Source organism: Astatotilapia calliptera, chromosome 22 (genome assembly GCF_900246225.1).
Source record: "Astatotilapia calliptera chromosome 22, fAstCal1.2, whole genome shotgun sequence".
Classification (NCBI taxonomy): Eukaryota; Metazoa; Chordata; class Actinopteri; order Cichliformes; family Cichlidae; genus Astatotilapia; species Astatotilapia calliptera.
The window spans coordinates 3,470,947-3,745,191 of NC_039322.1; the positions used below are offsets into that span (position 1 = coordinate 3,470,947).

Here is a 274,245-nt window from a genome sequence, read left to right on the forward strand (position 1 = left end):
TAATCAGCACAGCCTTTTGCTTAGAAGAAAGGAAACACATTTTTAGGTTTCAGCTGAGGAGAAACAAACATGCACACACAAAGATAAATAAAGTGAAATAACAGCTGACTTGCAGATCATAAGCACAAGCTTGGAGCAGTGCGTGATTAGCTCATTAAACGTGTGACAGACAGTTTTGCAAGCCGCCACTTTAACCCACCTTTTCTCCGCACGATGGATTAGACCATCCATCTTCATCGAGCTGCAGCCTCTGCTTCGGCCAGACCGGCTAAAATCTAAGAGCTGTGCTGGCAGACGATGAGCGCGTCGTCCTTGTGTTGTCCTCTTTTACAGGAAGGGGCCTCTAATCAGCTCTGCGGAGAGGATGCTTGGATAACTGGCAGGAAACCAGGTGAGAGGAGAGGTAAATGAGATGGGATGGATGCTGCTGGCAAAGGCTGGTGTGGGCTGTGTGGGATTTTTCATTCATAATTCATTCGCCCAGTTTATTAGCTTACACTCCAAAAACTAAATTTGAAGCAGTGAGACAACAAATGGACCTTTGTTTTGGAATGATGACAAAAAAGAGACAAAGTGTAGGTTAAAACAATACTGGCTTGTGACTGGTACAGCAGATAATTGGTGCTTGTTTTAAATTGTTATAAAACATAAAATGATCTAAAGACACAATCTCTGTGACTTTCTATTCCCCCCAAAATCTGTTAGTGTAGTGTAGTGTAGTGTAGTGTAGTGTAGTGCCACTTTGCACTACAAGAAGGTGGAGAGGGTAAAACCTTTAATTAATCAGGTAAGTCATTAGGAAAAGGAAAAATGATGACCTTGTTTGTGGGACAATCTTTCAATATCTACATCAATATAAATATTTAAATTTCTTCCAGTGGGGAGTCCTTCCTCTTCCTCATCATCGCTAAGCACTTGCTCCTGGGGCATATTCAGATCACTGGGATGTCTCTCTGTTATTACCCAAGCAGCAATCTTTGGGGCTGAAAAATACATGAAGCCAGTTTGAAAGTTTAATAACGAGAGATGATTTGGAAGAACTGAACTAGATTTATTGAGACAGAGAAATTGATTTAACTCAGATGATCCACCATGACAGAAAGGAATCCCAGCAGTGACAGGACTGAGGATAGGACCCCCTGAGTCTGGAGACTGGTGATGAAGATGAAGACTGAGGTTTGGATGGCGCTCTCAGTGACTTGGGTGAGGTGGACATGGCGGAGGACGATAGAGAGCACAGATTTTAGCCATGCAGAGGAGAGGCCGATTGGCCCAAAGACAAGAAGTCAAGAAGATGATTGGACTAGATGTCAGGACTGAGACGTTGTGGGAAAGTGTTAGTGATGTAAACTAAGCAACTAGGAAAGCAGGAAGATGAGTGATTACAGATCATCCTTATTGAGCAACGCTTAAGCTTCATTAACAGAAGTTCCTCAGTTGGCCACTAGAGGCTCTGTTCAAAAGGGAGTCAAGCCCCACTCACTCTCCTGTTAAAATGACCAACTTTCCAGCAGAAATAAACATCTTAGCAGCCTCCTACAAAAACAGTGCTGGTGTCTGTGGACTGCTTCGCCCTTCATAACAACTTTATAGGGTTATTTATATTTTTTTCACACTCATCCACCTTGATACTGGAGTCAGGGGCGGAGATGCATTAGCTGAAAAGTGTGCCAGCACAGGCAGTTGTGGCTGAAGGCTGTGTGCTATCGGCCTCACCCCTCCTAACAGGAGGCACTAGCCTGGACGTGGCCACATGTTCTTTATCATCATATATTATGGCTTTCTGTGTGCCGCAAATGGGAGAAAGAAAGCTAATTTATTTAGCCAGATGGTGAACAACATGTGTTTCGAGCAGATAGTTAAATTTTCGGAGCCGTTTTCTGCCTCTGACGCCTGAGTGTTGAGCAAAGTGAGGAGGAGTAGAGCTGATAATTTAATATCTGCAGCTTTTATTTCAGAGTCACAGTGTCAGTCAGATGAGAGAACAGCAGGGGAGCGCTGCTCTCTGAGCTTTGCGCCACTCAGCTGCTAACAGTGTTGCAGCTACAAACAGTGATTTAGCTAAACCCAAAGAAAGAGGAAGCAATCTGAGGTATTACAGATAATGTATATACCTAAGATTCATTGCTGTGCCAGAAGTACAATGACTTTGACTACAAAAAAACACCTCCTGGAGTTACTTCTTCTCTACATTTGCCTAAAACTTGTCTTTTCTAGACAGTGGTGACTATAGGACAGATACAAGATACAAGAAAGGAAATATCATGAAATGCTTGCACCTTCAAAATTCTCATTAAATACAAAATATCACTTTAAATATCTTAAATGTACTTCAGAGTATGGTACATAAAACATGAAAAAGAATAGGTTACATAGTGAAGGCTTCAGGTGTGCTTGACTAATGGGACCTTATCCAGATGAAACCCTTGCCAGACACGGAAACAGCCGGGAATGGAGGATTCTACTTTTTTCTCCTCAGCTGGATGCTTTCGCACTTTCGTTTACATCACTTTGGTTCCCCGCTCAGCACAGAGCCGGTGAACTCGACCCTCTGGAGCCGTTTTGTTTAGGTTTCTGAAGCCTGACGAGCAGCCCAAACGCTGCTTCGGAGGCCTTTTGGCGGCAGCAGGGAGCCGAGCAGCGGGGACGACACTGTGAGCTGAAAACAAAGAGTATCGATTCTGCCGGACTCAAGTATGGGATCAATCGTTGTGGCATTTACTGTGAGCTCTGTGAAGCCTATAACCTGCTGCTGGGCCTTGTGTGTGTGTGTTAGTATGTGACTGTGTAATCGTCATTCATATCACAGAGAATGATGCTGAGGTGTCAAGGTTGAATTAAAGCAGAAACCTTTAGGGTAACTTTATAGGATGTGCAAATGCTAAAGCTACTACAGAGGCCATAATTATCTTTGTTATGAGAGGAAAAACAATAAACGGCACTGGAAATGAGCAGAAACGGTACTCAGGACTCAAAATGAAGCTAAACTAGAGTGAATGCTGCTCATATTACCAGGACAAGTGAAAATAAAAATACTTGATAACTTAGAAACTGAGATTCTGGGTTCATCCAATTCTCCAGGACAGTGCCAGCAGGGAGAATTTGATGGTAAACATGAAATGTTTGGATTTTACTTGAACATCCTGCATTTGTGTCCCCTTCTTTGATTTGTAACTCTTTTATGATCGTTTAGACTGTTTTAGGTGATATTTGTAAAAATAAATGAACAGAGCAAACTCATTTTGCTCTTATGAAGGGTGTGCTCTATATTTACTGCACTGCAACAGGTTTGTAAAGCCACATATTCAGCTGATGAGCCCCTCCCGCCCCGCAGAGGAAACCCCGTGTGTTGAAGCTCTTTAAGCAGTCAGGGTGAGTATTTAAGGAGTAAGTCCTCCTCTCCAGCTGCCAAGGACAGGATTACTCAGCAGACAGCCACACTGCTGCCTTCATCTAAACACATCTTCTGAAGACGAGCCGCCCCGACCTTTCCCTCAAAAACCTCTAACCTGAAGCTAATTCCCAAGCTAATCTTAGCAACTCCAAAAACCAGCCAGAGGCGACTGCATGAATTCTGATCATAGTAAGACAGCCTGATGTTCTGCAAAAAACATTATTACCAAAAAGAAACCAACAGACAGAAATCTGGTTGGAGCTGAGCTACTTTTAGATAGAAAATAAATTACTTTTGTTACTCACATATATTCTTTTCTTTATTTCTTCTTCCATCCAAAAGAAGTGGCTGTACTTTTATTATTATTATTTTTGTTTAGTTTTAGGTAAAAGGGAAAAAATGCATCAACCTAATCTATTCATTTATTTACTTGTCTTGATTTGAATTGGTTCGGAGACTTTCATGAAGTGGGAACAAATCAAATCACATTTTTGATCAGACCTTGAACTCTTGCACATGCATATATTTGTGGTGTTTGATTAATGATCCTCATTTTGTCATTTGATTTTTACAGATAGGATGGAGCTGGTAGCCAGAAATAGACACTTTGATCTTTTGATGAAATTTGCTAAAATGGATATTTTCTCTCTGTGAGTTCTCAGTAATTTTAGTGGTTGAGTTAAAGCCAGCTGGACTTTCCCCCTCACTTCACATCTTTGCTCATATGATCCCAAAGACTCACATGACGACAGGGTGGGCCATTGACCAACTCCACGGTGACCACCTTTAAGGTGTCATGCTGCGCTCCAGGCACCTTAAAAGTCAGAATTTGCATAGTAAAGTAAGACACACAGGGAAAAAACTGTTTCGCTTCTTAAATAGGTATAGCAATTATCACACCACTAGCAATACAGCACAATATTTTTTTGTGCTTAAAAAACACTGTTGCAGTACATGCATGCATATACCTGAACAGGTATATGCATGCATGTGCTTACGTTTGTTGTTGGCCTCTCGGATGGCCAGGACGCCTTTACTGGCTTTCTGGGTGAACCACTCATAAGTTGATTTAAAGGGGGAGGAGCTACAATAGCTTGTTCCTGGCAGAGAAGACATGTGTGACATAAATGAGGAGTCAGCCAATCAGAAGAGCGTTTGGTTAAAGCACGGGTCCTCAAACTGTGTCCACTTCAGAAACCCAAAACAGTTTATCCACCAACTTTTAAACAAGCAGCTGAAACTCCCCTCACCCCAAACCAGTCATGGAGGATGGTGGCCCCTCCCTGAGCCTGATTGAAAACAGTTTACACAAGCACCTCCCCTCGTAAACCCCCCTATGGTTCTAAAAGAAGGCACTATGTGTGTAGGTGTGTGCACGTCTATGCATGTGCAAGAATGTGTGTGTTTTGTGTACGTGAGAATGTGTTTGGGGTTGCCTTTGTGTGATCTCCTGCTCACCAAAAGGATCATAAAAGCAGGAAGCTTACCACACAAGAAACAGATCTTTCAGATAGGATGTGCTTAAAATAAAACCTCCCCCAGCACCAGAGTGGCTGGAGAGGTGGTCAGAGACAAAGGAATATCTTTGATCCTATAGTTTGAAACTAAGACTTTACAAATTTAAGAAACACAATGACAACATTTAACAATTTGACTCCAACAATAACAAAAGGCAACAAAAGACAGAGAGTAAGAGCATTAGGTAACATGTATAATGTCCCTTGATTAAAGAGCTCAGGGGAGGAGGAGCTCAGACTGATAAAAAGACCTGGTTTACACTCCAAATTATAATTTTTTTCTACTCCTGGCACTCTGTGATGTCACAGAGAAAAGACATTCCTAATAAGGTCATCAGATCCTGTGTTTGTGAAGGGAAGCCAATCAGAATAAAGCTGTCTTAAAAGGCAAGGAGCCAGTAACAGTTTGTTTCAGACATAAGACAAACTGAGCAGCAGCATAAGATGAGGACTGTGAAAGTGCTGGAAATGAGCAGGGCATTTTTACTACTGTGGGGACATCTGGCCTGCAGGACTGGAAAAAACAGAGAAAACAACTGGACTCCGCTTCAACACATTTCCGTCATGTGGTTTTCTTCCATTTGTTTTGGTGCTAAAAAGCAATTTAACAACTATTGTCCTCTGAAAAGCCTTTCATCACTTTCTTTTGTGCTCATACGTCCCTCACTCTCCCTCACACACACACACACACACACACACACACACACACACACACACACACACACACACACACACACACACACACACACAACCAGCTGTACAATTAAGTATCATGCACACTCAGTAACACACTCCCAGCTATAAATAGTTAGCACTGTTTGTCTTTATGTAGACACATAACATTTCTCCTTCTTGTCAGTTCCCATTAATTTTCTGCTCCTTTTGCACCGTCTCACCTCACCCGTCTCTCATTGCTCCTCCTCTACCTCCTTCTTGTCTTCCCTTCTCCTCTCTCAGCCAGAATACTAATAACCCCTTTTCCTCCGTCTCTTACTTTTTTTACCCATCTGAAGTTTTTTTTCTATTCCTACAGAAGCTCATATTCCCCATAAATTTTCTCTGCTTGAATTCTTTCTCCTCATCTCTCAGCATGACTCAGACTTCGCCCTCCTCCTCTCTTTCATCCCTCCATCACTTCACTCTCTCAGGCGAGTTTTTATTTGGAAAGCATCCACAGTTGCTTGGGTTTCACCTCCCTTTTTTGCTCTTTCTATGTTGCTCCCCTTCCATCTAATTCCCATTCATCTCTTCATTTCTACCCATGACTGTTAATAATTCTCAACAGAAAACCTCCCATATTCTCTGCATCTCTCCGCCAAAGACAACTTTCAATTTGCTGATATGAGTCAACATTTCTCCTCTGATCAGAGTAAACGGGAGCATTTGCAAATATCATCAGACCACGAGTCTCCTCACTACAGTACGTGCAGCACCCAGCTTCCCGAAACCATGTTTTTACATGCAATGCTGAACTTTGGACTTGATATTTTTATTCTTTTTAATTTCAGGGCACATCTGGCAAAGCTCAGGGCACAGACGTCACTTCCCACCAGTGTCCCATTCATTTTATTTTCAGCTATGAAAGCTGAAGGTAAAAGCAGAATGACTCATTCTGTGTTCGACAGTTTCAGAGTATTGTTTGACTCTGACTAGCTCCCTGTGAGTATGAGTGCTTTCAGGGCCTTATACAGCACTGTGCAAAAGTCTTGAGCCACCCCTCGTTTCTTTATATTTTACTATGAAAAATGGGAAACAAGTGCAGGAATTTGTTGAAATGTGATACATACATGAAAATTATAGTATATAAGGTACGAACAGAGTTCTGTTCAATTCTAACAAGTCCATATTTAGTATGAGCACCTTTAATCTTCAACAAAGTCTGAACTATCTGAGACAGGCTTTCTTTAAGTAGTGTTCTGGAAAAGTTCTCCAGCTTTTTAAAAGGAAATTCAAAGCTTTTCTTTGGATTCTCACTAGTATTGGTTCTGTTTCGATCCATAACTGATCACCAGTCTCCAATTAACCTAACCCCACTAACTGCATGTCTGAGGAAGGAAGAGAACCCACGCAAACTCCACCTGGCCAGGTGGTGGGAATCAAACTCAGGAGCTTTTTGATATGAGGCAACACTGCTAATCACCGTGCCACCATGCTGCCACAAAATATCGCATGGTGGATTAAAATCCAACTGTATTTTTGTACTTGTCTAGTTTCCTCATCCTTTCAAAGACACTTTGCACACCATGCTAAGATATCCAATGTTTGTTCATCCCTTTCTACGAACATTATTGCTAAGGATTGTCTTATTGCATTGGAGTCACACTGGGTTAAATATGTACACTTGGGTTTTAAGGGGTATTTATTATTTTCTTCTTTTTTTTGGGTTGTATGGAAGCCCCAAACGCAATTTCATTGTTCTTGACAATGACAATAAATAAATAAATACTAAATACTAATACTTGAGTGAGGGTGCTTTTTATGATTGAGTTATTTATTGGCCACTGACTTTAGCGCTGGGTCTAAAACACATTCCTCTGAAAATGAACAAGTACAAGAACTGACATGGCATTAAAATAGGTCCAAAAGCAGCTGATGTCCAAAGAAGAACTTTGGCAAATCTTCAGAAAAACCTTGAGAACTGTTTCTGACGACCACTTTAAACATTTTTAAAGAATGCCTAGATCCTTGGAAACAAAATACAAGGCAATGATGTACAGTACTGAATATCAGCTTTTATACTCTGCTGTCATGTTTTTGTTCAAAAGAGGATCCATCTGCAGAGAAACTGAATGAAGAAATGAAGTCAATCTTTACTCTGGCAAAGATGATCTGTTTATAAAAGTGGTTGAAAAAACAAAAATCAAGCCTAACACAAACCAGGATCTGACAAACACAGTCAGAGAGGTAGACGATATACAAAATGAGCTGAATGAGATACAGACGTAGGTGAAAAGAATTAGGGAATTAAAGAAGACAAGCGACAGAAGCCAGAGACAGGAAGTAGAGCTACTTAAGATGCAGAAAATTAAAACAGGAAGTGACTGTAAGTGAGACAGAAGAAGACGGGATAGAAGGGAACGATAGAAACAACAATAAGAAACATGAGGAACTAAAGTAGATAAATACACAGGAACCAAAACTCAAACACAACAACGTGAGATTTTAAGGCCTGTCACTAATCACGATAACGTCAGCTGTCGTTTCTTCAGGTGGTTTTGATGCTTTCATCCAGTTACATCAAGCAAAAGGAAACAGGACTGATCAAAGAACAGGTCCACCCAACACAGAGGTGAAAGGCTACGAATGATGGCACATGCTACGAAACAAAACTGCAAAGCTGCAATAAAGATAAATGATCCTATAAAGCTTAAATATATTCTTCTGATGTCTGATGATATGCATCAGTGTTAAGAGAGATGACAGAAATGCTTGCTCAGTAGCTTCAAAATGCTTTTTCCTGCATAAAATGTGAGTTTATTGTCACAGTATAACATATTTTGAACTCTATTTTTCCAATCCCCCAGCTCGGTCAGATATCTATTGAGTGTTGAGTTCAGAGAGTCGAGTTCTGTTATCCGTCTGAAATGGAGATCTGAGTTAATAGAGTCCAGAGCGCCCCGTCCTTCCTCGCCTGCTGCACTGCTTAGCTGAATCACCGCGTGTTTTCATATTCATATTGTGGGAGAGGCAGCAAGGGAGGCAGGGCAGAGATGTTTGGAGGAGGGGAACAACTGTACTGCATTGTTAGTGAGAGACAGATGAGGGAGTGAGAGGAAAGCCCAAACAGGACAACCGAAACAGGCTGCAGCGTGATGCACATTACATGCATGAGATGCCGCTCGTATCAACACTTGTTCACCTTTAGAGCCAAGTGGAATGAAAACTTCCAGACCTACCAGCAACGATGATGGTGAAAGAAATGTGCATCAGATGGTTCATGGGCGGGCGTCTGGGTGCAAACGATGAGTAAGGATGTCGCTGTCAGAGCTGAGCAGACAGGTTTAATATGAGTGGATTAGTAGCTGAAAGGTGCAGATAAAGCCATGAAAAGATGTACAGCTCATGGGCTGTGAGTGCAGCAAAATATGAACAGTTTGGGTCTCAGGTTCTCAAAGTTAAACACAGAGATTTGCACTTAAGTGATCCACTCATGGAAAAAAATCAGAAAAATATGTCATGTGCGTTTTCCTGACAACAGATGTGTTCAGTGGCAACAGGGAAAAATTCAACCATTGCTCTGGTCAATGGAATCATAGTTTTGTGGAGCCTGAAATGACCACATTTGCATGAGAAAGTTACATGCTTGGTTATCGAGCTGCATCCATAACCTGTACAGGTGCAATGCACATGCACACATTGCTTCTTACTGCTAATTATCAGCTAACTAATTAAATACTCAAGTTTCATTCAACAGGACTGAACCACAAACTTCCTGGATGTCTGTACCACACAGCAAGATGTAACATCATGCAGATAATTGCATCAAAAATGCTTCATGGGCTTCACGACCCCCCCCCCTCTTTTTTTTTTAAACGGGTCCATGGAATAGTCAGAAGATCGCTATCAGTGGATCTAAGGATCCGGTTTGGAGAGTAAGGGTGAAGAAGCTCGATGATATAAATGGGGGCCTCTCCTTGTAGAGACATAAAAGTAAGAGTGAGGATTTTAAACTGATATCTGTATCCAATTAAAACAGGAAGTGACTGGTGAAGCCTAGCATGCTGACAGTGGTCAGTCAAAGTGGTCACCCCCTAACTTAAGGCTCTGGAAAATAAATGAGCTATAAAAATTCCACCCACCATACAGTTGTTAAGAAGAGGGAATGTTTTAGGAGAGATCAAATGTGTGTTTCACTGCTATAAACATGTTTACTTCAACAAGGCAGTTTATCAAGATCGACTAACGTTTGAAGCCCCTAATCACACGATCGCCCTTTAATAACACCATCAATTCTCTGCTGATTATGGAGTTGAAGATGTGAGGATATTGCAGTACAACCCCATGCTTATCATTTTACTGGTCACGTTAAAACTCTTAGCTGAATATGTTTAAACATCTTTTATTTGTCATATTTTTCAGATAAAGACAGACTGCTTTTTTACACCAATGCAGAAGCTCTGACAGCTAACTTAGAACTCATAGAGATTCTTAGTTTACCCGACTCCCCTAAATGTAAAACACTCATCTTTAATGTCATTAATTACTTTATGGCATTTTTTTTCTTGACATTTAAAATGTTTGCTGTGAAGAAATGTCAAAATGATTGGAGTCACAGCTTATTTACTCATCATTTTAATTTATGGATCATATCATTTCATAGACAATGGCTTAATGACTCCACTGATAAACATTACTATATAATTATGTTTTTGAAAAGTATACTTCAAAGCACCAAATGATTCTCACACTGAAAGGTTGTGTGGACAAAGTGAAACAGTAACGTTTGCCAAACTTAGCACCACAGCGGCCGACAGCAAAGACTCTCAGGCTTATTCTGGGATACTTTCATTATGCAAATGTTGTTTTGGTCAGATTTGGTTCCAATGTTATGACACACTGGACATCTGGCCCTTCAAGTTGTATCTGTAGCTGAAACTCTTCTTTGTCAACACTGTTGTGAAGAAAAACTGCACGTGTGGGAATCATTTGAGCTAAATATTCATTTCTGTCTGGTGGATGGCTTTTAGATTTAAAGAAGCATATTTGCCAAAGAGAGCAGCTTTGTTCTGCTGCTGTATCAGTGCAATAAACGAAGTAACGTGTTTTTGTGCAAGGTGACAGTAGAGAGCCTACTTAGTTATCGTTAAAGCTCTCTGACAACATTTAGACTTGTTTTTCTATTTTATGTTGAAGACTCAGGAAACCAATCCAGTGAGCTGGGCATGTTGTAAAGGAAACTGGTGTTGTGGCAAAGAAAGTCCACAACGGCACATTTACATTTGTAGTTTTTGCTGTATTTGGACTTGCAAATAGTGAACTTGTCAAAATGGAAACTGCTGAAGGTCGGGCCAGTTTTAAAAGAGAAGCTGATGTTTGCTCTCTGTACAAGTTTAGTGGGCTATAGTTGAAATCACAAGTACACATGGTCATAATAGGCTTTCATGGAGAGATCTAAAAATAGCAAACACACTGAAAGCAGTCTGGAGATGCAACAGGAAATGCCGTTGAAGGGGAAATCTGCCAAATTCTAATCAGGTCTGACTTCTTTGATTTGAGTAATGACTAGATTTTTTTAAATGTCAACCTTTCTTTTGTTCCTCAGGCTGCCATTTAAAATTGGCCACAAATGTTTTTTTTTTTCAGGACATAAAAAACCACAGACAAACAGACAAAATGCTGGGCATGGCTTCATTTGATCCTGTTAGGTATTTGTAGGAGATTTTGTCATAATTCTTGAGTTATGGCCAAAAACACATACTGACCTTGACCTTCACATATGACCTCTCAAACCTTTACACACTGAAGCAAAAGTAAAAATTTTGGCCAAATTAAAGAAATAAAGAGAACCAATAAACACATTGCAGAGATATTTTGTTGATGAAAATCACTGAAGTAGAAGGTGCAGTTCTTTGGTTGAGTTTGGGTCTCAACATATGCAAAATATCCCGATCAGATCAGATCTGCGTCCTACTTTTAGGCTATGAGGGTGTCCCTCATGACTCATGCTCTGGGGTCTTTCCCGGAATGGGAGTGTTGCATTGCATTGGTAGTGGCGACTAAATATGTAAAATCTGGATGAAAGTTCTTTGTAACCTTTACGGAAATAAGAGCACCGAAGAAACTTCTGCTGCCCGTCCTTTACGCGTGTGCACATCCATGTTTCTGCATGACTGTGTTTGTCTTTCCATGTAAGACAATGTGTTCGTGTCCGCGTTAGTGTGTGCGTGCCAGCGACAAAGCGAGGGAGAGCGATAGAGCAACATCAGCAGTGACTGGGGGAAACCGGAGTGTGTGACGACGGTACGGCGGAGAGAGAGAGAGAGAGAGAGAGAGAGAGAGAGAGAGAGAGAGTCGGATGACACGCACATACACACCCTCTCTGCTTCTCACATACGGAGGAGAGGAGGACAGTGAAGAAGACAGAGAGGAGAACGGAGGAGAGGGGGAACGCGCAGAGAAAGAGACCCGGGGAGAAATGCCTGCTGGACGGATGGATTTTATTTTCCCCGAGCTGAACGAGCCTCTGTAAGACAACATGGGCTGCATAGGATCCCGGACAATCAGTAAGGACACGCTTCTTTATATCCCGCCATGTGGCGAGATGGATGGATGCATGCATGTGGAGAATTTAAAAGAAGAGAAATGAGATGAAACAGACACACATGTGTGATTTTCCAGGTTTACTTATCGCTAATTATCCCGCAGGAAGTTGCAGCGCTTCGGTGGTCTTCTGCTCTTTTCGTGCCCATAAAGGTGTCTGTTTTCAGGGTGTAGTGTCTGCACAGTTTACTGTAGGGATTACTATCGCATCTCAGTGCGTGTGCGTGTGTGTGTGTGTGTGTGTGTGTGTGTGTGTGTGTGTGTGTGTGTGTGTGTGTGTGTGTGAGGGGAGAGGCAGGACAGACAGGCAGCAGAGATGTGAGCGGAATAAGATGCGCTTTGACGTTTTTCGTCTCCACATGGATGACACTGGGCATGCAGACAGTGTGTGTGTGTGTGTGTGTGTGTGTGTGTGTGTGTGTGTGTGTGTGTGTGTGTATGAGAGATGAGAGAGAGAGAGAGACCTCCGCCTTGACACAAGACTAAGGTCATTGCATGCTGGGTGTCTGACAAAATCCCCCTCTCCCCCCTCCTCCCTTCTTCCACTTTCCCCTCTTACTCACCCCTTCTTTTCTTTCCTTCCTTCCATTCTTCCATCCATCCCTCCCTCCCTCCATCCATCCTCTCCTCTTGACTCTCCCTCTTCTGTGCGTCATGCTGCGACGTAATAAATTGAAGACGCAGGCAGTGGATACCGGGTTTCTCTCTCTCTCTCTCTCTCTCTCTCTCTCTCTCTCTCTCTCTCACACACACACACACACACACACACACACACACACACACACACACACACACACACACACGGTGAGAGTTATGAACAGGAAGCTCCGAGATTGACTCTTGCAGGATGAGTCAGAACCGGGCTCGGCGCACTCAGGTGTGCGCCTGAACGCTCAGCTCATGTAGGTCATTTCTGTGAAGTCAATGCTACACACACGCGCACACACACCATTGTGAGGACCCCTGTTGACCTTATGCATTGATCTTTCCCTTCCAAAGGTTTAGGCTCTAACAGCCTGGATTCACCTTTTTACATTTTTGCCCAGAAATCACAAGGAAAAAAAGGAAAACCATTTCTTTGCTTAGAGCGCCCCCTACACTATCATTCCAGAGTGCGCTACTCTTCCTTCTTGTTACTTTTAATTTTCTTGCTCCAGTTTCCGATTTTTTGGACTCGTTTGTATCATTGCATCAAAATCATTTGGAATATTATCTCAGTTTCACAGTGTTGGTATCAGATGCTGTTAGCCAGGAATTGTTGGCTTATCGTAAATTAGCAATTTTCCAGTGTTCTTGAAATTAAAACAGCACAAGAGAGAACAAACTTACCCACTTCCTTAGTGACGCTAATGTTTTTTGGGTTCATTGGTACTTGAACCCTATAGATGGTTATGGGCGTGCAGTTAGCTAACTAGAACTTACAGCTATGCCAATGACATAACCTCCTTCTACTGGCTGAAAATGTTTTGGTGGTTTGTAGCCAACGCGACACTATAAGTCTCAGAGTGAATTTTGGCTAAACCTTCAATAATCAAATTTTAAATTCAGTGTTTAAAACGTTAAAAGAAAGCGCTCTTGCTCCTAAGGTCTGGAACTGGTCTACAAAGAGACAAGAGTACAAATGTGCTCATTGTACATTTAAATGTTCAGTGCCAGTTTAAAACTAAATTGTAAGTCAGTCAGGAAGGAGTGCAAGGTGAACATGTTCAGGCAGATACAGGACTTTCAACACAGCATAGACACGCAGCAGTAGTGTGGTCATTTGTAGTTTAGGAGGTGGTGCTTTCTGTGAAAATTCCCACATGCCAGTGCCACTAAAGTCTCTCTCCACTACAAATACCACAACCCAAGATATCCCAAACTGCTGATAAAGAAAAGTGTGGTCACCTCTCTGCATGTGTATTGTCATTTCCCATTATGTGCAGCATCCAGCTGTTGTGTCCTGCCTTCACATGCTCATATGTGATGACACACACATTGTACCAGAGCCATGATCCCCTCCCTCTATCTACACTATCACAGCCTCATCAGCTCCTTTATGAAAACAAATGGAGGGTGCTGGAGGACTTAAATAAAGGAAAATTTGACCTTTGGTTGTCATTGAGCAGAGCCGGTAAAGGATGGCGAGGGACTGGGGCAGGGACTGTAGTGGGTGAGGAATGATAAGGAAGAAGAGCAGAAGCTTGTGGTGTGAAGATCCAAAATAATATCCTGGAGCGTTTATTTGGTCTCATAAGTGGGTGTGTTCCCCTTTGTGGTTAGGTTTTTTTTTTCTTATCTCCTCTGGCTGATTCTCTCTCCCTCCCTTCCTCTTCTTCTCTCTCTATTATTTGCTGTGTCAGAAGTAGATCAAAGCACATTATGCTAGCTATGCGCCGGCCACGTTATCTAACTCCAGTTGATATTTTCATTTTTGGAAATGTGTGCTCCAGACGCTGTGAGGAGTGAGCTGAGAGTGAGGTCTGGAGCTGACTGTCTGCACGCAGGGGAGACAAAGCAATAAAAAGTGGGACTGTTCGCAGAGGATAAATGAGACCAAAAATATCTTAGCAAAGTATCAGAGCTAAACCTACACTGACAATAACAGAGTTTTTAGAAATTTTTGCTTTCACTGTATCTCCACTTTAATGGGATTTAATTTTGTTTCCAACTCTGCAAGTATTAGGTGTCTGTCTCTGAACAGGAACTAGGTTTTGGAAGTCAGTCTAAAACAAAGAGTTAATCTAGGAAAACTACAATGAGACAGACATAAAACAACTTCTGTGGATGAATATTGTGTGACCTTGATCAGGGACACAGTGGCGGCATTGTTGGGACGAGCGCGCTGAAGAACTGAAGGAAAAGGTGGAGGCTCACAGCTGCTGAGTACATCAAAAAGAGAAAGCAAAGCTGCTTCTTTGCAGAATAAAAAACACTGTTATTGTTATTGCACTTCTGTGTCCTTGTCATTGTTTACCAGCGCAGAACAAGCAATAGCTCAGACTTTGACATTTTAATTTCTGCTGCTTCTTAGGTTTGGTCTTACCACCACAGTACCCCTGCACATGTTGGTAGATGTAAAGTTCTACTGGGGCACAATTGGCCATGACTCAGTACGCACAGTTTGCTGCACAGTTACTTAGATATTCAATTCAATTATTTTTTAATGTAGTGCCAAATCAAAACGAGCGTTACCTCAAGGCACTTGAGGCGCTTCACAATCAACAACCCTTTACAAGTAAGCACTTGGTGACAGCAGGAAGGAAAAAAGCCCTTGTAACAGGAAGAAGCCAGGGAGCCAACAAAGAGAAGCTAATAAAGGAGAAATGTGGTTCTTTCTGGTTCCTGTCAGTATTTTTGTTGCATCATTGCCTGATAATAATGAATTACAGTAGTTCACCCTAGAAAATATAAAGTCATTAACTAATTTATTAGGCATTACTCTTAGTGGGGATGCGTCTCATTGTAGAGATCTTGTGCAAATTCAGTAAGACAGTTTACATCTGGCTTCCTACATACATAAAGCTGAATATCATCTGCACACTCCCCGAGAAAAGCATGTATACTGTAAACAGAACTGGTCCCAGCACAGAACCCTGTGGAACTCCACAGTTAACCTTAGTGTGTGATTTGCACTCCCCAAATCTTTTAGATAAATATGATTCAAAACACTGCAGAACAGTACCTTTAATAACTATGGGATTTGCTAATCTCTCTAATAAGATATTGTGGTCAACACTATTGAATGCTGCACTGCGGTCCTGCAGAACATGCACAGAAATGAGTCCACTGTCAGATATACAATGAACTCCCCTTCCTTTGCTCACTGTTACTATTCCATTCCATTTATATTCTGAAATCTGCATGCACTACTTTTGAATTAATTATTCAGTTGTACTTTGTCACTCAGAGTAGGGTACAGTTTTTCCCCACTAGACAGATGCCTGAAAAATGTTACACAGGCACCAGTTCATCATCAAACTAGTCATTTTTCTAAGTGCATCACATCATTCAGGAGCTTGCACTATTACTTATAGCAGTAATGGCTTGAAGCGATTGTTTTCTGTTTGACTTTCAGTCTCTTAGAACGTAGTCCACTCTTCTTTACAGCGGTGCTTCGGTTCATTGAGGTGTGTGGACATTCATTTATGAGCTCTTAAGGTCCTGCTACAGCATTTCAATGAGGTTGCAGTCTGGACTTTGACTGGGTCAGCACAACACCTTGATTCTTTACTTTTTCAGCCATTCTGTTGCATATTTTCTGCTTTGCTTGGGATCATTGTGCTGATTTAGTTTCAGCCAAGTTTTAGCTGTCATACAGATGGCCTCACTACTCTGGTACACACAGCAGTTAATGGTTGACTCAGTCACTGTGAGCTGCCCAGGTCCTGTGGCTGCAAAATAAGCACAACTGCTGACAACCTGACATGAGGTGTTTGTGCTGAATTGTGTGTTTTGTTTTTCTCCAGTTGTGGTGCTTTACATTATGACTAAACATCAGCACTTTGGTTCAGTCTCCGTCTGTCCAAAGAGCTTTGTCCCTTTGTCTTGTGCTCTGTTCGGATGTAGCTTTGCAATCCTTAATTGAGCAGCATTGTTGTTATTAGAGATAAGAGGCTTTCTCCTGACAGCCCTTTGAAACAAGCCACATTTTTTCAGTCTTTTTCTAATTGTATGGTCATGAATTTAACTAACTTTAGCCTGTGGAGTGTGAAATGTAGTTCTTGGGTTTTCTACAGTTTCTCTGAGCATTGCATGGTCTGACCTTGGATTGGATTTGCTGGGACGATTGTGGCATTGTGTTATCACACACCTAAATACTCCAGACGAACACGCTGCCAATATGTCTGCTTTTATAGAGGTGCTCACACTCACTGATGATCAGTTAATTTAGTGCATTTAATTAGCAGCACCAGGCTGCTATATACCCTCTTCTTTCCTTTGGAGGCAGTAAGGGTGGACTTAGCTTTCACAGAACTGCACAGAACTCCATGAAAACTGTATTTCTCTGACTGTAAATGTGAACTTTTGCTTATTTTTGATCATTTGAAAGTGCTCTAATTAGTTACCTTCTTAGTAGTTAATGTTATAATGTGGCTGATTAGTTTTTAATGGCAGGAATCTTGCAATGCAACAAGTTAACTTTAAAAAATAAGGTTGCCCAACGATGCTTACCACCTAATATGTATTACAGTGTATAATAATAGTAATAATAATGATGCAGCCCACAGAGGACAACAAAAAAAACAACAAAAAAATCAAACGATGCATCAAAGCAGGCAAAAACAGTCTTCTAAGAGCCCCATGATGAACACCATCAGGATAGTTTTACTGTCGTATCACATTATTTATTTTCTTTAAAGGATCAGAATGCTTCTAAAAATCAGACTGGAGGGTTGAATGAAAAGTGATGGGACCTAGAAGAGACACGCTGCATGACAGAGCTTGTTAAATCGGTCAGGGTGATTGGACAGCCCTCCCCTCCCTCCAAATTATTGCCTGCAGAATATTTCCTGCTGCGTTACTTGTGAGGAACATCTATTCTTATATTCGGCCTGAGTGAGAGCGGCGGCTGCTAAAAATAGATCCGGGGTAAAAGAGGGAGGTCAATCAGAGACGGAGGGAGGGAGAGGAGGGAAAATGTTACAGTAAATATGGGTCAACAGCTTGCTCTCCGTGTTCCTTTGTGTCACATTCACTTTTCACCCTTGACTCTGAGCTTCTGTCAGGTGATCTGCAGAAAAGAAAATAAGACATGAGGCCGCAGTATCATCGTGCTTAAGCCTTTCATCACTCAGCTGTGTGTTTCCTGCAGAGTGCCATTTAACCAAAGCATCACCGCCTGTCATTACACTCAATTATCCTCCAGCAACACTAGAGCTGATGTTTAACAGTCATCACTCAGACAGCAGGACAGTCACACAGAAAGGCTCTCAGGCATACTGCAGGATCTCTATATCCAAACTCTCCAATCAGGCCCAGAAAGACGTTCTGCAGAAACTCGCACTAATAAAATCGATCTCGCATCAGAGGATCGAGGCGTCGTCTGGCTGATGCGCTTCACATCCATAAATTGTCACCACAGTAGATTTAAGACCACTTTACATGGAAAACTAAATCAAAAGCAGCAAACTGGGTTAGTAGTGTAAGGCTAAATACACTGGTTTAAGGAAATGTTTTACTAAATTTTTAATTTAAGCCTTGAAGAGAGACTTTCAAACCAAGCTTTGCATGGCAGATGATGGAATCAAGGCTGTGGAAAAATCTTTAAAAGGAATAAAAATCACTTTTGTGCTGAGCCCTTATTTTCAGGGATTTTTCCAATGACAAACAAAGTCAGCTAAAAAACTCAATCAACCTCTGTAAGCATTAGACTCTAGTTTAGACCCTAAAATAGCAGTTTGGGGAAAAACAGGAACAATTTTAACACAATGCCTCTCTGTCTTAGATGGAAGAAAACCGATGTAAAGGAAATACAACGTTATCTTTTGTTTGGGCTCCAAATTGCTGAGCCTTCACATTACTGGCGCCCTCCTAAATAAAAAAATTCACTATGCAGAGAAGCTATGAAACACAATCCAAAAGAGAAATTCAAATTAATTAGTATTTCTAACATGTTGCTCTACGTTAATGCCACTACATGCAGCTAAAGTCTAGAAAAGCATCAATATCATGACCTTCTTCAGTCCATGCGTCATATTTTGGACATCCACTCTAGGTTAGGTGCATCTAACAACTGTTCAGCTATTTGTTAATGCAAAGTTAATCACATGACTGAGTGCATTTAGACACACATGGTCAAAATGACCTCTGGGGGTTTAAATTTAGCATCAGGATGGAGAAGACAGGTGATTTCATGTGACATGATTGTTGTTGTCAGGTGGGCTGATCTGACTTTTTCAGAAACTACTGATGTACTGGAATTTTCCCACACAGCCAGCTAGGTTTACAGAGACTAGTCTAAAAAAAGAGAAATTCAGAGGTCAGAGGAAAATGGCCAGTGGTGATAGGAAGTTGAAGTGGTTGCTATAGCAGCAGAAGAGCATATCAGATGCCTCTCCTGTTAACTAAGAACAGGAAACAGAGACTAGAGTTTGAAAAATGTTGCCTGATTTGATTAATCTCAATTTCTGCTGTGATGTTTGAATTTGGCAAGAAAAATGGGTCCATTCTGTCCCATATCAGCGGAGCAGTCTGGTGGTGGTGGTGTAATGGTTTAGAAATACTCTTAAAATAGGTAACAATGGAAGGATTAAAATGTGGTTTCCTTGAAGAGGAGGCGCTTTAAGGTATCTTTAAGGTGCAGTTAAAAGACTTTGTCAATCAGGACATTTGTTCGAGGTAAGAGTTTGATAAACCACTTTCATCACCGCAGCATAACACTGAATAAATGTTTACTCACACGTCTGATTTCCAGCTACAAAGAGCAGCAACTGAGTCGTGGACCCATTTTGGACGGCAAATGCCAGTTTTTGAAGTTGTAAATGGGACTGAGTGTTGGCTGATGCTTTGGCTTGTAGTTTAGGATACATTTACAGCAAATGTGTGGAAGAGAGTTGCCTCTGAGCAGCATCAAATTACTGCTAATGCCTCGAAATTCAAAGTGAAAGTGGCAAAAGCAGACATGTTACGTTCACCTTCTACCTTCCAGAACAGATCAAACATGTTGGTTATTTTTCACCTTTCAATTTGTCCACCATCTGCCATCATGAGAAATGAGCCTGAGCCTTTTTGATGGGAGGAACAGCTCGGAGCGGTTTCTTTCTTGAACCAGCAGCTCTCCACCTAAATCCAGACCAGAGGCTGACAAAAGGCAGAGCAGAACAGAGACTGTTTAAGGCTGGATGCATTTCACTGTTACTGCTTTCTTGTTTACAATAATTGCACTGACAGTGAAGTGCACTTGGAGCTGGATGCAGGAAACTGAATATCACAGGTGCTGGTCACCATCACATTGAGGCAGATCAGCACTTGGCACTTGTTGTTTTGAGCATTGCAAAAATTTCAGATTTTATGTTGGTGCTTTTCTGTCACAGTATGTATGTACAGATAAACACTTTGATGTGGCGTGTCAAAGTATCACGTCTAAAAACTCTTTAACTTTTAAAGCCATTCTTCTTTTCACCCGTCCTGCTTTTATCTCACTGCAGTAATTTTTGCTCTTACAAGCAAAAAATGGAAGCATCTGTTTTCTGCTGGAAGCTTTCCTAAACCCACTGAACAATACCTGCACAGACAAAGCAACACTAATTTAGCATTACATTAGTCCCACTGAAAACGCTATGTCAAGATGAACAGAATCAACTTTTGGAGATTTACTTTGCTGGATGATTGAGAATGCATCAAGACATCACCTGTTTTACTTTGTAGCAAATAATCAAACCACAGATATAAGACATTTTTTTTGTTTAATAGCTCAACATTCTGGCTTCAGGAAACATCCAAAAAAATGTAATTATATCAAGTAGAGGGACATATAATATACTGGATCACCTTGTAATATGCAAACTAGTACCAGGACAAAGCTAAATATCCAAAAAGGTTTGCAAATAAAAGAAAGTGTTTGCAGGCCTCAATGAGTGGCTGCACCTGGCTGATTGAAGGAAAGCATGGCCCCAACAAGAGGGCTGCCAGCTGAAACAACTCAAAGGATTATACAAATCTTTCAGGTAGAAAATCCGAGAAAAGATTTCAGTTGTTTCTCATAAGCTTTGCCTAAAATATTCATTGCATGAAAACAAAGTGAGAAGGTTATGAAAGCAAAACACATGGGCAAAGAGTCTGGACATAAAGCCTGAATAAATATGACCTGAAAAATAGACAGCAAAAGAAAATAAACAGCAAAAGAAAAGTGCAGAAACAGGAATCAGAGTTTGTGACAGAACTGCAACAAACTAGCTGAAATTCAGATTCACGGTCAGGAAAGCCAAATTCAAACCAACACTAATAGTTAAACAAAAAAAAATCAAGGTAACAATGAGCTAAAGAGAACCAAGACAAGCTTGTGTGCTGTGTTTGGATGAAAGTGATCTTTAATGATGAAGCACAAATTAGCAACGGGAAATCCATTAATTAAACAGAATTCATTTTGTTTGATGGTTATGATGCCAGGATAACTATTAAAGAAAAAAAAAATAGCTGTTTTTTTATACAAAGAAAACAGGAGTGAGGTGATTCCACAATTTTGTGAAGGTTTTCAGAAAGCCACATAGGATTCAATCACCTGGGGCATGAAAAATAACAAAACTAAATTTGACGTAAATCTGGCACTAATCCCTTCAAGGTTTTCCCCTTGAGAAGCTCCAGACCACTCCCAGTGCTCCTGTCATTTTTAGATCTGCTCATTTGATTCATGCTGGATCTCCTCCCCTGTCACAACAGTGCCCCTTAAACTGGAACTTAATGGTAGGTAGGAGGACAAAGTTTGGTTGTGAGTCATCTTTGTTTTCGAACGGTGATGAAAGAAAGGTGTCTCTTTGTGTCAGATGTCCCCTCCTCGGGTCTCAGAACAGTTTAGAAATGCTCTGAACCTTTCAAACACATGTCGTGAGTTTGAGGAGGTTGTTAAAAAGTGGCCAAAGGCAGCGTGAAACCTGGGTAAACTAAAGAGAGAGAGGGGCAGAGCCTTAGAAAGTTTTAGGTTTGCATGTTTTCCAATTAACATTTTGATGCAGGATTTAAAAAAAAAATGTTAATGGGCAGAACTGGAAATATGTGAAAGGTGTCCTCTGTCAGTGCTGAAATGAAGTGCAGATGCATGCCAGATGATGCACTTCGAGGAGATCTATATAATCCATGGATCTGTGGTTTTCCATTATGGAGTGGCTTTGCAGTTCCCTCATACTTACTGTGAGTGTGAGCTGGTGCATGAAAGTGCCAGAGTTGGCAGCCGTAGTTTGAGGCTGAGACTCCACACACGGCAACACTCTTCCTATCAGCATGCAGTGCCAGCTGGCTTACAGCTCGTGTGTGTGCAGTTAGTACATTTACTGTTTGTACTTCTGTTACTTGGAAGTTAGAAAAAAGGGGGGAAATGATCATAGTCCAATATTTAAAACCCAGCTCAAGTCCAATATCTAATTTCTTTTGTTGATGTTTTTGAACTGCATTGCTCTGAAACTGCTTTACCTGCTTTGGTCATTCAGTCAGACTTAACAAAGGGAGCAAGAATCAGCTAAATTAGGTTCGATTTGGGAACCCATTAACTACTCCACTGTCTGGAGCCAATAGCCTCCATCCGGGCCAAGATTTTATCACTGTCATTGTTTCCAAAAGTGGATCGTTTTCAAAATGCTAATTATAAAAGCTAAACTGTAGCTAAAGGTTATCAGATGTTTTTTCTTTGTTGGCAGCTTGTTTTTACATTATGAGGCTAATAACAAAAAAGAGACTCGTGTTAGTGGCCCGTAAAACAGTAGGATGAAGACTCTGGTTGTGCAGGGCTGGACAGTACGGGATTTCATTCACATTTGACTAAAAGCAGATGCATGCACACTATAAAATGTGGAGGTGGTACCATGACTGCGAACACAGTCAAAGATGATGTTTTTAAGAGTCAGCAACAGAAGCGCAAGTTACCGTGAAAGCTTTGTGAGTAAAAAGCCAATAAGAGTCCTTTATGACACAACCACATCAGCAAGCACAAAGGTAAAGAAGAGTCTTCTTAGCTGCTGCTGTGCATTGCCGGTTTGCTCAGATTAAAGCGTGTTTAATATCTTTAAGTTTCATAGATTTCTTGTAGACTTTGATGCACCCGTCCTCTCTCTCTTTTTCTCTCTAGCAGTGAGACCAGCAGCATGCAGGGGTGAGCCTAAAGGAGGGCACAAGGAGGCTGCACTACATTTATTTCAAAGCTTTAGTTGTTTTTAATTTGCATATTTAGACTATTGGTATACAATTTAAATCTAATTATATAAATTATAATTATATTTTATAATTGCAAACCAGGCCTGCAGTGGTTTTTCAGATTCTTCATTCCATAAAATTCCATAGGAAAGTTTTTTTAAAGACTGTTAAGTTGGCAACGTACGCTGAACGTGAGATAGACACAGAAGTTGTCAGAGGGGGATGACAAATACCAAAATCAAAAGAACTGGGAACTTTATAATAAATGTTTTCTTTTTAAACATATAGATGCTAATAATCGGTGCATGTGTAACGATGTCTGTGCAAAGTTTATTTCAGTTTGAGGAGATACAGGTTGACGTATATACAAACATTCTCTCATTGTAGAAAGATGAAGCCACCAATCAGTGGATAAGTTAATTAAAACGAACTTCTATAAGGCCAAACTTGGAATCTCTCTCTCTTTTTCTTTGCACGTGGACTTTTTATCAGCATGTCAAACGTGATTGGTCAACAGAACTCAGGAGTAGACGACAAAGGGTACGCTGGCTTTCATATTCATATCCACAATTAGTTCACAGAGATCAGCATTATTAGTAAGGAGTTCAATTCATTAGAAAGACTCCACTTTGCACACTTTTAATGAGCAGAGCTGTGGAAACAAAAATGTGGAGATTTCAGAGACCGAGTCACCTCTGAGTGAGCATCATGAATATTTTGCTCACGTTTCCACTGTGAAGCCCTTAATTAACAGATTTTACTGCTTCAGCATGGCCACGATGGAGCATTGGTCGGCTCAGTGAGCAGCAACATTGTAGTGTTACTGAGGTTTGCTGCGGAATTAGAAACATTTAATGGCATGTCGGTCTGGAAATTTGATAACTACCGTGGCAATCAGGGACCGCACCTCTCTGCAAAGGCCGCTGTCTTGTTTTGCAGTTGTAAAGAAAGGATCCTTCGACTCTGAAGTTCAAAGGGTTCTTCTGTTGTCTGCGGGCCTCTTCTCCACAAAGTTTCATGAAGTGTAGCTTGATGATTTGTGTGCAGTGATCATATAACAGATTTACCGTCACATTTCCATTGTGTATATCAATATTACAGGAACATTAATCCTGGAATCTATACATTTACAGTCTTCTGTTTGTCCACGCTGGTGCAACCTGAGATGTTATGTGATCCGTTGCTCTGCTTTCGTTTCTTTGTTTCATCTGGCAGCAAACAACGACAGAGGAAGACGCTCTGACCGAGAGTAGAGAGCAGACTCGGTGTTTGGCAGACAGCAGCTCGATTTCCACATAAATACACCCAGGTTGGATAATGCAAGTGGCATCTGATGTGACACTTGGCCTGTGCGGTCATCTGTGAATGCAGTGGGATCACAGTGGAGTCCTGCTGGTTTTATTTTTAGCTAAATCGATTCAGGCCACTAATGGAAAACGAAGGTGATGCCTTTTTCTGACTCGCCCGTTTCTCAGTTTTCTCAACTAAATCTGCATCACAGTGGCTACATTCCTGCTCCCGGTCCTCAACACGGAAGCCTGAAGCTGCCATGCCAGATGAATTTTAGATGTGACGAGCAGCTTGGAAAGGAACTAAAAGCAACTTATAAATGGCATCCAGAGACAACAGCTTGAATTTCAATGCCAAAAAAGGTGACGTCAGTAGACTGCGCACCACTCACGTTCACGGCCCCCCTTGTCGCTGCAGTTTTATGCACATTAAAGGAGTCAGTTTGACCTGCATTGAGAAAATATTTAATTTTACTGCAGTAGAAACGTGATTAAAGCTCAAATTATGTAATTTAAACATAATTTATACATATCACAGAGATCCCAGCACACATGTAAAGGAGAGATCAGATTTACAGACTGCAGACTTCAGCAGCCAAAAGCGTCCTCAGACATTTCTTAATTAATTGCATCAACCCACTTACCCCTCGCCAAGGTCACAGGTTTAGGCTGGAGTCTGTCCCAGCACACATTGTCCTTTTATGCAAAAAACACCATCAAGAAAAGCACTAAAGCTTATCTGTTGGCTCTCCACATACTTTGATAGCACGGAGTGTCTCCCTTGGTCATATTGTCTGGCCTGTTTATCACTTATAGGTTCAGAAGGTTTTTGTCAGCTGTGTTGTTAGCAGGTATCAGCCATAGACATTCCTTTGTTTTTCATGACTGTCCCCTCATCAAGAAAATCCTTAGTTTTTACCATAGTTGGCTGACTAATGGCTTAAAACTCCAAACTTATGTACAGTAGTTCACCTTAGGCCACGATGATAGAAAACTAGCAATATTTAGAGGAAGTACAAACTGTTAGAAGGTTTCTGTAGGTCTGTCACGTCTGCTGTGTGGCTGGTAGAAAGGACCCCAAACGCAGACTCGCAGAGGCAAAGATGAACTTAAAAAAAATCAGCTGGTTTATTGCTGGTAGTTAGGAATACAAGATAAACTGGAACACAGGTACCCTAACAAGGTCTGCTAATCATATTGGCTGCCCTGTTTCCAGATCCAGACTGTCATTCCTCTTTTTGGTGTGTTTTCTGTCTGCCTCCGCTCTTTATTACGCTGCAACTTCCACAATCACCTGTTTTTATTTTTTTCTTTGAATTATAATCAAACTTTAATGAAGTCTCCTATAAAAAGGATATTTTTAAGTTCTGTAAATATGCAGTGCTTGTTGAGTTGGTGAGTAAATGTCTTTAATTAGTCAGACTCGAGTATTAATCAAAATAAACCCAGAACTGTGTGGAAAATGTAATGCAGAAATTAAGTAATCAGATATTGTTCAAACTTTAAGAATGATTGGAAACAAGAACAAGGACGTGTGTTTTGTGCCACACAACAGCACAATAGTGCATCTTTGTTAACTTTGTGTTAACATCCCCAGATGGTACGGATGTGAACACTAGTGACCTGGGAAGTAATTGTGTTTCACTGCATGAAAGCATGTTGCATTGTGTAACGGTGACTTCAGATTCTGGCTCAAACGTGAATGGTTGACCTCTGGGATTTGCTGGCAGCTAACCCGTCACAGCAGAGTGGGCTTTTTGGAAGTGGGGCACTAAAGTCACAAGGGGTGAAGAGAGGTGATGCGCAAAGGCAAACGTGATGTGTTTTGTGGACATTAAACCTTCCATTGGATCCTGAAAATAAAATTATGAACCTGTGAATGAACACAAAGAGGTCTTTAAACTGTCAAACACTCCCTTGTGTTTGTTCTTCTGTCAGGTGTGTTTGAGGTATCACCTTACACAGGAAAGCCCTCATCCCTCCCTACACTAAAAATATTGACTTTTTGATACCACTGTTGACAGACGGACTGACGAATGCTCTGTGCACTAAGCAGTGTGTGTGTGTGTGCATAGAAAAACACAAATGCACACATTTGATGGATTGTGTGATCTTGCTGCCGAGTCAAAGGGTGACAGATACATGAAATGAGGTGACCAGTCAATAATGTGATTGACGGATTTCCCAGGATCATCTGAGCTGTAAGGCAGAGAGAGAAAGAGAAATACATCCTGAAATCCGGACAACGTTTAGATCACATTATCTACATCTGATCTAAGTTATAGTGTGACTAGATCTGCTGGTATAACCGTTTCAGCTTCCTACTGAGGTAATTCCTCAGGAAAAGAGAAAAAAGATTACGTTTTCCAATAAAGGATAAACAAAGAACACATTTCAACACTCCGTGCAGGCACAGATGCTTAGATTGCAAGCAGGGCCTCACAGTGAGGTAGGTGATCAGACACAGGTGTAGCACAAAAACAGTGGGTTTCAGGGTGAATATTATGTAGGGTGATAGCCCCACATTTTAAGTTTCAGCTCATCCAAGCCATGTGGACAGTTGTAGAGCGTGGCAGTTCAGTTTATATGGTGGGGAAGCCATTTCTTTACAAACCTGGCTTTGTAGACATGGAAGTTGAAATAGGAAAGAACTTTCCAGGGTTTTTTCTTCACAGAGAAATTTCATGGAGAGTCAGGGTGAAATGTCCATGTATTTTGAAGTAACAACCACATCTCCAGTTCAGGTCTGCAGGAGGGTGTTGAACCTACTCCGACTGACATTGGGTGAGAGGGGGTGTACGTCACAGGGCCAAAGATTCACATCTACGACCAACGAGCACTCTGGGTGAACCCACGCAGGCTCAGGAAGAACAGCTGCATCCTTAAAGGTTTTTGATTATGGGGATATTATTTGCATGCATGCCTCTTCCACACTTTGTTGTCTAGACTCTTTCTGCTGCAGCTCTTTACATCACTGCGTACTTTGCAATCTGGTTTCTTGACCTTCATTAAGTCTAAGGAGATACCAGGACGGGTATATTTTAATGCACAAAGTCATACTGAGCAAGCTCCCTACATCTCTGTTAACACTTATAGACAACTGGCATGATTTGCAGTCTTCTTGATGATTCTGTTTTTGGGTATGCAGGATTTTTTCTGAACTTTGTAGAACAGAATTCTCATGAAATAAGATTCAGAGAAGAGCACATGAGGCGCTCACGTGTAATCGGTGCATTGTAATGCAAACTCTGCACGGATGAGTCGGCACATTCACTAAAAACTAGCAGGCATGCAGAAATCTGCACAGACCCTCAGGCTCAATGTCTGATGACAACATTTTTGTCACTCTGACCTGAGTGTACCCTAGTGGCCTATTGTGTTACGTACGGTTAAATAAAGGTTAAATAAAATAAAACCTTCTTGCTGAGAGCCACCACAGCACAAACCCTAGCTGTGAATTAATTTAGTCAAACACTGTTCATTAGATGGTGAGTATGAAGTTACTCTTATCATCTTGCTGATGTGTGTAGCCATCTGCCAAAAAGAAATTCCCAATTTAGGAAAAAAACTCCTGCTTTCCTTGAAATGGCACCATTAAATCTGGGAACACAAACAACCAACACAACTAAAACAAGTTCCCTGAGTTCTCTTTGTTACAGTTAACACCAGAAAGCACGTCTTTGTTTCATAAAACCTCCCAAACTGCTCAGGCACCGGCCTGGACCTTGAATTGCCTTAAACTGCTTTCTTGGATAAATTTGAGATGCTAGTTTTAAGAGTTTAAGGAAAAGTGGGCTCAACTTATGAAGACAAATTTACTCTAAGTTCATTCTTGTGTGTGAAATTGTCTTTAGTGGCTAAGAAGATTGTAAAAGATAAAATTGGATTGCGCTCTTGTAACTGGACGCACACTTGTGTGTTACTCACTGTGACGACATCACTGAGCATCTCACACAGAATAATTTAAAAGCTCCAAGAGGACAGAGACCTACAATGACCTGAGATTATCACGCAAGCCTTTAAAACGAGTCTCTGGCTGTAAAAACAAGGCTGCTGTCAAACACAATAACTGATCAGCTGCAGATTTATGCAGTCTACGTTTCAAGCGAGCACTGCTTACAGCAGCTGGGACACCGTTGAAATCTCATGAGGATAAAGCAATCGAAATCAAGCAAAAACATCTCAGAAGTAATAAAAGAAGAAATAAATATTTTACAGTCTACAAGTGCAGAATCCACAACCCTTAAAAGAGACCAGAGAGCTCAGTTTAAAGCATACTCCTCACACCAAGGTGTGTCCAGTACAGGTGATGCACAGGTGGCTGTCCAGGTTCTCAGTCATCGAGGTCATGGTAGTCTTAAGAACTTGAAATGGAGGCAAATAAACCAAGGTGTGAATTAAGTCATGGATCATTGCTGTCACAGAGGTGGTGGACTGCAACACTATCTATCATATATGGTCTTCCCAGGTGATTCATAATCTGCGTTTTCTCTAATGACCAGCAGGGGCTGACTCCACCGGACCCAGTCAGTGTTCAGGGGGATCATAAACCTGGCTATGCTTTACCTTGACTGACATGTTGGTAGCCTATGAACATGCAACGTCTCTCAGTTTCTTTCTATTGTTGTAGGCCCAAGACACTCTCTTCTTAATCTCAATAGTTTTGCACTCTGGAAGAAAATGAACAAGAAATAAACAAAAACTAACCAAATCTTTAGATTTTTAGGACTCATTTTGGCAACATAGATACAGTAGCACTGTTATTAATGTGATTTATTGTCTGTTCATGCAGTAAAAACGATGGATGTAGTTTCCAGGTCAGAAAAGGAAGCCAATGTGGAAATACCTTAAACCTAAATTCTTTTAAAGCCCAGCAGGGGGCGCCTCCTGTGACCGCTACTTCCACTCCTGTAGACGTCTACGGGGAAAACATAGACTTTCCTGATGAGCGTGTTTATTTAGGTTGATAGTGAATAACATTAGGTACATTTTGTAGATTTTATTTATCCATGATACACTCTCGGCTAAGAACGTGTGATTGGAAAGCTGTTAATAAGCATGTATCCCACGTGTTACTCGTCACATCTAGTTTAATAAAAAGAGAGAAGGTAATGGTGAGAATTATCAAGGCTTCATAACTTCACTAACCAATGGGTGACATCACAGTGACTATGTCCGTCCTGTACCATCTGTGGATAACACACCTGCATCTGTTACCTGCACGCCCTTGTATCATGGATGACCTTCTAGGTTATTATATTTTATCACCAGCTTTAAATAAAGATGAGATGTTTATGTATTTTTTCCAAGCGCTTGCATGGAGAAAATGTAAATAAAAAAAAAGACCACAAAAAATATTTATGTCAAATGTTTAAATCAGATATCGACGAAATAATTTTAGTACTAAATGAAATGGAATGTTTTTTTGTCAGTCATAAATACATGAAACAAGTACAACTAATGCGTTTTAAATGTACAGAAAATAACCACTGGCTGTTTTTAATACACGACGTTATATTTACTACATGTAAGGTGAGGTTTGTGAGGTTTGTCCTTATGAGAGGCATCATGGAAACCTCCAGGTCCTCTGGGAATTTGGGGTGGCCCAGACGTCTAATGAAATACTAAACATGCATGCACGCACACACGGAGTCAGACAGAAGAATGAACGGATGGATGGATGAAGGTATTACCCCGACCGACGAGCTGTAGTGAGCAGGACTCCCTCAGTGTTTGGTGTCGGCTCAGAGCGTCCGCCGCTGAAGCGGAGGTGAGTCAGACTCCAGACTTCACTTCGGATCATTGTCACAGTCCGTGTGTCACCTCACACACACACACACACACACACACACACACACACACACACACACACACACACACACACACACACACACTACCCAGAGCGATAGCAGGAGACAGGCGATGGTCTGCCAGAGAGAGCTGTCAGGACCTATTGTTGCCCGGTCTCACAATACCTACCTTCCTTAGACAGATTGTGTATGTGTGTGTGCTAGAGTCTGTGCTTGTGTGTATTTGTGTTCAAGTGTAGTGTCCTCTTTTCTGCCCGGTTGGTCACCTTCACATTACTCTTACCTTTTTGTTCCCTTTCTGCCTTCTCTCCCACCCCTGACTTCCTGGTGACACTTAAGCCTGACCTTCCCTTGTTCTTCCTCCTTTTCTTTCTATTTTCCATAAATTACAGCGATTCCTTCTCTTTACTCTCTCTCATTCCACTTTAGGGATATTAGACCGATAGCTTCTGTGATTACATCAAGATTCAATGTTGCCTTTATTGTTCCAAGAGCACATTTCAGATTTCACACTTGCCAAGCCTTGCTTCCCTCCTTTCTTGCTTTCTATACTTAGATATGTAAAAACTCAATTCTATATTGGCTATTTGGGTACTTACTAGCACCATGGGCTAACTCTCATGTCACGCGGTATGCTGTCACAGTGATTTTAATCGTCTTGTGCTTGTTTGTTTTCACTGGGCCTGAAGCACTGCTGCTGTACAGATTGAGAAGAATGCTTTTAGTCTTAAAAGTCAGTATGTTGGCATTCCTACAGTCAATGTTAACCTAAGACGACATTAGATACAAGACAATATATTCTTCCCATCTCCCATGGGTATCAGTCAGAGTGGAGGCAATGTCAGACTGAGGAAGGAAACTCTGTGTATGAGTTGACAACTTTGCCTAATATCAGGCTCAAGGGGCATCCTCAGGAGGAGACTGCGAGACTAGAAAACATCATGAAGTGAATGGATACCAAATTAAATTTATCTGACCTTTGTGACAAGTTATTAGAGAGACGGCTAACGGGCATGAAGAAAATCCTTGACATAACACAGAAATAAATACATCAGAGAGTTCATCCACACAACCAAGTGTCCTCTAATGGCCAGTTGGAAGCTACAAGGTTAAACCTGTTAAGTGACCTGTTTTATGTGTGGGTGATGCCGTGTGTGCATCCAAGTTCAAAAACATTTCTATGTGCAGGTAAGAAACACACACACAGTCCTTGCACAGTAAAGCTGCTGTGCTTCACCTGTTAAGTGACAAGCGTGTGTAAGCTGAGGTGATAGGCTTATAAAATGCACCCTCCATGGTTTGTTGGTCTAATTAAAGAGTCATTTATATCATAAACTTTTGCAAAGTGTTGGCCTTTTAGAGACTATTGAGAAAATCCTCCGTTAAGTGATCTTTGTGTTTATTGTAACGTCTCCCGGGCTGTGCCGTGAAGTCCTACATCAGCCCTCCCTGCTCCCACGCTTTCCTCTCCCACCTGTGTCCCTGTGGTGCAATTTAGCTTCATTAGTCCTCATGGAGCAGTTAAACCACTTTGTAGCATAAATCCACCCCTTCACTCTCTTCATCTTCTCCTCCCTCGGTGGTTTTTCACCATCTCAGTTTTTTTTCTTCTTTTAAATGGTGACGTTAAAGCTGCACTCATTGATTTTTATACACAAAGACAACCCTAAAGGACAGCAAGAACAGTATACAGTGTTTTTTCTCTAACTGATACTGGAAAAACAGAAACAATGGTGAGTTTAGTTCCATATCTTTGCTTTTAGGGGCTCTTTATAGCAAAGACTGGGCAACAGAATATGTTATGTACTACATCACATTTCAGTGGGGTATGTCAGAAGTGTGGGCTCATCTGGGATTTGAACCCAGGACCTCTCGAACCCTAGGTTTAAAAACACTCCTAGACCAACAAGCCCATGTGCCCACAGGGGTTCTTGGTGTCTGTTCACAGTTATGTTCTATGAAGTTGCTGTTTGAGCACCATGATGCTTCCAGAGTAGCAAAACGGTTAATGGAAAACCATCAGTCTAAGAGTCTGTGTTGTTTCCAGCCTTGAGACTAAGTACCTTTGTGCTATCAAAAGAAAACCGAGTGATATTGAATGACTTTGTCATTTGTACTCTAGACAGGAAACATAAATCTCAGCGTTTGCAGATGAAACTACTGAGGTTGTAAGTTGTCACGCACAGTAAAGAGGTGAAATAGGTTGCGTTGCTTTAGTTTTGGTTGTCTGCTGTTGTTGGTTACGTGTTGATCAATAATGATGGACATATTCTGGTTCACTGCTGAGCAGAAAACACACTGACACTCAAAGATGTGCCATCAATGTTCAAATGTGCCAACACACACACTGTATTAGGACATGACATTGATGTATGTCCCAATCAAGCAGCATGCTGTTTGAATGGTACTGAAAGTTCTTTGGAGCAGAAAGAGATTGAGTGCTCAAATCATCCATAGCACAAAGTCTTCAAACTCCCCCTTTCTGACGTAACACACTGTTTTTGTTCTGACAGTAACGTTAATAAACCTGATTTCTTTCTCTGTTCTTGTGTTCAGGATTGCATAGAGGGGGGATTCAGCAGCCTATGTGCTAAAGCTAGATCACTGGTGCCTTTGACACAGAGATCGAACATCTCTTTATTTGGTTCTCCACTCTTTGTTTACACTGACCATAATCCTTTTGTGTTTCACTGTTGCACATAACAGAAATCAGAGGTTATTGTGGAGGGCTAACATTATCTTGCACATCATCCATCATCACAAAAAGGTCAGAGAAGCCTTGTACCAACTAGATGTGACACCACTAAGAAATCTTTGTTCCTCAATCTATTGTTGAGCTATGTTTATGGTGAGGCAGGACTCATTATTGTGCTGAAAGAGGGCACTGGCATCATATTATTGGAACGAAAGGGTCTATGTGGGCTGCACCAATGTTTAGATAGCTGGCAGATGTCAAAGAAAGCTTGGACCCAGTGTTTTCCAGCAGACCATTACCGGTGGTGATGCCTTTCCTGGCTTCTCTTCTCTTCCAAAGGCAACTGATGCACACTCACGTGGCCTTCCATGTGATATAAAAGAAAAACCTGATGGTCATGTGTTCACTGCAGATGCTTTTTGGCCATGCATTGGGGATTCATTACCATGTTTGCTCCCCTTTCGCATAAGTGAGCCTTGAGTGGCCGTGACCACCATGAGCACCACTTTCACTTTTGTGGCTTCCTTAGTCTTGTTTTAGTGAGCACTAACCAATTCATAGTATAAATGCACTTGCTTAGTTCTCTAGTCCACAGCCATTTACCTGCTTCCAGTACTTCAACTTCAAGGACCGCCTGTTTACTTGCTACCTAATATACAATATCCTGCTTTAGACATTTAGCAGGTGTCTTTGCAATGAATCACCTGCAAGTGGTTTCATTGGCACGTGTAGTTATTTGTTGGCATGTTCTTGGCATAATAGTCTCACATGGAGATATGTTTAGCCTTAGTTCTTATAGTTTGTTTTCTGCAGAGAAATTAAAGACAATTTGAACGTTTGCATTTAAATCCCAGTTTTCTTTGAATTGTACCTGCAGCGAGCGGCGCCGGGGTTTCCCGATCAGCTGTCTCTCCTCTTCAGTTATTTACTGCTGATTTATTGGGTATATTTCTGGATAAAAATCTGTTCTGCTGCAGCTTTGAAGACTAATTAAATAAAATGGCCTAAATATCTCTCTGCCTCCCTCTTTCATATGAGCATATTTCATTAGTTTAAAAGTAAAAAAAAAAGAACAGAAATGTGCTGCCAAGACTGCAGCAGATTGACTGAAGTAAAAACTGTTCTTGGCTAAATGAAGCGTGCAGCTGCAGTAGAGCTTTTGGCAGACGGCACTTCTCTGTCATCCACTGACGTCTCCGATTCATTTCCTTGAGACCTGCTTTGTTGCCAAACAGATTAGGCACAGCAGCATCAACATCTACACCGATGCCTTTGTAATCTTCAGACTACAGAAGAATAGCCTGAGGAACAAGCAGCAGGAGCTTTGTAAGGACTTCAAGATTCAGTATAAATGAACAAACAACAAACAAAAAGAGCTGCTTTGCAGGGCAGGAAATATAAGCTGTAAATGGATTGTTTTTATTCATCTGTGAATCGTTTGTTTAAAAATAACAATCTTTTAAAAGTTCAGTTTAATTGTTTTCTTCTCATCTACACGCTTATTTACTCCCCTGCTATTTGTGTGACTTGTAACAAATGCAAACGAATGAATATTGTTTTCCAATCCTAATTATCCACTGCTGATTATTTCCTAATTAAAACAAAACTGATTATCACAGTTAACAAAAACATGGCCTTTCTAGATATGAAGAACAGCAGCTATGGGGGTTCATCAATGGTGGTAGCTGCTGTAACACAAATCTATGAACGACACCGAAGGTCATGAAGAAGAAGGCGGCTCGTTTTGTATCTGATGGTCATTTGCTTTTGTTCGACTCCGCTGCAGAGTTTGGGTACGTGCACAAACAGAAACAACCTTTTCCTCAAAGGTCAGTAGCCTCACACATACTGTACCAAACCTCAGAGGCGCCGGGCTGCATGTTTCACAGGCTAACAAGCAAACATCACGCTGCAGCTCCACACTGTGTAATTCATAATCAGACTCGGAGTCAGGTTAATTACCAAGTACAATGCTCGGCAAAAGATTTAGCATCCATTGCCTCGCTGTTTTAGTAAAACCAGTTACATAATTACACAAATGGATTCAACGCCTGTTTGTTGGGTGGATCTACTGCAGCACAGCGGTTAAGATTTCGAGTTTGAGCAGAATAAATTAGAATTTGGGAGCCTGATTATACGTTAGAGAGTCAACAGAAAATGAATCTGCAGTTTGATCATTCTGATGACCGGTAACAGTTTTGTAAACACTGCTTAAATTCAGCATTTCAACTCTGTGTTGCGTTTGTAAACTGAAAGTTCAGCGGCTATGCTTCACTTGTGTCTGATATTTTAAGAGATCAGCTGAGTAATAGAGAAAATAAACAGCAGATTAACCAACGGCAGAAATAATCATTAGCCGCGTCACAATAAGTTTTACATAAATGATGACAATGGGCACATGTATCAACGTCAGAGGTGCTGTTTGTTGAAACATTTTTAAAATCCATGACATCAGGAAGTGTCAGTGAGAATAATCTAATATACAGAAGAAACCTGGTAGCAGCTATTTATAAATATGAAAAAGCTGCAACAAATACAGCTTAACATGCAGAATATACAGCATGACATACGAATACCAGCTTTTCAGTAAAATAACATGCCGGCTTCGTCATTTTCTTTCAGTCGATACAACCGTGCTGATGTCTGGATCGTTCTGCAGAGTGTCTAAGCCACGTCGCTGGTAATTCTGTAGCTTAGACAGAGAAGGGTTTATAGATTCAAATATGCCAGCACTTTTTCTCGCAAGTGATGGCAAACCCACCAAATCCTTTGTAATGACATGTAGAGATGCTTACAGCTTTATACTGTTGTTATGGCGAAGAAAACAGGGTCCTGAGATAAATGACTCTTTAGTTTGCCTCTTAGTCACCAAGTAGATGATGGAAATGGGCAGGAGCAGGAAAACAATGAGCTAAAGTGGCTTTTTGTTGTCTGAGTTTCATCTAGCGTTAATATCAGTCTGGTCTCATTCAAATGTTGTGCGTTCTTGGTGGGATTTCACATCAGCACCTGCATTTATACAAGTAGTGGTCGTATTTAGAGTTGGTTAAAGTCACCTTTGATGGAGAGAGACTGCATAGCAGGGCAAAATCATTTCTTCTGCTTTAGTTATCCTATAGATTCAGATACATGAGGTGTTTCACAGAAAGGAGAACCAGTGTTTGTAATGATGATGTTTCACTTCAAAGTTTGTTTGCGATCTAAATAAAACAGCTACAGCAGCTCCAACTCGTTCTTTCTCTGATTGCCACACTGCCTTGTTCTCTCTCTGTGTTCAGAAATCGATTTCTCAGTGCCCGCTAACATCAGACCCAGAACAGCTGAGCGAGTGAGCAGCGCTGCGTGCTGCTGAAAGTTTTCTCCCCTTTAATTCAACATTTACTCTTCTAACTGTAATTTCACCACCATCATGGTTCACCCGCTAGATGCTGAATGAAATGCACCAGCTGTGTTATCATATTAGAATTATTTGCTGCTGATTAAACATTTTCAAGAGAAGATAGAATACCTGCTCCGTGCTACCGTCAGTCTGCAATATTTTTCCTGTTGCCATCTCAGTTTCTGGAGACAGAAGTGTCCACATTTGGCTAGACAAACGGAGAGCATAAGTCACTTATCAATCACAAGGTAGCCACTGCTGGTTATGCCCTGCTTTTTCATTTATTTTTCTCTGAATGGGTCCACAATTTATTAAAGAAACATCATGTTGTAATAAATCCGGCTTGAAACCAGTGACCTGGACCACAAACATGAGACAAACATTTGTTGACAGAATAAATCAAGTGAAAACAGGCTGTTTCCCCCGTGGACTTCTATACAATGTGTCTTCTTTTTAGAGTCACAGGTGTTGCCCCCTGCTGGCCGTTAAAGGAACCTGCAGGTTTAAACCACTTTCACTTCCCAGGCTATGAGGCTATGTTCACTCTTTTAAAACAGCACGTGCTTGTAAGGACACAGACCTTGTTTCTTAAAAATGATTCAGCACTACAGATGCTAAAAAAGAAGTTGAAGTGTTAATGGTCATTAAGTCGTCTGACACTGACTGACACTAATGACTGCGATGTACGCTGCAGTCCCTCCTGGTATTGCAGGGAACTCTGGGTAAATGTCCATCAAATGGCACCAGAGTGATCACTGATGCCGCCAGCTGTTCCGACTTACACATATTAGTCCAAGCAGCTGTGATTATTTCACAGTATGCCAGTGTGGGCCTTGCATTATAGTGACGGCTTTGATTTATTCCACAGATTATCTCGCAGTCTCACTTTCATGAGTGCAGTTTTCTTTCTCACTGAAAATATAAATGTGTGCATTATTTCAATGATTGTATGTTACAGGGGATCTTTAATTTTGGTTATTTGGTATTAGATGAAAACTGCAGGTTCTCAGGTTTGTACAGATGTGATGGTGTCAGTAACATTAACCTCCTTGGACCTGGCATCCACATATGGGGACATCACATTTTGGGTTGTCTAGACCACAATACTAAAATTTGCTCTTTCAAATGAGCCATATTGCTCAAAGGGGCACAATTGTTGTTTCTCATTTTGTTTTTGTACTCAGGAAAAATGCTGCTGTGTTCAGACACCAAATAAACAGTTTTGCACATCATTACTCAATCGTGACTTTATAGTGTTCTGTCGACAGTATAAAGCCCAAATAGCAAAGAGAAATTAAAAATGCATGCCATGAAGGAGTTTGGTCTTAGGAGGTTAAATAACAGAGATTTCTTTGTGTTTTGCCACAACAACCACCTGCTGACATGACGTTTTCCCTGCTCTTCTTTCTTCCTTTCATTCCCATATTTTCCTCTGGCTCTTCTTCTGTTTACCTTTTGTCCATCTTCCCAGCAGCCCTGCTGCTGTCTCCCTACAGCCAAGCGGTAAAACATTAAATGGTTACAGCAGTCTAGTAGTTTATGTCCTTGGACACAACTAGACATGTTTTTTTTTTTCTCCACACAACAGAAGCATCTCCCTGAACCTAACCTAAACTTTTCTGAATGATAATGAATAATCAAATGTATGTATAGTGTAAATATCTTGTCCCCTCAGGGACTGTGGTCTCTGAATGAGTGGACTGATTAATGTCACAGCCTCCAACTGTTTACTGTGGATTTTTTCTGGCCTTAAAGAGAGAAAAAAAAAACTTTACTTTGTAACCACAGACATGACCAATAACTAAGTATGAGACTGGACTACTTAAAATTCCTGTCCAGAAACACAACTTAATAGATTAAATGTCATGAATATTTCCATGAGTCTGTGTTATTACCCAACATACCTAAATACCCAATCCCCTGATGTCCTGAGCTCTCAACGTTTCCTCCTGTCAGACTCTGAGTCTTCAGCTTCCCTTTGTGCCTTTCTCCTCACTCTCTCCTTCCTCCACCACTTCTCCAGCAGGGATCTCCATCAGCTCCTGAGGTCTCTGCTGTGTGTGTGTGTAAATTTGTATGTGCCTGTGTGTGTGCGTGCGGTTGTGTTGTGTGGAGTAAATGGCCTCCAGGATCCCCAGGGCTGCATCTCAAATGTACTCACAGAGAAGCAGAGTCATGACTAAGACTGCATGCCTTTCATTAACAGAGAGAGAGAGAGAGAGCAAACGTGTCTAACAAAGTTGAAAAAGTCAATTTATTCCTCTGGTGGAAATGTGCCTAAGACTAAGAAATGTCTTTAAGGAACAAGTTTGCATTGTGTGGGTCAGAGTACATGTCAGAGTACATGCGTGGGTGTGGGTCAACTTGCTGCAAAGTCAGTGTTATTTTGTTTACATAAGAAAGATGTTTTAATAAAATCTGATCACATTAATTCTGTAAACAACACAGGACTTGGTGAGCTGATGTTTGATCAGCTACATTACAGTGTATTGTACCTACAGAGTATTTAGATAACTTACATTTTTTACAATATTAAATTTTCATCCTCTTCCAAGTTGAAACTGTGTGTGGAGCCCGTTTCTCAGTCTGCTCCATGCTGTCTGATTTCCCGCTAGTCTTGAGAGGTGATTATCTGGAATCCTACAGAGAATGAATGCGCGCAGCCTATTTAGCTCCGTTTACTGGTTTAGTGGATGTGCACCACATTTCAGTGAGCTTTGATGTTTGCACAATCACAGAGAATGAAACAGTGTGTGAAGGCCTGCTGCATTAACAGCTTGATGTGTTTAAATCAGTGGTTCTAAACTTGGGCATCAGTAGCTGTGCATGGAGCCACTGCAGGTGAGGTGAAGTAATACTGAATCAACATGACTTCTCTTTGTTTAAGACACAAACCTTTAGTCTTCATCTTGTTTTATTAGTAATAATTTAGAACATTATCACATTTTTATCAGTAATTATTAGTAATGCTGTTGAATGGTGAATTGGAGAGCCTGGATTCTCACCCTATGGGACTGACTCTAGCTCTAGCTCCACACTTTATTAAGAGACATTTCTAAACAAATACAGCGGTCCCTCGTTTATCGCGGGAGTTACGTTCTAAAAATAACCCTCGATAGGTGAAATCCGCGAAGTAGCCAACTTTATTTTTTCCAATTATTATAGATGTTTTAAGGCTGTAAAACCCCTCACTACACACTTTATACACTTTTCTCAGACAGGCATGAACATTTTCACACTTTCCTCTCTTGTTTAAACTCTCAAAGTTCAAACCTTTGTAGAAAAATAAGTCCAGTATTACAGAATGAAACCAAAGATCAAACTCTGTTTTCAGGTCCAGAACATGGGAATAGAGCAGCTGTGAGGGAATTCAACATTAATGAATCAATACTATGGAAATAGAGGAAGCAAGAAGAATGAGTTGAGTAAAGTTTGACTTATATGACTGTTTTGTTCGCTTAATGCGCCTTATGGTCAGAAAAAAAAACGTAACTTCTACCTTCCTTTAGCATGTCCAGAAGTCCAACTTTTTGTGCAACGGTTAACATCTTCCTCTGCCTTTTGGGCGCTATCGCAGGTCCCTTTGACGGTGCAAAACGTTTCGTCGACATTGTTGTTTCTTGGGGAGAAAACTTACAAACATACAGTGCAGCACTTCAGAGTCACACTGCGAGCGATTGAAGATTTATGTAAATTTGACAAGCTGAACGCATTCTGTACTGTACAGGAGACACAGCAAGGAGGAGATTGATTGACAGTGGTCTACAGCCAATCAGGATGCAGAACACAATGCGCTGTAAAAAACAAACAAAATAAAACTGCACACAGGAAGGCCGTGAAAGGTGAACCGCGTTATAGCGAGGGACCAATTAAAGTTAGTAGGGAAGGGTTAATGGGAAACACTAAATGGCCTGCAGGTGTTAATGTGAGTGTGAATGGTTGTCTGTGTCTACGTGTTAGCCCTGCGACAGACTGGTGACCTGTCCCCCTCCCGCCGCCACCAACCCTGAAAAGGATAAGTGGAAGAGAATGGATGGATAGTTTCTATGTGAGGGACAGATTGTTGTTCGCACAGCAAACAACTTGCCAGTTACATGTGTTAAACCATATTCTGCTTTAACATCCTTCTGGGACTGATGGAGACTACAATTCACAAAATAAACATCATGCTTGATTCAGTAAGACATGAAACTAGAAACTGAGATCATAAAGTCATCAGGAAAGTGTTTGCTAAGATCCCAACAGAAAACAGAAACGGCGATCATTTTCCTATGGATGTCTGCGCAACTGGAAATCTTTCTGTAACCACAGGAGTCGCCCCCTGCTGTCCAGTACAATTAATGCAGTTTTTGGCACATCTACACTTCCATGAAACATCTGTGTTTTGGAATAAAAATAATTAGAAACACCTTTTTCCTCCAAGTGGAGCTTGGTGAGCACTAGGGTCTTTTGTAACTGAATCAATTGCTTTTATCACCTTCTTGTCCCTTGACATAAAGTGTAACATCTGTGTTGTCCACCCCTGAACAAGAGCAAAAAGCTACACCCTCCCTACACCTTTGGTCTTTGTTGGTACTCCTTGGAGAGACAACTTAGGTCTCCATTGAAGTTATGGAGGCTGAGGTATTTTTAGACACTGTCGTGCTTGGGACCAGTGAGGCGGGACCAGGGAGAGAGTTTAAAATCAATGCAGACAGCATCGGTGTGCATGTTGGGCCATATGTTCAGAATGCGATACATAAGAAATGTCGGCTCTTTGAGCAGCGTAGCCTGATAAGTGAGTCCAATCTGCCTTATTGATTACAGCCGTTAAATCCACTTCAACCAGCCTTTCGCAAGGAGACGAGAGAGAGGTGATGCGCTAAAGGAGGATTTTGAAGGTTTAGGCAATGAACTGTTCTAATGATGAGTGTACAACGCCCAGGATTACTCCTCAGATTGATATTCAACAACTTAGGCAATTTTCTTCATAAGCACTCTCATCCTGACTTCTGCTAGCTGAAGTTGGACTAATTTCATAGCACTTGACTTGAAGTATTTTAGTCCTCCTGCAGCCCTTTGGATCAAACAGTGATTTTATCTCAGTTCTTTCTACCAAAAGATATTACAGATGTAGGTTATAATCTGTGTTAACAAGGGGGAGCCCCCTCCTTTCAGTGCCACTTAATTCTAATATCCTTCAATATCCCAGGCATCACTGACTCATACAGGTCACGCCCTCCTGCGCCAAGGCACGGCGTGGATAATTAATCTAATTTTAGCGCTGGCACTCAGTGATATACTGGACAGAGATTTGCTTCTCAATCATCTTAATGCTGCAATAAAAGATGGTGCTTCCAAGAAGGAAGAAAAGAAGACTTTTCCGTGCACTTCAGTTCCCTGCTTATGACTCATATCCTGTTTTTGTTTACATATTTAGGATGTGATGCTTGCTACGTGAAACATACTGCGACAAACTGACTCAGCGACTGCCACAGTGTTCACACAAGAAATAAGACCAAGGTCATTTATTAAGGTTAGCATAGCACATGTATGCACATCCCTTTCATAAAATATATGATTGTTTTATTTTTTATTAGCATGTTGGTTGCTGAATATATAATTAAATGTATGCACTTTTGTGCTTGAATATAAAATAAATAAATAAATGAGCTAAAAGCTTGATGCCAGCTGGTGCTGAGACAGAGAATGAGCTTAGAGACAAGCTTTTACGATCTTCAGGGCACAGGATGACCAGGTGAACCACATTAGCTGACAGCCCTCCCAAGGCTCCTGAATCATAACAGGAGCATCAAGGACAGCTTACTGGAAAGAGCCATTCATATTCCTGTTAACATGATTTAGAGCTCAAGAAGTCTCTGTTCAGCCCTCTGTGTCTGTAGCCCGGTTTTCACTCTTTTTTGTATCAATACAATCTGCTGAGAATGATTTGGTTTATTATATTGACCTGAAATACTGAACAGCTTTATGCTGTATTCAGGATCTAACTATTTAATTTTATTATCCAGTAACACTGGTTAACAAGCACTTTGCTCCTGGGATTCTTTCACCTGCACCTGGAACAAATTTTACTGACTCAAAATCTAAAAACCATTTTCATCTAGAACATCCTGTTTTGTTATTTATGAAGTATTGGACAGCTATTATAGCCTGACGGAAACGTGATGTGCTTCAGTTTTTAAGAAATACATTTAATTAACCAATAATTAAGGAAGGTGTCTTTCTTGGTCCTGAAATCTATGACCTGATGCTTGACAATGAACTCAAAAGGAGCTGAAGCCCACTGAACCAGCAGCTTGGAAGCATTCGTGCATGTTGTCTGGAATTTCCTTGGCAATTATAGAGTAGAGAACTGCGCCGTGTTTGCCACTGAAGATGCACTTATTCCATTCTTGTTTGACTTTTTTCCACCAAAATTTGGGCGATGTCAGGAATGCGAAAAGGTTTCATCAACATATAAAAGGTGATGGAAAACCGATATCAGGGAAAATGTAATCAAGCACGATGGCTGATGAGATGGATGAGCAGTACAAGCGTAACACAAGCGCCTCATTTTTTACCTGGTTTTCAGTAACATGCTTTAACATTTCTCTGGCATCGTTAATATACAGTGCAATGCATTAATAAACATTAATAAATTTGGTGGGAAAAGTCTAATTCAAGCACCAAATCTGAATAAAGTCATGCAGTTTAATGTAGTAAACACTCCTCGATTTACAGAAAAATAATTCATTACTGCAGAATGTTGACGCTTGGTATAAATCTGCCATTGGATGCAAATTACTGTGGCATTTTCTACTGCCTGCTTACTGTAATCTCTGAGCTGGCACACTACATATACAACTTCAGGCACCTGCAGTACTGTGCAGAAGTCTTGAGCCATCCTTTCATCATATTTTGCTTCCAGTTAGTCTTTGAAGCCTCAGTCCAGTCCTCGGACTTGACCATTTTCAGAGAAATGCTTTCGTTTTTTTGTTAGGCCACTTGACACTGACCTATGAGTCATTTAAGCACACAAAAAGGAATCTATCTCAAGGCATACATCAGTGTTATGTCTACAGACTTCACAAAGGAGCAAAGAAGCAATTTAAAGTTTTAGCTTTTGGCATTTTGTTATGGCAGCCTGTTAAAACAGCACAATTTCTTCCCATTTCTTTAGTTAAATATATAAAAAATGCCAACGATAATACAGTTTGACAATCATAAAATGGTATGTTTGCACCAACAAGTTCATTCTCAGACAGCTGAAAACTTGGCATATCCTGGCATGGTGCGCAGTGTGTCGTTAAAACTATGTGGGTAAACTGGACAACTGGAGGAGGAATTGGCAGGTCTAAGAGAGAAAAAAAAAGGGGGGGGGGGGGGGAGAAAAATACTTAGCACAGGATCTGAAAGAGGCACTTAGCTCTTCTACTGTTCACAGAAGTATGATCAGAAATGGTTACTGTCAAGATGTCATTCTTAAGGCTGGAGACCAGAGAGAAAAGGCCGAGGTAAACTACACAAGAACTGGGTGGAAAATCAGTGGCAGCAGGTTTTATAGAGTGATTGATCCAAATGTAAAAATTCTGATTCAATTTATTGTCATTGTGAATGACAGTAAAGCGCTATCAGATTTCTTTTCTCAGATTTCCACCATGCATTACAATCTGAAAAGCATCTGACTGGCAACAGCTTTATTTTTCAGCATGACGCTGATCCCAAACACACTGCCAGTGCATTAAAAAGCAGCCGACATCCAAAACACAGCTTTGGATGTCCTTCAAGAAGCCTGGAAAATGATTCCTGAAATGACAAGAAATCATATCTAAAAGATCTTGTCTTGATGCACGCTCAATCATCCAGGTAAGGAAATCCCAGAAAGTCGATTCTGTTCATCTGGACTTAATGTTTTCTTCCACTGAAAACGTTAAGTCCAGATGAACAGAAAAGAGTTCAGACTATTAATTTTCAAGCTCATAAAAAACTGTCCTTTTGCCTTATGCACTGTATTCCCGTGTATAATTGCACCTATTTCCCATTTTTATAGAAAAATTTAAGAATGAAGGGGTGGCTCAAGACTTTTGCACAGTACTCCGGGGTCTTAATGCTGCTCTGGTGCACAGTACATCCAGTAATGTAGCAAAAATAATGCAGGGCAGCCTGTTGTGTCTCATCATTGTTTCGTTTGTTGCTAGCTCTCACACAGAGTGCTAGCATGAGCTGCTACACTGACAGATTCATTGGATAACTTAATTTAGCATTAAGGTCATGCTCAAGGTCATCAAGGAAAGCAAGACGAGTGGTGAGTCAGCTGTCATCACAGTCTCTCTACTCTGCTCCACCAGAGAACAGTGGTCCCTGTTTTCTATTTTATTAGCACTAAATTATTAACTTTACTGGCAATAATAAGCATCCACTGTTATCACCCTCAGATATTTCAGAGTCATCTCTGGCCTCTATGACTCACACTCGTTGTGCCCTCTGCGTGCCAAAGCTTGGCGTGGATAATTAATCTAATTTTAGCTCGGTGTGTTTGTGCTCGAGTGTGTGTGAGAGAGAAATACTGGACGCCGTTGTCATTCCTCCACAGCGAGCAGGCCGAAGGCGGCTTCAGTGTGACATACTGTTATCTGCTTCTCCCTCTTGCTGTCAGTGTTTCTCCCTCACTGTATCTTCCTGTCTCACCTTCTCCTATCACAGACAGCTTAAACCGATTCCTGTTTTCTGCATGTGGCATCATACCTGTAACTACTGAAGCACCTGATAATGAAATCTTAAATTCATCTCATTTTCTCTCCCTCTCTGCCTCTCCAGCAGCGGATGCCGTGCCGGTACGGAAAGATGGGGATCAGGTAAAGTGCTATTATCTCTTAAAAAAAAAAAAAAAAAAATTAATGCCTGCACCATTTGCTGCACACCTCAATCTATTTTTCCATTTTGCTGAAAGCCTCTGTGACAGAATGCAAAAGACACTCTGGTGCTGGCGTCCTCAGCTCTCCTGTTACATCTGAGCGCTCTCCAGCGTGAGAGTGGTAGCATGAGTGTTGATTTTTGGCCCCTCAAATATTATGGAGGTGAGAAAGAAGCGCTGTTACTCATCCAGAACTGTCTCCTGTTGTTACACAGTGTAGCCCTTAGAAATGTTAAAGACCCGCCCCCAAAGATACGTGGTGCTGCAAAAAAAAATGTTTGCCCTCTTCCTGATTTCTTCATTTTTGGCATATGAGTCACACTTAAATGTTTCAGATCACACAACTTCTGATATTGGACAACAATAAGCTGGATAAATGAAAAAAATGCAGTTTTGCAAAGTTATCCAAACTTACCCCCGAAAACTAAAAACTGGTTGTGTCAACCTTGGCAGTACGGACTGCAGTGCAGTAACTGACAATGAGTCTTTCCCATCACTCAGGATGAATTCTGACACAGTTCTTTGTAGAATTGCTTTAATTGAGCCAGACTGGAGTTTTAAAGCCTGTTTAAGGTCACGCCAAATCAGATTTAAGACCAGACTTTGTCTAGGCCACTTGTTGGTGTGTTTTGCATCACTGTCCTGCTGTATAGCACGAGTGCCATCGAGCTTCAGGGCACAAACTCATGGCCAGACATTCTCCTTCAGATGTTTCTGTTAGAGAGCAAAATTAATGGTTCCATAAATTCATCCAGGTCCTGAAAGCTGTAAAGCAGCCCCAGACCATGACACTACCGCCTCCATGTTGTTATGTTCTTTTTATGAAATGCTGTGTTAATCCTACACCAGATGTAACAGGACTCAAACCTTCAGTCCACAGAAAAGTTTACCAGAACTCTTCATGTTTTCCTTTTGGCCAGCTGTGGTTTTCTCCTCTGAACTCTCCCGTGGACACTATTCATGCTCAGTCTATTTGTTACTATTGAATCATGAACTCTGACCATAAATGAGTGAGACCTGCAGTTGTTTAGGTTTTGTTCTGGTTTCTTTTGTGACCCTCTTGGAGTAAATCTGCTTGGGAAGCCTGGAAAGGTTCACTGCTGTTCCAAGTTTTCTCCGTTTGTGGATAATGGTTCTTACTGTGGTTTGCTGGAGTGCTAAAGCATTAAAAACGGCTTTGTAACCCATTTCAGGATGATATATGTCAGTTACTTAGTTTCTTTCGTGGATGTAACATGATGTGCTGCTTTTTGAGATAGTAAAGTTGGGATCATATTTTCTGAGACTTCTAGGGTGTGCTTGGGTCCCAGTGGTATAAATTTCATTAGAGAGTCAGCACCAGGGTCCGGATGGATGTCTGTATGCCTCCTGTTTTTTGTGATGAAGTCTCAACTATGCCTGCAGACATCAAATAAGTCAGGAATGGCTACTCGGCCGTTGGCCATTTCCAGCTGTTTGCATCCCCTGCAGAGTGTAATCTTTAGCCTACTTCACTTTGTGAGACAGGTTCTATTTATGTGATTTATTGATTAAACTGACAGTAATCAGGCCGGGGTGCACCTGGTGAAATTTAAGTCTTGTCTCTGAAAAATGTGGTTAATTGCAGTTAATTCAAGATATAACAACAGACAGCAATTACTTTCACATAGGACCTGGTAGATTTGGTAGCTTTTGCCCTAATAAATGAAATCATCATTTAAAAACTGCATTATATTTTTACTCTGGTTATCATAAAGTTGTTTGATGATCTGAAACATCTAAGTGTGAGAAATATGCAAACAAATAAGAAATTCAGAACGGGGCAAATACTTTCTTACAGCACTGTATTTGCAAGCCTGTGTGTGTGTGTGTGTGTGTGTGTTTGCAGTGTATTGAGCGTAAAGTGTTCAGACAGTCTGTTTCAGTACATGGGAATTTACCTGAGTTAAAGGGAAAGCACTCCTTTTTGGGGCATCCTCCTCCCCCGCATTATCAAAAGTAAGAAAAGAGTTTGGTGGCACCACAGGGAGCTCTGTGAAGCCTGAATTATATCCTCAAATGTACCGAGTTGGTGCTGAAATGTGAAAATGAATCTGTAAGAAGTGAACCTACCCCAACTCTGAAGCCTCCATCGCAGCCTGAGCCCAGAGGCTCAAAGCTTGTTAGGTGATAATAATCGACCCCGTTTCCAGTCTGCTAGTTTGGATAAGACCCATCATCTCTACCTTCTACAGTGCTTTCTTTTTTTAACACAAGCACTCCAAAAACTATTGAGGTGTTGTTTTGGCCTCTCCAGCTTTTTATCTACACTGCTTATGTGTCGCTCGTCTTTAAGCTAAGCTTCTAAAAACTCAACAAGCATTTGGACCTGAAAATGATGCCAGACTCAGTGAGCAGATTAGGATAAAACACCCAAATCTGTGACTCCCAGTATATATACCACAAGACAAAATCAGAGCACTAAAGAAAGCTGAATAAAGCAAAAAACACTCTTTTATGTCCATAATCCTGTTTTGTGTATCGCTGTAAATAAGTGAATAAACATTTTAATTAAGAGCACAAGCCTTTTAATATGTCGGTCAGTGCATCTGGACACGATTCTTTCTAACAAACATGCAAGCCTGCCAAGGATTTCTTTCATGGCCAGACAGTGGGATGGTCTCATCTGGCTGAGTCAGTAATCTGCCCTCAATTCAACTGATTATTAATTTTACTGCTAAAAACCAGAGTCAAGGCAAAAACGCCCCAGTAGTGTGTCTGCTGTGTTGGTTTGGCAGCATCACTGTGAGTCACAGACTTCAGAGAGTCACTGAAACATTAAAAAAGGTGGAGTGACCAAGTGGCTGAGGCACACGTGACATGTCATTTAAATTTCAGAATTCATCTCAGTATTTTATTATTAATTGATCAGCTTTGCTGACCTATAAACTGGGTCTGAAACCTCCAGACAACCGAGGCTTTTCTGGGTTTCATTTTCAGTCTGACTCTGCTGGTGCTCCACCTTCCTGCCTCAGACTGTAGTTCAGATTAATTAGTGCCTCTAAATTGGCAGAGGTGTGAATAGTTGTCTGTCTCCATGTGTCACTTGAACAAAATCTCACCAGAAGATGAAGCTGAATGTCTCCACCTTACTCTTACACCTGTTCTACAGCAAACAAGCAACATATACCAACACTTCCTTTACTTTAGTGAATGAAAACATACTGTAATCATTGCATACAGTGTACTGCCAAACAGCCACAGGTGTGACCAAAACTAATGGGCTTCATTACAGTGTAGTGACCAAACGAGCCATCTGAACCTGAACCAGCAACGACTAGTGGACTGAGGATGTCCACTAGTCATTTAAAGACTGCAGCCTTTGCTGGCTCCACCCCGGGTAGTGTCACTCACTGTCTCCATTAACGAAAGTCATAAATGAGCAGAGGTGGGGAAAGAAAAAAAAAAAGAAAAAAAAAAAAAGAAAAGAAAACACACCACACTGAAAAAAAAAAGGCTGCATGTCAAATATAACCAACGCTACATGTAACCAGGTTCTGTTTCTTCTGCATCAGGATGTATGATATGGAACAAACTGCTAAACTCTAGAAACTAATCTGACTCTCGGTGCACTGGTGACACTAAAAGCTGCATATTTCTGCGATGTTCAAAGCACGATTTGGTTAACGGAGAATGTGATTAACAGTTTCGTATAGCCCCTAAAATACCCAATATTTGTTTGGACATTTTTTAACTTCATCGATTTAACATTTTTAAATGTCTTCTGAAGGTTTTTCTGTCTTTTAGACAAGTTGAGGAGTCTGTTTTCTGTTCCTTGTCTAAATGACAGGTCAATCAAACACAAGGGACACCCCAACATTTTGAGTCATCCCTAGTGTAATCTTGAGGATTTAAAAAAGAATAATGGGATTGCTTATGTTTTAGAAGATGTAATCTCTCGTGGTAGAGGCTTCTTCAGTTCTAAAAACAAATGGTGGAGAGTCCTGGGTATTTTATTCCAAGTCGGGTTGTCTTTGTTTAAGGTGATCCTTAATGTCAATGACCCACTATTGATTCTGTGACTCATCACATGAGCTAAGGTGTGAAAAAGGTGTAGGTTTAGACCATCTCCAGGGGTGATGTCCACCCCATCGTGTGATGTGTTGAGGTCACCTGGGCAAAGTGTAAGTGGTGATTGAAGCACCTTGGAAGGGATTTCAAGACTGCATTGTCAGTGGCTTATAACAGATGTTGTAAGTCACTGCCTCTGTTCAATGATGCTCATTCACAGTGGACATAGATGGTGTGAAAGAGGAGTAAAGGAGGTCATCTGTCTTCTCTGTCCAAAATGTGAACACTGACATCCTCAAAAGACTGTCCTTTGTCCTGTAAATGCAAGTGTTCTCCTTTCTAAGCTCTCAGGACTGACCCGGATGAGTGAGAAGCTACACAGACGTACGTCCCCAGTTTAAATGCTGTTTCAGAGACTTTGGAAAGCAGACAAAAGGAATATTAATTTCAACTCCTGCACGTGTCACAACATCATGAAAAAGGAAAAGGGATGCTCTGTTGGGAGAAAATGGTGGTGTCACAGCCTGCAGGAGCTAGTATTAGTCAAACCTATGTGTACTCCTGTGTGTACGCCGGCACTCTCTGACTGTCTGTGTGTGACCGGGTGTGAAGGTGTGCCAGTGTTGATAGTCTCTTACCAAGGCCACAGAGCTGCTGTCCCCTGGGTTCAGGCTATTACTGAGCCATGTATCACTTCTCAGCTGTGGACCCTGGAGAGATGGAGAGGAGCAGAAAGAGTAAGAAAGGGAGACAAAACAGAGACGTCCGTCCTTTTTGTTGTTCCATCAGTGATTGATGCTTTATGTATGTGCTGCTGTCACTTTGTCTTTTAAGTGCTGTTATAGTAATAGTTAGTCCAGGTAACTTTTCTAACCCTTAAAGCCTGTTCCCTGTTGCTTTCTCCCTGTTTGAAGTGATGTACACTTACAGAAGCTTTGAGCTTTTACAACAAAACATTCCCAGCATTTTCAGACTTGTATAACTGAACAGTCATGGATACGATCAGCATTCTGGTATGAAACTGTCACGGGACAGTGTAGCAGGCAGGAAGTGGACCCAAATGCAGGAATCGTGACAAACGTGAACTCAAAGCACAGCTTCATTGGCTGGGAAATGGCAGATTTATTTAACTAGAGCATGAGGGGGGACTGCAACTAGAAAGTGAAGAAAACTAGAGGCTTAAGTACACACATGAGATAATCAGGGAGTTGGAACACACCAGGGAACACAGGTGAACTAAATCTGATTAACAGGACAGACTACTAACAAAATAAAACAAGATGTAACGCACACTGAGACTCAGACACGTGGACTTGACTGTCACAGCCGGGTTGGTTGGTGTGTTTGAGGAGCGGACCCAAAAGCAGAAACCAGAAAGACGTAGAAACAAAATGACAATGGTGAAAACTAAATTATAACCTGAACTGGGAAAGCTAAATCTAGACATGGAAAACTCTACATACAAACATAAACCACGAACCTGAGAAACCGAATGCTTCAGATGAGCTAAACAGATGACCTGACAATGAACAGAGCGAGACAGAGGACTTAAATACACAAAAGGATAATGAGGGAAGTGGAAACACCTGGGGAAACACAGCTGACACAAATGAACATGATGCCACAGCGGGACTCTTCAAAATAAAACAGGAAACATAATGGGACATGACAACAAGAGCTTGACAACATAGAACACACAGACATGAGACACGTGACAAACTGGGGAGACGCGAAACATGAGGAGAGACACATGAGAACAGATAAGGGAGACGAAAGCAAGGGCAAAACTGAAAGTTAAACATAGAGGACAAAACAGATAAAAACTCAAAACTAAATGGACCTTGATGATAACATAGATTATACTAAACCTTAATTAAAAGTAACATAAGAACTTAACATATTCAAATATAACCTAAGAAATCAAAAATACAAAATAAGCTCAAAATGCTGGGTCACAGACCGAGCACCCTGACACTTGACTAAACAGACAGACTGATGAAACACTGAGATGGACATGGGACCAGGACTGCAGATGTATTAACTAGACAAGACGGGGAACACAGACGGTCACGGTGACAGAACACAGAGAGACCAGACAGACACGGGGGCACGACTGTGGAGACTGGAGGTGAACAAACACGGAGACGAGACGGAGACGGACTGGACAGGAAAGAGGAGCTAAAATAAAACAAGAAATCAGAAGCTGCATGTAAAACAAACTCAGAGCCACTAGAACATAACATATTCAGTAACATGAACATAGATGTTCACATAACTTTATGATAAATCCATTAAATAGATGCCACACTCAGTTTACTCCACATTTCTTGTCTTTTTTTTATCCTGACATATCAGTGAAATTTATTTCTTTTTAAAAAGTGAGAATTAAAGAGCAGTTAACATGGCAGGAGAAGGTTAAATCTCCACAAAGGTTGCAGAAGTCTGTATCTGTGTGCATCACATAGCCACTGGTGTAAAAGGAAATTTCAATAAAGCAAGCTACATTAACCTGCTCCCTTTTTCACCATGGGTCACCACAGCATGGAGCTGTTTTATAAACCAGATGCTCTTCCTGAAAAACGCCACAAAAGACTTGTGTCGCCTTCTGGGATTGAACCAGAGATCTTTTACATACTAGGTGAATGTGTAAACCATAAACTACTGAGCCACTATTAAAGGAAACTTACACAATGGACATTTACATAAAAATTCAAAGTAGTTTCCCAAATTGCTTAAAATAACTTTGCTTGTTGTTTTAAAATAAAATAAAAAAAAACATTATTTCCTGTTGCTGTCAACAGAACATCAAGAATGAGCACAAAAACACTGGTTTTATGCAGGAATACATCAGACCAGCCAACAACATGGCTGTGATAGAAATGCATCCTGCAAGCCTGTTACATCAGCGTGTATAAATGCATGGGTTGCACCCGCCTGCCACCGTGAGAAGCACCTGGAACATTGGCATTGCAAGGCATAGTTGTTATTCAGCGGTCACGGCATCAGAAACAGAATTCAGTTTTGATCAAGTGCTGTTTGCATTGAGCTCTGATCCCGCAGCAGCCTTTGAGTTGTTTACCTCCATAAACACGACTCCTCTGTGTAATTTATTGGCCTGCACAGAGGCCAGCAGGTGGAGAGAGATGAGGAGCTCGGAGAGATGATTCAGACTCAGAAACAGGGAGTTCTTGACCAAGTGCGACAAACCAAACGCTACAGACTGACAGACAGAATAAATCCTATTCAACTAGATTCAAATGCAAGTAAAACAGAAGAATTCAGGCCGTGAAGATCGAAACATCGACAATGATCTCATGGCTTGATCTAAATAGAAATTTGGAAGTTAACAGAATGTTCTCATTGCTTTATTTTCTGCCTCCTAGTCTCCTCTGTCCTCCTCCCTTCTGCTTCTGATCAAAAATAATCTCAGTACATCTTGAACTTGTCTACATAAATGGCCTGTATTTATATAGCGCTTTACTAGTCCCTAAGGACCCCAAAGCGCTTTACATATCCAGTCATCCACCCATTCACACACACATTCACACACTGGTGATGGCAAGCTACATTGTAGCCACAGCCACCCTGGGGCGCACTGACAGAGGCGAGGCTGCCGGACACTTGCGCCACCAGTAGGCAGCGGGTGAAGTGTCTTGCCCAAGGACACAAAGATCGAGACTGTCCAAGCCGGGGCTCGAACCGGCAACCTTCCGATTACAAGGCGAACTCCCAACTCTTGAGCCACAATCACCCCACATGTTCAAGGATGTCCCAATTCCTAAAATGCATCTGGAGGACAGAGGATCGAAGATACACAGGTATATTCTTTGCAGATTTATTACCTCTAGAAGACGCCTGCAAAATCTTTGGATTATCCAAACAGCGGCACTCGGAGCGATCTATGAGCAGTTAGTCCTTCGTTTGATAAGATGTTTCAGTTATTTAAGGTGGTCACATCCATGATGAAACTTTCTGCTCTTGAACGTTTGTGTGATTTAAAAAAAAATGTTTCTTTTCAGACGGCGCTGTAAATTTAATTAAAAGCAGCACTAAATATAAAAGCTGTCATGAACACTGTTACGCTCGTATGACATCAGACATCAATAAATACAGATGTAGGCTGTAACAAAGCAGAGCAGATAATGCAGCTGTGCTAAATGTCATAATTTATTGATATGGCAATAAAATGAGCTCCAAAGCAAGTCTGTCTCATAGTTAAAAGCCTGTCTCCTCGGCTCCTTTCTCCTTGTAACTCCTCCCCCGTCTCCTATGCCCTGCTCTGGTTGAAGGGACTAAGAGACGAGGGGAGCATGTATAAAGCGAAAAATGAGAAAAGGAACAGGCCTGCAGCAAAGCTAATGCAGAAATGTCTATAGCTTGAATTCCTTCTAGCGGTTTGCAGGGGGAGACTGCGTCTGGTTGCAGTTGTATGGAAAAATGAGCCTACATTTCATTTCACCTCACTAAACACTTCTCAGATTAATTCATGGTCTTAAACACTTTCAATTTAAAAACAAATACTTGGTACCATTTACTGTAAAACAGATGATAAAACTCTGCCAGTTAGAGCGTGGTGAACAAGTTATTAATATCGTACCATCCTTTGATAAGCAATGACCAAAATGGTCAAAATGTTTAGTGCTTCCAAACAGTAGCCCAGAGGAGGTTTTCTGTCCATCACGTTTAATTAGTGGCACCCGAGGTAGCTGTAGCTGTCACTCAGGATGCTGCGGTCAGAAAAGCATTTGAAGTCCTTTTTTATAAAAGGTGCCCAACTGAACTCATAATTCTTACCCTATTAGATGAGCCAGTGGCACTGCTGATCTGATCTACTCTGTTCTTAATTATCCATCCATCATCTGCTGCTTATCTGGGTCAGGTGCCCACACCTCCTTCTCACCAGCCCCCTCCTCCTTCTGGGGAAATAAAGGGGTGTTTCCAAGCCAGACATTAGTGCTCGCACCAAGCACTGATTCACTGTATACTGTGCTCAAACACAGTTGCCCCTCCTCTAAATTCCCCTGTACTCACACTGCTCACTGATCTGCGCCCGAGAGTTTGTCTCAGCATCTCAGCCTCTCTCTCACACTCTCTCTTTTGAGATGTGCTCTTGCACAGTTCTCTTCACAATTGTATGCATTTTGGGACTTAATTGGGGAAGCAGTGACACGCTGCCCTGTGTCACAGGTTAAAGTGAGTTTCATGAAGGCAGCATTGGAGTGAGGACAGTGATCACACTGTGTGATGTACCTGAGTACAACTGAGGTCCAGCTTTTCAAGCAGACCAGGGCGCGATTTATTTAACTCTACCCAAGCATGGCATCTGATCACTGTAGCCAAACAAGCTGGATTTTTGGGTTCAAACATGTGCAGGCACGGCTATTACAGCACGGCTCTTCAGCATTTCCTGCTGTCTCCTCCCAGTTGGACATGTCTGAAATGGTAAATGGACTGGTTCTTATATAGCATATTTCTATTCTATCTTAGCACTCAAGGCTTTACACAACTTGCCTCATTCCTTTGACCACAGGTGGAGGTTTAATGAGAATGCAATAAATCTAAGATAAAATAAATCTAAATAAAGCTCCGAGTGAAAGCTCAGACAGTCACTCATTTCAAGTGCATGTATCAGTGAAACCCACAGCTTGTGGCTACAGGTGAGGTTAGGATCATAGATAAACTAAAACTTTACAGCACAAACCAGTGAACATGAAAATCAAAGGAATGAGCTCATCATGCTGGACTCACATTGCACATTAAATACAAAAGTGCAGAAAACATCCCTGCAGCATTAGGCTCGGTGAAAGGCGCATTAGTTGAAACATCAGCCTGTCTGATCAATACCGAGTGCTCCGACCAGATCTCCTCCGAGGATATAAGCCTTCCAGAATCTGAGTCACAGGATGGAAAACACAAACAGATCAGACGGCGTTTCAGCTGCAGTCACAGGACCTATTTTGTCTTCATTAGTTTGTGATTTAAAACAAGTTTCTTGAAAACTGCTGGAAGATCTGTACCGACTGTAATGTTTCCCATTGGAATGTAAAACCGAAAAAAAGCTTCTGAAACTGCATTTTCACATCATTTGAAACCAGAATTAAAGAAGATTAGCTCGTCTTTTAGAAAGATGATCCCACGGCTCTGATTTTGAAATGACACGTAGTACAAACCCGATCTCCGGATTTAATTATGCACCATTAGGTTCTGTTTGTGACTCACTGTTATGCACCCACTGAGCTGCTTTAACCCCTTTAACCCAAATGCCATCCAAAGTTTTAATTACATCCTCAACTGTATTATTTAAAATATTTTTTCTGTCCCTCCCAAGTAAAAGCATCATAGTGAGTCATGGATCAAGTTAAATGAGAAAAGGCAAATCGTTAATAGCTGAGAAGTTCAAAGGGCAGTAAAAGAAAGAAAGAAGGATAACTGTTTTTCTTTAACTTGTACTCCCTACATTTGAGCACAAATATCAAAATATTTCTCTTCAAAACAGCTTCATTACTTTAGGTTCAACACATCTGAGCGGAGTTATTAATTATGTCAAAGCAGTTGGAAAGAATGATATTATACTCCGTTATCAATGCTACTGATGTAAAATGAAAGAGGCCACAAACATATCATTTATGCATCATTTATTGCACTACACTCGGGCCACTATACGCAGGCCAAGGTGTAGATGTCAATCAGTTTTGGTTGCGGTGCTTCGGCAAGTGTAAATGTAGTAACATTTTCTAAGTGGCAGGTAATTAAAAAGGCAACTTTCCAGCAGATATCAGCAAACACACAAACTGTTTCTGTGCAGTTTCTGTATTTCCCAGGGAGACAAATGAAAGGTCAGTGCACAGTTCACTCTCAGAGATGGAGAAAGATGTATTATTCTATTTATACAACATGAGGTTCAGTTAGCCTCGCACACAAATAGCTGGTAGAAGTGACCTCCAAAGAACTGCCGTTTACTTTTGTACTTTGAGTATATGTCTGAACTTTTTCACTTTAATGTGAGTCAGTACTTCAGCTTTTACCAGAGTATTTTCTAACACATGTATCTGTACTTCTACTTGAGTGATGGATGTGTGCACCTCTGATTATATTTCAAGAAAGAAGAAAATAACCCCAATTATCAAGTAGCCATATCTTTGTCTGATGCAGCTCGTGTCAGGATAGACTTGGACTAACTGTGACCCTGGAGGATGAATAGATGTAGAAAATTGACATCTGGATAGGAGGTAGTTATTATTGAATAAACTGTGTCCTTCAGGGAAAAAGCCATGAAGCAGGACTGCAGCATAAAGCGCTGATTTACTCAACAGTTGAGCTGAGAATGTCAGTTTATTGAGAGACGTTCACCGTTATCGTGTTTGAAGGGATTTTAGTTTCAGCTCACACACGTCTCGCTCCAGTTCAGGGAAATGCGCTACTGAGCTGGAGCTCAGCAGAGATACAAATACAGAGTCGATTTGAATACAACATACACACATACACACGTACTGATGATTAGACCTTTTTTGCCTTTGGTTGAACCTCCACCTTCACACACTGAGGCGTTCTTTATGACTCCGAACTCTGAAATGTCCAATAACAGAGAGACTTTGATTATTGTAAATTTATAGTTCAAACTTATACTCACAGTTATTAATTAGATTGTCCGACCTTGAACCTTGAATAATTCAGAGGCTAATACTTTAAGATTTCAAGGCTCCTGCTTTCTTCTGTTACATGTGAGACATTCAGACTGAAAGTGAACCAGTTGTTGCATAGATTTAAACATCAGCCGTATTCAAATTTGAGTGAAATGTCTTAACAACAACTGGATAGATTGTTATAAAATAAAGTTAAATGCCCTCCTCAAGATGAAAACTCATCTAGCACCATCAAACATTGTGTTTAGTGTTAATTAGCAAATGTCAGCACGTCATCACACTAAATGCAGATGGTCATGGTGTGACAATTGCAACTATGCCAAGTCAGCATGTAAGTTAAGCTATGCTGACATTAGCAGTCAGTGCACAGGACTCCTCTGCCTACAAGTACAACATGCCTTTAGATCAGAAAACTACATCCCTAACACCACCTGACTATGATGGTACAGGTGAGGCTGCGGCCTCCAGGACTGTTCTGTGCTTTCTGATGTCGAGACACCAGAATTAGATTCAGAGGATCCTCCTGTTTGGGAATGTACGGAGAAGAGGCCGTACATGCAGATGCCTGAAGTAAAAAGTCAACAAAGTCCAAAACTTTCGGTCAAAATGACGAAGCAAAAAGAGTCAGGCAATCAGGAAGATGGAAGTCGTGAGGTTAATAAAGAAAAACAGGTTTATAAGTAATTAAAGGTTGACAGCTGGGAAACACACGATGCACCAGAGAACAAAGGGAAATTTGGGAGAATATAGGCCGAGGTGCAGATAAGAAACTGGCTGATTAAGAAAAACTCTGAAAGAACACGAGTACAAGTAACTAAAGTGTAAGATAAAGACTTTACAAACAAGGCTCCAAACTCCCTAACCACGATAAGGTCATGTTCTCTGAGCCATTTCTCAGCTGTTTTTCCTGCTTTGGCAATCGGCTGGAATTGGAGAGGAAGGGCTGGACTGTCAAAGTAACCTACACAGTATTTCCAGGACCTACATTTGCAGGCAGAACACAACTTTATCACAAGATAAACAGTGTGGTCACATCACCACTCAGTACTTTGTTGGTGTTGCTCATTGGTGTAAATGCCTAGAATTGTTTGGCAAATACTGAAGACCGGTGATTTCTAACTAATAACCTTATTGTGAAAGCAGTAACTTATTCAAAGGCCCAGAATTTGAGAATAAGACTTTTTTATTAACACGCTACACTGCAGATCTGAGGGGTAACTTTGGGTTTCTCAGTTTTGAAAAGCCATATCTTCCTTATCCGCGAGTAAGGCTCCACCCCAAACCAATAAAAGATGAGCGTAAACATTTTCTTAGCAGATATTTGTCAGCTGGTCCTACGGTCAGTAGGTCTCACTGAGTGTAAAGAACCAGTTACACCTCTGCGGGGAGGAGATCTGGAGCAGGATGCTCAAAGATTAACCAGCAGTTTAGGCTAAAGATAAGCCCAGCTCTCATTTTTAGGAGTTACGAGTACCAGCAAATAGCACATTAAAGGATAAAGAAAGTTATAAAAGCGTAAATACTGAAAGCATCTATGAATCGCTGATTGGCTTTAAGCTTAGAGGACAGATAATTGTGAATTATCAACGTGGGTGCAAAGTCTTATAGCTTGAGTTTGCATTGTTGTACTAATATGGGCATGTGCTTCAGTTAAAGAGGAGATGGCTTTTTTCACAGTTGCATGATTTCCTGCAGGACGCAAACAGAAGCTGACAGAGGTCATAAGTGACTCAATGGGCCTTTAACACTGAATACATTAGCCGCTAACAAAACATTTCCTAAAACAGAAGCGGTTCATGCTGCTGTTGAACGTATTCTCTCATGAGTGTTAGTCATACATTTATTAAGATTACAATTAGACGATATCTTCTTCTTTGCCTTGAATTTGTAAGCTTCTTGTTGCTGAGTGTGTTTATTACTGTTTGAGATTAAATAAAGACTTATTCATTATGTCCACTAACATTATTTTGGGGGCTAAACTGGGTCAGTCAGTCACTAGTACTGTTTGTGTCGAGATATGGTTAAAAAGACTAAAAATACTGATAAGATACTGAAAAGACCAAAATAATGATACTTATACTCAAAGTGATCATTTAGCTGGAATCCATGTAAAAACGACACAGGTGTAAAATACCAGATGACAGGTTTTTTTTAAATTTATTTCTGTTTAGTGTATGACATTTAGTTGAGTTGTGAGTCCAGCAGATGTTCAACTGTCTTTGACTATAAACTGATTATGAAGCCCATCTATTTGCTTCACTTTCTGCTACATTTTATTTTACAAGGTTATGAAATAATAAGATTTTCAGTCTCAGAGAGTGAAAGTGATGTCAGGTTAGTATTCAGCATGGAGAGGTAGAGTCAGTTGGATCAGCGCGTCCCATCACTGAATCAACTATTAACCGAATATTTCCTAAACAGAAACCGCAGATATTTTGCTGTTTTCGTGTATATTCTCATCTGGCTAATACTCTAATACACTAACACAGTGATTACAGCGATATGATACCTTCTTTGTTGCCTCGGCTCTGTGAGCGACGCACTGCCGAGCGCGTTCATTAGCATTTGAGATTAAACGAAGCATTATTCAATTAGATCGGTGTAATCTGTCAGCTGTGTTGGCTTTACGCAAAGTTTTAGTGATTAACACCCCAAACTAACATGTTTGTCCAGGAAAATGAGTTTCTAATCAACGGGAAGGTTAACAAATGTAACTTATTAGCATATTTATTGCTCACATCTAACACTGAGCAAGGTGTGCTTGCATCTGAATGAATCACCCGCTAACACGACCGTCTTTGTTAAATCCCTCTGCCGTCTCAGAAGCTGCTTTGTTAGAAAAGGATTATTCTTATTCCTCATTCTCCTGTCATGAAAATAAACATCTGATGTGAATATAGATCTGCTGAGGAAGTGAAAGGAGCCAGTAGTAATTCTGTTTCTGCTCGCCCGTGGTTTCAATTTGCTAACCGTCGTCAGTATTTGACACCAGATGAAAAATGTTAATCAGAGCAGTAAGGGCTTAAAACCAAGTGAGAGTCACATTCACACTCATTCATGGAGATGTAGAGCTAAAGAGTTTCTGTGCGCAGCAGCTGCTGATTAAAGCATGAATAAAGTAGAGGCCGGGCGCTTTAATATTTTATTACCGCTGGTGCACTGCTTTCCATTTTTATTCCTTTTTATTGCCATCTTCAAATATGAGTGTCCACCAGCCATATTACTGACACTGGCAGGATGGGGGGTATCGTTTTCACCTTGTGAGTCTGTCTGTGTCTCGCTGTGGCAGAATACAATCCTGTTGACAACTACTGCAGCGAGAACTACCGCAGATGGTGGCTATGTTAATTTCTGTTGACAGATATTGTCAAGACAACAACGTCATAACTATCAAAGATACAGTCAGGAAGCTTACAGGCGTGTAGTTAACCTCTTAAACGACTTATCCAGGTTAATGACCATCCTGTTTTTTGTCATCAATGACTTGGCTGATTTTAAGATGTTAAGTTCCATGATGAGTGTAGTCTATCCTTGATTGGTATGGAGCACTAATTCCACTGAAATTAGAGGAGAGGCAGCACAATTTATTCATGTAAGTAGTAAGATGGTGTTTAATAGGACTTTCAAATGATGCAAAATATCCTGAAACATGTGTTGTTGTTACATTATTACACGAGTACTGAGCAGTCAAATGTATGCATTTAGTGCTCTGTACGTTAAAACAATAATTTTAAAACTAATTCTAAAATCTATTGGGAGCCAATGTAAAGAACATAAAATAGGAGTGATGTGAGTTCGCTTGCTAGAGCGAGTTAGTTTTGTAGTTTGTTTTGGCTGCTGCGTTTTGTATAGCTTGGAGGCGAGAAAGAGATGATTTATCCAAGCTGGTAAACAGGGAATTACAATAATCTAAACGCGTGATCACACAAATGCATGGACAATTTTTTCCAGTTCAGCTAAGGAGACCATATGTCGCAGTTTAGAAATGTTCCTTAAATGAAAGAAACAGGAACGAGACAGAGATTTCACGTGTGAGTCAAGGCCCAGAGAAGAGTCAAATATTACTCCAAGACTTTGAATATTTATTTAGCAGAAGAACAGAAAGGGGCAAGAACCTGACTGATTTTAGAATATAGATCAGGAGGAGCTATGATCATGGTCTCTGTCTTATTCATGTTTAAAACAAGGTAACTGTTAGAAAGCCAATCAGAGATTTGAGTTAAAGCCTGGACTAGGGTGGACAGCTGATGAGGCTTAAAGGACATATACAGCTGAATGTCATCGGCATAGAAATGATAAGACAGGTCACTAAAAGACTGAATAATGCCAGCTAAAGGAAGCATATAAAAAGAAAATAATAATGGACCCAAAACTGAACCCTGTGGAACCCCGCAGGTTAGGGCAGCAGTGTTAGAGGAGAACCTATCAGTCCTAACAGAAAAAGTCCTGTCTGATAAGTAGGAAGAAAACCAGTCTAAGGCAGTGCCAGATACACCAGCCAGAACCTTCAGCCTGTTGAGTAGGATTTTGTGGTCGATGGTATCGAAGGCTGCGCTAAGATCTAGCAAAATGATCACGGAACAATTTCCTGCATCAGATGCCATTAGTAGATCATTATAGACCCAATTGTCAGAGTACCTGGATGATCTAGATGATGAGGATACATATTTACATTTCAAATATCTATATTTAAAAACTCTGTGAACATCTACGTGTAAAATTTCTGTGCTGTGTGAAAATAATACAAGGATCAGTGTGCAGCATAACCAGCTACTCTTTCCATGAATCATATAAATTCTAGTTTATGTTTAATGTAAATGTTAAAAACCTGTGTTGATGCAGCGGCGGCTGCAGTGTGGGGAGCAGAAGATAAAGTTTGGCATTTACTTTGACATAAAGTTTAGGGCATTTTCACCTCTCCTGCGGTCTGATATGTGGCTTTGAACGGTACAACTGCGATAACAAGCTCGGAGTGCCAGTGGAGAAACTCTTCAGGGCACCGTGACAAAGAGTCTGACGTAAAAACAAATAAAAAAAAGGAAAAGAAAAAAATCCTTTTGACAGCTGTCGACTTGAATCCTCCGGAGCAACCACAGTTTCAACGTGTTCCTCTTTCACTCTTTGTGTCTGCTGTACAGTGTGATGAATGTGCATGATTGCATCCGTGTGTGTGCATGTGAGGACATGGCACTTTGGTCTGGCCACCCATCAGATTTGCTGTTGCCCCCAGCAACAGTGTCACTCCTCGGTGGGTTCCATTGGTTACCTAAACATTCAATGCAGCGTGTATAAGCGAAGAGGGCGAGTGCAGCTGATCGCATTCACAGCGCCACACTCACACGCGATTGCACTTTCTCCTCCCGCTCGTCTACTTGTTCCTCTCTAAAGTCTGACTCAGCTGATTAAAATAAAGCCTTTTAAGTCTTGTGAGATTAGACTGTTGTAGTAATGTTCACACATACACTGTATGACTCACATAAAGAGCCACGTAGTTCAGTTTGTGGGTTCCAGCGTATGTTTCACAAACACAGTCCGGACCGAGCAGACTGGTTTAAGGAAAATATTAATCTGCAACAGTTCGTCGTGGATTTGAGGTTAACATGAATCTGATCTTGAAAGCAAATTCAGATATTAAAGTTAAACTTTGTCAATATCTGTTGTATCCAATAAGATACAGTTATCTCACTTCAGCTATTTATTTATCTTTTTGCTGCAAAATGAGATTGTCGAGCAACATTATCACTAAAATCCGCTACAAATGTTGCCATGAGATGAAGATGAAGATCAGCTGGCATTTTAATAGAGTCAAGTTGGCAATTACATCCAATCTGTTTGTGGTATTACAGCAATAAACTGTGATAAATCAAAGAAAATCACCTATGTGTTACTGTCTATGTAGACAAAAATTCCCATTTAACACAAATTCACATTCAAAGATTACATTTGCACTCAGCAACCTTCCAGTTCTCTAGAAATATAGCCAGAGTCCAACCACATATGGTCCTGACATCCAGAAAATAAAAAACTAAAATGACCTTTTGAGCTTTAGTCCTTTCTGACCTTCAAAATAAATGTGAATCTTCATTTTACAAGAGCAACAAACATATATAATTTGGTGCATTTAAAAATGAAATACGAAAGCCTCACATCCAAAATGTAAATATTCAAATTCAGAATTAATAGCACTTTTTATATCTGACATCCTCCTCTTTTAATCTGCCTTTTTCTCTTCCCTCCTTTGCTACACCTTCTTGTACTTTTCTCCCCCCTCTGTCCTCCGTCTTTCCTCCGCCCTTCTCTCCCTCCTTCCCCAGCATGGCCGTGCCGAGTTTTCCTGGGAAGGAATCAATGTAAGTCTCCTTGTTTAAATCTCCTTTCTCTCCTCAAATCTCCTCTACCTGTCATTTCCCTTTCCATCACTTAACCGACTACCTGAGCTTTGACTTGGAGTACATAAGTTGACATCCCACTCGTTTATCCTTCCACCTTTTCCTGCCACTCTTTCTTACTTTCTTATCTCTCACTCCCACTGCCTCTCTCTTATCCCCTAGTTTTTATTTCCCTCCCAGTAAACTCCCCCATCCGTCTCCACTCTTAGCTCTCTGCTAATCTACTGTACTGTAAGCTTCATATACTGCATATATATATACAGAGTCACAGATAACAGGCTGTAATAAGCTTATCTTATGCACAGCTGAAGCCTTTGCACAAGTCATTTTTTCTTTTTTAACTGAAAGCAATGGATGATAAGGTGGATCAACTGTTTATGTACCTTCAGCAGAATTTGTTTGCACCATGTGCATTTGTTCAGCTTGGAGCTGACTGGAGGAAAATAATCTTGCGTAGACATATTTTGGGTTTTATGCAACAACGGTCCAGAGACATTTCTGATGTAAAGCACCGACTGATTTTAAGATGGGAGTAAGAATCCTGGATGAATCGGCAACACAGCTGACAAAGGAGGTTTTTGTTTACTGTTATTTAAAGTGATAAACTGGTGTGGTACTTTAGTAAAGTGATGTAGGGAATAATAAAAACAGCTTTTTGCAACAGCACCAGTTATTTGAAAGTTACTTGTTAAAAGTTTGGAGTCACTAAGAAATGCCTGTGTTTTCTTTTTTAAACTTCCTCCATGTAAGTGTTAATTGATCTTAAATGTTGCAAATGTTAATGGCAATCATTTAGACTTTTTCATATATGTAGATATATAGCAAACAAATACATAAATCATTATGGGGCTAATGAATTTCATCGCTGCAAAATTTATGGCTGTTTCAGACCGATAAAAAACTGAAGGCTGCATACAAATGTGTAAACCCTTTGTAGAACAGTGACTTAGCTCCAACTAAATGAAAAGAGTAGTGGGAGTCCCTGCTGCATGAGAGGAGTACAAGCAACGATTAATGGGATCATTAATTAGGAATCACATGATTGTGCAAGTAACTTACACACCGTAAAAAAAAAATCCTAAGAAAAGTAATATTCCGGCAGCTGTGGCGCCAAAATAATACCAGAAAATAACAGAAAATAACTTTCTCATGAAAATATGGTTATTTTCAGTAATGACAATACAGTTTGTTGCCCTAATTTTACATGGGATTTTGCCTTTTTCAAGTGCTTTTAAACATTAAATTAGGAACATTTTAATGTGATTAAACATTGAAATTACTTATAAACAAGGTCAATGAATGCGGCAATATGAATAATAATACTTAAATGTACAGAAATATACAGTTAACAGTTGCTTTAAATAATAATGGATTGCATTCATATCGCGCTTTTTGAGACCCTCAAAGCACTTTAGGTGAAGTGTCTTGCCCAAGGACACACGGACCGAGAGTGTCCGAGCCGGGGCTCGAACAGGCAACCTTCTGATTACAAGGCGAACTGCCAACTCTTGAGCCACGATCGCCCTAAATAACAATAATAATTATTATTATTATTTGATTTAAAAAAAGTTTATACGAATCATTTATATATATATTTTTCCATAGCATTACATTTGAATTTAACAGTTCAATCTTTCAAATAACGGACAAATATCTGTGAAATTATGATACATGTGTGTATTTTAACAATCTAAATATGCATATGTACAAAAATGAACAGTACAAAAATGTAAAATACACAGTAAATACTTTTATATCACAGTGTATATATGTAGGCATACATATTTTCAGTACCCAACATCCTGAGTCCCAGTGGCACATTGTGTTACTTCACTTGAGTTTATTGGGAGAATGCTAATGGATCATACTTGCATACATGAAGACAACTTTGCAGAGCGAAAACCAATTAATCTGTTTAGCTGAGAGCAAAGGAGCTTTATACTGAAACTCGACTATATTTCTTTTAAGAACTGGGTGACTGGAGTGTACTACTCCCTTTAAAGAAGAACACAAACTAAATACAGTAGGAAAACACCAGTGCTGCCAAACTGATGAGGGAAAAATGCATCATAATCTCAGGTCTAAGGAACACATCCGTCACACATTCTCATCTGTCAGCTTCACCAATAAGGATGAAGGGAGTACACACCATTGCATGAAAGCTTCAATGTTCAGCTATTTGGAAATTGGGAAACATTATTCAGCTACTTCAGAGTACATTTTGTTTTAAGTACATTTTAAAACTCTCCAAAAAGACGAAAGTTTGTGTTTGTGTGAACTCTGTTCTGGTTTATGGCATATTAATAGGAAACCACATTCTGAATGTTAGTGTAGAGTGATTTTAAGATCATATGAAGGCATATTAACAGCTCATGAAACAGGCTAATGAGGCTAGGGTCTTTTGCATATTACTGCTTTAGAAAGTTGTTTCTGCTGTTAGCAAAGAACGTCAGTTCATACATCTTAAAGTTCGGGATCATTTAAGCTCCTATCCTGGCTCCATACACTCTTCAATATTCCATCAGCTCCAATCTGTTGTTTGGCAGTACAGAGTGGAGTGATTGCAGTGGTTTAATCAAAGCAGTAGAGAGCAGCTGAGGTTGCCTGCTGTGAGCCTGAACAATGCAGTGAATGAAAAACCATAAGCGAAAGGGGGCGGCAAAGTTATGTAGCATATGAATATGAATATGTGACCCTTTTAACCTTACAAACAAAACCAAATGCTGATTAATGCACATTAAAACACTTCTCTGCCATATTGGTTTAGCTATGGCTGTGCTTTGCTGGAAGGACTGGAGGAGGATTTTAATGGAGAACAATGGTTTTAGTTGCAAAATAGGCGTCCACCTGTGGTTTATTATATTTGAGGAGAAACAGAGTCAAGCAGATACACGACTAATGGAAGAAGATTGCTGTAATAGTTTCATCTGTATGCCTGTTGACTCTCTGGCTGCCCAGCAACAACACCATATAATGTTACTGGTGCATGCAGGCAGTTTAAAGTAGGAGCGTGTGGATGATGCTCCACTTGCACACCACAGAGGGACCAGATCATATCAGTTTGCCTTTTTATTGTGAGTCATACACCTTAACTCAAAATATTACATCATATCTCTCACAAAATCCTCCCGTGTAACAGAGTCCATGTGCTTCCCTATTATTTCTTACTGTAATTAGCCGCTGGGAGGGCCTCATTAAGAGCCGGGCTCAGTCTCTGAGTTCATTAATTTTTGGCTTTGTTTGCCAGGAGCTCTGCTGCCGGGAAGTAACACAAGTTTACTGTACACATGAGTGTTTTTATGGAATAACTATAGCTTTGAAAACTGTTCAACATTCAGCTATTTAAGTGTAAAGGAGAGGAACAGCATCTAGGTTCTCATTATTAGTATGTTGTTGTTGACTTATGTTTGAAATTTCACTTTAAATTATTCTCCTTTGGGGACCTTCTGGTTGATTCATAAAAGACAAAAACATCTCACTTTAATGGACCGTTTACTCCGAAAACCAAACATGCATCTTTTGTTTGTGCTGGTAGTTATCCATGTCAATTGTTCTGGTCTTGGCTAAGCTGGGTTGTCTGCACATCTTTTGATTGGCAGTTCAGCAGAAAGTTCCTATAACAGTGGCGGTGGTGACAAGGTTTGGGGATGTTTTGGATGTTAACAATACTACAGCTGATTTCTCTGTGAATTTTGGATGTTCTCCTCCGTTCTTGTGGGGTTTTTTTTTCAAATAAGCCCGTTTAATTCGGCCTATCACGGCTCAGGATTCCTAATCTAAATAATTTCACTTCCTGATTAAATAAACTTGTAGTTTACATCCCTGAGACAAATCTCAAATCAGCGTAAAAATATAGCGCCAACAATGTGATTTCCTCTTATATCAGAACACAAAGATACGTGAGGGTTGAGTCAAGAACACCCACAGATGAAAAGGTTACTGCAGGGGCCTCGGTTTGAGTCTGCTCTTTCCTGTTCGCTCTCTCTTTGCTTCCCTGCGTGCTCTACTCTCCTGTCAATAAATGTCAAAAGAAACATTGAATGATCATAGCTTGAAATCAACATATTATTATTTCTACACATTATTTTATTGACTAAATACTGGAGAAATCTTAAGATGCGGCTTGTAAGTGTGAATGTGGGCTATATGGCACAAAGGAGGAAAAACAAATCCCGTCCTGTGGGGCAGAATAATGAGCTGAATGAACTGTTGTGTACAAGGCTCCTCTTGTTCAGGGTTTATCTGTTTATTTCATCATTTCTATTCGTGTTATTTCTATTATATTTGGTATACAGTATGACGATGTTTAAGGGAGGACAGGCAAGAGAAAAAAAATGTGTGTGTGTGTGTGTGAGAGGGTGAAAGAGAGAGTGTGTGTCTCTGTGATGAAATGCACTTAAAAATGAGGGTGGGAAGTCGTAATAACAGCCCCTAAGGAGTCAGAGAAAGACAGAGATGGATCTGGGAGAACCGGGCCATTGGCAGCCACGAATACTGAAGACCCAAGGCCACACATCCTGGTGAAATCTGCACGCCCATCCCAGCAGGAGAAGGAGTGAGGCCTTAAGTGGGGCACCCACGGCTAAGGTGTGGGACTCCCAAAGGACCGGAGGCAAAGGGCAGTCGAAGCCGCGAGAGGCCGGTGCGAGCAGAGATCAGGGTCCCAGGGCTCCAGGCCCCCAAGAACCACTCGGTGCCTGGCTGAATCTTACCACACCTTTAACCAATGATTTGAGAGCGTGCCATTGTAGCAGTTGAGCTAGACGCCATCTTTAACATGTAGTCTTTGCTGGGTGAAAAAAAAACACAAGCACTGTTGCAGCTTGAGAAAACCAAAGGTTTAGTAAGGATCGGGTCTGGTTACACCCAGAAAGCGTAGATATAAAGTTTATGAAAACAAAACAAATGCAAAATGCAAAGCTCCCAAAAAACACAAACCACCATTCCTCGACTTACAAAACGTGCAACTCACTCTCTCACAGAGTTTTAAACCTGAAAAAAGGTTACTGCTCAGTGTTCAGGATTTCTGTAGATACGATACGACATATACGGCATCTGATATCCAACAGAGTGGTGTTTGACACTAATTGTATGACCTGATTTTGTAAATTGAGGAGCGGTTGTTGGTGTCAGTCTCACGACTTCATGTATTCACAACAAGCCTCCAACGTTTTCCTGGTAAAATGCAGAAACAGCTGAGCATATTTGGGTTGGTAACATTCACGGTGATAGACGAGACAGTGAGTAATATCCAACAATGGAGTCACAGCAAAATGCGCTACAGGTAATCTTTGTAATGCGACAACACTCTGCCTTCAATATCTGTTCAATATCACATTTTTCAGGATGGTTTTATGTCAAATAATAGCTGCTGAGCTCACAATAGACTGCTACCCTTTTAATTTGGTTTTAAATCAACACTTTATCATTAATTTTTCCTTTGAGACACAGAATATCAATAATTCTCTTCTCTTCAACGATCCCTGTAAGCCATTTACAAAGTGCTCAAATAATTAACCCTTCTATCTTATCTCCTCTGCTACAACCTCTCTTCTCTTTCTCACTCCATCAGACTGTTTTCTGAGTCTTGTATCGTCTGCCCTCTTCACCTCAATTTCTTTTATTCCCTTTTTTTTTCCTTTCTTGCATTTATCTCTCTCACCTGTTCTGGTTCTATTATCTCTCCTCCTCCTTCTGTCCACCCCTGTGCTGCACCAATACCACATTTACCTCTCCTCTCTCTTTAGTTGTCCATGGAGGACACTACTTCCATTCTGCCTCGTCTCAAGAGGAAGCCCACCAACACCTATGGGATCGGTGCCCTGGCTAAGTCCTCTCTGTCAGGTGTGTCAGGTGTGTGTCTGTGCTGCTAGATGGTAAAACAGCCCCCATGTTGCCTCCACATGCTCCACGGTGGATCAAGAGTGAAGTTGTTGTTGAGCTCTGGCAGGGGCTGCATCTCCTTTCCCTGCTGTGCAAAAGATAATTTTTGGTTTCTTCTTGCGTGCTATTCAGATGATTGGTTGGTGACACATTAGTGCAGCAGCCAAATGATCAGTGTGTGGTTTGGTTTAATGGGAATCACCAGTATGAATGAGGCTAAATGGACTGTGTAATCTCTTGTCATTTTTCTCTTCTAATTGGTAATTACTTTGACTTAACTTTAAATCTTTGTGTTGCCCTTTATTTAAGGCAACCAAACCATTCATTCCTCTTTGCAGAGTGGGGTTTTTTTTCCCTTCTGCAAACTTTTCTCAGAGGGTGATAAAGCAGTGGCAGTCACACTGGTTTAGACAGAAGGTGCAGGCTGACCTTTCAGTTATAATAAACTACAAAATAGAAAGAGTAGTCTGGAAATAAAATCTGGAAAAGCTCTGCCCATGCAATTTGACAACAAATGCAAAAATGCAGTGAAAAGAGTCGTTTGACTGATCAAAGAACTTCTGAACAGTAAATAATTTCTTACGTCCTAATACAGTGTAGACAACCCCTCCTGAACCATCAGTGGTAGTTAGCATATGCCCCCATCAACCTGTGATTATTAAAGCTTTTTGTAAACAACACCAACACCAAAGAAGAACAGTTGGCTTACTATCCAAAATCCAAATAACTATAATATTTGAGCGCATTTAGATTTGGTCAGTCTTCCTTTTAAGGATGTCTCCCTGTGAACATGTCAACGGCACAGCTTAATTTTGGGATTGCTTGATGGAAGTCACGCTCTGACCGTCTGCATGTGTGCATCTGCAGTTTTACCACAGACCTCAAACACACAGACCAAGCATCAACCCGGCTTCCATGTTAAGGGTCCAAACATCAAATATCAGTAGATGAGCTCATGATGTCCAAGCTCCTCAAAAATCGTCCATCAAGTTAGAAAAAACAGAAGCGTGCTCATCAACCGGGATCAGAGTTATCCTGAAAAGTTCTAAGACGATTAGCATCAAACAACCAAAAACTGTGGTACATCCCATTTCCTGCCCATTCATGGTTCAGAAAGGAGTGTTTTCATTACATTGACGTAATGAAAACCTGCCCCACGTGTCTGATGTGTTTCCATCTTAACCAAAATTCAGTTCAATTTACTTTCATTTTTTCATATATAGCAACAATAGTCATGTAAAGTGCTTTATATTGTAAGATAAATATCCTCAGATGTTATAGAAAGAACCCCAAGGTAAGAACCACTTGTGAGGGTGGTCAGAGCAAGACTTTCAAGGAGATCTCTAAAAATTATTAGCAGTGCTGGCAGCAGTCCATAGATGCACCCGGAGAAGACCTTGAAAGGGATATGGGCCAAATGGAAATCAGGTAGTTTTTAACCTTTAATGGGAAGATGGAACATTTTTCATGGCACCTCGATAGCCTGTGAACAAAGGAGTTTAGGAGGACTTCAGGGTGAAGAAGTTGTGCTTTCATTAGACCGAATATGAAAAACACAAGAGCCTCACAAACTGAAACCACAGAACTTACAGTTACACATCTTACATGTCAAATGCTCTTTGTTAAGTTGAACCTTGGTTTAACATAACAAACGGACATGTTTTTACCTCCAGGGCAGCCTCTGAGATCTGTTTGCTTGATAAAATCTCCACTCTGCTTCTTCCATCACTTGGTTTCTGCACTGCTTGCAGGCCAAAGAATCATCTGACACCCTCGAAGAAAACATGTTTAATTATCTTTTCAAATTGCCATAAACGGCAATGGACTTTGTAAATGAAACTCTGACTTAACAAACAACTTCACTCTAGAGCAGGCGAAGGAGGAGGAGGAGCTTGGAACCAACATGGCCGCCCCTGTGGGTGCCCCTTCCTATATCACTCCCTACTTTCCTCTCTCTTCCACTGATATCAACAGCAGACGTCAATGACGGGACACATTTCAGAGTCATTGATGGAAATTCAATCAGATCTTTGATTTCAAAGAAACTAAAGTAAGTAAGAATACTTACTTTAATTACTTACTGAAGCATCTCCACAGGTGTGTTGGGAAATGTAGTGTATTTGTGCCGTGGCAGTGCTGCTGCTGGTGGTGGTGTTGGTGGTGTGGCCCAATATTTGTGACTCTGTTGTGCAGTGTCGTGACTACAAGTGGCCGGTGCCTCTTTCGTGCTCTCTCTTGCTCTGTGCTTCAAACTGTAGTGCTCTTTTTTGTCTGAGTGCAGCATCTCAGAGTGTTTATGTAAAAAATGTATTTTCTGTTGTGTCTGGTGCACTTTAAATACATCTGCAGCTATCTTTTAACAGTGTATAGTGTTATATTTTTGAGCCTTTGAATAGCCAAGACCCCAACACCCTCCCTCATCCTTCATCCCCATTCTTTCCACCTATTTCCATCCCCAATTAGGCTCTGCAGGGACTGTTTGATTTTCAAATGAGATTGGCTGGCTTTGTCTAAGAGGAAAAGTGTTTCTATTTTTAGCCCAGCCTGTTACTTGCCCCATGGACCGGGGGAGCAATTTCCAAAGCTCGCTCTTTGTTTATTCATGCCTGCTGGATTTTAATTTAATTTTTTAATCGATCAGTGTCTCCGTACCCATTTGAGTCAGTGAATATGTCCCCAGTTTGGAGCCTATATTTGCATCTTAATTGGACAGAGATTTGCCGGTGGACACTTCTCCCTGTTCTGTTTACACCGAGGGACTATTTCTTCTGCCTCTCTTCGGCTCCGTAAAACATTTTTAATCACGTAAATTCTAATGAACCTCATTCATTCTGTTTACAAGAAGATGAGCAATTCTTGTAATTATTAATGTGGGTTCGTCAGCATTTCACTCGACATCCTTTGTTCTTTGTTAAAATGAGCAAAATTTAACAAGCACATGGGCAACCACGATGACCTCTGACCTCATCATTCCTGCCAATCACCTGACCAAAGATTAAGCATGGTTTGCTGTGCATACAAACGAAGATTCAGCAGTGAATAAAGATGATAGAGAGTTATATGATACAAAAATGTATATTTATTTTTATGCTAGGGCTAATAGCTAATAAACCATCTTGCAATTATTAATTTTAAAATATTTTCAATTTGTGTCACATTGATATGCTGGCTTCTCCCATATTATCAGTCAAGTTACAACGTATTTGTGGAGTTATGGCTTTTAAGAGCCATGTTTCAGTTTTACAAAAGACAAATAAAAAAAAATGGAAAAAAATATTAGTGTTTTAGGATCTGTGAGGGCACACAGCTCTGGTTCAAATCTTCTGCTTAGATCCTGGCTGCACTGGCCTGTAGACTGGTCAGTGATTGCTTCTTCTTTTGGCTGATCCCCTCACCATGGCAACCACAGGTTGAAAAATGTGTATAACCTGAACGGTTGGTGAGTGGTTGCTAGAAGTTTCTCCACCACACTGAGTGTCTACACTCAACTTTTTGACCAGTATGAGTACACATCTGGGTCTCCGTGGGGAGTACTCACATGCCAAACAAAGTCTCATACTGAATCAAACATCTTGTACTATCGCAGCACGTATCATTATTATCTTAAACAATTTGTCTCACTATAGAAGCCGAGGAGTGACTGTCACGCTCGTTGTGGTGATTAGTACTGGGGTAATAACCGAGGTGACACATTTAAAACGAGTTGACTGCTGACAGCTGATATCCTCAGGTCCACACACAGAAAATCAAAGGCAGCAGTGGTTTAAAGGTCAGAGTTTAATGTGGTCCACAGAGAGATAAATATTAGCATGTTCCTCTTGAGGAAGGCTTATTATAATAACAAAAAGACCCGTGCAGACTAAATGCTTCTGAAACATGGCCGGTGTGACTAGAAGCTGTCCAAAGGACTGAATATTACTGCAGTCAGCAGAGCTTCTTTGGAAATAATGAAACACCAGTTCACCCACAAATACATCCATGCTCATTCTGATGATCCTAGCATACTACTGAATGCGTTTTTATAGATTAATGAAATTAAATAGGTGCCATGTTGTTGTCATAAAATCACGTTCAATCACAAATTCATTTATTACTGAGCTAACATTTCCTATCATCATCTCAAGTGTTAAACAGACCCTCACATTTCTCATTATCATTCTACTCCTACCCCCACCCCAACCCCCACATGAGCCTCAGATGGAGGTGTAGTCAACTGCAGGGGCCAGAAGTAGTTTTGACAGAGTTTTTGTGTGTGTGTGTGTGTGTGTGTGTGTGTGGTGTGTGTTGTACGTGTGTGTTGCTGGTCTGCCCCTCCTGCCGCCCTCATACCTCCTGTAGGTGTGACTCGCTCCATGAAGGACAAGGTGACCAAGCCCACCGCCATGGCCCAGGGTCGAGTGGCCCACATGATAGAGTGGCAGAGCTGGGGCAAACCATCTGCGGGGCCGCTAGGGGGAGCGGGCCATACCAACCTTCAGAGGGAAAAGGAGAGGAGGATGGAGAACGACGCTTACAGTGACCTTAGCGATGGCGAGAAGGAGGCTCGCTTTGCTGCAGGTGAGGACACACCTGAGTGCTGAATTTGCAAATATGCTACACTAATGCTTCAGTCACATTGAGGAAACTGTGTGCAATGATTTTGCAATCTTGTCGCCTTTGAAGTGGTTGATTCACAGACAGACAGCGGCTCTGTGATTACTCGCAATCAGTATGTTATCAGTTTGTGATTAAATGGAGTCAAGCTTGCAATCTATTTATGATAATATTGAAAATGATTAATTAGTGCATCCATCCATTCTCTTCCATTTATCCTGTTCAGGGTCGTGGGGGGGCTGGAGACTATCCCAGGTGACTTAGGGCGAGAGGCAGGATACACCCTGGACAGGTTGCCAGGCTGTCGCAGGGCTAACACATAGAGACAGACAACCATTCGCACTCACATTCACACCTGTGAACATGCAAACTCCACACAGAAAACCCAGCCTGATGGTGGAAATGAACTCAGGACCTTCTTGCTGTGAGGAAAGGAGGAGCTTAGAAATCTTGCTTTTGTTAGAAATATACCCAGAATACAACCACGAGGACAAACAGCTGAGTTGAGTCCTATATTGCAAAAAGCTGCATCGTAGATGAGTTTTGCTCAGCGCAGACTGAGTTGCTGAAGTGCCTGCGTTTGCAAATCATCACTAATCTTTCTGAAAGAAACTGCAGTGAGTCCAAGTCAGACCACCGTTGTCTGGTGACAACCTCTGCAACTACCTTGCACTTGTGACGTGCAACCAGAGGTTGAAAGTGTTGCTCAATAACTGGATGACTTCTTGGTTGTCTGTTGCATGAGCAGGTTGTCATTATGTATATAAGACTAAAGGTAGACTTTTTAGTAAACATAAATAACAAATGGCAAATTGTTTAAAAAAAAAAAAAGTCAGTAAACAGGATATAAAGAGTCTGGAAAGTGAAGCCAACTTGCATCCTTTCCAATTTTTTCAGAGACCATAACTGTGCGTCCATATTTTATTCACAATCAATCTATCCTACAAATTTGTTCATCTCATGCTGATTAATGGCTAGAATTACATGAATACAAAAGATTTAATAAACTTATAACAAATACTTGGCAGTCACTTTCAGAACATTGCAGCTATTTATTAAAACAAAACGAAGTCTGAAATGTTATTAGACGACCTTGTGTTGTTTCAGAAAATGAAACATTGATCAGATTTTTAGGTAATATTTAGCTGAGCTGTCGCTGGTAATTGATGACTGCAGCACTTTCAGAGAAAAAACAGGGTGATGCACTTTCTTTGAAAATGAGTCTAATAAACCCTCAGTATTCTCCTCCAATCCAACACAAACCTGCTGTTTATCCATATTAATGACTGTTGTTGTATCATTAATTAACATGTGTATGTGGTACCAGAGCAGGGACTGGGATTTGCTTCACGTTCATGATGTTTTAGCGAGTCGGGGGATTTTTTCATTCTTGCTACATGCATTGTTTATCTCCATCTTCAGGTATCATGCAACAGTTTGCAATTTCTGAGGCAACTCTGTTTGGTTGGAACTCGATGGATGGGGAGAGCATGGGAGCCGGCTCCAACCAGGGCAGCGTCGCCCACCTGAGTGAGGTCAACCAAGAGAGCATCACCAGCAGAGGTCAGTGCATCACCAGCCGGCCCATTTGGTGACTCGGTTTAGCTTTTGTTTTGTCCCACTGTTCGGTCGCTGTGAGCCACAGCAGAGTGACCAGTTAAGTCTTAGATGTCAAGCCCGGTCCTTGTAAATTAGGTGCTATGGTGCTACATTTGGTGCCATCAACACAATAGAGATTAATTATGTTGATGACACAATATGTGGAACTACTGAGAGGATCTAAGAGTTAAATGTGAGACAGAGATTTGTGATAAATTAACTCACTGTGTCTAAAACCTGAACGCTGTTAAAGTAAAACACGGACTCACTTTGTGCAAGAGATTCAAACAGGTCTCAAACTCACGTCTTTGGACCACACAGTGAACTCCGGGTTTTACTCCAATGTGAGTTGTAAAAAAAAAAAAAAAAAAAAAAGAGTCCTGTCAGTTTGTCTCCAAAGCAGGGGTAAAGGACTTTTGGAGGGCAGGCTCACAGCTGCACATGTCTGCCTTTCACTCTGACCGGGCACTTACTCAATAACTTCCAAATGACAAATTCAGATGACAGCCTGCCAGTGCTGAAATACCAGAGCACATTCTGTTAGGGCTTCATGTCTGTAGCCCAAAAGAGCTGCGTGCATCAAAGGCAGAAACAGACTGGATGAAAGTTGAGACGATTTAAATTTTGCACAAGGTTTTATTAAAGAAAAATGTTGGCAAACTCATATCCTGATTTGAGCCTCGGGTGATAAGATATTTGTTTCAAACACATTCTGGCCTCACAGGAATGGCTGTGTATCCTCATAAAAATCAAAGCAAAACAAGAAATACTCCCATATTTTTCTTCCCATTCTAAGATAAAGTAAAACTAATGTGTACGCTTTAACATTTACCTGCATACAGAGTAACACTGTAAACTCTCTGTGCAGGTAAATGTTTGTTCTGACTGGTGTTTAGTAAAGCAGAGCACTGTCCAAGCCCTGAGGGAGCCTGTAGGTTAGCACAAGGACTTAGCCCCGCTCTCATTAACACCACCATATGGGCTCTGCTCAGTGCTTTATCTAGCATGCAACATCAACATACACACACGTGCAAGGGATGCACACACAACAACGGTTACACAGCTACTTCATATCCACATTAGGACTGAGGGCATGTTTCTCCTCCACAGCGCTGCATCCCTCCATGGCTCTGCTCTGTAGATAAGCTAATCATACTGCTATTAAAGTTATTACCATATGTTTCTTTTGGCTGAGGTCAGGTTTAACCCTGTTTTATATCAGCCTAGATAAACACTAATGGCTGAGGTGTAATATTAGATCTTCTGATTTAGATTTAGTTCATTAGAAAGGAAATAGTATCCATAAGAGATCACAACAAGGTTTGCAATTAAAAACAGCGTGGTTCTGATATTGCTGCGGAGTTATCAAAAGTATTTTTTCGTGCTTTGTTTGTCACAAAGTGAAGAGAAACAGTCATCTGTTGATTTCCATCATATGTTTAAGAAGAACATTTCATTGTTTACCTTTACAGTACAGTTTGGGTGAATTTTGACCAAATGTATCTGCAACAAATTCTGAACTACAGATCTTTTTCTCCTGTCTGACTTTAATAAATGGATGATTAATCATTAATAAATGTTTCAGAGTGCAGGGAGAGTAATTATTAGGTTTTAAAATAAAACCAGACCCAGTATATCTAAGACATGAAAACATAACAGCCAAAATTATAATATGATTATTAATTATAATGATTATATTTTATTGAAAGTGAAAGAAGCAAGAACATTCTGGAACTGTTAGGATTTATTATATAACCACTTATAACCATAACAGCTTTTAAACACATCCACACAAAAAAATCCTCATAACTACAGTTTGTAATCATGGATAATAATTAAGCTGTAATTAGCACTCAGAGCACGCTGCTTGCTTATTGAAACTTTCTCTGTGCATTCAAAGCTATGGTAGAAACGCCAGCTCAGGTGCTTTAATCTCAGTTTAATGTCAGTTAGCTCAGAGAAATGAAAGATCTGAATTTGTTTGTTTTTTATTCTAAAATAATGTAATTTAGGGTATTTTTAATTTTTGTGGCTTTCAAATCTCAGAATAGGTAACATTTTATCCAAAAAGTATGCGACAGTTAATAGTTTGGTAAAACCTCTGAATCTAAACTGATTGAAGTTTCCATATTAATCCAACTCCTAAACTTTTGCAAACTAAAAAGACAAATTACAGAACGTTCCATCTCCGCTCCTCCAGCTACGTCTTGATTTTTCTCTGCCCATGACTTGGTTTACCCCTGCCTCTCCACCCTAGCAGCGTCTTCTCTGTCTGTGTTTTCCTCTACAACGCCTACCATCTGTCTGTGCTTCCCTGTACAGACCAGGTGCTCCATCACTCCTCTGCGGATGTCTGGCCTCACACCTACGTCTCGCAGGGCCTGTACTGCCTGTCGTCTTCTGACGCCTGGGACCCAATCACCAGCCAGCCCTCGGGCGTGGCATCGCCTGCTGCAGGCTCCTACATCATGGCTGCCGGTGATGATTTATCATCCTCTCTTACAGGCTTTAAGCACCAGACTGTGTCACTGAGCACTGCACACTGGGTGTCTTGTGGTTGTTGCAGGTGGCAGCAATGGAGCAGGAGGCACACCTGGTGAGGGGTACGAGGGGACAGTAGGAAGTTACATTCAGCAGCACCAGGTTCAACTCGCCCTGCAGCAGCAGAGTCAACTCCAACATCTCCAACAGCTTCATCACTACCAGCAGCAACAGTTTCTGCAGTACCAACAACAGCAGCAGGTCTGTGAAAGTGATTTTTATAAAGCCTTGCACTGTTTTTCATATAAACACAGCGGCAGATGCATCAGACATGTCGGCACCAGGGATAAATTTCTATCAAAGAAATGGATGTATCCACTGTTTATTCACCAACTGGTTTCTGCATTGCTGATTGAGGCCTGAAGCTTAGTGTTAGGATCATCACCAGCTTGGGTTTCTGAAAATAGATTTAACAAAGGTGTGGGACAGACAAAAACAACAAACAGAGGATATTTAATGCTCATACGGTAATAACTCGTAAATCACAAGTTAGCCACGTCTTTGCTTGTACCCTAGTTTATAACATAACAAAATAATTACATGTTATATTAAATAAGATTTAAAAGTAGTAATTCATAACATAAACCCATCCAAAAAACATCTACTGAGGTCACACATGAAGCAACAAGTACAGACGTTTTCCCAAAGACTTATTTACAGACAGACTTAGAGAGGTCGCCCCCTGGTGGCCATTAGAAAGGATGTAGGTTCTGATTACTTTTCAGACCTAGAGGCTGAATTTGTCCTTTGTGTATACTTATATCAAACTCTTTTTACATCATGGGGCACGTACACCCCACTTACATCTTAAGTGGGCCGAACCAAATCATTCTTTTCTGTCTGTGTAAGGATCTTTAACTACACATTCAATCCATTTGATATAAGAAAGATAGAAGAAGAAGTGAAAGAAGTGAATTATAGTCAGGACAAATAAACAAATGTGGAAAATTATAGAAAGGGTTATGGCCTTTACTTAGACTCTCCTACAGTCACAATTAAATTAGTAATTCATAATTAATGAATCAAAATAAAAAATATAATAATTATTATAATTTCTATAATATAGAAATTTCTGTTATATTTTACTTGTTACTTTGGTGTAGTAAAAAAGGCCATGGGGGAGGTCTTTATCAGAAGGTGAAGCTGTAAAACTGATAAAAATACAGCCCTCCTTATTATAATACCCTCCTTTACATTTTCCAAAGATGTCCAGTGGGCTGGATTTAAGCCTGGTTCTGGTCCCCGGGCCTTATGTTGGACACCTCTGCTTTAGGGGAAAAAGTCCATGATGGCTGAACTTTAACTTTCTCAACATGAAGGAAAGGTTTCCACCTTGTTTGGTGAGATTTTGCAGTGTTGATGGCAGCAGCTTCTTAAAATGGAAAACACAAATACCACTCAGCAGATTCAAAGCACCTTCACAGATAACTGTTACACTAACACAGTCCAGTATAAATCATGCATGCACACAGCCTTAGGTCTGCTGTCCTATTAAATCTATACACCACATGTTTCTGCTCCCACAACATGTGCGCTTGCTGACCTTGTTTAAGTTTCTTATGGGTTCATTTTGTGCAGACAGTTTGAATATTGTTGAAATCAGCTGCTGACTTTCAGCTCTCAGTCTGCTGGAAGGTTTTCTGCAAACGAAGTGAGTCACGGTGAACTGTGACACCCCGAGACTTTGTTGGCTGCTCTTGCATTGGGTGCATTCTCAGAGCTCATTAAATAACTGCGAGTTATGAAATACATACTTGAAAAGGTCAGGGACTGTGTCTTAGAAAAGGTGTACTGATCCGAGACCACAATGGAAATGAGCTTGTTAGCTTTACCGTGTGTATTATATGCCTTCCCCGGAGAAGGAGACTATTGAACGTGTTACATTTAGAATAAAATCTTCCAGTCAAGGCATTTCCGCACCGTTCCCTGCAGCAACCTCATAATTTAGAGAGATTTTAAAAGTAGAAGCCAAACTAGAAGAGAGTGGAAAAAAAAAATACTAGAGTATGTGTCCTCCACCTCCTGCAAAAGCCCTTGGGATAAATGTTGGAAGAAAAAAGCGGCCTCGTCTTTTGTTTGGCAATATGTGCGCGTTACAGCACTACGCCGTCCATTATTCAAATGTCAGGAGCAGTTGGTTGTGGGTGTTTTTAGATTCCTAGTGGGAGGCAATTTTATTGTTCCAGAGAAAAACAAAAGTTTAAAAAATAAGCGGCCACAAGCCAAGAGATTGTTGATCGGGGTTACATATTAACGGCCAAATCCTGAATATTCTGTTTTTATTCTTGCTTCCCTTTACAGTCTATGGAGCACAGGCTACACAGTGCCTCCCATTCACTCCAAGCCACGCCCAATAGCACCATCCACAGCCTCGGTCCACCCACTCACCCTCGGCTAGCTGACCTGTGGGGAGCAGCACAGGTTGAGGCACATCAGGTAGGCGCTCGCCTGCTGAATCCAAATGCTCGGATTACAGAGCTTGCAGACTCGATGGTGGTTTAATATGTTCTGACAGAGCGGCTATGACAGTTTGCAAGGACACAAGGGTGCGTGACTATATATGCAGTTGCAAGGATAGGACTCTGTCTCCTGTCACTATTACAGAGTGACTGAGACAATGCAGTCATCATAGCCGTGACAGCATGTCTAGTTTCTGCTGGAAGCTACGGTTTATGATGTTTGGTCTCGATTAAAGATAAAGGTTGAATGCTGATATATTTTTGTGTTTTCTCTGCTAATTCTTTGTTTTATGAATCTGGCTTTGTTTATATCAGCAGGCCTATTTAGCACACATCTGTAGAGCAGTGAAAGATGAACTGCCAGGAAAGTCTGCAAGGTAGGAGACAGGCTGGAGGTCTGCATGGAGCACTCAGCATGACTGCCTGAAGTGGATTTGATGAGTTTTGAAAGAGATGTGTAAATCAGCCTGGTCGTCAGAGTGGCATGCCACAAGGTCCGCAAGTTTCAGCGTTTGGAATCGGCATCTGTATCTGTTGCACCCAGCTAAAGTGTATGTTCTTTTGCTCCGACCACCTGCAGATGAAAACCATGCTGGGTCGGGCCATCTCCTGTTCGTCTTCTGTTTTATTTGTCTTTTTATTTTACCTGTTATCAGGGACTTCTGGAGCCCAAGTGAAGGACGGATGTCAGTTTAAATTACGTGTGAAAATGCCACTAACCTGTTGAATCCCTTTCCAGTTTAAATTCCGTTCAACAAGCGCTTCAGTCAAATTTAACTGGTTGCAGGTGGAGATCGTTGGACACTTGAATGCACAGATGGCTGACATGGTCGGAGGCGTGGTGGAGACGGTCGGAGAAGAGCCAGAGCCTGAGTCTGAAGACTTCCCTGAACAGCGTGAAGAGGAAGAGGAGGAGCTAACAAAAGTGAGTTAGAAACAATACACTGTACTAAAAACGCTGAAGAATCAGGAAAACGTTATTATTAAAAACTGCCGCTTGGGTGTAAAGGTAAGTCAATCCCATTTTAAAACAGTAATATTGTACATAAAAGAGCAGCCCATACCTTTTTTTTAATATTTGTGGTCATGGTGGAGTACTAGGTTATCAACTAGTTAACAAGCTGCAGTCTTAAACTGCGTGTTGCATCACACAGACACACCTACCAGCCGCCTGGAAACAAAGCAGCCAAGCTTTGACAATCTCCAAGAGACAATTTATTAAAAAAAAGATAACCCAGCTGTTTCAAACAGGAAAGTATCCATGGAGACCAAAACTGTGTTTTACATTTTTATGCTAAAAAGCTGAATATTTAATATGGAAACCTATGGGGATTGAGTCAAGTGGCCATGTGATGAACCGCAGTTTTGTCAAATTTCCATAGACTCCTGTGCACAATAAAAAATCATGAACAGTTTTGGTCTCCATAACCAGTTTCATCTTTCATAACTATTATTATTATTTCAGATTATCCGAGTCACCGAACTGAACTTCTTGACCATGTTTGTTGTGTTTTTTTATTAATGAAATTATATGACAATTTTATTGCTTGCACAGTTCAGCATGAAAAGTGACTGTTTTAGAAATCTGTGCAGTAGTTTTGGTGAGTGAAAGTCAAATCTTTTGCTTATAAATATTTATAACTAAGCACTTGACTAATTATAACCACCCATGGTTCCAAAACTTCATGATGCCTAAATGAAGCCTGCGTAATGCCACTTGACAAACCCTTGGGTGAAGGGATGGTGGCATCTTAACCAGGCAAGCTCTATTGGTTCTACTGCCCCAAATCAGACACATGACTAACATTTTAGAGAGCACAATTATTTCAAAAATTGGCTCTTATCTGTAAGAACAACATGTAAGCACCTTACAAGAATGAATAACAGAGCTTCACTCACCTGCGATACAGAACAAATGTCCTTAAAAATCTCTACTTCCTGCCTTCACAGGTAGAAGAGGTAACATTAACTTTGGAGCCAGAGCCGTGCTCTTTGACGCCCTCCCCGCTGAGGGAAGATGCCCCTTCGACCAGAGGTTCAAGCCCAGGACTACCAGCACAGACCACCGAACCCGTCGCAGAGAGGATACCCTTTGACGTCACGCCCTGCGTCGTCCAGTCATTGGAAGAGAAAGATGAAGAGGCAGACGAGGGCTCCATTGTTGTTGTTGCAACCAACTGAGTCATTTGGACGAAACACTGTCAAAAACTGGAAATTAATACTTCAATAATCAGTCAAGCTATTATCCCAACCCCTCCCTCTCCCAAATATTTACCTACTTTGAGGCCGAGGAAATGCGACTTTTTTTTCGATGAGAATGTGGGATGTAATGTACACTATGGCCAAGGAGACACCCCTACCACCAGTCTAGTATGGGAAATCTGGAATATCACATATATGAGACTAATTAACTTTAATTTAAGGCAGAAGAGAGACTTGAATTCAGTGACTGCTGAAACAAGCTGTTTGAGAATAAAGATGTATTCAATAAACAGTTTGGACTGACTGGAACAAAGAACCAGGACTGAAAGCCAAACTGGCAACAGAGGGATGGGGGAAAATTAAAAGAAAGGATAAGAAGAAAAAAGTTAAGGGCCTATTTATAAATTCAGCGCAATACAACAAACATGGGCACAATCAGGGTTTGCAAATAATTCAGAGTGGCTGTTTCAAGATGCTTTCAGCATCAGAAGTAGGCTTTTGTATGCAAAAATAAACACCCCTTCAAGGCCAGAAATACCTGGTCAGAGAGCAGTTTGATTGGCTAATTAATGTGTTTAGGTTTGACTGACGGCTGAGATGTCTTGATGAGGTAAAGACGGCGTAATCTAGAACTCATGGCAACCTGAGGCATGCACTTGGAGTTATTTGCAAACACTTGCTCTGGACACAACCAAAAGAACGTGCATGCTTTTTAACAGTGAACTAGCCCTAACAGTATAACACAGTAATACAAAGTAATAATATATCAAATTGCTTTTTATAATAAAAGGGAAAAAATCAAATAAACCGATATGTATTTGTATGAATGTAACACTGTATGTATGTTTGTATGAATGTAGCTTTGTTTGTGTGTAAAATATATATTCTGGGAAACAAATTCCTCTCTGTGCTGTTCTGTGCCAAAAACGTTTTTTCTCCTGTGATGCCTTCATTAAGATAATGTGTTACCTCTTTGCCTTAATGAGCAACTTTCTAAACAGGGGAGAGCTGTCAAGGTTTATGCAGGACACGAAGGCAGACATGATGGAAAAGTGAGCCATTTATCGGCTGCTTACCCAACGCATGAAAGGCAATTAACCACAAAATGAGACATGAGGAGGATCAAACACGAGAACACCAAGAGAACCAAACACACAAACATCCAACTCAAACTAGGAGCTGACGCTTAACACAGATGAAGAATTCAAAACTAACGCTAGAGCAGCAACCATCTAATCAGGAAGCCACGAAAACAGACTTCAAATTAAAAAAAGGTCAAAATAAAGCTCAACACACTGGAGTAACAATGAACGCATGAACCCAAACTAGAAGAGGACATTACTAGAAAACCCTGAAGTAAAAACAGACTCTGGAATATCACAAGGAATCAACTCACTGTCAAATAAATAATCACTAACTGAAATACAAGCTCTCAGAATCTCCTTTGAGAGTCTGTCGTTTGACTGTGGGCGCTGCACTCTAGAGCTAAACATTGTTGAAACATTTGAATTATGTCTTAGTTTTTAGTTTCATTTTATGGCTTTTATTGTAGTAAAACACCTTCCTATAACTCTTCCTTTAACTGCCATTTATTGTATCTACCAGTAATGCAGTTACATTTGATTACCACAACCACAGTTCCACTTGTAAAGTTATCATGTAGAAAGTATTTTTGATGATTCAATAGGGACTCCTTTATTTTTGCCATGTGCAGGAATTTATATTTGGCCAGAGTTACTAGGCGGGACAAATAAAAGTGACGTCTCAGTGATCATAAGGGATGTTTGCAGGTGATCCATTAGGAAGTGAGCGTGAACGAGCACAAGCTTTACGCATGTGTTTCTCTCCAGAAGCAGCAAATGAAGTAATGTGGGAGCAGGAGGGGAAGGTGAATTGATATGTTCTAGTATAAGGGCTGTCTTTGGACTGTGTATAAGTCTGTGTATAACAGCCGGGCTATAGGATGTGTAGAGGAATAACACGGTGCAGAAATTACCCCATGATCCCGACTAATCCAGGAATTAATAAATTACTCCTTTTGTTCCATGTGCGTTAAATACAGACATTTTTTTCCCCTGCATGCCATGTGATGTTGCAGCTATTCAAAGTCAGAGAAAAGAATCTGACTCAGCTACCTGAGGGCAATAAACAAACCTCTTTTTACAAAATCCCCATTAAATTCAGTGATGGCTACACAACATATGCCAAGACTCAACTCAACAATTCAACTCTGAGTCACATTATTAGCCGTATTTTGCCAGACTTCTCTATAAGTTATGTAATAGATCTAATACTAGAGAGGCATACAGAGCAAAATGCATAAATGTGATTTGTGCTGAATAAAGATGCACAAAAGCTTTTGTGCTTTCTGCGGTTTTCTTTATTTGCAATTCACAAGACACTAAAACTTGAAACACTGCAAAATGCTTTGCTCACTTTAAAAATTAACTCGTCTACAGCCCCGTGCATTAGGCCATCCCAAAAAACGTGTTTCCAACATCTGCCTCTATCACTCCAACTGAACTCTTAGCAGCACCTATCACACCCACATCTGGCACATCCATCCATCCATCCATTCGCTTCTGCTCATCCTTTTCAGGGTCGCGGGGGGCGCTGGAGCCTATCCCAGCTGTCATAGGGCGAGAGGCGGGGTACACCCTGGACAGGTCTGTCGCAGGGCCAACACACAGGGACAGACAACCATTCGCACTCACTTTCACTCACACATTCACACATAGTGGCAATTTGGATTATCCAATTAACCTATCCCCACAAGCTGCATGTCTTTGGACGGTGGGAGGAAGCCGGAGTACCTGGAGGGAACCCACGCAAACACGGGGAGAACATGCAAACTCCACACAGAAAGACCCCGGCCTGATGGTGGAATTGAACTCAGGACCTTCTTGCTGTACGGCAACAGTGCTAACCACCGTGCCACCATGCTGCCCCACATCTGGCACAAAATAAGAAAATAAGTGCCTGTTTGCCATTAAATAATATTACAAAAATCAAATGTATCTAACTTCATTGAATTCTCGCCTCTGAAATATTTGTGCTCTTATAAATACATATGCAATAAGGTCACCTGCAAAAATCTGTGTCTATGCCTTTTCGTCTCAAACTTGGCACTGCATCGTCTTTATACCTGTAACAAACATGTAATTACAGGTGTTTAACAGCAGCTTTTAAAAGACAGTTTTACATTAATGCAAAGCATTTGATTTTTTTGGCCCTACTGGGGAGATATAGCAGCAAGATCGCCAGTACAAAAAAGAATAGGCATCAGGTTGGGTTAGGAATGTGTTACAAAGTAAGGTAGTTTAAATAGGTTGTCTTAAATGAGCTTTTATATGAGCCCATTATATATTAAGCAAGTCAGAGAAAGCAAAGGCCTGAATACTTGAATATCTTGCTGTGTTTCAAGCAGCAGTGTGCAGTTTCTTTACTGACCTGTGGCAGTGTTCTTGTCGCCAGCAGTTCCATAAAAACACTTCAGCTGCTCTGATCACAATCAACAGCCTCCTTCAAGTGAGGACTCCATTATCGTTGGGAGGTAGAAGAGTGTCCTTGTATGTTCAAGTCCTTTTATCATTTTAAGCTTTTTGGGAGCCGTTCTGAGGGTTTAATTTCACAACAGATGAATCATCAGCTCATGATGAATCTTAAATGTTACTTGAGAAACCTAGCAAACTGAATTCATTCAGTGTTTGTACAAATGTACTGTTTATAAGATTGGGGAAACCTGCAGTCAGCTGAGACTGAGGAAGTCAGTTGGATGAATGAGGAAACGTTTCTCCCACTGAAAATGTCCAGATGAAAAGAATCAATGTTTTGGGATTTACTTACCTGGATGATTGAGCGTGCATCAAGACATTACCTGAGAAACATAGGTCAGCACGGTGGTTAGCACAGTTGCCTCACAGCGTGAAGGTCCAGAGTTTGATTCCCCCACAGCCGGGGTGTTTGTGTGTGGGGTTTGCATGTTCCCTCTGGCTTCCTCCCACAGTCCAAAGACATTTAGTTAGTCGGGATTAGATTAAATTATTAATTTATATTGCTTATAGGTGTGGATGTGATGTGAGTGCGAATGGTTGTTGGGGCGGGTCAGCATGAAAGAGACAAAATGTATTTTATAAATGATGCTGAGTTTTGGGAAGGATTTATTTCAATCCTTTTCCCCTCTTGCATTGACCTCATCTTTATTTCAAAACCCCCCAAAGAGGAACAACCTCCTCTGCCTCCATGGACCAGCTGCCACTGATAAAATCAATGCAAATCAATGTAATTATGCGTTATTTTTTCACATCGTCTCTTTGAGACAGAGCTACTGAGAACGATTCAGTCTTACCCTCCTGTGATTAAGACCCTGATGCCCCTAATTGCTCTGATAATCATCTGTCCTCTGTTTGTCCTCTTTGAGATCTCATCCTGTAAATCGTTCTAGCGCCCAAAACGCCAAATGATTGCACGCTCGAAAGGGTGTCACCTGACTGACAAAGAAACGAGGGCCACAAGGTTATTAAAGCTATGAAACCTAATATAGAGTTTTTGTCAGATTTAACTGCACGAGGTGTCCGTCGTGCTGAATAATTACTCGGTCTTTCAAAATAATTTCTGCACAGTCCACGCCACCCAGAAAAGGTTTCTTCTAAAATGAGTCAGGCATCTTCCAAAGAAGACTAATTGAAAGCCTAAAAAATTCTTTCAAAGTCACGTATCAAAGTGACACTTACTCTTTGCAAATAACACGAGATAAAAAGCAATTAAAGTAGAAAAATAAAATCCTGTCATCTTGTCAGAATAAAGTAAAGTTTAATAATTTAGCTGCAAGCAGCGATGGTGCCGGGCAGAGGTCGCATTCGACTTTCTCGTCTGTCATGGTGACAGACAAGGTCGTAAAGATCCTGTCGTAGCGTAATTTTACCTGTCATTTCAACTTTTTAATGATAACAAGACACTTAAAAACAACTCCATCACAAAGAGTAATTCACAGAAAGGATTTCATTTTATGCAGACATGGAAATAAAACCATGATGAAACAGACTGCAGTCACTTCACTACACTGGATCCTGTAATTACTAGCACCACAGCCTGTCTGCCAATCTATCGATGCTTTAGATAAGCTACAACTGCTAGCTGGCCACTTTATTAAGTACACCTTGCTAGAACCAAGGTGGCCCCACTTTTGCCTTCAGACCTTTCTTAGCAACAAGCCTGACCTGGATAAATAAACCAAATTCAAACACAGTAAAGCATTCAAATAAAACTTTATTTAGCTAAGTTGTTCACAGTTTATAAAGTTGAAGATAATGACTAAAACAGAAATAAATACTACATTAACCACAACCACAAATAAACACTGAGACCTGCACCGATGTCCCTCCACACCCAAGAAACAGACATAAAGAAATGTTTTGTCAAATCTGAAGGTTTAAAGACTTTTAAGGCAACACCTGAGAAACTGATACCAGGAGTTAATAAGAAGACCGTATAAGAGAGAGAGATGAAGGAGAAATGGAGAAACGGTGTATGGATGCAATGGCTGAGGTTCCCACCCTTTGTTCATGACGGGGAGAAAATCTGGTCATTTAGAGACCATTTATTTTACATGTTTGGTTATGAAGTCCCATTATGTGTTGTGTTTGACATTAGCAAACAATCTCAACAAACAGATAAAGATATCTGCAGATGAATCTGTAGGTAACAGACGCATGTAGTCGAGTGCTTCTAGCAATCATGTTCGAGTTAGATTTGTTTCTTTTTTAGCTTTTTAGTCATTTGTTTAAAAATAAACTATACTAAAGTAATGTATTCATAAAATCTTAGCTTGGATATCCCCTGCTATATACCTGAGGGTCCACATTTCCACTTAGGCTTAGTCAACAGACAATAGTGCTGTCAAAAAAATAACCAAAGATCATGTTCAAAAACTCCACACGAAGCCAAACCATTTGACTATCACGTCACACCTCTTACCCCATCAAACATCCCCACCCTCTCCTCTCTTGACCTGAAGCATCGAGATGTTTTACCAACTGTAAAAATAAGACAGATATAACCACCAGACGAGTGTTGTGATCTAACTCTTTTCCTCTTCACTCTAAGTCATCCCCTTTTCTTCTCTTGCAGCAGCAGCAGAGTGTCTGCAGTCTGTGTGAGAGGTGAGCATGACTGTGACACACAGTATGTGGTACTGTGGGAGGACAGTGCTGTGTTATCCCTCCAGCAGACCTGGTGGAAGCCCACCGATACATACTGCCTGATTCTTCTGTATTTTTTAATACCCTGATGCTGACAGACCACGGACACTGAGATTGTGATTTTCACCCAACTCCAAACTTCACAGCTCAAAGCCTCTTTTTGCAAAGCGTTTGGTTTTTGTTCCTGCTGTTGTGTTGAAACCACAAAACAGTTGAAGAATTGCATTTCTGACGTGGAGGTACCAGATGCTGCTTGTATTAAGCAGGCCTGTTTTCAGTTGTATGTGATTAACTGAAGCTTATATATGAACCAGACACCTGAACCATCTACAGAGGCAGCTGCCTAGAAGGCAAAAGCTCAGGAAGACATTAAGGTTAAATAGTCATTAAATTTCTTGACTTTTATTCTTTGAAAATGTTACATGAGCAGCTTTGCTTCTTATAATAACCATCACAACAGCTTTAAAAAAGAAGCTATTTTTAGCATCTTTAACAGCATTAACTGGGAAACGTTTCTCTGGCAACACATCTGTACATGTCTCCTTCCCTGTCAGAGAACCTTGGCTATCATCATATTAGAATGAGCTTCTGAGCTTCAGTAGATTTTTCTGATAATCCCATTTAGAATTATTAAAGTGATTAGGGTTAAATCTGCAAGGTTTCCTTTTTGAGGAGAAAAGGAGAATCTTGAGGATCTGCACGGCGAGGTTTTGCTGTCGTCAGCTGCCTCCAGCCGCACCATCTATCAACTTAACTGTGATGAGATGAGCTCCGAGGCTGCATCCACAAGGTCGCCGCACAATTTGGAGGTCGTTGTGGGGCTTTGGCCAATCTTCCACAGTGGACTGAGCAGCTCCATTAGTTTTCTGCTACCCACACGGTTCGTTGCCAGTTAAAATAAATCAATACCCTCTGCTCTCATCTGATAAAATCCTACCTTTTTTAAGACTTAAGCGATTGGCTAACACAGGACAACTGTGAGGCAGTTCACCGGGTTCACCTCTTGTTTGGGAAGCAAAGCTTTTGATTGATTATTCGGATTCAGCTGAGCAGAGAGCGTTACAGTCAAAATAACCCCACAGAACATACAGTAAAGTGTGTGGTGTTGGAAACAGCTGTGACAGAGGCACAGTTAATCAATCGCAGTCTGGATTCAGACAGTAGAAATGGTAGCAGTGCTTTATCAATCTACTCCTCAGTAATGTCCATCCATCCATTTTATTAACCGCTTCTCCAGTTTAGGTTAGTGGAAGGGCTGGAGCCTATGGACAGTTACCAGTTCATCACAGGGCCATTCAACATGTCTAGCAGCTGAACAGGTGGGTTATTTGACCTTAACCAGTGATATTACTGGATCTCCGAAATAAGTTTAAGAGTGCTAAAACCGTCATTATCAAATATTCAAAAAGAGCATATCACAGTTAGATACCTGACTTTGTGGACTTGGCAGCATCTACAATTTAACCCATGAAAATCAAAGTGTGAAACAACAAGAGAAAGAAAATGAGCAGAAATTAAAACAAAACGAGCAAACGTTACAGACGTACAGAGCTTCAGAGCTTACGCGTGGCAATCAGAGCGCTCAACGAATCCGCCCACAAAAAGAAAACAACATACGCGACTTTAATTTGGTTGATTTCAGCTTCGATGTCGCCTCACTTTACATCTCTGGACACACATCCACTGTTTGCTTGTTTTTAGATCGCCGTGTGGAGCTCCTGTTTTATTACAGCAAAAATTATAATCACGGTCATTTTGGTCAATGTTATATTCTCGATTATTAACCAGAGTTATTCTTTAAAATAATAAGCATCTTACATTTAACTTTTTTCACTTGGAGAGGTCTCTGTGCATGTGTGAGTGAGTGTGTATTCATATCTTTGTGGGGACCAAAAATTGCAAGTTTACAATACTTGTGGGAACCAAAATCCAGGTCCCCACAAGAACAACTAGGGGGTGTTTGTGACCATAAAGCTCGTCTCACAAGGGAAGCAAACTATCCCCACAGGCCTGCTGTAACTGGATGTTACTGCAGGGTGCTGGTGCAGACAAAGAGAAGCCTCAGCCATGCTTTACTGGTAAAGGGAGCATTTGATTTAAACTGAAGAAAAAATAGACCTCTGTATAAAAATGAACAGGTCGTTATCACCAGTGATGATCCTTATGTTAAAGTTGGGTCATTGTGACAGAGAAGGGGATGAGCGCTCTTCACATGCATTTTGAAATTACAAACGTGTATGTGCAGTCGTACCACAGCTTCCAGGGGGCTTTCCAGACGGAGCACAGGCACACTGGAGGTTCAGAAGTGCACAGTGACCTGATCTTGTAGGAAAGATCAGCCATATTTAAGTCAGTGTTTGTTTTTTTCTTTTGTGGGCGGAGACCACGAACTTTCTAATCGCACCTGATACAAAGGAACTAGATGAATATTGCAGTTTAAGGTGTTTTTTGCACCAAACAGGTGATGGTCTGTGAAACCAGTGTGTGGAAGCTGTACCAGTAACATAAAAAGAGGTAAATGGAAGTACAAAGACCGGAGAAATGTATTAAGAACAGAAGAAATAAACTCAAACTATTATAAAAGTTTTCCATTATAAAAAAAAAAGCATCACTCTTGTGTAAGCTAAACCATAGGCTCATCATCGCTGTCTTCCTCTTCCTCAAAGAGTCTCTGTAGGGTGGAGAGGCGGATGGAGGAGAGAGGAGGAGAGGGAGGAGGAGAGGAGGAAGAGGGGACTGGGGGAGGAGTAGAAGAAGGAGGGAGGGTGAGGTTGCTGTTGCAGCTGCAGCTCCTGCTGGCCGAGCTGCAGGCCACCGTGCTGCTGCCGCTCCCCGAAGCGCTACTGGTGCTTTCCTCCACCTCCCTCGGCACACCCTCGATCAACACCTCTGTTTCATTCTCATGGCTGTGATGGTGGTGGTGTTGAGAGGGGGAGGGGGGAGAGAGGGGAGGAGCCTGAGCAACAATTTCAGGTGAGGGAGGAGAGGAAGGGGCGTTGGGAGATGGAGGTGGAGGTTTAGAGACCGAGTTGTGGTTGCTGATATCACGAAAACTGGCCAGAGGAGGGCGGAGCCGGACACCAGAGCGTGTGGAGCCCTCGATGGCCTTTTGGAGCTGGAGGAGGAAGAAGAAGAAGAGAAAAAGGAAGAGAAAGAAGAAGAAGAGAAAGAGAAAGAAGAAGAAGAGAAAAAGGAAGAGAAAGAAGAAGAAGAGAAAGAGAAAGAGGAAGAAGAAGAAGAGTAAGAAGGAGAGGCAGGGTTTGAAGAGTGAGGGGAAGAATTAAAAACAAGAAGAAATGAGCGGAATTCATACATGAATGGTGAAAATGTAAAGACGAAATGAAGGAAAGCAAGCAGGGATTAGACAGAGTCAGTGGTGAGCAATTACACAGATGGAGGAAAGAAAAGTTAAAGAAAATGAGGCGACACAGGAGCATGAGTCAGAGACCATTATGGATAAAGACAGGAGCCCAAAACTTACAGAGAGCTTATTGATTATGCTCACAAAGTACTCATACATAATTCAAAAAGCTTTACGAGACTCCAAGGAAATTAGGAGCAAAAACAAATTGGATTTTTTCCTCCAAATTAAAGACAAACAAGAGAAGACTTCCAAAGGTTGAGTGTATTAAAAAAGGAGCTTTTTTTGGACTTGGATCAGGAAAGTTAATTTCATTTAATGCTTAGGTTTCAGTTCTGGAGACCTTCAGATAGTTTCAGAGTTTTTCCATTAGCTGGTTGTGGTCTGGCTGCTTTAGCCATGCTGTGGCTGTGCTGCTGAGATCCAGACCAGCAGTGCCCAACCTTTTTGTTTGCCTTCAGCAACGCCTCATACAAGTACAAATGTGTTCATTTGCACTCATTTTAAGGGGAATACCATTTAATCCCTGATTATATAAAAGGAGGAGGATGTTAATTTTAATCCAGTTCAACGCTTACTCTTTATGCCCGTTTGGTCTGAGCTATTTATTCATTAGATGAAGCTCTGTCTCATGCATCTTTATAAACAATAAATCAACCTTTCTAGCATTTAATAAAAGGCACGATTAAGCTAATTTTTAAAGGTCTCTATTGCTACTTAACATGACTCCAACAGAGCGCACAAACACTCTTACTCTGTGATTAACTACAACACTTACTGCTTATAGGGTGACCAGATGTTCCTGCTTATCTGGGACTGCACAGCATATTTACCTTGCGTCCCACATTTTAATTTGGCTCTGTAGGATGCAGACCTTTTCTAAAGTCTGGCTTTTTACGTTTTTACGTTTTTATAGCTTGATTATCGTCGAGAGCAGGTTAACTTGTCTTTTACTCCCAATGCAATAGTCTGCAGAGAGCTACCAAAATCAAAATGAAGCAACAACATAAAAAATATTTGGTGAAAAGGAGCGGTGTGCTTACTGGAGGCTGATTACTTGTAGCTTTTACATGAACATCTGCAGTTTACAGTTTAGCTTCAATCCTGTGTTTATGTATTGTTATTAAAATGATTGATTATTGGTTGCTGTGGGTAGTTTGGGCTTTAGCTGTTGGGCAGCTGGCCTCATGTCTGACTCTGGATTACTTTGGTGTACAGATGAGTTCATGGTCGACTCAGTGACTGCAGTGTCCTGGGTCCTGTGTCTGCAAAACAAGCCCGACTCATCACTCCTGCACCGCAGCGCTACAGCCTGACCTGAGTCCTTTATGATGAAGCTTTGCTCTCTCCAAACACGACTCTGTGCATTATGGCCAAATGTCTCCACTTTGGTTTTGTCTGTCCAAAGGACATTATTCCACAGGTCACTGTTGTTGTTGAAATGCGACTTTGAAACCTACGCTGTGCTGCCATGTTCTTTGTAGAGAGAAGAGGCTTTTTTTTCCTGGAAACTCTTTGTTGTGCTGTCATGAACTTTAACATTTAACATGCTAACGGAGGCCTGTAGCGTTTCAGATGTAGCTCTTGGGGTTCTTTGCAACTTCTCTGAGCATTGCCATTGATAAAGAGCATTTAATTAGCAGCACCTGACTGCTACTTACACTCTTAAATCCTATGAAAGCATTAAAGGTGTGCTTACTATTTGACAGAGTGCTGTGAAGGCCTTTTTTTCTCCAGACTGTAAAAGACAGATTGTCAGTCTCTTTCTTCTTCTTTTTTAAATATTGAAGTACTTAGTTTCTTCAAATATACAAAGACAAATGGAAAAAAAGTTATCTGTGCATCCTTACATTAATGTAGAGACTTTAAAACGGGGTAATATGCTCTCACCTTCTTTTCCTAGCAAGTATATAAAGCCAGCTTGATATAAAAAGTGCATTCGTTTGTCTGTCTGTTAGACAAATAACCTAAAAATACTGCTGTTCACAGCACACACAGGAATGTAAATGTCCATTTCTGGAAGAAAAACGAACTGCAGGGTGAAATAAAGTAACGTTTCTTACCTCTTTTAGTGCCACCACCCCCACCAGTTTGCCAGTACTGGTCACATAAGCATGACTTAAGCCAAGCAGTGAGAATAAGGTGTGGGTCTGTGGAGATAGGGGGAAAAGGTCACTTGTGAAATTACACAAACTTTTTGCTTTCTGCTCCAAACACAAAGTCACGCAGACAGAATGTCTCGAGGCTCCAGGTGAACCACCGGAAGAGAAAGTCCTTGAGCGTGTTTGTAAGCACATACTATTGTGTTCACGACCCAGCCAAGGTCACACTTTGGGATGAGCTCTTTGTATGCATCGGCACACCTCCATCACAAGGCCCCCTTTTGCGCATGAATAAGCAGAATATTACAAATATTACCATGACAATGAAACCAACGGGAATGGTACAAGGTGTTTACACGCTTCACTATGCTGCAAACATCTGAAAATCATAATAAGGACGTGAGCAGGTCACAGAGATTGTACAAGGCAGGAAATGATTAGAAATACATAGATTTACAAGAGATTTTATGTAAATCCCCGACTGGGGCAGCTCGGACATGCTCGGGCTGCATTCAGCTGCACGGGGACATTTTAACTGCAACGAGACAATTGAAAACGTCACTGTTCAAAACAAAAATACAGCAAAAGCTGCAGGAAATTACTGAATGAAAAGCCATCAAAGCAAATAAGATAAACGGGAATATCCAGAGTTCATATTAAACTTATATTAAACTGCTGTAACTCATTATGGAGTGCATATTGATTAGGCAGGTTTCAGGCTTGGCTGGCTGATATTTTCTCATTTGACTAAATTCTTGCCAAACCTAAAACAGACCGGCAATTTCCAGATTGGCACAGCGACAAAATTAAAAATGACTGACTTAATAGCATTACACAGCATGTTTACAGCTTGGTACACAACAGGCTTTTGGTCTCTATGAATAGATTTCTCCCTCTGCAACAGCTCCATGGTGGATCGCTTTATTTTAAAAAAAATCATTTTCACTTCACTGCCTGGAGCTTCCTAAACAACAGGTATCGAAACTTCGCTTCACAGACTCACAGTTATAATGGGAATAGAAGAAGTCAGAACAGGAGACAAAGCAAAGTCACACTTGCTGTGTGTGCTGTGCGCAAACACGATAATACTGAGCATAAACTAACAGTGCTGGGTAAAAAGTCTCTCCAATCATTCAAGCAAAAACAAAAAAAGATTCCAACTCAAGGGATGAAGCAGTGTTGTGACCACACATAAGAGGCAACTTAGATCTTTAATATAAAACATTATTTCTTTAGTTGAATCTATGAAAAAACTATCTGCAGCACAAAATCAGTACATCTGAGTCATGTCCTTATGAAAGAGGGAAAAAAAATCCAACAAAGACCTGATGTGGGGTCGGAGGGATGCATCTGACCGCTCAGTTGATCCTGTTCAGTGAAGGCACATCACTGTTCTCAGAGAAAGGTTACTGTCAAGAAGCCATTCTTAAGGAAGTGAAACCGGGAGGGAAGGCTGAGGTTTGCCAGATTACAGAAGAACTGCACTGAAAATCACTGGAAACAGGTCTCATATTCTGCAGTTCCATTTATGTGTGCGTGTTTCACAAAAGTTTGTATTTTCTTGGCAAAAAAATGAGGAATAGCTCAAGACTCTTGCACACTACCTCACTAACTCCATCTATCTTATTCCACTTATCTGGAGCCGGGTCGCGGGGTCAGCAGCCCAAGCAGAGAAGCCCAGACCTCCCTCTCCCCAGCCACCTCCTCCAGCTTGTCTGGGGGAACACCAAGGCCTTCCGAGGCCAGCCGAGAGATATAATCTCTCCAGCGTGTCCTGGGTCTGCCCCGGGGCCTCCTCCCGGTGGGACATGCCTGGAACACCTCAACCAGGAGGCGTCCTTTTCAGATGCCTGAACCTCCTCAACTGGCTCCTTTCGATGTGGAGGAGCAGCGGCTCTACTCTGAGGCCCTCCTGCTGAACTTCTCACCCTATCTCTAAAGGGAGAGGCCAGCCACCCTTCAGAGGAAGCCCATTTCTGCTTCTTGTATCTCGCTCTTCCGGTCACTACCCACAGCGCGTGACCATAGGTGAGAGTAGGGACGTAGATCGAACGGTACCTTACTAACTCCGTATTATATAAATAAGAATTAATTTATACATATTAATAATACCAAGATCCTGCCAATGATTGGCTGCCACCAACAAACAGAAGGTTTGAATAGCATGTGGGCGGGGCTTTTATGACTGAGATAACCACATTAGGGATACCTCCTCACTGCGACATTACACAAGAGACAAGAGTAGAACAAAAAATGATTTAGAGCAGGCTGACAAGATGAGGCAGCCTGCTCTAAATCATTTTTAGATTTAGAGCACGAAACACGTTTCAGTGTTTGCACCAGGAACCACACTTTCCAGCTCCCACATATAAATGTTGGGTTTATATAACAGCACCTCAGGAAACAAGATTCTGTTCTCGGTCAAAAATGAAAAACTGTCGTGTCCATCTCTATTTATTCAGACGACATTGTGTGAATAAAAAACCGTCCTCACTAAGTGTTTTTCATGTGCCATTACTCCCCTGTCAAGGTTATCCACATCTTCAGCTGAATGAGATGTAACAGAAGTAAACAACTTAGCAGCTGAGAGTGAGAACACCAACAAAAGACTGCCACTGCCCGTGGGGCTGAATTACATTTATATGGATATTTGCTTGCATAATGCATGTGATAAAATACATGAACTCTTCTTCAAGGCAACTGTACATTTTGGAATAAATGCAGACTGTGTGACAATGATTAATAAAATGAAAATAAAGCAACTTTGTCTCTGTTTCTAAGAAAAAAATTATTTTTCTTGTTAGTTTTCTGTAATTTCTACAGTTAAATGCCACAAAACTCACAGTAAACAACAATAAATCAGCTACTTTATGACTGTAGATTATATTTACTGTTAACAGGTTACAGTTAGTACTGCAGTAATTTGCCATATGATGTCTAACAGCAATATTTCTGGGGGACCCTGACATGCTGGGTAACAGCTTTTCCCCAGTATTTCAATGAAATGGTTGTTTTAGGAAACAAGCTTTGGAGACAGTACCTCCTATAAAGAAAAATGTGCATTCATTGAGACAAAATGCAGTAAATGGTGTATGAAATGATGTTTCTGAATTTGTAAGAAGGATCTCAGTGTTTTATAGAGGTGCCATAGGACTGGAAAACAGAGGAGGTTGACAACATGGTCATTTGATTTCATATTTCTTATAATACTGGGAACATCAAAGACACTGAAAAAGAAAACTGCTGCTGAGAGTGCAGCAGACGAGTCCTTGATAATAGAAAAACATCATAATCACAATTATGTTGGTCAATGTTGTTATTTTAATTTAATAAAGAGATGTCAGTATGTATGGAAAGTGTTTGGAAGTTGATATTATAGTGAAGTGTTTTTAAAACCACCTTGAAGTAAAAAAGGGTTTTATTGAATTACTGTTGTAATACCATGTGTTGCTTCAGCATTGCTTTCATGTGGTCATTCTTTGGCGTTTATGACCACTGATGGTGATTTCAAGCAATGTTTTTAAAAACAAGGCTTTTGTTGTTGCATTCGATGACTCTGCCCATTTTGTTGAACACCACTTCAAACTCCTTCCCTTATTCATCTCTGAGCTACTTCAAACATTTTTTAGAGAGCACACATCAAAAATCATCAATCAGTCATCGCTGGACATGCAAGCTCTGTCTCTGGCTGCAAAGAGTTTGGAGTGTCCAAGCACAGAGTTTGACAATCAAGTCAGTAACACAGTTGCTGTTTTGAAATGTCATGGGTTGTGCGCTATCATGTAAACGTCCAGGTGAGAACAAAAAGTGCAAACTGCCTGAACTATTACCCACTGAGCATTCACTCAGGGTGCAATGAAAAGAGAATCGACTGAGTCTTTGCTCATGTTTGGCTCCTGCTACTTTGTTCTCTTCCTTAAAGTGAAATTCCAGGATGGATCGCAGACGCACATTGAGGTAAGAAAAGGATTTATACTGAACAATCACAGAATACCAGGAGCACGAGAAGTGATGCTCCGGTAGACATAGAGATGACTTAAACAGTAGAATGACTTTTTAGCAGTTTAAAACGCATCTTTCTCCAAACGTTAATAACATTTTTAATGTACAACATCCACCACCTTGTCGAAAACAAGGTGGTCTCAAAAAGACTATCAAACTGCGATTCACACAGACATGTTGTCCACCAACCTTGTGTAACGATGTTCTCTCCACCAGCTGAAAAGGGGAAGGGTCCACTCGTATCTCATCGATTTCCATCGGCTTGTCCATCTCTTCCTCTTCCCACGCTTTAATCTGCAGCCACAAATAAAACCAAGGTCACAGAGGTGAATCTGCTGTGGTTAGTTCACATTCCCTCTGCTGACGGGAAAAATGCACCTATTCAAACATACGAGTTCAACTAGAGGGGAAACAGTCGGATGTGTTTTCGCTATGAGTCATGCACATGTGTTTAAATATATCTGGCAACAATAAGAACTGTTACATAAATCATGAGCTCTATCTCTGGGTAAAAGTCTAGGTGTGTGTTTCACAGTCTGTGTGTGGCTGCAGGATGGAGCAATTAATTAGCTACCACCGCGGAGAAGTCTGAGCAGTAAAAAACCTTGAAAGCCTGCGTTGCGTCCTTGCATGTCACCGGTAACCCCTCTGAGATTTAGGATGTCTGACACCTTTTAGCCTCTCTATGGATTTTACCTACGAACCTCAGCCTGCCGTGACAGCAGCAGCAGTCTTGTAGAATATACAGGCCTGTGTTATGGGGCAGTTTGGGAAAGTGCCAGGAAGAGTAAAAGCGGAGCGGCAGACAGAACAGGACTGGAGGGCACGATGCTGTTTTGATGTCTCATTTAAAATTCAGCCTGTGCTCACACTACAGTTTAAAAGTGCCCCAATTCAGTGTCTTCCCCTCAAACGTGACACAGATCTGTAACACCGCTGACCTACATTTGAGATGGATTCGAAAGCTAATAGAGATTTGCCTGCATCAGTCATATGGTAATAAGTCTAAAGCAACTTGATATATGCTGGCAGAGACAGTAAGTCAGAACTAATGAACTCAGGCCCACATTTTACATTTTAATCTCGTGTCAGTTCCCGTCAAAGTGACGCTCTTCATTTTTGATTTTCACTTCTCTCCTTGCACATTTTCAACCAGTTTTTCTTGCTCTTTGGTGACATTTCCACACATGAAGGTACATTCGGTTTTTCACTTCCACTGAATTTTGACTGTGGGAGGTTTCTGCACAGTGTTTTTAATACATGAATGAATAAAATATGAGACAAAACAATTTAAAGTCATATGTTTGCTTTATGCTTTCACGAACAAGCAATAACTACATGTTCGGCATGCAACATCTGAAAAGTTCAGCTTTCCCTTCAAAAGGTTATTTGATGCTTTTCTTGGACACACATGGTTGTAAAGTGAGTATCTCTGGATTTTAAACTGCTGCTCAGGTAAAATAAGTCATTTGCTCTATAGTTCGTATTTATGTAGAGCTTCTGCCAGCGTATTACCGTCTTGGAGACCAATGCAGCTAAAATGACCCTCAGCAACCGGGAATTGGTATTTTTAAGATTTAGACATAAGCTGCAGTCTTAGCTGATGTTCCTCATAGACTTAATTTTATTTATGAAGCTTAATATTTTTATGGCTACTTGTTCTTTTATGTGTAGTCGCACTGCTGTTATTTGGCATTTGAATGAGGTCTACTGGGGCTTATAAAGATTGATTTTATTTACTTCTGGGAGACCACTGGGGTCTGTTGTTAAAAATATGTAACGATCTTTGTAATCCAATTACAGCTGTATGATCCATGTAGCTGTCCTGATTGAATGACCCCACAGTGGTACTGTGTTAAAGACGTAAAACAGTATAATCTATACAGAATAGGATGGATTCCCATATCACCGTCATCAATAAAGCAAGATGGTGAAATAATCAGACTGTGGAGCCTCCTGTTAAATTTAAATGGACTTTTCTTTGGAGGAAGTCTCCAGTGGGTTATAGAGCTCTTAATATACATCACAAAACATAAACATTAAGGTAATTAACCTGTAAATATAAAAAGGAATCAAACATGTTCGGTTGTACTCTTTGATCTCCATAATTCCCGTTATTCTGATGAGTTTATATATACTTTATGTTTAATGAATTCAGAAATGTTTTGGTGCACAGACAGAAAGAAAGGCTGTTTTATCATCTTTAAAGCTGCTTTTAGACAGGTTGGATTCTTTATCTGTGTTACTATCTGGCTCTGTTTTGCTGTTACTGGAGTCTTGTAAGCCTACTGGGCTTTATAAAATCAAATCAATGTGCAAAACATAATATACTTGTTTGTCCCTGCAGGCTCCCTGCCAGCAAACACTGAAGCTTAATGAGCATTTAAGGTGCTCGAGTGGCAGGAGGAGGAAAGTGGAGCAGTTTGTGTGTGTTTTGGAGACTTTGAGACTTTTTTGTGGACCTGAATGCTATGGAGAGACAACAATCAAAAGTTTTCCTCTGAAATAGTTTTGCGTTTTACATTTTTTAATACCAAAAAGTGATTTTTATTTTTTTATTTTTTATTCATGGAGGAGTTAGACCCCATTGTGTTAACCTGTACCGAAGACAGAAACACAGATAAAGTAACAGTAAAACAACAACAACCTAAAAAAAAACCCTGATTTTAAGATTAATCTTATTGGCCAATTGCTACTGTACTGTAGTACAAATAAGACTTTTTAAACACTTTTTAATATTTGAGCTTTTAATGACCCCAGGACTCAGCACTTGCTCTATGAGTAAGCATTCAAATAGCATGCTTAAAATTATTCAGCAGACTATTCTGTAAAATTATGCAAATCCTTCATTACTGTACCTCTTCTGGTGTCATTGTGTCTGACAGCGGAGGAGGACAAGGCTCCTGGAGACGAAAAAACAGGGAAAAGAAGAGAAATGATTTGGAGTGATTTTATAAAAACACCCTGTCCTCTGAAACAGGTCGTGGTGATACTTCTAACTCTAGAAGCTCATCTGAATCTTACATTAGGGGAGGAAACTACCAGCAACTGAAAGAAAACCTGTTTCATACCATGAATATTAGGCAAACACACATTTCAAACTACTCATAACTCTTAAAATGAATGTATTGAACTCTATACAGTCTCACATTAGATTTCTGTCTGTCTCTTTGTTTTCAGGCTTCTGTCATCCAGTTTCCTGTGTTCGTGTTTCACTCCCACAGCACATCAGCAGCTTTGTGAGTTAAATGAATGCAGCAGGTGAAATTCAGGCCAACACCTGCTGCGACCTGTTTTGTGAAACTGAATTTATTACTAGCTGCGATCGCAGAGCTAATATTGCTTTCACCTTGTGGAAACAATATGATTCTGTGGGTGTGTTATTGTGGCAAAATGTGATCCTGGAGACACACTCTGCAACAGGAACTATCAAAACATCCAGTTTTGGGTGCTTCAACGTGCGTTTGCATGTCTGTGGATGGATTTTGTACTGAAGGAGGACTCTAAATGCGCTCCGTTGCCTGGTGTGATTTCAGAGGGAGCAGAAAGGTACTGGCAGGACAAGTGGAGAGCAGCTCTGGCAGTGGCTGACACAATAATTTGGATGTGGTAGCAGTGTGGTGAAACCATGGGGAAAAAAAACCTTTTGATTAGCCTCAAAGTTATTCTGGTAAACATCAGATGTCTCGGGGGGGGGGGAGTGGTGCTCTACTCAAACTGCATACAGTGTTACTGGGACCTCAACTGAAGATATAGTCAAGTGGTAGAAGGAACACTTTGAGGATCCTTAATCCCACTGACACATCTTGTGTAGAGGAAACGGGGTCTGGGGGATAGGGGAACAACTCGCCTATCACTGGGGACGAGGTCACCGAGGCAGTTAAACAACTCCTTGGTGGCAGGGCCCCTGGGGTAGATAAGAGTTTCCCTGCGTTCCTGAAGGCTTTGGATGTTGTAGAGCTATCTTGGTTGACACGCCTACGCAAAATTGCATGGAGGTCACCCTGGAGTGGTTTGCAGCTCAGTGTAAAGCAATAGGAAAGACAAATCTGAGGCCATGGTCCTTAGCTGGAAGAGGGTGGAGTGCCCACTCCAGGTCAGGAACGAGTTACTACTTCGGGGTCTTGTTCACGAGTGTGGGGAGAGTGGAGCGTGAGATTGACAAGAGCATAAAAGTGGAGCTCTCGATTTAGCATTCAGTCTACCGTCCTGCCCTCACCATCGTCACGAGCTCTGGGAAGTCATTTGGTGTCCGTTTTTAATTCTCACTTCACTACAACTGTATGACAGATGAATTTTGTTTAAATGTCACTGACTTATTAGCAGCAGGACTGCTTTGACTGAAGGGCTGGAGCTGCATCAGCTGCTGGGTTTGACCTGCACTAAACAACAACTCCCCACCTTGTTTGTGGAGTTGGTGCTTTATCACCAATTTTGAAGACAAGTTTTTTTTTTAACCCTAACAGCCAGAACGAAGAGATGGACTAAGATGGAGTAAGTTGAACTATGATTTTGCCCACTTTTCGCTAAGCTAACCTCATATTTTGTCTGTCTACATCAAAGCAAAGTTGCACCAAAAACCTCCAGCTGTGGTTTGTCAGCGATATCAGGAGAATCACAGCTTTGGTTGTCTTATGGTGCATAGACACAAAACACCAAGTGATGTTTTTGTGCTATGTAATTACATATAAAATCTATGCAATTCTTTGCATTACAATAAATAAGCACGTCTCCCAATCAGAAATGCGAGGCCTGCTCACTGATACAAATTCAAGGCGGCTGGAGCTAAACTTCTCTTCTACATACAGGAGACAGCACGGAGAAAAGTGAGGAAAATCATACACAAGTGCCTTCCGAGCTTAATGGTGTTCACTGGTTACCTAGCAACCCTCTCCAACCATGAAACAAAGATGGCAACAGCCCTGAAGCTAAAGCTGAGGCTTCAGAATGCTAATCGCCGCACTGTGGCTAGATCCGTCTTTTAGATACAGTCTATAGTTTATCACTGAAAGTATAACTATTGTTTTATTCAAGGATTAGCAGCATGCTAATATTATTACACCTGCCAGATGTTGTCCTAAAGGTCATTGTTTGGTTACCTGCACTCGGCAGTTGGTAAAATAAACAATACCTGGGTCACAGAGAGAATCCAGCCTCAGCTTGGCTTGATTGCTGGTAGCAGCATCCCACTGTGTGCCTATTTGATATTCATGGTTGTAGAAGTGTGGCTGATGTAAAAACAATCCCCACCGAGGAACAGGATTGAATCCAAAAACATAATAGAGAGTCAGACTGGTAATTCACCAGCCACAGCAGTGGGCACAACACAAATCAAATTCTAATCTTGCCAGTTCACAAGCATATGCTTATTTCCAGTGTGGTTTTCATTCTTGCATGTACTGCCTTCCTTGCGAGCCAAGATCACCACCAAGCTGAATATAATGACTCTGCCACCAGCATCTGCATTTCCATGAGAGCGAGCGAGAGAAAGATGCTCGACTTCAGTGAGTTTTCCTGTGGATGAGACGTGAATTCATGTGCTTCTGTCAATCAGATAAGCATGCATCTGCCTGAATAGAAAGCAGACTGGATCTTCCATTCGCCTGGAAGATGTGGTTTCAGGAATTTTTCTTTTAGAGAAAGCGTTGAATGGTTCGCGACACATGGGAAAATTACACTCCTGACACAGCTTAATAATTAGCTGGCTGGAGGAAAGAGCGCAGAGGCTTACAAAGGCATTAAATACACAGACATGTAGAAACATACAAAGATGCTGGGATTTAATTCATTTTGGCTTTATTTATGTGACAAGCAGGCAATACCCTACATCAGGCAAAAAAGAAGTCAGCAGAAGTCTGTAAAAGACCTCTGGCAGAACCAGGATCAGGGATGGGACGCCATATAATACAAGAGATTTCAGGGTTCGGGGAAAGACAGCAGAGAAAGGAGATTCTCCCCTCATGTCTACATATATAGTTCAGTGAAAAATAAAGACACCCTAACTGCTTCCATAGGAATTAAGAGGGTAAGTAACAGTGAGGTGCAGCTAATCTGATGAACTAGATTTATTAAACATCAGCACTGTTGGGTGTAATGTGCTCAAAAGTAACATGTTACTGTAATCAGTAATGCAGTTACATAATGCATTATTGTACTAAACAATGATCACATCAACTTCAGTAGGTAACAAAGGCAGTGATGAGCAGCCATGCTTGCAGCATTGTAGCCTCCATTGTTTTTACTGTGCATGTTTGTACAGTAGAATCACTGCGGCAGTAGCTTTAAGTCTCTTTGGATGGTTTTCAACTTTGCATTTGAAAAATCTATTTTAAAAAAGGGATTTTTGTCAGTGTGTGGAACTGTAGCCTCAGGTTTATATCGTTAACTGGTAACTTTGTGAAAATGCGATTCATGTCATGTTACGGAATGTAGTGGGTCACTTTTTCTGGTGTCTAATTAAGTAACATACTGCATTACTTTAAAAAAAATTAATGAGTAATATATAATATATTACTATTGTTGAGTTGTGACTCCAACACAAATCATCATCTAATATAAATAAGTTTTGACTGTTTGCACGTCTAGGGGCATATAGGTGTGCTTTAACACAAAGCCGCAATCCTCCCAGGAGCCGACATCTGAGCAAACACCCCAGACTCTACAGGCCTCAGTTAGCATGTTGAATGTTACAGTGCATGACAGCACAAAAGCCTGAACAAGCATGGCCTGTTTGGAAAGGTTGCCAGGAAATTGGGTCATGCAACAGGACAATGAGCCGACACTGACCGGCAAATCTACAAAAAAGGAAAGAATTGAGGTGCTGCAACAGCCCAGTCAAAGTCCAGACCACAACCTAACTGACATGCAGTGGAGAGAGCTGTGCATGGCCTCATTGAACTGGCACCATGTTCTAAAGAATAATGGGCAAAAACTGCTCCACAGCAATGTGAGAGGCTGATAAAGTCATGCAGAAAAAGTTATTACTGGTAAAGCTGGTTTTACAAACTGCTGAAGTGTGCAATAAGAAGTGCAGACACACCTGAACGTGTCTGCCTGCTCTCAGAGGTTCACATGACTGTTCTTGCCTTTGCAGTAAAAAGAAAAATAGCCACTCACATTTCTCTTAAGTGGTTTCCATGTGACAACAGAGATGATACTGCATTGAATTAAGGTGTCATGCCTTGTCTAATAGCCCTGCGTGAAAGAGGGGTTTAATTACTACATATTTAAACAGAATGTAATCTTTTCTCCTTTGTTTGATTGTATCTATCATGTCTTTTAAGCAGAAAGGACAAAACATGAGACCGAGAGCAATGCACGAATTAATTATTGTAGAAAACCATCCCACCCTACAAAGACGTGACATACAGAGTGGAGATGTGAAGCATATTTAATGCAGATGATGCATGAGAGCACACGCACTAGACATGCAATGAGACGTGCAGACACACCTGAGACTGGCCCTCTGTCTGCCTGCTCTTAGAGGTGAAGATATTCCTGAGTGTTTTCCTCACAGACTGCAGAGAACCTTTTTCTGAGGGAGGAGTGGAGAAGGAGACTCAGTGGGTAAAAGGTCAATAAATTATACAAATGCAGCTTTGGAGAAAATAACTCAAGAGTAAATGGAGACTTTTAGAGACTGCAGGGAAAAAAAACCTCGTTGTTGCCTGGAAACCATTTCACTGGGACATTGTCTGTCTCTTGTTATGTTTGATGGGCTACTGAGCAGTTTGCTGTGCCACAATAGGCACAGACACCATCTGGATACTTGGAGTGAACAAGCTGCCAAACCTTCGCTCACTGCTGTTTGGGTTGCAAAGTTATTAATTCCAAACATTTGACATCTGTTGAGGGCAGCAATGAACATGTTGAAGTCAATTTGGTAACCTAACAAAAAGAGTAGACAGGTTTAACTTTAACCTTTAAAAAGCTAGAAGAACATATTTATTGCTGCAGGGCATGATTGAGTTTAGTGGGGAGTCTTCTGGTTTGTCACCATCGGGAGTCTCACCAACATGTGATGGAGAAAATAAATATGTTACAGGTAAAGCTAGGCTTGCCTTGAGTTATTTAATGATCAAACACAGCTATCTTTCTGTAAACAAGCCTTTCTCGTGAACTTAACAAATTTGCATTCAGGGTTTTGCAAGCTGCAAAAAACACATTTTAAGTTGCGTTTTAATGCATAAAGTATATTTTTATGTATCAAATTACTGGAAACAACAGGAATAATGCACAGACTTCTGTTCACTAAGCAAACAGACTCTTTGCAAAGATTATACTGTTGTGCTGAAGTGCAGTCAACTCCTAAAGGACAACTTCAAGCCTGTGCATTTCTTCTCACGTGAGTCATCTGCAAAATGCTTTAGAATATATATGCATTGCATTTTCCCTATCTTGAATTCATCTTCTTTACCGCTTCTCTTCTCTCAGCCAACTAAAATTAAGTGGACTTTTTATGCTTTTTTTGTAATTGTTTGCCATATATACATACACACAGTTAAAATTATGGATGCTTATATTAAACATGGTCAGTTCAAACAATGAGGTCATTATTTGTAAGTAATCCATTTGACCTGAAAGCTTCAGACTGTGTTAAACACTGTTTTTCCTACTTTTGACTCGATCATGTCAGTGAGAGACTGTGTGGCAGACTGGAGGAGAGATCAAAGCCACCCTGTTTGATGGCATCCTTAACGACGTCCATTACTCTACATGTGTCCTCTCGGGGTACTCCAGCTTCCTCCCACAGTCCAAAGACATAAGTGGGGCTAGGTGGTTATTAGATTGTAAATTAACCGTAGGTGTGAATAATTGTCTGTCTCTCTGTGACAGCTGTATCCCACTTCTCACCCTGGACAGGTGGGACAGGAAAAAACCCACTGTGACACTAAACTGGATAACCAGAAGAAAAAATATGGATCTGTTTTATGTCCAACAGGGATATCTCTAATATATCCCACCTGTCTGCTGCATGAAGTGGGGGAACTGAGGGGATGCAAACATCCCAGCAGAAAATTATTATTTTAAACTGTAAAACATACAAAACACCTTTATTATAGTTTAAAAATAAAAAAGGGAAGCTGAGCATAACAGCTCCAGTTTAAAGACAGATAAAAGGCTCAAAAAGCACCATTAAAAGCTGAAATCTGTTTAACAAATGATGTAAACTCTTTTTTTAAACCAACAAATCTAAAAGCAACACGTATTTTGGCTTCATGTATTAACAGTTGTGTTAAACGACTCACTCTGTCAGCAGTTCCACGACTAAAACCTGCACCGCCTTTTCAATTTCAATTTGAAGTAAATATTATTTATAACAATTTCTCCAGTCATCTATTATTATTATTATAGATGTTTTTCATTTCATTTCACATTTAGCTCGACGGTGTTTGTTGCTGTGCGTTCACCTCTTTGTTTTCTGAAGACTCCTGAATAAATCCTCCCAAGTGGGATAATTAAACTTTTATTCGAATGTGCCTGTGAGATGCAGAAATGGAGCTACCATTTTGAACTGTGTGTTAAACTGAAGTTCTTACTTCGGATTTCCCAAAATTGCAGCTTTTGTACTGTCTATGATCAGTGCAAAGACCAGCTTCAGTCCTAATTCAGCCTCCCAAATAAATATGACATGAACAATTCAAAGTGTGACCATCTTTGTGAGTGTTATAAGAGTAAGAAGCTCAGTCCCTGCGTGATGTCTTTAACTTGTTTAAACTGCTTTATTGCTAAAAACGGCTCAGAGGGCCGTTCCTCCTGACCCCTGTGTGTTTGGATTAGCATTAATGCTGCCACTGCTGTTTACACGTTGTGTAACATCACATTGTTCCTTATGATTTGATTAATTCTGATGGGTCCCCCTTTTCATACTTCACGAGCACCAATAAGACGTGTTTGTGTCCTCTGGGCAGTAATCTGCTCAGCAGATATGAGAACCTGGTGAGCCTCATACACCATCTGGGATGTGACTAAATGCTTAGTCATATCAGAGGAGATTTTTTTTTTCAAGGAGAAGAAGGGGAGACATAGCGAAGAATAAATCCCATTACATCATCCTAGTGAGCAAAACTTGTCTGAAAGAATCAATATTACTGTGACAGGAGCCATAAGGCTTTCATTCCCCAGCCTCGCCTCCATGCCGCACAACTCCACGGGTGTAACCGAGCTAAGGAAGAGAGATCAGGAATTGTAATTGTCTTCTGCAATCTGATTTCTGTCTAGATAAAATTGACCTTTAACCCTATGCTGAACTTGAACAGAAACTTGGGCAACAGCGAAAGAATCACCCTCCGAATACACGATGTGTTAAAATGTTTGGACGTGTGCTGCTTTGCTTTACCCAGACCACCATTACAAATAAGAATAACATTATTACAATAATAACAGACAAAAAAGGTGAAGAAATTGTTCATCCTTTTTTAATATTCGGCGTACGGTAATATATTCCTCCTCTGAAGCAGCTGTAAGGGTGAGAAATTTATACACAGTCATGTTTAGAGATAATGTATGACTACTACACCTCTGCCAATATTAAATATTTATGTTTTCTCATAAATATGTAATCCTCTCAACTCACCAGGAGCAGGAGCAGTGTGGTTTGAGGAAGGCTCCTGGGGCTTCTGAGGAGGCAGGGGACCGTTCCTCTCCTCCTGGACTGGACTACCCTGCAGACGACGGCCACGTGTTATTAAGGAAATTAGCATTAATAAAGAACCTGCAGACCAAGTGGTAAAGGTTAAACTAGGATTTAATGCAAGGGACAAGCAGCAATATTTTAAAGGTACTTTTTGTAAGTGCAAAATCTAATTAATAATAACTTCATTCCTCACCACCAGGGGGCAGCGTTTTACCTCTGGATGCTCTGAAATATTTTCGGATGTTGGTCTTTTAACTCCTTATATTCTTTTAGACCTAAACAAATGAGCTCAAAAGGTCGTGCATCTTCCCAAAAGCCATTGAACATAATCGAGTTTTTAATCACTTGCCTGATTAAAATAAAAGTTACATTTACTCTCTGCACCATCTTATGGAACTAAATTCACATTCAGTTGATATTCCTTCAGCACAGTGCACAGATGTTTGGGACATTAAGTCAAAGTCGTTGCTTTTTCACATTCTGCTGATAGCTTCAGTTAAATTTGGAAGGAAAACTGTAACACAGAGGAATTTGCATTGCATATATTTACGCTGAATACAATTGGCATAAATCTATGACTGGGGTCAATCTTTCACTTAAACGTTAAACAAATTAAAACTGAGGAAAGCAGCTACAGAGAGAAAACCCATACACAATAAAGGAATAATCCCTATGAATATATTAAATGAAACGCCCACCTTCTCTCCCTCCTCCTCTTCCTCCTCCTCCTCCTCCTCCTCCTCTTCCTCATCTACGAAGGCGAAGGACTCCCAGCTGTGCTTCTGAGACTGGTTCTGCTCCTGTAGGCAGCGACCCTGAACTCACATCCAGACAAACACATTAAAACAGAGCGGTGCTGTACCTGTGCCAGACTAAATCTAATCTAACTGCTTAACGTCGATGTTGTTTTAGCACCTGCTCTTTATTTTAAGTCCTGTTACCTCACCCGTTTGAATGGGTTAGCAAATCCAAGACACGGAGTTCTCCTTGTGGGCTTTTAAGGTGAATCATTACTGTACAGAAGGTCTTCCACTCACTACAAAATCAATATCTTTTACACAGTCAAGGTTCAGTCTCCATGTTTTTTCCTTTCCAGCATCTGACTGAGTATATTTAATTTCTGTTTTAAGATATTTATCAACATCAGAAATAATTTTAGGACTACATACTAATGTCACACTAGTAAGCATTATTAAGGTATCTTATGTTTATAATTATGATTGTTAATAGCAGTGATGTGGTAGCACTGCAGTGATAGCTTTACATAGTGTGACAGTAACAGAGGATAAACATGTCTGCATGAATGAAACACTTAATAATGCTGAATAGTGTAATAATAATACATTAATAATAGTGTGATAATATCAAACATCATTATAAAGTTCTTCAGTGGGAATCACTTGGCTTAGATTGGTAGACCACAGATTGGTACTATTGGTGATTTCATGGGAAAAATCTTCTCCAAAAATGTTCATTTTTATATCAAGAAAAACGAGCAGAGAGATTTTTAACACCATCACATAAAAAAACACAGCAATTACTAGAATGTTTCATAATTTCCATAATGTTTTCCAGTTTTAGATTTCACTCTGCTCAGTACCAGCTGACTTTTCAGTGCCCCAAATCAATAACAATTGTAAACACTTGTTATTTTAATGTCTGGCTTCAGGCTCTGCCTCTGCATGAATACACAGAGCTTCAGCTGAACTCGAGAGGCGCTCGAGCAGCTAATTCACTGACAATGTCATGCTGTAAACTCAACATTATGTAATTTCGGTAAAACGTTAATGGAATTATTGCATTAACAACCATGTTTGTACACTAGTTATAAATTATACATCTGCTTTAGGGAGCAAAGTGTTTCAAAAAAAACCCAGTAAATCCACAGGATGTTAGCTCCTGTGTTTATACATGAAATCGTGCTTGTACACAGCAGCGCTCCACAAGGTATTTATAACAATCATTTACATGTTCTGCATCATTTAAATGCATCATTGTTATTCAGCTTGAAGTAAAACTGAGAAAACTTTACTTGTGTTTCTCTTTAAAACTATGAAAAGTAGCAAAAACCCACCCTGTGGGCAGTTTTACCAGATCTGCACGGCTTGTTTGAAATTCTTCATTCTGGATTTAGGTGTAAGGTGAACAATTTATGTCCCAGATACAAATTTTGGTGGTTGTTAAGTTGGTGGTTGCCCTGTGACTGTCCTCACCTGCATCAGGAGCCTTCTTTCTGGTGACAACCACCAATCACAGAGAGCCAGAAGCTCCACCCTGTCAATGCTGCCCAATAAGATCATAGAATCTGGAAGCAGAGAAACAAATGTTAATTTTATTAATATCACGATGCCTTATGATTCCTATAAAATCCATTAAAAATGCAAAGTACTCTTATTTAAATACCTATATTTGATACTGTTGTATTTAATGTGATAGCAGCAACTCTTTGTGTTCTTTCAATTACCAAACAAATTTCTGTGAGACACTTTGTTGGCTCATCCACTCATCCAATCCAGTTCTATTTTATCTACATCAGGGGTCGGCAACCCGTGGCCCAACATTAAACTGCGGCTCCGCGTGGCTTGGGAAAATAAATTATAACTATTTAACAGAAGTGTGTTTTACTTGTGTTAGTTCTTTTTTTCAACTTGCAGTTCGAGACTGGAAAATTATTGATTTATCTTGAAATATTAAAAAAAAATTATATTTTATTATTTTTTGTTGCTCAAAATAAGCGTCACACTCACGGAAGCTGGTACACCTTCCAAAACGTTGTGCATTTATTGAGACTTTCAACCCCAGGTAGGCCAAGTATGGAGAAATGTAAGAAAAGAAAAATATCTGAAGAAAACAGAACATTTGTTGATGCCGGGGCAGATTCATTTGCATTTACTTCTGACAAGAGTGAGAAGCCTACCAGCATGCCTGATTTGTGGATTGTTGATCCACATACGTATGTGAGCAGCTGTTCTCCACCATGAACTATGTTAAAAACAAACACAGCTCACGCCTCACCAACGACAGTCCTGCGTAAAGCTGAAAGTGACTCGTACAGCCCCGATTTGCAGACGCTGTGCGCAGAGGTTCAGGAGCAGAAGTCCCATTGTAAACATACTACGGCAGACCCGACGATGTTTGCATGAACACGCTTTTCAGCATCTCTTTATTGACCACTTTTCACACACAGTTGCTGCACACATGCAGCTGGCTTTAGCTTTCCAGCTCACAGCCTGACACGTACCAACAACAACAACACAACAGCAGAGAGAGCACGAGGCATGATTTCGGATGCCGCTCAGGTGCATCCGCCTCCTTGCAGCGGCACCGCAGACCACGCTCCGCTACACACATTAACCAGGTAAAATAAATATTTATGCAAATATTTATTTTTCATTGTTTAGTAGCATTTTTTCCAGTTTATTTTTTAAATTCAGGTCAAGGTTCGGCTACAGTCTCCAAAAGCCCAAAGGCGACATAAGGATGACAGCTCACAACATTTTTTATTTGGTAAATGGATAATTTAAGTTTAGCTTTATATTCATTTAAAAGAGACCTTCAACTCGGCATGTTTCTTTTTTTTGTTATAATTTTTTAAGAGTTTAAAATGTTTGTGTCCATTACATAAATAAAATTTAATTTTCTCTGTAGCACTTTGTGGATTTCATACGCAACACACTATAGTTGTTTATAGAAAGCATAAAGGTAAAAACAAACAAACAATATATACAGTGTTATCTTCATTTTAGATGTCAAAAAGTATTTCCAGCTCCCAGTGTTTTCCTTTCTGTGGAAACTGGGTCCAAATGGCTCTTTGGGTGTTAAAGGTTGCCGAACCCTGATCTCTATAATCCCCAGTCGAAATAGCAAGGAAGGCGCTTCATCGGTCTGTTTACCTTTTGAGTCGACCAGGGGGATCGATTTGAGTGAAGTGGAGTCCAGCAGGAGTTTGACTTCTCGGTATGTGGACTGAGACGACATAAACTTCACCGTCCTCACCATGATGTCCTCTACAAAGATGTTGTATTGGCTGTGAAACAGATACACAAAGATGGAACTGCTACACAATTTTAGAAAGCACTGTACAAGAAAATTACCCTTCATCGTTACCAAGAGGCACAAATTACATGTTTCAGCTGCATGGCATCTCTGCATGCTGAGGGTCCTTTATAATTGTACGGTTTCCTCATCTGAAGGGGTAAACTGGAAACCTCTTTTTGTCACTTTCTTTTATTTTCTTGCAAACATTTATTAATTATGCAGAAATGTAATTCTTAATGTTTTTTTATCCACCAACAATTACACCATTTATTTCCCTGCCAGCTGGAGTTATGGAGGGCATCATATTAAATTTGTTGACATCGTTCCCACAACTGGCTTGTAAAAAGAAAACAGACCTCATGTGTCCGAAGCCAAGCTCCGGCAGGTACGGGAGCTTCTTGACTTGGATGATGGAGTCGTAGAGGGAGGGCTGCAGGCCCTGGGCCACCATGTTGGCCAGGATTACTGCCACCATCATGGGCAGGATGTGGGAGATCTGACCTGTCAGCTCGAAGCAGATAACCGCCGTGGACACTGTGTGAGTCACAGCCCCAGTCAACGCTGCTGCTCCTGCCAGAGAAACGGGATGGGATGATGAGGGTGGGGGAAGGGAGACGTGCCAAAGGAAAGACAGTACAAGATACAGTAGGAAGAGATGGATCACAGAGTAACAGGAAGGAGGAAGGGTAAAAGTATACTGATGGAAAGTAGAAGACAAGGAAGACTGGAAAAGCAGAGCAGAATAGGATGGGAGCAGATAGGAACAGACTCAAAATAAAATAAAATTAAGAGAAAAAAGAAAATCAAGAATGAGGGTGATAATGTTTAAAAAAAAGAGCAAAGAGAATGAGGGAGAAAAGGAAAATCAGTGGAAGGAAGAGGAAACCATGCTGCACAAGAGTAGATTAATGAGAAGCAATGTAAGGAGATACTGGGAGGCTACCGAGAGAAGGATAAAAGAGAAGAAGAGGTTAAAAAAGGTAGAAAAGGAGGAGAGAAATTAAGGACGGGCTTTTGTAGGCCAATGGGAGCGAGGATTGAAGAAAAGGCCACATTTCTGGGTCAGCTGTTGAGGTGAGGACAGCAGAGCAAACCCAGGGTGACATTTAACTGTCAGAGCACAGCGACCACATGCTCTGATGGAAAGGAGGAAGAGGAGTTGGGATGGATGGAGGGAGAAGATGACAAGAATGGGGGTGGGGTAGCGGATTAGGTGGGGAGGACAAGTTGACAATGAGTGACGACTGGAGGACGAGAGAGGCTGACAGAAGGAGAAGCTGAAGGAGAAAGAAGACGAGGGAAGTGACAGTACAGAAAGAGGAAGAGGGTGGAACACGCCCGACAAGCTGAGGGCACAGGAAGCTGACAGTTAAGGGGGAAAAAGATGAGGACAGTTTGACAGTAAGACTTATATGTGAAGCTAAAAAATAGGCTAGTTGCTAAGGTGGATCATAGCTGTGATTAAAGAGTAAACATATGGAGAAAAGCTATGAGGAGAAACAAGAAACTAACCGATGACTGCGTACCCTCCAGGGATGATGCGGTAAAGGATGCCATCAAACACGATCCCATGAGGAAACAGAGTGGCCATGATCTCCCCTACCAGCCTGCCAAATGCAGCTCCTATAGGACGAAAGTGGGGCTAAAAGTAAATATAGTTTAAAAATAAAATACATTAATTATCATCACGTCACTGACGAAGCGTGTGAATCATTAAAGTTTAGATAAAGGTTTCTGAACTGTACTGTTTACAGAGTCAGTATTTATAGTGACAACCAAAGAGGATGAAGACTTAAACCAACGCAAAGCTTCAAAACACTCACCTAGGATGAAGACCGGCATGAAAGCTCCGGATGGGATGGGCATGGTGGTGGCCACAGCAGACATCCAGAACTGCAGGAGAGACAACATGAAACCCTTTTTAGCCAAAAACTCAGAGCTGACGATTGCAACCAATAGAAACCAGATGAGACTTAACTTTCTTACAGTTCAGCCTCTTATCGGTGTCTCCACCTCCACCTGTGGAGAAATACTGGCTTGTGAACCACGTTTAAGTCATGTTAGGGCACTCTGCTTTCACACTGGAAACTCACATATCTGCCTACAACACTATACTGGATTCATGAAATGAGTGTGTGCCTGACATTTGGACAATAAAGCCTCCAAGGACATAATAACTTAGTGATATGAATCCGAACTGTGGTATTGGGCTGAAGTTTGATTTGGAGCAGAAAACAACACTGGGAATGAATAGCTATTTAATTTTTAGCACATATGATGCATGTGTGCGTCTATTTTTAACTTTCTTTGGTTCATTAGTTTTGTTTTCCTTTGTAGGAATAATTGCGTGTGAAATACTGCACATTATGTGCATGTGCTAAAATCATTCTTTTCTAAAAGCTGGTTACAGAAGACATTCGGTGACATTCTTTTGAGAACATGTGGCCTGAATTCTGGGCAGGTTGTATTAACACAACTTAATAATGTGCTTTAACCCAAATGACACCAATGCAAAGTGCCAAAAACTAAAATTCCTCCACCCAGCCACTCGATGCTCAGGATCGCGTTGATCTAGAATCTACACTTTCATGTTAAAATACCTAAAATTACAAACTTTACAGAGAAATAAATATGTTTACAGCCACAGTTGTGACCTGTGGCAGTTGTGGCTCAGGAGTTAGAATAGATCGTTTACCTATTTGAAGGTCAGGGATTTGATCCCCGGCTCCTCTACTCTGCATGTCATACCCATGAAGTATGTTTGGACGCTTAACCCCAAGTTTCTCCCAATGCATCCATCAGGGTACGAATGTGTGACATTGTGATTAGCTTCACCTGTACTCATTAAAGTCAATGAACTGTAGTTTTGGATCATGTTTGTGCTGTTGGTATAATACACTCAACAAAAATATAAACGCAACACCTTTGTTACTGCTCACCTGTGCACTACTCATGATGTCAGATCAGCATCCTGATGTGGCACACCTGTGAGGTGGGATGGATTATCTCAATATGGCAGATGTGCCCACTACCACACATTTGGACTGATTTGTGACCACTGTTTGGGAGGGATGGTTATATTGTGTATCTGGAATGAATTTTAGGTCTCTACGTCCATCCCATGGGGAATGGGAGCAGTAACAAAGGTGTTGCGTTTATATTTTTGTTGAGTGTAATATGGCTTATTGTGCATTTAAATTTACCATTTAAGAAGTATGTAGCTCAGTTTCAGTGAAGGCAGTTTCCGTATTTTATCTGTTAGCGCTAATTAGCAGGTAGGCTATGTGTTTTTCTGATGCATGTGTACAGTATATAAATGCAGCTTGCTAACCAAGTTTGATTACGTTAGCTATTAGCATGAGAAGCACTATTCAGAGTTTGAAAAGCTGAACAAGACAATCAGACAAAACACACAATTTAATTCTAAACCTTCAAGTTCAAAAGAAAACACATGAGGTCTTTTTTTTGTTTTTGTTTTCATTTTCAATACATCTCCTTTGTCAGTGCAGCACATCCATCTAATACTAATTAGACTGCTACCAACATGTTGGGTGCATAGCAACAGGAGAACATCTTTGCACCTTTTTAGCTCTTGTTGTCTCAAATATCCAATTTGGCATTCGCTTGCTGTGTTACAGAAGTGGCCAATCTTGAAAGCGTGTATACATGTATGCTGTGAGGAAGGGGACCCAATCACCTTTGGGTGTCCTTGAGCAAGGCACTTAATCAACAGCTGCTCCAGTGAAGCTGCAGTAGATAGTGACGTAGCTGCACTGGGTGGCTGCCAACTCGACGTGTGCATGAAAAGATCACGGTCCTCTGCAGGGTGAACTAAAGCTAAACTCACCCTTCAAATGTCATTTGCACAGTTCGCGTCCAAATAATTTCTGTATTCATCAGAAAGTAACTCCAAAATAGCTTTCCTAATAATATGCTTTCTACTCGGGTGCTGAGAGCTCATCAGTGATAATGAATACCTTCAGACAAGGCCTGGATTTTTGGTGTGCGGGGGTGAAAGTCTGTCTGTTCCAGGCACCAGATGCTAAGCTTTGTCTTTTTCATTCAAATGGATTGGTGGGAAACACTACATTACCATTTTAACCATCCAGATTACCAATTCTACACATAATTTGTCATCATCGTTTGATAACTTAATTACTGTGGAACAAGATAAAAACTCATTAGCACGTCTTTCACAGGGTGGCTGCTATCCTGATGACAGAGGAGACTGCGCTCGGTCTTCTGCTCTCTTTTAATCCTGACAGTCAAACACAATCAATCAGAAACTCACACAAAGAGAGTCTCACACATACAAACACAGTGTCACCCAGCACTCGCTCCTTCATCAGTGTCACAAATCCCGAGATAAATGGGAGTTGAAACACTCTGTTTGCTTCAGTGTTTCAGAGAGGCCAATACAGAGTGGAGTGGAGAAAAGGGAAAGAAGTACAGAGCAATGTAAAGAGATTTAAGTAAAAAACTTCAGAGACAGGTGCTACCATAGACTGTATATAAAAGATGTCCATTTTTCAGATAACATGTGAAGCGTTTTACGCCTGCATTCTTTCTAAAAGCCAGCAGGGGGTGACCTCTGTTGTTGCAAGAAGTTAAAATTGTTGTAATTAAGATTCTCAGTTGAGTCAGCAAGGAGGATAAAGCAGGATATGTGAGTCAATGCATGTGCAGTGATATCGAGTGATATCACATTTCTATGCATAGTTTTTAATCGCGTGGTTTTACGTAGCCTACCACTTTCTGGCTGAGTTTCTGTGATTCGAAATCCTTTCACTTTGTCATAATACCACTAACAGATGATTGTGGAATATTTAGAAATGAGGAAATTTCATGACTGGACTTGCACAGCTGGCATCCTGTCACAGTACCATTCTATAATTCAGTGAGCTCTTGAAAGCAACCCATGTTTGTAGATGCAGTCTGGATGCCTAGGTGCTTAATTTTATACACCCGTGTCCGTGGAAGTGACTGGAACACCGGAATTCAGTGATTTGGATGAGTTTCCGGTAGGTGTTGGACTCTGCCAGGGCTGCCCTTTGTCACAGTTCATAACTGTTTTGGACAGAATTTCTAGATGTAGGCAAGTGGCAGAAGGCTTCCACTTGTTTGGTCTCAGAATCTCATCTCTGTTTTTCACAAATGATGTGGTTCTGTTGGCTTCATCAGGTGACAGCCTCCAGCTCACACTGGACTGGTTTGCAGCCCAGTTTGAGACAATCAGCACCGCCAAATCTGAGGCCATGGTTTTCAGCCGAAAAAGGGTGGTTCACGAGTGTGGGGAGAAGGGAGCAGGCAAGATGGATCGACAGATGGATTGGTGCTGCGGCTGCCCGATGCAGACGCTGTACCGGTCCATTATGGAGAAGAGAGAGCTGAGTGTAGAAGCGAAGCTCTCGATTCACCAGCTGATCTGCATCCCTACCCTTACCTATGGTCACGAGCTGTGGGTAGTGACTGAAAGAACGAGACTGTGGATACAAGTGCCGGAAATGGGGTTTCTTTGAAGGGTGACTGGGCTCTCCCTTAGAGATAGGGTGAGGAGTTCGGCCATCTGAGATGGGCTCAGAGTAGAGCCACTGCTCCTCCAAATCCAAAGGAGCCAGTTGAGGTGGTTCGGGGATCTGACTAGGATGCCTCCGGGCACCCCCTAGATGAGGTGTCCCACGGGGAGGAGGCCCTGGGGCAGACCCTGGACATGCTGGAGAGATTGTATCTCTAGGCTGGGAATGCACTGGTGTTTCCCTGGGAGGAAGTTGCCGGGAAGAGGGAGGTCTGGGCTTCTCTGCTTAGGATGCTGCCACCGTGACCCACCCATTGGCCTAGGTTATTGTTATGATGGTTATGTTTAATTGTCGAACACTCTCTTGGAAAACGAGAGAATTTCTTGCTCTTTTCTGGATATTCATTACAACCTGGAGTGTTTCTCTAACCAGAACTTGGAGAACCTGCTTCATTTAGCAAAAGCAGCTGAACTCTGAGCTGCTGGAGAACAACTATGCAGGATGAGGGACTCACTGAAGATACAGCTGATTACGCTCATTTATTTATTGTCACAAGTAACTTTTGCAACGCTCACATGTGCATTTAAATTTAACATTCACGGAGCTTTTTATATAGACAACGACGGAAAGTCAAATCAGGTAAAGGACAAAAGAGGAAGGCAGATTTTGAGTGTGTAGTGGAGAAAAGCTGACAGCAGCCGGAAAAAAACCTCTGTGTGTGTGTGTGTTGGGAGTTTCACCAGGCAGCTGCTCTCAGTTTTGGCTGAATTAAGTTTGCACTGCAGGGGGCCGCTCTGCTCCAATGAGAAACACCATAACTGAACCAATGCAGTGAATGATGCTGAGTGACAGCCTCTAATATCCTGTTGATACAATTATCTGTACAACATTACTGCCTAATTTGACTTTAGACAGAAAAACAGATCGAGGCTCTTCAAAGAGAAACAGGTGAGAATACCTTTTCTTTGGAGTCATCTTGGAAATTTAACCTAATTTCCTGAAGAAAACTTAATCTAATTTAAATGGTGAAATGTATAGAGCTACAAAACATTCTGTATACTATTTATTTGGATTGATTTTTAAGCATCAGTGACAGCAAGTGTTGATGTTTAAGATGCAGGCTTTATAATCGTTTGCCTCCAGCTGGACTCACATGAAAAAGCTTCGTAATTTTGAAGAAAAATAAGCAAACAGGAACATATTTGTGGTTTTAAGTGGACAGAAACATATAGCATAATAACACATCACCAAGACAAACATGAACTGACTTCCATGTAGCAGTTTGTACTTTGTATTTAGTGAAATGGTAATGTGCTTTCACACTGCTGTGTGCCTGAGCTGTTGAGAAGTCACAGATTTTCACCAAACAGGAGGCATCGACAGCTTGGCACCATTTTCTGCACCAGCCAACAGACTGTAGGCTGGTCATGACTCAGGAGTATTTAGAGACCAGACTTTGTCTGTCTGGGCTTTTTTTTATTTTATAAAAAAGCAAGCATTACGTGACTTTGGAAGCTCTGGTCACAGCATTTCAAAAGGAAGAACAGCATTGCAGGTTTTTTTTTAAAGATTTGTTTGGAAATGCCCAGAGTTAAATAGAAATTTGTGTGCTCTGATATCTGCGTAGATTCTCAGTCATCCAGGTCATGGTAGTCGTAAGAGCTTGAAAAGAGAGCAGCTGAACTTCTTAAAAGACTCTGAAGATGTTTCACCTCTCGTCCAAGAGGCTTCTGAAACCAAGAGGGAGTCCCAGGGATTTAAACCCTACGGGGGTTGTGCTTTAGGTGGTTGTTCACCTACTATTAATAACGAGCGTCACACAGGTGTGAAAAAGGTATAGGTCATTATCACGAGTGTCCTCTGAAGATTACATTGTATTTTAGGTCCATTTTATTTCATGAGACATTTTAAATGTATAAATAACATGTAAGTTTCAAGCCCTTGTACATCAATGCACCAGCTGTCTTGGTTCTGGGTCATTGACTCAGCATGTTGAGTTTATGAACCTTACAGGGTTTTTTTAACGTCTTCTGATAACTCTCCGTTTGTCGTGTCATTTGCTTAATGTCTCCCTCTCCTTAGTTCCTGGTTATAGTTTTGTTTATATTGTTAGTTTTGTGTTTTAGTATCAGCTCCCTTGTATTAAGTTCATTCGTGTCGCTGGTTTCATCATTTAGTTATCACGTTTTATTTCACTGATAGTTATTTGTTCACATGCCTTGTGTTGAGTTTTGCTTGCCATCATCTCATTTTCCCAGACTGTTTGCACTCATGTGTTTTCCTCAGCTGTTTCCAACTCTCATTATCCTCAGTGTGTACATACAGTAAGCCCAGCCAGTCCTTTTATCCTTTGGCAGCGCTTTAGTTTTCCTGTCTCGTGATGTTTCTGGTTAGTTTGCTTTTGTGTTTTCCCTGACTTTTTGATTAAGTTGCCTTTTGGACTTGAATTGTCTTCATTTTGAGTTACAGTCTGTCTGTTCATGTGCTACGTCTGCATTTAGGGTCCACACTCCACTTTAACACCAGTAAAGTATATATTGATTGCGAACAGACTTTTCAGTCCAGAAAGAACAACTCTGGAAAATGCTTCAACTTTGTTCTCCCAAACATCATTTGTGAAGACGATAACGACACCAGAGTCAGTTCAGATTTCAGATCACGTATAATTTTCACAATTATTCTCAACCCTGTTCGGACCCTGTCTGGTTGTTGTCAAAATTCCTTCTGACTGCTGTCCTCTACTCTGACATTGTCTGGATGTTAATGACTTCGCCCATTAATTTGTATGGGTGAGAGCAGTTTCTGCACTTGGGAGCTATCTGAAAAGATGGCCTTGGACATTAAACGATCATTTCAAAGTCTGCATAAGATCTTTAACCAGACAGCCATCTGTATTCAAGGCCAATAGACGGCTGTCAGGTTCATCTTTTTATCCTTTGTTCACTGGTTTTTGCACCAGTCATTGTCCCCAAGCTTTATAGACAAAGGGTTTCTTTGTATCAGTTAATTGTCTGAATTTCATGATTTTATACGACCTATCACTCTGCTTGGCTCCTTTGAACTGTTAGACGTCTGATGTTATTTTGAAAGGACTTTACCTTGGTCTGTATCACAGGTTTCTTCTTTATTAGGATTTATTTGGGTTGTTTGTCATGTTCTAGTGCACATTTGCCCACCTTTGTGCAAACTGGGATTTTTTTTACAGCGTTTCATCAACTTTTTCGCTGATTCATTGTCATCCCAGCACCTAGAACGGATTTACACACACATCTATGCTCATAAAATATTTAAGCAAACAGCTAAGAAGACAGTGGGAATTCTGAAGCTCTGGGATGTGTGTGTGTGTGTGGCTGCGTGTGTGTGTGTGTGTGGCTGCGTGTGTGTGTGTGTGTGTGTGTGGCTGCGTGTGTGTGTGTGTGTGTGTGTGTGTGTGTGTGTGTGTGTGTGTGTGTGGCTGCGCTAAAGAAAACCTAAGAAAGCTAGAAGTGTTGGCAGCCTGCCAGCTCTGTTGACCTTGAACAGGAAGAAAAGGAAGACGACAAACACAGATGTCCCCTTCACCAACACACAACATGAGTGACCTGCAACAAATGTCCCTAATGAAGAGGAGGAGGATGACGAAAATGCTGACGTCAGTCGGAGCCTGCCTTCCAACACAAACACACACACGGTGTCGCAAACAATCTCACATAAACATGCAGATGCATAACGCAACTTCGCACAAATACACAGAAAGGATGACAAAACAAAATTTCCTAGCAGTCACAAACCTTCATGAGGAAGAAGAGCACCAGAATGACAAAGACGCTGACATTAGGGTGCAGCCAGGCAGCAGAGCGGCCCAGACCGACCGGTGGAGGAGACCCTGAAATCTTTGTCCATGTGAAGTTGTCAAACAGAGAGTTGATGCACTCTCTGGGCATCAGCTGGAAAGAAAGAGGACAGAGGGGGAAATGAGGTGAGGAGAGGCAGAAGGGACAAACTCTGAGACAGATGGACAGAGGGGAAACTGGTGCAGGAGGAGAAAAGCAGAATATCTACAAATGTACCTGATTTACATTTAAGATCTTTTTAAAGGCACTTTAAATAAAATGTGAAGCCAAACCTGCATCAAGGTGAAAATGTGATATCTGCTCAAAATTAACCATAACATAAAAATTAGATAAGTTTAGGAAAATGATTTAAATTAGTTTATTATTGTGAAAATAAAATAAAAACCTTTGACACACCCTGAAGTTGATTCATAATCATTTCCAGGCAGTGGTTTCAACCGACAGCAGAGACGGTTATACTTTAACCATTTTTTGCCAAACTTAAAATTTGGCTTGAAAAACAGCAGGCGTGGCTAACAAAGCTTTCTTCTTTTGATCAGCTGTTAAATCAGCTGATAATCGGACCTCCTGTCAATCATTTTCACCAAGTAACAACCTTCATTTTTTAGACAACCTCCAACTGTCTAACAAATATGATGACTTTTCGTGTGGCACACACTGCAAACTATATTCTGTATAAACTTCAAGTATTTTATTTGATGGTTACTTGTGTGTTATATGTGCGTTTGTCCTTTGCACCCATGCAGTTCATGAGTGCAGCTTGCTAACCAAGATTGCAAGTGTTAGCACTCTGCCTGCTCATTTTACATATTACAGTAAATGTGACCAATTTCATTACACCATCTATAGTTTTTTTTATTTACAGGAGTCAGTCAAACGTAACAATGCATTCACAAATCTGTGAAATAAAAAGTACCCTCACACTTTTCATTTTCAAAGTGTGACAAAACTCGTTTTTTCCAAAGAAATAGAGGATTAGAACACAGGGAAGATATGTAAGAGGTCGTCTACACAAAACAAGGGGAGAAGGTAAAGCAAAAAAAGAACAGGATGAGAAAATTATTGAAAATTAATGAGAAAGTCAAAAAGGAGAGGGATATAGGGGGAAGTTATAGCAATAAAAGGTGAAAATAAAAATAAAAACAAGGAGGAAACGGTGAAGGGAGAGAGGAAAGGAGAGCAAGGGAAGGAGGAAATATGGTTAAAGGCGGAGTGAAATTTAAAAGGAGGATGAGGGATAAGAAGGAAATGGACACGGAAGAAGAGGAAGAAGTTTAAGAGGGAAAAAGGGAGGAAAAAAAGTGAAGTGAGGAAGAAAGTCAATTGAGATAAACAGGCAGGAAGTCATCCAGAAGGCTGGAAGCAGACGGGTATGGGTGGCCGTGTCCAATGAGTCATTCACTTCTGATGACTCATGAATGACTAATTCACTTCAACCGTTTTTGCTCCACATTTGCATAGATGCCTCTGAAACTGCTCACAGGAACAAAACGCAGCGCCTCCCGCATCTGCATAACGCCACTGCGGGGGGAGAAACAGCACCAACGTCATTTTGATTTCTCTACTTTTCTATTTCCTGCTTGAGTTCGGCTCGAATCGTGGTCCCTGAAATCCACCGTTTCAAGTGTGAGTGGAACTGTTGAGGTTCTGTGAAAGGCTGCTGTGGGCCTCTGCAGGGCTCGGATGTAAAAGGCTTTCCTGCTGCTTTTTGAAGTTGCGGGTTCATGTCTGGTTCACAACCCTTGTAGCATTTAATCTCCTCTCAGTGAGTTGCTTCTTCTGTCACTTTGCACCGAGCTGCCACGTTGGATTGGAAGGATTTCATTCCCCAAAGGGTGTGGATAAAGTCTTTGAGGAAAAGAAGAGGTGTCTGTCAAACATGGACCTGTTCACCAACTTAATCTTTTTCCTGAGGAGAAATGATTAAAATTTAGGCATCGCCTGTGTTAAAACCCACAGTGTGTCTTCATTAAAAAGGTGTGACGCATTTCTACAACGAGTGTGTGAATCATGTTGGGGTGTTACTGACTGACATATGCATTAAAACACATACCTGGTTCACACTAAGTGGTCTATTCTGAGCGCGTGTGAAACACATGATTAGCTTTTAGCTCTGGGTGGGTGAGCTGTTGATCTTTTTTCTTACCTTGAAAATCCATTTGCACACAGCAGGGCCACAGATGTGCATTAATATGGCGAAGATGTTCAGAATATTGCACATAGGGATATGTGCAATATTCTGATGTATAAGGAAAACAAGTTTTTAAGGCTAAAATGGTAAAACAGAATAGACAGTGTTGTGCAAAAGTCTTGAAGAGTCTTAGTTCATATTTTCCCATGAAAATGGAAACAGATGCAGACATACATTTCTCCACCGTGGTCAACAAACTGCCAAGCAGGCAGGAAATGAGAGAAAGGGGATCAGCAGAAGGAGAACATGGGTCGAGTCAGGAGGCTTAAGTACGAGATGAAAATAGACATGGAAGAAAAGGACCGAGTATAACAGAAAAACATGAATTTTACTTCACAAAACACAGGAGTTGGTTTATTATTGAGTAGGTTGAGTTAGTTTGGTGCATTCTCAGTAAGTCTTTGGGTATCAGAAAAACTTGATTTTTTTTCTTTGTTATTTCTATAAATCAACCAATTTTGTCAACTGTTGCCACACATAAGTGGAGCATTAACATCTATGTTAAAATATTTATTGTTTGACGGCCGCGGTGTCTCTTTCCATGCCGGGGAACTTTGAAAGCCTGGGCTCCAAGACTTTGTTGAGTGAAGAGCCGTAAACACTGACACAGCTTTCCAAAAGAAACACAACATAATACTACAGTTATTCACATTATATTACTAGATCATACTGTGTGGCTCGTGCTTCAAAGTTAACCTTACAACAGGGCTAAAAACTGATATGCCAAATTTTTATATCAATTATTAAAAACATTCGGGAGGGGATGGGTAGCATTTTCTGCCTCAGTGAGTCATGCTGACTTAGGCTACATCCACACGTACACGGCTATTTTTGAAAACTGAGATTTTCTGTTTTTGTTTTAAAAAAATAAATAAAATAAAATCCTGTCCACACGTACAGTTTTGAAAACATCTCTGTCCACATGTAAACACAAAACATGAAGTCAAAGGATGTCAAGAACATGCCAAATCCTAACCGTGAAGTAATGTTGGCCAATCAGAAGACTAGAAGCCTGTGAGGGAAAGAGTAAACAGGCCCTCACAAAACCTTAAGTACTTCTGATAAGTAGTAGTTTTTCTGGAAAGGCAGCTAATTTTGTGTTACTTTTCAAGTGCTTTCATCATTTAAAGTGTTAATAACTAAAGACAGTATTTTGGATTTTGTCTCACTGGGTCTCTTGGCCGGAGTTTATTCAATAAAGAAACAAACTGAAAATTTCACGTCACTCTGAGTGACTCATAATCATAAGTCACAGCACTGTGAAATATGGCTGGTGGAGACTCACAACTTAGGCATGAACAAAATGCATACAGCATGCATACATTCAATTTTTAAAAAAATTACATTTATTCAAAACCAACGCCGATGTTGGCGTCGGGATTTGGGTTTTAAGAGCGTCTGTGTTTAATGTAGAAGTTCACTCTGACGCCTCTGTCTTTGTAAATGGACGGACAGTAACTGCATGTTTATATGTAAGCATGTAAAAACTGCAGATAGTCAGATTAACAGCAACAGTATTTTGTCTCTATCCGCCATTGCAGAAATTCATCTCATGTAAACAATAACGTGGTTTTTAAAAATCTCAGTTTTCAGTGACCTAAAACGCCATTTACGTGTGGACGAAAGGTCCAAACGCATAGAAAAAGATGCTTGTGTACGTGTGGATGTAGCGTTAGATAAAGTAAGCAAAGAGCCAATTGATACACAGAGAGCAGAAATACACCAAACTCCATGAATCCAAGTGGAAAAATATGCAATAAGATGAGAATCAACTTTTACTTTCTTGTCATATTTCTCATCACAGGAAACGCACTCGTTTTCACACCCGTGTCCTATGTTGAAATCAAATTAGAAAGCAGTATAGACTCACTACAGTCATCCTCCTTAATATTCAGTAACATGAACGGGTTGTGGTTTGTTTACTTTTCCTTTTAGGTCATCGGGGGTCGGATTGAGTTGTTCCACAGGCCAGTTCAAGCCCTCAGGCTCTGTTTTGCTTATGTGTGCATTCGGGTGTCTCATTATTTTCCAGCCTTCTGCACGACTTTGCTAAACAGTGAGAGAAATTTGGCTTCAAGCAACCAGTGAATAAACTTCTATATATCTGAAAACTTTTCAGCCTTTTACAAACTTAACTGAATTCATCTTTGGAGTCTAATTACACTGCATGATTAAAGTTCGCTGGTTTGTCTCTCATTAGTGCTCAAACTAAGTGTTCATGTTAGGAGCACCCTGCGGCACTCAGAGGTCACGGTTTGTAAATACTGAACTTCAAATCCCAAAACTTGTGTGATGTGACATCAGTGGAGGGGACACAGCAGGCTCACATTTATCATGGCTACTGGACTGTGATGATGCTTTGCACCAAAGGAAACCGAAGATCTAAGAGACCACTGGTGTCGGCTTTCTGTGGACTTCAGGCCAAAGAAGCTCAGATTAAGCTTTCAGGTTACGATACGTATACGACTACATGAGGATGGTTACTGGACACCAAAACTTTGTGTTCTTGATGTAAAAACAAATGATTACTAAAATAAATAAATTAGCATGTAAATCAATTATTCAATATTCTATAGTGCTTACATAATAAACAGGACAACAAGCTATAAACTGACCTCTCCTGCCATGAACTGTCCAAATCCAGGTGGAAAGGTCAAGGTAGCGATTATCAGCGTTACCACAGCGGGAAAAAGCAGTCGGCTGGGAGGGAAAACAAAAGGAAAGTCAAAGCTCTGTGAACGAAACAAGCACCAGTAATTACCCTGATTATACCTGTGCATTAAAGTAATTAAAATACCCACAGTAAGGCACAGGCAGCATGGGCTAAAGTAAATTAAAAGCTGCCACAGCAAAGAGAGGCTCACTGTTTAGTCAGGAAGCGGGTCATGGCATTGGGTCTTCTCATAAACAGCACCACCTGTCTGTTGAGGTAGACGAAGAACGCGCCGAGGAACCCGCAGAAGATCCTGTACCAACGAGAAAGTCGGACACTCATTAATTACAGCCTTAAGTCATTTATTATATACATGTTGCTGTCATACATATCAGCATAGTCTCAAGACATTTGTCCAGTGTCTGATGTTACATTGGGCACTACTGTTTAGTTTCATTGGCCAGTGGGGGAAAAGGTGATTTTGCTTACTTTATAATGCAGTTTCTATCGTGTAGAACAGAGGCGTCCAACTCCAGTCCTCGAGAGCTACTGTCCTGCAGCTTTTAGATGCATCCCTACTCCAACACAGCTGAATCCAAATGGATGGATTACCTGCAGTCAAGTTCTATAGAGTCTTGTTAATGCCTACTAATTTTATTCAGGTGTGTTGTAACAGGGACACATGGAAAAGTTTCAGGACACCGGCCCTTGAGGGACTGGAGTTGGACATCACTGGTGTAGAACAACACTGCACTTACAATTTAACTTAAAAAGTAGTAAAAGCTCCAAAATGAATGTCAGGGAAAAATGACGTTTCTGTTTCATGTTTAGGCTTTTTCTGAGCAGATGGTTTGCTGTGGTTTTTTATACTGGATGGTTTTGGTTGTAATAACTGTAAAGAGCGCTGGCGTTCCCATCTATGAAAGACACTTCACCTGGTTCAAAGTTGTGGTGCTTCGTCTTTACTGCTCAGCACACGAAGCACAGTAGCCTCAAACAAATCAGCAGCCCCTCAGCAAGTAACTGGTTATGACTGCGTAACTAGCAATCACCTTCATTTTCTCATGTCAACCTAACTGTAGCAAACTCTGTGTAAATACTCATCGAGTAGAGGAAATCATAAAATAACAGCTGCAACTACATTTTTATTATTCAACTGATTTTCTCCATTTTCAGTCTGGTCCCTGAGGACATGTTTGGACATGCAGAGTGAAAATGGTCAAACATATATACTCTCATCCCAAAAGGTTGATTCTGTTCATCTGGAACTGAAAACACTACGTCCAGATGAACAGAATCAACCTTTTACGATTTAAATACCTGGATGATTGAGCATGCATCAAGACATGCATACTCTACTCACTACTTCATTAGTTGCATCTTGCTAGTACCAGGTTGGGCCACCTTTTCCCTTCAGAACTGCCTTAATTCTTCATGGCATAGATTCAATAACATGTTGGAAATGTTTCGAGAGAGATTTTGGTCCACATTGACATGATGTCACAGAGTTACTGCAGATTTGTTAGCTGCACATCCATGATGTCCTATTAGATTGAAATCTGGTGGCTGAACTCATTGTCATCTTTTAGAAATCTGTTTGAGATTACTCGAGCTTTGAAACACGACATATTATTCTGCTAGGAGCAGCCATCAGAAGATGGACACTATGTGATCATAAAGAGACAGACATGGGCCCCAAAGTGTGCCGAGAAAATATCCCCCACACTATTACACCACCAGCAGCCAATCATACAATGCAGGATGGATCCATGTTTTTTATGCCAAATTATGATCCTGACATCTGAATGTTGCAGCAGAAATCGAGACAAATCAGGCCAGGCAACATTTTTCCAGTCTTGATGAGCCTGTGTGAGTTTATTGGCTGACATAAGCAGCATCTAGTCTGGTCTTCTGCTGCTGCAGCCAAACTGTTTCAAACACTGTCAGGGTGAGCTCTTCTGCATGTCACGAGTGGTTGTTTAATTTACTGCTGCCTGTCAGGTTGAAGCAGAGTGACCATTCTCCTCTGACCTCTACATATTTTCTCTTTTTTGGACATTTCTCAGTAACCCCTGCAGATGGCTATGTGGGGAAAATCCCAGTAGATCAGCAGTTTATGAAATATTCAGACCAGCAATTATGCCACAATCAGAGTCGCTTAAATCACGCTTTTCCTTGTTCTGATGCACTTTCTGTCCAAATACTGGTGAGTTGGACATATGCCTTCACAAAGAACAGGTGTACCTAACGAGTTTGCCGGGGGGTGTGTGTGTTTGCTTTCTCTTTGCTCACCCAATGATGGCAAATGCTGGCAGCTCCTGCAGATCAAAAGGGAAATCCATACGAAAGTTTGTCCTGAACAGAGCCGTGATGGTTACTGGAAGAAAAAGAAAAAGTGCCCAAATTTATACCCTCGGCTTTCATTTCAATTCATTTAAATAATGAACTGGAGCTTGTGGTTATTTTAGTACTTAGACTAATAGCAGATAACACATTTACTGTGACATACAAACACAAAGCTAATATGTGGTGTACTGCAAAGTCACAGGAATGTGTTTGTACAGCAAAATGATTGGTTAAACATCCACGGAGACGCGAGCGAGGCACTGAAACACTCTGCTGCTACATGAAGGAGGAGATCGCCATCTAGTGGAGGGAGAGTGCTGTAACTACAGTACACACATATTGTCAGTGTCCATATAAAGACATGACACTTTGCTTCGTGGAGAGAGGGCTCCCTTTAGCTCATGTCTTGGAAAGTAGTATATATATATTTGCACACATACCTGCATCTTTATTAAACACGGATAACACTCTGAATATGAAGGCACTAAATGTAGCAGCAAAGTATCCTCTCCAGTAGTTTCTTACAGCAAAGTATGTAGATGTTACCTCTATGCTGAAGAGCACACCTGGTGGAAGAAGAAAAAAAGAGCAGAGAATTAGTCATGTATCAGATGTGTACTTCCATCATCACACTAATCTACATTTAAAACCTCTGCAATATGGAAAACTGACTGTAGATGAACATAAGAATTCTGATATTTTCCGTTTTTGACTCTGAATTTCAGTTTCCTGTGTGCACCAGACTGTGATGAAAATACCCAAAGCAGAGGTCTGACTGTCTTACATGCACTCCTGAGGGATATGAGTCAGACAAAGAGAGCAGAGGAGCACAGGGAAAAGGATGTGTACCTCCAAGCGGAGTACCGAAGCAGCAGCCCACCCCGACAGCACAACCGACCGTCAGGATGTCTGTGTAACAGTATGGATTCTACTGATCCAGAGAGGAGGAGGAGTCAGCATTGAAACAACATATAAATAAGGAATATTCAATCAGAGGGAAATTCGAGTGTTTCCTGACATCAGCTTACCTGATAAACTCCTGAAAAAAAGGACATGAACCTGCTGAGAACTGCTGCACAGATGCTGGCAATGTGAACAAACGGGCCCTGAGTGCAGGAATGGAGCATAAAAAGAAAAAGGTTAATCGAATAAAACAATGCAATGGTTCGATGAAATGAAACAGCCCACGAGAAGCTTTTTCATTTATCTGGGCTGACCCACCTCTTTGCCTACAGGCATGCCGCTGCCCAGAGCAGCCGTCAGACCAATGACTTTGGCGATGAACGCCTTCAGAGTCAAATACTCCTTTAGTACCACACCTCTCAGGATGGTCTTCAACTCTGGTATACCAGAACCTAGAACAGAAGGGTTATATAACAAAATAATAATAACTGTTCTGAACCTTTTATGACTCGACACACTTTCCTAACCTTACACTTGTCTCAGATGGCTTTGGTGCTGCTGTTTTCTGAATAATTTGTTGCAAATTCTCAATTAATTTTCATTCAGGGCATCAAACATTTCTGCAAGTGGCATTTTATGTCAAATGCTGCTTGCAGAAATAATTACAAGTTTTCCTTTGCAATTAGTTAGTGATGCTTGAGGGAAAAAGTTACAAAATAATTCCACATTTGCAGGTTGGAGAAAGCGTCAAAAGTTTGCCAGCCAGGAGACTGTGGTTCATTTATGTTGTGTGTTTGTTGTGCTTTGTTTCACTTGGTGGATTCTTTCTTTTTCTTCATTGTGCCTGCTGTTTAGGTTTAGACATCAAATCAAATCCACAGTATTAACCATATGAAGCACAATATTGATTGCACACAAATGTGAAAGGTCTTTTACAAACGTCCATATGTCCCAAGGCACCAAACCAAAGGAAAACCTTGTGTCTTTCTGTGAGACAACAAAACAGCAGTACTGTGTGACACCGTGAGAACGAAAACAGACAGAAAACAATAGCAATGCAAAAACTTTCCTCTGTAAAGCTGCTGTTGGTAAACAAGCATCATAAAGGGCTGAAAGTGTAAAAAATTGCATAGTTTAGATGAATGAAAAACTATTTTGTTGATCGGTTGTTTAATGGCTGCAGAGAAAATGAGTTGGAGATGTTCTCCCTCAGCTTCAGTTCCCTATTTTTTTCTTAATTTCATAACCAATAAGAACCTAAATGTCTGATCCTGTCCCAGTATTTAAGAGTGCAGACTAAATTTGAAATGCACTTTTAAATCTATGGATTACACGTTACGGTAGACAAACACACAGAAGCATGAGAAAGACAGGGGTACAGACCAATAGCTTGAGGGGAAACCAGGTGACAGAAGAGGGAGGAGAAGAGGATAAACATCAGGGGATAGGATACCCAGGCCAGGTACTGCAGGGGGATGTTCCCCCTCAGCTCCCCGTGAATCCACTTATAGGCTGATGCAGGAGGAAATTTAAGGAGGAAAAGAAAACGAGTGTAGAGGCAGAAAAAAGCAAAAACAAAGTAAATTAAAAGAAGAAGTAAAAGAACCAAATTACATGGATAGAAGGAGAGGGAGGAAGGGAAATGGTTAGATATTAGAAGAGGACAGAAAGAAAAGTGCTTCTTGCACAAACACCTGACTCGTGTTTTTGCTTCACAGTCCTACCTTGTAGACTCTTTGCACTGGCGTAGTCCATTGTCCAGCTGACCAGTGCCATTGTGATGCCCAGGAGAACCAGGAAGATCCAGTCCTCTCCCAACCTGGTCACAAGGAATCGCTGCACTCGTGCTATGCAGTCTGCAGAAACCAACACATCCCAGAAGCTCTAAACGTGGCACTCACACAGCATCATTTTCTGTCTTCACTTTTGCCTCATCTCACCTCTACACTTGGAGTAGGAGCGCTTCTTCTTCACAGAGGACGCGAGGTCGGGCTCAGCTGTTTGCTCCTCAGCAGCATCGGTCTCCATATTGGACTGACGCCTGTTCCGTTGCCTGCTGTAGTAGCTGTATTGATGGCGGCTGTGGTATCCGTTTTGGCCACGGCGCCCATGTCCGTGCCGTGTCCTGGCGTGGCTGCGGTGGTGGGTCCCATGTTTCTTGATCTGCCTCTCAGTCAGCAGGCGTGTGGCCTCCCGTCTGCCGGAGCCTCCTTGGTTTTCTTGGTACTCCCCATAGAGCTGCCAAATGATCAGTTAACAATTTTTTGTCTTTTCATGACTCCATCAGACATGAACATGCACAGGTAGTTCCTGAGACAGTGAGAATGAGGAGTGTTTTCCTTTTGGCAGCCTGGCAAAGAAGGGTTCACTTTAAAATTAGACAGGACCACGTGTTGAGCCAAACGGCTCTAATGGAAACGGAAACATGGACTCTGCCTCTAGATTTATCACCGCTGGACAGACTCCATGAAAACTGTCCGGGACATCTGGGGAAGAGATTAATTCTCCTCTGTCGCATTTACAAGTGTCTGGGTTTCACTTCAATAAAGACCCGACGGGACTCAAAGTGGTGGCAAATATAATGTAATGCCTGATCTATGGACACAAACTCAGATTTAATTAATGTCATTAATGCCTAAAAATATTTGTGATCATTTTCTTCATTTCAGGTTATTAAATGTGTCCACAGTTCAGCTCCACACAGATTCATTAATGCACGATGCACTTAAATGCTGGGGAAACTAGGACACCTCTGCTTTTGTGAGATTGATGAGTTAAATCAAAGTGTGAGGAACGTTCTTCTAACTACTCAGTCTGGCTTGTCACTCCTATACCAGCCTATACATTTGGTTCATAAGTCTGGATAAATATACTGCTTGTGATTGGCCAAGTACATCCTGTGCAGGGTTGTATACAGATACTGACAGAGATTCTGCACCACACACACACACACACACACACACACACACACACACACACACACACACACACACACACACACACACACACACACACACACACACACACACGCACACACACACACACACACACACGTTCGAAGCAGAGCTGCTGAATTGATGGTGAAAATGTTATTGAATTGCCCAAGCATACTTAATACATAAATTTGTTGTTTTAAATGAGCTAGATTATGGTTCTTCTGCTGGGAAATTACACAATAATTGCAGACAAAAGAAGATCAATGGGAGACAGACTAGCAGCTCATCATTTGATTAAACATAAAAAAAATAACCCACTAGAAGTAAAATGTGTTTATATTCAAATATTTTGATATGCACATGTGTGAAATTCTTTTACATGTGTTCAAAGTCTGTCCTGTCTCAAGTGCTACCAACAAATATTATATCTGTATCTAAACTACATTTTCAATGTACACGGGATGAGTTTGAACGCTGCAAAAGCTGCTATCACAATTCTCAATTTATTCTTTCTCACATAGCCGAACTGTTTAGGACTAGTTTGGAGTGCTGTACTGAGAACTCCGCCTCTGTTTTCAATCGCTAACTATTGTAAAATGTCATCTGCTGCAAAACCAAACAGAGGGAAGGTGCATTCAGTCTCTCTGTGGGAATCTCACTTCAATAAAAGGACAGACAAAATAAAGAAAAGATTTTTTGTAGTTAAAACACAGAAGTAATGCAGCTGCAAGGAAAGCAAAAATACTAAACTGTAAATGCAACAAACAGAGTCACATAAACTCAACGACACATAGTGTAGCCACCTTAGTGTAACTGCATACTGACAAAAAATGCTTTGGTGCACAGTCAATACGCTCATCATATTCTCTGATGTCATATATTTACATCATACAGCTGCAAATAAAAAGTATTTTTACTAGTTTTTTTATATAGTATTAAATCACAATGTAACAATTTACTAAAACTAGTAGTTGAATGTAAAGTTTGACTTCACTTAATGTAATCTGAGTGTGAAACCTTTACCATGGTTTCACTCTGTTACGGTGCAAATGTGATGCAAATGTGTACAAACCTCCCTGACAGGTGGATCAGGCCTAGTCGTCACCACAGTCACAGAGGTTCTTTAAATTTCATTGTCACTCCATAGATACAAAAGGCAGAGTGGATACAGAGATTCCAGCTCATTTACCCATTTACACTTGAACCATAAAAAACTCCAGCACTGCCCCACAAATACAGGACCGAGCCTCATATGTGCTTTGGTACATGAACAGCAGACAATAGCAACCCAGGAATATAAGTGACAAGCTGGTAAGTTGTCGCTTATATCACGTCCACGTGTGATCCTTTCAACGCCTTCTGATTTAGCAGGTTCACGGACAGGCCGACTGACGGATGGATGGATTTAGATACACAGACACACATGCACATAAGGCGCTGGACATGCTGTGTGTCTGTGTGTGTTTGTGTGCATAGATGGCAGTCAATGCATGGTGAAACCTGAGCAGCATAACACACAAAGTACTACAACTGAATGCCTGCACACAGCACAGGCTCAAACAACAGAGCAAGGCACGGACGTCCTGACTCAGAGCTCATGTGATAAAAGTTAAAAGGATCACACGTGTGGCACTCTTTTAATCTAAGCAGCAGTAAAATTGGGTGAAACAAGCTTTTAAAATACAAAAGCACATTACAAAAAGATGCTTTGTGCATTCTACATAAGAAGTTTCTCATAATTTCCATAACATGCAAACAGATGGCGCGAAGGAATCCTGAATTAAAATTGTTGAATCAATACTATAACAGAAAAAATGTGGACAAATTGGTTATTAGGATGACAAACATTAAAAACATTCTGAATTTAAGAGATTCAAATCTCACACATACTAATGATGTGCAAAGTTTTTGAGTCACACTTCATTTCTTGTATTTTGCTAGGAAAATGGATAAGAGGCAAATAAAGTTGGAAAAAGAGTAGAAAGAGTATACACGGCAAAAACGGAGGTTGTAGAATTCCAACCAGCATGAAAGCCAATAGTTGGTATGACTGCCTTTATCCTTCAACACGGCCTGTTAAAAAACAGTGTTAAGCAGTTACTTTTACATCCAATTTTCAGGGAAAATTCTACTTGGGCCAGATTTGACTTCTGCTGTGTCACTGCTGCTACAATGTTGCTGCTGCTGACACCTTGTGGCAGTAGATTCACACTTGGCAGTATGCAATCAATAGAAATGAAGGCCTTAAAATGTTCTTTATTTATAACTTGGCATCCTTAGCCTTTCCTCTTACTTTCCTTCTTCTCTTTCCTTCTTGAGAGCCTGAGATGATTTATGAGGCTTTGGCTCAACTGACCAACTAAAATTGTTTCTTTGCTAAGTTGTCTGTTATGTGTTGACACAACATTCATTCATCCCTTAAGTGCTTAAATAGGCCAGTGTTAAGCGATTAACTGGAGTAAGAAAAGTAAAAGGACTAATGAAAAAGCAGCCAACGTCCAAAGACAAAGTTTGAAAGACCTTAAGAAATCCCGGAGAATTACTGCTCTTTACTTACTTTTAAAAATTCCACGAACGTCTGGCTGCTTGGAAGCAAGAATCAAAGACATGAGGTGTGGTTCAAGACTTGTGCGCAGTACTGTATGTTGTCAGAAATCTGACACTGTCCCCTTTACCTCTTTCCTGTTTTCCTCTTGACCACTGAAACTCTACTCTGCACTAATCACTTGTGCCCCCTTCCTTCACTGCACCCTACTCTTATTCCTTACTTCACCACTCTCTCTCTCTTTGCCGCTGAAACACTACTCTGGGCTAAATTTAGGACCAGTGTGATCCAATATTCCTCATTACATTTCCCACACCTCTCTCCTACCATCGTACATTTCAATGCCTCATCGTATTCCACGGTTTTTCCCATGTCTCACATTCATTTACTCTGTGTTCTTCTAACTGGGTCCTGTTCGCTTTGGGAATACATCGAAAGGAAGTATGAAGGGATTAAAACTGCTCCAAAACACTCAGTATATCAAAGACAGACGTACCTCTGGGTCTGAAAAGTGGGACAATTGCCAAAAAAATGCAATATTTCAAACAGCCAACAGGGAGCGACTCTTATTAAGAAAAGACGTCCGTTTTCATAACAATCAATAGAGAAACAACACTACTTCTGCACTGATTTATGACCTCAGTAAACACTTTCTTAATGAGCTCATGGGCTCGGTGGTTAGTTTTGAGGCTCATTTAAGAAATTCTATATTATTTTTCAAATTATATAACATTTATAGAGAATGCCATGCCAAACCTGTGTGGTTACTTTGTGATTGACAGGTCATCACCATATATGCACACAGTGTCCAGGCTTTTTTAGTCAGACTGACCTCTTAACTTGGCAAATGTTTTAAATGGGTTTTTGATCTGTTGTTGTGCTTGTTGGCATGAAGTACCTACAGCTGGACAGTGGCAACTTAACTTCTTATAATAAGGAGTTGGTAGGGCCAGCCAGGACAGACTGGAACTGGGCCACCTATCATATGGTGGACGGGCTGTCACGTGGCGAGAGGCGTGGCACACCCTGGGCAGGTTATCAGCCTGCCGTAGGGCTAACACAGAGATAGACAACCATTCACACTCAGATTCACACCTATATCCAATTTAGAACTGGACTGTGGGAGGAAGCTGGAGAACCCAGAGAGAACCCACCCATGCAGACTACACACAGGAAAACCAGGCCAGATGGAGGAGCAGAGATGGAGCAGGATCTTCTTCCTGTGACACAACAGTGCTAACCACTGATTATCTATACAAATATTGCAAAAGAAACTCAATGAAATGTTCATATTTTCTGTGCATTTCATAAACAGAACAGAAAAAAGAAAATCAGGAAACCATAAATCTGATACATTTTCTGTCTCTAACCACACTGCTCTGGAAGATAGAGGTTTTTTTTTGTTCTTTTTGGATAATTTACTAATATTTTTCCCAACTGAATTATGTCACATCATGAGCAGGTATCGCTCTGTACAGAGAGGGATTTATATAACAATGTGAGTTAAGCCACTATATGTCGTCATGTGCAGTCAAAGCCAACGCATATGAAGCGTTTCTAAAATAGAGGCCAGTTTAACTCCACGCATTCTCTGCATGACTGCCAGCTCTCTGGCCACGTGTCCTGATTGTAAGAAATTGCTGTCAGAGTTTTTTTATTATCAAATTTTAAAAAGGACACATAAGAAATGGGAAAGATGTTACCACAGCATGCATAGTATCCAAAAGCACAAACACACACACACGACAGATTAGATAACTTTGCACTCTCTCAGGTACTCGTAGGCGTACGATTTCAACAGCCATTAAATTCTATAGGTCACTCTGATCACCAGCCTTCACATTCCAGGCTCTCAACACCACTGAGGAGGGCTGCTGTATGGCTTAGTCTGTCAGAGTGATTTTTTTAATATATATTTTTTATTTGCTTTTAACTAACCATGATTTAAGCAGGAAAATGACTCAGGAGATTAAAAAGACAGCACTGCAATCAAAGGCAGCTTCACGGACGAGTATCTTACAAGTACACAAAGTAAAAATACAGAAAGTATAAATAAAATAGACCTTCAGAAAGGTCTGAGAGTGTGGGGATTTCAATCCTAATTTGATAGGCTTTAAATATTCAGCAGTGTAAAGTAAAAAAAACAAGCTACCTCTAAAACTTGTGATGTCACTTAAAGGAGTCATTATTTATGAAAGCAAAGAATGTTCATTTCCATCTAATACAGCATGAAATTGAATTCATGGATTCATAATAACAATTTTCAGTATACGGATATGTGTACAAAGGCATATTGTCAGCAGTCATCACTCTTATGTTCCACTGTTTGTTACCTAATGAACATTTATGATGTTTAAAAGACTGTTAAAACTGTTATCCTGGCAACTAAAGCCAAAAAGAGTTTAACATTTCTCTTCTTAACACACTGAAATACACTCATGTGTACCACTCGCTTCACAAACCAGTATAATGTGGCATGTATGTGTCAGTAACAGCATGGGAGATTTCTGTTTCCCAGTTGTGTACCAGGGTTTCTAACTTTTCTTATCATTATAATATTCAATTTCATTAAAAATCAGAAATCATTTAGAATAAATGTTTCAATTAAACCATAACTATCTTTTACAGTAGCTGTCCATGGTCCGGGGCCATGGATGGGCCTTGAGGCTGAAATTTATGGTTTTCAGGGTTTTTATCATCATTCTGTTATCATTTTTATCGTTAACTCGGTTTTCCTGGGTCTTTTCACGTGTGTTATGAATAAATCTTTTTCTTTTTTTTGTAGCGGTACTAGTTTTATTTTGTTGTATTTATCCGCGATATCTTAAAGGCCGGTCTGTGAAAATGTTGTCGGACATAAACCGGTCGGTGGCGCAAAAAAGGTTGTTTTACATCCTGTCCGTTACATCAGAAGAAAAGCAATGCACTTTTTCCCACCATGCTTTTCCTTATTTTCTGCCATATTTTCTGTGAAAGGTCCAGATGCTTACATTACACAAAGCCAAATTTGAACTAAAAAGATCAGTGTATGCACAAGGGACCAGTTTTGCACGAGGAAGCTATTCATAAGAAAGATGTCCTACAAAAAGAGGGAAGGGAGCTTGAACAGCTTGGTTCAGACAGGGGATGAACTGATGAGCTACAGCAAGGCCAAGACCCATGACATGAATCAATGAATCAGCTATGAATCAATGACAGCCACTCTACTAAAGTCACACAATAAAAATATAGAGCGTCACTGATCCACCTCAAAAAACTAAACTTTTGCTTATTATTGTAGATGTAAAAAAAACATTTATTCAATAGAAATTACAAGCTAACAGTGAACAATCAGATATTAAGAAAAGAAAAACACCAACAAAAAAACAACAAACAAAAATGTTTCCAGTTCTCTGGTCTCCTAAACAACTCAACAACAAGAAAAAGACGATTCAGAGTTGTGTAACAGAACCTCTCAAAGCTGTAATGAAAACCCGCCAGATGTTGAGAGACGCTCTTCACACTGCTTTGTCCCAAAAGACACGAGCAGCTACATGAATGCTGGAAATGCATGGTCAGGTTTCCCCTCTTTGGAAACATATGGAAAACCACCTGGGACACACACATGTACACGCACAAAACCCCCTAATACACAGAAACTGTTGACATGCAGAGTCATGCACTTGTCACAGAAGCCTGTCCCACATGTGCAAAGACCAAGCAGGGCTTAAGAAGCGAGGCACAGAGAGGGTAGCAAACAGGTGGCCAGCAGAGACGGTAGGAAACAAGTAGCGAGACAGCGTCACAGGGGCGAAGGAGCTGCACAGCATCAGAGCACCTGTTTGCACGCCCGTGTGTTTGATACTGCTGTTACACATCACCTTGTCACATGCTGTTCATTCACAAGGACGCAGATTAGTGTGGACGATACAGGTGCGTTATGCAGGACTCCCGCAACAAAACTGCAGACGCATGCTAGATATGAAACATCAAGGCTGGTGTAGACATGGCACAAGGACAGAGACAGACAGAGAGCGAAAGAGAAATGAAAGAGAAGGGACACTGACCAGGGTTTGCTTGTATCTAAGAGCTTTCCTTTCCGACGCATCTGCAGCCATTGACACACTGTCACTGACCCAAAAATAAACCTACCCGCTCACCGTCTGTCTCAGCAATACCAGTACTGCTGTGGACGCACAGCCAGGACGCGCTTACACACAAACACGCACATACACACATACACTGAAAGGCATGGATTCACACCGCACACACAAACACAAATAGTTCCAGCTGGGGTTACCCCTGCAGTACTCCAAGCTATCTGTAAAATGAACTCAGATTTAATGAGACAGACTAAATACCAAGTGAATAATATACTAACTGAACTAGTTGTTGCTCAATATTTAAAGAGCTGCAGGTCAACCAGGTCATGAAAAGGGAGAAGCTCAGCGTTTCTTTGGAGGGGAATCCTGGTTATTCAACCTTGGGTTAAGATGTTACTAATCCATCCAACAGTATTAAGAGATCTGTTTGTTTGTTTTTTTTAAATAAGATGCAGTTTTTAAAACATGCCACTAATTAGCTAGCTGCTAATTTTGACTGCCTAGGTAGTTTAAGTCTGATTATCAGTGTTAGAGGTCAGTGCTTTGTGTTTTCAGTGCTAAAGAACAGGTGGTGAATGCTAAATAGTTTAATTTGTTTCGTTGTTATGCAAATTCTGTGAAAACATGCACAATAACAACGTGTCTTTTCAAAACTCAGACAAAAAAAAAAAAGCAAAACTCTTCAATCTGTTAGCTCCTTACATGTAGACTGTTTAAGCACAGAAATTCAAAATGAATCCTTTCAGCAGGAAGGGACCAAAAGAGAACTTCTCAAAGAATCTGGAAAGATAAATTGTCTCATGTGTTAATCAGCAGTAACCACAGTCCAGCATGGTTTATGGCTGATCCCTGTAGAGCAGCGGTCCCCAGCCCCCGGGCCTCGGACCGGTCCGTGAGTCGTTTGGTACCGGGCCGCGAGAGTTGAGGCTCAGGTGTGAAATGTCTGGTTTTCAGGGTTTTTATCAGTTTTCAGCGTTATTTTGTTATCGTTTTTATCTTTAACTCGGTTTTCCTGGGTCTTTTCACGTGTGTTATGAATAAATCTTCTTTTTTTTTGGTACCTGTACTAGTTTTATTTTGTTGTATTTTTCCGCGACACCTTAAAGGCCGGTCCGTGAAAATATTGTCGGGCATAAACCGGTCCGTGGCGCAAAAAAAGGTTGTTTTACAGCCTGTCCATTACATCAGAAGAAAAGCAATGCACTTTTTCCCACCATGCTTTTCCTTATTTTCTGCTATATTTTCTGTGAAAGGTCCAGATGCTTACATTACACAAAGCCAAATTTGAACTAAAAAGATCAGTGTATGCACAAGGGACCAGTTTTGCACGAGGAAGCTGCTGTAGATCCATATAATGGCTGAACTGGTTTGTTCTGCTCTCCAGTCACACATGAAACTGGGTTATTCAAACTGGAATGAGGAAATAAACACTGGGAATTTGTTTCTTTACAAATGAAATGCTTTAAAAGAAAGAAAAACTGGCTCAAAGACCTGTTAGAATGAAAATGAGGGACAAGTGAGTTTGTTAGACATGCCTGTAAACTTGATTGTCAATGCAAATATCTAAACTGTGAGTTTCATGGCAGCAACTCGGTGCATTCAGGCAGTGACGTAAAGATGACCAGCTCTGGGTGAAAAATACCCTGCTGATGTCAGAAAACATGCCCAGACTGGTTCAACTTTACAGGAGAGCAACAGGAGCTCAAATAACCATTTGTTACAACAAAGGTAAGCAGGTATTTAACCAGGGAGCACAGCTACAGCTGCAGACCACACGGTACCATTCCTGTCAGCTAAGAACAGGAAACTCATACAATTCAAATAGGCTCACCAAAACTGGACAATAGGAGACTGGAAAACACATCGGAGATTCACATGATCTATGCTGTGGAAAACTGATGCAGTTCTGAAGGTAAATGGGGGTCTAATGCAGTACTAGCAAGGTGCACCTAAAAGTGCAGATGAGTGTATGTCTAAATTTTTAAAAATATTAGCCATTGCTGCTATAATTTCTCTCTGGATGATCCCTGTGACACACTGCCAACCTGTCCAGCTCTATGACAACAAGAACTCCAGGCCTCCCGGGACCCTAACTTGGATAAGCAATTAAGAAAATGGATGCAGGGGCATTACCCTTGTAATAATCAGGTGTACATAATAATCTGTTTTGTGTACATGTAGCTGCTTTTCTTGGAGCGTGTATGTCAGGCTACAGCAGAGGTTACAGCATGTGGGGTGTAATATTTAATGCTGTGGTACAAATCAAGCTTCAGACAGTGAAGTAATCTGCTTTCAAACACACATTTGCAGAATTCCAATGCATACTAGAGGTGGAAAACAAAGAAATAGTGACTGAAGCAACAGATGGGCTGCCTAACAGAACAATAATCATGATTAAGCAAAACCTCAGAAATGTAAACAATATCAAAAGTTCTTTCTCAGAACAGAAGCAGCTAAAAGAAACACAGAACAACACAATCAGAAACCTTTAAACAACTCAAGCAAAACATAAAATCTTTGCTTGTGTCTTAAACATAAAAAGCCTAAACAGCAACAACATACGCTGAGGTGTCGCACACAATATGTAGTGCTGGTTACCTCTGTGTTGCCCTGATGAACTTGTGCAGGTTGAAACCAGAGACAGCAGTGAGAGCACCAGGAGAGATTTCCATGATGGTTGAAACCAAAACAGCCACGGCAGTTTCACCGTGCTCCTAAAGGAAGGTAAAAGTGGAAAATCAAGAAGGATTAAACCTGTGGCCTTCAATAGCAAGGCCACTACAATGACACTTCACACAGGCTTTCACACAAAAGCTACAAATATTCGAGTGTGCCTTGGATATGTTTGTTCCTACTGAGACTTCAGGCCTCTTCAAAATGGATCTGCATGTGGTTTACTTTGCTCATCTTTTTGTTTCATCTGAAGTGTAGGCCTAAAGAAAAACAAAGAGGAAATGTCACTAATTAATACCAGAATAGTCCACCTATACACTCTAATTACAGCTGCTAAACCAGGATTTGTGTTGGAAGGGTTAAATTAACTCCCCAGTGTGCATCTTTGCATTAGTCCCGCAGAAGCACTGGTGAGAAAGCTCTGCTGTGTTTTGTGCTTGGACCACACATCATATGGGACAGACACAGCTGCTTTAACAAGTGCAAACTAACCACCCTTGATCACACCTTTCCAAACAGAGTGGAAAGGTGTGATCAAGTTGAGAGTTGCCTGTTTAATATGTAAATAAATCTCAGTACTGCAGTATAGTGGAGGAATCATTATTTATTCAGCTACGATAGTTGGACAGGTGCACTGTTTGAGCTTTCACTGTCTGTATATATTCAACAACTACTACATTTAACTGCAGGCCAAGTCTGCAATTAAACAGACTGTTTGCTATGTAGTCCAGTTTTTCTGCAGCTGATGGAATAAAAATTATTACGCATTTCCACCCACTGGAAAACTCCAAGTTTGTCAGCTAATAAATCCACCCAGCTAACACATACACACATACACAGAGAGAAAACATGAGCAGTGACACTCAAAAACAAATACAACACTGACTGCAGACTATGTGCAGGTGATAAAGCTGAGAAAGAAAAAGTGTCGGTGGTGGGTGTGGCTAACCTGAGGCAGAGAGACCGAGAGAGAAAGACTGGAGAAAAGTCACAAGTGAGAGAACTGAAACACAGATCCTACCTTCACTGATGTCTTCAATGGAAATGTGTCTGTGTGTGGATTTCTCTCCATACATCAGGAAACCATGAAAACGGAGGATTTGTATTTGTTTCGTAGCTTATATGAGACTAAGGACAAAACTACATGCTTTGGATACAAGAAGCATCCAGAATCTGATACGTACACAGCACCAGAGAGTCAACCAGCAGGTATGATTCAAATATATATGTGTCAGACTAACATACTAAATAAAATGAAATGATATTAAACAGTGGTCAGATTTTTAATTTGAGGCTTGATTTCTCTTTTCTTTTAAACTGAAGACTGAACAAGAAGTTTCACATCACTGTAAATTTAGTACACCGGCTACGTGTTCTGATGCCTTAATTTTGTGCACTAGCATTTGCACATATGTGTGTGTGTGTCTTAAATTTTTCCTGTTTGTTCTCACTGTGCATGTGTGTATAGCGAGATGGCAGAGCCTTTTGTTGTGCGTGCAGGCGTGTTTTGGTTTTGTCATAGTGTGTGACTATGACAGAACAATGCAGACAAACTGGTTTAGTGACACTGACACAAGTTACAGAGACTGTGCGTGCACGCATATGTGTGCATGCATGTTCTGCCTTTTAAAAATGCTTACCACATACCAGTGTGTCTCTGTAAGGGTGTGTGCGTGCATGTGTCACAGCAGCAGTCAGTCAGTAATAAGCTCTGATGGATGAGGATGACATTTCATTTACAGAACCTGAACAAGCACACGTACCTTTAGATCAGTCGCAGTTGATGGTTTTGATCCCATTGCTTCACCACGGCAGCCTGTGGTGCTGAAACTGCTGTTTGAATGACTGAAAAGAAAAAGGTAGGCACGCGTGTTATTTTTAACAAACATTATTTGACTTAGAAGACTTTAAAGGAAACTTCTCAAACAATCCTCTCCATTCAGAAATACATTCAATATGGTGACATGAAGTACTGGTTTATATTAACAAGTCATACTGTACAACTCATTTGAGATGTTAATAACTTCATACATATCACGATTGAGTGCCGCACTATGATGTAAACATCATACACTTAGTGTTTGTAGTATCTCTGCTCACAGGATCGTTGATCCTTTTTTCATATTTATATTTTTAGCATTTTTGTGCTTGTCTGTGAAGGTTCTCAGTCATCCAGGTCATCGTAGTCAAAGGAGCTTGCAAAGAAAAGCGTCTGGACTTCTTTAAGTTGCTTGAAGACGTTTCACCTCTCATCCGAGAAGCTTCTTCAGTTCTAAGGTCAAATGGTGGAGAGTCCCAGATTTAAACCTAGTGGGAGTTTCCCCCCACAGAGGGACAAAAGGACCCCCTGATGATCCTCTAATCGCCTGAGCCAAGGTGTGAAAGGAGGTTTAAATCTGGGACTCTCGGCCATTTGACCTTAGAACTGAAGAAGCTTCTCGGATGAGAGGTGAAACGTCTTCAAGCAACTTAAAGAAGTCCAGACGCTTTTCTTTGCAAGCTCCTTTGACTATTTTTGTGCTTCTTCGAAAGAAAACAAAGTAACTATCAGATGATTTGTATGGCGCAGTCTTCTCTGACAGCTTAAGACTCATGAACAAAGCTTTTCTGGTTACCAAGTGATGCCACGGACCCCCCAACCACACATTGGAAACTATTGATCCAATAGTTTGCAGATAGAAACCAAACCAGAAACAAAACTGCAGCGTTAAGTTAAGGTCAGCAATCTAAAAACAGTCTCAGCAGTGTTCAAAAGTCTGTTTTATGGCACTACTGAGAAAACCATGAGACTAATTTCATAAATTTATATAACAACAACCATAATTACAGACAACTGTTGAACTTTTAAGCAATTTAAGATAAGCTGATTTTTGTTCATCTGCTACAAACAGGATTATTCAAACTTGTTGAACGAGGTTGTGTTTTTGGAATAACCTGTTTTAAGCATCTGCAGAAAAAAGTCTTTGTTTCCAATATCGTGACCTGAGTGACTTTAATCCCCGAGTCATGTGATTAGGTTTTATTTGCTTAATGACTTTATCGCATCTGTGAGTAAATAATGATGCTCTTCTTGTGATCACCTGAACATCAGGCGCCAAGTGTGAAACACTCATGTCTATATTTGCTAAACAAATTAAACAAACAGGAGAGTGTGCTTCCCTGAGAAGAAAAAGGTTGTAGAAGTGTGTGTCTGAATCCCCCATTTATGACCCAATAGCACTGTAATCGTACTGGGAATGAACAGCCATCACATGCAAATACGCGCAGTCAAATGTGCATGGGAGACATTTGCAGAGACATATGCTGCAAATGTTTTCATTCAGATCTCCCATTTCCTCTTTAGTGTTGTGCTTTACATCAGTATTTGTTTTCCCATTTTTTCCTTCACTGTCAAGTTTTAAAACACGTTTTAAAACCCATTTTTATTCTTTGGCTTTTGGCCTCAGCGGGACACGGTTTCTTGTAATTAAATGAATTATTAACTAATTAGTTATTTTACTTTTTTCCTTTATTTAGTTTTTATTTGTACCTTAAATAATTTCATTATTTAGTTCCAATGGACAGCACTTTGCATCAGTTGTGGTTTCTTTTAAAGTGCTTTATAAATAAAGATGACGATGATGATTTTCCTTGTACAGAGCCACCTTCAGATGAATAATATTTGAAAAACTCTGGTTTTAATAAAAATGTTCAGCGTGGCTGTGGCTACAATGTAGCTGCCATCACCAGTGTGTGAATGTGTGTGTGAATGGGTGGATGACTTGTTGTGTAAAGCACTTTGGGGTCCTTAGGGACTAGTAAAGCACTATACAAGTACAGGCCATTTACCATTTCAAATTAAAGACGTTTTTTATATCACCTGTGTGATTGAATTAGTTGAACCGGCTGCTGTACGTCACGAGGCTTTTATGGGTTTCGGGTCACTGCTAGTTGATGGCTATAATGACATCTGCTCTCTCCATTATCGTTGTAACCAATAGCTGGTCAGCACCACACGTTCACCAAGCACACCCTGGTATATTTGCTCTGTTAGTCCAGATTAAAAGGTCACTGCTAATATTTGTTATGTGAATCTAGATGGAATAAAAGGCCAAAGTCAATATTGAATTGATTTGCTAACGTTGATCACTAACAGTCTGTATGTCTGTGGGTGTGTGTCCTGCTGGACTGAACTTCACTGTTCATACAGTCACTAGCTGAGTGACTGTGTAAGCTGTGAGGATTTCAGGTTGCTGCTGAGCAGGGATATCTAGCTCATAGTAACGTTGATCTGTGTTCTGCTTTCCCTCTCCAGCATGTCATCATCCAGCTCTACAAACGTTACTGTGTGTGCATCGAACGACACCCTGTGCAGTAAGTGCTCTAATCCTACTTATTCCTTTCCTTTGCTTCCTCCTTGAACAATCTCTCCCACCTGGACCTTTCAGTTCTTCTCTCGGGCGATCACATAGACGCTTCTATTAAGCTTATGTGACCTTACAAATTATTCTACTCCAGACATCTTGTTTATTATGAACTTTTGACTATAATGACACCAACTTAACAGCTTATCTTGTACTTGATTGAGTTGAAACCTGAAACTCAGTATCTAAGAAACCCAAAGCTTAATGTGCATCTAAATAGTTTTTTCATGTGTTTGATTACATTTTCTGCTCCTTTTCAGCCCGGTCACAAATCTTTGGAAATATATTGCAAATATGAACATCTACTCCATCTATTCACTGGCCACTTTATTAGGCATGCCTTGTTAGTCCTGTTAGTCCATTTTTCCTTTAGAACAGCCTCAGTTCTTCGAGGCAAAGATTCAACAAAGTGCTCTTCAGAGATTTTGCTCCATATTGACATAACAGCATCAGGCTGCAGATTTACTGGCTGCATGTTCATGATCCCAGTAGTGCTCTATTGTCTGGTGGCTGTGGAGAGCATTTGAATTCACTGAACTCGTTGAGATGTTGAAGAAACAAATTTGAGATGATCTGAGTTTTGTCACATGGTGCATTATCCTGCTCGAAGCAGCCGTCAGAAGAAGAGTGCACCGTTTTTAAATGGATGGAGATGGTCAGCAGCAATACTCTAGCAGGCTGTAGAATTTAAGTGACGCTCAGCTGATACTAAGGGCCTGATCAGTTTGGCAAGAAAATATCCCCACACCATGACACTACCATTAGAGGCCTGAACCATTAATACACGGTTCAGGCCGTGTGTGTGTGTGTGTGTGTGTATATATATATATATATATATATATATATATATATATATATATATATATATATATATATATATATATATATGTATATGTATATATATATATATATACATACATATGTATATATATATATATACATACATATGTATATATATATATATACATATGTATATATATATATATATATATATATATATATGGATAGCGTAGTGGTTAAACTACACGCCTTTGGAACAGAGGATCGCAAGTTCGATTCCTGCCTGGGGCGTCTGTATCCAGTAAGGGTCCTAAGGCTAGACCCCCTATGCTAAGCAAGCCTACCGCAGACATGAGCGAGACAGATAAATATGAAGGCATGCCGGCTCGGACGTCGCCCGGATCAACAAGGTCCGCGTCAGGTGTTGAGGAACCAGGGCACCCTGACGAAAAGTGGGCTACTGGAACAAGAAGGCATCGGTGGGCAAGGGACGAAAACAGGGCGTTGTTGGAATGCTACTATGCAAGTAACCCCGGCGGAAGGGGCTACATGAATAGGATGAGGGACCTATGGATTCTTCGATACCCAACATCCACAATGACGGCGAAACAACTAGTAGCTCAGTGTTCCAACATTCGAAAGAAGGGACTGCTCTCACAGCTAGAGATTGACGAGGTACAACACAAATGCTACGGCAAGGAGGAGTCAGGACGCCAGGTCAGGGGGGAGATATCATCACCCCCACCCGAGATTGGGTACATAGCCCCAAGTGCGATAGGAGAAGGATCGTTGAGTGCGAGAGGAACTGACCTGAAAAATAGGATCATGGCCAAGCTTGAAACCTGGATCCCCCGTAGCCGGTTACCAAGATTACGTGAAGTACCCTCAGAAGGTCTGCTAGATGATGTTAATGCAGCACTACGGGCAATACCTACAACCACGATTACCGACACTAACAAGCTGATCTACAATACGGCAGCAGTGATCAGTGAGATGCTTGGCTACAAGTTGAACAGCCACAAGGGGCAGTACCCTCCATGGAGAAGGAGGCTAGAGGGCAAGATCAAAGTAGCACGGAGGGAGGTTAGCCAACTAACAGAGTTGCAGAAAGGTGCGACAAATAAGGTGCCTAAGAAATACAGCAAGCTGTCCATACCTGAGGCCTTGGAAACTGCCAAGCAAAGACTCACAGCCTTGGCCAGCCGCTTGAGGAGGTACACCAGAGAGATAGAAGGCAGGAGAATAAACCAGCTGTTCTCCACAGAACCAGCAAAGGTGTACTCTCAGTGGCAAGGGAACAATAAGAGAACAGCACCACCAAGGCTGGAGACGGAGCAATACTGGAAGAGCATATGGGAGAAGGATGCAACCCATAACGGCAATGCTCAGTGGCTAGTGGATCTGAGGGCAGACCACAGCGACCTCCCTGAACAGGGTCCAGTAACCATCACAGTGGCAGATATCCAAGAAAGGGTCTCCAGTATGAAGAGTTGGACAGCACCAGGGCCCGACATGGTTCACGCCTACTGGCTGAAGAAGCTGACTGCACTCCACGAGCGTCTGGCAGCACAAATGAACCAGCTGCTAGTTAACGAGAGACACCCGGAATGGCTAACTGAAGGCCGGACGGTCCTGATCCCCAAGGACCCCAAGAAGGGACCGGTCCCCTCCAACTACCGACCAATAACCTGCCTCAGTACTACATGGAAGCTCCTGTCAGGCATCATATCGGCTAAGATGAACAGGCACATGGGTCAATACATGAGCGGGACACAGAAAGGAATTGGCAAGAATACCAGAGGTGCAAAACACCAGCTACTGGTAGACAGAACAATCAGCCGAGACTGCAAGACCAGACTGACCAACCTGTGCACTGCCTGGATTGATTACAAGAAGGCCTATGACTCAATGCCCCACAGCTGGATACTGGAATGCCTAGAATTGTACAAGATCAATGGGACCCTAAGAGCCTTCATCAGGAACTCAATGGGGATGTGGCATACAACACTAGAGGCCAACTCCAAGCCCATAGCACAAGTTACCATCAAGTGCGGGATCTACCAAGGAGATGCTCTGTCCCCACTGCTGTTCTGCATAGGCCTGAACCCCCTCAGTGAGATCATTAACAAGACTGGCTACGGATACCGACTACGGAACGGAGCAGTTGTCAGCCACCTCCTGTACATGGATGACATCAAGCTGTATGCCAAGAGTGAACGAGACATCGATTCACTGATCCACACTACCAGGCTATACAGCAATGACATTGGAATGTCGTTCGGACTGGAGAAGTGTAGTCGGATGGTAACAAAGAGAGGGAAGGTAGTCAGAACTGAGGGGATTGAACTACCAGAAGGCAACATTGCAGACATAGAGGACAGTTACAAGTACCTGGGGATCCCGCAGGCAAATGGGAACCATGAAGAGGCCGCTAGAAAGGCTGCAACCACCAAGTACCTGCAGAGGGTCAGGCAAGTCCTGAGGAGTCAGCTGAATGGTAAGAACAAGATCCGGGCCATCAACACATACGCCCTGCCCGTGATCAGGTACCCTGCTGGGGTAATAGGCTGGCCAAAGGAGGAGATAGAAGCCACTGACATAAAGACAAGAAAGCTCCTGACCATGCATGGAGGGTTTCACCCCAAGTCCAGCACCCTGAGGCTGTACGCTAAGCGGAAGGAAGGGGGCCGGGGACTGGTGAGTGTCAGCACCACAGTCCAGGATGAGACAAGGAACATCCAAGAATACATTGGGAAGATGGTCCCAACTGACCGAGTGCTCAGTGAATACCTCAGGCAGCAGAAACCCAAGAAAGAGGAGGGAGACGAGGAACCATCATGGAAGGACAGGCCCCTGCACGGTATGTACCACCGGCAGATAGAGGAGGTGGCTGATATCCAGAAATCCTACCAGTGGCTGGACAAAGCTGGACTGAAAGACAGCACAGAGGCACTAATCATGGCAGCACAAGAACAAGCTCTGAGTACAAGATCCATAGAGGCTGGGGTCTATCACACCAGGCAAGACCCCAGGTGCAGGCTGTGTAAAGATGCCCCAGAGACAATCCAGCACATAACAGCAGGGTGCAAGATGCTAGCAGGCAAGGCATACATGGAACGCCATAACCAAGTGGCCGGCATAGTGTACAGGAACATCTGTGCCGAGTATAACCTAGAAGTCCCGAGGTCAAAATGGGAGATGCCCCCAAGGGTGGTGGAGAATGACCGAGCTAAGATCCTGTGGGACTTCCAGATACAGACGGACAAAATGGTGGTGGCTAACCAACCGGACATAGTGGTGGTAGACAAACAGAAGAAGACGGCCGTAGTGATCGATGTAGCGGTTCCGAATGACAGCAATATCAGGAAGAAGGAACACGAGAAGCTGGAGAAATACCAAGGGCTCAGAGAAGAGCTTGAGAGGATGTGGAGGGTGAAGGTAACGGTGGTCCCCGTGGTAATCGGAGCACTAGGTGCGGTGACTCCCAAGCTAGGCGAGTGGCTCCAGCAGATCCCGGGAATAACATCGGAGATCTCTGTCCAGAAGAGCGCAGTCCTGGGAACAGCTAAGATACTGCGCAGGACCCTCAAGCTCCCAGGCCTCTGGTAGAGGACCCGAGCTTGAAGGATAAACCGCCCGCAGGGGCGTGCTGGGTGTTTTTTTATATTTATTTATTTATTTATTTATTTATTTATTTATTTTTATTTTTTTTGCTCACTGTTTTTTAGAGCCTACCATAATGTTCTGTGTTTCCTTAACTTTCTATGGTCAAGTCCTGTGGTTTTATCTCCAACTACTAAAACAGAAGAAATAAAATGCAGATTCTTCTTGTAGATTCAGTTCAATTCAATTCAGGTTCATTTATACAACAATAAATCACAACAAAGGGACTTAAAGGCACTTTATACGACAAGGTAAAGACACTAGAGCGTTCTGGAGAAAGCCCTGACAATAAAATATCCCCCCACCCCCCCCATAAGCAAGCACTCTGTGATGCTTGGAAGGAAAAACTCCCTTTTATCAGGAAGCAACCCCAGCATAACCAGGCTCAGGCAGGGCAGCCACCTGGCTGTTCAGGTAAATAAAATAAAATACAAAAAACCCTCTGACAAAACCTCAGAAACTTTCCATATGAGCTCAGTCTTTGTTTGACTCTCAATAGAACAGAATGAGAATGGGGCGATGTGATGGGTTGGTAAACATGGAAATGGTAAAAGCTCAAGCTAATACAAGCCCTTTAATGAAAATGACAGGAAATGATTTATGGTACTCTGTAAGGCTCTCACCACACCTAAGAATGTAATAGAGACTATATGTACCAGTAGTTTTACATTCCAGTTTGCTCTTTCTAACAACGTGGGTTAAAGGTTAAAGCAGGTGGAAAAAGCAGGTAGAGCTTAAACAGTGAAAACATCAGTGGAAGGCTGAGCCCCCAAATCTAATACATGAATGCCAAACAACATAAAAAAAAAAAGGGCAGGGCTTTTGAAAGCTCTGCAGATCTATTGTAGTACAAGAAAAAACAAACAAGGCTTAAGCTCAAGATTTCAACATCAACTGTGATGGATTAATGATTACTACAGTTAACGATCACTGTATTGATGTTATATGTGAGTTAAAAAGGAAGGGAGTGGAGCCAGAGCTAAAATTAAAGATCTGATGCAATCAACTAGCTCAATAACGAGTTGAATTTCTCACAGCTATCAAAAATAATTAGTTCATTAGCTCTAATCAAAATGCATGGACTCAAAGAATGCATGCTCTTTGAACTTTCCAGATGCCAGAGTGACTCATTCCAGTTAGTCGAAACCAGTTTTACTATCTAACCACAGCCCGATGGGACAGTATAGCAGGAGACTTGCCTTTTACACTTCACTTGCCATCTATGGTGTATCAATACCAATATAGCAGGATGATGTCATCGAGGTGAACAATCGCCACACTCTGATTGTGAAAATTGTATTACTTTAGTTCAGCTGACCCTGGCTCCTCCACTGTTAGGTTTTCATATCTGCTAGATCAGTGACAATTAGTCCTGGTTGTGCTCTGGAGGTCTGCTGAACAACAACTTAAAGCAGGTGGAGAATTGATTCACAAGATTCTACACCAGACTCACCGAGGCTGCAGACTAGAACCATGACTGCTGCTGCCAGCAGCAAATTCATAAAAAGGTTTATTTTTATCATACTTGTAATGAACAGGTATTGTGGGAAAGGTCCTGCCTTTCCCACAATACCTGCTTGACCCCACTAAAGAATCCAGATCTGTGGGAAACTGTGCTGGTTATCAGCCAGTTAGGCCAGCAATAGAAAGCAAAGCCAAAACACAACAATCACATTACTCTATGCCTGCATGCCCTGAAATAATGTAACCTCGTTATCATATCAGGGATAAATGAAGGGCCCAAGCTTTGTTTTCCACTTCCCAAGCTTCTATCTTTAAAATAGACAGATCGATGGTGAAAGCCGCTTCGTCAAATTACAGTCTTGTTTAGCTGAATACCAACATTTCACGTAGGCGTAAATGGAAAATGATGCACTGTCTAGGTAGACTTTTCTATCAGCAGGAGGTGTAACAGCCAACATACTTAACCTGTTAACATGCCCTGCGCTTAACAGCAAAAATAAACCTGCACACCCTCTTCTACAGTGCAACGAGGAAACTGCAAGTCTAATAAACAAGTGCATATCTGACCTGAAATTTACACATGAACTCCTGTGTTTCCCTCTAAGCGATAAAAGAATATCAGGTGGAAGTTATTATCGTCCCCGCGCTGCTGCTCTTCGGCACCCTGGTCACCTTAGTGCCCCTGTTTATACTGAGGTATTGTTGTGATCGTAATCGGACACGGGTCAGAACGGCCCAGCACTACCACAGCTCATCACACAGACAGACAGAGAGGCATCACCAGCAACAGCATAGCACCAACCACCACCACAGTCATCGCACCAAGCACCAACATCACAGATCTCATCTGCAGGGCATTGATGGTGAGCCAGCATGCAGAAGTCTCTTTGTGCACATTTAATCAATATTTTAACTTTTTTCATCTTTACATGCACATCTGCTTAATGTCCACTGTTCTTTCCTTAAACAGCGCCCCCTGGCATCAACCCACTGGAACATGAAGAGCTGCCAATGTCTGTTACACAAGTGCGGCAGAATGTCAGGCCAACGATGGCTGTAGCACCACAGAGGTCCACAGAAAGGCATCATGAAGCCTTCAGCCAGGTTGCTGCACTGCCGCAGACTTTCTCCATCCACCCTAATGACACAGTCAACTTCTACAGAGCACGCACGGACAACAAGAACGTCGTGCTGAGGGTGCTGAAAGGTAAACTGAGCTGCTTGAACCAAGTTTTGGTTTTGCAAAGTATACCTGCAAAATGGCTTACAAACAAGTGTTTTCCGTTTTTTGTGTCCAAAATGCTTTTCAAAGTCAAAAATGATCAATTATTGACAGTAACTGGAAATGTTAAGTCTAACTCTGTTATCAAATATTTATTTTTCCCAGAAACAGCCACCAGCAGTGAGAAACAGAAGTTTTTGGGGTTTGCTTCCTTTGTGTCTGGATTGGGGCCGCATCCCTTCATACCTGTGCTGCTCGGCGTTATGTCAGCGCAGTCGCCTTTAGTCATGGTGGTGGAAGAGCTACAGCAGAGAGACCTGCTGGGCTTCCTGTGGAGATGCAGACAGGTAGTGCAACCTATTAGTTATTCATGACGCTGAGCATGCTCTGGGAGTAAAGTTTACAGTGCAGTAACAAGAATTGCCACAGTGCATGCAAAGTAAAAGGATCAATAACACAATTAAATATAAAACAATAACATAGTATTTAGTTCCAAATTATAATGTAATGGTTTCTCAAGTTTAAAATTGCTAATTGAGCAACAAAACAAGAAAAATAAATTAAGTCACAGTTTAATGGTAAAATACATCATTCAACCCAAGAGTTTGGCTGAAAACCTTTTGAGGTTAAACATAAAAAACACTATACCAACTAAACATAGTAAACGGGATAAATACAATATTAATCACATATTATATAGAAGGATAATGTTTAGCTTATGAACTCTAAACTTAATGGTGACTGAAGTAATTACAGCCATCTGCCTGTGAGGGGCAGTATAGTGCAACGTAAGCTGTTTCTGAAAAGATTTGAATAACCTGACAGTTACAGTCTGTCCTCGTCTAGTGGTGTACGGTTTAGGATAGGAGCTAATTATGAACATCCATAAAGAGAGAGGAAAGATCTCAGAGCTTTCAAAGTGAATACTCACTAAGACTGATTGTTTATAGTAACATGTCTACTTTCTGAATGTAACGAGTCTGACACATTTACACCTTTCTCCCACTGAAGGATAACTCAGGTTTACAGCCTTCTTGTGACATGACAGAGAAGAGGATCTTCACCATGGCAGCACAAGTGGCCTCTGCTCTGGTTGGTTAAACAGCTGTCTGCCCTTCCAACAGTCTGCTTCACGATCTTTGAGCAAACTGCTTCCCAAGAAAACTTTATTTGTAAAGCACTTTAAAAACAGCAACTACAACTGTGGATTCAGTGAAAGCATAAATACAGTATAAATTATTACACACAGTGCAAAACAAATATATCTGAGATGCATTCATAAGAACAAGAAAACACATATTTTAGAAATGTGCCAAAAACCTGTTCAAACTAAAAACATTACATAGAAATCACATTTTTACACCCAAATTTGAGCCGGGACACTGGACTTCACTGAGAAATCAGAAGTTAACCAAGCAAACATTCAGCCCCTAAGCTCTGGATGTTAATGTTGTGAAGTCTGGCTTATGGTTTTATTTCTTTTATTTATGTATTTGTAGTAATGGACATCTCCTAAAGGCCCTCGTGCTCACTAACTCTGAAATTGTCTGAACATCTTCTAGGACTACCTGCACAGTCAGAACTGTATCCATGGCAACGTGGGAGCCCGTAGCATTCTGGTTGGTGGAGACATGACAGCTAAGCTGTGGGGGTTCGGCCCGGCCCACCGCAGGAGAACCCAGGGCAGTTCAACGGGAGAAGATACAGTGACTAAGAAGTGGCAGGCGCCTGAAGTGCTGGCCATGAGACCCATCACTAAGAGCAGCGACGTGTGAGTGTCCTCTGTGAGAATAAAAGATCCCCGTCAATGGACAGAGTTGTCAAAGACTGATTCATGTCCCAGTCCATCCCTGGATGCTAGAAGTCCAAACTATTGCACTAACAGCACATTTCGCTGTGTTTACACTCAGTAAGGTAAAAGGAAGAGCAAGAAAACTGACATGCCATTCTTGAACTTTTCTAACAGATGGTCCTTTGGCATCCTCATCTATGAAATGGTCACATTAGGTAAGTATCCTTCTTTCTTTTTTTTAAAGAAAAAAGAAAATTAAAGGGTGATGAAATTCCCCATTAGTTCTGTGACATGTAAGGATTTTATAGTCTCTCCTTTTACTGGAGTTTTGGGTGGAGAGAAATTTTCTAAATCTGATATACAAGTGTGTTTCTCATAATTCAATACTGGTGTTACGCTAAAAAGTGATTTCCCATATTTAGACTTCTATAAATGACTTTCTGGCCTATAATGTATGAAACATATGTCAGTGTATCCCCCATGAATGACATCAAGTCACCTTAAAACACAGACAACATTCCTGTAGGGGTCGAAAAGGACTGGAAAACAGTCCTTTTTGCAAAAACAGTTATTTTAAGAATAGATAAATGTATTAAACTCAATTTATTTATAATTCCTGTTCACTAAAGTCTCTTGATCAATACACACATTAAAAAACCCAAACAATGGAAATCACTTTTTTTGGCACAACACTGGCTGACATGGTCAGTGAGTGTGCTCTGTGACAAGATTGTATACTCCAACCTTTCAGGTGACCCACCATTTGCTCAGGTCCCGTCGTCTGAACTTCTGCAGCATCTCCAAAGAGGGAGTCACCTCAAACGACCGGACACCTGCTCCAACTCACTGTAAGAGCAACAGCAGACCAGCAGTTTGCATCACTCACTAATCATCAGCTTATACAAAGATGTCCAACCTTTAGCCCGTGACTGTTTAGGAGACGTTTCTGAGCTTTGTTTCCCCCCATGTGGGTTGAAAAAAATAATCCAAAAGAATCCAGTCTTTTCGTTCAGGTGTGCCTACACTGGGCTGCCTCCACCTACTCTTACACCATCAACCAGCAAATTTATTTATTTTTTATTAAAACTACTTTCAGTGCATCTTCTTTTACAGTCTCACACGTCTGAACAGTCAGCGTTTGGGTCTGCTTGGTAAACTTTGGCTGTATACTAATAATCAGAAGCAGAACCTGAATGTTTTAGCCATGTATCATTCACACATTTACTACAATATTTGCATATTTTGCATCATTGTAGCCTTTTAACAATTTTTTTGACGTTTTCTATGGTCATTGAATCTATTTCCATTTAGTTTAAACATTTCAGTTAATCTTTAGGGATAATTTATCCCTACAGACACGATACTTTTACCTGCTTCTTCCAGTTTTACTAGCTTTTGGTCACACTTCTTTCCATTCTTGTTACCTATTTTCCGACGTCTCAGTGGAAATATTATTGTTAGCTATTAGTTTTTCATACCAGTATTCATATGCATACGGTTTCACAGTTGTTTTCTGTTTTCACGCTGGTGTAGGTACTCCATTATCAGGTCATGCTGCCACTTCAAGGCCAAGAGCCGGCTCTCCACGTCGGAGCTGATTAGAATGCTGAAAGCCGGGGAGAGCTCAGCCAATGGGCGGACAGCTCTCAGAGTGACTGAGCCATTCATATTCGAGAAATACTTGAGTGAGGCGGGGTTTGCAGAGGCGTACAACTATGCTGTGCTCTGATTGGCTGGTTGTTATCAGAGGTGGTGGCACGCCGATTTTCATGAAGGACCGAGGACTGGTGCAAGAACTCTCGCAGAAACGTGCACATTATAATTGTTGTTTATAACGTTTTTGTATTTGGTAGTATTGTAGGAAAACGTGCATGGCACAAACACTTTATATTTTAAAGAATAATATATTCAGTGTAAAAAATACATTTACTCTGTCAAAATTATTGTCAAGAGATATAAAAATCTTTTTTTTTTTTTTTAATTTAATGCATGCTTTAATTTTATCGATGAGGCCAGCTCCTACTTGATCTCTAGATGGCATCACTACAGGTCAGGGGTTTAAAGGATGCAAAAAGACTAGCACAAAACTGCCACTGATATAGGAGGCATGTGTGACCAGCACAAGAAAGAGAAGAAAGAAAGAAAGAAAGAAAGAAAGAAAGAGGTGTACATAAAGTTATTGTTTCTTTATTTAAGTCATCCACCTGGAAACTGGAGCTGGGTGCATGTGCTCCTGATTGAGAGGTGTGCTAACACAGGCAGCTGTGGCCAGTCTCACCTCTGCTAACTGGAGTCAGTGCCGTGGACCTCACAACTGTTTTTGTACTGTGGATGTGCCCACAATCTTTATTTATTTATTTTAATTGAATTATCTGAATTATAACGTATTTTCAACTGCTATCGGGAAGAAGCACCTTATAGATTCAAACCAGTTGTATTTCAGGTGTTCTATATAATAAAATAAAATATCAGAACCTAAAAATATGTGTTTTTGCACATAAGCCTGTTAGGTTAGGATCATGAGCTGTAAGGTTTATCAACGCAACTTGTTAAAGCCAAACTACTGTATGGTCCAAACATGGTCTCTACCGACTCCGAAACAGCAACACGGCTGAAGCCAAAACTAACCACGGAGCCTCTAAAATGGATGTAGCTACTGTGATCGTATGACATCATGACTACATTCATTTTTCATTTACAGTCTATAGTTTATCACAGTGGTCTCCAACCTTTGTTGCGCCACGGACCGGTTTATGCCCGACAATATTTTCATGGACCGGCCTTTAAGGTGTCACGGATAAATACAACAAAATAAAACTAGTACCGGTACCGAAAAAAAAATAATTTATTCATAACACACGTGAAAAGACCCAGGAAAACCGAGTAAACGATAAAAACGATAACAAAATAACGCTGAAAACCAATAAAAACCCTGAAAACCATACATTTCACACCTGAGCCTCAACTCTCGCGGCCCGGTACCAAACGACTCACGGACCGGTCCGAGGACCGGGGGTTGGGGACCACTGGTTTAATCACATCTGGGACAACAAACCTGAAGGGACTTTCTTTAAAACAGCACAACACCTCAGCCTGAACTCAAGCCGGGGGAGAGGAGTTAAAAACAAAAACATTAAAGTTTCAATGATGCAAACTGCCCACTGATGATCTGCACTTGTTACACTTGGAAAGCAACAGTGCAAACCGAAACCATTACTCAGGCTAACAAACAACAAAAACAAGCATCACAGCTTTAAAACAGTTTGATTATTTATTTGCATGATAGTATTAATTACCTCTTCTTGTGAAAACCAGCCCCTCTAGATTTTGCAGATTTTGGAAATTATTGCAAGCAAAGACATTTGATTCCAAGTGGCTTCCTTATTTGTATGTATACAGATTTATATATAAAAGAACGTTTTTTTGCTGAATTCACTGTTCTTCTGTGAGAAAAGTGCTACTTTTTGGGATGTTGAAGACTAAACGAACAACGCTGCAATGGTCTGATTTTGGACAAATGTTGTACAGGTAATCACAGCTGCATTTGTGGCTCACCTCACTTGAAATGAGGCGAAATTCAGGGTTTTTTTTTTGGCGTTTAGAATGAAGATTTAAAGACTCCAAAATTCTGGGGAAAGTGAAATATAAGCAAACATCATCAAGATTATTACCCTTTAAAAAAAAAAAAAAAAAAGAAAGAAAGAAAAACAAAAACAAAGTACTGGAATAGCCACAGTCACTAACAATAAAGCCAAAGATAGCTAGCTAGCTAGAAAGGTAAATACTCTTGGTAGTTACACGCTATGTGACAAAGCTATGAGGAAGACAGCAAGTTGATCCTTGATCAAAGTAGCTACTATTCAGTCACGCTTTTTGGGAAAAGCAACACATTTCATTGCTTAATCGAGAGTTGTAAAAAAGTAAGCGCAGATATAAAACAAGGAATGATATGAAAGCAGTAAAAACCGACAATCCTCATCTAAACCTATCGTTGTAGAGACTAGTGAGAAAGGCCACGAGGTTCACAGAGAGAGAACATGAGAAAAGTCCTACAGTAAAAAGCTTCAAACAAGGCAGTCCAGCAAACAAATGTGCATTTAAATAGAAAGGCAAACTTTACACTTATTACAGTATAGCTTCAAGGTTCACTCATTCACACAGTCATTCATTCATTCAGGCGTGATGTCTTATTTCTCCCACATCCATCGTAGGTCCACGTGTGGCCAGCAACTTCTCTTGTTCACGAATGCAACTTAAAGACACTTTAAAATGAACATCTTATTGTCAGAACTCCTCTCTGACAGCATCTCTCCACAAAACCAAACCGGTGAACTTGCCTTGTAAGTGCACTCATGCAGACCAGGAGCAGCTGGTGGTACCATTTGAGTTATCTCACAAACTGCTGACAGGTGAATAATCACAGAGTTGACGTGAACTTCTCTGGTAAAAAGCTTAAAAACAGTGAAAAGCATTCAGCAGTAGAGCTGATGTTCTCTGGATATAAAACAATACGGTAAAGATGTGAGAAAAAGTTATGCAACGTCCGTATTTTTACTTGAAGTATGAAATGCTCTTTGAACCTTGAGGGATTAGGGTTTCATTTGGACTCTGGTGTTTCTGCACCCAGTACCCTGTACTCTCACAGTACCCTGTAGCGCAAAGAATAGGCTGCCTTCAAAATAAAAGTGCCATTGTATACTCTTCTCAAATAATTAGAATGCTGGAAGTACGCAATGAAATTCATGTCTTTGAAGGAATGCTGAACTACATAAGAAAAAGATTTGTGACTTCACTTTACAAAGGAAGTGCTATAGAAGTGCTTCCAAAGGTCTTCCTTCCAAATTCCTGTGCAAAACAAAGCACAGCTGTTTTCTTCTGTGTGTATCTTCAGTCTTTTAAAGGAAGTTTAACGAAACGAAAATAAATCACAGCCTCGGTCTACGGTCAGAAAAAATAACGAGCAAGTACTTCAGGTTCAACGAGTCTCGTTTGCAATTAAAATACATTCAAAACCTTCATTTACATTGATTTTGAGCAGAATTTGGTGGAACGTGTACCTTCATCGAAATAAAGTCGCACATTTGAAGGATTTTTACAACTTGTGCGAGAATCTGATGTGAAACAGGATGAGATTCCACTTCTGCAGTCCCAGAGTCTTTGCCGTGTTTGGGAAATGAACTGTACTTCAAACATTCACCTGCAGGACTCTCGAGCTCCATATCTGACCCGCGGGCTGGTGGTGGATGCCCGGGGGGGGCTTCACTTTTAAACTTTGCGGATTTGTGGTAAAAACACCGGTCAGTCTCTTAGGCTGTTGATGTGAGCGCAGATCTTGAGGGCAGGGCCAAGCTTGATGTTCATGGTGGACATGAGATGCTCCTCCTTCAGCAGCAGCAGCGCCTGTCCATCAATTTCCTGCGACAGGAACTGGGAGGCGAGATCCTCGCACCCTGAGAGGACGACGGATAAAAGCACAGGTGGACAAAAATGCAAAGGTTGAAAATTATGGTACATTAACATTAATGCACACAGTCGTTCATGCATTAGCTCCAAATGCAAACATTTACATAACAAATAAAAGCATCAAGTTCGAGGTGGAAACAGCTGAACTCCAGATTAATGTGTCACATTAATATGAAACTGGTCTGTTATTTTAACTGTACAGTATTAACAATGTTGATAAGCATGAAACTGCAAATTAAAAGAAGAACTGATCAAAACATCAATTACTGCACTTGAATATAAAAGCAGAGCAACACAAGATAAACATCAGCAGTAGCCAGAAACCAGCTAATTCAGGAGCACTGCCATTCATTTTCCTCTTTACCCCCACTTCCATCATCTATCAGTTCAGGAGTTCACAGATTCCACAGAGGGAGAGACGCTGGAAGGGCTTTAAAAATACTGGTGGCCACCATGCTACCCCTCTGCCTCCTAGCACACACCTCTATGGTGCCAATTTCAACATCCTGCATCCCCTTGCCCTCGAGTTAACTCATTCAGAAGATAACTCGACCTCTGACCTTGACCGTGAAGTCGAGCCTTTTATCTTTATGTGAATCAGTGCTGCATTATAAGATCAAAAATCAGATCTTCTAACCTTGCAGTGAGGAAATAAACTGTGACACTTCCTCCACGCTCCACTGGGAGGGGCTAGCAGGCAGGCAGGTGGGCGGTGGTGAGCTCTCTGCTGGGAGCGGAGGAGGCGGCTGGTGGCAGGACGCTGAGGAGGCCGGCGAGAGAGACATGGGGTCATCTTCATCCTCCTCTACGCTGGACTCCTCATCTGAATGGCTCGACTCGGACCGGCACTACAAGCGGAGGAAGAAAAAAAAAGCAGCAGCGTTCACTAGTGTCCCCGGTCTGCTTGCAAAAACATGAACATAGGCTACAAGGACAAAACCCCGTCTGCATATTTAAAGATTAGAGCTGCACAGACGGGGATTGTTACAGTTTATAAAAAAGGAGCACAAACCTCGAGATACCTGAGCACCGTCACAGAGAAGCAAGTAATGACTTCAAAAGGCTCATCATGCATACAAGTGAAAAATGCACATTCAGATGGATTCAGGTCTATTTTTGCTGTTACATGAAGTTTGTGTTCAGGAGTCTCATACATTTGGTTTGGGGCCAGTTTGTAACAATGGAGGAGAAATTTAAAGGGGCTCTTTTATGCTTATTTACTCTGCATTTCTATTCTTTACTCGGCATAATTCAGTGTATTTGTGTTAATCTGGGCTTCTGGCCGTGGTTTCTAAGCTCGCAGCCAGAGTGGTGTGAAATGACCACACTGGGGATGTCTCCTCTGAAACAGAGCTTCAGCAGTCTGAAGCCTGAGCTTTGACTAATGGATTATTTGTATGTACACTGACATCATTATTAGAAAGAGATCGCCCTCCTCGCACAATTATATTTGTGTGCTCCTCCATCCGTGTTGATGTCCCTGAGCACAAAGCCAGATCTGTATGTGGTTTAATGTGGTTACAAGTGAAGTTATTTTACAAAAAACACTTCCCAGGAAGCTGAAAGCTGCGGTAGAAGCAGATCATTTTGAACATGATCGCAGTTATTGATGACTGGGTGTAAAGTTCTAGCATCCAAATATGTTTAAAACTACTTAAAGTTGCATTTCTGCCAATAGGATGATAGAAAAGTAATAAATTGACTGAAAAAGGTGTAAAAAAATATTATATGTGTTTTGCAGAGTTAAACATACAAACATTAAAAATATTTGGAGCCAAATATTTTGCACATATCAACACTTACAGGCTTTATTAAGAGGCCACTAAAGTTTAAAAACCCTTTTGCTAAAGTTTGAAATCCATCAGACAAATCTGAGCCCACCATCTCGTCTGCTGGTTCGTCTTCTTTCGGCTGCTCTCAGATCATCAGCCTCTTTCTTACCAGCTTCTGTCACACCAACGCTCTGCATGTCCTCCTTCGCTACATCCATGAATCTTCTCTGTGGTCTCCTGCTTTTCCTCCTGCCTGGCAGCTCTATATTCAACACCCTCTGCCCAAAATATCCACTAACCCTCCTCTGCACACGTCCAAACCACATCAGCCTTGGCTCTCCAACTGCATCTCCAAACTGCTCAACCTGAGCCGTCCCTCTGATGCACTCGTTTCTAAACAAATGCAATGCCTCTTTTGCTCTCCACACAGACCGCTTACCTGCATGTGAGCAAAGGCTATTTAAATGTGATCAAAGCAGGAAAGGCTCCAGTACAACTACACAGATCAGTTATCAGCTGGGATCGGACTTCTAATTTTTGACCTGCACCAATAATTTTCCTTGTAGGGACTGTATAATCCTGCCTCACCTTGGCAGGTACAGGCCTCCCTGCTATCTTGGCACTGGCTATTTCTGAGCTGGTCCTGCGGGGAACCCTCCTCCTGGCGATTCCTCCCTCGTCGTCCGAGTTGGAGAGGTGTCCGCGGCTCTGATCCCGATCCGAAGAGTGATCTTGAGCTTGACGCTGGCCGTGACCCTGCCGCACGCCGAAGTGCTGCCTGAAGCTGACGTTGTACCTGGGGAACCAATACATACTGTATCGTAGACAAAGAGTGACATATACGGTACTGAAGCCAAGACGAGCAACACAGTTTTTGTCTCTTTGCACCGTACGCGGTATATAAGCTATACACGTGTAGTGGGCAAAGGGACAAATACAAAGCAGAAGCAGAAAATGTCAAATCATAAGCTGACAACATACTGTAACAAACAATGCAGACAGCGCATTGTTTTCTACTGAAACATGTCACATAATAAATACAGTGTACATTTTAATACGGAGCACATTCAGAGGAGAAACAAAGCGTCCTCCACTGTACTGCGAGGTTACATGCTGCATGTGAAAGTGGATGAAGTGAGGCTATCACAATATGTAGACACAGAAAAAAAAACATGAGAACAGAAAAACACAAGCTGTGAGATTTACAGCTGGAGCCACCTGAGAATTCACACTAAAGTCCCGTTTTAGACAACATTTAGTGGGTCACATCTTTAGTAACACTGGCTTTTGATATCGATTCATTATATATCAGTGTTTCCCCACACACACACACACACACACTAGTCTTTGGCAGCTCTGGGATTTAAAGTCATTTTGTGTCCTTTTTTTTTTTTTTTTTAAATGGCTTTTAGCCATTGGCTGGCATGTTCTCCCCAAGCTTGCATGGGTTCCCTCTGAGTACTTTGGCTTCCTCCCACAGTCCAAAGACACATACGCTATGTTGTTGTTGTTGTGACTGTAAAATGACCCCTAGGTGTCCCTCTGTTAGCCCTACAACAGCCTGGTGACCAGTCCACGGTGTACGCAGCCTTTTGTCTCATGACAGCTGGGATAGGCCATGGCTGACACCATCTTTCATCCAACAGAACAGAAAACTGACAAGAGTACAGCCTCCTCACTCTTACTTTGAAAGCTCACTTGATGCTAAACAGGTGGCATAGCCCATCCTGTTTCAGATGGGTAACCCTTCTGTTTGTTATATATTTATATATATGTATACATTAGGGGTGCAACGATACTCCTATCGATATTGAACCGTTCGATACAGTGCTTTCGGTTCGGTACGCATATGTATCGAACAATACAATTTAAAAATTTTTTATCAACTTTTCTTCTGACGATGCTGTGTGGAGCACTCAGTGCGTTCAACTACTCCGCCTAGGCTGCACTGTGGAGCGCAGATCCACTGAGCGCAGCGCAAGCTAGCAAGACAGAAGCTAAGCTTGTTGCAAAATGCCAACTGCCTCAACGACTGAACCTCCCCCACCCTGATTCAGATCTGGCGTTTGGAACTATTTTGGTTTTCATGTGACGTATGACCCTGAAGGTAAGCGCGTCATGGACTAAAGTAAAACAGTATGTCGGATGTGCCATGCAATGCTCAATTACATGGGTGGGAACTAGTGTGTTAGCGCAGTTAGCTCGTTAACGTGTTGGCCGTCTAGCCCCACGCACGGGGCAATCCGCGGTAGCTCGTTAACGGAGATTTGCCGTGTTGTGGCGTTAACGTCATATCAGACTAACGCTGACAGCACTAGTGGGAACACAACAAATATGACTGCACATTTACTCCGACATCATCCTAGTGCAAAGACAAAAACAACAAGCACGCATGCTACAAACTTTACCCGAGTCATTTAGACAGCCGTTAGCACAGGATTCTCCTTATGATATGTTTAATATGCTGCTGAGAATATAGCCCAGAAGAAGCGTATAGTATAGCTTTTATTTTGAAAGAGCCATTTCTCTGTAATAAACTCTCTTTTCCAAAGATGAGTGATTTCTCCATCAGATAGATTTATTATTTTATCCCTTTGTTGTTTCAGCAACATTAAATTTAAAAACTGTACTTTTGAGTTAAAATATATATTTATAATTTTAATAAATGACAAATTAAAAAGGCATGAACATTTTTTTGTATCGAAAAAATATCGAACCGTGACACAAAAGTATCGAACCGAACCGTGAATTTTGTGTATCGTTGCACCCCTAATATATACATCTATATATGCGCGCAGTCGATTCTACTAAAGCAGTCAGCCTTCAGCTGCAGTTCTAGATGCTACAGTTTGTAGATGGGAAAGGAGACGTTATTATATAAAGGATTTATTTTCCATTTATTTAAGAAGGCACACACATGCACTGCATGGCACAATTACAGTGCAGTTATGTGGGAAACACTGTATATAACTAAGAACTAAAAGCCTCAAAGAGGATTGAGGTTTTGAGCTTTATGCAGTTTTGTTTGACTTCAAGACATCCAAATCTTACTGCACAGCATCTATGACAAACTGCACTGTAACTAGAAACAGACGTTCATCACTCGCACTGTGAAATAAGCTGAAGTGGCTGCAGCTGTTTGCAGTACAGTGATTTATTCTGTATATGTTTCATGCATTTTGAAGTACCTCTTGGCACAAGACATGGAGCAGAACCTTTTGGTGCCTCGGAACTGGCTGGCAGGAGCAAAGTTTTTACAGTATTCACACTTCAGCACTGAGGAGAGAGTTTAGAGACAGAACAAAGCAGATGGTGAATAATACACAAACGCAAACGTGGTATTATATACTCCAACGGGTTATGAGTCCCGGTCCACACACAGAAAATCAGACTGCGATGATATTTTCTTGTGATATCGCGCTGCCTGCGGTTTAGACTCAGAGGTGGGAAATTCCCAGCTTGAAAGTTATAATTAAAGTCTTTATGCTTTCCTGCAGCCCAGCTCAAACAAACAGGGCAAACAAGGGTCATCTTGTTACACAACATTAAATCCCATAAGCCATGTCCATGTTATAATGTTAAAGGGACAGATCACCAAAAAATCAAAACAAAAAAACAATTCATATTGTTCATATTTTCCCTCCAATTCTCTACATTCATAATGCTCAAAATTTTTTTATGCGTTTCAGTTTTGAAGATATCAGCTGTACCAAGGTCTGCCTTTAATATACATTACTGTAATCTACTGTCCAGTATGGCAGTCACCGTGTACAGTATAAAGAAAAAACTGCAGCAAATCATGACTGTGTGACTTAAAAGAAGAAAATGAGAATCTAGCTAGAAAACTGGGCACACCAAGTAAATAACTAAAAATCTAGAGGATAATAAAATGCTAACGGCCAAAGAACAACAACAATAAAACATGTACTATGGCTAATGCACAGAGACTTCAGCAATGCAGAAATCACATTTTGATTTTCAAGATTTTAAGAGCCGTTTCTCATGCAGAGGCAACTTTATCCCAGAAACCTTACAGTAGATATTTATGATTCTGATTTCAGCCCTTAAACGTGTCTTTAAAGCAGCACTGCTTTAAGCAGTCTGGCTGTTACCTGTTGCTGTGGTAACAGTCTCCGACGGGTTAGTGTCTGGACTGTCGTTAGTCAAATCTTCACCAGCCGAGTCCTTGACTGGACCGCAGACCTGTCAAACACAAATTCAGTTTAAGAGTCAGCGACCGACAAAAACAAAACAAAAAACAAACTACAAATCCCATGTACTCACAGGGAAAGGCTCCGCCCCCTCCTGGATCACAAAGCCCTCTATGAGGTGTGTAAGAACCTGCGGTTTAACCACAGCTTGAGGTGGAGGAGCTCTCTCACCCTGACCACAAGTCCCACGGGACACCAGCAGCACTGGAGAAGGAGAGGATGCAGGAGGAGAAGGAGAGGATGCAGGAGGAGGAGGTGGAGGAGGAGGAGGAGCAGCAGAGCCTGGAGAGGTGAGAGGAAGATAAATACTGTTTTTCACCGAGTGTGTGTGTTGACAGTATTTTACAGGGATGTATTTCTATGTTATTACCTGCATCGACGGGATTGGCTGGGATGGCCGAGGCATGATCTCTGACTGGCTGGAGCCGTGGAGGGGAGGGGCCATGTTCGTCATTGGCTGAATTCGAGTCTGATTTTCTTTTCAGAGAGCCAGTCGTCTGTTTACTCTAAACAAAAAGTGCCAACAGATACAGACAGACACTGAGAGTGATTGTAGGATGTAATATTTACACAAGGAGCAGTTATGGCTGAGTAGTGTGTTTGTTTTAGTGCTAGAACCCAAAATCACCATCTGTGACATGTAGAAATGTGTGTGGGTTAGAAAAACATCAAGTCTGATTCATGAGAATCACTTAAATCCTGCTTCAGCTGACCTGTGGCGTCTGACCTCCTGATGAGTCTCCATTGGTGGTTACACCAGCTGATGCTGCTCTCTGCTCTTCGGTCACCAGGTGGAGAGAGAGGGAGGAGCGAGACAGCGAGGGGGGAGGAGATGAAATGGTGGAGGGCCAGCAAGAGGCAGGGCTTGAAGCCAGCTGTCTGTTCTGACTCTGTCCAGAGCTCTGATTGGCTTGTGGATGCACCTGAGACACCTGAGCCAAGGGGGGAGCCTCCTGGGGTGACTGAAGCGTCTTCAGCCCCACCCCTCGGCCGACGACTCCACCCTCCCTGGAAGCGATGGACGCCACCATGGTGAGCAGACTAGAGGAGCTGCTGAGGACGGCGGCACCATCCTGGCTGCAGCTGCCACGGGCCAGAGCGAGAGCCTGGGCATTTCCAAGTGTGCTCTGCCTGGCTCCCACTATCTGCACTGGGATGTGAGGCGTGTGGGGAGGCTGGCTGGAGCTGCTGGCAGGCGGCGGAGCAGGCAGGATGGGAGGGGGGTTCCTTGAAGGAAGCTGGAGGGGCAGGCGGAGCCCCTGTAAAGTTTTAGGTTGGATGGGGATGGGTCCGTTTCCGTGGCCTGATTTCTCAGCACCGAGTGAGGTTTTCTGTAGAGGCTGCACCACCAGAGTCTGAGCGTTGACCGCTGGTTTGATGGTTGCCGTGCCCACCGGGTACCCGTGGGGCTGAGATGTGGCGTTGGATGTCAAGACCAGAGTATGTGCTGCTGTGGGAGCTGTGGTTCCTGTGGTGAGGGTTCGAGTACCGTGGAGTAAGAGCTGGGAGAGAGGGATGGAAGACGACGAGGACGACGAGGCACCGGAAGAAGAGACGGGGTGAGCTTTGAGATTAGTAGGCTGGGGGTAGGTAGGGATTTTGATGTGGGATGGCTGGGGCTGAGGCTGGCTTGGTTTGGTGGGGGACTGAGGGGTAGACTGGTGAGAGGGCTGGACCAGCGAGTAGGCAGCTGGGAAAAATAAGAATGAAAATATATTAGTGTCTATTTAGTGATTCATCACATTTAAAACGGCAGTTCACCCCCAAATTAACGTTACGTTACATATAAAAGCATTTAAACCTGAATCACTGTCATGAATTTGCTTCAATATTATTATAACTAAAATGACAAAGTCCAAATTAAGTGTACGCTTCTGAAATTTCTGCCAAATCCACCACAGGCTCCATCATCATACACAACCTTCAGAGCATTACAAAGCTCATTTATATGTTTAATTCCTCTTCTTTCTTTCCTACCCGAGTCACTTCTCTCTGGGGCTTCAGTCTTAACACCCACACCTTTAGGACCCGACAGACCTCGCATGGCTAGATTCTGTACCTGGAGATGGAGCACAGAGCAAATGTTTGGGTGAAAACACCCATCTGTCACTTTGTTGCTGAAGAATGAAAGAATGTGTCTTCAAGCCATGAGAATATTTTTATGTTAGCCACACACCTGGTCGTTATCAGATTGGCTGCTGGATGAGGAAGTCGGAGGCACTTCCTGCTGCTGTTGCTGAGCCTGTGGCTGCTGGGCAACAGTTGCCACAGCAGTAGTTGCAGTGCTGCCGGGCATGAAAATGAGCTGGGAGGGGATAGGCGTCCTAAGGGAGCGGTTCACCTGCAGGACAAAAAGACATTAAAGCCATTAAAATGCACAAAACTGAGCTGCCGCACATAAACCATCTGATCAAACTCACTCTCAGGTACATCTGGCCCTGCCCTCCGGCTGTCCCACTAAGCAGCACTGATTGGCTGATTGTGGATGTTGCTGAGGCACCCATTGGACGGCTGCTGGTTGTAGACCCTGATCCAGATGTTACATTGACCTGAAGAACAGGAACGTGCATCTTTAAGATCCTTTGTGGCTCGAAGGAAAAAAAGCGGTACTGATTTTGTGGCATAAAGAGCTATCGTTTTTGTATGATTACGTACTGTGGTTGTGCTGGTAGTCTGAGAAGAGCTACTGCTGGAGGGGCTTGACTGACGACTGGCAGCCAGAGTGGCCTTAAAAAAACAAAGAAAGTAAAACGAAGAAAGGGAAGAGACAGAGGAAAAAAAGCAGCTTAAGGTTTCAATAAACTCCAAACAAAATGAAAACTGAGATGTTTACAGAGGCTGTTGTGTGGTTGATGCAAAATATGCTCAGCTTTGTTTCTGGCCACAAAGCCTCCATGTTTTACAACCCACAGCTGTCCAGCATCGACTGTAGACGTGGCCTCCCCACCTTTTTCTTCTGGTTTTCATGGGAGTTAATTATTGCATGCAAGTAGGTGGCAATCTGTCTTATGCAACGCTGTTATAGCGTCATCATGTATCGTTTTATTTCTTACAATAGTTTTTCTTTGTGCTTTGCAAACAACACGTGCAGGATGTTTATAACTTCCTTTACTTGAAAGAAAGAAAGTGAAATTTGCACACACCTTTACCTGTTGCACAGCTGCCAAGTTCTGCAGCTGTGCTGCGTTGTTGATCTGCTGCTGCAGCATCAGCTGCTGGAAGTACTGAGCGGCATTGGGCTGCCTCTGTAACGCCTGCAGGGCCTGGAGGGAGGAGCAGACGGCCAAAAATGAAAACTGAAGGAGGGACAGCATTTTGGAGAAGGAGAAGAAAAAAAAAAAAGGGGGAGGGAGGAACGGAGCATGAAGGAAGTAAAGTGCTGTGAAAAGATGGGGATGGAAAACATGACGGCAAAGAGTCAGAAGAAGACATGAAAGAGTGAGGGATGGGAGAAATTTAGGATGGAAAAGGAAGTGCAGAGAAAATTGAGGGGATAGAGCAGACTGAGAGAAACGAGTGCAGAAGGAGCAGAGAGAGAGGGAAGCTGCAGAAACCTGCCAGCTGCCTGATGTATGAGGGGAGGCTCGTACAGTAATAAGTCGGGGGATGAAAGCGAGCGCGGCGGGCTGGATTAGTGTGTGCCGGGTGACAGAGACAGATGGCCGTGCAGGGTGACAAAAGCCTGAGAAAATAACACCCAGCCTCCATCACACCCAGCACGACTCGGTCTCTTTTCTTTACCCCCCCCGATTCAGTCAGTCTTCATCAGTTTCTGTCCATCGGCTAACACATAAATCAGAAATTATGAAGACAAATGAGCCACACACACACTTTCTGCCCCTGCTTACACGCAAACAGTCCATGTTTACGCTGCAGCCAAAAACACAATTTGGACACGAAAATGCAAAGTGATATCATCATTTTCTATTAATTTTTATTACAATTTTGTTCACTGGCAGGATTATAAATGCTCCGCCTACATCACAGTGAAGGTTTTGCCACAGGGATCTATTTTACGTGTTTCACAACGCATCTGAAATGAGTTTTAAACTATGCAAAGAACCAAACGCTCCCACGAGTCACGTTTTTAAAGTCTAGACCTGAATCTAGACCTGTATACGTGCAATCTAATCCCCAGGCATGCAACCTACTTTTAGCCCAACAATAACAACTCGAAAGCAGAACAATGCACCATGCTGCCGGGCTATCACCCTCAAGGTATGGTTCAAGTGTGAGAACAGCGAGATATTAAAGATGGTAGGGGTCATTAAAAGCCACCCCATGAAGATTATGACCACTTCCTACTTGGGGAGGGGAGTTTTTGAGGATGAGCACTGGTTTCTAATCAGGGATGTCTCCCTTTTTTCACATTTACAAACAAAGAAACGCATTTCCTGTCGAACAAAACTTACATTTTTAAGCATTTTAAATATTTTTTACACGATGCCTTTCCCCCCCTTTGTGCACAACAATCCTGGCACACTTGGATTATTACTGAGGCCCAAAACTGGAAATCCAGCTAACTAACATGTGTGTTAGTTTTTAACTGTTAAACTAAACTGATCTTAACCTGAATTCTAAAGGCAGCTGTGAACCGAGCCTTTAAAAGCTTTTTCCATGAAGTGAGGACTCATTGTCAGCGTGTGAAAATCAATGTGGTCTGGTCCTGTAGCCACACAGGTATAAACACTCACACCTACCTGGACCGCCTGCCTTTCATACAGAGACATGGAATTCATGGGAGAGGGGCGGGAGCTGGTCCCAGACGGAGCGCTTCCATTGGTCGAGGCCCCCTGCTGGTTCTGCTCTCCGTCTGTCTCCATGGCTGCTGAGGAGACAGATGAGGCGTCCGTCAGTCAAACACAGGATGAAACAAACACCAGTTTCTCTCTCTGCGAGAGTCTGATGGATAGAGGAGGAAAAAAACTCCACACCTGTCACGGTTCCTGACAAACAGCAGACCTCACAGAGTCGAGATGCTGTGAAACACTTTTTACAGCGTGGATGACTGATGTAGTTCTGCTGCTGGTTATTTTTAACACTTTCAACATTTTAAAATGTTTTCATTTTTTATGGCAGTAAATCACAACGACTGAGTGTCTCGCTGACAGCTGTTTTTTCCCATCGCCACCATGGAGACGGACACAATGCTCCACAGACCAGTTTACACCTTTAAAGGGCTTCCATCAAGCTTTTCCTTTTTTCTGTCACACACACACGCATGCACGCACACTATAACGGATGGATTTAGTATGGACGTTCATATGAAAGATTACATTTACTGCCCTCATTACTTGAAACTTTGGTAAATTATATGCAGTTTTTTCCTGCTTGGATCTGTAGGATGTCCAAATAAGGGGACATCTCAGGTATACAGAAGCTCCACCGACCTCCTGTTCAAACCTTCTGCTTATGACGGGCAGCCAATCAACAGAAAGTTGACCTAAGGGGCAGTCGATGAACTGAGTAGCTTCACCAAAGCCCAATATAAGACCGATCCACCACATTCTTGTTTTACATGCTGTGGACAAGCTGCAGATTCAATTTTAACCCCCTCACACTAACCACACACAACATGCATCCTGCAGACAGGAAGATTATGAAAGTACCTCTAAACTGCACAACTAAAATGATTAATGAAATCAGGTTGCATTTACAGATTTGCCAAATTAATGTAAGTCAGGCTGTCACAGGGATTGTGGTAAAAAAACAAAATCATAATAATAATAATAATATTCTTTACATATATGCAGAAAATGAGGGAAAAATGTGCAAAAAAAAAAAGATATCTGTCAAATCATTTTGCAAATGCTTTAAACTCAAAATGCGAGAGCTGGAGGTGGAAAGGATTCTGCAACCATGCACAAAATTCAGTCATCTCTGATATTAAAGACGTGGATTTTTGACACAATATTGCCATCATCACCTTTATCATCAATGCATGGTTACTGTTACACACTAATCTGTGTGTAAGAAAAAGCAAATATTTGCTGTAACGTATGAACCTCAGAGTGAAGTGATAAAAGACAGAAGTCTGTGCATTTTCTTCTTATTTTTGACCATTTGATAAACAAAGGTGTATTTTATGCTTGTGTAAATTAAAGCTCTGCATTAGATTTTTTTCTTGTTCCGTTTTGCACGTCTGGACATGCAGGAAAAGGCCTGAAACGTGTGAGGGGATGAAGATGGCAGCTGTAAAGATATAATTAACTGTAACATGCAATTTAAAAATGCACATTCTTTTCCTCTTTGCAGCAGTTTATCATTTTAATCAGGTTATCTGGTTTAGGTAGGAAGTCATTATAAAGCATCCATTTTCGGGGATTCACAGGAATAAAACGGGGAAACGTGCTTTAGTACAAAGGCTCCTGCATGAGAAACATTTCCAAAAGCATCGCTCACACAGCCTTTCTGCATCTACTTCACCACCTTACAGGACTTGTTCAGACCAGGTGTTCACAATCTTTTTTTTTTTTGCAGTTTCCTTTATCACTGCTCCTCCTCCTCCAACCATCCTGTCCCAGCACCTACAGTCTGCCTCCGTCTCCAGCCTCCACCAGCTCAAAAACAGCCACCTGAGCAGCTCACACAGCGCTAACGTTAGCTAGCCATCCTCCATGTTTCAGACCAGTTAACACTGGATCCACCGGAGGCTACTCCTCCTAGCCTCCCGCTAGCCCCCCCGCCTCCACCGCTGCTGTCTGGCTCGTTAACGCGGCTCTCGCTCCGACCTTACCGTCACCGCTCCGGGTTCGTCCGGCTCCTCCTGCACCGGCTGCCCGCTGCAGAGCGACACCGAGCGATGCAACGATCCGCCGGGCTTCTTGTCTGCGTTGTGCCCGGTGCTGCTGCTCTTTTCGCCCGTCTTCTTCTTCTTCTCTGTGCAGGACGCTCGAAGCGGCAGCAGCAGCACTGATTTTACTGTTCTGCATAAATTTGCAGCTGATGTGTGGAAACGCCTCCTTCTTTTTTCTGCTCGGCCCTTTCCGGCGCTGCACGATGACGGAGCAGGACGGGGACAGGGGCTCACTTTACCCCCAAAGGCTTCGGGATCAACATGCTTAGCATTATCTCAAACTTCATGTTTTACTGGACACCAGAGTAGTTTTGCATTTTTCACAACTTGACATGATACTTGTTCATCCTGCACCTATATTCATCTGACACAAGGTGGTTCAGCTTCCTCCCCCTCCCTTCCTTCTGATTGGCTGACACTTAACAACAGAAGGTTTGAACGGCAGGTGGGTGGAGCTTCTTTTCCTGAGATGACCATTTTAGGGATATCTTGTCTTTATAAGTCAAAGTCAAAGTCAAAGTCAACTTTATTTGTCGATTCTGCCACATGTACAGGACATACGGAGAATAGAAATTGCGTTACTCTTCACTCCCTAGATAAATAGCAAATGAACATTTAAATATATTTAAATATAAAAGTGATTAAAAAATGCAAGTAAAATAATTAAAAAGTAAAAATTTAAATAAATACAATTTTACATATAACAAGAAAGCTATATAATATACAATATAATGGGTAAGTGACATTGAGTGTAAACCAGGCAGAGTAGTGCAAATAGGCAAATAGTGCAAATGGAGATTTGGTAATGTATGGTAAGAGAAAGTGTAACAACAAAGTCTTATGAGGTAATGGCAGTCCAATGCTCCACAAAGTGACTGGTAACTGGTGCAGGCCAGTGAGTGAGTCAGAGAGTGTGTGTGTTTGTGTGTGTGTGACAGAGTTCAGTGAGACCGTGGAGGAGAGAGGGGAGAGGGGGCAGAATCGGGAGGGAGTTAAGCTTCCTGACAGCCTGATGGATGAAGCTGTCCTTCAGCCTGCTGGTCCTGGCCTGGAGACTCCGCAGTCTCCTCCCCGACGGCAGCAGCTTGAAGAAGCTTTGCATTGGGTGTGTGGGATCAGCCGCTATGCAAAGGGCTTTTTTAGTGAGACGGGTGCTGTAAATGTCCTGGAGGGAGGGGAGAGAGACACCAATGACCCTCTCTGCAGCTCTCACTATGCGTTGGAGGGTTCTATGACAGGACGCATTGCAGGCTCCAAACCACACAGTGATGCAGCTCGACAGGATGCTCTCGATGGTGCCTCTGTAGAAAGTGTACATGATGGGGGCTGGTGCTCCTGCTCTTCTTAGTTTGCGGAGAAAGAAGAGACGCTGCTGTGATTTCTTGGCCAGTGCTGTGGTGTTGTACGTCCAGGAGAGATCCTCTGTGATGTGCACACCCAAGAACTTGGTGCTGCTCACTCTCTCCACAGACGCTCCGTCAATGGTCAGAGGAGCATGTTGGGTGTGCATTCTCCTGAAGTCCACAACAATCTCCTTCGTCTTCTCCACATTCAGAGAGAGATTGTTGTCAGCACACCACGTGGCCAGGCGTCTCACCTCACTTCTGTAGTCGGTCTCATCCCTGTTGCTAATGAGACCCACCACCGTTGTGTCGTATAACTTATATATACCTTATATAACTTCATACTAATAAAAAAAAAGGTATACCTGTCTGAAGTCAAGTGTTTAGAGCAATGTGAAGGAATTACTTGTGGACACACGGATCTCATTATTTTTAACTTTTGCCATGTTTAATATGAATGTCCACCAATGGAACAGGAGATATAAGGTATGATATATAAATATATATAAGGAGAAACTGAAAAAAGATTCACCTGGGTACCTGCAGTCATTCTATACCAACGTATTCTAGAGTCAAATGTGAGACCATCTGCCCAACAGCTTCAGCCTGAGCGACACTGTGTCGTGCAACAGGCCAATGATCCCAAGCACAGCAGCAAATCTGAATGACTGAAAAAGACGAATCATGTGGTCCAATCAATGGCCAGACTGCAATCTAACTTGAGCTGAAATGCTGTGTCAGGACCTCAGGAGAGCTGTGAATAAATAAATGTCCACACACCTCAATGAACTGAAGCAGCGTTGTAAAGAAGGCTTTGCTGAAATTCCTCCTCAGCCATGACTGATAAAGACACACAGAAAACCATGACCTTAAGTTATTGCTGATAAAAGTGGCTCTCCGAGTTATTGAATCGTGGGATGTACTCACTTTTTCAAACACCACTTCTGCATTTTGGCTCAGTTTTTATTGAATAACTCAGAATAAGTCAGTGTTTAGATTATGAGGGAGGAAAATGTAATATCCTTTTAAAGTCTGAACCATGAAATAATTGCCAGAAAATTCTAAAAAGTCTTTTTTGAACATGGAACATTTATTGAGCCTCCTGACAAATAAAAAATATATTAATTTGCATAGATTAGTTTTAATTTGTATCATATTTGCTGCACCTTGTATTTTTTTTGCTCAATAGTGTATTGTGCAATCTCAAAAACTCATAAAAACTGTATGTATCAAATATGATACACTACGTGTTAAGAGGATATTATAAACAAAATTTCATGAGTGCTGAAAGAAAGATGGTCACACTGTGTGTAGTTACATGATGAATATTTTATTTAACAACATTATAATAACTGGTTTGTACAGTACAAACAAAAAAGGCCGGGGTGCATCACTGTTGTTGCACAGAAAAATGTAAAAAAATAAAATAAAATAAAAAGCTAAATCACCAGCTTGGTCTATTTCCATCAAAACATATGATCAATATCACTTGGCTTCATTTTTGGCTGCCACTCAAAGACGATCCATAAAGATAATGGCTTTTTGAAACATGTCTAAAATAACACCCAGTCACTAACCACAGCACGGCCTTCAAGTTTCAGATGAACCTCGTTTATTGTTACTGAGTAAACCAGCGAGTTCTTTCTAACGTACTGGAAGCAACGGGAAGCTTTCTCACAAAGACACACATTTAATAACAGTGAGAGAGGCACAAACAGAATTACAGTACATGACACTCAAACATCTATTTACACATCAACAACACACGTTAGGACCAAACCGACGCCGGAAACACAAACAGAACAAAGATCACAGCAGCCAAAGTGAACTGTTGAGACCTGTTCCTTGGTGATAGATTCATATCTATGACGATGCATGAATATTACCAGAACTGCTGGTTTAAAACACAAAAGCTTTGACAGTTTATTGTGAAATTTTCAAGTGTAACAATATGGCTAAAAGTCCTAACCAAACTGAGCAGTGCTAAACACCTCTGAGTGTAATGTGACCAGGCACGTACAGCCGGTGGACAGTAAAGAGCAGGGACAGGCAGATTGTGTACAATGTGCAAGGGTACTAGTTAACCACCAGTTAACATCCACCAGGTCTCAGGCGATCTAAATGATTAGGGCTGGGTTAATATCCACCACATTTCAGGGAGCTTTTGCTTACTTTACACCCAAAAAGGAAGCAGAAGAATAGACGAACTACAATCTTACACGGCCACCGGTGATCTGCTGGATGTTAAGAGCCAAAGAAGCAGAGTGAGAGATACAGTAATGACAATGTGCACCCCGAACTAAAAAGGAACCAAACACACATACAATGGCCAAAGTCAACATATAAATAGTACTCTATTAAAAAATACATATTTACAAATTAACAGCTATACTATCTTTGTACAGTAAGTGGAAGGTTTTGAGGGTTTTGGGTTCGTAGATGTGCATAAAGTAGCTGTTGGGAGCAGTGTGAGCCTGGGTCCATATATCTGTTTTAAATCCTTTCAAATACATTTGGGATGCACTGCAGTCAAAGCAGGGGTTGAATCAGGGCTGAGTTACCCCAAATCATTCAGGTTTTAAAGCCCTGTTGAAGAAGTTTTGCCAACTTTAACAAACAATATTCACTTTTCCACCACAGTTAGAATAAGAGGTTCTAAGTTTACAAAACAGCTGTGAAAATACAGGTAATTTTGAATATTAGATACTGCACAGTGCTGTAATATTTTTACAGCAGGAAACTGTTGTTGTAGATTACAGTAGGAACACTGTAAAATAACAGATTCATGCTTGCAAATATTAACTGGAATATTGTTACAGTGTTGTCGTGAAGGTTGCAAAAATCCAATCTTTCCACATCAAAAGCAAGCTGTACGTTTTTAAACTCCATTTTAAACATTTTGCTCCACCCGTGACCTCAATGCTGAGAGCAGTGAACTCAAATCTTGGAGGTATCCTGTATCACAAAAGGCCAACAGGGCAGGCTGTGTAATAGAAAGAACTTTAAATATCAGACTCAGTGTTAGTGCCATTGAAGAAGCTGCGTGTGACTAAACAGGGTTGAGAGACTAAACACAACACTGAACACCACCGGCGAGGAGGAGCGTACCGCACCCCTCCCTCAATGCAAGCACAGTACATCACCCACAAATACAGCAATACACAACAAAGTCATGACTGCACAAACAATCCCCTCATTGCAAGAAATATTCCTCTCAATAAATCTCTCAAGTTCAACAGGTCTGCAAAGTTATATATTTCCACCATTTAAATGAGGCAGGTAGCATTGAAAGAAGTCGTGTCCACACAAATATTCTTCCAGCGTACAATAATTACAATAAATTCATAAATAAATACATAAATCAATAAATATATCCTCGTTGTGCAGCATGAGTGAAAATAGCTTTTTTCATGAAACTACAGGAATTCACGCAGTCACGACAGAATGTATAAAATATACTTTGTGTCACACATGTCTACACCACACACACTGCACACTGTTTGGAATACATAAATCTGTAATGGCTGATGGTGCTACTCTTCAGACAAAGCGTCACAATGTTGGCAGGATCTGGACCCAAGCACGTAAAGCCAGACTCACACCACACAGATGTGGTCTCATTTCTACAAATCGTGGTTGTTAATGTTCATTTTATTATTTGGGAATCACTATTAATGTATGAAATACACAAGACTGATTGTTGCTTATTAAGTCATTTAGTCTTACAGCTTTTGTAAGAATAAACAATTTTTATACTCTTACAGTGTTGCGTCAAAGGTTCGTTTTAGTGCATTTGGGCCATTCGAAGGATTTTTAAAGCATTTGAAGACATTCTTCATGTCACGTTAACAAATCTGATGCACGTATGGGAAAAATTAGCAGAAATGAGGAAAGATGAAGTTCATTTTGACCTGAAGGATGAAATAATTTAACGCACTTTCTCAGAGCGAGCTGAAATGCACTGGAGGTTACGTAACCTCGGTTCTCTGAGTGTTCCCGTAATCAAACAACAGAAAGAAAGCTTTAAAGAAGACTCCAGCATTCGGAGCACATATGTAATAAAGTCTGCTGGAAAAAAAAAGGTTTTGCCCTCCAATCACTGGGTCCTGCATCCAGACCAGCTGCTTCCAGATGTTTTTTTGTTTTTTGTAGAATTAAAGCCCCAGTCAGTCCTTTGCAATTTCTGTATATAAATAAAAACAAAACCACATACAGTTCCATTTCAGAACGAAAACACAATACTAAAAAATGTCCACTATGTCATTTTCCCTTTGTGGAAAAAAGTATAATTTAAAATAAAAGCCCATGAACCATCACAGACAGCTGTGTCACCCGTTATCCTTACATTATTAGCACTTCCCCCTTTAATGGTCTCTGCCCATTCTCAGCTCACTGAGAGTTTAGGATTTTTTATCTATTCTAACATCAGCTGTGACAGATATAAGTGTTCTGCAGGTAAATATAGTTTCGATTATTCTGTAGGTTAGACATAAAGCGCTATTGTGCTCAATGACTTCTACGTTGCTGATTTTGGCTCTATTGCTTGCGTTGCCGCTTCTCTGGTTAACAAGGTGCATTAATGCATCTAAATCTCTGAGCTACATTTTAGGTGATGGACACAGAGCTTATTGCAAACTCTGTGTCCCTCCTTGGGGCAAATCTGGAAAGCACTACAGTTCTTTGTTTGATTTCTAACTATATACTCTATACAAAAATCAGTTTCTAAGGTTATAAATACTATGATAATTTTCCCTTTAACAAAATAATATACATTGCACGCTACCCCACCGTAATCTACGTGTGTAAAATAATTAAAAGGGTTTTTGTTTACAGGACACAGTCCTAAAAATAATAAATCTTTGTATATATTCAGTGTCTATATAAACATTATATAGAATAATTATAACTTTAAATTCTCTGGTGAACGGGACATTTTTTGGAGTAAATTTGGGATTCATCACCAACTACATCAACTCTAAGATCAAAGATGAAGCAGAACACCTCTGCAATTGTCAGTTATTACTGAGGGTGGCGCCAAACTCCAAGTAAGCAAAGGCATAGTAGATTACAGCTTTGGCCATCTTATGAGCTTTCAGAATTTCTACAGTTAGCGTGACCTGTGCGGCTGTTAAATCCCCGCCGTGAAGAGCCGATTTCAGGTTGTGTGTTCACCATTTCTTTGGCTTTGCTCTTCAGAGCTCTCTGTGAGCACTTAATGAAATGCTGAAAGCAGAAACTGCAATTATCCTTTCAGACCTGCGATTTGAGAACGTTTCCATATACATAATTGCAACAAAATCTACAATAATATACGAACTACAGCTAAAATATACACGGCACTATACTGCCCACTACGACACATGTCTAATATTTTAAACAGAAGTGTGTCAGTTTAAAAAAATGTGGATCATTGTTATTCTAACATCAGTCAGGCCTGAACTCAAACACCTACACCCCTTCATAAAAGCGTCATTATTTCACCTTGACTGTTACCCGGCACCTGCTTCAATTTTGTTTTACAGTGTGTCATCCTGAGACTCACTGCCGTGTTGAAAAAGAGTCACACTGTCAATGAGTGCAGTTGAATTCCTAGGAATGTATGTTTCTTTTCAAAGGAAGGGAGGATTTAAAAGAAGGAAGCGTGAGAACGTTCAGAAAAACAAGAAGTCCAAAGTGCGATGATGAGAGCAGAAAGTAGGACCTTTCAAAGGTACAAACCCATGAACTCGTAACGCTATTGTTATCTAAGCCTGCTGTAAAATAAGCTTTAGTTCCAATTTAGAGTATGTCTAAAATTGCTGTGGCTCTTCCTTCGTTTATAACCTCTCTTATCCATTAAAACCTCATCTACACCTGCTCTACTTGCTCTCCTGTTTAGCTTCAAGAGGTGTGGTCTCAGCCACCGGAGATGGAGCTGCTGCTGGTGCCTCCACCAGTGGGACCTTCTCCTTCACAGGAGAGGCAGGAAGTGTCACAGCAGTGCTGGCACTGGCTGGAGGATCCTCGGTGGACGAGGAAGGAGGAGGTGCGGCACTACTAAAGCCACGAGCAATCTCATCGAAGGTCTTGCCTTTGGTCTCGGGCACTTTGATGAATGTGAAGATGAAAAAGACGATCAGTAAGCCGGTGAAGATGAGGAACACCCACGGGCCCAACCACCCCTGAGGAGAGGAGAGAGCAGAGTCAGAATGATCTACAGCAAAATAAACCACAAGAAAAAAACGATCACCTCTCCCTTACTTGAAGTGTGGGGAAGCTCATTCCAACCAGGAAGTTAGCCGTCCAATTACAGCAGCCAGCCAAAGCCATGGCTGCCGGGCGGGGCCCCTGGGAGAACAGCTCGGCCACAATGAACCATGGGATTGGACCGGGGCCCAGCTCAAACATAGCCACAAAAAGCATGACAGCCAAGATGGCCACGTAGCTCATACCAGGGATTTTATCCTGCACAGACAAAGAGAATGAGCTACTACTGCAGGATCACAAAGATTAGCTTATCTAACAGTTAGTGAGAGCATGCAATGGTGAATTATTTGCTTTTCAGTGGAACTAAGTATATTTATTTGCTCCTTAATTATTTATTATTTTGTTTTTAAATTTTTTCCTACGTTTCCACATCTTTATACAAACCACTGACTGAAAATGGCAAGGGACAAAAATACAGAAAAAAGTAATAATATTAAATAGAATAATTAACCAATTAATTGCTTTTAAATATGTAAATGCTATGGGAAATAACTGATGGAAATACTGCATCGGCCATTCAATATAGCAACAAAACCAAACAGCTGATGTTGCATTTACTTTTGTTTTGGCTGTGGAGAGAATCAATCACATCTTTGTTCTTACTCCGTCTCTGTATTGCTCTCTGACGTCACCAAACTCACCAGCAGGAGGGACACAGTCATAAGCAGAGCGCTAACCGCCATCCCACCCAGTCCCAGGAGGTGCAGAGTCCTGCGCCCTGCTTTCTCCACTAGGAACAACTGTAGGACAGGGACATTGTGAGTGACGTGTGCTTCCCAGCGCACACAAACGCATACCAAGATGAAGAAGACACACGGCGGCGTCACTCACAGAAACAATGGTGAAGATGGTGTTGACGACGCCGGCTCCGATGGTGGCGTAGATCGGCTTCTGCACACCGGCTGAGGAAAAGATCCCAGTGGAGTAATAAAACACCTGAGTGAGGTAGAGAGGATGGAAGTGAGAATATGAGGGATGTAATATTACCTCATTTATAACAGTATCAAAATAAATAATGCATATTTTATTTTCCCGCTGACCTCCATCTTTTATAAACCAATTTTTCTATAGGATCCTTCTGGGAGCTGCCAACAGCGAGAATATAACAGCCCAACCTACCCAACATCCAGGAATAATAGCTACACCCAGCTTTATAGCATGACGTTGCTTATAAGACATTTTTTAGTCAAATAACAACCTTTAGAGGACTTTTAGCCAATATTTTTTTCAAATTAACTAAAAGATCCAGACATGTAATAACAAATGCTCAGAGCGCTAAACTGCCCTCCATCTGTGACTCTGACCTGTGGTTTGAGCGATACCTTCTAGCACTGCTGTTATTTTTATTTTTATAACGTATATTTATCAGTTTTATTATATAGATTTTTTTTTTAAATGAAGGGCACAGGAAGAGCTAAAAATAAACATTAAGCTTCCATCCATCCAAGTCAGGGCCACCAGGGAGGCTGGAGCCCATCCCAGCACTGTCACAGGTTGCACAGAGGCAGGCAATCACTCTTGTTTATATTCACAACACAGCCAAATTCACCAATTAGCTTAATGCCATGGATGTCTATGGAAGGAAGTCAGAGTATCCGAAGTAATCCCACACAGGGATAGGGAGAACAAGCTTCTTTCTGTGAGCTGACAGCACTAACCACCGCAAAGCTGCACCAAAAACAGACAATAAAACCCATTAAACTTACAGCGTTAATTCCTGACAGCTGCTGGGAGAGCTGCAGCATGACGGCGATGAAGAGGGGCTGTCGGTACGCTGCCGTGCGGAACAGTTCAGCGATGGTTACTTTCTTCTCCTTGGCCATCTTGGCGCTCTCCTCCTTCATCTCCTGCAGATCTTTGCTCACATCCTCAGAGCCACGCAGACGCACAAGCACTGCGGACAGAACAGAGACAGGTTTTGTTCACCTTTACAGATGCAAAAGACAAAAAAACAAAACAGCAACAACAAGAAGATGTAGACATTCAAGAGTAACATGCTGGAACAACAACTTACAGCTATCGGACAGAATTCACCACAGTTCATGTGCAGATTAATTTTCATGGATGTTTATCACACATCAAACTCAGGACAGGCTCCTGGAATCCATGAACTGCATTTTAAAATGAGCTATAATCTTATAATGGCCACCAGCAGGCACTACACAGCAGGATTCACACAGGCTGAGTTCAAAGTCTTTTCCGACATAATGTCAGAGTTTGTTTATTTAAAAAAGACAATCTGCATATTTATTCCTTCACAAAAGATTGTGAGTTATAGCAGCTTTGTTTATCGTAACCTTTATTCATAACATCAGGACACATTGCTAAATTTTGCTTTCTGTAGAGAATCTGCAGTCACTAAACAGTCACAGTAACTGTGTTTGTTTATCTTATGGAGGCATGAAGGAGAAGTGGGTCAGGGCCTCAGAGTCAAACCAAACAGGCCACATGTTGAACAGATGCCAAAACCTTCTGTCTGTTCAAGGACTCTCTGATCACGCTCGACCTTCCTCCTGACTCCGCTGATCCCACCTCTGTGTATCTGTAACGAATCGCTCTCCTTCTCACTGCTTCTGTCGCTGTAATGCTGCAGTGCTGTAGTAACTGCTGAGTCGTTCCAACATTATTACATGAAGACACTGTGTTAGTCAATGGGACCATCTCAAGGTGGTCTTTAGCAGTAATGCTGGTGCTAATAGAATACATATTATAGTGTTATAGGTGCCGTGGGGATAGAGACAATAAAGCTAACAACAGTGAATGACTGAAGTTACGTTTCTATTGGTGGTAGTTTAATTTAGTTTATTGAAATCCTTATTATCCCCATTAGTAGCAGTTATACAGTAATAGTAGCATTTACAAGACTATACTTGGTATGTGTTGTGCTTCATATATTTTAAGGTAAAGTGATTAATTTATTAGTAGACAGTTTCTTTGCTCTTACTTTGAAAGGCCAGCCACTGCTAATGAGCTAGCTCTTGCTAGCTCAGCGTGTTGTGATGGTTTTGAATATAAGTTTGCTAACTCCAGTCTCTTTTCTTCTACTGCAGCTTCCATTCTGCTCTGGGCTTCTACTGTGAGGTGGTGCGCCATTCTAATCAGAAGCTAAAAAAAGGTGGTGCTACTGTGACCTCACTGAGGCTTCAGAGGAGAGAGAGAAACACCACCACCAGGTGCAATCCAAGATGTTGGAGTCCATCCATGCACAGCAGCAGGAAATGCAGTAATGTTGTGTGTCATTGCAGTATATTTATAGATGTATTATTGTGTACCGTTGCGTGCCTCCTCTTCCTGTTTGAGGTTGATGAGCAGGAAGCGGGGGCTCTCGGGACAGAAAGGCAGCAGGATGCATTGCAGGACAGCGGGGGCCACAGTCAGGGCCAGCAGCAGAGGCCACAGGTTGTCTGAACCCAGCAGAGCTTCCAGACCAAAGATCTAGACATCAGGGGACACAGAAAAAGGGTAAAACTGATAAAAACAATAAAACTCAATCAGTTTGAATGCTTACTGTGTATCCTAGCTGATATCCTCTTGTAGATACTACTATGTAGTAAGACAAGACTAAAGAATATCTTGTTTTAAATTCATGCATAACTTTCATATTTCACGGCCTCACAGTTCCTCCACCCCTCCCTGACCCTGGTTCTCCTGGAGGTTTCTCCCTGTTAAAAGGGAGTTTTTCCTTCCCACTGTCACCAGGGGGCTTCCTCATAGTGGGCCATCTAATTGTTGGGGTTTTCGCTGATTTATTGTAGACTCTTTACCTTACAATATAAAGCACCTTGAGGTAACTGTTGTTGTAAATTTGGCGCAATATAAATAAAATTGAATTGAAGTAGAATCACTGTAGTGATCACTTTGGGCGGCTTTTGATCTTTGCTTTGTCACGTTGGCTTTTTTTCATTTGTAAAAACTAAAAGAAAGATGGTTTGTCCTCATTAGGAATGACATTTGTCTTAGCGTGTGGGACTGTATCCTAAGGTTTCTGTTGTTAAATTGTAATTAAGTGAACTTTAACTTTCTGGAAAAGTGTAATGCATTGTAATGCATTTCTTTTCTTGAGTAACGACCACAGCGATGATAATTATCCATATTAATTAATAATGAATTAACTCCTATAACTCAAAGACTTCTTGATACAAACTAGGTTTAGCTCAGATGCCTGAAATGAACCTAATATACATGTCTTCTGAGCTTTGACTTAATAAACTTTCAATTCAACTACATTTGATTAAATAGCACCAATTTACAAGAGCAGTCACCTCGAGGCACTTAATATTGTAAAGTAAAACCCCTGCAGCATTAAACAATCAGATCCGTGCAAAGCTTACTCCAGCAAATTACATTAATTTCCTAAAGCAGTCAAGCAGTCACACATCTCTAGTGTGCAGTTTTTAGTAGAGCTGCTGACCTGAGCGATCAGGATGCCCACAACCACGCCGAGCTGGTGCAGAGTGCCGAAAGCTCCGCGGAGCGGCGTTGGTGACACCTCGCCAACATACATGGGAGTCAGGCCAGTAAAAAGGCCACAGAAAAGGCCAATGACCAGACGCCCAGCGATCACCATCTCGTAGGAGGAACAGATGGTGGAGAAGCCCATAAGGAGGCCGCCGATCACTGCCAGAGAGTTCACCAGGATCATGGAGCGACGCCTGAGGATGAGGAGGTTGAGGAAAGAATATGAATGTTAATGATTAAAAAAACAAAAAAAATGTACAAAAAAACTCCACAACTTGATGCTAAAACGTTTGACAAAGGAAAACTAACATTTTCAACCAAACTCCAGGGAGGAAAATTAAAGCTAATGTAGAAGCCCCAAAGACTGAAACTCCTGGAATGACATCTCAAGGCTGGTTCCAAAAGTATCCATAGATTTCCATGTTAAAAGGCTTAACTTTAGACGAAATAAAAACAAAAAACAGTTTAAATACAGTTTAGGTTATATGGACACCATCTTTTCATTTTGCTAGCCAACACTAGCATTAGCTGTGTGTTAACTTCCCAGTAACTTCACATGGTGACTGGCAGCAGACTCACCACAAATAAACAATTTAGAAGGAAATGGAGAAATAAAGGAACAACTCTGGGGAACGTTAGAGCAGAGCAGCGAACTCAGGACAGACACGCTTCATGAGATCCATTAACAGTAATGGGCTGTGATGGTTCAGCTGTACCGAACAGGAAATGCACAGAGCCAATGTAGTGAAAAACACTGCTGTGACTTAATGTCCACAAAACTGCTCTAAAAGTAAAAACAACAGTTCTTATAGAGAGGCTGTAACTAAAAGGTTTTTTGGCTAAAGATGGTGAAAGAAAATAAATCTTGCATGTTACCTATAATATTACACAACAGGATGAAGAAGGTTTCGTACCTGCCAAACCGGTTAGCTATGACACCAACACTAAAGGAGCCCACCATGCCGCCCACACTGAAGATGGAAACAGCAACGCTCCAGACAATGGTGCAAACACCAGGGTCGATTTCCTCGTTATATCGCTTATACCAGGTTACGTTGAAGAAAGATTTGAGTTTCTGTAGGCAAAGATGGATGCACAGACAGAGGATGAGAAAACAGATCAATTCACAGAACTGGCCAGACAGAAGAATAGACAGAACATTATAGTATTTGGTATTTTATGTGTTCAATAAACAAAAAAATAACTATATTTAAAACGAAGATAAAGTTAGAAAGTGAGAAAAGTGGGTAAATGGAGAGATCTGTTTCAACCAAAACAACTTTTTCAAAGAGGGTATTTTTGTTATTTATTCTTTCACATTAATAAAGCACTGACTTTTATCTCTTAGTTAAGTAAAATAAAAATCTCCCCCAAATTAACACAAACATTTTATAATTTAAGCCTTAATATAATTCTGATGTAAATTTGCTTCTCTGAAAACAAGCAAAATTAACCCTTTAAAGCCAAGCGCATCATATTTGATACATGTGTTTTTAAGACTTCTACATATTCAGTGTGACAAAAAATGATATAAATTGCATGACACATTTTTAATGACTAACTTGCAAATATATGTCTGATGTAGCAAATGTGATACAAATTAAAACTCATATATGCAGATTAAGATTTGAGAGATTTTTATATATTTTGTTTAGAGGTTCAACAAACACTCCATTATCCAAAAATTAATGCTTGAGAAATCAGATATTTGTATTTGCAATCTTTACAATAACTTATATCTCCTACAGTATGAAGCCTACATCACATTAGATTGCTAATATTCACCAACCATCTCTGGAGCATTGATGACTCCTGTGTTGTAACCAAACTGCAGAGAGCCGATGACGGCGGTGGCGAGGGAGAACAGGAGATAACCTGTGACCTGCTTGTCCTGGACGGAGAAAGAAGGGGAATGAAAGGAGGAAGAGGAGAAGGGAGAAGAAGAGGTATGACAAAGATATTGAATATGAAATTTGATATCATAATGGGATTTTAAATCATTGCAGGAGGCAGACAGATGCAATAAAATGTAGAAGCTGACGCCAGACAGGTCAGAGATGCAGCGTCACAGGAGCAGTGATAGCAGGAATCAAACGGTGAAGTCACTCGGGCTGCACGTAGAAGCACTCACATGTAGGGACACACACTTACTCGTCATCTTTGAACTCTAATTAACATACCTGCTGCTACCACAAATCACTGCTATTTATTCTTCAGAGGACGTTCTTAAGGTTAAAGGCAAATAGAAAAATCATGAAAAGATATACTCAAAACAATAATACACAAAAAACTCAAGTGCCTTCTGGGTAGAGCCATGGCTCTGTGATCAGCTGTTTTCCTGCTTGTGTTTGTCCTTCCTGAAGATAATCAACTGAATGCAGACGAAATTCAATCCTGAAGCCGTCATCTGGTCCTGCAACAGAACCGGGCCTCATAACACAATCTATTCATCTATTTAATGAAATTAGGGTGTGTGATAAAGGAGCCATCACTGTTGTTATTGCAATCAGATGTTCGTAAGCTTCAGTAACGCTGATAAGATATGATGAAGAGTTTTATCAGGGTGGGTTTGCTCTTTAAGTATCATGCTTCTGTTATTGCTTTTATTGCTTTTATTTCTAAACTGAAATAATGGCTTAATTAAGATTTACTTTTGCCACATTACCCTTATCTTAAGGATAAATAACATTCTTTCTTTTGCATTATTTGATTAGTTGTGTTCCATAAACCCAGACTCTGAAGGTCTGAAGCTAGTCCGCTACTCCTGGTTCTGGTTCCAAGCCTAGAAGGGCATCCAGCGTAAAACCTAATCAAATATGTCGATCCCTCTGCTGTGGTGACCCGCTCAGCAGCTGAATGCGTTTTTTGAGTGATGATTCTACACGTGCAACTTTTGTCCCCATTATCATCAAAATTTAAGTTATAGCTTGCTCACTATTCATTTAGGTAAGCACTTAAAAATAACTGCCTGGAGGCATTTTCAGGTTGACTGGCAAGAGTTGCTTCTGGAAGGACTTTGGTACAACCAGGTGCAGGATATTTGTTCTGCTTGAAAAGTTAGATTCAATATTTGTGAGTCTGCTATATTTAGAGTGCAGATTGCCCTTCACTTTTCTTCATTGCCTTCTGCACAGTGCAATGACATTAAAATCATAATTGAAATACATTTATTATAATAAGCTTGCTATGGATTATGCTAAATCAACAGCACAATAAAGTGTGCAGGAAATAAAATCCCTGTAGCTTTTTCTCTCTCCCTCTGATTGGTCGTGTTTAACCAACACCCCTGAGACAAAAAAAATCCTGAGAAGTGCAGTGTACGCTAATAATATGTGACCTCGCCGTGATATTGTTGTACCAAGGGCAGCATATCACCTGAGGCCCATCGACATCTCTATGCGGCCTCAAAAACAGCAGTCAGTTCCGCCCCGTCAGCAGTGGGTCTCCTTATTACCGGCTGCATGGTGAATTACTAACATCAGCAGAAACAAAGACACAGTGGCCCAATTTCTGCTGCTGTGACCCAGTTTGACCTGAATCTCATGACTAGGATCAATTTCTCAAACATAAGTATAGAGTTCTTTGATAAAGTCGACCTTCATTGACCCTTGATTGTTAACAGGAGGGATTAAAACAACAGCGCCATCATGAAAACTGTGCTTTGAGATCCATGATAAGTAACTGTGATCTGTATAGGAGTCTAATGGGAGTGTAATGTAAAGAAATTTACTTGCTGGAATGTGTTAATAATCTGGCAGCGGCATTTGGTGTTGTCTGGAGATGTGAAAAGATAATTGATGTAAGTCAAGAAACAAGCTATTACAATAATCTAATCACAAAGGCACAAATGCAGGAACTCCAGTTCCATCAAAGAGACCACATGTTGCAATTTAGAAATGTTCCTCAAATGGGAAAAAAAAGGAATGAAACACTGATTTTACATGCAAGTCAAAACCCAGAGAGGCATCAAATATAACACCAAGATTTCAGACACTGTGACTGAACAATAGGATGTAAGAGTTTGACTGAAATTAGAATATAAACCAGGAGGGGCAATGACCATGGCCTCAGCTTTGTTGGTGTGTAAGACAAGGTGAGAGTGTCAATCACTGATATGGGTTAAACATTGTAGTAAGCTTATATATATAGCCTTTGCAGGTGTTGACACTTGGACATTTGAATGTCATCAGCATATAATTGGAACAAAAAATAATTCAGAAAAAGATTTAATGATGACAGCTAAGGGACGGAAGTAGAAAAATGTAATGGGCCTAGGACTGAACCTTGTGGAACCCCACAGGTTAGAGAAGCAGTGTTAGAGTAGAACTAAGAGAGACAGAACATAAGAGAAAACTCCCATCCAATACACAAGAAAAAAACAGTTAAATGCCGAGCCTAATGACTATTTCTATCGTTACAACGCCGTTACCGTTACTAACAAGAAAATGAGGTGCGGCCGCGTTACTATTTTTCAACAAACAGACGGTTGAAGCTGTGTTCAGCTTACCGCATCTTATATGGTGTTTTTTCCTGAATAGTTTCATCACGTTTACTGTCTAAGGACAGCACTAGCAAGCACTCTCTGCTTATGAGCAAAAACCCCCCAAAAACAATAAAAAAACAAAACAAAAACCTTTCGTGTTGGTGGAAAAATGCACCATGTCGACCAATCAAAAAATGATATGGGAACATGACATTTGGTTGTTTAGGAAGAGGGGAAGTTTTAGGAGTGACGGTGAGAGAGAGAGAGAGAGAGAGAGAGAGAGAAAGAAATACTGCAGAAAAAAAGAGAGAGAGAGAGAGAGTTTTGAGATGTGAGATATTTGTGACGTTTAGCGTGTTTGGAGTGTGTAGGTAATGTGTTGTGTTGTGTAGTTAGTGTGTAGTGTTGTGGATAGTTTTGTGTTGTGTGTCAGATCAATGAGGTGACTGCTGTCTCCAGGTAGAAACAGGAGTGATACACCTGCTGCTGGCAGACCTGCAAGTATCAGGCTGTGATGTTTATAGTGGACAGAAATTATTTTTTTAGAGTGGCACAAATAATTTGCGTGACATCTTATTGAAATCAGAACAGCTGATTGTTCTGTAAATAGTTTGAAATGGTTATTTTAAAAAAAAGGGTAAAAGGTAAAAGGCTGCAAATAACTTGTGCATATGATTTTAAAATTGACAATTTATATTTGCATTTAAAGAAATATGATTCATTAAACATGTTTGTGGTTGTTACAGTAAAAAAAATATAACTTTTTCTACTGGGATTTTATGTTTTTTGTTTGATTTTAGATCAATTGTGTTAATACAGTATGTCAAAATGAAAACATGACTGTAAATTCAGACACGTGAGGTTGTGCTGAAAAGAATGATACCAAACAAGGCAAACAAATAGTTTTTAAAGGTGAAATGTAGAGGAAACATCAAAAGTAGTAAAACATGGCCAGTTATACCCTGGACCCCAGAGGGTTAAACTTTTTTTTTTTTAAGTAACACAATAGTTACTTTTCAAGTAATTAATTACTTTTAGAACATTGTAACTCAGTTACTAACTCAGTTACTTTTTTGAAGAAGTAACTATAATTAATTACTTTTTCAAAGTAACTTGCCCAACACTGGTCAAGAGTATCAAAGACTGCACTTTGATCAAGTAAAACAATTAAAAAAGAATTGCCTGGATCCGAATAGCTTATTAAAAAGACGAGTCTCAGTCTGTCATGTTGCATGACAGGGATGTGAATGTACTTAAAACAACTGGTACCCTCATTTTTATTTCTTGAGATTAAATAAATCATAAAGTGCACTCTTTGGATATAAAGACTATTTTGCTTCTCCCGTCCTTAAGGATTTGTGTAAAATATAAAAATAATCAATAATCCTCTGAGACACCACAAACTAAAAGCCTCGACATCTCTCTGGGTGTGTCTGCTAATGGACATCAGAGCATTTGTCTGTATTTAATGGATGTTATGATATAAACAATCACCAAAAAAGATTATCTTTAAACTGCAATTAAAATTTTGAAAACTAGAAAATATCTGCAAACATGTGGCTGCCAAACAGTGGTGCTGCATGTTAAACCTGTGGAGTAAGGACCTTCAAGTGTTCATTTATTATTATTAGGCTCATATGACCTCAAAATCAACATAGAGGTTATATGACTGAACTGACTGATGAAGAAGAAGAAGAGAAGAAGAAATCAGTGGCTTGCACCAACTACAAGGGGTCAACCTAAACACTGTAACTGCTGTAAGGTGAGAAGATGGAGCCGTTTTACACAATTGTTACATAGTTACTGAAGGCTGTAATAAGTTTCTGTGAAAAAAAAGAGTCAGAATTTGTGAATGCAGCCCTCCTCACGTGTCTGAAATCATCAGCATCAGTTCAGCTGAAAGTTAATTAACCGAGACACAGAAAAAAGGCCTCCAGCATGACGTAGGAACAAAATGAAATTCAGAGTGTCTTAGCTGTAAACCGCTCTCCCATATCCTATGACACACACACACACACACATTTCTTTCTACATTTGACCTCAGTTTCACCTTTGTCTTCCTCTCCGTCATCCTTTTCATCCTTTTTTTTTGTCAAGTCACAGTGACTCAGTAGAATTCGTCAGTCACCTGACAGCACCCAAAATATCTCAAATTGCGATCAATGAGAAGGTTAAATGTCTGTACAGCTACATTTCAGCTACACTTTGACATCTGTGATCCAGAGGATTGTAACCTGTCCATCTACTGTGTCTGGGGGACACATTCTTTCTTCTAACTGCCGAAGCTCTTCTTGATTTTATGAATGAAACACTTTATGATTATATTTTGAATTATGAAGGTATATCCAACTGGATTTCAAGCATTTTATTCACATTACTGCAAACATTTGAAGGACTTAATGGTCCTTTTAAGAGAACCTGTTTCATGCAAGGGCGTGTCCAGGAAAAGGAGAGGGTGGTGCCAGCAGATTGGACCTTAATGTTGTCCCAATCCCACTGGACTGGACTATTCTGGACTATCTGCAACATTTAAGTGATGTAATCATTACTTAATCAATAATTATGGTCCACTAATATGCCACTTTGTCTGTGATTATTTGTGATGAGTACTTTTACTTAATTACTTCAAGTATATTTTCTAAAACACTCTCAGAAAAGCACTCTTAGACTACTCAGATAGAAGTTAGATTTTTACTTAAGTAAACAACCTAAATCTTCTTTTACTACTTTGCTAATGACTCAATCAATATAAAACAATTAGCTTAATAATAGGACTCCTGCAGAGTTCCATATTTCATTTAATACCATTTGATTTAGTGCACATGTCTGTGCCTAAGCCTGGAAATTAGGATTTTCTAAACCAGTTTTCTACACTGTATAGTTCTGATAATATACTCTTCCAAGTCATTATTCTTGGTCTCCCACGTCTTAAAAAAAACCCTGGAAACACCTCTGGTTTCATGCAGACAAATGTAATAATCAAGCTCCTAAAAACACTCTAAACAGGAGAAGGACAAACTTGGTAGTAGCCTGTTGCACCAAACACATTTGCTGAACAGATGCTGTGTTACTATGGCAACCTGTCTCATGATAACAGCATCAGATCACACTGTTCCAGTGTGCAGAAATCCTCCCTGATACAGCAGAACACAGATTTAACAAACAGATATTTCTGTGTCGTTTATACAACCTACATGTCATTTAGTACAACTGTGTGTATCAGATGATCACATGACGCATACATTAGACCTCTGTGCTCATACTGCATCTTTTTTTTTTAACACAACGTGTGTACATTTAAACCTCCACCCCTTATTCCACTCCTCTGTCCATCCATCCAAGAACGCCCACAGCTCCCCCTCCTCCCTCCTTCATCTCCATGGCAACAGCCTGGAGGTGACACGTTTATTGACAGAGGCTGAAAGTAACCACTGTGCAGCAAACATGCGGCAGCGTCTCATTCACTAAAGTATCACTAATCCACAGCAGCGCTGCACGGAGGTGTGTGTGCATGCGTGCACACACACACACACACACACACACACACACACACACACACACACACACACACACACACACACACACACACAGATACGATGAGTGCATCTGACCTACATCTGCGCTCAGCCAACCAGCTCATAGTCTCTGAAGACTGAATTGTTGAAGGTAACCAGGGAGCAGGGTTAATGTATTGATCTGTTCATTATGAAGGACTCAGGCTCTTCTGTGAGGGGAGGGTGTCACAGGTGTCAGGTGGTGTACTGACAAGCAGATTCATAATTTGTATGAACAGAGGAGGGTGGGGCAGAAGGAGGCCATCTGAGCAAGGCTATAATTGCTTCAGTGTGTAAGGTTAGTCATAAATATCTCACCACCAAATATCTGACGTCTTTTGTATCACCTACAGAAACAATTAAAAGGTTTTTGTTTCACTGGATATTTTTAGGAAACAATTCCCTCTTTTGTTTTAAGACATTTCCTTGTTAAATTACAATAAAGTACAACAACATCAGCCATTATTAAATCAGCACTATTATTAAATTGTTGTGACTGTAATCTTTGACAGAAGTTTCTTAATAAAAAAGATTTTTAAGATTCCTAATGTAATCTGCACAGTTTATAACTGTAAACATGTAACTGCATGTACCTTAATACTGTACAAAATGACTTTTAATTAATTGCTTGAAATTAATCTTTCCTCATTTTTTTCATGTGAAGATTTCAGATTACATTTAGAACAAAAAGTAGTTTTTTGAGTCAAATAAATGGAAACACGAGCTAAACTACTGGGAACCTGATGTTCTTCATATGTCACATACTTTCCACCATAGCATTGATTTTTGGGAGGAAATAAAATTGCTTTCTTATTTTTGTGTCAAATGTAGTGCCATGCTTTGTAACTAGAAAGCAAATCTTAAGGCTTCATTTATACTGCAAAAGGTTTCAACAAAATTCATTTAGCTTCAAACTGACATCTACTATGAAGGTTGTGTATCTCTGACAACCTGTTAGACTGTGACAACCAGAAAATATGTAAAAGTATCTGAATTTGAGGCAATTTATAGTTATGTTAACCTTTGGAAGCATATTTTCTTGTCCTCTCACCCTACATGTCTAATCTTTCTCTCATTAACCTAAAACAAACATACAGTAATAAAACTGAAAGTATAAAGTAGAATGAAATATGCATTAAGTCGCACAAAATCAGACACTGCTACTGAAATGACAGATAATACCAGAATGCACAAACATACACATGGTGCACATTTGATACCCATCTGCAGAGCTTTGCATGACTCAGAGAGCTCTCATGGCGCACATACTGGCTTATACCACCCACACAGCTTCACTTACACTCTATATAGAAAAAAAGGGAAAGTATTAAAAATAAATCCTTTAGTTGCAGTGACTATTCATCTGTTTTTCATCCAGTTCACTAAATGCAAACTGGAGCAGTAGGCCTGTTTTGTCCTACAACCGCTCTCTCTCTGTCTCTCTCTGAATGTGGGTCACACAGAATAAAGAATATTAAAATCTCTTGCCTGACTCTCCATCTTTTCAAGTCTGTCTGGGCGAACACCGGGCAAATTTTAGGATTTCCAAACTGCAGGATGGAGTCTGGAGCTGGGAGCTTCAGGCGGTGTTTAAAAGGCTTCGCAGGACCCGCCCGTCGGTGCTGAAAACTGCAGGAAAAGGAGGAAACCTCATTAGGCGCTGTCCGTGGTACCAAACCGACTCCATCAGGGAGGACACGACTACTCTCCCCTCATTTCCCATCAGAAACCGATCTCAAGTTATCCGTACCATGCTGCTATAATGCAGGTTTAAATGGAAAGAAAAAGTAGTTGAAATAATAAAGTTAACCTTTTTGTACTCGCGCGGCCTGATGCCGGTCAAAGTGGAGGTGTAGTAGATTATTCCCACCCCCTGCTTGCCCCCAAAGACCCTTAACCCGTGCACAAAGCGGACAAATAAAGGGTTCTCACCTGTCGTGACTGCCAGTCCGGACACAGGAGCTGCAGCGGTGGCTTTTTGCGGCAGTGCCTCCCTTCTTTTCTCATATAGGCTGTGCATACGGGAGCTGCGAGGGGAAGCGCACGTAGTTGTAGTCTGTTTGAAGCCAGCCTATGAGAAATGAGGACGCAGGGACGCCGTGAATGTGGCCGCGCCCCGTCAGAGTTTGACGTGCAGGATCTCATGACTCCTGCGCATCATCACCGCATCCCGTGAGGAGAGGCGGCGTCTATGTCCTATTATGGATACAGCCTTATTTCGGTTAGTTGGTCAGCTCAGTTAACGAAAAGACTAGGCGCATGCGCGGACGGAGTTTGCGTGAGCGAGTGTGGTGGGGGATGATAATGGTGAACCCTTCTTCCTCCCTGCTCCGTCCTGGTGTCCTCCTCGGCTTCCCATGATGCATCTCGCTGGTGACCTTGACAGAAGCCAGTGGACGACTGATGCTGCAGATGTTGATGCGAGGCGGGCAGTTGCCAGGGCAACAGGTCATGCAGTGCGGCACACAGGATATTCCAGCTGCAGAAACAACGCTGTGACTTTTGCACACTCACGAACATCCTCTCAGAATTTGTGAAGCACGAGCAGAGAAAAGCCACCAGTATGAGCTGGTGCTGAAATCACGCACGCACTGCAGTTCTATCACGCTCACGATTCGCGCGTGACAAAGATACAAACAAAAATCAGCTGACTCCCTGGAGGAGGTTTGTGTGGAACTATTATGCAATGAACGTAACACTTCTGTTCTGCCTCAGTGAATTTGTTTAAAAATAAATAAAAATCATTTGAGATTAAAATACAAAATAACCTTCTTTGCCTTTCGTTGTTTGACCTTAGCACATATGTTTCCTGGCACGTTTTGTCTTAGCAGCCACAACCACTAAGAGCAGTGTTAACCGCTTAATAATTAGAGAATACGTTAAAAATGATCATTTAAAATCTGATCACACAGACATGCCTTGGAGATGGAGGCCTTGTAAGTGGTGTGGTGAATAGACTTTTGACAGTAAATTCATAGCATAAAATCAACGTTTATAGTTTATGTTGAAAGTTATTTTTAAAGGTACAGTTCAGAAGAATGACTGTTTCCGTTTTTAGTTCAATCATCTTGAGCTGCATCTCTACAACAGCTTTCAGCTCTCATTTTTTGTTAAAAATCTTGAATAAAGTTAAAGTTTAAAAGCAAATCATGGCACAATAAGTAATTTATATAACGATGCGCACCACTGTTTTCATGAGCCGTCTGATGATGCAACACTTTTGCATCGTGGGTCAGCATCATCTCCTTTCTTACCATAAAGGATGGGCAAGTGTCTCCTCTCCTAAAGGAGGTAATAAAGGAAGCATTGAAGCACCTTTCTGTAGTATTTAGAGAATTCAAACACTTGTTATAATGGCTGCCACACAGACACAGCTAAAAGCCTGAGTAAACTGTAAATTACAGCTGTCAATTAGCAAAAGTCAGACATGACTCATAGTAACATTTTATTATGACATTTTTGTACAGAAATATTGGAGTTTTTCACTTTTATATCTTAAGATGAGACAATTGGATGGAGATCAACATTTCCTTAAATCTTCCCAGGGAAGCTTCCTGCCTCTATCTGATCGTCCCATTTCTGAACCTGCAGGAAAGAAAAAACAGGAGAAAATCAAAAAGTGGAGCAATAAATGCCTAGAGTGGAAACTAGCCTGAAACACAGCTGTGACTTTTACAACTTTAAACGTAGAGCTTCTAGGTGATGAGTGAAAAAGAAAACTGATGACTAAATTAAAATCAAGAATTTTGGAACAGAAGCAAATGAAGGTGCAGCCGAGTGAGACAGTGAGATTTGTTTCACGTGTAACTTACCCAGCTGATTGGGCAGAGACTCTTGTAGACTCTGCGGTACCAGTCACAGGGAGCCGTGTCCTGGTCTTTGGCTGACAGAACTTTGTTACATCTGTGGAAGTCTGTAACAAAAAGAGGGGGACGAGCTGTCAAACCAGAGATGGACACTAAACAGCCAGCAAAGCCAGCCGGTGTCCTCGAGTCCTTTATCTGACTCAAGGACTCGAGTCAGATAAATGAGCCTGATTCTGTTTATCTGCAGTTTTCCTCCAACATCATACTATTGTCACTCTAGGACCATCAGAGTCACCGACCACAATGCCACACTAACGCATGGCTTGTTGAAGTGTAGACCTACAAAAATCAACCATAAACCGTGTATATTTATTTGAAACATCAGCATTTTAGCTGTCGCCCTGTTAGTTTTTGGAAGCCAGCAGAGACGTATATGGTATACGTATAATGCTACGTTGCTAGCAAGCTGTATGTTCATACTCGCACAGGTGCAACACACCTGCCAAGTAACAGGCCAATAAAACACTTGAATTTCACTCACTGAAACAGAAGCACAAACTTCTTGAATGATCTATATTTGACAGCAAGACATTTTTCATGTGATTTTAATAAAACTGCTCCAAAAACCTTAGACAGCACAAAAATAGTAAGGAGGCTACACTTCACTGTTAGCTCACGTGCCATTAAAAGAGACCAGACGTCTAACTCGAATGACAAAATCAATCAGATTAAAAAAAAACAACAACAAAACATCCAAATCATCCTCTCTGGAGTTAAGTAGGAAACTACCCATTATATATGCTGACGCTGCTGTGACACGATAGTCTCAAAGTCCTCATTTATCTTACATGGAACTGTTGTTAGAAACCCAAACATCATTTATTTATGAGCCAAATGTCAACATGGTTTTATTATGTGACCATAAACAACCACGGTTCAGTCACGATTAACTTTTATAATTAAGAACCACAAATCATAAAATGCCGATACACCCTGACATTTATTGTCGCTCAAAAAACAAAAAAAACAAACCCAAACAAAACCACAATCTGTTTCTGTCCGTCGGTGTGATGCGTTCGGGCTGTCACGTCACAGGACAGGAAATTTTAAAGAAACTTGTAACACAAATAAAATTGTATTTTAACATTGTGTTAAAATACAATTTAAAAAAAATATAAATTCAGATACATCATGAGTTTGGTTTGAGCTCTTGAGTTTCAGACTGAGTGACTTACCTATTAGTAAGTAAAATAATTAAATAATAAACTAGTCAAAAATTGTTTTAACATCAGATTGAATGTTGAGATATCAAAGTTATTTTGGAACTTTTGAGAAATTATGTTTTATCCTTAAAATATTTGATTATTTTTAATCAATAATAATAAAATTAAGATTTATCTGATCAAAGTTGAAATAAGTACTTGACATATTTTTGAACACAATAACTAACATTGACATGTATAAAATACCAACAAATATGTTGAAATAAGAAACAGTTGCATCGGGGGAGATGCAGTTATCACTCCTCTTAAAACTGTTGTAATTTTCAGCTGTTAAATACATTAAATCCAACAAATATAAGTATTCATGGTAAAATAAGTGGTAATTTATACAAAAACAAAACAAGGAAAAATAACTTCCTATTTGTCAACCACTCATAGCAAATTCTCCTTTTTAAAATTGGGCTGTCAACACGCTTATTTTAGATATTTCAAAGTCATTCATCCATCCTTTTCCTCCACAGCTTAAAAATGAAGCCAGTGCAAACGCACCAAGAAGGTTTTCTAATGGGCACCTAAGCCTGACTGCAGAAGTGATTCCCAATATCCACAGAAGTAAACGTGTTTACAGCCTGCTACACAAATGGTTTTGGTCTCTACAGAGTTCTCCCTTCATAACAGCCTCAGGGAGACGTTCAACAGTGAACTGAAGCAAACGGCTGTCTGCCAGGCCTAATGTCTGATAAATAGTCACTGAACTGGACCTCCCAACCATCTCTGTGATGTTTGGGCATTTGGAGCATTTTTAATAGATGATCTGTAGCACGTATGCTGTGTGCTACAGATCATCCAGGAAGAGTGTGCTTTAGTTTTGGCGAGTCAAGTTTTTGTGTTTTGTTACTCTGTTACTTACCATTTATTTATCTATTGATAAATAGATATCAGTGTGTTGCACTTGAACACTTTATGAATGCTGCTTGCTAACCAAGCATTACTGATTGCGTTGTGCCCCATCATCCATATAAGGTAACTTCTGGCTTCAAACCCTGCAATAAACAGGAGTTTCATTAGCCTGACTGGTTATGCCTGAGAAAAGATCATAAGTGTGTTTCACCGTTGTACACATGGAATAAAGGCCTTTCTGGCAGGAATCAAACTTCCCCCATGTGCAGCTTTTTTACCCTGAAGTGCAAAACTAAAGTGTCACAGCATTGTTATTGGTCAATTCAAGTAATGGCCCTGTAACAGTTACTCAGTATCAGATTACCAAAATGATTTAGGTTACAGTCACTTCAGATTGAAACTGAGTCTCTGTGTCTGGGTGGCATTTAGTTTTTACTGCACTTCCACAAAGACTGATGAAAACTTTTACTCTGAAAAATCAGCAGAGAAGCAGCATTAATCAAAACATTCATTACATATGCAGACGGATCAATACGTCTAACGCAGCGGTCCCCAACCTTTTTTGCGCCACAGACCAGTTTATGCCCGACAATATTTTCACGGACCGGCCTTTAATGTGTCGCGGATAAATACAACAAAATAAAACTAGTACCAGTACCGGAAAAAAAAGAAGATTTATTCATAACACACGTGAAAAGACCCAGGAAAACAGAGTTAACGATAAAAACGATGACAAAATAACGCTGAAAACCGATAAAAACCCTGAAAACCAGACATTTCACACCTGAGCCTCAACTCTCGCGGCCCGGTACCAAACGACTCACGGACCGGTACTGGTCCGAGGCCCGGGGCTTGGGGACCGCTGGTCTAACCTGAAGCTGAATCACAGCAGCGATGAAAGAGATAATTAGAGAGTGCATTTAGTCTGCAGCAAATCCACCGTCACACTGGGCTTTAGCATAGAAGGAGATGTGTTTAATTCTTTGAGTTTTCATTTGAAATAGAAACTAGCAGCAAAGCAACTTAGATTGATTTAAATATTGAAATTCAGACATCAAGCATGGGTTGTGTCGATTGTCAAAACTCGTCGTCTCACATTTCTTTATAAATTAAGAAACACAGAAATAAAATTGACCAGAATAAGTTTGGAAGTGAGAACTGCTGCAGTTTAAACCCTCAATTAGTCTCAAATGAAAACAACAAAATCCACAGTCAAGTATTGGAAATACTCAGCAAACATGCCAAAAGCAGCTTTTATGTGAATAGATGATGAAATCAAAATGAGGGGAAAAAAAAAAAAAAGCAAGCAAATAAGTGAGAATTCAGCTGAAGGCCCCGAAAGACTCACAACGCTCAGCAGATTTGCAGGTTTCCTGTTCTTCACACATTTATGAGAAGCCAAACATTAGTCTGAGTGAAGACCCAGGCAAAGCTGAAGAGCACAGGTGCAAATAACCTGTGGCCATTTTTACCTGTCTGATTTCAAAGTTCAAGTTGTACTCAGTGTAAGAGGAAACAAGGAACTGGACCTGCGTTGGTCTGATGGAAGAAAACACTGAATTATGACAAAGGTTGACATGACTTTGCGTCGACACTGTGCAGCAGACGGCTCATTTACCCAGGTAGTTCTGGAAACAGTTGCGTGTCTGGTTGGTGTTGGGGAAGCGGGCATCAAACGGAGCCGTCCTGTAGTTCTTGATCTTCTCCTGGACCGCGTCTGACATTTTTCAGCTGCTGGAGGTCTGCACAGGATCAACAGCATGTGAGCAACGCTTAAATGTGACCATGCTGCACACACGGACTACAAGAAAGCGTTTATATCCACAAAGGATCCTAATAATAGTCAGTGAGCGCTACTTAAATAATATATCTTTAAGATGCGCTCTTTAACTGCAAACATTTATGCTGTGTGCCGATTTAAACACGTGACTACACCGCCATGTGAAACGTGATCCACTGTGGTCTTAAATATGTGTTAAATAATTTCAGAAAAAAAAAAAGAGTAAAAATACAGCTTGTTCGGCATGAGCAAAACTAACTTCTAATTTGATATTAAGCCCATTTCCCCTGCCAGTAACTGGAAAATAAAACGAGAGTCCTGATGAATCCGTTCATTAACGACATTATCGATAAAAATAGAAAGTTAAGATTAATCCTGCTCAGCTGTTTGTATAATCTCACACAGCTTTTAAAACATTTTCACCACAGAACAAAAAGAAAAAAAAAAGCACAAAAACAACTCACAGAGGCTCTAAACTGCGCACACACTTAAAATAAATTATCATCGACTCGCTATTCACGTAGAAACCTTAAGAAAACCGACTTACCGTCGACAAATCAATTCCGTTATAATCCGTGCTCCCGGTGTTCTGACAAAACAGTGCGCTGGCAAAGCATGCTGGGAAAAAACGGCCAAAAAAACCCACACAACAAATGGCGCCTCCACCAATGTTTGGAAAGGCAGCACTGCCACTTGCTGGACATACAGAGGAGCAACAAGCACAGATTTATTTTAACATAAAGGACTAAAAGAAAGAAGCCATGCTCAAAGTGTAGTTCTTTGCATCAGCACGTCTGTTCTGCTTGATTCTGTATTGTTGACTTTTTCATTTCATGGTCTTTTCCAACTGTTTTTTTTAAGCGTACCATGATTTTGGTCTTTAATTGCTTGTAAGGTGCCTTTGAGCATCTTGGAATACACATATGAATAAAATCTAAACCATCTCAGTAACCTTGTGTCCAAACCGCTTGACCTGAGCTGGATCTCTGATGTATTCATTTCTAATCCATGCTGGTCACCCCCAATATAAATCTGAGCATCTCCAGCTTGGCCTCCTGTGCTTTTGTTATTCTCACCACACTCAAATCATACATCGTGTCTCTTGTAAACCTTGCTGCTGCTTTTCTGTTACAAATCACCCCTGACACTCACCTCCACCCGCTCTACCCTGTTGCTTTTGTTGGTTGACCCCAAGTGTTTGAAATTCACCCACCTCCGCTTGCTCCTTGCAGCTGGACTATTACAACTGTCTTCCTCCTTCACACACATGTATCCTGTCCTGTTCTACTGACTTTCATTCCTCTTCACACAACAAACGTGATAAAATTATGAATATATTAAAATTTGCATTGCTATAAAATTTAAAGATCAAATTGATGGATCAAGGCAGAAAATTCCTGCAGCTCCAAATTAGCAGTGAATAATAATAATAAGCTATAAAATTACCAGGATAAACCTTAGCCTCCTGTGCATAAATTGGGAAGATCTCACATCAGGTTTTATTTGAATTAGTATGAGTTTGCCCCCCCCCCCCCCCCCCCCAAAATAAATAAATAAATAATTGTAGATAGATAGTGGATAAAAAATGAAGCTGAAAAACACAATGAAAGCACAGAAAAACATCGGGGATTTCTTCATTAAAATGTTTATTTGCTATAAAGCTATTTTGGTGTCAGGTCAGAGAAGCTTGCCTCCTCTCACAGATCGTCCGCAGCTTGTTGGAGCATCTGAAAGTGAACCAGCTCCTGCTGTACACGACCCTCGGGGTGAGTCGACCACACAGATCCACACTGCTTTCACCCGCGTTATCCGGGTCGCGTGCCCAAAACCTGCAACACGCACTTTATTCTGTTACCGTGGCAACCGATTCTCTGACATATGATAATGTTCATAATAAAACTCCCACAGTGTTTTAATCCCCTCACAGTAAATCCACAGTGGGAAGACACCGTGGTTAGGTTGCTTAGGAGTGAAATTCTCAGCTGCTTTGCAAATCTCACTTATACATAATCCACAATTACTGATGTGTGATTACCTTTTGTAATCTCACTACAATGTTGTGTTTTACTGAATTCAAGACCAAGACCTCCAGATTCCAGAGTTCTGATCGGGTATGCTCAGTATGTGCCACACAAAGAAAGCCTCAGAGGATCTTATCCCCCAGTGTGGGGAACCACAACACAAAGATATTGTAATAATATTCATCAGGTAGTTTTAATATTGTGGCTGATCAGTTTAAATAGTATATACAAACAGGAAGGGAAAAATGTGATAATATTTGATTCCAACAAATATTTTACTGCTACTTAAATCTTATGCTTCTTATAATTAACTACTAAATGTTATTTGATTGTGTTGTCATCTTTAAAATTAAGATCAAACTCATATTCCATTATTGTTTATTATCTGCTCTTTAATTTGAGCATTTTACTTAAATTCTGTTCATCATTGTTGATTCTCAATTGTTTAAATGCACCTGTTATGTTATTATTAATAGCACTATTAATATTATTATTATATATATATTAATACTACTATTCTTACAATTGCTATGAATATTGCTAACATTGCTATTACTAATATTATTATTATTTCAACTGCTTTTGAAAAATAACAGACAAATTATTGGATAAAGTAGTTATTGTCTTCTTAAATCCCAAATGGGAGATAACAGGTTAAAGGAATGTGGCAGAATGAGATGGTGAAAACTGCACCAATGAAACCAGCTCCAAACAAGCGCAGCAAATGACAGATGACATTAAAGTGGCTCGGTGTAATTAATGTGAATGTATTTTTATATTTAGACCATGAGGAATGTTTGACTATGAACAGGGACACATACATTTTTAATATCTAGTCCTCTCATAGTTTTGTGTCCTGACAGCTGATCTGGCAAAATGTCCTCAGCCTGAGACAAACTTAAGGAGGAGAGATCAGCACATACTTGCTCTTCACCTTCTGAGCCCTGTTTGTCCTGCACCACCTCCTCCTCTTCCTCATGCCTGTCATCATACTCACTGTGGTCCCTTCTCCAGCAGTGAGCCATCGCTCCACTGCCAGCCGCCGTCAGCGCCGCTGCTCCTCAGGCCTACCCAGTATGAGTCCCCCTGACTCAGACTCTGGGTCTTCTCCCACAGGAACTCCTGAAAAACATGTCAAACGTTACCATTTTGCAGAGAGAAGCCTTAATTTCATTCCTTAAGAACATTCTCTTTACTGTTGATCAATCAAGAACACAAACTGTCTCACATGTACAGTAAAAGAGCGAAACACAAAACCTCATTTGACCTCAAGCACTGGCCGCTCCTGCAGACGTCTCCATATTTCATAGAGGCCTTAAATCTATTCTTAACTTCTCTTCCTGGTGGTATGAATCTGTATGTCAAATAGTGTGTCCAAAAGGTAGGACATATCAGGAAGGGCATGTCAAATATTTACAACTGGACAGAGACTGAATATGTCATTAATGCAGGGAAGAAGATTTGTGAGAGGAGAAGGGTTCCAGCAAAGCTAATTTAATATTTATTATGTGCTTGATGAATAAATATAAACTGGAAATGACAGGACAGAGCAGGTGGACAGAGTAGTGTGTGTGTGTGTGTGTGTGTGTGCATTCACCTGCTCCTCTTCCGTCCTTATTATAGCCATGACGCCCCCCAGTGCCATGCAGTGGTACTGACTACTGATCCAGTCAGCTCTGTCCTGGCTGAAGAGGAAACATTTCTGTCCCTGAGGCGTCCAGCCAGGTAAGCATAGGCTGCACTCTCTTTCTGAGTGAACAATAATAATAATAATAATAATAAAGAATAGGTAAAAGATGTGGCTCAGATTACTCACCCCTCAAAGTTTGTTTAAATCTACTTTAAGCTTCAAAAGACCTTAAATGTCAAGCCAGGGTAAGTTTCAGCAGTGATTTGAAATTTTCTAGCATCCTGTACATCTCAGTACAGTATTACTGTTCTCAGTATGAAATAATCCTACAACAGCACTGAAATCATGACATATTTTTCAACAAACTGCATTTTGAGTGTGTAAATGATTAAAAAACAATACAGTGCTCCACAAGCAAGACTTAAATTTGGATTGTGTATTAGCTACAACCGTTTAAAAGTTACTACAGCCCGACAGTCTGAAGGTGTTAATGTCAGGTTTCATTCTGAAAAGCCTGTAATAGTTTTATGGTAGTGTGTTTTTATGTTGTGTCATAAGTAAGTGGTATAAATATGTTTTCTACTTTATTTATATCACTGATTACAGACTGAAAACAAACAGACTAATATTCCACATCCAGTTTCACTGGTTTAAATCAGTTTATCTAACATACTGGAAACTCGTCATATGTAATATGACACAAAAGCTCAAAGTGGATCTGTTATCTGAATCTGAATCACGCTCGAGTTGTTTGTCTTTTTCACAGCATAATGGAAATCAGAGCTTCTTTGTTAAATGGGTTTTTTGTAAACAGTTGTCTATATTTAATCTGCCGCTTGTTTGGCAGCGTGACTGGGACATTATGTGGTTGAAAGAAAAATGACCAAACTGAAACTGACATTTCTCTCTCACAAACTCGTCTGTGGTTAAATACTCGACCTTTATATAAGGGATTCATTAGCTTCTTTACCTTTCTGTTACAGCCTTATAATTAGAGCCAAGCCTCAGGTAAACCTTTACACTAAAACCACCCAGTTATCCACTGATGCGTCAGTTTTGAAGTCTGGCCATAGAAATGCCTGAAAACAGACACAGTGTGTACGAGGAACTGTCACAGGAACATCTTCGAAAAGTTGTGATTTTTGTGGGTGTAAAAAATGATTTTTTTCTCTGGATTTTCTCTTAACACTTGTAGCTCTGAATAAAAAAGCACCCAGACTCACCACCAGTGGTAGCGTTGCTGATCGGGCAGTACTGGTTTAGAGCAGGGTACTGGGAGAACAGGAGCTGATATGACTGGTTGAGCTTCTCCAGCCCGATTCTCAAACCTCTCAGTTTGTTTTCCTGCAGGGCCGACTGGGACTGAGACACCAGTGTGAGCTGAACCACTGTGGTATCAAACACACACAACACACGCAGCACAGTGTCAGAAGATTGCATACACAATGTCTCATCACCCGTTACCATGGATACGGGATAATAGAGCAGTGTCAGACAGAAAGCAAAGCAGACTGACAGAGGTGAAAAAAGGGATGATTCAAAAAGAACAGAGTTAATCCTCTCTGCAAGCCATCGCGTAACAGAATTTATTCTAAAATAAGACGCAGAGACCGACGGATTTATTTCTCGACAAAATGACAAAAGACTCGTCCTGCTTTTTGTTGAAACACCAGAATCATGGTAAAATCTTCCTGCAGTACCTCCATATGTACGCTGTATACTAATGCAGTGCTCTCCAAAGGCAGGTTAGCAGTAGAAGAAAATGTATTTATTTATTTTTGTCCCTTTAGGCATTTAAAGTTCACAAAAATACGCCAATGACATAAAATTTGAGACTCCTGGTAACATTTGATAATAAAACCTCAAACTGTTTTTGATATTTAGTATCATTCTGTCTGTAAAAACAATTACTCAAAAAGTTTAGATTTTAAATGTCATGCCACATTTGACCTCTGACCTCTCCTTCAGACATTTAACAAAACAAAAATATTTAAAAAGTCTATTTAGTGTCATTCTGCCGCCTGAATCTTGTGTGAATTGTGACATTTTCACACCTGCAATCTCTTGAGTGGTGACTGTTGTTTTGAGGCTCCTCTTCACTGCGTTTTCTCTGAACAGCTGCAGTTATTTTCTGGTCCTGTGTTCATTTTGAAGCCAACCAGTGGTTCAAAGCTTTTCACGCTGCTGTAAGTAATATATGCGTCTTTGTTTTCGTTTAGATGAGCCGTTTTTGTGTGGCAGCCAGCACACCTCGACATCTGTGTATCAGCAGATGGAAAGAGTGAAAGAAAGAAGGCTAGTTACACACAACGCCTTTGTGTGAGCGCAATCGATGCAAAAGGAAACACCTGGGCAACAAGTTACATTTGCCAGTGTGAAGCGGGTCCACTCTACATAACAACACAGCCAAATTTCGCTATGCTGTTAGCATTCGCTTGGAGAACTTTAAAAATCATATTATTCTGAGCTCCACTATTAGCAAGGATCTATTACATTCACTCTCAAACAAGGCCCTACGTTTTTATCCAACATGATGTGTGTTACTTCACTAATGAAATCCACTCTTTCTGTCTTTATTTTCTTTAAACCTTTGAGTATAGGATTTGGCCGGCGAGGATAGGCAGTATCTCAGGCACCACTGAGCTGTAGGTTCAACACAGACTAAAGTAAATGCCATGTACAGGCAGGTGCGGTGTAGAGATAAACTCAACTTTGTAAATTTTTGTAAATTATTTGAAAATATTCAAAATATCAGTTAAGGTCTTATATGTATATCAGCACATTATCTCCTTCTCCTTTTTTCAGTAACCCGTTCCCATTGGTCAGTGAGTTTTATAGATGCAAAGAGGCACTCACAGCAGAGAGTCTGGAGCAGAATGATGATGGTCAGTAGAAAGCAGAGCAGACAGAAGTAATGAGCCAGCTGTCTGTAGTGACCTGAGAGAGCCGACACAACAACAAAGGGAAAAAAGAAAAACACTTAAACATTTATAGACCTTTTTTACATTTCAGCAGGAGGAGACTTTGGCAAGCCTGGGAATTTCATAAAAGACCATTTCACCCAAAGCAGTCCAACAGGCCAGCAGAATATTCCTGTTGAAATACAGCATCTCTTTTTGTGTTGTGTTGTTGCTTTGGGCTGCTTTATTTGGATGATGGCTTTAAGACATAGCAGACTTGTTGCCCTGCATGGTTGATGAGTATGGGTTGCATCAGACACAGGCAGATCAATGAATTGATAGATTTAGCTCTAATTTGATGAAATCTGCCACCAAGACTTCAAACATCTCTCTGATCCCAAGTCTGTAGATTGTTTCTGAAAAGAAATATTGTTAATGTTGCATTTTCAAAATCTATATTACAAACCCAGAAAATAAAATTCACTCTAATGTAAAGGACGAGGCAACTGTAAAGCTAAAAAATAAAAATCAAGCAGACACCACCGTGGATGAGTGGGAACATTTTTATTATGTTGCAGTCACTATTGTTGTCATCTCTGCTTCTTCAAAGCAGAATGAGCTCATTAATTAAATCATTAGCTAACATGATAATGAGCACACCTCAACAGTGTTCTTCTTAAACCCACTCGACCCATGCATGCAATTGAATTTAGTGTTAAACAGGCTAAGAAATGACTAATACTAAATAAATAAATAAAACCAATTGAAATACTTTATAAAAAGAAAAGCTAATTACTTCTGTCTGTGGATGCTTCCAGCTTTTTTTCTTCTTCAAGCAGAGTCGATCCATTATTCACTCCCATGGTCTCATCCAGCAGAGAATCAGCACAGGATTTTTCTTGAGTTATTACAGCATGGATGCATAACTTTTCAGTCACCAACAATCCTTTGTGTTCCAGCAGCAGGTACCAACGAACAGCCCAGCGTTCCTCTGTTGAGGGATTGGTGTGGAATGATGTCCAGTATCTCATATGAATATTAAAATACTGACTCCCCTGCAGCCGTATGCAAAGCAGAGCTGGGTCTGATAACCAAACAAGTCTGTTAGAGGAAGAGTCAAAGTCATTCTTTATTTCTCCATTAGTGTGTGTTCAAATCAACATACAGTTAGTTTACCTACCAAATAACTGCACATATCACCCTGTTAGGGACACCCATGGAAAATGTTTGCTGCCAGACCAGATTCACCCCTTCAAAGTTACAATCGAGCCTTCTTTATACCTGAAAATGGCATTGACCTCTAAAAAAGGGGGAAATAGATACATACACATTTCAATGTATGCATGGGTGACATATTAAAGGAAAAAAAATGAACTAAAGTGCGTTGTTAAGATATTAGGCCACCGCCTACTGCTAGAATAGCTTCTGTACTCTTTGGCATTTGTTTTTCAGGTTTATGGATGAGGGTTAAATGCTATTCCTTCACAGTATAAACATATAAGCTGTTAAACATGTCTACCCAACATTTTGCACTGCAGAGGCCATATGCTTTACACAACTGTCATCCTGGTGAAAACATTCATGTGTTTATAATGGATGGAGGAATCTCCAAAGAGAGCGTTCCCATCAGGGTAAAAATGTTTAGAATTAAGGTGATCAGTCAGAACAACTGTGTGTGATCTGCAGTGGCACTTTCTTCTAAAAGAACCATTTTCTTAGCAGCTTATCCAGTTCCCAGGGGCTGGAGCCTTTGCCTTCTGTCATGAGGAGAGAGGCTGGGTACATCCAGATACATCCTTTACTGTCTAACACACACACAGGCAATCCTTCATGCTCACATTTATACCTATTATGAATCATTAACAGTAATGACCAACCAAGATTCCTTTTAGAAAGATTTTCCTGTTCATTTTTCTTAAATTCTGATTAGTTTCTCTATATATTTTCCCCTGGTTGGTTGGTAACACTTCCTTGCACTGACTTTAAGCCCCACCAGAGGGCCCACTATATAGTTTGAGAACCACTACTGCACTGAAATCTGTACAAACAAACAATTAAAGCTGCCTCCCACAGAACAACAGGGGTTCAGATTTTCCCTTAAATTTGTCACCTGCCTGCATTTATGTCTATCTGCATAATTATTTAACACGCACAAGCAGCAATCATGACCAGCGTGTGATTGTATGTGCAGCGTGTGTGTCAGAACACATAGGTCATTGTCTTCTTCAGTCATACACACAAAAAAGTGTGTGAGATGAAGTGATCTGTGCAGAGATATAAGTCTGCTCCCACTAATGAGCGATTTAAGTCCCATAAAATACTGTATGCATACAGTAGAAGTAATAATAATATAATAATACTACCCAATAGTAATAATAGTTTTATTCAAAATACTGAAATATTTACAAATATTTGACAGCATTTATAGAGCATTTCTCTTCTTTTTCAAGTTTTACATTTCAGTTTATACTGTAGTTTTTGGCTTACACGTGTGGGAAGGGGTAGTGGATTGAATACAATATTATACTCAGCATATTTACAGCAAAAGACAAAAAACAAATTTAAAGAAAAAATAAAGAAACCAAAAAAACTATTAAAATGTGCACTGAAGGTGAGGATAAGCAAGTATTTATGTTAATAATGCATTTTAAAGTTTAGCTTACAAACTACACATTTTTGTATTGGAAGAAGGAGGTATAAATGTGAAGTATAGGAGCACAGACAAAAGAAGCACATCATATATATATATATGTCACATCATATATAGATGTGTGTAGAAACATATGAACATATGGAGAAAATTTGGAGAATTTTTTTTTTTGGTTTGGATTAAGATAATTTGAAAATATCTACTTTACCTATATATAAAGCTCTTTGAGGCGACTGATTCTGCTGAATTAAATTCATTGGAGGATACGTGAGTTTAATTCAGAAGGGCTCTAATTAGCAAATATCTAACAGTTTATTTCAAAAGATGAGCTTTACAAATAAACACAGGGTTAAGTAAAAGTTGCTTACAACCAGAGAACAATCATAATAAATACTTTCATATTTGATTCACGTGTACAAAAAACCCAAACTCTTGTTATAAAACAATGAAAGTGCAGCTACAAATGATTAACACGAGATCAACAATGTCTTTTTACAGGTTTAGCTTCTGTGTGTCTGACTCTGCCATGCGGTTTGAGCTTGTCGGAAATAAGCAGGATCAGATCAGTTGTTCACAGGTAAATCCCACTGTAAGCCAGTGGTTGCCCAAGGAGACATCAGCATTAGCGCGGTGACACGTTGTTAACCTGAATTGATGCAGTCAGGTGGCTCGTGGCTGTAATGTGTCGTGTCTGACATTGAGCTGTTTTGCTCTTATGTAACAAACCTTTCACAATGATTCATTTACAGACAGAAGAAAAACCAAAGGTTAAAACATTTTCAGTCCTGCATTGACAAAATGCACGATTTACTGTTCTGAACATGTACTCACATTGTAAAGCCACACAAAAGCATGTTATAGTTAATTCTACAAACCCCCCCCCCCCCACATATTTTTAGAGTTTTCAATATGAAATACTAATACAAAAAGAATAGTCTGCCAAAATCTCAATGTGCAAAACAACCATCAGTATGCAGTGCTTTTCCCTGCTGTGTACTGCAACCTTTCTATCGGTTCTTTAGCAGCACGCACAAGTCCTCACTCAGGTTTCTATGTGGCTTCGTTTAGCATCTCTTTCACCTTCTGTAATGTCTATGTTGCTCATAAACCGCACAGAACAAGCTAGCGCAGGGCAGTTAATGGTAAACCAGCAACCTTTGGGCCTGTTCCAATTGAAAGAAATCCTATTATGTGTGTTGGATCTCTTAGAGGTGCTGCAGTCATGAGCGTGCAGCCAGTAAATCCAAAGCCCTGCACTCTTTGGAGCCTTCAAAGGTGTCCTGCTGGGAGCGTTCGAGCGAGGAAGTGAGGGTGTAGGTGGAGAAGGCAGAAGGATCCGGCAGGAATGGAAAAATACAAAAAAAACCAAACAACCAAAGTCCTCACACTGCTCGTGGCCCACAGCTGAGCTTGTGCTATTAAAGTCCTGCAGCCAACATGATGGAAGAAGAAATGAAAGAAACGATCGCTTTATGGTTGACCAATGATCAAATAATGTATTTCCACTTGTCAGCCATTTTTGACACAACCATGTTATCAATTACTAGAAAAGGATAATCCTACAGCCCTGGGGTCAGCGTCCATCTTTAGTGGCAGGGATCAAAAGAAAGCTCAGTGAGGCCTCCGTGGAGCTCAACCGACTCCTCCGACCATGACATGACATCACCAACAAGGTGGCCGCCACAGGTTGCTTGGCTGTAAATCTCACTGGATGTCAACACTCTGGACCAGAACTGGAGGTCTGACAGCTCTCCCACAAAAGACTGAGTGACGTCAAAGCGGCCTCCCATTGTGTCCTGTGGAGGGAGAAGCAAATGTGTCAAAATGTAGAGCTGATATTTAAAATGTTACTACCTTCTAGGGATTAGAAAGTTGTTCTATAAGATATGAAACTGGTAAAAATGACATTTTTAGTTTGACACAAATTTGATTTGTTTCATCAGTAAAGCCGAGGCCCTAAAAATGAAGCCAATACTAGAATGTCTTAACCCTGCTTTCTTTCTAATGACCAACATCATTTAGACAATAAAGATTCAGTGCATATGTTTATATCTACTGAAAGGCACTATACAAAGTCAGCTGTTTCAAAAAAATTTAAAAAATTAAAACTGACAACGTTTGGCCTTACAAGCTCAGCTCTCCACACTACAGACAGACTATCAGTCACAGTAAAGAGACCCTCTTACAAGTCCAAGGTTTAACATATCCAGATGCCATAAAATAATCTGGTCCTTAGCCAGTCTTAAATGAGATAGATATAACAGATGAACTACCAAACATGACATATTAGATCATATCATTATTTAACAAAAATTAAATCACAATGCAGCAGCAGTATTGATACGAATTAAAAAGGAAAGTAGGAGCCAGGTGCTGGTAATCTATAGAAGCAGAAGCTTTAGCATTTTTCAGGTCAGGAAGTGTAACACAATGCCAAGAACAAAACATATGATCAATGATCAGAAACACTTGTTCCTGCCCATCAGTCTGGAAAGGATTATAAGGCCATTTCTGAAACAAGTTCAAGTCCATCATTCTACTGTTAGACAGATTATTCACAAGTGGAAAGCAGCTGCCAATCTTCACAGGAATGGAGGCCATGAAGTGCTCAGAGAAAATGCACAAAAAACGAAAACCTCATCTGAAGACTGTAGAGGCCTTACTTAGCATGTTAAATGTTAAAAGCTTAAGCTTGCAAGTAAGTTAAAAAACAAACCACAAGACAACTGCAACAATGTCCTTTGGACAGATGAAACCAAAGTGGGAATGTCTATATGCAGAAACCAATCACTGCTTATCAACACATACGTCTAATACACTGTCAAGCACGGTGGTGGAGGGGTGAGGATTTGGACTTGTGTTGCAGCCACAGGACACAGGCACTTTGCAGTCATTGAATTAACCTTGAACTTCTCTGTATACCAAAGTGTCTAATATGAGGCCATCTTTTCAACAGCTAAAGCTTGGCTGACACCTGCTCGTGCAACATGACAATGATTCAGAGAATGAAAGCAAATCTACAACAGTATGGCTGAAAAAGACAAGAATGCATTGAATGCATTGAATGCAATACAATGCAGAATTACAAAAGCCCAGTTAAAATCCACACCTCAGTTTCATTAAAATGCTGTGGTGGTTAAGGCAGCTGTGCATAAACGAATTCCTCTAAGAGTCAAACAGATAATTTTACATGAAGTTACTGCCACTAATGCTGGTTCTACAAGATGCTTTGGTTTAGTTTTTATTAAATAAATAATGACCCACACATTTGACTTTGTATTTACTCAATTTAAAACCTCTTATAGCAAACATTGGGGTATAAAATGAATTGGCATACCTATATCTGCTGACATAGTCTGTATGTGACATTATTATCCCACAGTCAGAAGGCATGTTGTGTGTCATACCTGCTCCTGACCAAGGATGAAAATCCCTCCTGGTTTGATTGGGTGCCAGGCTGACAGGTTCTGCCCTGTGCCTTTCTTCGCTCCATCCTGGTAGGCCTCCCAGACACCATCACGTGTGGACCACGTCACGCACACGTGATGCCACTTTTCATCTGTCATAGTTATGGGCAAAGTCGCCGCCTAAAGAACCAGGTGGAGAGACAAAAAAAAGAGATTTTATTTATTTATTTACTTATTTTTTAATTTTTATTTGGAAAAACGTCTCATAACCTTCAAGTAAAAGATTATCCAAGGGTCGCGATGGCACGGTTTACACCTGATCAAGCCTTAAATGATGTGAGATGTTATCATGTTGATGGAGTAAAAAGAAAAAAAGACTGATAGCCTGCCATTAATTTTGCACGAGTATTCACACAGTAGCAAGCCTTATCTGCAACTGTTATCGATTGTCGGGAAAGTGGATTAATACAACGTGTGAATCTTCTCTCATTTCATCCTCATAAAACATTGTAGAAAAGTAATTAAACTCTTAGATTAATCTACATTCTGAGATCATTGAACTGTGTCAATGATCAGTTTGATAACTGCCAAGTGTGTGACTCACAGACAACAAACACGTCAGTTTATCCCTCCTGGTATTGTCTGTGCTACAGACAATTAGGCCAATCAATTACAATAATCAGATTATTGTGTTGTTCGTTTGTTTGTTGAGCTCACTGCACGAAGTACTGGGGCACAGAAGGGAAATAGACAAACATCTGTCTTCCGTTTAGGGGAGAATTAAAGATTAGGAAGCTAATTGACTAATTGAATTATTTGTTTGTCAGCAGTCTGACTGGGTTACTGTCTGATTACTGTCATTTGAACGGAGACATCTGCAATCTTTTTCTAGGAGAAACAACCGAAAGACAATTGCAGGGGCTCGTTATATATGTCTAATCTGCATTAGAAGTATACAGAGAAGTACCAAAATGTGAACAATTTGTTACAAGTGAAAACAACCAAAATAAATATAAAAATGTTTAAAAAGTCAAAATCAATGTATATTATGCCAATGAAGTTTGAGGATATTATACATTTTAAGAAGACTGTTTTAGTAAAACTAAATAATAAATACATAAATTACAGCAGATATTCAAAATGCTAATCACTGTTAAAAGGAACAACCAGTAAATGAGCTCTATAGTTTTTGTGTATGAATTTGAGTATGTGATTGTGACATGAGATGACAATATTATATATATCATTTACATTGCTCTGGAGTCTTTACTAGAGAAGTTTTTGGCTAGTTGAGAAAAATATTCACACCCGAGTAAATTTGGCAGATTATCATCTTGCTCTGACTCTTATTTCTTGGTGGTACGGTACTACTAGCTGTCAGTAACACTGGTCATGTTGGTGAAAGTATATTCTTTTCTCTACTTTGGTACAGCCAAACTAGTGTGGAGTAATGCTGAACTTATACCTTGTTACTCTTTGATGCAGTGAAACGTGAGCTAGTTCTAAATCATCATCACACATTAGCAGATAAAGTCCTTCTTTTGCTCACCACAAGCAGTTTATACAACCCGACCCTGCTAGACTTTGATTAGTCAGGATAACCTGGATTGTATGTGGTCTACAAACAGGAAACCAGATAGCTTCTGGGACCAAACATCTTCTGACTTGCCTAGAGATTCTTCACATTGATGTGCAAGTATTTTCTTACAGTGATAAATTATTTAGTGACTGATAAAAAGATCCCATAAACCTTTGCACTATAGGCTGAGCTTCAGAACTAGCTTTTGTGTCCAGATTCATCAACATTTAGATCATAAATCACTGTGACATGACATGGTGACAGGCTTTACCTTGTCATTAATTAGCAGCTCCATGGGATTGCTGCCCCATTCAATTAGTACCAGCTCATTAGCTTGCCCGGGCACCGAGTAGGAGAAGGGAGTGCCAAGACCAGGACCTGCACCTGCCTTCAGCCACAGGCAGATGGTCAAGGCAAAGATCTCCGTCACCACTGACCGCCTCATCCTGCCATACATGTAGTTAGTCCTCATGGGGAAGTCTAACAGGAAGGCAGTGGGACTCTTTAGCTTTTGGTTCCCTGGTGAGATGGAGAATAAATTTAGAGTCATGTTATTCATTTGTGATCAACAAATACTGCTGTCAAAGACTTTTGTTAGACTATTTTCTATATGCATTAGAAACAAACAAGTTATTTTTTTCTTTTTCTTGAATTGTTCCTTTTTCTGACCCAATTATTATGGAGATATTCTCTATCTACATGATATCAATATAATTATTAAAGGCAAAACAATGCTCTGTGCTTGCTTTCATCATTCATCATATAAATGAGGTAATTATGGGTCATAATAATCTACTAGCACCAACCACAGCAACCTAACTAATGGAGTTTTTTTTTATAGGGCAACCTCCAATAAAAGCCGGATAATAGTAGGTACAAAGATATTCTGTAATTATTAAATAATAAATGAGAATTCAAATTCATCCCTAAAATAAATCATGAGTGTGTGTAGCTATGTCTGTGCGTGCATGTATGTTTACCATGGTCAGTGCTGCTGTGGTGCAGTTGGCTTAGTACTGTTTCCAGCTTGCTGTGTCCAGTGCCCCTCAGACTCGTTTCTTTACTGGTGTAAGGAAGCCGTCGCGGGTGATGATCATTGTCATGGTGGTGGTCATCGTGGTGGTCATTGCCATGATGGGTGTCATGATGATCATCGTGGTTGTCATGATGATCATCATGGTGGTTGTCATGGTATCCAGGTCGATGGTGGTAATCGTGATCTCTGTGATGACTGTCATCATGATGACCATAGTGATCATCGTGATGATCGTCATGATGGTCATTATGGTGGCTGCTGAAATGATTATAATGCCGACCATGGTGCCCATCATAGTGGTGGTCACGATGGTGATCACGATGGCGATTATGGTGTCCAGTGTGGCGGTTGTACCAATGCCTATTCTGGTGGTTGCTGTGATGGGTATTGTGGTGGTCCTCATGGTGGTCCTCATGATGGTCATCATGGTTGTCATCATGATGGTCATCATGGTGGTCATCATGGTGGTCATCGTGGTGGTCATCGTGGTGGTCATCATGATGGCTATTGCCATGGTGGCCATCATGATGGCTATCATGGTGGCTGTTGCCATGATGGTCATCATGATGATCTCCATGGTGGTCATTATGGTGACCATAGTCATGGTGATCTCTGTAGTACCTGTGTAGCTGTTCCTCTAAAGCATTGATCTTCCTCTGCAGAAGTTCTCTCAGGGAGCTGGAATAGGAGCTGGAGGAGTTCCTGGCCTGTAGACAAAGAAAATAGTGCTTAATAACTATACCTACCTATAAATGATCTATTACCTCCACAGAGTGAAAACATCAATCCAATCAGGTTCTGCTATACTTTGTGTACTTAAAACTGATAATCCCCATCAATGTAGTAACAATTTCTTCTATTTAAACCACAGCAATAGCAACAGAGTTCAACAGGTCCTGCTGACATTGTGGGGAATCTTCATAGAGCGTCTCAGCGATTTGTGCAGGGCAAAAATGATGTCAGCACTGACCTGGCTCACTTGAATAAAGAGAATGGGATTTTGGATTATTGCTGAAAAAAGGTCTCAAAAATAGAAATTTAGAATATGTAGGTGTTTTGATAACTAGTATAATCATCACAAATCTAAGGACCCTTTAGGATTTTTGAAAGATTAAGTACCTTTATAGTAAAATGAACTATGGTAGTATGACTTTAATGTTCCCACCACAAAGCTCCTATGTGTGGCATCATGACATTTAATGTCCCTGAAGAACTTGGGTTTCCTGAAGCAGGTATTTGGGTATTCAGTTTCATATTTTAAAACAAAATGTGAAAACATGTGTAGGACTTGCGTTAACCACAGACCTCATTTGAAACATTCCAAAAATCTATTTAAGTAAGGCACTGATTTCAAGACAAGGCTATTTCAAACTCATTACTGGAGAAAGATACTGACTTTAACTGCATGATTGTGACTCCTTGTCAGTTTTGTCTATTAGCAAAACTATAAAAAAAGATGTCAAAGAAAAGGACTGTAGGGGGAGAAAGGTGAGTGCTGGTAATAAGAGTTTTACAACAACAACTTTGCATTTTAATGCTTTAAACAAGAACCAAAGGTTATATCAATACAATAGTACAAGAGGAACTTCAGTATGACATTTAAAAGTGCAGGGGGAAAAGTTTTCTTGTCCTCTTTTTTCCTCTCCCTCCTTCATCCTCGTCTTCCTCACCAGCAAATCCGACTTTGTTCCCTGCCAGCACACGCCACGATTAATAGCCTTGTCAGGAAGGATGAAGCTAATTGAAAGTGAGGTTGGCTAGCGCCCTTCGGTGCATGGCCAGAGGCTGGTGGTGTAGACATCCTGTTAGAGGGAGAGGCTGAGGGTAAATCCTGGCACCAGTTCTGTTTTGTCTCACACCTTCAAGTGAGATCGAAAGGGATTTTTGGCAACACTTTCCCTCAGCATGACCTGAGACCACCTACACTAATAATGAAGCTTTTACAGGCCAGTTGGCAGCCAGGTTTAAGACTCACATTACGACATCAGAATAATGAAACTATAACCAAAGTGAGACAGCAAAACCACTTAAATAGTTGGGAATCTGGAAGGATTATAACAACTGTAAAAAACATCATTAAGATGTTTATTGCTTTGTAAGTTTATGTTAATGAATTTAACATTATTGTCTTTTTAAACAACACAAACGCTTGATATGAACCAGAGTTATGTTTTCATTTTAAGAGACCTCTAGCCCTTGTCTTAGTAAGTGCCTGTATCATTTTTCTTGGTGTTGTTCTAATATGTGTTTAATGTTGTAGAGGGTCTCATTATAAATTAGTTTTTGGTGTTTGAACCCAGTGAGGGGGTTGATATGTTAATAAAGTAGTATTGGTCTGTATGAAATTTTCCCCATTCACGACAGCTATATGGGGAGTGAATTTTAATATGCTTTACATGCTGTAATGTTAACAAATCTGATAGTTGGTTCCTTTTTATCTTGTTCAGCTTTTGATTGTACTTGGGGTATTTTGTTCTATGTCTGTTTTCTACCAGCCAAAGTTGTCGTAGTAAATTATAGACACCATGGTGATTGTAGTAGGTTTGGGTAGATCAACACCCAGTCTCCCAGTCGAAAGTTATACATGTTTGGACATTCCTGTTCTATTATACTGGAAACCCATGTAAAATTTGTTGGAGGACTTATTAAATAGGAATTCCATCCATCCATCCATCTCTGCTGCTTATCCTTATCAAAGTCATTGGACGGCTGGATGAGAGGTGGGGTACACCCTAGCACCCTAGACTTTCTTGCTGTGAGGCAACGGTGTGCTTTGGAAAGTCTTTGAAATAACTGACTTTCTATGTCAATAACTAACTGATGCTGTTTGAGGGGAGCTGGAGCCGAATGATTCAGTTTCTTTTATTTTATAGTGACAGAAGAAATAAAGATGGCTTGGAGAACAGTGAAGGAAATTGCAGGACTTCATGGAAAGTTTTGAAAATATGATCCTGTAACCTTATTGCAGTTTTCATTTGCACTCTTCCACATCCTGCTGGCTGTTAGACAGTCGTGGGTTTCCAGCATGACTGTACTTTTGTGAGAACCACAAGACAAAACTTTGATTTGCATTTGGTATGAATTCATTATAACAATGATTAGTAATTAGCTGTGTAGGGTAAACATTCATTTTAAATATATAGTTATATTATAAATATATATTATTTTAGAGAGTGTTTTTAGAGAGAAAGTGATATGTTTGTGTGTGTTCGTGTGTGTAGTGATTTACTTTAAGGCAAGAGATTACACACAAGTTCAAACACAAAAAAGCTAAACCAGTATACAAGAATTACTGGGGAAAAAAGATTTTTCTTTAATCTAAACTCTTTGTCATTCTGTCGGTGTTTAAATACTATAGACTGCTTGTTTTCCACCAGGGGAGCTTAACTTATCCTACTCCTGCTGGCACACAGAGGTTAAGATCAGGGGTGAGAGCTAATCAACTTAGAGCTTCTTCCTGTTTTGAGCTCGACCTTGGCCACTGATATCCAGGAGAAAGACAGAGAACGATGCAGAGACATTAACTCTGAGACAATAGTCAAGCAGCTTTCATATTAGCATTGTGGGTGGTACGTGTTTCATAGTGACTGGTGGGTGGTTTGTGATGAGTGTGTGAGACAGATTGCCCACAACTTCTGAATGCTATTTTTTTTAATTTCCCCCAAATTATTACAAAAACATAAATTAAAAAATTAATGATTTAGTCCTGAGAATATGCATTAACTATGATGCAGTAAAATGTACAACATCCATAGAATAACCTTCAGGTTACTATGTCCTAATGAAACATATCCCTCGTTTTGGCAGCAGATAACAAAGGCAGCTGATTCGGTGACTGAGCATGTGACTCTCAGTGACGTAAGACGTGACCCCAATTAAGTCAAACCTTTAATAGACTTCTGCTTGTCTGCAGCTTTTCTTTGCAGACACATTATAGACAATTTGAATTTTCTTTGTGCAAAAAGTGTAGTAGGTAAGGTTTATAAAGTACACATACACACTCACAAAGTGCCTGACACACAATTACAATTAAAAACAAATAAATGAATAAATAATTAAAAGAGAAATAGTAAAACAGATACATAAATAACATGAGAGCATTAAGAAAGCGCAACTCCACCCAAATGGCGCGGACCACAATTACCACGATTAAAGCAGCTCGAGCTCTTATTGGTATCTACCATCACACAAAATTGTGATATTTCAAAACATGGGGACCCTAGACTGTTAACAAACAGATACTAAGCTCACCAATGACAGCACTCAAACTCCACTGATACAAAAAGGCTTTCAATGAACAACAACAATGAACAATGCTGTGGATTATTCATTGCTGTGCATTGTTTCTGCCCTCAGAAAGCTTGGAATAGTGAAGAGGTCCAGGCACACACGGTAAAGTCACCGTTTGGTAAGCTAAGATTTTAACAGCCATTTCCCTCATAATTTATTGCAGTGCAATCTCAGTTTAATTACTCGGTTCATACTTTTTAGTATTTCTCCTGCATAACTGAGGAAGATATTCAGTGGATGTTCCCATGCAGCTCAGACTTTGGCAAGTAGCTCTCATGCATCTTTGAAATTTAAAAAAAGGTCATTGTGCAGCAATTTTTAAAGCATGACACTTTTAAAAATTGCAAAACAAATCAAACTGAAGATACTGCATGGTCCCAGTCACCTGTCCTAGTGCGCAGTGAGTTCATTTATCCAGTTGTGATTTTTTTTTATTAAGTGCTATTAAGTGAGTACGCTACAAAAAATGATCAAACTATAATCTTTCATGCTTACCTGCAAGTTCTCCAGCCTCTCCTTTAGTGTCTGCAGGGTTTTTCCAGTCTGTTCTGGAGAGAAGGAACTGTGTTTGCTATATGACGAGCCCTTCCTGTTGTGGTCCAGTCTGTGGCTGCCGTGGGAATAATGGTGGTCATTGCTGTGATATCCTGAAGGCCCATGGTGCAGTGACAATGATGCATGATGGCTGCCGTGATGTCCATGATGGTCGTCATGGTGGGTACCGTGATGGTTGTTATGGTTGTTATCATGATGGTTTTCATGATGGTTTTCATGATGGTTTTCATGATGGTTGTCATGATGGCTATCGTGATGGCTATCGTGATGATTGTCGTGGTGGTTGTCGTGATGACTGTCATGGTGACCAGTGCTGTGGTGACCCCCAAAGCCCTCACATAAGGTGAGCTTAGCATTCAGCTCCCTGATTGTCTCTCGCTGGTCCAGGATGGTTTCCTTCTGCCTCACAAGGCTCTCACGCAAGTGCAGAATAGTGGCTTTGGCCTCGTCGGACATCATGCCTCGCCTGCTCCCGCCATTGTGGTCACTGCTATGGCTGTTACTGCTTGGTCCATGGGGCACATTGGGTGGCGAGAAGCAGCTGGGATCTGCTTCTGGGGGAATGGGAGTACAAACAAATTTGGGGCTAATGCCATAATCATATTCTATGCCAGGTAAACTACCTGCTGCTGCTGCACATGAAAGGAAGTAATAGAAAATAAGAGATCGTAGGGGGATGAAAGGGAGGACAAGCCCCAGAGTAGCTCCCACCCGTTGCACGTGCTTTGTAGACAAAGGCATTTGGCTCAGAGGACGGACGTCTCTGGCCATATCTGGTCAGAGTCCAAATTATTCCTCGGAAATTGACAGTCTTCAAAGGCTTTAGTTTTGTGGGGACAAACACCATCAATGGAAATCATTTGCTTCTGATTGAGAGGTGTTGGTGCTAATCATGTCAACAAAATAAATTCCCTTTAGAGGATAAGTGACAGAAACTCCAAGGAAGGGCTCTAAAAACACTGGGAACATTGGGAACAAAGGGGACTGTTAAACTCCAGCTGCTTGTCTTCAAGAACACCTTTTAGAATCACGCAAGCTTTCTTGGCACCATGGTAAGTTAACAGGTTGAGAAAGTTCAGCTGATAGATTCATCCACTTTGTCTGAGATGAGGTGCTGGGGCATCGCCAGACAGGTGATTTCTTCTGGCTTCAAAGACCTTCTGTGTTCGATGGCCAGGAATAATCCTTTTAACTTTGGCTTCTAACTATCCATCACATTGCCATTACCTACTGGGAGACAGAGAAAACAAGACATCAACAAAACAAGTCAAGAAGAAGAGAGACATAATGGAAACAAACAGCTAGCTCAAGCTTTGATCATCTCCACTCATGGTTTTAAGTATTATTTACAGTGCAATCAATATATGATTCAGCCAACTGGAAAACAACAACAACAACAAACCCAAAAAGCTACAGGTTGAGGAAAAAGTAAGACTGTCAAGAGGCAAAGTGAGACAAAGCAGAGAGGAGAGAACAGGTTTAAAGGACAGGAATTGGGTTATAACTGGAGACCATCTTAATTACTAAGTGAGTTTCCGGTTCACACTCATCTTTGAACTTGAGAATATTGATGTAAACAAAACCATAAAGAGTTTCATGACTCAATCATGGTTTTGATGCACTCATATTGAGAAGGAAAACTAGATAAACACCTTTTTCAACATTACCTTAAAAATCTGCTTTTGTTATAGTTCTAGCTGCAGGAAGGTACCAGAGCTGTTCAGCATCATAAGCAGTTGATCTCCACATATTAAAATGCTCATCCATGTGGTCAGCATGTTTTATTTTAACCAGCAGACTGCAGTTTAAGTTTAATGACTCACACACAGACAGACGCCACAGAGGGGAGGGCTGATTGGTGGTGGTGGTGGTGGTTGGGGGTCTTCAGGGCTGCAGCAGGCCACAGTATAATCAGATTATGGTCAATTAATCTTCCGTCAAAGCCACAGGGCAATCATTCGAATAATGAAAGCTGGTTTTCTGCTGAGACAAGGGCATGCCTGTTGAGCCCAGTCACTCACACGAGCCTCATGAATCAGTGTCAGAACTTGTCCGCCTTCAGCCTGCCATGCTGACTGACTGTTTAAAAGCAGCACGGCGAGGAGAGACAGAGTCATACTCAAAGAAGAGGGATGTCCACATTATTATTGCACAGAAGAAAAGCATTCAACCACATCTACTGTACAATAGGTGTTCCTTATTGATGATGGACAACTAATAATAATGTATTAATAATTTATTTTTTTTGTTTATACCTGTTCTGTTAGACCTGAACAGCACAGCAAGAAACATGCATCAACCGCATGCTCGTTGGTCTTGCCCGAGAGCGCGATGCAAAGCCAAGAAGAACAAGTTTCAGAACACACAGGAAAAGATAAGGAGCTTGTTCTTTCTAAGCTCCTTATCTTTAAACACCCACAACACACATTACATTAAGTACAAACATCCGATTTTCTGGCACCGCCCTTTCTGTGACACTGTCCTTCTGAGAAAAACGACAATGACAATACTTTTTTGCGATTTTAGGCATTTTTTTTAAATTACATATTAGCTTAGAATTTCTGGGAAATATACCAGTTGTCTTTCTAGCGAAGGGGTAAATAAGAACAGCATGTGTGTACAGTAAATATGAAACTACAGCCAACAGCCACATAGCTTTCCATGAAGACCAAAAACAGAAAGCCTTTGCTTTGTCTAAAGGTGACAACATCCACCTTTCATTAAGTCTAAAGCTCACTAATTGATGAGCTCTAACTTGTTAGTCTAATTTGTACAAAACCTGATATGTTAATGTGATAAGGTATGAATTGTCAGGAGATTTTCTTTACAGGATACAGTGACTCTCTGATTCTCACTTACTTCTGCTAAATTTGACAGAAGTTTCTCTTTTTTACCAGAAGAAATGACCGATTTAGCATTGAGGCATTATTTCTATAAACACAACACCAGTGCTTACTATCAAAAGGATAAACAGAACCATACAACGTACCACTTTAGTGTAATGATTTGGATGAAATTTAAATTTTAGAGAATTCTGGCTGATACTTTGATATAACATCTGAGATCATTAATAGTTTAATGGTGTCTCATATTTCATTATTAGAAACACCGCAGGATTCATCAGCCATTTCTTAAAAACAAACATGTTTTGTTGAGAGGCATTTAACGATGTGCACGCAGCCACTACGTGAGAGCCATAATCAAACAGTGTGCCCTGCTGTCTGATACTTAAGGACACCATTAGTGGAGATTTACATGACATGATACCTCACTGAGACACGTGGCATCACATGCTAGTCCAAACAGCATTGCTTTATGTACAACGTTATAATGATTGCTTGTGTTTATAACCTTCCTTTGTCAAAGATGGAAAGGGTAGGAGAACCTTGGACCTGCATACATTTTTTCTTTGCCTTGTGGGGAAATGATCAAGTTTCCATTGAGCCAACTTTTAATTTGGCTCCACATAACCTGGGCTGAGTGAGATCTAACTGTGCTCTTGTCATGTGAAAGTAGTACAACAACTTTAAATTTGCACATTTGCACAGACTGATAACTGGTTGCTGTCTTTCTAATTTTATATAGGTTTCCATGCTAGCATGAATGCAAAGACACAAATCAACACACCATCTGTGTCACTTTGTTGTGCCTTCATGTTCGTGATGTGTCTTGAGGTTTGCAGAACGCTGTTAAAATTTAGCAACCAGCAAAAGTGAGACTTACGTTTATGGAGGCTGCACAGACACCATAATGGTTGAAAGTATTATATAGCAAAGCTTACAAAAAGTAGGTTGCTGTAACTGCTCCTGATGATTATAGTGGAGACTTTTAAAAGATATTGTTGTTTTTTTATGATTCATTATGTTTTTGTAAATAGGATAAACAATGAACTCAGCTATAATTTGGTGTCATATCAGTATTATACTCTGTCTTTGCCCACCATGATCAAGATAGATGGCTGGATGGATTAATAAACAACAAAAGTTTATATTTAATTAATCCAGTTATCCTACATTAAAAAAAGGACATATTAAAATGTGTCACTGACTTATAAAATATGTTGTATGCTGTGTATAAAACTCATTTAAAAATCCATAAAGCAGGTTTTAATGCTATAAAGCTGTTCTCCAGTACAATATAGAAAGGATGTTTTATTTTCATATTTAAAAAATATATTCTTAAAATTCAGAATATAATCGCAGACAAAGCAGAAACCTTTTTCTAACTTCTATCAAATTTCCCAAATGTCATCGTTATTTTTCCTTCCTTTTCAAATGGAATTGTTCACATTAGGTTTCCTTAACCCTCACGTCAGAAATTATTATCTTTTGTCACTTTCACTCCTTCAGTAGTTAAAAGCACAAAGTGACAGCGCTCCTTTGCAGATTCACTACATCAAGCTGATCTCGTCATCTGATCAGCTCATGTTTCCCCCGTACGGATCACATCCGTGTCCTCATAGCTCCTGCTTCTTCTTTCAAGGGTGACGGTCAAATAGGATTGGTTGGATGTAATGCTCTTTAATGAGGGATTGACTGCAGGGTCCTGGTTCTGCCAGATGATCTCCCTCCAACCCACAAGTTGCTGTTGCCACACGTGTCACTGCAGGAGAAGCGCATGTGCTTGACACGCAGCCAGTAGCTTGTGTATTAATGTAATTTGCATTAATACACATTTTGCAGCTTTTCCTAACAGCTGTCTTATTTAAATTGCTTATACAATCGAGTATTTCAGTGGCTTTTCCAGCATTTATAATAGATTTGAAAAGCTTTGTGTGTTGACAGAGCTCAAGTTCATTTTGTGCTTGTGTCAGGTGACACAAAAAAGCCCGTTTTTATACTACATTTGTATTTTGCTTTCATTAAGATGTGCACTTTGAAGGCCCTTGCTTGGGTCAGTTATACACTTTCAGTTTTCAACTGAGTGGCCTGTCTGCAGCTTAAAGGCACTTTGATGACTGATGATCCATAGATGTTGTGATATGTGTCAGAGCACAGACTCCAAAAGGCTGCAGGACAATTTCACTTGAAGTAATTGAAACTTGGACCAGTGTGTTTAGATTCACTGTAGAGTAAGTGACACAATGCCTCACATTGATACTGATTGGCCTTCACTGATTTAATAACCTCCAGGGCCGTGCTTCCGAAGAGGATTCATTTGACAAAATATAAATGTTCACTAGGAAAAGTCAGACGTGCTGCAGTAGTGTTTAAGTGTGAACAATCTCACTGTCAGATGTTAGATTGCTATGGTGACCACTGTAGGATGAAACCATTTTAAACAATTAAGAGATTAAAAACATTTAGCCTGTACCTGTGGCTAGCCAACCCGATTTTACTACTGTGTATGTATAAAAACATTCGTGTACACGCCATATTATTAAAATACTACAGGAAAAAAACCCTAAACATATTTTGCAGTATTTTACAATTTTATACACAGGTCACTCACAAACTCTGGCTGCCATTCAGCTGTAGTGATCGTAGCCTGTTGGTCTTGTTCATTTTTAGGAGACTGCAAAACTCTGTGAAGGGAGTCAGATATGAGTTGATGAATCGGTGAATCACTTCTGATCATGTGATTTCAAGGAAAGTTGTCGAGGATATCCTGAACTGTTGCTGTTGCTAGCTGTTAACTGTTGTTAGCTGGAACTAGTGAAACTTTCTTTGAAGTGGATGTAGCATTGTTGGACTTGAACGCTTGTGTTTCATGTGGTGTGAGAATGTAATCAAACTGTTTATTGGTGAAAAAATGTGATTTTCAGGATACTCTAACTTTAACTGACATCATGTTAGCTCGTAACCAGCTGCTGTTGTTGTTTAGCTGGCTCATCAGCTGTCCAGAGATGGGATGGACTCATGTCTAATCTGCTGACTATCAGGACTACATGAGTATATTTATGTAACTTTTCATGTGTTACAGCCCTGACTTCAATGCAGGAAGTGAGACTCGAGGTGAGGAGAAGGCGGGTGAGGTTGAACTGAGGGAGGAAGGATCAGCTGTCGAAGAGATGCATAAAGATAAGCAGATAGAGTTGGTGAAAACGTACATATATAAATGTTAAAGGGTCACAAAGGAACTTATTAGGCATACTGCGTATGTGGTTGGTCTCTAGTCACATTCGTAAAACATGATTAGGCGGAACGGCAAAGTCCATCCAAGTCACTCTATTTAAGACAGTGAGACAGTGTCTGCTCCTACTGTGTGTATTTTTTAATGGATTCAATTTAAGTACATCAGAATGCATCAATTTGTTGGAAGACATAATTACACAAGTACAATGTTCTCTTTTTTGCTAAATAAACTTCATGACATCTGACATATTTAAAGCCAAAAGATGATTATTCCCCAAAGTACTGTTGTATAAAAAAATTAGTATAGAGAGTTTAAAAATGTATGCCTCGAGACAGTCATTTTTCAGAATCTGCTGCATAAATGAAAAACAAATCAGTTTAAAAGCAATGCCACGTTTGTGCCTGACAGCATCTATCAAATGCCTCCTCCATATATAAGATTACACACAAAAGAGATTTGGCAATCACATCCTGAGCAGCTGGTGCAGTGTGTACTTTGTATTAGCATAAAACTATGAGTGAAAGTAAGTTTTTAATAATTTTATCTGTTCTCATGTGAGGATACTCTTCATTATTAAAAGTTTGGTTAGGTATGTTATGCAAAAGAAACGCCTCAGAGTGCGTTAATGAGCGAGTCTAAGTCCTAAAAGCAAATTAATCTTTTCTTTTTTAGTTGTGAGATGAAAAAACTGTTGAATGCTCAGGTGGCATTTTTAACACCGTAACTGGTTGGCTTGTTTTTAAATTAAGTTGCATATTAAAATAATTCAAAAGGTCTGAATTTCAGTCAATATTTTTTAAGCTAGTGTTTCAACATTTAATGAAGTAATAAATGAGTTAGTTTGTCATTTTAGATTTCATTATGAAATCTAATAGAATTACAGTTATTTAAAGAAAACATTACCTTATGTACCTGCTGTATCATATGGAGTTTGTTATTTTAATACAAGATTCAAACTAAACATTAGCTTTTCATACTGTAGCTTTAATAAATAATAAATAAAAAAGTATTTTAGTAGCAATATTATTACTCCCTATTAATATAATCACCAGTGGAAGAGCCTATGAGCCACTGTTGTTTTTATATTGGGGATATATAGGATATAACATCATCTTGCAGGCAAAAATTTATTTAAACGTCTTATTCACAATGACACCATATTTAAAAGTCCTTATGTGTCTTTTTTGTTGTTCAGATTTGTATTTTGTTGTTAAAGCTCCCGTTTTACCTTTGTCAACATGAAAAAATGCCGAAAAATTCCTGACATCGCTCAGTAAAAACAAAGCTGCATGCTTGAAGTCTAGTAAAATAGGGTAACGTTTAACATGACCGCTGCACCAAATTACAGAGACATATTACTAAGCATTATAAAATATACCTGCTTAGCTGACTGTGTTTTGTTTCCACAGACATGCAAATCGTTCCAAATTACAACTGAAATGACTCCTCAGCCCTGGAAATATACAGCAGCCATATTGTTACAGTGAACCAGCTGACAGACAACAGAATGTGATCAAGCATGATAACAAGCACTGCGCCGATATGTCGACTCATACACTAAAGCTCTCTGCCTTCCTGTCAGTACAAAGCAGGCAACATTTTAACAACTGGAAAAAGGATAAAGAAGAGTTACAGGTGTCCCTTTTGAACCTAATCATGCCTCACATTCACACAGCAACATGAAATTACAGTTTAGAGCTGGTTGGGTCAACAGCCCTCTACTGTGAAGCCGCTAAGTGCGCTGGTTGCTGAGAGGCTTTGTCGCACCCTTGTACTTTTTAATTTAGTGCATTTTGATGTCAGTAAATTAGCCAACTGTCATTTTCACAAAAGTGAAGCCTTTTACTAAAACCTGAGCATCATTTCCGACACTCGATTCTGTGAACTTTGTCCTCAGTCACTACCCACAGCACATGCTCATAGGCGACGAAAGCCTTGTAAATCTTGTATACCAACAGTTTTGCCTTCAGTGTGAAAGACCAGTACGCCATCAAAATCACTACACATCTCACTCTTATCGGCCTGTCAAGATCAACTTGTCTCAAAACTTTACATAAAGTCCACATTTTATAAGGAAACATGGTTTAAAATTGTGGGGAAAAAAGCCAAAACATGTTGTAATAATAACTCTACTTTCCACCAGCGCATAATGTAAATGTTCATCATATGAACTCAGCCATTCCCTTTGTGTCAAGAATTAACAAGTTAACACATTACCTGACTTTACTATGGTCCAACTTCAGAGACCACCCTCAGTGTGGTCACCATAATCAGGATAGTTGTGGCAGTGTGGAAAGCTCTTAGGCTCAAGTGTTGAGAGTGGCAACATTAATCAACCAATGTGACAATACACTGGCTTAGCACAACAGTTCATATGGATGGCGCCATGCAGGAAGCTCAGGTTTCTTAACAAAGGTCCAGACAGTGCAGTGTAACAGGCGGGTCTTTGACTAGAGGGCATTTTAATTCTCACGGGTAGTAAATTATCTTTTTTCTTTATTTTTCAGCACTAAAAGCATTCCCTGTGTCTCTGAGGACAAATCTTTGCTGTCTTTATGATGTTTTTCTTTTTTTAATTTTTTTTTTATCTGTGTCAGTTTTCTTTGGTGCCTTGATTTCCTAAAGAGGAACTTCAGGTAGGCCTATTAGTATTTCCCATAATTGTAATGTCCAGTATCGATTCTGCAAAGTTTGATTTTCTTCTCATCATTTTAAGGGTTAAAGTTGCAGTTTTCACAATAGCTTGGTTGCTTATCAGTGCTCTTTGGTGAGAACAGGTGTCACATTTCTAAAGATGTGGACTTCTGATCTGAACTGTGATGGATCACCTTCACATTTTGTTTGACCTCTTTAAGCTGCCTCTGCCCTCGCTGTAGCTAACGAAGAGGCGTGAAGCCAAAGGCTCAGTGCCGCACGTGGCCCCAATTGATCTCCACTGAACAGGTTTGACCAAAGACTTGTTGGGATACACAGGAAGGGAACGTTATCACAGGTATGCTATTGCTATACTGCACAAATGTTCACTGAAACAAGAATCAATGAACGAAATAAGTGTAAAAAATCCCTGAGATACAACCGTGGATATAAGAAGGTACCAGCAACAGAGCTACTACAGAAAATCTGAGAAGAATCTTCACTTTTAAAATGTTGCACCCATGAAAGAAGTTGAGTTCAATAAAATGCCAAATACGTTGAAATCTTAGCTTCACGTGAGCCAAAGCTCATCAAAAATACACTGAATATAACACAGACGGCTGAAGGTGTATGCAGAGATGAGGACAAATCAAATATTATAAAACCTCTTATGTGTTATATTAGTAACAGAATATTAGCATGCAGAAAAAAAATACTATAAGTAGTAAACAAAAGACTGAAAACTCTTAAAAGTAGCCATAATTATGCTGAATATTACTTCACTGGTGATTGGTCCACGGTGGTACCGCTTCCTCTCACCCTGTGAGTGGAACAGCATTCAGCCTCATTCCTCCAGTTTACTTTATTTGAATTTCAAGCAGTTTTAAAGCAATTACTTCTAACGTGTTAATAAGCTCTTGAGACAGACATCTGTTGAAGACGGTCTAGAACAAAGGGACTTGAATCACCTACAGTACCAGGCATTCATTTGAACACGTTTTCACAAAATATCTTAACTCATCTGACCTCAGATGATTCAGCTCAGTTTACTTTGTGTCTTATGGTTAAATAAGATGCAGATAATAAAGTATCACACCTACAGTTTATTAGAGATTCACAGAAGTAAAAATGTAAAAAGTAGAATTTTTTGATGAGGATTTGGCTGGATAGTTACATTTGTAGCACAAAAAGTCAGAACTGTGGCCAGTAAATCTACTGATTTACTAATATGTAAGATCCCATTTATTTATATTTATTTGAGGTAGGTACATATAGCAGCTAAGGTACAGCTTATGGTAACTGGTTGACAGAGGCCTCATGAGAAAATCCTTAAATATGCATTGCGTAACTAAATGAATCACACTTTATAGAAGCTACTTCCAGTTGCTCTGTTATTCATCAGTGGTGGCCACAGCGGGGAGTTTTTTTAAAATGCCGGATGCCCTTCCTGTCACTACCCAAAGGGATTTGTGTCTCGTCACAGGATCAAACCGGGGCTCTTTCGCATGTTAGGCGAATGTGTAAACCAGTACACACTAAATAAATCACATATTACATTAACAAATCAGAACCACAAACTATTTAAACTTAATTTACTCATTTCATTCAGTCTGTGGAAGCATTACATCATCCATGGGGCCGTGAATTTCACTTTACTTTTGTTTATCAACAATTTACTTGCTCACAAGAGAGATCGTTTAGGAATCTTCCCAAAGGTCGATATTTTAGAAAACAGTGCATCATTTGGTTAAAAAGAAGCAAAGCTTTTCTTACCTGTTGCAAGTCTGGAGTCGCCAAGGTGGTTAGTCCATTCAACACACTGATCAGCTTGAGGAGGATTGGCTTTAGGTGGATAATTTTAACTCACTCTCTCTCTCTCTCTCTCTCTCTCTCTCTCTCTCTCTCTTCTGCGCACACACCTGACTACTTTTTTTTATGTACTTCAATAACAAAATGTTTAACTCTAAATGTTCAGGTAATAACTTTTAAAACCTCAGCGATGCAAGAAAAACCAACAAAAGTAATCATGAGACCTTTGGACAAATTTTTGGACTAATAGGCAATCGTGCACACTAAAGTGATCACCTGATTTAGGAAATGTGAGCGTGCCTTCCTTGTACTTTGAATAAACTGCAGACTCTTTCAGGTGTCTTAGATAAGATGGAGGCAAGTTGGATCACTCACACAAATCGCAACCACGCCCAACCGTGTACAATATTTAGTGCTACAGAAGATCAGTAACGATTCAGACAGATAAAGTCCTACACGCCTTGACTGGCTGGTTCTCAGGGCTCCTAAGGGTGTCATTAGTGTACTCAACAACAACAAACTAAGTCACGTTATTGAGCAGTTTTGTAGATGTTTTCAAAAAAAATCCATGTGTCTAGGACACAGTTACCTCACCTCTAATACAGGCGGCCTGTCATTGCCCATTTACCCTCTTAAAGGTAACACAAGTGCTCCAAGCTATCCTTAGAAAACTGTAGCTGCACTGCATACAAAACAATGGAGGATCAAAGCAGAAGGATACAGTAGGAGCTGTTGTTGTCATCATGGCCGCAGGCAGTCTGAGGGCTGTACCACGAAGAAATATTAATAAGCCAGGAATGTTGAGTCCAAAGGCAATGTTTTGAAGGTGGCTCTGTTTTTACCCTTGTGCCTGGCTGGATCACCATGATGAGCTAAGTTGAACACATAACCTGGAGCACGTTATGTTTGGAGGACAGAGGTTAAAATTTGCTGGAACTGCCACATCTCGAGTGATTCATGTCAGGAGGACATGTTCTACGTGTGAAGGGATTTGTACTTGCACAGCTTGTTGCCTGTGTAAAATACAGCCGAGTGAAGCTGTACAGTGAAGCTACAGCAGCACAGTCTGTGTGTACTTTTATTTCATAGTCAGAGGAATTTGCAGTCTTTCAGATTTAAATGTATAAATATGATTTATGCTTTATAATGTTATGAGTTTCATATAGTGAGGAAACACTGAATAACCTGTAATGATCAAATGTATAAAGTTGAAAGTTCAGTTGCTTTAAGGTCCAGCTGCCTTGTTAGAAATATACTAATATAAATTCATAAGAGCTGGAGAAATATCTTTGGGAATGAACTGGTGAACGCGTGAACTGGTGAATCTGGAGACTACTCGTTGTAAGCGAGTGGAGAGTTGAGGATATTCAGCAGGGGCTCAGAATAGAGCTGCTGCTCCTTCACATCCACAAACAGCTCAGGATGAGTTTCTGGGGCAGACCTGGGACATGCTACGAATGCCTTGGTGTCTACCCAGAAGAGTTGGTGGAGGTGGTGGGGATGGTGGAGGTCAGTGCTGTGGAAAAAGTGTGGATGAATGGAATTCACACGATTAATGGTTTTCTACCACCACTGCTCTCTTACCCTGTTCGCAGCACCTGTGTTGACTTTAATCATTATATATTTACAGCGTGTTCTTCATATGGCTTTTTCAGCTGTTTGTCTGACAATGGCTCTGACTAAAGTTGTCACCCTGGAGAGGTCATCTTGCACTGAGGAAGCCAAATGACATGTCAAAGCCACCATTTATGTGAGCATGCACAGAATGTGAAGCGTAGAGCCCGGACCAGATAAGGAAGGTTGGCCATTTCTACTGTGACTCTATTATCTTTCACAGGGGTTTTAGGATTTAGGTTTAAGCTAATGCAGAGAAAGTCTAACTGTGCTGAACTTGCTTTCTAGCGTGATGATGACACTGGACCACAGATTAATAATAAAGAAAAACACAAAGTTCCTTTAAAAGCACAGGAAGACTGAATAAAGCTGTGCTGAAAAGCACAAAATTAAAGACAGACCAACTGTAAAAAATGCAGTGTGGCTTTCAAAACTACCTGATTTGAATTAACCATGACTTATAACATTGTTTGGGGAATAACCCATAGAAATAGAGTGTAGTTACAGGCTCTGACAAAAGAATAAAGTATTAATATGTTAATGTTAGATCATATTGACGACCTGTAGTGAGAGCTCACTGTGTACTTGCAGATGTAGGTGGAGAGTGGTAGTGGTAGTAAGAACAAAAGTGTGAAAGTTAAGTGAGTCTAGGAAAAAAAAAGTGAGGACAAACTGTAACAGTTCTTGTGTCTGCATTGTATTCTGGTCTATTTTCTGAACCTGCATGTGGGTGTAGAGAAGCTTTCTGTGCTTCTTTGGTGGATTTCTCCGGGTATGATTTTGAGCGATGCTGCTTAATGTTAGCTCAAAAGGCAGATCTTTCTTTCTGTTGCATTCTCAGAGGCTCCTTTAACCCAGTGATGAACACTTTTTAATAAGCATCACCACTAATATTGTAACCAGCTCGATTTTGCATCAGGCGATCTCTGTGCACTGAAATCGGCATATGAACATACATAATAATGTAGGCAAGGGACAAGACTGTTGATGCCAGAGGCCAGGTGCTTTTTAGAAGAAATCCCATGGCCAAAATATAATTCCAAAAACAGGTCACAGTCTGAACACCATTAAAATTCCAGTTGTTTCTTTAAATTAATTTACCGGTATCTGCATTGTTAAACTGCTGCACAGAAGAAAAATCTTGGCCTGTATAGCGAGCGGCTGCACCAGAATTATGAAAACACTGACCTTTGTCTCCATCAGAAGATAGATGATGGGTTCCAAGGCTGTAAAACAGCCGAGGCTATAATAAAGATGTTTTTTTCTCTTCCTAAGCTCAATATAAAAGCTACAACAAAGTATTTGATCCCACCGTTTCTGATCCCTAATACCTGACACGCTGTATTAAGGGGCTAAATCTTTTTATATAAATGTTTTAAATGTTAGAATTGTATCTGTTTATCAAATGTTCAACAATTACATTACAGATGTTTACATAAATAAGTGTATAATGTAATCCAACGTGAAAAGACCACCCAAAATCAGTGAGAATAAGCTCTGTGGGGGAAAAAACATTTATTTATTTATTTTCAGCAAGCTTACACATTATCAATAATCACTCATTTTTATGGTAGTTTCATTTGAATGCGGGGAGACAGAATATCAAGCAAAAATTGAGAAACAAATAGAAACACAGTACATAAACGTTGGAAATCGATTTGCATGTAATTGAGTGAAACAAGTATTTTATCCAAAAGTAAGCATCCCTCTGGCCATCACCAGTAGGGGGTAGGTGAAGTGTCTTGCCCAAGGACACAACGACCAAGACAGACAGAGCTGGGGATCAAACCAGCAACCTTCCGGTTACAAGATGAGCTTCCCAACCCCCTGAACTACAACACTGGCAAAATGTTGGTCAGTACAGCAGTAAGGTGTTTCTTGTAGCTGGTCATCAGGTTTGGGCACGTCTCAGACTTTGACCCGCTCCTTTTGATAGAAACTCTCTAAATCCTTTACGTTTCTTGGCTGTCACTTAAAAAACTTGAAGCTTCAGCTCCCACCACAGTTTTTCTGTTGGACTGAGTTCTGGAGACTGAATATACCAGTCTATGATGTCATGTAGTCACTTGTCTGTAAATGTACTCTGTAGGACAAAATCAATCATTAAACATGAAAAAAGCTTGTCTTAAGGCATCATTCCATTAAACAAAACAAAATCACTTATGTGAAATCCAATAATTGATTTTTATTTTTAGACAAAATATTTCTTTCTAGTTTCTCATGTTTTCTGCTTTTCCTAGTTTCAGATTTGTGGACGAGCGTTGAGTCCATTTTTAGAAATAATATAACCTAAAGTTTTAAAAATCAGCTCATAACATAGAACTCATTACCTAACTTTGTCACCTTCAGTGTACTTTGGTGAGCAGCTTCTTTATCCCAGAATTCCTGTGAAAATGTTGGAGAAATTAACATATCATTCTTTTTTATGTTGATTCATGTTTACAGCTCTGTTTAAAACTGTGATGTCGTCCACGAGTCATGTTGAGATCACACCAGTAAGGTTGACAGCTTACCTGCAGGTCTGGACTGTTCCTCAGCCTATAAGCATGTTTCATAAGCCTGTTTCAAGCTGACCCGCTCGCAGTCAGGCAATCTAAATCCAGGTCTTTTTCCCTGCCCTGACCCCTGTTATTCTGGTTATGGCATCACAGACACAGAGACAGCCAACAACTGCTTAAATGTTATTATTGTAACCTTCAGATTAGGTCATATATGATTTGTTCCAACTATAGAAACAAGCAAACAAATACACAACAATAAATAAATAAATAAATAATAACCCAAACATATAGTTAAAATTGTCATTGTTATAAAACATTAAACAATTTTGCTCTAATAACAAATGACACTGACTTGAATCAGTCAAGTTCTAGGCTTTTCATGAAGATACTTAAATATATTATATATAAGTATCTGTTAAATCTGATTTATTTATTTGTTTTCTTTATTTGTGTAAGTTGATATATTTTTCAGATGCAACATAATAATCACAACAATGACAAAAACAGAAACAAACCTGTTAAAATATGCCTAAACATGTCATGTTTGAAAGTGTAAGTAATCGTCTAAGTTTATAATACCCAAATGTTATTAACTTCAACCACAACAAACTGACTCTTAATTACCATCTTAACAGGCTTTAAATGGTGCAAATCTTTTAAGTCAGGGTCTAGAAAGCCTCTTTCAATGCAAAACTGCACCTTGGCTCATTTCCTCACCGCTGCAGGTTTAAATCCTGTGATTCAACCTAAAGATTTTCAATTACATTTCAATTTTTAATCTTAATGGTTCCATCTTTTACCATTTTTCAGTAAATTGCAATATTGTAGAATCACTTGTTTTTATCTCCATATCTGACATCAAGTCTAAATCATCCCCAACTTCTGCTTTTTTTTTCTTTTTTCTTGTTCTGAGGTAAAAGAAGAGATCCCAGTGACAGAAACTGAAGACAAAACTGGTCATTACTTTCTCACACAGGGCCAGGCAGGTTTGGATAGCCCTCTTCCATCAGTAAATCAGAATCAGAATACTTTATTAATCCCTAAGGAAATTATGTGGGTTACAGTTGCTCCAAGACAGTAACAGTAACAGACTAAACAATACAATATGTTACAGAGTTTACAAACTTAAGAAATAACACTAATATATACAAATCACTCAATTAGAAATATCAAGGATTAACAGAGGTGATTATAAATAAATATCATGTTTATAAATTGCTTTTAGTACTTACTTGAGTTATCTTTGTATATTAAAAATTATTCAATCATCTAAAACCTGTAAATGTGAAATATATGCAACAAAAAAAAGGAAGTGAACTAATACTTTTTAAGATAAGCTTATGATAAAAGATATGGAAGGCGGACACAATTAGAACCGGTAAGGAGACAGTTGCTTCTCCTGTTGAGACACAGTATTTACATCAGACCCATAAATATCCCAATGAGTAGTGCAGCTGCACACATACAATATCGACTTGACAACACAAACAATTAGGGTGGGTCAACCCCAGTTTGGAACCAGGTTGCTGTTAAAGGAACTGCAGTTTTTGGCATACTCAGAACTCCTGACTACAACCACAACCACCACTGAAGAGCTTTAAAGGGGAATCCACAGACGATTGCTTTGTTGCTGATAGTTAGTTGCTAGTGAATGTTGAATGTTCTGGTTGTCTAGGAAACCCTTTAGTTTATTTAGTGGCCATTATAAATCAGTAAACAGTATCCTGCACAATCACTGATAGTTCAATCACTTCTGGAGGTTGATAAAAGTTTGACTTAGGAGCTCCCTATCAGCACGTTTTCTGCCTGCTGAGGCAGTTGCCAGTTTTCATCGACTTTCTATATAGATGCCCCTTAATGGAGCAGATAGTGTTAATATTATTATTAATATTATTGATACTGCAATTACTGTGCACGAATTACCGCAATTACAGTCCATATACGACATAAGTTTGAGGTAAATTGATTTATTTCGCTCTCTTTCTCTTGATATTGTAATCTGCATCCACTGACAAATGCCACTACGTACATTCACTAGTTTTAACTAAGATAGCTCTTTTCTGTAAGCACATGCAAATCACCCTTGGAGATGATAAATTCTCTGAGTAGGACTGTGTAGGATCACAAATAATTAAACTAGCTGAGTGCCTATCTTGAAAAATTACACTATTTTTTCATGCCAACTGTCTTTTCTCGCTCTCTTTCTACTGCTGTTGAGTGACGGATGTCAGAATATTATTTTACTCCCAAATGCATTCATGCCAGAATGAAACAAAGCTCTTCATGTGGTAAAAGCATTTCAGTCAGTGTAGGACTGACAGACACATAATAGTTTTCAGAATGAGATAAGTACGTATTAAACGCAACCACACAGGAATGAAACTATGAATAAATTTGAATATTTCTGTGCAAAGTGTGGATTAGAAAACTTTGCAATCTGATAAAACATTTGATTGACAGTTCGAGAGCTTGCAGTGCCATTTCTGAACAAATGGCCTAACGTAACCCCTAAAACATCAGCTTTTAGATAGGTGAGAGGAAGATATGTGAGGGAATAAATCTGTATTAAGCTATGAGATAGCAGACTTTAACTTTTAACCAAAAGTGACCATATTGGTTAGAAAGCTGAATCATAGACACAGACAGCGAGAGGTTGTGTTCAAACTTTTTTTGCTAGCCCCCCCTTTGTTTTACAAGAAAATCCCCCCCTCCCTGCACAAACACATCCTACAACCACACACACACCCATATTTTTTTTTTGAAATTACATTGCAGTTTATTCCACACCTCAAACCTTTTGTAAACAAATAAACAAATAAAAGTAAATTAGTAAAAGTAAAAGTTTTTTTTTACTGTGTAAGAATATTCAACACTGCTATTAATACATTGAAAAAAAGTGTTTGTGAACTAAACATCAAGAATGTGGGATACTGTTTGTCTGTGATTTGGAGAGCCCAGCGCTGCTCCCGATGCAGGGGAAACAAATTCTGTCAGGGTTACCTACCTTGGCACTTGAAGATATGCTTCACCATATTTTCTAGTCTTTGGCTTGGAAGGAAGTTGGTTTGGAAGCATATTTGTCGATGCTTCATCTTCTGCTTTGCGTTTGTGTGGGAGCCCCGTCAAAGACCTGTCCATTATGCTAGCAGTGTCCAAGCATTCTTTTTGTTTTTATTCATACCCCGGCCCCCTCAATGGCTCTGCGCCCCACTTTGGGAACCACTGGATTAGGTGGAGCTGAGGTTTAGCAGGCAGCTACTGGCTATAGTTGCACATAGCCAGAGTCTAACTTTAAGTCTTATTGCATAAGCGAAATTGTGACTAAGTGTATTAAGGCTGTGCATAAATGTAAACTGATTTGAAATGACTTAATTATATTAATTATATTAAACATACATACACTTTAAGGTAGGTGCACTACAATAAAATCAAGTTTACAGGACCAAATAAATAATTACAGTTAAATATAATTATACTTTACTCTTCTGGTAATTTAGCTGAAAAAACAAAACAAAACAATATTTAGCTGTACTTTTGAGGTGTGAGCCATATTATGGAGTATGTAGTGGTTTAATTTAGGGGTACAGGTGGCTGTAGCTCAGGAAGTAGAGCAGGCCACCTACTGATTGGAAGGTTGGTAGTTCGATCCCTGGCTCCTCCAGCCTGCATGTCAAGTATCCTTGGGCAAGATACTAACCCCAAGTTGCTCTCTGATGCATCCATTGGAGTATGAATGTGTAAATGTAGTTAGACAGTGATAAGTATAGAGAAAGTGCTTGTGAGATTGGGTGTGCATGTGGTATAGAGCGTTTTGAGTACTCCAGGAGAGTAGAAAAGTTCTATATAAGAATCAGTCCATTTACCATTAATTTCTAAATATTTAACAGGAATACAGGCACATTATGTAAATGAGTAAGCAATTTGAAGTATTTCAGGAGGAAACTTAGTTTTCCAGCCCGAACTTCTACTTTAGCAGGATACAATGTCCTGCTGCAGGAAACAGCTTCCAGTGCCATTTCTACTGTGGAGTGTTTGCTTAGTCGTTTGGTTTCGGTGTGCTGTATGTGTCAAATTAACATCCACATGAATTCGCTGTAAATGAGATCATCACTTAAGTTCTCACTACTTTGAATAATGTGGCTGACTGGTGTGTGTTTATGTTTAAGTGACAAAAACATTTAGCAGCTGTAGGAATTGTGACAAGATAAAAAAGAAGCTGTCAGATGACATTTGCAGTACCATCAAGTTGAGAAGGCTGGGAGACAGTAAACTGTTTCCCTTAAATAAGGATCACTCAGTAGAGTGGACCAAATGTGTATTGTGGCAATCATGGGGTCCTTAATAATAATAACAATACTAGTAATAATAACTCAGACTTATAGCACTTTTCAAGGAATCCAGGGTTGCTGTGCATGCTGTGCAACAAGGCCTTAGTGCATAGATGACATTTCACGTGCTCTTTGAAAATGCTCAGATATGATGTTGGAGATTAGAGGGGAGTCTGTCCCAGACAATAGGCTCAGCAGCACTAAGGGCTCTGTCTCTACTGGACCACATTCTGGTCTAGGGAGTTAAAAAGTAGGTACTTGTGGGAAAGGGAGCATCCAGGACATAGGGAAGGAAAAGCTCCAATAAGAATTACTGGCCAAATCCTTTTTTTATCCCAAGGCTTTGAAATGCTCGTATGCAGCATAAAGAGATGAAACAAAGAACGCGGTAAGAATGTGCGACATCTTTAAAACTCTGCTCAGCGTATCTTTAGAAAGGTCAGTGTCTGAATGCCATGACCAATGAAAGAGCTTCCTTTTGTTTGAGTATAGTTCTGCCATAATAACTGGAAAACATCATCAAGTAAGAGGAAGAGTGCGTTAAAATCATGATTTGCACTGTGACATGCAGGTCACCAATGACGCATGGATGATTATGTCTAATTGTCATTTGGACAATAACAACTGAAAGTGAAAGAGAGCTGATGATGGAGACAGTGCACAGATAAACCACAAGGTCACAGAGAAACTGAAGAACAAAGAAAATAGGATGTGTATAGTACTTAGTTTTGCCTGCCTTCATTTGCATTTGGGCTATGAGACTTAAAGGGAGAGGAAGATTATGGAGAAGGTTGGTCTTGATTAGATCCATCATGTTCATTTGTTTCTTCAAAATAAGAATTTTCATATCTTCATATCTTTGCCCATTTCTTTGTTGAGGCAGTGGCTGTTAAAAGAACACACAAACACAGAAGCCTGAGAATCCAGATTCAGTAGAGCAGCCATCAGACACAACACTTCCTTCACTGTGGAAATATGCAGATTGGCTACATATACAGGAATCCCGTTCAAATATCTCAATGCCAGTGAGATATTTTGGCCAAGACTTATTTTAGTACTGCGTTCCTGGAGCCAGCGTTGTAGATACAGTTGAGCTGATTCCAAACTCTCTCATTACTTTAAATGTAACTGTCTATATCAGTTACATTGCCCTAAACAAACGTGGAGGACAATGACTAACGCCAGTACCAAATGTTTCTTCTCTGTCTTAAAAAGATATGTCACTGTGGATCACATGAAGACTCATGTGAAGAACGACAAGAAAGCTCGATTGGCGAACACAAAATATTTTTAGTGACGTTACAAGTGAAAGAACAGCAACTAAAAGCACAGCGGGGAAGATCCAGGATGCGTCCAACAAAAAGGCAAACAGAAGAAGAAACTAACAAGAATCAAAACCTACACTCAAACTTTTCAGAGTCACAAAGGGGTAAGCAAGGAGAAGTTAACAAACCAACTGACAAAGGAGACACAAGACTAAATATAAACACATGGGGATCTCATAGGGAGGAACTGACAATCACAGGAGACAGAATAAAGTCAGCAAAGCGACTAGATGCAAAAAGAAAGTGATTACCAAAATAAAAGAAACAAACAATGAGAGACACAGCAGGAGACAAAAGAAAATTCAAATAACAGCAGAGACACAAAGAAGGAAGAGAACTAAGGATATGTTAGGCTTTTAAGTGTCTGTGGCTGCAGTTCAGTTTCCTTTTTTAACCACTGCAGTCCTGTGGAAAACCCAAGTGAACCCCAAGATTTATAGTTTGTAGAACCACCTTCAGAAGCAAATAACTTGAAGGGATTATCGGCCCCTCTGGCTATCACCGGTAGGCAGTAGGTGAAGTGTCTTGCCCAAGGACACAACAACCGAGACTGTCCGAGCCGGGGCTCGAACTGGCAACCTTCGAACTGCCAACTCTTGAGCCACGATTGCCCCATTAAGTACATTGAGGTTTTCCAGCATTTGTTAATGCACAGCTCTCCCCAAACTTTTCACTTCAATAACACTGAAGTCTAGACTTCGACTGGGCCATTGCAACACCTTAATTCTTTTTTTTTCAGCCATTTTGTTGTAGATCTTTTGCCCTACTTGAGATCATTTCCCTGCTGCATGATTGAAAGTCAGTTGAGCTTTCGCTGTTTGAATGACAGCCTCAAGTTTGACTAGAATATGTTGATAATCGACTGTAAGGTGTGCCGGTTCTGTGACAGCAAAACAAGCCCAAATCATCTGTCACAGTCTGGCAGAGAAGCTGACTGCGTGGGAGTGAGAAGGTGGACCCAAGTGCAGGAAGGTGAAGAGACAAAACTTGGTGAAACAAAAACCAAGCCATTTATTAAGGCTGTCAAAAATAATACAAACAAAGGGCAGGGGCGAAAACTCAACCTAAACTGGGTAAACTAAAGCTAACCATGGAACATGAACATAGAAATCTGACATGGAGACCTGGCATGAATTAAAAACCCTGGAAACAATGCAAGGATAGGAAAAAGTCAAGATAACAGAAGATCAGCCAACAAATGACTGAAAAAACACAGGAGGTGATCAGGGGAAGTGGAAACACAGCTGATTAGAATGAACATAATGACGCCACAGGGGAAGTGAAACTAAACACAATGAACATGGGACACGAGACCTCTTCAAAATAAAACAGGAAACATAAGACAGGCAAACATGAAACATATGAAGGGCGAGGGAGACTTAAACACAGAGGTTGAAGACACAAGCAGAATCTAATAAACAATTAACTATAACAAGTCAACATAGGAAAAATAGTAATGAACTTAGATAAGCTAATGAACTTAAACATAAACCAAACATCAAAATATATTAAAACTCAAGACGCAGGGTTAAATGACCCAGGAACCAGTAAATGAACCAGAATAACAGTGTTCGAGATACTCGATTAGTAAACATGAACTTGGACAGGCTCACCCTCAGTGGTTCACGCACCCTGATGTATCCTCTTCTCCCATCGTGTTGGTGTAATCTCATTAGACCTCACTGCAGTACACAAGTTCACGCTTCAGGGTCCTAACTCTCTGCATGCCTTAAGGATCAGAGCAGCTTAGTTTCACACCCTTCACCCTTCTCTCCCTATATACCTCTCTGCCAGGTACTGCCACCTTTTGGTTGAGGTCACTACTGCACACGGGACATATACGCATGCAGGTTTCCTTTAATAATACATGACTACATTTATTTCATCAAGTACTGTTATTTAAAACTAATATTATGCTAATAAGCTGGTAGCACTGCACCAGAAGGTCACGGAAACATATCTCATGATTGGCTGGGTGAACTGGGAGAAGAAAATGAATAAGTAATATCTCCTTTCCCTTAATGCTGAGTATCCACTGTCCTTGAACAAAGCTCTGAGTCTTCTGTCATTCCAGCTGAACTCTCTAAAGTTTGCTGTGCAGTCACCTTTTCCAATTTAAAGAAATGGTAGAATAAAAAAGTCAAGTGAGGAAACAAAGCAGTATTATTTAGTGAGTTCTCTAACCTTCTATTCGTATTCATTTTGATTGTGTTGTTTTGATGCGAGATTGTAATATTTAATATTCATTTAGATTATGCAAAAAACTGATTTGTTAATGAATTGTTACATATTTTGGAGAATATTTTGGAGAATTGTTACATATTTTGGAGAGCATGTGACATATTCTGGATATGTCACATGCTCTCAACATGTGACATATCCAGAGCATAACAAGGGTCATATATTGGATCTAGTTGTCTGTAAAGGTTTAAATGTATTAGATGTTGTGCTCAGTGACACAGCTTTTTCAGATCATTATTGTGTCACCTTTACCAGTAGTCTGTATTACTACTGGTAAAGGTGAATTTAAAATAATTTAAAAAATGCTGTATCAATGATGATACCTGTCCACAGCTTATTTAGGCTTACACACCACCATCATCTTTGCTTTTGGATTCTCTTGATGACCTTGGTTAAATGGCTTTAACCTTCATGCTTTGACTGTTATGGATGCTATTACTCCGATTAAGACCATAATTATCTGTAGAGGGAAAGCTCACCTTGGAGGAATGATTTAATGGTTAGAACTCAGAAAAGGGAGTGCAGACACGGTGAATATATTGCAGATTCATTACAGTAATTATGAACAAAGTCTTCAGATATATAATCAAAAGTTGAAATGAGCAAGAAAGACCTTTTTTTTTCAAAGATCATCGATAACAATATTAACAACGTCCGTGCTGGTGTCTCAATTTCTGGCGATATAGTAATAACACCTGTGCCCCTTTATTTTATTAACAATTTAAGAAATTTAAAACATTTAGACTTTGTATCTTTGACACAAATAGTTCAACAGTCCACAATTTGCTCTTTAGATATATTGTCCACCAGTTAAAAAACAAAACAAAACCTTTTTAATTGTGTAGCTAACTATCTGCAGAACTATTGCAGATAGTTAATATATTTCTTCAATCAGGGCCCTGAAAACTGCAGTAATTGAACCTATTTTATTTATTTATTTATTTATTTTTAAAAAAATCCTAATTGGATGCCTCAGTAATTAGTAATTATTGGCCCATATCTAATTTAACATTTTTGGCATAGCTATTTAGGAACTTTGTTTTCAAGCACATTCTTTTTATTCTCACTCAGAACAATCTTCTCAGTGCTTTTCAATCTGGATTTTGACCATATCACAGCACTGAGACCGCTCTTATCAAAGTCTTAAATGATATTCAGCTCAATAGTGATGCAGCAAAAGTTACAGTCTTAGTATTGCTTGACCTCACTGCTGCATTGGATATGGCTGATCACAACACACTGTTTGATAGGTTAGAGAAATGGGTGGGACTCTCAGGAACTGTGCTTAATTGGTTTAAATCTTATGTGACACATTTGAATTATTTTTGTATCATTCTATAATTCTGACCGAATAAAGGTTATGTGTGGCATCCCCCAGGGTTCTGTTCTGGGACCTGTAACAGTTACAATTGTGTGGTGTCCCTTTAAGACAACCCAAGCTAATGTTTAGTGATGTCACAAGTCACTGCCCTCTGTAGAGTGTGGGAGAAACCTGCATGCACATGGACGCATGGACTGAGATGGACCTCATATCTTTACCTCTCTAACTCAAAGTAATCAAAAAACTCAGCCTATTACTGCTTTAAAAATATTGCAAAAATTAAGGGTCTTGTGGCCAAGAAAGACACTGAAAAGCTTAATCATGCACTTATTTTCAGTAGTCCAGATTATTGTAATGTATTTTACTGGTCTTACTAAAAAAAAATCAATTTATTAGCTGCAGCTTATTCAAAATGCTGCTGCTGGGTCCTGACCAGCACCAGGAAAATGGATCATATTACACCGATTTTGAAATCGTTGCATTGATTGCATGTATGTAAAAGGATTGATTTTAAAATTCTGCTAATGGTTTATAAAGCATTCAGTGGTCTTGGGCCTAAATATATTACTGACCTACTTGAGAGCTATAAGGCATCTAGGCCACTTAGGTCCTCAGGAACAGGTATACTTAATATTCCTTGGGCTAGAACCAAACAAAGTGAGGCAGCATTTAGTGTTTTCATGTGTCTCAGTTGTTGAATAAACTCCCCTCACACCTGCGGTGTGTAAAATTTATTAGTTATTTTAAATCGGGCTGTAAAATGTTTTTCTTTTTCATAGCTTTTACATGAAAAATAAATTTTATTGTAAGTATTATATTTTCTATTTTTGTCTTCGTAAACCACATTGAACAGCTTTTGTATGAAATGTGAAATATAAATAAATTTGACTTTGACTTTAGTGAGCTACCTAAAAAAATATCTGTTCCCTTTTGTTGTCGTCCTAACTTTTTCTTCTATACCCTATAGATAGATAGATAAATAGATAGATTCAACCATTGAATCTACAGTGTGCATTCAATGTTTATTTGTAACGTCTTTAGTTAGAAAAACAAATTTCAAGTGAAACATGATTTTTACCTTTCTATTTCTAGTGGCTAAAACCTGATCAGTTCATAACTCTGAGCCTCCATCAGCCACCTTTGGATGCTTTGCATTTTAATTTGGCTGCTCTGCCTAAGCAGTGAGGTGAACTGTCTGGACATGTCATGTCTTCTGTTTATCTTTCTATGATTCTTCTTTTTCTTCCAAGTTCCTTACCTCTTTTACTTGATCCTCTCTTTTTCTCCCTCACACTCAGTCATCCATCTTTGTCAGCCTCTGTGTCTAACCTTCTTGCTTGTTCACACACAGTTTATCACAATGCCAGGCACATCTGACTGCAGTATTCTCTCCCTCTGGCAGCTGGAGGACCAGCCATTCACTGACCCTCTGATTAGACAGTTGGAAAACAAACTGTTTGTACCACTGCGACACAGTGAGCTAGAGCCCACAAACATGTATTTGTTACAACATCAACATCACCTTAGTTTTAGAGACTGCTTTGTTTGTGGAGATGCCTTCTTACTGGATTGTTTTTTGGAGGGAGGGTTTGTTTGACCACTGTTTCTGTGAGTCCTACTTAGAGCCCATGTAAGTGAAATGTGAATAATAACAATCAATTTGATTGTTTGATTTGATGACTGTCAGGAGCAATAATGCTTTAGTCAAGCTTTTCAATTTCTTGCACAACTATGCTAATACTCACACCAACACCAAATAAAGCATATGAATCCAATAGCAGTAAGACAATGTTTCATATGGAAAGGAAACATGTCCAGAAACCAGACAAAGTCACTGAGCACACGGTCGGTTGGGGCCATCTTTCTGATGTATTCGTGGATGTTTGTTGTTCCATCCTGGACTGTGGTGCTGAGACTCACTAGTCCCTGGCCTCCTTCCATCCTCTTAGCATACAGCCTCAGGGTGCTGGACTTGGGGTGAAACCACCATGCATGGTCAGGAGCTTCCTTGTTTTGATGTTAGTGGCTTCTATCGCCTCCTTTGGCCAACTTATTATCCCAGCAGGGTACCTGATCACGGGCAGGGATAGCCTGGATCTTGATCTTATCGTTCAGCTGACTCTTCAGGATTTGCCTGACCCTCTCCAAGTACTTGGTGGTTGCAGCTTTCCTAGCGGCCTCTTCATGGTTCCCATTTGCTGTGGGATCTCCAGGTACTTGTAGCTTTCCTCAGTGTCTCAAAGTTGCATTCTGGTAGTTCGATCCTCTCAGTTCTGACTACCTACCCTCTCTTCATTACAATCCGACTACACTTCTACAATCTGAACGACATTCCATGTCCCTGCTGTAGATCCTGGTGGTGTGGATCAGTGAATCAGTGTCTCATTTACTTTTGGGATACAGCTTGATGTCACGGAGGCGGCTGACAACTGCTCCGTTCCGTAGTCAGTATTTGTAGCCAGTCTTGTTGATGATCTCACTGAGGGGGTTCAGGCCTATGCAGAACAACAGTGGGGACAGCTCATCTCCTTGGTAGATCCCATACTTGATCGTGACTTGTGCTATGGGCTTGAAGTTGGCCTCTAGTATTGTTCAGCACATCCCCATTGAGTTCCTGATGAAGGCTCTTAGGGTCCTGTTGATCTTATATAGTTCTAGGCATTCCAGGATCCAGGTGTGGGTCCAGGATCGAGTCGTAGGCCTTCTTGTAATCAATCCAGGCAGTGCACAGGTTGGGGAGCCGGGTCTTGCAGTCTTGGGTGACTGCTCTGTCTACCAGTAGTTGTTGCTTTGCTCCTCTGGTATTCTTGCCAATTCCTTTCTGAGAGGACGAACCATCATGGAAGGACCCCTGCACAGTATGTACCACCGGCAAATAGAGAAAGTGGTTTGCATCCAGAAATCCTACCAGTGGCTGGACAAAGCTGTACCGAAGGACAAAACAGAGGCACTAATCATGTCAGCACAGGAACAAGCACAAGATCCATAGACAAGTATAACTGGATTCAGATTTTTAATGATGTAAACAACAGGTTTATAACATTAATGTATATTTGTTGCATGGTAAACTTAATTGCTTTCTTCTCTGCTCAGTATTTCCATCTAGACGTTCAAGAGAATAAAATGGAATCCAAAGCAATATGCTGCAGACTTTCCATTACTTCCACAGAAATCAGAATGTTTTCTTTGTTTTTCTTTTTTGTTTTAATTCATAAAATGACAATATTAAGTAGTTCTTGGTCTACCAGTGTTTCTGAGTGTCCAAATGTTTGATGGGTTCATTTTAAGTTTCATAATAGTCCTTAAAGACTAACGTACTAAATGCTTTAAATTGGTTATAGCAAACAAACTGGATAAGGTGTCTCATTGCTGCTGTCAGCTGGCAGTAAGCTATCAAGTTTTCACTGTCTGGTGGAATCGGTCTCACCAGTCTAACATCCGATCATGCGAGCCAACCGACAGCTAACCGGCAGTGTTACTTGAGGTGTTGAATCTACAATTCCCTCTTCAATCAGCGGGATCGTAGCTGTGGCCGCAGACATGAACCTCACAGCCAGGGCGGAGCTGACACAAGCCCCCTGCTGCAGCCCTTTCCCCTGGGTCGGATTTAGTGTCATTAACAGGTGGGCAGCAAAAATAGAAAGAGGAGGCACACACACACAGGAACACACACACACATGCAGTGAAGGGGATGGGTCTGAATGTGTGTGCTCATTTTCGCACAAGTACACTTTGAAGCTGAGACAGCCGTCCAACGCAACTGTCCATGTTAGCGTAAACAAACAGATTCACTTACAGAAGCTACAGTGTGACTGAATACCACAGACACACACACATACACACACAAACACGCACACGCGCCATCTCTTTTTCACCTCCTCCTTCAAGCATGAGCACATGTTACCCCATCTACCCCCCCTCAGACGTAATACTGAGCTACTTTGACCTACACTCCCCCTCCCCTCCCCCCTCACCCTTTCACTTTCCCCTCCCTCAATCACTCCCTCTCCCGGCCTCAGCTCGCCCTCCGTCACTCCGAGCAGAACCACACACACAAAAACCAGGTCAGCAACTTGATAATGTCATTGTTGTGATATTTGTGAGATGGCGGCGAGCGCAGTGAAGCAGGCGTGCAGCACGTGTTAAAGAGTGAAAAAGTGAGACTAATGTGTCTAATTTCAGCATGATAATTTCTGGCTGCTGAACTGTGTGAAGGGGGCTGGGCTGGTGGGGGAATAAAGCTGAACTTCAAACGTTGCCTTTACAGAGTGTTTATGGTGTTTGTTGTGTGTGCGTGTTTGTGTGGGTTCCATGTTGGCTTATTTTTGGATTCACTAAGAAAGTGAGTGAACTTGTTAAAGGTTGACGCTGGACTTTCCTGCTCATGCTTCATTGCTGCTTTTCCAGCGTGTTATATTGGATGCCTTATAAGGTGAGACCTGATTGGTTTTGATGAGTAAGGATAGCAGACTTTAATTTTTTTTATTTTTTAAACAGGTGCCCAGACACTTTACATAAGAAATATTTGAAATCAGCTACGAGCAGTTAAATATGTCAGTGATGTTTTGCTGTTGTGGTTGTGTTTGCTGTTGCTTTAGATATGGAAGCTCATAGTGACCACTTTGCACCACTGTTTTTTTGACAAATTGCCTGCAGTGTATTGTTATGTCATTTTTACAGTGTTATGTAGGCGTTATTATAGGAGTGCCAGCACAAAGACAAATGATACCACAAAATGCAATAAATGTTTGGTTTTTTTTATAAAGAGTGCTGCTGTCCTTTGCCCTCTCAGGAGCAGAGTTAACTTTAGTTTTACTTAATTAGGGGGAAAAGTTGCAGTTCTGCAACATGAATAAATCAGGCACAAAAGTGCTTTTAAACAAAAATTTAATCTTGTTAGAAAATATCTTAACACCAGAGTAATGTTACCTATTAATGCAAGATAACCATTTGAGAAAAACTATAAACTATTTTTGCATTTTCTTTTCCACTTTAGTGTAAATGTGCAGATAACACGGATGCTATATAAGAAGATATGTTGAATTTAACTGCTAACAGTGTTTGAACATGTTTGTCATTGGATAAATGTGTGTGCTAACCAGAGCTATTTCAAGTATATAATTACTTTTTCTGAGTTGTGGCTTTCTGTTACTAATCTAGGCCACACACTATGTAGAGAGCCCCTAATGTTTACAACCTAATTTGACTATTAGAACAAATTGCTTTGCAGTTAATACATTTGCACTGTCAAATCACTATAAAATTGTTATAACATTTGTAAATGCCAGTGTCATTAATGATGTCCCCAAGACACTCAAAAAGGTTCTGGTTCATAACCTGCTGATCAGCTTTTGCTGTGGAGTTTGCATGCGTCTGTTTAATTAGTGGTACTAAATTGGCCAAAGGTGAAAATACGTATGGTTGGCGCCCTGTCCAGGGTGCTCGATGTCAGTTGGGATAGGCTCAAATCCTTCTGTGCCCTGCGATAAGAGGTTTAAAAAAACTCTACTTACTGTGCAAGACACTTTCACAATCAACAGAGATAAATCACTATAATGAAGTGCATTATTATATGTAAAGGTTTAGAATTTGAAGATGTGCATTAAGTGGAGGATTTTGTCTGTTAATGTGATCATATGTTTATATTCTACTGTGTTGTTGTGGCTTATTATCTCTGTTTCACAAACCTGACTGAAAACGTCTCTAAGCCTGCACTCTGTGACTTGTTATCTTATTCACAAGGTAGATGCTGATATGAAAGTAAAATTGCGTCTTCTCCCCAGGGAACAGCTTTCATTTTTGCTAACAAGACACAGGGTTGCATGTTGTGTCTGTTGTCACCGCATCTGGGTGGAACTCAGCGGGGCAGCCGCGTCATTCCCCCTCCAGAAACAAAGGGTTTAAGACTGAGTTCACTGGCGATGTGTCTGTGTGACTTCGTATCACAGAGTTTCTCAGAATAGGTAATTGGTCGTGTCTTGAACATGATGAGTATCGCTGAGGTACCACAAAGTATCTCAGAATAGATAGCAGGTTAAGATTTCACTATGCTGACTATTTCTCTATGTGCTTGCTGTCAACATCTCAAAATAGATAATTGATTTTGACACCACCATGCTAAGTGCCTTTATATTGGCTTAGTGTCCTTATGAAAAATGGAGAACAGGGCACAGATAATTATTTCTGATTTCTAGTATTTGCGAGCTCTCTCCAGTATTGTGTTCTTCCTTTTTTTAAGTGCACTGATGAAAGCACTGAATCCTGGTTATTTAATGCAGTCATTTTTTTTGGCTCAAATTACAGTGGACTTTTGTTACAGAACAGCTGCTTCATGTGGGCTCAGATCACACAGGAATAGAACAGAATAGACATTTTTATGGCCCAATTAGAGTCTTGTGAACTGTTCATTTACTTTTAAGATTGAACAAATGACATTCATGAAAGTTTCTATTTTTGGAGAGTTTGACATTATTTACACCTGGGTGATATACGGATAATGAGACTTCATAATGGACTTTTATATTGTTCACTGACATAAATAACCATCTTGCTTGAGCCATGGGTCAGTCACAATGAAATGTCAAAGCTGGATTTAGTTTTATAATACAATACTTTCTCACAAATAAAACAGGTCTTCAAGAAAAAAATATTCAGCTGCATGGGATATTTTTGGTAAATGTTATGTTACCACCCCCCGAATTCTGAGATTAAAGTCAGATTTCTGAGAAAAAAAGTCTGAATTCTGAAAAAAAGTTTGAATTCTGAGAAAAAAAGAATTCAGAGAAAAAAGCCTGAATTCTAAGATTAAAGTCAGAATTCTCTGAATTCTGACTTTCTTTTTCAGAATTCTGGAAAAAAACAAACAAAACAAACAAAAAAAAACCAAAACGATGCACCCGTTTTTTGTTTTTTTTTGTTTTTTTCCACCGGTGGCCCTAATCCTGTTCCATAGTAAACATCTATAAGAAACAGTCAAAAAATCCTATGGAGTTCTTTTGTTACAGACCTGTGTAATATGTCTTTGTATGAGTTGGGACCTCTGATGAAGTTCACAATGGTTTTAGATGTAATCATTTGATTTAAATTGCTGGGTTTTTTATGAATCAAAGAGCCAGATCATGATATTACACATTTGCATTTCCTGTAATAACATTTTTTAAATTCTGCATATTTAATGCTTTTTGGTTTTTATGTCCAAAAAGATAAGAATTAGTTTATATTGACTTTGTATATGTATATTTGAGAATTCAGATTTCTGTTACTAAAATAAAATTTTATATAATAAAGCCTTTTGCAAAATGACTAGCTGACACTTTTGAATATTTCTGTGACTCTTGCATGTTTTGCACATTCTGTATGTGAAGCCTCTTTTATGATGATATAAACATATTTAATGGCTCTTACATTTTAATTCTTTGTTCCCTCTTTTCATTCTAGGAAGTGTCCTTTCTTACTCTCCTGACCTACCTCTACTGATGTTCAGAAGATACTCTTCTCAGTACATCTTCTTTAATCTGTAATCGTTTATTTTTTCCATGATGATTCACTTAGCGGTTTTGTATCTGTCATCCAAGCCACCATTTTTCCTCAGCATTCTTTTCAAGAGAAGGATAATTGGCACCTTTTCCTCCTAAAGACGTTGTATGTCTAGTTTCTGGTCCCATTCTGGACATTTTAATAGTTTTTCTTTCAATTCCTAACTAGCCATTTCCTCTGTTTTTGCTCTACTCTTAATCTTGAATTGAAGAAAAGCCCAAATCGAGTTAGACCACAGACTGGACCCTGCTCGGCTTCCTTGGTAGTTTTATATTTTCTCAAAATGTGGTCAACGTTTTTTGTGACTGACGAGGAGGGCCGCACTGTAGGCCCAGGGACCCCCGGAGTGGCTGGCGGGCCTGTACCAGGAGGACCAGCCCAGGGTGCAGGGGGTCTGGCCAGCCTGATGAGTGGACGCAGTACATTTGGTGGGAACAAGCGCCGCAGGACAACATCAACAGGACATGCCATGAGTGAGGCCCAGGAGGGAAAGGTAACTGGTTTTATATTGTGTAGATGTATGTTTATTTTCTGGATGCATGATCGTAGTCTGGAGGTAACAGAACCAATCAAATAGCTGCCTTAAGTGAAGTCAAGGTACAGGGAACACACCACAGGATCAGAAAATGGCTCTGAATATTAGAAAATACATGTTTTGAAAAGATTAATTTCAGTTATCTGACAATAAGGTGATAAAGATTAAACTGAAATGCAATCTATAGGTGTCAAATAGGTATGTGACTATGAAAAGCTATTAATTTTCCTATTTCAAAATTGTATTATTTTACTATTAGAACAATTTTCTGGCCTTGCTGTCTGTCATTCATCTGACAACATCAGGCAGTGAGAAAAAATGGGAATGGGACATATCTTTGTTTGGTCACTATAGTCATATATGTGACCAAATCATATATGATTTATGAGTAAAAAAGTCAATATTATGTGCTTTACAGACTTAGTCTAAATAATCTAAGTAATTTTATGTAACTGAGCTCAGCCAGACACCTCTGAAAGCACCATTTTGATTCTGTGTAGTGCTGTGTGTAGGAGTGATGGGTAGGAGTCCTATTTCTATGCTGCCGTTTATTGTTTGGATGGTATGGAGGATCACAACTGACAAAATTTAAATTACAGAAATAAATCAACAAATTCATCAACACATCCTCAGTAAAATGCCCTAAAAACTACTGTTAAAAATACATTTAGAAATAAATTAATATGTGACAAACTGAAAGTGATGTCTTCATTTCATTTCATTAACTTGCTTGTTTAACTTTCAATTAAATACTCTCTCTCTCATATATATGCAGTATATTTAGTTTTATCTAAACATATTTATTTAAGATGTTTACATCCCGTTTTGTCACTACATTGAATTTGACGGTATTCAAAAGTTATTTATAAGCAATAACCTGGAAATTTATCTAATGGTGTTCTTACTGGAGGCAGTGGCAGTTACACTATTCTTTGCATGAACATCTGGTCATTTGCATAATGACAAAGAAAAGAAATAGCTCTGTCATAGTTTGGGCCTATATTTTAGGCAGTGGGGCTAGGGATATTCCTGAAGACTACTAAAAGAAATTAAAAGAAAGGTTGCCTAAAAGAGTACAAGCTGTCTGGTTTTGCCTTATATACCGCATTGCTTCAATAATCATTGCAACTAGTTCCAATTTTCCAAGCAAAATATAAAGAAATGGTACTTCAAGACTTTTGCACAATGCTGTGAATAAAATATGATATAAATGGGGCACATTAGTTAGTCTGTTTATCTTTTGTTGTGTATTAGATTTTGGCAGGTGTGGGTCCCTACCAAATAGGAATAGACTGTATAATCTGGGAATGAACGCTAACAATTAGAGACTAAAGGGCAGCGTGTAAGGGACACTGTAACTGACTACACCTCACGACTTGAGCACACGCCAGTGACAGTACATTTATGAAAAAAAAAATCCTTACGTTAACTTAAATTGTTCTTGTTTTGTCACCAGATCAAATTAGCATTCTTTGTCGCCATTGTTGGTGTAGTCCTGACAGTCCTCGGGGTCGGGACTGAGTTCTGGGTGGAGCTGGCACCGCCGAAGAGTTTCTATAACAATCAGGTGAAAGTCAGACTTTTTTCTGTTCATGAGCTATGTTGCTGTTTTCACTGATAAACAGATGTGACAGAGTGTCTTAGATATTATCTGTCCAGGGTAGAAGTAGTACGGGCTAAAGTACCAACTAAACAGTCATTTCCTTTTAGAAATGAAAGGCTGTTTGGTCCAAAGGGCAAAACCCTGTGATCGATGGCAAAAAATATTACCCCTGATTTTAAATCAACAGTCTTTGTTTTGCAGACTTGTCTGACAGCCCACTATGGGCTGTGGAAGGGCTGCACCAAGACCCTGTGGGTGTCTGATATTGACCCAGAGAGAGAGAGCTGCGGACCTGCTGAACTGGCTGGAGGTGACTTGTGAAATTACTGACTGGTTGGGTGGATGTGTGTCTAACTTTTGGATGATGGATGACTAGTCCGTCTGATGAAAAGAGGTTTGAACAGATGATTGATGGAGCAATCAGCTGACTGGACGTTTGTCAAACCGTCGAGCTTGTTGGACAGTTCAGTTTGAGGGAGAGAGTTAGAATGAAGGAGTGGTCTACCTGACTTTTTGGCTAGACAAATGATGCTTGGCTCACTGTTTGATGGCTGGCAGGCTGAATAGTCTGGCTGAGTAACTGACTGAGTCATTGTTACAGAGTGAAATGGTCCACATTTTGTTTTTGGGTCAAGTGAAGGGATACAACAGAACAAGGACAACAATATCCGGCTTCTGTTTGAGTGTCTAAACACTTGAATTTTAACTTGTGTTCATACTGCATGGGTTTTAATATATCTGTTTTAATGATTTCAAATGCTGTTCTGCCACGATGAGAGAGCGGTGCAGTGTTCAGCAGTGGTTGGCTGGGGCCTGTCTGCGTGGAGTCTGCATGTTCTCGCTGTACTTTCTTCCTATAGTCCAAAGGCATGCACATTAGATAAACAGGTCATTTTAAACTGATCATATGTTTTGATGGAAGAGTATGTGGTGGTATATGTAATCCTTGTGATAGACTGACTTGTCTAGTGTATACCGAAGCAGCAAAACAACTGTCACATTGAACTGCAAAAAACTTCAGATCTCAGAATCCCATTTTAAAATGCCAAACTTTACAGCAATAAAAGTCATGTTTACATCCTGGTATGAAAACAGCTTTGGCTCATATATTCTCAGTTTGACCATCCCTTCATACTTGTGCTGTTGATCCATTAACTAATAATTAGAACACTCAAGAATTTTGTGCTTTAGTTTTGGTGAGTAAAATTCTAGTCTATCGGTGTGCTGCACCTATAGAATTTATGGATGCAGCCTGCTAATCAAGCTTGCTATCATTAGCTGATAATGAAAACCTCTAATGCAAATATGGTCTCTTCTTGCTCAAACAGCCCACAGCTGAGGCTTCAAAATGTCCAAAACAGCGCCTCAACACCAATGGACTAAAATAATACCCAATGCTCCAACTCTATGCTGTCATATACCCTACCAGTTCTCAAGCCTAATCAGGTTCTACTGATCTCACAACTTACAGTTTCAGGTGCAGGAGCAGCAGAACAAAATGAGACTGTGGGTTGGAAAACTTTGGAAACATTGTTAAAGCTATTTTGTCAAGGTGTGCTGTGTGGCAGATAGGATGAAGGACCCAAATGCAGCACTCACAGGACACAAGGGTGAACTAAAAGAGGCAGCTTTATTGCGCTGTAGCAAAAACATACTAGGAACCAAAAATCCAAAAACAGAACACTAGAAATTAATGACAAGGAACTAAGACACTGGGAATAGAGGTAGAACCCTACCAAGAACACGGAGGGGGGAAAAGCACACAGCATGGTAACGGTACAAAGCAACACTGAGAGAGCAAGAAACACAGGGCTTAAATACAGTGAGGGAATACGAGGGAATGAGACACAGGAGGAAAGCACAGCTGGGAGTAATCAAACGTAACAAGACAAGGGGAGGCAAAACTAGAAACACTGCACGCAGGACAGGGACTATGAAAATAAAAACATGAGACAATTCACACAGACGCTTGACACTAAGACGTGGAAACATGACAGACCTGGGAACAGAGGAAACATGAGGCACAGAGGCAAAACTGACTAGACGTGGAACACAGTAAAAAACACAGAAACAGAACAGAAAACCTAAAAACCAGAACTATAATTACCATACAACCAGAAAGCCATAATATAAAAAGTATAACTTAATTCAAAATCAGAAACACTGAATGACCAGACCCAGGACCAGGACATATTTGCAGTATCGCTCCTATTTTCCATGACTCACCTGTATGAACTCCTCTTTTTGCTAAATGATTCGTATAAAAGAACAAAATTGAGATTTTAAGATAAGATAAGATAAGATAGAACTTTATTAATCCCTCGGGTGGGTTCCTCTGGGAAATTCGACTTCCAAAGAAAAGCACAGCAACGACCGAAGTTACAGTTACAAAAAGAGAATTGTTATATATATACACACACACACACACACACACACACACACACACATATAAATACAGAGACAAATATAAATAAAATATACAAAGGGGATAAATAGAATAAATAGGAATAAAAAAAATAAAAATAAAAATACAAGTGAATTGCACATTTCAAGTATTGAGTCTAAGGACTGAGGAGTCCACAGAGACATCTCTGCATCTTATCAGAGAAGAGATCTCTTTGATTATCATCAAGTGAGAAAGCTTTACAGGGTAATGGGGGTGCAGTAAGATTTTTTGAACATGTGGAAGGAATGAATATGAAGCTGAAACAAGTAAAATTCTTGGCCTGCACCCTGCATCAGGAAAAAGATTCACTGTCAAAGAACAAAACAAACCTTCTTTTATGTTATAGACTCCTTTAAATTGCTAAACTACAATGTTAGAAACTACTGGAACATAGTAAGTGCAGTACACGTGTTACAAAGTCAAACACCCTGCAGAACATCATGGGCAGTAGAACAATAAATGCAATATGTGTCATTTGCAAACGAGCCGATTCTTTGTAGCAAACATCAAAAGCGAAACAACTTTTAACCGCTCCTGCTCAGCTCTGCTGAGAATCTTCTTTATTTTGCTGGGCACACCAAGCAGACCAATCACATGCAAAGACAGGCAAGGATCATAACATTATGTAAAAGAAGCAAGAAGGCAGAGGTTCAGGAGACAACGAGTGCAGCGGTACAGGCAAGAGACAGAGAGACGAGGAGATGAATTTGAATTCAAGGCTAAAGAAACGAGCAAAATGCAAAAGTAAGATAACTCGGAACTGCTAAATTAGGCTAAAATACAATGCTCTGAATGAAGGGCCATTTAGCCAGGCTTTTCTAAGGGAGCCGAGTCAAAAGAGCCAAATCTTTGAAAAGAGCTGGACCACCCATCACTAATATAATATACTCTCATTTTGATCATTTTTTTCTTTTTATATGGTTACATGGATGGTTAGATTTACCAAGGTTTAATTCTGCTTAAACAAAGATATTATGAAGCCATATTGAGATGTCACATAGCACTAATAGTGACGCATACATGCATTCTGAAAAAGCTCAGTGATTCCATTTATGAATGTATGGAGTATAATTTGAGATAAAATCTCCTCTTAATATAATATGGATGTATATAAAGTTTAGCTTTTAGTCTATACTACAACTTTCAATAAAAACTCAAATATTTATTCATTCACAGATTTATTTATTCGAAGAACATGAAAAACAGCAAGTTGCTGAACCCAAACCTCAGAATTTAAAAATGATCATCATTGAATTTTTAGATTTTAGCTCATCCAGTCAAAGGACTGATCAGTATATACCACAACAATGTGTCCATCCATCCGTCTGTCCACAGTTCAGGAGACCTGCTACTCCACCTACAATATTGTCTTCACCCATTCTGTGTTCAAGGTCACATTTACAGGCAATAACCTGGGAACTGATGGATCATGAGTCAGATGAACTGCTACATCACTGACTGTTCTGACTTTCCTGCTTTATTAAGATCCTTTATCCAATTTAAATGTGAGATGTTATTTTAGGGGTTTTCTTCTTAGCCAGACACTGATGATGGAAATGCTGGCCCACAAATTCCTTTGGGGATTAAAGTGTACACATGTTCTGTGGTCAATGAAAGGAAAGTCCAATTATTGCCTGACTGGCCAGCTACAGCGAGCCTTTATTTGTTGATGGGATTTGAATTCTGCCAATTGGGATTTTAGAGTGCTGCAGTGTTCGCTGAAACTCTTATAGCTGCGGCAGCAGAAAAAAAAGAGACCAAGCCAGAACACTGAGGATGCGGCTTTGATCACACTAATTAAGAGTGATGTGTGCGCGTGTTGTGCATGCTCGTGTTTGCCAATGCACAAGGGAACAGATAGAGGTGTCACAATCTATTTGACGGCCAATTTCTAATTACTGTAACACATCATCAAGAAGGCAGAATACAAATTGCGCAGGAAGCATTGGGTTGTCACCTTGAGCTTGTCATTGACGTTCACGGCTGATTATGTTTGATGGAGAATAATTGAAACCAAAGCATCCAGGGGTGGGACGAGGAAGAGGATGTGGGGATGTGGCTTCTTGAATTTCAAAAAGATGATCAAGATAATTTGCAACTACAGGAGATTACCTGTCAGTGTTCATGTCACTTATAGCGATTTGTCTTTCGCTCTCCTTTCGTCTCCTGCAGAATCAAACTGCACGTACTTCAAGTTTTTTACTACAGGGGAAAATGCTGTGATGTTTCAGAAGACGACACAGAAAAGTGAGTCACTTAGGCTCTTTCAGCTGCCCACTCCTCTCTTTTCTTTTTTCTCCACTTGTACCTCTCACTGACCCCACCCCCTCCCCCTTTCACCTGTGCCCTCTCTGCCCTTTCATCTTTATCCTCTCTTATCCTGCCATCACCTTTCCCATGATCTATCCCTGTATTTCTCTGTCCCATCGTTTTCTCTGTGTCTCCCTTCACCTCCTTGCTACGCTCTTTCAGGTTGATCATTGTCTGCTCCCTGAGTGTTTGAAATGCATTCCGCCTACGCTGCGTTCAAGTGCCTCCGAGCTGCTGTCTAACCTCCCATTTCACTGGCAGTTTCATAATGTATTAAGATCACACAGCGCCATACACTGAATGAAGAAAGACGCACGTACATTAAAAACTCATTGTTCACTGGTGCCACATCATTGTCACGCTATAAGCCTCAATCTAGTGATTTAAAGTCGCCACGAGTATGAAAAATAATTCATTTGGAGTCTAATTCAAAATCCATACACCTATCCAAACCTTTTACATCTGAAGATGATTGTGTTATTGGAATAAAAGCACTTTCCAAGACATCCAACATGCCATTTACATCTGTAGCATCGGTGGTTTTGGAGGGACTGAAAATTGTTCAACACAAAAATTTTCTGTTACATTATCTGTAGCTCTGTAGCTAGCAGAGAAAGTGCTGTCTTCTTTTTTGGCAGGATATATGTTGTCAGAATCCAACAAATAAGATGACCCTAAAATTTCTATCTTTTCCCAACTTTATCGCACTACTTTATATTCTGTCTCTTATAGCAGTGGTCTCCAACCAGTGGACCATGGACCAGTCATGAGTTGAGGCTTGGGTGTGAAATTTATAGTTTTCAGGGTTTTTATTGATTTGTATCGTTATTTCTTTTATCGTTAACTCGCTTTCCCTGGGTCTTTTTCTGTGTGTTATGAATAGATGTTCTTTTTTTTGGTACTGGTTTAATTTTTGTTGTATTTATCTGCTACACCTTAAAGGCCAGTCCATGAAAATATTGTTGGACATAAACCAGTGTATGGCACAAAAAAGGTTATGGACCGCTGTCTTATAGTTAAAAAAAATATATATAATATACACATTTTCAACTCAAATGTGTCTTCAGTGTAATCTATGCAAAACAATTTCTGCAAATAAGTAGAATCAAATATCACCTATAAACAAACATTTTTTTATTACTACAAGCTTTCTTATTTGCATTTGTATTCCACCTGAAGTCTAATCAAATTTAGAAAGCTCTGGTTGTGTTCATGTAAATGAGTCCATGTGCAGCGCAACTGAGGAAATAAATTTGCCAAAACCTAAACTGTCCAATGACATTTTAGCATTCATAAACAATGACTGGCACATGGAAGAGGAAGTCTTGGCCTGGATATCAGCTGGTTTTACGGGAAAGGTCAAAATACTAACTTTTATCTCCAGAATCTAAATGAGTGTATGCTAGCCAAGGGTTTTCCGATTTTGTGTTCAACCTAACTTGTGTCACTGTTCATGTGGATGTAACGCTTTCAGTGGGAGAAACGTTTCATCACTCATCCAATTGACTTCTTCAGGCTCAGCTGCAGGTTTCCCCAACCTTAAAAACAGTACATTTGCACATTGACTGAAACCAGCCCACTGAATGAACAATGGGCTGTGAGGTCACTTGGATGAGTGACGAAACGTTTCTCCCACTGAAAACGTTACGCCCGGATGAACAGAATCAACCTTTTAGCGTTTACTTACCTGGATGATTGAGCATGCCCCAAAACATGAATTTAAGATTTAGTTTGGGTATACAGTCACAATGTTAGTTGAGCATTTATTACAACAGAGTGATTCACAAACTGGAATGTTAAGCAGCTTTTATTTGAGCAAGCTCCTGAAACCTCATGCCTTAACATGGAAGCTGTGATTTGCAACATGGGATCATTCCCATTGCTAATTTTTCATTAGTCAAACCAAACTGCGTACAAAGCTGCTTTATCATTCCTACTGGAAATCATTTGCAATTTGTTACTGTCATTCCTCAACTGTGTCACCCCCGTCATTAGTGAACTGGCTAATTGTGTATATTTTTTCCATGAAATAGACTCCTACTAACACAAATATAAAATGGTTTACGTATCATTTGTTCAACCTTGCTACGAGCTGTTACACACGAAAGCCCTGTCCGCATTTAAAGCGATTTACTCATCATGCATCGCTTTGTTGCTGACAGTTGATTGCTACAGAACAAGGCGCCAGTTGTGTATGTAACCATCTAATGTTTTTACCACTTCATCATTTCAGTCAGTGGTATCCTCTCTGGTAGTCTCCTTCTGTGCTGACACCCCCTAATGCTATGCTACAGCAACATTACAGTGAGACAAAAACAATGGCGGCATTTAAAAGGCAGCAGCTGGTTACAAACTTGTCCGCTCTGTCTTTTAGATACGATACATTTTTCCCTGTTGAACACAGAAATAAATGAACCACCTTTTGATCGAGTTCTGTCCAAAATCCACTTATATTAACACCGTCATTATTCCCTATGTAGATCTGAATGTGGCAGCAGCAATGTTGGCCCTATTCAGCCTGTTTCTGATGGTGATGGGCGCCATCTGCATCACTATGGCTCTCAGTAAGGAGATCCTGTTTTTCCTTAAACCAGCATCTGTATGCTTCATTCTGTCAGGTCAGTAAAGGTGGCAGCAAAGTTACCCTCACAAAGGCAAATTTATCCAAAACTATACCTCTCACAGCTCGTTTTGGTTCCTCCATCACAGGTGTTCTGGTGCTCCTGTCCCTCTTGGTTTTCCACCAGTCTGTTTTGGCTTTTCTTGCCAGCAATCACACAGTTCCTCTCCACCATGAGCTCTCCTGGTCAGTATCGTGTATTGGCTGTGCGGGGGCTGTCCTCATCGTGGGTGGGATCCTCTTCCTGCTGTTGGCGTTGCCCTACAGCCCCTGGCAGAAGTGCCTCCCTCACAAGGACAGCAGTAGCTAGTGGACTGGAGGTGATGGTGCATTTTATCTGCCCCTCTTGTAAGGGGGAGGGTGCAGAGAAGTGAGGAGGTTTCCCAGAGATGTCTTACCAAAGAGATAGCTTTTTCTGTTGACTTAGAGCAATTTTGTTAAAAGAGTCGCTGGTTTTACTTTAGTTACTGCATTTACCAAAATATGCCATTATCGTATCCTAATTTAGTAAAAAATAGCTTTAATTTCTTTCTGTTGCACAACAAGCCATTAATTTACAAAGAATGTGGTGACCTTATTGCTCAGATGTGTGTGGGAAACACTTCTGTATTGTCTTACTAATGATCTTGCAGGGTTTAGAGGCTATTGTTGTTAATAATTCAAAAATGATTTAAAAAAAGAAAAGAAAAATTTTGTTCCTTCCAACTTTTTTTTTTTAACATTCATGATTTTCATCCCTCTACTTAAACTCACTACTTATTTAAGAATTTGCTGAAATGCCAATTAAAATATCTGCCACCTTCACTGCTAACATTTTTATGATGCTCGACACATATTAAAATGCTTTCCAGTTAATTTCTCTCCTTATTTATTATTCACACAGCTAATTCACCCATTAGCTAATAAGCTTTTAAAATGACTTTTGTTCTGTGTGTTTACTCTGAGAAAGGTTCTGCTCATAGATGCACAATTGCACAAGCCGAGAGCATTCAGCAGTTAAATGTTGTGTTAATGTCACTCTTGTTTTACCCCAAATACATTTACTGTGGCTACGCTTCGATAGCTTTCTCATTTTCTTTTAAAAAGCTGCCTTTCTGCTCAGGTAACGATGTGACCACACCATCATCAGAACTGTGTGCTGACTGCCAATTTGAGAAAGTCATAAAGTTTATTTTTAGTGATGTGTGAAAAAAAACAACCCTGATTGCCTTTTCTCCCGCAGAGCTCCTTTATTATTGCTATGATGTTTTTTGTTGATCCTTTGTGTATATTGAGATTATTTCGAATTACCTGCATAACCATGTATGAGCCCGTCTTCTTGAAATTACAATTATATGCATTTAATTCAAAACAAAATCACTTTTGTAAATTTAAAAAGAAAAAGCTGCTAAATTGTGTATTTACTGACAAAAACTTGTCAGTAAAATATAATTGTTACTGGGCTGTATCCCTCTGAATTGGATAAGCAGAAGAAAATGGACGGTACATGCTTTTAAAATGGTTTTCAGTTATATTTTTTAAAAGCCAAAAAGGGATCATGTTGCGGGTTAGCCATGAAGCTTCTGCAGCACTAAATAATGCTGATATGATTCAATATCACTATTGCTACTTGGTTCACTGGAAAACATTAGAATTTCTGCAGTAATCAGAAATGGAAATTATAATAAGATCAAAGCTTGTTTGAGTATATTTTCAAGGTCATATATGAGCTTACAAAACTTTCCATATATTTGGCTGATAAAATAAATGATCACAATTCACTGTGTTCAACGTATAAATATAACTTCAAGGAGACAGGTCCATCCTGTTGTAATATTGTACCAGTACATATACATGTATTTATATATATATTTGGCTGTTATAAATGTAGCGTAACACTCCTGTCTTGTCATCTTCATCACATGCAGATACAAGAACACTGTAAGAACAGTATTGGTTTGACATTTTAAATGTAAGTACAGAGGGGACTACACAGTCCTGCAGAAGCTGCACTGTGTTAATCAGCTGCCAGGTTTTTACCTTCAAGGTTTTTCTCGGATGATTTCTGTTAAAACAAAGTGCTTCTCTTTCTGAATGAAGGGTGAACTGTCGCTGCAACTTTTTTGAACTGAATCGACTGAGTATGAATGAGTTCATTTCATTATTAAACATCACATGAATATTTAATGTCATCCTCTATCAGGTTCCATTTTTCTCCTATTCTGCACTCTCAACACGTTCTTGGCTTACAGTCGCTGCCTCCACTATCGCTGCTTTTATGAACTGTCCCACTTTACACCTCATAACTGAACTGTTAACTACATGCTCTATTTCATACTTTTTCTTTGGGTTCTGTTCATTGGAATCTCATCAGATTAAAATGCTGTGTAATATTGCAGAAGTATTATTCTGTATTTTGAATAAAAAACATGCTTTGAGATTAAAACCTGAAGTCTGGCATATACTGTACACCAGGATGTTTGAGTAGATCAGACCTGTCCTTGTCCATCTCGCTGCATCTAAATGATCAGGTGTGTAAATGTTTGGTGGGTCACAATTTGTTTTTTGTTTTTTTTTACAAAATTGGCTCTGCTTGGCACAACATAACAAAGATGTGTTGTGCCACAGTGAGTTTTTTTTTTTTTTTTTTACCAGTATGTTTGGTTCACAGTAGGGGTGTGATGATATATGGGTACTAATGATATTTGTGTATGTAAAAATGAAATATTTATGGAATTTTAACACATATGATTATATTCTGGGCGATCCATTGCTAAATAACTAAATAACAGGAGCACTACTGGATTCTCTCAAACCACCATTTGTCATGGAAGCCTGTCACTAAGCGCTATGATGTAGCCTCAGCTTATTTACACATTTTATGGCTGGCTAAAGTTTGGCCGGCAGCTTCTCTCACACACCTGGAGATTCAGTTCTCACAGCAAACATCCTTAGTGGGACTGAGTTACTCACACAAGTGCAGTTTGGCTGTCATGGTGTTGCTGAGGAGACGAGCAAACTGCTCAGGACTAAATTCCTAATTTATTTACAGATTAAATTACCACTCAAGTCCCTATCTCAGCTCTGAGTGTTTAAGCTAACCCTAGCTGCTACATTAAATGATGCCACTCTGCCCTGCACCTCACATACACTCGCAGGTGTGTCTACACTTTGTGGATGTGATGATACACTTTTTGCTCTGTGTTAGCTTCATGGTGCTTTGGTATAGGTATGATGCCAGTGACATTTGTATAACATACACTTATACTTTGACATTATTTTGCATCATCAACAGTAGGACATGCATTTTTGTGACTACTTTATATGTGCAGGCATTGCACAGTGGAGCAGAATCCACTATGTGTGATCCACAGGAGATCCAGAGACCAAACAGCAATCTGCAGGCTACAAAGACTGAAGATGGTTCAACTGGTATTTTTCATCATTCATGGGGTTGTGAATTTGTGACCCGGGGTTAAACTCCCCACTTTTCTTACATATCACATTGTACCCCCTGCAGCTGTGTCCTCCTCTCCAAGGTAAAATTCAAGTTGAAGGGCCAGTGTCTTGATACAGTCCCCAGCTGGCGTTCCAGCATGTCCTCTGGGCAGTGCATGACATGCATTCAGAACAGGACTTCAAGCAAGCATTTTGCAAGTGACAGGAGCACTTCGAGCAGTGTATCATTGCTACCTAATACGGCATGTGTTTTCTTTTTATAGGCACAGTCAATACTTTTCGATTCCACCACCTCGCATACGCAGGTGTGTGACAAACGTAAGTTGTAAATGTAGTTCAAGTGTCAACTAGATGACACTATGAGTAAGGTAATAAAGTTGCCTTAAAGTCTATATTTATCCTGCTGCTGAGTTCACAAAGAGACATATAGATACTGTACATGTGAAATAAAAATCACAAAATTATCAGCTGAATCTTATTAGTCAGTAAAGGCAAAAGTTAGCAGGTGAAGATCCAGTTCTGAGTCTTTATTAAGATTTCTTCTTCCTGGCATTTTGGAAAAGAACAACAGGAAGTAAAAGTCTGGAATTTATATAGCACGATTCAATATTAGTTAGCACAGAAGGTACTTTAAACTGTAACTCACAGTGATTCACAATTTCATACATTAAAAGATACTAATTCATAGATTCAATTATACTACTCAAAGGTTATTTAACCTCATGTGAATTGAGCACAAGTAATCTGACTGTCAGGTTAATCCATAAAATATGAATTTTCCTAATGTGTCCTGTAATCTTTAGATGTATGCCACACAGAGCCTTTAGCTCACATTCTGATCTTAAATTCAGTGGAAACCAGAGAATTGTGAATAATATTAGCACTGTTATCAGCTGGGTTTTGGATTGCACTCAGTCTTCACTACAGCTGCTTTCTTTGTAATAAGGAAAAGGAAAACTCAAAACATCTCTTCAAAGGATATTCCTACTTATTGCACATGAATATTTTTTTAATCTTGATATTTGAACAAATTTGACTTATTAAGACAGCAAACTGTAAAGAACTGCAGAAAATGAGAAAAGAGAAAGAGTGCAATGACATATAACAAAGGTCCCCGGCTAAATTTGAACTCTGAACATTTCAGTTGCATGTTACATGCTGTTATATGATACAGTACACATTTAGACGGCCAGAACACCATCTAAATCACCTTCTTCACATCAGCAACTACTAACATATCCAACATTATCCTTTTACATTTTATTGAATTTGTAAGTGTAAAATAATCCGGTGTTATTACTTTCAAATCAAACAATTATCCTATGCTCTTTGGCTAATGGCAGATGGTTATGGAACAACACTCTGGATCACTGAAGGATACCATTAAAACGTGCAGGGATAAGAATGGTTTTTGAGTGCATTTTCATGCAGCATGTACAAATTGCTCAGATCTGGATTTTCAGAACCCCGCACTGCCTTCATCACTGGTTCAGTTCTTGTTATCATGCTCACGGCACAACTCTGTCACCATGTTGACCTCCTTCCAGGCTCGCGTCTCTCTGAATGGTCTCCCACGCTGTTTGGCTGCGACCTCCTGGCTAAAAATAAACCGTGGCTAATACGACTGACGTAGCAGGAGAAACACAAACCTGGAGACGAGCTGTGCATGCAAACACACTCAAATGTATTTGTTCTGAGACACATTTACACACTGGATCTCTTCTCTGCGTGGTGCACAGATTTGATGATACACGTGGTACTCACTGGGTGAGCACAGTGTGAATCGGGTTTAAACTGAACCCCTGGCATCGTGCATTCCTGACATCATCCAATCCACTTTACTGCACCACAGAGAATCAAATTATCATCCTGAGTTTAATAGGAGAAGCTATAAAGTGAAGCAAGCACAGATAGCCTAAACTTTTAGAACTACAACTTTTCTCATTGCGTCGGCAGTCTGCACCAGGCCCTGCGCATTTTCATCCTCCCCTGATTTACAGTACATAGTGTTTTACATTTAAACACCTGCCACTCATGTTCAGTCAACGTCTGAGGAACCCTGGAGATAATCAGGCCCCTCCAAATTGGCCAATGTGCCTGTCATTAACAAACTGGACTCAGTTTTCAGCTTGAGTTGTAGTTTTCCATTTTTGATATTACCTTTGCCTAGGTTATGTTTTCATTCTGATCTTGTTAGTTACTAACTTTTTTCTTTCCATCCTATGTTCCGCATGCCAAGTCTGAGTTTTTTCTTTGTCTTTACTTGGGCTTATCAAGCTCATGTGTCTTAGTCTCTGTGTCAGTGTTAGTTTCCTGTTTCCTCAAAGCTCCATAAGGAAAACCAACTTAAGTCTTAAAGTTCACCAATCTAATTAGGAAGCACCCAGGGTGTGACTGAGGGAAAGGATTGGACTATCGAAACACACATGAGGGTAACCAGGGAAATGGAAATCGGGGGAAACGAGATGTTGCGCAATCAACGTAATCATACACAAGAAATAAAACTACAGATAAGACAGGTAAAGCAGGAAGTAACAAATGAAAGATGACACAAAGAAACACTTAGAGGAGGCTCGCAAAATACACCGAGATACAAGGAATCAGTTATTAACAGAGATGGGTAGCAACGTGTTACTGTAATCTGATTACTTTTTCAAGTAACGAGTAAAGTAAGGGATTACTATTGCAAAAAAGTAATTCGATTACCGTTACTTCCCCGTAAGCACGCTGATTCACTGCGTCACTAAACCGTGATTTCGTTTGTGAGAGTGTCTCATGACAATGAGATAAGCGCATGCGACGTTCGTGGTAACAGACGTGTGCAGATCAACAAAGCTCCACCAGTCCCACTCCTGCTAAACAGGTGAAAATAGAAGTAAGAGCGACAGGACTTAGTGCCGCTGAATCTTTGATTTTATTATTATTCTTTTTTTTGTTGTGTTTTACTTGCATCTATTTGAAAGAGTGAGTGTAAACACAAAACATTATTTTACTTATATGCTGGAATATGCCGAAAATAGTTTAAATCTTAAAACATTTCGTCAATTCAAAGACTGTTGCATATAATTTAATTTTTGCTAGATGCTATGTGCATAAAGTTAAAAGATTAAAACTAATAAAACAATTTTAAAAAGAAACTTTTTCATTTGATTCAATTTTATACGATGGATCATGCAGAAAAAGTTGGGCTGAAAGGTCTGTTGCTTTATTACGTATTCAGGTATCATGTTTTTAAAAAGTAACTAAGTAACTAATGAATTACTCTTGAAAATAAGTAAAGTAACAGGATTACTTTTTGGAGAAGTAATCAGTAATTAGTTACTAATTACTTTTTTCAAATAACTTGACCAACACTGGTTATTAAAAAGTAAATAAAATGGTAAATAGAAACTGCATTTCAGAAGTGGCAACACAGGAATATCTGTGAAAACAGGGCGAAATCTCCATGAAGTTATTCATCACAGTGCTGTCACAAAGCTCCTTGTCCCTGTCATTTGTACTGAGATTCAGTCCCATGTGGCCCTGAATCATTGCACCCTTTTAAATTATCCTGTTATGAGCCCAGCCTATCCACCTTTTAAATTATTCACAGTAGGAGCTCAACATGTTTTGAATGTTCAAACTTTAATGCCAAATGAAAACTCTGTGGAGAATCAGATTTAAGCCACAACCTCCAATAGCGATTCACATGCCGTGTCATGGAATCTACCAGAAAGAAAACACAGTGCTCTAATAAACTGAAATCTCGATAAGTGAAGAGTGCACTCAGTGAAAACTGATATTAGGCTCTCAAATATCTGAAGCTTTATTGGTTTGAATTCAGACCAGAAGTGTGTGGGAGAAGTTAGTTGGACATTCCTCTCTGGTGTCTCTACAATTACACATGACCATGCAGCCCAGTGGGCCTTTAAACGAAAGGAAGGGAGGGAGGACCCAAATGCAGACTCCAGGGCGCAAAAGGTAAACTAAAAAAAAAACAAAAAAACAGCTTTATTGTTGAACACAAGGAAAACCAACATTAACTAAACTGAGAATACAAAATAAACTAGATGGGCCGGCAAGCTGGTAGACAGAAACACACAGTGAGGAATGAGGGAGATCGTGACACAGGACAGAGGGAGACCCGGACATAAATACACAGAAGGATAACAAGGAAGTGAGAACACACGGGGAACACAGCTGACATGAATTAACATGACGCCACAGGGGAAGCAGAACAAGACACACCGAACATGGAAACATGAGACCTTCACAATAAAACAGGAAATGGAGGAACACAAGACTGAGTTTGACAGACAAGTGGAGGAAAGGCAGACAAGAGGGAGCAAGGGAACACTGGAGAGCGAGAGGAGACATGATGGGCTGGAAACAGAATGGAAGACAAGGAAGGAAACAAGACCCAAGAGCTCACACAGGATACATAAACACCGACAGAAAACGAGAGAGACACAGAGAGCAAAGACACAAGAGGGAATCTAATAATCAAGAATCCAAACAGGGAATAACAGAAACTCACAATAGAATGACTAAAACTATAAATGAATATAAACCATAATACAAAATATTACTAGAACACAAGAAACTGAAAATGCTGGGTGAAAGCACCCAGACCCATGACATCATTTAAGGGTTCTTCTTCTTGTTCTTAATCTGCAGCACATTTTTAACAAATTTCACTTGTTGCACAGCTGCTTTCCTATCACAGTATCACACTAGACTTTGCTGAGCTCCTGAGAGCGACCCATTCTTTTACCAGTGTTTGCAGAAGCATCTCCAGGTGCTTGATTTTATGCAACTGCAGCTATGGAAGGGAATTCAATGTTTTGGATGGGTGAGTGAATACTTTTGGCATTATAGTGTAGCTAGGACGGTCACCTCACCATCAGGAAGTTTGGATCCACCTGCAGGTTGGGGCCTTCCCGTGTGGAGTTAGCTTGCTCTTCCTAAAACAATGAATCAATCAATCAAACCATGCTGAAACCTTTTTACTTTCTTGGAAATATATAGTTTTTGTGGCTCTTTAGTTTGACCAGTACCATTAATGTATTTGTGCTGATGTTAGACATTTGGATAAGTAAAGGTCACACAGTTTGAAAAACACTTTACGTTAAGATGTACCGGCTTTTGTGACCTCTGGCTAATTTTATAAGCTTAACTAAACTCCTTCTCTCTTGCCTTCTTGCAGCCTGAGAAGTATTTTTGCTGCCTTTCTTTTGTTTATTTTGTTTGTTTGTTTGTTTTTTATATGTTAACTGGTTAATCATACTTGTTAGATTCCACCTTGACTTGTGGTGTAATATTTGGGGTGTGAGTGTCTGGGATAATATTTATTTCTGGAAGAGTTTACTTCTTTGCGCCCCCGAGGTTGTGTAGATTTCATTTTGCATGGGCTTGTTAAGTGATGTGTTGAATATTAAGGGTGAGGGCTGCCAGGTTCAAAGAGGTTCCCCACATGAATGAATATAACCTATAATTAGGTTTCACTGCATAATGAAATTCTTGTTAATTACATGTCATATCTTAGCTGAAATATGTACCTTTAAATTTACAGTCTTTAAAAAATATTTGTAGATATACATTTTAATAGTTTTTTTTACACATTAGAAAAGAAAATCATAATGAACATACGTGTGCCTATATCATGACTAACAAAACAAACATATCTCTGAAGTTTGGTCTTTGTTTGAGTTTTCATGAACCCGAGTGTTACTCAGACAGCCCAGGTTTCCTGGAAAGAAGAAGGATTTAAGGACAAGAGGAAATGAGAGTGTAATCTTGAGTGACAGACCTCCCCACCAGCATGTGGATGTCTGTCGTCGAGCCTGAAGCCGTTATCAGTGACTGCAGGCGTGCACTCTTTAACACCAAAGTGCCCTGGAAGAAGAGACAGCCGGACGGCGAGCTTCAGACTGAGTGAAGAGAGGAAATTAAAATGCAGAGTGTCTTCACTGGTGGCAGACTCCTGTTGACTCATGAAAGCTGACACAAGGCGGTAGCTATTATCGTTACTTAATGTATGTATGGCCATGCTGCAGACATAATAATAATACAGGCTAGCCAGGAGCACCGTGGGAAACCCCACGGTGGACACAAGTCTGCTGTGATAGGATGTGGTGCACTGGGCTTTTATTAAATGCTGAACACTGCCCACACAGTGTGATATACAATAATGGAAGCTCCTACCTTATTAAAGCTTCAGAAAAACTGTCTTTATAGGGAAAATGCAATTATGTGGCCATTAATCCATCAAAGGTACTGACCTGCCACTCGTGTCAAATATTTGTTTTTCTCTTTCATTAGTGTTTATACCTGAATGTGCCTGTATAACACTTACACATCTTCCTATAAAGACATTATAGCAATAATGACAACAACTTTACAAAACTTGTTTTATTAGTTTTAATCTTTTAACTTTATGCACATAGCATTAAGCAAAAATGTATAAATAAGCACAAATTAAATTGTATGCAACTGTCTTTGACTTGAAGAAATTTATTTAACATTTAAACATATTTTCTGCATATTCCAGAGTATAGAATAATAATAAAAAAAATGTGTTTACACTCATTCTTTCAAATAGATGCAAGTAAAACACAGCAAAAAATAAATAAAATCAAAGATTCAGCGGCACTAAGTCCTGTCGCTCTTACTTCTATTTTCACCTGTTTAGCAGGAGTGGAGCAAGCGGAGGTTTGCCCGGTGCCGCAGTGGTCATGTCAGTGGGATCCAGGGGTTTCTCTGTGAATGTCACATTCCTGTGGCAGCGTGCTCGCTGCTCGCTCAGATTAGAAGTTTAATTTTTCGCTGTAGAAAAAAGTTTTCTTCCCACGGAGAGTAAACAGCAGACGCTAATGTTTTTGTCACTTTTTATGGAATCAAACTCAAAGTAAGGTCAGTACTTCCATGCATATTATCCACTGTTGATCTGCACATGTCTGTTACCATGGGCATCGAACGCGCTTACGTCATTGTCATGAGATACTCTCACGAATGCAGTAATGCGGCATGCTTACAGGAAAGTAACAGTAATCTAATTACTTTTTGTGATAGTAATCACTTACTTTACTTGTTACTTGAAAAAAGTAATTGCATTATACTTGCAACACGTTACTGCCCATCTCTGAATACAACTAACTGAACCCCACTAACTGCGTGTTGTTAAACTGTGGGAGGAACCTGGAGTCCCCAGAAAGAACCCATGCAGACAGAGGGGTATCATGTAAACTCCACATAGGAAGGACGGTGGATCGATCTATCTATCTATCTATCTATCTATCTATCTATCTATCTATCTATCTATCTATCTATCTATCTATCTATCTATCTATCTATCTATCTATCTATCTATCTATCTATCTATCTATCTAAAGAAGTAAATCTGATATGAAAGCAAGTGGAGCAGCCATTACATAATATTATTCTTAGAGTCTGTAAGCGAGACTGAAAACTCATAGTTTCCTGCAGTTGTGCAGTTGTCATTGTTCCGTGCTGAAACAGAATCGTTGCACTGACTGAGCAGAAAAAGCAGCGGAGCTCAACCAACCTTCTCTTCTCTGCAAAATGAATGAGGGCAGCGAGCCACAAAAAGTACACGGTTTCTTATGTCTGTAGTTACAAAGATATGGGAAGAATGCAAACTGAAGCTACAGTTCACATTATAGAAGCTGCTAGTGCAGAGCTGCTGTGCCTGTTCCTGCCACAAAAAGACATAAAGGCTGATTCAGGATGATTGCAAACAGAAACACAAACTTTGACACCAAATTCCTCGCTCCTTCGACCAAACACATCTCAGGCTCCTGTGTGCTCTGTCAGCAGATCTATTGTCAGCGGGATGGATTAAAAGCAGCCACATTTCCCCTGGGCTGACAGGCCCTCCCTGTGTTATTCTCTAGAGAGGACGTCAGCTCGGCATTATTAAGGGACCGCACCGTCTTAATTACTGGCTGTCATGGTCTCTACTGTTTCCTCGCTTGGAAAATTATTCTCTTCTGCAGTACTCGATCGATCTGTCCATCCATCCATCCTTAGAATAAAAGCTTATTTTTGCATCATCCAGTGAAGATCCA

General features: G+C 40.5%; 9 protein-coding genes and 2 long non-coding RNA genes across 27 annotated transcripts; 3 read left to right on the top strand and 8 right to left on the bottom strand.

Moving 5' to 3' along the window:
* Positions 1-11,848: 11,848 nt before the first annotated feature.
* Positions 11,849-84,759, top strand: LOC113014183 (uncharacterized). Of its 5 annotated transcripts, none has more exons than XM_026155546.1 (11): positions 11,849-12,134; positions 44,965-45,002; positions 63,048-63,083; positions 68,870-68,975; positions 73,344-73,562; positions 75,021-75,161; positions 77,520-77,675; positions 77,764-77,939; positions 80,040-80,174; positions 80,985-81,122; positions 82,148-84,759. In XM_026155546.1, the coding sequence occupies exons 1-11, from the start codon at positions 12,107-12,109 to the stop codon at positions 82,376-82,378; spliced, it is 1,404 nt and encodes a 467-aa protein (XP_026011331.1). In that variant the 5' UTR covers positions 11,849-12,106; the 3' UTR covers positions 82,379-84,759. The 5 variants fall into 5 exon arrangements, with proteins under 5 accessions (XP_026011331.1, XP_026011332.1, XP_026011333.1 ...); XM_026155547.1 differs by having other exon boundaries at positions 68,870-68,966; XM_026155548.1 differs by lacking the exon at positions 63,048-63,083.
* LOC113014185 (uncharacterized) lies at positions 42,841-50,675 on the bottom strand. 2 transcript variants are annotated; one of them, XR_003270934.1, is made up of 4 exons: positions 50,571-50,675; positions 50,382-50,407; positions 49,729-49,800; positions 42,841-43,501 (listed from the first exon to the last, which is right to left on the bottom strand). It is a non-coding gene; the product is annotated as an uncharacterized LOC113014185 (long non-coding RNA). The 2 variants fall into 2 exon arrangements; XR_003270935.1 differs by lacking the exon at positions 50,382-50,407.
* Positions 84,760-87,651: 2,892 nt separating the features above from the next.
* LOC113014323 (chloride channel protein 1-like) lies at positions 87,652-142,426 on the bottom strand. 3 transcript variants are annotated; one of them, XM_026155763.1, is made up of 24 exons: positions 142,342-142,426; positions 132,121-132,418; positions 131,905-132,036; positions 131,564-131,692; positions 130,499-130,632; positions 130,306-130,383; positions 130,127-130,205; positions 129,718-129,843; positions 129,224-129,308; positions 127,143-127,244; positions 126,894-126,978; positions 122,025-122,180; positions 114,562-114,631; positions 114,251-114,361; positions 113,095-113,308; positions 112,594-112,727; positions 110,914-111,005; positions 109,399-109,515; positions 108,641-108,728; positions 105,516-105,598; positions 100,923-100,967; positions 98,254-98,358; positions 94,024-94,110; positions 87,652-91,714 (listed from the first exon to the last, which is right to left on the bottom strand). In XM_026155763.1, exons 2-24 carry the CDS (start codon positions 132,206-132,208, stop codon positions 91,223-91,225), a joined length of 2,832 nt encoding a protein of 943 aa, XP_026011548.1. In that variant the 5' UTR covers positions 132,209-132,418; positions 142,342-142,426; the 3' UTR covers positions 87,652-91,222. The 3 variants fall into 3 exon arrangements, with proteins under 3 accessions (XP_026011548.1, XP_026011547.1, XP_026011549.1); XM_026155762.1 differs by lacking the exon at positions 142,342-142,426 and adding an exon at positions 139,708-139,806; XM_026155764.1 differs by lacking the exon at positions 142,342-142,426 and adding an exon at positions 135,674-135,715.
* A 157-nt stretch (positions 142,427-142,583) lies between these two features.
* LOC113014326 (uncharacterized) lies at positions 142,584-157,330 on the bottom strand. The gene is made up of 5 exons (XR_003270953.1): positions 157,219-157,330; positions 156,501-156,586; positions 154,195-154,277; positions 144,180-144,261; positions 142,584-142,676 (listed from the first exon to the last, which is right to left on the bottom strand). It is a non-coding gene; the product is annotated as an uncharacterized LOC113014326 (long non-coding RNA).
* Positions 143,322-158,522, top strand: styk1a (serine/threonine/tyrosine kinase 1a). 2 transcript variants are annotated; one of them, XM_026155765.1, is made up of 10 exons: positions 143,322-143,625; positions 146,711-146,769; positions 153,332-153,589; positions 153,697-153,933; positions 154,114-154,295; positions 154,960-155,040; positions 155,511-155,719; positions 155,915-155,955; positions 156,492-156,588; positions 157,274-158,522. In XM_026155765.1, the coding sequence occupies exons 2-10, from the start codon at positions 146,712-146,714 to the stop codon at positions 157,467-157,469; spliced, it is 1,359 nt and encodes a 452-aa protein (XP_026011550.1). In that variant the 5' UTR covers positions 143,322-143,625; position 146,711; the 3' UTR covers positions 157,470-158,522. The 2 variants fall into 2 exon arrangements, with proteins under 2 accessions (XP_026011550.1, XP_026011551.1); XM_026155766.1 differs by lacking the exon at positions 143,322-143,625 and adding an exon at positions 144,221-144,275.
* Positions 158,523-158,988: 466 nt separating this feature from the next.
* LOC113014868 (polyhomeotic-like protein 1) lies at positions 158,989-174,355 on the bottom strand. 5 transcript variants are annotated; one of them, XM_026156654.1, is made up of 15 exons: positions 173,923-174,355; positions 171,887-172,011; positions 170,330-170,449; positions 169,842-169,913; positions 169,607-169,735; positions 169,363-169,527; positions 169,164-169,245; positions 167,900-168,876; positions 167,557-167,692; positions 167,260-167,468; positions 167,088-167,178; positions 166,164-166,251; positions 163,564-163,789; positions 161,841-162,051; positions 158,989-161,190 (listed from the first exon to the last, which is right to left on the bottom strand). In XM_026156654.1, exons 1-15 carry the CDS (start codon positions 174,116-174,118, stop codon positions 161,039-161,041), a joined length of 2,979 nt encoding a protein of 992 aa, XP_026012439.1. In that variant the 5' UTR covers positions 174,119-174,355; the 3' UTR covers positions 158,989-161,038. The 5 variants fall into 5 exon arrangements, with proteins under 5 accessions (XP_026012439.1, XP_026012442.1, XP_026012440.1 ...); XM_026156657.1 differs by having other exon boundaries at positions 163,564-163,771; positions 170,336-170,449; positions 171,887-172,014; XM_026156655.1 differs by having other exon boundaries at positions 170,336-170,449; positions 171,887-172,014.
* A 2,279-nt stretch (positions 174,356-176,634) lies between these two features.
* slc2a3a (solute carrier family 2 member 3a) lies at positions 176,635-196,742 on the bottom strand. The gene is made up of 11 exons (XM_026156079.1): positions 195,999-196,742; positions 195,555-195,695; positions 187,819-187,920; positions 186,944-187,104; positions 185,983-186,223; positions 184,844-185,006; positions 183,278-183,465; positions 182,403-182,507; positions 182,213-182,311; positions 181,566-181,769; positions 176,635-181,486 (listed from the first exon to the last, which is right to left on the bottom strand). Exons 2-11 carry the CDS (start codon positions 195,564-195,566, stop codon positions 181,184-181,186), a joined length of 1,578 nt encoding a protein of 525 aa, XP_026011864.1. The 5' UTR covers positions 195,567-195,695; positions 195,999-196,742; the 3' UTR covers positions 176,635-181,183.
* Positions 196,743-197,494: 752 nt separating this feature from the next.
* LOC113014501 (cytochrome c oxidase subunit 6B1-like) lies at positions 197,495-202,452 on the bottom strand. 2 transcript variants are annotated; one of them, XM_026156080.1, is made up of 4 exons: positions 202,323-202,452; positions 201,614-201,737; positions 197,879-197,979; positions 197,495-197,651 (listed from the first exon to the last, which is right to left on the bottom strand). In XM_026156080.1, exons 2-4 carry the CDS (start codon positions 201,717-201,719, stop codon positions 197,598-197,600), a joined length of 261 nt encoding a protein of 86 aa, XP_026011865.1. In that variant the 5' UTR covers positions 201,720-201,737; positions 202,323-202,452; the 3' UTR covers positions 197,495-197,597. The 2 variants fall into 2 exon arrangements, with proteins under 2 accessions (XP_026011865.1, XP_026011866.1); XM_026156081.1 differs by lacking the exon at positions 202,323-202,452 and adding an exon at positions 202,240-202,303.
* Positions 202,453-203,402: 950 nt separating this feature from the next.
* LOC113014502 (C-type lectin domain family 6 member A-like) lies at positions 203,403-209,304 on the bottom strand. Of its 2 annotated transcripts, XM_026156082.1 has the most exons (6): positions 209,123-209,304; positions 208,283-208,372; positions 206,650-206,814; positions 205,394-205,545; positions 204,794-204,918; positions 203,403-203,604 (listed from the first exon to the last, which is right to left on the bottom strand). In XM_026156082.1, the coding sequence occupies exons 1-6, from the start codon at positions 209,187-209,189 to the stop codon at positions 203,448-203,450; spliced, it is 756 nt and encodes a 251-aa protein (XP_026011867.1). In that variant the 5' UTR covers positions 209,190-209,304; the 3' UTR covers positions 203,403-203,447. The 2 variants fall into 2 exon arrangements, 1 of the variants encoding a protein (XP_026011867.1); XR_003270972.1 differs by lacking the exons at positions 203,403-203,604; positions 205,394-205,545; positions 206,650-206,814; positions 208,283-208,372; positions 209,123-209,304 and adding an exon at positions 205,064-205,232 and having other exon boundaries at positions 204,852-204,918.
* A 1,442-nt stretch (positions 209,305-210,746) lies between these two features.
* Positions 210,747-232,388, bottom strand: LOC113015061 (GATA zinc finger domain-containing protein 14). Of its 2 annotated transcripts, none has more exons than XM_026156973.1 (6): positions 232,326-232,388; positions 221,784-223,073; positions 216,943-217,705; positions 216,234-216,481; positions 214,384-214,563; positions 210,747-212,772 (listed from the first exon to the last, which is right to left on the bottom strand). In XM_026156973.1, exons 2-6 carry the CDS (start codon positions 222,612-222,614, stop codon positions 212,563-212,565), a joined length of 2,232 nt encoding a protein of 743 aa, XP_026012758.1. In that variant the 5' UTR covers positions 222,615-223,073; positions 232,326-232,388; the 3' UTR covers positions 210,747-212,562. The 2 variants fall into 2 exon arrangements, with proteins under 2 accessions (XP_026012758.1, XP_026012759.1); XM_026156974.1 differs by having other exon boundaries at positions 221,784-223,070; positions 232,326-232,372.
* Positions 232,389-249,683: 17,295 nt separating this feature from the next.
* cacng6a (calcium channel, voltage-dependent, gamma subunit 6a) lies at positions 249,684-265,166 on the top strand. Of its 2 annotated transcripts, none has more exons than XM_026156392.1 (7): positions 249,684-249,755; positions 253,129-253,720; positions 255,219-255,329; positions 255,567-255,675; positions 259,984-260,058; positions 262,602-262,739; positions 262,831-265,166. In XM_026156392.1, exons 2-7 carry the CDS (start codon positions 253,511-253,513, stop codon positions 263,049-263,051), a joined length of 864 nt encoding a protein of 287 aa, XP_026012177.1. In that variant the 5' UTR covers positions 249,684-249,755; positions 253,129-253,510; the 3' UTR covers positions 263,052-265,166. The 2 variants fall into 2 exon arrangements, with proteins under 2 accessions (XP_026012177.1, XP_026012176.1); XM_026156391.1 differs by lacking the exon at positions 249,684-249,755 and adding an exon at positions 249,908-250,123.
* The last annotated feature ends 9,079 nt before the right edge of the window (positions 265,167-274,245 follow it).

Coding starts and splice junctions, on each gene's coding strand:
- styk1a (XM_026155765.1), top strand. CDS start 146,712: ATGTCATCATCCAGCTCTACAAACGTTACTGTGTGTGCATCGAACGAC. Junction 146,770..153,331: donor ATCGAACGACACCCTGTGCA/GTAAGTGCTCTA, acceptor TTTCCCTCTAAG/CGATAAAAGAATATCAGGTG. Junction 153,934..154,113: donor CGTGCTGAGGGTGCTGAAAG/GTAAACTGAGCT, acceptor TATTTTTCCCAG/AAACAGCCACCAGCAGTGAG.
- LOC113014501 (XM_026156080.1), bottom strand. CDS start 201,719: ATGTCAGACGCGGTCCAGGAGAAGATCAAGAACTACAGGACGGCTCCG. Junction 197,980..201,613: donor CTGTTTCCAGAACTACCTGG/GTAAATGAGCCG, acceptor TTTTTGTTACAG/ACTTCCACAGATGTAACAAA. Junction 197,652..197,878: donor GTCTCTGCCCAATCAGCTGG/GTAAGTTACACG, acceptor TCTTTCCTGCAG/GTTCAGAAATGGGACGATCA.
- LOC113014868 (XM_026156653.1), bottom strand. CDS start 174,118: ATGCAGAACAGTAAAATCAGTGCTGCTGCTGCCGCTTCGAGCGTCCTG. Junction 170,450..171,886: donor ATGAAAGGCAGGCGGTCCAG/GTAGGTGTGAGT, acceptor TCCTCCCTCCAG/GCCCTGCAGGCGTTACAGAG. Junction 169,246..169,362: donor GCCAATCTGATAACGACCAG/GTGTGTGGCTAA, acceptor CTCCATCTCCAG/GTACAGAATCTAGCCATGCG.
- LOC113015061 (XM_026156973.1), bottom strand. CDS start 222,614: ATGGCCAGAGACGTCCGTCCTCTGAGCCAAATGCCTTTGTCTACAAAG. Junction 217,706..221,783: donor AGAGGCTGGAGAACTTGCAG/GTAAGCATGAAA, acceptor CTTTGTCTACAG/GCCAGGAACTCCTCCAGCTC. Junction 214,564..216,233: donor AGCTGCTAATTAATGACAAG/GTAAAGCCTGTC, acceptor CTGGTTCTTTAG/GCGGCGACTTTGCCCATAAC.
- LOC113014183 (XM_026155546.1), top strand. CDS start 12,107: ATGGGCTGCATAGGATCCCGGACAATCA. Junction 80,175..80,984: donor CACAGGTTGAGGCACATCAG/GTAGGCGCTCGC, acceptor AACTGGTTGCAG/GTGGAGATCGTTGGACACTT. Junction 81,123..82,147: donor AAGAGGAGGAGCTAACAAAA/GTGAGTTAGAAA, acceptor CTGCCTTCACAG/GTAGAAGAGGTAACATTAAC.
- cacng6a (XM_026156392.1), top strand. CDS start 253,511: ATGTGGTCAACGTTTTTTGTGACTGACGAGGAGGGCCGCACTGTAGGC. Junction 253,721..255,218: donor GTGAGGCCCAGGAGGGAAAG/GTAACTGGTTTT, acceptor TTTTGTCACCAG/ATCAAATTAGCATTCTTTGT. Junction 255,676..259,983: donor ACCTGCTGAACTGGCTGGAG/GTGACTTGTGAA, acceptor CGTCTCCTGCAG/AATCAAACTGCACGTACTTC.
- slc2a3a (XM_026156079.1), bottom strand. Junction 186,224..186,943: donor ATAGCTAACCGGTTTGGCAG/GTACGAAACCTT, acceptor CCTCATCCTCAG/GCGTCGCTCCATGATCCTGG. Junction 183,466..184,843: donor GGAAGAGGAGGCACGCAACG/GTACACAATAAT, acceptor TTCTGTCCGCAG/TGCTTGTGCGTCTGCGTGGC.
- LOC113014323 (XM_026155762.1), bottom strand. CDS start 139,758: ATGGCTGCAGATGCGTCGGAAAGGAAAGCTCTTAGATACAAGCAAACC. Junction 127,245..129,223: donor CCAGCATTTGCCATCATTGG/GTGAGCAAAGAG, acceptor TCGTTGGTACAG/GATCTTCTGCGGGTTCCTCG. Junction 112,728..113,094: donor CTTGGCTTCGGACACATGAG/GTCTGTTTTCTT, acceptor TCTGTTTCACAG/CCAATACAACATCTTTGTAG.
- LOC113014502 (XM_026156082.1), bottom strand. CDS start 209,189: ATGGGAGTGAATAATGGATCGACTCTGCTTGAAGAAGAAAAAAAGCTG. Junction 208,373..209,122: donor GGAAGCATCCACAGACAGAA/GTAATTAGCTTT, acceptor TTGTTGTGTCGG/CTCTCTCAGGTCACTACAGA. Junction 204,919..205,393: donor TAAGGACGGAAGAGGAGCAG/GTGAATGCACAC, acceptor CATGTTTTTCAG/GAGTTCCTGTGGGAGAAGAC.